The 263,002-nt window shown below is 58.0% G+C and overlaps 11 protein-coding genes across 46 annotated transcripts in view; 4 read left to right on the top strand and 7 right to left on the bottom strand.

Annotated features, from left to right (window-relative positions):
* Positions 1 to 256: 256 nt before the first annotated feature.
* On the bottom strand, positions 257 to 19,332 carry ANO7 (anoctamin 7). The gene is given in 25 exon segments (XM_032479185.1): positions 257 to 629; positions 728 to 847; positions 1,320 to 1,550; positions 3,856 to 3,972; positions 4,076 to 4,236; positions 5,541 to 5,686; positions 6,764 to 6,848; positions 8,269 to 8,434; positions 8,542 to 8,960; positions 9,794 to 9,896; positions 9,988 to 10,086; positions 10,758 to 10,789; positions 10,792 to 10,894; positions 10,963 to 11,028; positions 11,030 to 11,110; positions 12,380 to 12,472; positions 12,953 to 13,003; positions 13,006 to 13,052; positions 14,483 to 14,518; positions 14,521 to 14,647; positions 15,620 to 15,739; positions 16,543 to 16,591; positions 17,511 to 17,647; positions 18,322 to 18,429; positions 19,303 to 19,332. Coding segments are annotated over 25 exon segments (2,802 nt in total). The 3' UTR covers positions 257 to 554.
* Positions 19,333 to 23,060: 3,728 nt separating this feature from the next.
* Positions 23,061 to 24,878, bottom strand: LOC116663892 (inverted formin-2-like). The gene is made up of 2 exons (XM_032480840.1): positions 24,803 to 24,878; positions 23,061 to 23,570 (listed from the first exon to the last, which is right to left on the bottom strand). The coding sequence occupies exons 1-2, from the start codon at positions 24,868 to 24,870 to the stop codon at positions 23,126 to 23,128; spliced, it is 513 nt and encodes a 170-aa protein (XP_032336731.1). The 5' UTR covers positions 24,871 to 24,878; the 3' UTR covers positions 23,061 to 23,125.
* Positions 24,879 to 29,787: 4,909 nt separating this feature from the next.
* PPP1R7 (protein phosphatase 1 regulatory subunit 7) lies at positions 29,788 to 54,295 on the bottom strand. 4 transcript variants are annotated; one of them, XM_032480752.1, is made up of 11 exons: positions 54,166 to 54,295; positions 51,736 to 51,797; positions 51,185 to 51,325; positions 48,285 to 48,340; positions 47,517 to 47,582; positions 46,838 to 46,968; positions 46,323 to 46,485; positions 44,416 to 44,532; positions 43,468 to 43,572; positions 40,452 to 40,538; positions 29,788 to 30,101 (listed from the first exon to the last, which is right to left on the bottom strand). In XM_032480752.1, exons 2-11 carry the CDS (start codon positions 51,743 to 51,745, stop codon positions 29,925 to 29,927), a joined length of 1,053 nt encoding a protein of 350 aa, XP_032336643.1. In that variant the 5' UTR covers positions 51,746 to 51,797; positions 54,166 to 54,295; the 3' UTR covers positions 29,788 to 29,924. The 4 variants fall into 4 exon arrangements, with proteins under 4 accessions (XP_032336643.1, XP_032336641.1, XP_032336642.1 ...); XM_032480750.1 differs by lacking the exon at positions 51,736 to 51,797; XM_032480751.1 differs by lacking the exon at positions 51,736 to 51,797 and having other exon boundaries at positions 51,197 to 51,325.
* Positions 54,280 to 88,646, top strand: PASK (PAS domain containing serine/threonine kinase). 10 transcript variants are annotated; one of them, XM_032480726.1, is made up of 19 exons: positions 54,302 to 54,414; positions 55,087 to 55,243; positions 63,749 to 63,970; positions 65,740 to 65,972; positions 66,417 to 66,587; positions 67,361 to 67,501; positions 68,086 to 68,220; positions 69,832 to 70,368; positions 71,510 to 71,678; positions 73,377 to 73,503; positions 73,647 to 74,329; positions 75,237 to 75,529; positions 75,962 to 76,135; positions 79,473 to 79,598; positions 79,685 to 79,819; positions 82,937 to 83,136; positions 85,808 to 85,941; positions 87,379 to 87,525; positions 88,070 to 88,646. In XM_032480726.1, exons 3-19 carry the CDS (start codon positions 63,811 to 63,813, stop codon positions 88,174 to 88,176), a joined length of 3,672 nt encoding a protein of 1,223 aa, XP_032336617.1. In that variant the 5' UTR covers positions 54,302 to 54,414; positions 55,087 to 55,243; positions 63,749 to 63,810; the 3' UTR covers positions 88,177 to 88,646. The 10 variants fall into 10 exon arrangements, 9 of the variants coding, with proteins under 9 accessions (XP_032336618.1, XP_032336617.1, XP_032336620.1 ...); XM_032480727.1 differs by lacking the exon at positions 55,087 to 55,243 and having other exon boundaries at positions 54,280 to 54,414; XM_032480729.1 differs by lacking the exons at positions 54,302 to 54,414; positions 55,087 to 55,243 and adding an exon at positions 54,442 to 54,563.
* A 2,526-nt stretch (positions 88,647 to 91,172) lies between these two features.
* Positions 91,173 to 167,673, top strand: MTERF4 (mitochondrial transcription termination factor 4). 12 transcript variants are annotated; one of them, XM_032480743.1, is made up of 6 exons: positions 91,173 to 91,510; positions 92,695 to 93,175; positions 94,883 to 95,067; positions 165,665 to 165,739; positions 166,105 to 166,176; positions 166,276 to 167,673. In XM_032480743.1, the coding sequence occupies exons 1-6, from the start codon at positions 91,490 to 91,492 to the stop codon at positions 166,465 to 166,467; spliced, it is 1,026 nt and encodes a 341-aa protein (XP_032336634.1). In that variant the 5' UTR covers positions 91,173 to 91,489; the 3' UTR covers positions 166,468 to 167,673. The 12 variants fall into 12 exon arrangements, with proteins under 12 accessions (XP_032336634.1, XP_032336635.1, XP_032336633.1 ...); XM_032480744.1 differs by having other exon boundaries at positions 166,084 to 166,176; positions 166,363 to 167,673; XM_032480742.1 differs by having other exon boundaries at positions 166,084 to 166,176.
* SNED1 (sushi, nidogen and EGF like domains 1) lies at positions 98,886 to 175,473 on the bottom strand. 12 transcript variants are annotated; one of them, XM_032480712.1, is made up of 34 exons: positions 174,892 to 175,453; positions 145,589 to 145,876; positions 142,361 to 142,501; positions 141,494 to 141,656; positions 139,409 to 139,534; positions 139,022 to 139,135; positions 137,279 to 137,392; positions 137,063 to 137,176; positions 134,582 to 134,707; positions 134,290 to 134,394; positions 133,961 to 134,074; positions 133,400 to 133,516; positions 131,904 to 132,020; positions 131,669 to 131,785; positions 131,340 to 131,453; positions 130,869 to 131,042; positions 125,042 to 125,155; positions 124,257 to 124,370; positions 123,771 to 123,884; positions 123,444 to 123,557; positions 122,814 to 123,110; positions 121,011 to 121,194; positions 120,468 to 120,580; positions 119,366 to 119,647; positions 118,183 to 118,327; positions 118,021 to 118,103; positions 117,264 to 117,365; positions 110,819 to 110,932; positions 109,652 to 109,768; positions 108,893 to 108,980; positions 104,813 to 104,859; positions 101,901 to 101,984; positions 101,035 to 101,072; positions 98,886 to 100,452 (listed from the first exon to the last, which is right to left on the bottom strand). In XM_032480712.1, exons 1-33 carry the CDS (start codon positions 175,102 to 175,104, stop codon positions 101,047 to 101,049), a joined length of 4,395 nt encoding a protein of 1,464 aa, XP_032336603.1. In that variant the 5' UTR covers positions 175,105 to 175,453; the 3' UTR covers positions 98,886 to 100,452; positions 101,035 to 101,046. The 12 variants fall into 12 exon arrangements, with proteins under 12 accessions (XP_032336603.1, XP_032336602.1, XP_032336612.1 ...); XM_032480711.1 differs by having other exon boundaries at positions 98,886 to 100,429; XM_032480721.1 differs by lacking the exon at positions 174,892 to 175,453 and adding an exon at positions 146,389 to 146,421 and having other exon boundaries at positions 98,886 to 100,429.
* Positions 175,474 to 179,859: 4,386 nt separating this feature from the next.
* On the bottom strand, positions 179,860 to 243,479 carry CROCC2 (ciliary rootlet coiled-coil, rootletin family member 2). Its single transcript, XM_032479184.1, has 31 exons — positions 242,991 to 243,479; positions 235,005 to 235,155; positions 233,928 to 234,076; positions 231,632 to 231,738; positions 230,170 to 230,335; positions 226,646 to 226,749; positions 225,880 to 226,077; positions 224,691 to 224,787; positions 224,522 to 224,611; positions 224,152 to 224,349; positions 223,640 to 223,851; positions 221,881 to 222,060; positions 221,274 to 221,418; positions 220,719 to 220,865; positions 220,320 to 220,550; positions 212,954 to 213,147; positions 209,825 to 209,952; positions 209,224 to 209,393; positions 208,474 to 208,650; positions 205,504 to 205,617; positions 202,543 to 202,686; positions 199,280 to 199,497; positions 198,495 to 198,654; positions 197,180 to 197,347; positions 196,006 to 196,363; positions 195,651 to 195,814; positions 194,729 to 194,849; positions 193,644 to 193,980; positions 187,684 to 187,837; positions 181,364 to 181,516; positions 179,860 to 180,522 (listed from the first exon to the last, which is right to left on the bottom strand). The coding sequence occupies exons 1-31, from the start codon at positions 243,069 to 243,071 to the stop codon at positions 180,436 to 180,438; spliced, it is 5,103 nt and encodes a 1,700-aa protein (XP_032335075.1). The 5' UTR covers positions 243,072 to 243,479; the 3' UTR covers positions 179,860 to 180,435.
* LOC116663840 lies at positions 202,691 to 207,020 on the top strand. Its single transcript, XM_032480749.1, has 2 exons — positions 202,691 to 204,614; positions 206,897 to 207,020. The coding sequence occupies exon 1, from the start codon at positions 203,384 to 203,386 to the stop codon at positions 204,506 to 204,508; it is 1,125 nt and encodes a 374-aa protein (XP_032336640.1). The 5' UTR covers positions 202,691 to 203,383; the 3' UTR covers positions 204,509 to 204,614; positions 206,897 to 207,020.
* LOC116663841 (collagen alpha-2(I) chain-like) lies at positions 235,104 to 238,057 on the bottom strand. 2 transcript variants are annotated; one of them, XM_032480755.1, is made up of 2 exons: positions 235,985 to 238,057; positions 235,104 to 235,640 (listed from the first exon to the last, which is right to left on the bottom strand). In XM_032480755.1, the coding sequence occupies exon 1, from the start codon at positions 237,971 to 237,973 to the stop codon at positions 236,906 to 236,908; it is 1,068 nt and encodes a 355-aa protein (XP_032336646.1). In that variant the 5' UTR covers positions 237,974 to 238,057; the 3' UTR covers positions 235,104 to 235,640; positions 235,985 to 236,905. The 2 variants fall into 2 exon arrangements, with proteins under 2 accessions (XP_032336646.1, XP_032336645.1); XM_032480754.1 differs by having other exon boundaries at positions 235,104 to 236,112; positions 236,665 to 238,057.
* A 4,260-nt stretch (positions 243,480 to 247,739) lies between the features above and the next one.
* Positions 247,740 to 256,748, top strand: MAB21L4 (mab-21 like 4). The gene is given in 6 exon segments (XM_006178341.3): positions 247,740 to 248,451; positions 248,453 to 248,600; positions 252,292 to 252,517; positions 254,184 to 254,337; positions 255,160 to 255,516; positions 256,277 to 256,748. Coding segments are annotated over 6 exon segments (1,314 nt in total). The 5' UTR covers positions 247,740 to 248,115; the 3' UTR covers positions 256,370 to 256,748.
* Positions 256,749 to 259,472: 2,724 nt separating this feature from the next.
* The window catches only part of AGXT (alanine--glyoxylate and serine--pyruvate aminotransferase), a 12,466-nt gene continuing 8,936 nt past the window's right edge, over positions 259,473 to 263,002 (bottom strand). Inside the window, exons 10-12 of the mRNA XM_032480748.1 lie at positions 262,589 to 262,717; positions 262,220 to 262,353; positions 259,473 to 259,916 (exon numbers count right to left, since the gene is read on the bottom strand). Coding sequence (XP_032336639.1) covers positions 262,246 to 262,353; positions 262,589 to 262,717 — 237 coding nt within the window. The 3' untranslated portion in view covers positions 259,473 to 259,916; positions 262,220 to 262,245. The remainder of the gene's footprint in view (positions 259,917 to 262,219; positions 262,354 to 262,588; positions 262,718 to 263,002) is intronic.

Below are 263,002 nucleotides of genomic sequence, written 5' to 3'. Positions count from 1 at the left end.
GGGAGCACCAGAGGGAGGACAAGACCCAAGTCCACTGACTTGACTGGAAATAAGCCTCGTCGAGGGGCCGTGTAAACCGGGAGGCAGTCGGGGTCTGGTCAGGGATGAGGGGCGGGGGGGCGGTGGGTGACGGAGGCAGCGTCTCAGGTGTGGAGCCATTCCTCCCTGCGTTGAGTCAGGAGTCAGGAGACTGGAGAGGGGATGGCACGGGGCAGCTACCCCACAAGCCGCGGGTGCGGGATACCCCTGGCCCCCCTGGGCACGGTGTGCCCCAGCCCTCAGGTGGTGCTGCTGTAGTCAGCTGGCCTTGGGGACTCCCACAGGACCTGGGACAGGGCACAGGAGCAGAGGCCTGAGGCGGCCAAGGGCCTGGCAACCCTGGGCCAGAGGGCCAGGGCCTGGGCTGTGGCCTCTCCGCGGGTAAGCCTCGGACTGCTCCGCATCCCTCTGCCCCCAGCTGGGCTTGGCTCCAGGCCCCTCAGCTGCTGGCTCTCCGGTGAACCCTGTGGCCTTGGAGGGCGCTGGGGAGGCCCTGTTGGCTGGCTCCTGGCAGCCTAGGCTTGTGGGCCCAGACTCACCTCTGAGCCTGAGGGCTGGTCCACTTTACCTCCGTCTGGTCCAAAAAGAGCCTGTTTCCAGGAAAGGGCAGAGGAGGAGGAGAGTGGTTGGACGGACTCCTCACTCCCTTGGGATGGCAGCAGGGCACCAGGCTGGGGCCGGCACTCACCTCGCTCTCGGCCAGCGCCTGCTCGGCCAAGTAGCACTCCCATTTCACCTCGATCTCCACAGACTCAGGGATGTCGGGGACCACAAGGTCGAGGACCCGGCTGGTGGAGAACACCACGTGCTGGGAGCAGGGCTGGTGTGAGTGGTGGGAGAGGGCACCCCCACCCCTTGGCAAAACAAGTGCCCTGAGTGGCCTTCATGGGGCCAGGGGTGGGCACCTGCTCCCCAGGTGTGGGCTGAGCTGGACAGCAAGCATCAGTACAGAAAAGGAAACTCCTGGAAGAGGCAGAGGCCATGGCCAGAGACCGGCCAGAGACCACCCCAGCTCCAGTGGGATGCTCTGCAGCGCCCAGAGCATTCTGATGTCCACACAGTGGGCGACAGAGGCCAGCAGGGAAATGAACCTGCGAAGAGCTGTGAGCTGACCCAGGTGACAGAACAGTCAGCACTGGGCCCCGCGCCCTCGGTCATGCCGACCCCCACACACCACACGGTGAGGTCAGGCAAAGCACTGTGGGGGTGGGGACCACCGCGCTGAGGCCACGAGCGCCAGTGGGGGACATCGGCGGAGGAGCTGAGAGGTGCCTCGGTACCTCACACACGATGACGAAGGCCAGGCAGATGGCCGGGGAACGGTGTCCCTCATCCTCCCTGAAAGCCTGGCACCTGCAGGGGATGTGGGGCTCAGGGCGCCAGATGCACCTCTCAGCTTCCCCGCCTCCTCCCTCACCCGTCCTGAGATTCTGGGCCTGGCTCACCATTGAGGGTGTGTGAAGTGGACAATGTTCCCAAACAGGCTGCTCTGACAGCACCTTCAGCTTTACCTTGTTGGGGTTTCAAACAGGTAGATGGGCTGGACTGTAACTGAGCCCCACAGTGGCAAATGCCTCATTATCCGGTAGGTGTGACAGTCCCATAAGTCTGTGCTCCAACAGGTAATGTCAACCCACTTAAACCATGAAAGTGTGTCTTCACGGGACCAGCGGCCACTCTGCCAGACACTGCCCACCCGCCTGCCCAGTGAGCTGCCCAACTGTCACAAGCGTGACATTGGGCTTTGCTGCTGTTCCGTGTTGCGGGAAGGTGTGACGTTCCATTTTGTGCCATAAACTTACACGTTGCACTCCTTGGAAAGCATTACCGGGACCAAGTTTGCAAGAAAAGAAAAAACCCAAAAATTTTGAAAATAAAAAATACCATCATTGAGAAAAACTCCTCAGCGAGGAGGGTAAACTTTAAGTGGCTAACTAGACACAGCAGAGCACCATGGGAGCCGGGGGCAGTCATGAAGTCGCCCTGCATGCACAGAGGGCCACAGAGATCGAAAGGCAAAAGCACTCCAGACAGGTGGAGACATGAGGAGGCCCCAGCAGACAGAGACTTCTGGAAGGGAGGCTGGAAGGGAGTGTGGAGAAGCCTGTTTGAAGGAATAAAATGAGTTGTTTCTAGAACAAAAGAAGAAGACATCACTCCAGAGCAAAAGCACATTCTGAGTCTCAGCGAGAAACTTCTGAAAAGAACCAAATCTGTTGGTGATGCGGATCAAAGGAAATGAGAAAAAACTTAAATGCTACAAATGCCTCTGGCAAGAAAAGCCAGGTCACAAAAGAGTAATATTTAGAAGGAGCCTAGGGAAAATATCCCTTAACCCAGAATTTCATACCTGCTACTTGGAGAACAAAGATGGAAATATTTTCAGACATGTAAAAACGAACATACATACGAGTTCACCAGCCACACCATTCCTGTAAGAGCTACTAAAGGATCAACTTCAGAAAGAAGAAAAACGAACCCAGAGGGACAGCAATGCCTAAGAAGCTAGTGTAGCCACAGATGTTAATAAAATATACCAAAGAGTTGGGATTCACAAATGACTGAAAATGTTTTGGTGTGTTTTTCTAATAGTAAAGTTGAAATTAAGAAGGCTGACGTAGTGGATATGTGTAGAACCTTGCTCCAAAATCAATAAAGATCCTAGGCTCACCTGAAACATGCAAAAGTCTATTGTGACCAGATCATAAAGGAAGACTCATCGAATGAGAGACTTACATCACATCAACTCCCCCCTCCCCCCCCAAGTAATTCAGACCAAAGTCAATGATTTTTTTTGGGTAGCATATCAGTGTTTTCCAAGTTGAAAATCTTCTAATGATTCATTCTTCAGTGACTCATGTAACACCAGGAATTAAACACTAACATTTTCATGACTATCATAGATTAATTATTCTGATGGTAAATAACTGTTCTCTCGAGTAAAAAAAAAAATACAATGTAAATCACAAGTATTTTAAAACTAGAGGACACGGATGAGTCAAAACAAGGATACAATTTACCAAGAATGATCTAGAAGTGGAAATTTTGATATAAAAGTTACCTCAGCGCCAATCAGAAAGGAAAAGATTTATAGCTGAAGCGTCATTAAGGCCAGATGGAAAGATTCCTACATTAATGGTGTTTTAAGTAGTGAAAAGGAGAAACTCCGCCTGTTTGAGAACTTAGTCTTCTAAATAATTAATGGATAAATAGGAAAATCACAATTGGAGTGACGAAATATTCCAGAAGTGAAGGAAAGAAGTATTAAGTGGAATGGAGGTTTTAAGCAGTACATTCAAATAAATGCATAGACAACAATTTGTTTATTAAAGCCCAAGAAAGTCTGAAAACAAATGAGTCAACTCCAGAAAATTGCTTTTTAAGAGGAAAGAAAGGATAGAAACTATCTGGAAAGAAAGAAAGTAGGGCCACAGCTACAAGAACAGGAGAGCCTAAGAAAATCGTAAGAGAGTATGAAGCGTACGTTTGTGTCACTGCGCCCTGAAGCTCATTTGAAACAGTTTTCTGTGAGCAAGTAAGTACCAGAACTGACTCAGAAAGAAACAGGAAAAGGAAAGAAGCCTGGACCCATGAAAAGAACGGGGCTGGTAATCACGGCCCCCGCCCGCACCACCGCGGTCCCCGGGGTCCCCGCACGGCGGGGTCCCCGAGGCGGGAAAAGGGGCGCGGGTCCCGCAGGCTGTGCCCCCGTCCTCGCCCTACCCCCCCGAGCCCCGCCCCGTCCCGCCCCGTCCCGCCCCGTCCCGCCCCGCCCGCGGCTCCTCGCGTCCCCGGGCCGCACCCCGCCCGCCTCACCTGCACGCGGGGTGTGCGCGCCAGCGTGAACCTGACGCAGCGGGGCAGGGCACGGGCACTGGTCCGGCCGGAGGGGGCGCGCGGCGGGAAGTCGCACAACAAGGCCAGCAGGGAGGCCTGGGCGGTCGGCGGGTCAGCGCCCCTCCCCGCCCGACCCCGCGCAGTCGCCGGGCCCCGCCCCGCGGGCCCCGCCCCCCGGACCCCGCCCCAGCGCGCTCACTTTGCCGGTGACCGCCAGGTGCGTGACGCCCGCCAGGACGTGAACCCAGACGCCGCGCTCGCAGACGAACCTGAGCGCGTCCACCCAGTTGTTGAGCGGAGCGAAGAGCGGCGGGAGCGGGCGGGCGGCCACGAAGATGGTGATGCAGCCGCGCTGCAGCGCTGCGGCGGACGGGAACAGTGTCACCCACCGCCAGGACCCTCCGCCGGCCGCGGCCCGCGAACCACGACTCCTGCCCGCCCGGTTTCAGCTGGTGGTAAGGGCCACCCGCGCCTGCAACCGATGGCCAACAGTGCCCACCGTAAACCCTGACATCGCTTTTCCGGGAGCCCCTGGGGGCACCCCTGCCCATCAGCAGGGTCCCAGCCTCTGGTCACTCCTCCTCCTGCTCTTGCTCATCCTGCAGACGTAGCTGCAGGGCCCCTTCCCTCAGGAAGCCTCCCCTGACTGCTCTCACAGAGCTGGATGCGTTTCTGGCTGGACATTCAGCCTCCCTATGTAACTGTCCTCTCCGGTGCTTGGCCCACCCTGTGGGCTCCTGGCAGGAGCGGCAACAGAACCTGCTTCCGACATTAGGGCTGATTTTAGGAAATGGCTCCTTGAAAGGACGTAAAATTCCTAAGGAAAGCATCAGGTCCCATTGCCTGTTGTCCAATGGAGTGGAGACACAAGGTCCACCCCATGCACGTTATCAGGGAAAAGCGTGTCTCTCCCTTGTGAACTCTTCTGCCCCCTGTCATCCATAGAACTATGCAGCTCCTGTCACCCTTTTTGCTTTGGCTGCCAGGGAGCTCAGAGCAATGCATTGGCTTAGGTGCAGCCCTTTAGATTAAGAGTGTGCCATCATTCTTTCTCCTCTGTTATCAAAGAGTAAGGCCCTGGCTGCAGGGACTGGTGTCTACACTGGGCACAGACCCTGCCCTCAAAAAGTGCAATTGCCCCATGTGGGGAACAGCCCCTACCTGGCAAGAACACGTGCTGAGGGTCAGCCAAGAGTGTGGGCATCGAGAAACTGTCTAGAGAATATCAACTCCCCAGGCCTATCGCCTCCCAGGTGTAGCCTTGCCTCTCGGGGTTCCTTAGCCCCCAGGGCCTGAGCACCCCACTTCTCACTCCCTACAGGAGGCTCTGGCCCAGGCTTTCCTGGGTAGGGGAGATTAAGGCCACTGCAAGAGAGCCCCATCAACTGGCCCCAGGTCCTTTTCCAAACCCTTGTGCCCAGGGTGCCGCCCCTTGCTGCCCTCAGCCAACCTTTCTTGAGCACTCCCCACTCTGGCCCCCTCAACTCCTTTCCTGATCTTTGTGGGCCTTACTCCACCAGGGAACCTCTGTCATGCTCACCCCCACAATCATGCTTCAAGGTAGATGAAGACAGGAATGCTGAGGCTGAAAGCCTTTCGGGTGTGTGGCTGCCCCTCCCACCCACGGTGATAGCCACGGCTGCCGCCACCACCAGGGCGCCTACCCATCCCTAGGTATTCGTCAAACAGGTCCTCGCAGGGTAGAAGTTTGTAGTCCGCCTCCCAGGGCACCTAGCCAGCCACCATGGAAGCCCCCACCCTCCTCTTCTTGGAGCGGAGCCAGAATTTCTGCCACCAGTCCTCTAGCTTCCTGGAGACAGAGCACCCAGGGAAATGCCCCCGTTCTAACAAGTTGGGTCCTGGGCACCCTGCAAGTAAAGGGCACCAGGAGGAGGAGGGCCTGGGGCCACTGGGTAGGCAGAGCGAGGGGCGACGCTTTGGCATCACCTCCCCCAGCAACCCTGCAGTGCCCTCAGGAAAGTCTGCCTCACTCACAGGAGATCTGGGGACAACTGATCCCTCCTGGAAACTGCAAAGAGATGTCAAGAGCTGTGTCAAGCTTGGGAGGGAGGGAGGGAGTAGATGAGGACAGTGGGGCTCGTGGTATTGCTTCCCCATGCTGCCGCTCGTCCAGCGACACCCTGCACTTTGGTATCCTGAACTCAGCTTCCCAACACCACCTGCCCTGAGAGTCAGGGCCATGCCCGGTGAGGGCACATGGCTTGGCCAAGGTCCCACAGCTACCGTCTGTGGTTCCCCGGGGGAGTCGCCAAGGAGCTGCCATCACGGGAGATCAGGTGTGGAGAGAGATGGTGGAGGGCGTCCAGCCTCGGGCCGGATAAGAAACCACGCCTGGGCAGGCCATTGAAGGCTCTGGCCTAGGACAGGGTCCCAGTTGCCTTGACTGGGGCCACAGTGGTGCCAGTGGGTGGCACTGGGGAGATGGGACCCCAGTGGTCTGGGTATTTCTGTTAGGGCAGGTGAAACCAGGGGCCTCCCCTTGCTCCTCCCTCTAGTGTTGTGTTGGGGCCAAAAAACTCCCTGGTCCATCCACAGCAGGCTGCAGACAGGATGGACTGGCATGGATGGGACAGGGCCCAGGAACCCAGGCGTCCTCCCCTCCAAAGTTATCCCCGGGGCGAGAGAACTCAGTAAGTGTCTGCAGCAACTCTGTAGGGTGGGGGCATCATAGATCCTGCGGGGCAGGTGGCTGGGGCAGAGCCTCCCCGACACTGCACGTGAGTTGCTGAGGTCCACAAGGGGCCAGACCTTCCTTCTGTCCAACCTCTTCTCCCAGCTGGGGCTGGACCGGGGCTGCTGCCCCAGACATTCCCGGGTCCCACGGTCCCTGGATGCTTCCCAGGGCGGGGTGGGGTGGGTGATTCATGGAACAAGAATCTCTTGCACGTTGTTGATGATCTGCTTGCCCACTGTGATGACCAGGAGCTCCTGTGCCAACTCAGTGAGGCAGCCTCCAAGCCACACACTGCAGCATCAGGGCCTCAGATTAGCTTGTGGGAGGGACCAGCCTCATGTCCACCCAGCTGTCTCTGGGCCTCAAAGGTGGCCCCCGCCATGCCCTCATCGCCCTTTCAGACATGCCACAGGCACCTTGAGGATGGCCAAAACCCTCCCGCCTTCCTCCCCCTTCCCTATCTCACTCAAGCCCCCTCCCCAAGTCTTCCCCAGGACCAACTGGCAGGCTGTGCATGGGAGTGACCAGAGGCACTATCGTTTGGCACCCTGGGTTCTTTTTGGGAACCAACATGGGGTCAAGCCTAGCCTCTGGCTCAAGAGAGGACCCAAGATGCAGGCCTCAACAGTGACTTGATCAAGCCAGTGAGGGATGGGCCCGGGCTTTTAGGGAGAGCTCTAGAGACAGCATGCCTTGCAAGGGGGTACAAAGTTAAAGGATGTCATCCAATGCTATTGGGATGTCAACCCACACTGCAGGATGTCTTCCCTACCAGGTGAGGAGAACATGTCCGAGAGCACAGCCAATGCTGGGGAAAGCAGCGCAACATTGTTTAAACACCTGGATCTAGCCATACCTGAGCCCACAGGGCCCTGTGTTTCCAATATGGGAGCCAATGAAACTCGTTTTTGCTTAAGCCACTTTGAGTTGGGAACTTTTCCCCCTGATAACTGAAGGCTGCCGGACTGATGTGCGTCGTATGCAGTAATGGCCCTGAGTTGTGGTCCCACCTGCCCTGTCCCTAGAAAGCCCCTCCCCTCTTGTGGGAAAATGGAGAGTGTCCCTTGGGGGCAGCCACTCTGCAGGCAGCTGTCAGGCTGGGTCAAGCCCAGACCCATGGGAGGTTGCTGTTCTCCCTCCTTCTCCATCAAAAAGGAGAAGAGGGTCTTTGAGGTGAGGTGCTCAGCAGGAGCTGTTGGATCCCCACCTGTGTCCCCTTGGCCAAGCCCAGAGGCCGCTTGTGGACTCTTCCAGACACAGCCACTCATGCTGCCTCAGGGCGAGCGTGGCCCTCAGCCAGTGAGGAACCAGATGAACGGGGACAATTTGGGGGGTTTTCTACAGTGTCTCAGAGAGTCTGGGCAGGGTTGAGCCCACATGTCCTCAACAGCGGCCCCGCACTTAAGTACTTGCAGGTGCACCTCCTCCTGCCATCCTCCTCCCTTTGCATGCTTCCCGGGGTGACACCCACACCAATTATGCGCACTCCAGTCTGTTGGGGTCAGCTTTGGGGGCACTCCCCCCACAGTGATGCTTCATTCTGCACAGAAGCAGCTTCTGCTTCCTGAAAAAGCAGGCTCACACCTGGCTCTCAGAGCTGCTGGGCCACGCAAGGGAGCCTGCTGTGCTGGCGGGGGTGGAGGGGGCCAACCTGGGAGACGCTGAGCCCCGGGAGGGCCGCCAGCCCCTGCACGCACAGTGTGCCAGCCGAGTTCGCGGCAGCGGCATTGCCTCACGGTCCACCCCGATGACTGGAGCTCCGCTCAGGTGGGAATCGGGGGCCACTGGGGACACGCGGATTGTGAGTGTTTTGTGGACGGCTGCGAGGGGGCAGGAGCCGTGTGAGGAGGCCGGTGTGGCAGCCTAGGGGGCAGGAAGAGCCGCCAACGGCTAGGGCCGGTCTCCGCGGGCTCCCCGCCTGGTTGCGGACCCCAAGCAGGATGTGGCCGTTGCCCGGATAGCCCACGAACCTGGGGGAGAATCAAGGTCCCGAGGCAGCGCGTGACCAGCCCCGCCTGGCGTCGGGCCGAGGCCGCCGCACCTGTGCTCCCGCGGCCACCCGGAGACCACCTGGCGAAGCGCGAAGCGGGGCGGAGCCTGGGGTGGGCGGAGACAGGAGGTGAGGGGGGTGGCCCGGCGGTGTGGGGGCGTGGCCAAGGCGGGTCGCGCGGGTAGGGCGTGGCCGAGGTGTGGGGGCGTGGCCGGATAGGCCGTCGAGGGGCGGGGCGGGATGTAGCGTGGGGCGGGGGCAGGGCGGGTCGCTCCGAGGGCGGGGCCCAGGGCGCCGACCTGCCCTTGCAGAAGGCGATGCAGACGAGCGAGCAGCAGAAGTTGATGAACACCTTGAGGGGGAAGGCGTCCTCGAACTTGGTCCGGGTCCGATGCATCTCTGTGGCACAGCGAGATCCCGTCGTAAGACCACCTCACCCATGCAGAGATGGGGGAAAGGCCCGGATATTTTAAAGAAATTCTTTCAAGAAGGGGCAACGTGTGGAATTCCTGGATTTCTTACTTCAAAGCCATCTAAAAACGTTCTGTCGGTAAAGGAGGAACTGGGCAAGAGACTCTAGGAAGTCATATGATGTAGCTCAGGGGGGCAGACAGGGCATAGCTGTGGGGGCCTGGGCGGTGGAGGTGCCCAGGAAGCAGGTGCTGAGATGGAGGTGGGAGCATCAAAGGTTAACCGGAGGTAGCACCTGAGGCCAGAAAAGGGGGACACAGCCCCACTTGCAGGAACACTGAGTGGCTCCCCCAGGGCCCTGTCCCTGGGTCCCCTCACCTGGAGCCTCTCCCTGGGCACCCACCCACCTCCCACTCCCTGCCTCCATTTTGTCTGCACACCCTCCTCCCTAGGTGTGCTCTGAGCTCTGTCCCTCTCCTAGACCAGGACTGCAGTTTGTGGGATGGATGGATTGGCTCATCAGCACTTGTCCTTAGGAAATGGAAAGGGGTCCGAGGAAGGTGTGGAGAGGCAGGCAAAGAGGGGGAAAGAGAGGACTCACCTGCGAGGGGCAAGGACTCCTGTTGACCCAGGGTGAGGCCTGGAGTACCCAGGAGGGCCACTTCCTCTCCTGCCATCGAGGCCCTGCTCACTGCTATTGGAGGGACTTTTGGGGGTGGATGTGACATGTCCCATCTGGGCCTCATTCAGACATGAAAAAAGTCGTGTTCTGATGTGATGCAGCTGGGCTGGGTCAGTGCCCAGCCAGCCTCGGCACTCACCCCATTTTGTCAGGACATGGGCCAGGGCCACGTAGGTCTTGGAGAGGATGAGGGTGAAGACGAGGTTCAGGATGGACCCCATGAGGCTGGCGATGCATGACGACTGAGGGGAGATGGCAGGTCAGAGCAGGGTGACAGGGGGTGGGGGGACCACAGCCCCACCCACTCAGCAGGAGCAGACAGTGGAAGCTCACCCAGGCTGCGAGGAGGGTGTTGTTTGACCTGGACACCAGGATGGCCAGGATGGCCCTGTAGAGGATGACGGACACCAGGCACATGACCACCATGGCCACCTGTGGGCAGCCAGATGCCTGAGCCGCCGTGCTGCTGTCCCGGCACCCCAGCACCCTCAGGCCACAGCCCCCACAGCAGTACCACCACTGCTGCGTGTCTAGACCAGGCTGTGCTCTGTGCCTCCTCTTGCTGGGGTTGCGGGGCAGTGCGGCATGGTGGGCAGGGAGAGGTGGGGAAGGGTGGTCATTTAGAATTAGAGGTGGGTGACATTTGGGTGTCAAAGGGCCCCTATGCATTGTTAGCCCCAGGTGCTAGAGAACCCACCCCACTGGCTCACCAGCCCCAAACGGGGAATTCCTGACATCTTGGAAGGGGAGGGAGTGGGTCAGTTAGGAAGCCTCTAGGGCTGGAGGGCAAGGCAGGGTGTGAGGGGCCCCTGTGCTGGGATTGCACCCCCATCTTGAAGGACGCCCAAGCCCACAGCTGGGGAAGCCTTCCCAGAGGCCTCTGTCCAGCACACACCCACCTCTTAACACCCGGACCCCTAACTTGGCCACAGGCTTTTCCCCCTCCCTGGAGCCCAGATAACGGGGGCCTTTCTGGTGACAGCAAGGGTCTTGTGGCTCTCAGAGGAAGCATGAGGGGGGTGGGAAGGAGGACACAAGCTGCCCCCTGAGGCTCAGGAGGACAGAGGCATGGGGGGGCGGGGAGGGCAGTGGCGACCCCTCACCATCGTCATGACCACCACGGAGCCGGCCAGCACCGGCGCAGGCGGCTCCTCTTGGGGAAGCAGGGCTCGTCCTCACCAGCGGTGGGGCTCAGGGATGTTGTGGGAGCTGAGGCAGCCACCTGAGGCCACGGCCTCTCCTGGAGGGAAGCCGGTGCTCAGCGGGGGTGCGCGCTCCATGAGCGACCAGGGCCAGGGGACCGCCCACCTCGATGTCCTCACGGTTGGAGCAGCCCCAGGGGTGGGCCTGCATGATGCTCTTGCACTCCAGCATCCCAGGAGGACATGGCCCACAGCACCACGAACAGGCTGAAGAAGACGGTGCCACCATGGTCGTGGTCCAAGGGCTGGCCAGCCTGCGGGCGGGGCGGGGGGGGGTTCCGGCTCAATCGGGGCTGGAGGCCCCTGCACTCCCTCTCCGTCCTCCCTTTGGGGGTGGCCACACCTGGCCTGTGCCTGCCCATCATTGTGTTTCGGCAGCAGGTGACTTGTTCCCTAGCACAGGTAGAGAAGATGTCGCCCCAGGAGGGCCCATAGCCAGTCCCACCCGCACCTGACTTAGATGATGCAGATGAAATTTGAGACTTCTGAGTTGTCGGTATCTAGGTGAGATTTTGGACCTAGAGTTGATGCTGCAGTGGGTGAGACTTCAGGGACACTGGGTTGGGGGTGAATGTATTTTGCACATGGATGGATATGAAGTTTTGGGGGCCAGAGGGCGGACTGTAGTGAATTGAATTATGGGCTCCCCAAAGATGTGTCCACCTGGGACCTCAGAATATAATGCTATTTGGAAGGAGGGCCTCTGCATGTGTAATTAGGATAAGGCTCTCTAGATGAGCGCACCCTGGATTAGGGGAGGGTCGAAAACCAATGACACAGAAGAGGAAACAGACACAGAGACACATCGAGGGAGGGGCCACACGAAGATGGAAGCAGCAGTGGGAGTGATGCAGCCCTGGACCAGGGAACAGGAGGATTCCTGGCGGCTACCAGGAACCAGGGGGGCATCACGGACCCGGTTTTCCAGAAGAAACCAGCCCTGCCACCACCTCAGTGTTAGACTCTGACCTTCAGAATTGTGAGAAGACCGCTTTGTTGTGCTAAGGCCCCCCTTGTGTGACAATGTGTTACAGCAGGCCTAGGTCCCCAGGAGTGCAGCAGAGGGGCGTCTGTCTGTGGTTCCGTCCTGGCACCAGGGCTCCAGGCTTGTGTGTGGTGCATGCTGGCAAGGCTGCTGTTCCCATGGAGACGACGACACCCCCCGCGGTGCACGGGGCTCAAGGACTCCAGGGAGCCGCCCTCCCGGCCTCTTGAGTTGGGAGCTCTGCGCAGCCCGTCTGTGCCCGAGAGGTCTGCCTGCCCTGGGCCCCCAGCTGACCTTGGCCAGCCACACGCAATAGCACAGTCATAGGAGAGTGAGGAGCGGGCGTCTCCTGGCGCAGGCCCTCCGCTGAGCGCCACGCCGTGCTGGCCAGTCGTGGCCCGGGGTTGGGGGGGCATGGTGCCGTGGGGGTTACGTCACTCACAGGGGGCTTGCCTTTGACGGGGACCGAGCAGGGGGTGCAGGCAGGGCAGGACCCGACCCCGGGGGAGCTGCCGCTCTCACCTTGGCCCCCTCGTGCCTGGACCAGGGCACAGGTGCTGGAGAGCAGCCAGAAGGGGCAGTCATGGCAGAGCAGGCACGTCTCGAAGCTGTCCCCGCTGCCACACAGCTCCTGCCTCAGGGCGGTGGGGGCGTGCTGTGGGCGCCATGGAGGGCCTGCCCTCCCCTTGCCCTCTCCCTCCCCAGCACTTCTTTTAAAAATGTACACAATGATAATTTTTTAGGTAACTTTTTGAAATTTCAGCTCCATAATAGGGTAAAACGCAAACCAGTCATTTATTTATAAAAAAAAGCTTACACTATTGTAAGAAGCAAGGACGAGTGCCAGTGACACTAGCCTGAGAGTATACCTGTCCCCCTGTCAGTCCGGGGGCACACCTGTCCACCTGTGTCCACCTGGGAACAGCCGGTCTACCTGTCAGCCTTCCAGCCAAGTTCACAGGGCCCCCCGTGACACCCTGTGGGCAGGGGTGCACTCAGTGTGCACCTCTGTCCCCAGCTCTGCACAGGGCCTGGCACCTGGGGGTCCCTCTGACTGCACACCCACCTCAGGAGACACCGGGAAGGCCTGGGAGCTGAGGGGAGAGGACACTTATGTAGGTGTGCCTGAGAACACCATGAAACAGCCCGCCAGGAACACCACACCAGTGTGCCCACCACTGCTGCTGGCAGGAGCCAGCCTGTGTAGAGCCCTGCAGAGGGGGCACTGGGGTCAGCTGTCAGGGACCCGGTGGCCTGTGCCCCCAATGCTGGGCTGAGCCTGAGGTGGGGGTCTCCACAGCCGCATTTCTCCTCCAGGGAGCACACTCAGCCAATGCTGAGTCTTCTAGGAGGAAACTGAGGGGACTGGTCCTCAGGGGTGTCCCCTGGCAGCTCTGGGTACAACTCCTCCCTCCTGGCCTCTGGCCCTCCCACCATGCTGACCTGGGCACCAAACCCAAGGGCTCTGCCCAGGGTGCTTCTTGCCCCCTGGACACCCCTTTCCTGAGCCCTATCTGCCTCCAACCAACTCCTGGGGTGGGTGTCCCCTCTTTGACAGGCATATCGCCCACCCATTCCCAGTTCTGGGAGCCTGGGGGTCATTCGGGATGCCTCCAGCTCTGCACCCAGCCGCACCATGGCCAGGTCCTAAGGTGCCCCCCAGTCCCTCAAGTGTGCACCCTGTCTGCCTCCCAAAGGTCTAGCCCAGGTCCATCCCAGCCTGGTGTCCTGTCTCCCGTGCATTGGCCAGTGACTTCTATAAAATGCAAGTCTGTCTAGAACCCAGCCAAGGACCCCACCCATCGGCCGTCCATGGCCTGCACCTGGCCTTGCTGTCCCGGGGCCCTGCTCCTCCCCGGCCCCAGGAAGGAGCCCCAAGTCCTTGCGCACGTGGGCTGTGCCTTGGGCATCAGTGCTCTGGCCCTGCGCACCCTGCGTGGCAGCCCTCCACCCCGTCCAGGTCCACAGCGGTTGTGGATGGCCTCCCTTTCTGTGTCACCCAGGGCTGGGGCACTCCACAAGAGCAGGACCCCCTGCCTCGCACAGCACCCCGACATGGCTCACAGTTTGAACGGAGATGTGCATGCATGAGTGCACAGGCCCAGGGAGGGCGGGCACACTTGCTGTCTTTGGGGGCAAGACAGGACTTCAGGTGACTGGGGCACAGAACTCGGGGGAGGTGGAGGCTGTGAGGAAGTCAAGGAGCCTGGGGCTGCCCAGAGCAGACGGCCATCCCAGAGGTGCGAACCTGTCTTGAGGAGGGGAGACAGTAGACCCCTGGGCCTTGGGCAGGGTGACCTCCGCTGTGCCAGGAGTTCCTGGGGTGGCCCAGGACTTCACTGGACATGTCTGCTGGACCAGGGACATTGAGGACTGGGGTTGAAAGGGGCTCTCGCTTGCAGAAAGGGGTTCCCAGACCCGCACCAGAGCATTACGAGGGCCCCAAAAGGTCACAGAGCTCGGGTACCTTATTGAGGCCAGACGGCTGGGCAGGAGCCAGGGAACGCTGGCCTAGGAGGGGTTGGTGTGGCCAGTGGCTGAGCCCCATGCATGGCTCCCCTCCTGGGGACATCGGTTAGCAGACTGTTACCCAGAAGACCAAGCTGGGGGCCCAGGAGTCCCTGAGGGGCACGGGACTCACCGAGCCAGGTGAAGCGGGCAGCCATCTTCTCCCCAGGCACCGGCGCACCTGGTCCAGAGGCTGCTACTCGTTCCACTGGTGCCCGCGGGCCCAGCACTGGAGCAGCACCTGCTGCTGGCTGAGGCCCAGAGCCCACGGACTCTCTAGGGGCGCCACCAAGGGGCCCTGGGGACAAGAAGCCGTCGGGCAGGGAGATCTGAGGCTGGTCCGGGCATCCTCCCCCAACAGACACCATTCTAGGTTTGGGGGCTTCAGCACCCCCAGCATGGGCGGACAGCCAGACAAACCCCGGGACTCAGGACTGCTGAGGACAAAAGGGTCAGGCTGGGGGCTGGCGTCCAGGAAGGCCCCTCTGAGGAGCGCACATCTGTGTTAAACCCCCTGGCCTGGGGCTCCCAGGTTCCAGGTCCAGGGCAGTGGAGGGGCCTGGAGGGTGGCCCTGGGAGGAGTTGGTGGCTGTGGTCAGTGGGAACTGTGTCTCTGGGCAGGGATCTGGCAGTCCCTGGCCATGGCCGGGCCAGTGGGGCAGGCCGTCCCAGCCCCGGCCAGCAGGGAGTGCATGCCCCCGGGTGAGGGGGCGCTGTGCGTGGGCACCGGGCCACTCCCTGTGCACGCCCTCACTGACCCCTCGGTGGCATCTCAGGGTCACACAGCAGTGGGGGGGGGCTGACCTGGGGCCCTTAGGCCCCGTCGCCCCTCCCTGCAGCTCTGAGGGCCTCATGGTGGGCGGCTGCAGGGGCGGGGAGTCAACAGCCTCCAGACCCAGAGGGTGGACATTTTGTCAGGGGTGATGGTAAGGCTGACGAGTCTGGTACTGTGGCCGCTGGCGAGGTGAGCACCCCTCCCTGGCGATGCCTCAGTTTACCTTGCTTTGTGACAGGCACATGAGACCTCCCCCTCTCCCCCGAGAGGGAAGCCGCCCAGGGAGACTGGGCCCGTGGTGGGCGCGCCGCAGGCCACACCGGGCCCAGTCACGCACAGGGGTGCTGCTGACCCCAGCACAGCTGCCGCTCTGACCACAGCTGCCGTCGTGGGAGGGCAGGACCTGGGATCCTCCTCATCTAGACACTCACCCTCTGGCGGCAGCCTGAGCCTCCCGCCACAACCCAGCTGGGCCCCTCCGGCCCCAGGATTCACGTCGTGCAGGGGGAGGGCTGCGCTGAAGACAGCCTGCCCCAGCAGCTGGTCGATCCCAAGCAAGCCTTTTTTCTCGTGGCCGTAGGGGGTCTTGGCCAGGATCTCAAACAGCTGGGGGTGGTGGGGAAGGCACCAGTCATGTGACAGCGGGGCAGGGACATCCCGGCCCTCCTGTCTTGGGACTCAGCCCCTGGGTGGCCTCTTGGGGCCCCTGGTGACAGCGGTGAAGACACACCCAGGTCCTGCTCATGTCACCGGCTCACATGGCACAACCCCTCTTTGTAGATGGGAGGCCTTGGCTCATGGCAGTCATGTCTGGGTTTGAACCCACGCCCTGGCCAAGCACAGCCCACTCTGCACGGACCCTCGGTCTGGGCAGGGGTCAGCCTCCACCTGGAGGCCTGTCCTGGGGGGGCCTGGCCCCTGTGGGGCAGCCCACGTGGCCTGGGCCTTCGGTTGTCAGCAGCCGGTTCTGCTGGGCAGTCCCATCCCAGCCGCTGCCCCAGCCGCTGCCCATCTCGGGCCGCTGCAGCTGCTGGTCTGCTCTGGCCCTTGGCTCCCTGCCTCACTGGCCAACAGGGCCCCCCGCCCCCTGGCCCAGCGGTCTTGGCTGTCTGTCCCACAAACCCCTGAATGTGAGACCCAACTGGGGCCCTGGGGTCCCCGAGAGGCGCGGGCCAGCTCTGCCTTTGCAGCCTGGGGATGTGCTCCCCTTGTGGAGAGAGGAGGGGTGGCCTCTGAGCCTCTGGCCCCACCTTGGGGTCTCCGGCCGGGGACACTGTCCCTCTGGTCAGCATGCAGAAAGGTCTTCCTGTGTCCACGGGGGCCTCTGCTCCCGGGGGGCAGAGTTTCTGGGGCTGCAGCCTTTCAGGCCTGGGTCAGGGCTCGGGGCTTACGGCAGGACCCTGCTCACAATGTGGTGCTTTGCGGGTGCTGGGGAAGAAGGCGTCCAGGTCGCCACTGCCGAGGACCCTGCAGGGTGTGGGGCACTGGGCCCAGGCCTACCCCATGCCTCGGGCCGTGGCTGCAGGCCCTGGGCAGCACGGGCAGCTCCCGTTGTGCCTCTTCTTTCCCAGAGGCAGGAGTGCACGGCAGGTTCTCTGGCTGCAACAGAACCCCCCAACAGGGCAGAAGGAGTGGACTGCGCTTGGGCAGAGGGTCCCATGGCCACCTGTGTGTCCCCTGAAGCTCCGAGCTCGGGGCCACAGGCCTCTCTCTGGGAGGTGTCTGATGGTGGCCTGTGTGTCCAGATGGTTGACCCGAAGGCCCTCCCTGGGACACCAGAGTCTTGGGAAGCCCTGGGGTAGGGCAAAAGTGAGGAAGGCTGAATTTCCCCCCAGCCCAGAAAGCAGGTGTTCTCAGCGTGGGCAGTGACACCCCGAGGGAGTTTCTGGTGCTGGTCACCCACACGGGTCCCCACCAGGCCTGACGCCGCCCTAACCTGCATGCTGGCTGTGGCTGTGTGACTTGCTTTGGCCAGTAACAGGTCAATGGAAGAGGCGTCTCCAGCGGGGCCTCCAGGAGCCAGTGTGGACACGCCACCTGCACTTTCTGTGTGAGAGGGAACCTCCACCCTCCTGGGCCCACCCACCACAGACCCATGGCTGAGCAGGAAGCGGAGCTCTGAGTCCAGCCACTGAGCTGGGGGGTGCTTGTTCCACACCACAACCTGCCTGTTCTGACTGATATGATGACATGTAGGTGAAGCGGACGTGCATTGAGAGCTTGCATACCTGGGACTGATGGCCTCTAGTTGAAAAGCTCTGGAAAGGAGCGTTTAGGGGGAGAGCCCCACATTTTAGTTCTCGCTTGTTCTTTCCTCATCCCTGGTTCTTCGTCAGGCCTGGGACCCATGTGAGTCTGCCCGGCCGGCTGGGCGGGGCCATCTCACCTGGACAGCTTACTGGCTGTGAACTGGCAGGAGTATGACTCGGGGGACACGTCAGGCACTTCCTCCAGCAGGATGTTGGAGACGCCCAGCTGCTCCAACGGGCTGGCCAGCCAGTTGGAGGCCTGGCTGGGCAGCTCCTGGAAGGGGACACAGACGCCATGCGGTGGGGTCGGGTGTGCGGGTTTGCAAACAGGGCAATGGGAGAAAGGGCTCCAGCCGAGGGAACAGCACCGCCCTCCCCAGGCCATGCTACAGACCCTGTGGGGAGACCAGGCAAGCCCCTTCCCCTCTCTGGGCCTCAGACTCTAGGGCTGCTCTGCTGGTCAGTTTGATGTCCAGAGCCCCTCATGGCAGAAGGGACAAAGGGGTGGTGACTGTCTCTTTGTCCAGCCCCAGGCCATGCTGGGCCAAGGGAGCCCACAGACAGGGTGTAGAGCTGCCCCAAGCCTGCCATCCTGAGTTCAGCAGGGAGCCACAGCCCCTCCACCCTGTGTCCCCTGTCTGCAAAGCTGGCCCTCAACGGGAGGCCTGGAGGGGGTCTGCACCTGGAGGGGTCCAGGTGGTCAGCTCAGAGCCTTGGCTGCCGCACTGCTACCCCCCTTCCCGAGCCACCACGGGTGCCACCCCTCATCTGATGTGCCAGCGAGGCTTCTTGGTGCACCGTGTGCAGGGCGGGGGCAGAGACGGAGTGGGGTCCCCAGGCTTCCCAGCACTGGCAGTGGCACTGGGACATGGGGTGCAGTCACGAGGGACCCTGGCTCATGGGAGCACCTCCAGGCCCTCTCTCTGCCCGCCACAAGGCCCCAGGTACCTGCAGGGGCAGCTGCAGACGCAGGTCCTCTGCGCCAACAGCAGAGCACGGCCCGGGAGCGCCAAGAAGGAGGTAGTGCACCGCACTCTCCTCATCCTGGACGTCACGCTGCGGGGACAGGGGCTCTGTGAGAGCCTGGGGCACACGTGGGCTTGCACACGCGTGTGTGCGCAGGTGTGGTCATCTTTATGCACTTGTGTGCACACGTGAGTGTGCACATGTGTATGTGTGCCCATGAGTGTGTGTGTCCTTTCACACTCAGGAAAAGAGGCTTCCTGTAGCCACGGTGGCAACTGACCAGCACTGGTTTTAAACTATTTGATGAATGACGAGTTCCTTCTGTGGTCCTGCTCCAAGAAGTCGACTGTCAGGGCTGCTCCTGTTTGGAAGTCAGCCAAGGAGGGACAGACAGACACCGCGAGGCTGCCAGCTGCCCCCCGCCCCCGCCGGTGCCTGCAGCACGCTGACCTCGGTGGGAGGTAAACCCAGCTGCTTCAGTGAACAGTCTCGGCCTTCGACGAGCCACCAGGTATCCGGGGGTGTTACGCACATGTGATAGAGGTGAGCACATGGCTGTGCAGACGTGGGTGGGCATGGCAGTGCACACGTGTGCAGACATGACAGGCTCTCCCGGAGCCCAGAGGGGGAACTTTCATTTCCGGGGTCTGCTGTCTCTCTGTGTGCACCTGCTTCCCAAATCAGTGATTCTCAGCCTCAGGGGTTCCCTGACCGTCCTGGGCCAGACGCCTGCTTCGGCAGGAGGACATAACCTGGCCTGCGGTCAGTGGTTCCGCAGCTGTAGGGGGCTCAGGGAGGAGGCCCCCCGCAGGACTCTGGGGCTTGATCTGTTGCAAGGCTCTGGACGCCACACCCTCAGGCCCTGTGGGGCAAGGTCGCAAGTCACTGAACGAGTGCAGAGCCGGGGCCTACAACCAGCCCCACGTGCCTGCTCTGCGTGCAGCCCGGCCGCAGGCAGCTTACCCAGGAAGGCCCCTCCCCAGGCTCCTGCATGCCCGTCCTGTCCAGGGTGGCGCTGTCCTGCTGCCGACCCTACCTCAGGTCTTCCCCCCGAAGGGCATCTTTCAAACTTCAGGGCAGGACAATGGAGCCCAAGAGGGGCAAAGGCATTGCTGGGGGAGGAGTGGTCAGAACTAGGGGCTGCGAAGGGCCCTGGGCTTGAGGGGCGTGGAGGGGCCAGAGCCACAGGCCTGTGAGGAAACCCTGGGCCCTGGCTTGCTTACACACTGAGGCAGCTAAGGGGCTGGTGGACAACAGAGACCCCCGGCGCCGCGGCCAGACAGAAAGGAGGGAGACTGGTGCGCACCCTGGCTTTCCAGCTGAGGCTCCCGGGCCACGCCCCAGGAGCACGGTCTGCGCCGTAAGAGTAAGAAACATGCCTTAGGAAGGAGCGCGGAACTGAAGCGGGCCTGTCCCAGCACAAAGAACCGAGCTCAAGCAGGCCCAGGCGACCTGCCGGTCACCTGGCTGCCTTTCAGAACAAAACAACACTGTATGGGAAGTTCACAGAACGAGCAGAGGCAGACCCAGAGATGAACCATACAGCCAACAGAAGATGGCTATAAATAATGTCAGTTATTAAGTCAAAAGAGGAAAAGGAGTAAAGAATGGAACAAATGGTCTGAGTAACAATTGGAACATTTCAAGAGAGAATTAGAATTTATGAAAAGGAATCAAATGAACATTCTGAAACAGCAGAACACAGCGTATGACATTAAGAACTCGTTGGACAGGTTTCATAATAGACTGGACTCAACAGAAGACAGGGCTGCCAAACTTAAGGCTAGACCAGTAGGAAAGTGAAGCTCAGAGGAAAAAGAATGGAAAGAGCAGAGCAGGGTGCAAGGCGGTCACGGTCAGGGTCAGAGGGCCAACAGACTGACCTGAGAGCCAGGAGGGAGAAGGAAGGAAGCGACCTGTGAACATGAATGTTTCCAAATGATGGAAGAAAGCAATCCAAAGAATCAAAATGCTCAATGACCCCCAAACAGGATTTAAAAACTGACACTTAGGAAAACCATGGTATAGCGTAGCTTTGCTGTGTTAAAGACAAGGCGAGATCTTAAAAACAGCAGGATAAGCAGCACTAGTTACAGCAGCCAAGACATGGAAGCACCTAAGTGCCCGTCGACAGATGACTGCATAAAGAAGATGTGGTGTATTTATACAATGGAGTACTACTCGGCCGTAAAAAGAATGAAATAACGCCATTTGCAGCAAGATGGTTGGACCTAGGGATTGTCATTCTAAGTGAAGTAAGTCAGACAGAGAAAGATAAGAAGCATATGGTATCACTTACACGTGAAATCTTAAAAAAAGATACAAATTTTATTTACAAACCAGAAATAGTCTAAAGGACATAGAGAACAAACTATCGTTACCAGTGGGGAAGAGGGGAGGGAAAAATGAGGAGTTTGGGATTAACAGAGACACACTACTGTATATAAAATGATAAACAAGAAGGACCTCCTGTCCAGCACAGGGAACTAAATTCAGTATTTTTCAATAACCTATAATGGGAAAGAATGCGAAAGAAAAAGTGTGTATATGTATGTATCTGCACAACTGAATCACTTTGCTGTACACCTGAAACTATCATTGTAAATCAACTACACGTCAATAAAAAATAAAATGGGAAAAAACAGCAGGAGAAAAAAAAACCACATTATTTTTCAGGGGAACAATAATAATATAGGCACAGGCTTTCCCAACTGAAACAGTGGCGGCCAAGACAGTGGACTGACGTCTTTAAAGTGTTGGGGGAAATACTGCAAACTAGAATTCTTTATCCAGTGGAAATGCTCTTCAGAAATGAAGGCTAAATGAAGACATTCTCAAACCATCAAAATCTGAGGGATTTTGTCCCAGCACATCTGCTCTACCGGAAACACTAAAGGAAATTCTTCATGAAAGACATAATCGCAGGTGGAAGTGCAGGTGTGCAAGGATGGATGCACAGACCACGAAGGATGAATACACAGTGAGTGGAAAGGACAACCACCTCTGCTTACAGATGACATGAAATACAGAGAGAAATATACATAGAAAAGCTGCTAGAACGAACAACAGGTTTGGCAAGCTAGCAGGACACAGAATTAACATAAAAACCTGTTGCATTTCTATACACCAGCAATGAGCGAGATGCAAATAAAATGAAAACCACTCCCATTTACAACAGCACCAAAAAAAAAAAAAAAAAAATCCGAGCAAATTTAACAAAAAAAGTGCCAGATTTATATACTGAAAAGTACCAAATATTGCTGAAATAAGCTGAGGAAGTGCTAGACAGACGTAGAGAAGTCCACGTGCGAGGCGCAGAAGCCGACACTGTTATGACAGCAGGGCCCCCAGGATGACGGGGAGTCAACACAGTCCCTGTCGAAACCCTAGCGGGCCTTCCTGGGGCAGAAATGGACAAGTTTAACGTTCACATGGAAAAGCAGGAGACCTCAAGCAGCCAAAACAACGCTGAAAAAGAAGAACCACGTTTTAGGACCCACACTGTTTGATTTCAATACTTACTGTGAAGCTAGAATAATCAAGATGGAGTGGTCCCGGCATAAAGGTAGACTTACAGGTCAATGGAATATGCCTGAGATTTTGAAAATAACCCCATATGTTTATGAGTATTTTTTAACAAAGATGCCAGCACAAATCGATGGGAAAAGAACCGTGATTTCAACAAATGATGCTGGGAATAGTGGACGTCCACACGCAAAAGGACGCATTTGGACCACTACCTCACGTCACATACAGAAACCAACTCTAAGTGGAGTTAAGATATTAAGATAAACATCACAGACCTAAATATAAGAACCGAAACGGTCAAGCTTTTTAGGGGAAAGCGTAGTTGTGAATCTCAATGACCTGGTTTAGGCAACAATGTCTTAGATGTGACACCAAGACCACAGCAGTAAACGAGAAGATTGCTAAAAAGGACTTCAAAAGTTAGAGCCCCATCTAGACCTACCTGCTTCAAAGGATGCCATCAAGAAAGTGAAAAGGCACAGACTGGAGGAAAAAATGTATCTGCCAATCGTGTATCTGGTAAGGGGCACGTGTCCAGAACATACAAAGGCCTTTCCCAACTCAACGACAAAAAGACAGGTAACCCAACCTCTAAACGGGCGAAGACTTTGCATAGGCATTTCTCTAAAGAAGAGACAAATTGCCATAAGCCCATGAAAACACCCTCAGTATCGCCAGTCGTTAGGGGAGCGCAAATCAAAACCACAACGCGACGCCACCCCACACCCACCAGGAAGGCTGTACTGAAGACAGACAACGAGGACGTTGGACGGGATGTGGAGAAACTGGAGCCCACGCATGTGGCTGGCGGTTTGTAAAATGGCGCAGTCTCTTGGAAACACAGTTTGGTGATTCCTCAAAATATGAAATATTGAGTTACCATTTGACCTGGAAATTCCAGCCAACAGTTCATGCCCAAGAGAAATGAACACATTAACACGAAATCTCGTACGTGAGTTCATCGCTGCATTAATCGCAATAGTCAAAAAAAGGAAACAACCCAAATGCCCAACATCAATCTTTCGGGGATAAACCCAGAAGTGGAATTGCTGGATCACGCGTGGCAGTTCTGGGCTTAATTTGGGGGGAGCCACCGTGCTGTCCTCCGCGGCAGCTGCACCAACCCGCGTTCCCGCCAGTGGTGCACGAGGGGCCCGATTTTTCTGCATCTTCACCAGCACCTCCTTTCTGGTTTGTTTTTGTTGCTGTTGTGGTTGTTTAAAGAACAACCATCCTGGTGGGTTCGAGCTTGGGGTGTTTACTTCTCACACGGGTCTTCCTGGTGCTGCGTGGGGAGTGGCATTGGCCGGGGGGAGCACAGGTGGGCGCGGCTGCAGGCCCCTGGGGAGATGTCGGTGGCTTGGGGCAGACGGGGCAGTGGGCTGGGGAGTGAGGAGGTGGGCCGCTCCGTCTGTGGGGAACCCCTTCCTGTGTCTCGCAGGCGTGTCTTGCCCACCCCATCCTCCAGCACAGCAGCTGGTGCTGGCGCTGGCTCAGGAGGTGCCATTGGGTGAGGAAGGGGAGGCCTGGTCACTGAGGACGGTGACCTGGGCCACTGTCCTCCTGCCACCCGTGGGCGCCCCACCTGTGTCCCCACCCCCAGCACCAACGTGGGCACAGCTGGCAGATACTGGGCGGGGCTCACCAATCCAGGGCTTGGCAGGGCTTCCCACCTTGTGGGCGGCCACCTGGTGTCCACCTGGCTGGAAGGAAGGGACAAGGAGTGGTGGCGTCTGGCCACATGGGCAGACACACTTAGGGGCGGGGCCAGCCTGGGCCCTCTCCAGCCGCTCCAGGGGCTGCCACGGCCGCCGAGCACCCCGCCTGGGCTGTGGGCTTGGCCAGGTCTGTAGGCAGCCTGGGCAGGACCCAGGGGTGCCCACTGTGCAGCCTCCAGAATCTGGAGAAGAGCTGGACAGCCCCTCAGTGCCTGCGGACAGGCCAGAGGTGGTCACGGCCCTGGAAGTGGAACCCTTCGGTTTCTAGATGTTCCAGGTGAGTGAGGCCTGTTTCTCTGAGGCTCATCGCATCTGTGTTGTGGGGGGCAGGGAGGGGGGCACCTTCCACTCTCAGGCCATGGGGGGTGGGCAGCACCCTGGAGGCAGAGGAGGGCCCAGGAAGACCAGGCAAGAGGACACTCCGCAGCAGGGCCTCCGGGGTCTGGGGCCCAGCATCTCCCCCAGCAGCCTCCCCTGGGATGTCTGTGGACCCCAGGGATCGGGGGGAGCCCCTAGAGATGGACTTGGGGAAAGAAGGCCCACAGCAGGTGGGGACTTTTCTGCAGGCCCCAGGAGGTGTGTCCTCCTCTGGGTTTGACCCCGGGGACAAGGCTGACTGGGGGAGAGCCTGAGGCACGGACAGAGGCCTTCAGGATCCTTGGGGCCACACAGTGGCTGACCTGGGCCCTGGGGATCGGCTGGAGCCTGAGACAAGGTTGGGCCTGGTGCCCTCACCCCAGCGCTTTTAAAAAGGCACCTGGGCCCCAGGGTGACCCGAACCCCCATCCCATCACTAACCTGGACCCTGACTCTTACGTTGACCTAAACCGACCCCATCATAACCTCACCCTTCCATAGCGCTGACCATCACTCTCACTAGCTCGTCTACAATTAACCCACACCCGCACCCTGACCCTGACCCCGACCCCGACCCTAATGCGCTCATCTGCCCCGGGATCGGGCCCTCCCCATCACCTGTGTGCTGACGACCTGGCAGACAGCAGAGAAGCAGGCGCAGCCAGTGCCCGCTCTCCACCCAGGCCTGACACCAGTCCTCTCTGCTGCGCTCGCTCTTCTGTTTTTAGGCACAAACCCCAGAGGGTACAGCCCATGTCCCTGCTCCTCCCTGGGCCCGCCTGCTGCCTCCGGGCCCTTTCAACCCTCAGAACAGGTAGTCGTGTTGTAAGAATTACTGTTTCAACACACGTTGCACTGACCCATTGCTCTGCGGCCCCTTGTGTCTCCTCTTGCTGGTAGCTCGCCGGCCTCCCCGGAGCGGCCTCATCTGGCCGGTTCCGAGGATCTCTGCTCATCCCGCAGGGTAGTGGCCCGACAGTGAGGGTGAAGGACACCACCTCTCCCATCGCTGGGGCAGCTGAGGGTTTGGAGGTTGCTGAGGAGCAGGAGGGAAGACCCGGTGGGTGTTGCAGGGGCCGCTGTCCCCAGGTCCCTGTGTCCCCTTCATACAACTACAGCAGACTGAGCCTGGGCTGGGCGGCAGGGCGGGGGGCCGGGCAGCGGGTAGCTGCCTCTGCGGTGCTGGCTATGCTCCCGTAGGACTCCCCCTTCTCTGGCCCGGGGACCACGCTGGTCAGGACAGCACCGCCCTCTTCTGGGACCTGTCTGCGCAGCATCCTGCTCCTGTGCCCCTGCAGGGCCCCTAGCGAGCCCACTTCAGAGCGGACAGGGCTTGGAGTAGGCCCAGGTCTGACCTAGGAGCACTGGAACCCTCCAGGTCCGGCCCTGGCTCCAGACCAGGTAAAGGAAGGAGCACTTGGGAGGCCAGCCCAGCGCCACCCAGGGAGTGCCCACCTGCCCCTCGGCCCTGCATGGGGTGGCAGGGCCTGCAGAGGCCCAGAGGGTGGGCCCAGAATGCAGACCCCTCTCCCTTCTGCTGGCTTGCAGGGGCACCGACAACCCTTTAACAGGTAGAGATGGGGCCTGGGCTCCTCCTGGGGGTCCTGGGTCTGGGGGGAGGATGGCCGGCCGTGCGGGCCCAGTGTCCTTCCCACCGGCAGGGAGTCTGGGAGCAGGTGGGAGAGGCGCCTGGCATGGCTGGTGAGGGCTCTCCAGCGCCTGGAACAGGATTCGTCTTTGTTGGAGAAGGGGGTGTGGGCTCTGCAGAGACAGCCCGCGCTCCTAGAGCCTTCACACAGTCCACAGACGCCACCCCCCACCCCTGGGAGGGACACGGTTCGTGTCTCTCCCCTTATGTGCCCAGGGGTCTCGGCCCAGCAGCTGTCGGAGCTGCAGCTGCGGAAGGTTAGGGAGACATGGGGTTTGGCAGGGATGGCCAAGGTGTGGGCTGGGGTCACCCTCACCCGGGGGTGTGCTGGGTCTGGGGACATCAGGGACCCGGGGTGAGAGCCAGCTCTGCTGCTTCCTGGGTGTGACTTCAACCTTATCAGCTACCTGTGAAGGGGGCGCAGCCCTGCCCACTGTGGGGAGGAGGGGGTCCCAGCCCTCCTTGTCCCCCTTGGCCACTCGCCACGCCCAGCCCACTCCCCTGGTGCCCTCTGCTGCCTGTTGGGTTCCGGAGTCAGACCCTCGTCCTGGCTGGAGCCCCCGACCCCCATACCCTTCCCGGGGAGCCCTGTCAGTGGGACACGTGTGGCCTGGGGGCGCCTGCACTGAGGACTCTGGGGCCGAACCCTCCGCACACAGACCCCGGGCTGTGCTCTGTGTGAGGACTAACATAGACCAGGGGCGGGGCAGGAGGCACCCCACAGGGCCTGTGTGGAGGAAGGCTTGGCCCCACTGTGCGGGACCGTCCCTGGAAGAGGTCGGGTCTCGGGGTGCCAGGCGGCCTGCCCAGGAGAGGCAGTGACAGCGGCTGCTGGAGGCCACTGCCGAGCCCAGCTGGAGCCCTCGGAGGGAGCAGGCACAGAGAGTGCTTCAAAAGCTACTCAGCCCTGGGTTTAACTTTCACTCTACTGCATACAACGTCTTAGGTTTGACGTCTTCTCAAGGTGCATTACTTTCATGGTTGAAAAAATTAAGCGAGCCACGAGCCGCACAGGTGTGCTGGGACACAGGTGCCAGCCGCTCACCGCCCACTGCCATCCTGTCTGCTTGCCTCTTGGAGTCCCCAGCTTCTGTCTGGTGGGTGCAGCGTGTCTGCACGGCTGTCCCCTGCCCTTCCCCTCCTAGGGGGCCCCTCTCTGTGGCTTGCCTGCAGCTCAGCCCAGTGGCAACTCCTCTGCCAGGAGGGGCCCCCCATTCCCCCCAGGGTCCTGTCCTCCTCTGTGTCCCTGCCTGGAGCCCTCCCCACCCCCCAGCCTTCCTGCCAAGGGCCCCAAGCCCACAGCTCGGGGTTTTCAGGCCTCCTCTCTGCTGCCCCTTCTCAGGTGCCCCTCGCCCCCAGCCCCGAGTACTGGACCCTCTCTGGGGCCACCCCACTGCTGAGACTCCAAAATGCCCGCTTTCCCCCTTAGCATGGAGCCCGTTCCGACCGCGTGCTTGTCCTGTTAGTGTTTAATCTATACCCCACCGTGCCCGAGGTCTGCAGGGCAGGGCTTCTGGGTCTGTGTGTAGCCAAGTGCCCGACAGAGGGATGAGCACAGACCGGGCGCAGGTGCAGGGTGAGTGAAGGGGCGGACTCCCCCACGTTGCCGACCTGCCCCCCACGCCCGCCTCCTGAGCTGACCGACGGTCTCCCCATCCTGGTCGCCGCATGTCCGAGCACACAGGACGGCCCCACACAGGCCAGGAGGCCTCTGGCTTCTCTGAGTGCTGGATTCTCCTCTCCTGCGATTTGCAGGCGTCCCTTCTTCACATGCAGGCGTTAGGCCTCTTGTCGGTCGTAAACCTGAAATAGCGCCTAACCCGCCACCTGTGGTCTGTTCGTGGTTTTCTTTGTTCTGCCCGGAGTTTCACTTTATGTCAACTAACCCATCAAAATCTTGTCTGAAGGCTGTGTTTTGGGGTTTAAGAAGCTCTTTTGCACTCTCAGTTCACAGATGTTTTCCCCCCTTTTTTCCTACAAGTCTTCGATTTTACTGCCACACGGAGACTCTGTCGTCAGGTCGGCCTGTACGACGTGAGGCAGGGTCAGTGTCCCTCTTCCAGCCTGTGTGGCGGCGCCCAGCCCGGCTGGGGACAGGCCGCTGCTCCCCGGCCCTGTGGCCGCCCCGGCTCTCTCCACGCTGCTTCCGCTGGGGGTCTGTAGCTTTGGGAGCCTGGCAGGAGATTGCTTCTCCACTCGTTTTCAAAGTTGACTGAACTTTTACGTTTCACAGTTCAATGTGGATCTTTTTTCTTCAGAGTTTAATGAGCTTCTCGGAAAATGGCATTTTGATTAGGATTTTGTGCGCATTTTCCCACCCCTTGCATTTTTTGGTGTAATTTAAGACCTGTCTATTCTCAAGAGCACATGCTGGATTGTGACCTGTGACGCCCACTTGTGTCTCCTCAATCCTTTCTCTCTAGTGCCCCCTCTTTGCTTGAGGCTTTTGGGTTTTTTCCCTGCTTGTGAATTGGATGTTTCATAACTTATTTGTTGCTAGCAGTTGCTTTTCTTGGAGTTGGGGGAAATTAGGTTTATTTGTTTATTTTAGTGGCGGTGCTGAGGACTGAACCCAAGGCGTCTTGCATGGCTTGTCCACTGAGCTATACCCTCCCCCCGTCAGTGGTTGCTTTAAACTTGTATTTTCCTACAAACTCTATATGCTATTACTTCTTTCTTTTATACCACAGTTAAAACTTGCACAATCTTGGGGGTGGAGGTAGAGCTCAGTGGCAGAGCGCATGCTTAGCACGCATGAGGTCCTGGGTTCAACCCCCAGTGCGTCCACTGAAAAAATAAAGCAAACTTGCACAGTCCTTCCCGCTACTTGCCACTGTCTTACCTCTGGGTTCACAAAAACAGTAACCTGGTGGCTCAGACCCGTTTTGTGGGGGCACATTCTGTATCGTCAGGGACTCTGTCCCACATTTGCAAAGAGCTCGACAGTCAAGTACATTCTTTTAAACCGAAGTTCTGCTGGCTTTTGTGCTGCTACTGAAACACCCTCCCTTCCCAGTTCTTATCCAGATTCATCTCTTGTTTGGGTGGACTCCTCCAAATAATTTTTTCAGCACAGGCACTCAAATCCTGAATCCTTGTGCACCTGAAAATGTCCTCCTCTTGTCCTCAGACAGCATGTGGCCGAGGGTGGAATTCTAGGCTCCTGATCTAAAGGCTCTTTCCAGGCCACCCCAACCTGACCCTCTTCCCTTTCACAGGCAGATGCTCATAATTCATGTCGCAAAATTAATTCTGTCGAAGATCCGAGTCGGAAGTTGGCCGTGACCTAACCAGCCCTCAGGCCGGCCGTTGCGTCCGCAGCTTCCCTGGCAGATGGGCGCCCCGGCCGCGGGGCAGCTGCCCAGGGCCTGCCACAGGGTCCAGTGCAGCACTGACCAGCAGGACTGTCTGTGGAAATGGACGTGGGCTGCCCCTGGCGAGGTGTGGCTACCACTGTGGCAAGTGCAGCTGAGAAACTGAATTTTTAATTTCACTGTAAAGACTTTACTTTGAACTGATGCAGCCACAGGCAGCCTGGGGGGATCCTGGGCTGGACTCGAGTGTCTTGGAAGCAGGAGGGACCTTGGGGTCCTGGGATTCGGTCCTCATTCTGCAGAAGAGAAAATCTGAGACCCTAGGAGATGACAAGGTCCTGGTCACGTTCAGGGTGGCTGTCCGTGTGAGTGTATAAAGAACAAGCCACTACGACGATGGGGTAAGACGGAAAGGCGACATTAAAGTGGTCCAGAGGGCGGCTCTGGAGAAGCCCTTGAAGGGAGACGCAGGTGGGTCGTGCACAGTGCAGGCGAGTGTGGGAGGCGTCTCCTCTACTGCACGGGGACACCGACCCCGAGGACCGCAGGGGCACTGGGTGGCCCCGCTCTTCAGGACAGTGCCAGGGGCACAGCTGTCTTCACCTGAGGCTTTGTTTTTTAATGTATGAAATTTCAAACCCTGTGGCACCAGCTGGCGCATTTTAGACTGGAAAGCTCTCGGCTGACAGGCCCTGGGCCCCCGAGCATCCCCGGGCAGCATGCTCCCAGCCCCGCCGTCTCACCCTTCCCAGCGGGGTTGTGAGAGGAGGAGACAGCACTGGGTGGGGAGCATTGATGTGCGGCTCCAGGGTGAGGATGGCTAACCAGGGGCGCGGGGATGCGGGCAGTACCGGCGTCCAGGTGAGCGGCACCACACAGGCAGTTTTCACTCAGTGCCTTTTATTGCCATTGGGTTTGTGGCTGCTGATACAGTGACAACCTCAGGGGCAGCAGCTGGATTAAAAAACCGTGGCTGGAGGTTCTTCTGACAAGAGTGGGTGGGGGCGGGGGGGGTGAGGTTCAGAACCTGACGAAGGTGGCGTCGATCTGCCGCACGGTGGGGAGGGCCAGCATGACCTTCCGCCGGTACTGGGGGTCCCTCTGCAGGGGGTTCCGCTCCAGGTACACCGTCTCCAGGTTCCTGGCACCCTTCAGCTCGTCCAGATCGCTCCAGCTCTCCAGGAGGTTGTCATTCATCTGGGGGGACACACGTGTACATGCATGAGGAGAGCCTTCAGAACACACAGCCCTGAGCCCCCGACCTGGCCCCTCCGGGGCCTCTTATCACCCTGGGAATGTCCTGGCCACCCTAACCCGGCCGTCACCCCGCAGGGTAGGTCTAGGTTCAGAGCAGCAGAGAGAAGAGGCTGATAGCACCCCAGCCCCACCCGGCTTCCCAGCAAAGTGTTAAAGCAGGTTCGGTTGAACTTCCTACACACCAGCTCCTAGTCCTGGTTCCCAAGGCAGGCTCTGTGCTCTGATCACAACACGGTCAGCAGACCAGAGGGCAGGCGGCCCAATGCTCACGGCTCGGCCCCGAGTGGCCCCTCTCTTGGGCTTGCTGCCCATTTCTGTGTGCAAAGCATCTTCGATGGCTGAGTTCAGAACATGCATGGTCAGGACGGGCTCAGGGCAGGGCATATGTCCCCATCCCAGCTCTGCCAAGGCCCACCAGGGCACCCGCCACGGCCATGAAGAGCCTTCTGGCCTTCAGACCACCGTCCAGAATAGGGCAAGAAGGGCCCTGGTCATAGCGCCCGTCACGGCGTCTGCACCCACGCTTGGGCACTCCTTCGAGGGGATCCTCCTGCCTCTTAGCCGGGGACTCTGGGCGCCGGTCGCCCTGGTTTCTTTGTTTCCAAAGCAACGGCAGAGGGACAAGTGAACAGACAGAACGGCCTCTGGACGCGGGAGAGGTGGGGAGGGGCTCGGCGGTGCATGGGAGGTGGGGTGGGGGGATCACCCATGGCTCCAGGCTCCCAGAAAAGCCGAGACGCCTGCCGGCTTGTGTGGCTGACCCTGTGCCACATGGCGCTGTGGGCGCGGCGTGGGGCAGAGAGGTGCAGTGTGGGCTCCTGCATCACTGCTGCGGAGGGCAGGGTGCTGGCCTGAACCCCCACCCAGCTCTGCTCTAGGAATCATCCTGTAGGAGATGCGAGGCTCCAGCTCCACCCGGAGAAGGTCTGACGAGAGTGGTCCACGTCGGGGGCTGTGTGGGGGCCCGAGTGCTGGACAGGCACTGGGCTGCCTCATAAAAGGACCCTGGATTTCACTGCTCTAAGATGACATCGGTCCGCATGGAGCCTGGGCTGCTGCGTCGCCTTTGGGCCTGAAACACACTGGGACAGTGACTTCTCTGATGCTGACTCGCTGCACGAGGGCCCGACAACCTGCTACGAACGGGCTCTGTTCTGTGTGAGGGGGGCTCGGTGGGGAAGGCGGTGTGGGGGGACAGGAGTGGAGGGACGGGACGGGGCAGATCGTGGGGACTCTGGGGACTTGAGTCCTCAGTGGGACAGGAGCCCTTGGCAGGCTGGAAATTTTGGAAGGCCCACTCCCTTCCGCGGAGAGTGGGCTGCAGGCCTGCAGATTAGGTGGCTGCTTTCCCGGCGCAGGTGATGGGGGCCGGGAGCTGGGACCAAGCTGGGAGCAGCAGAACTGAGAAAGTGCTGGACTCTGGATCGATCTTGAAGGTAGAGTTAAGACGCCGCACTGGATGTGGTGCGTAAGAGAAGGGAGAGATAAAGGAAGATTCCAAGATTTCTGACCCAAACACCTTGAGACAAGAGTGAATGCTGACTGAGCTTGAGCAAAATGGAGGAGAGCTCGGGGACTGAAGTCACACGGTCAGGTCTGGATGCCTCATGCTTTGGGGGCAGGCGGGCGCCCAGCACTGCCCATGTGGCGTGTGCAGCTGGACTCGCGAGTCTGGGTCCAGGACAGACACTGGGGTCCACACAGATGTGGGTGCCGTGCGCACGTATGTGGTAGCCAGAGTCACACAACTGGACATGCTTGTGAGGAGAGAGAGAGGGGAAAAGTCCCCAGACCGAACCCCAGGCTATGCCGCAACCCAGGACGGTCAGCAAAGACGGCCGGGGGTGACTGGGTGACAAATGGTGAGAGTGACATCCTGCGGGCCAAGGGAGGAGGGCCTCAGGGAGAGCAGTGGTCAAGGGTCCACTGGGAAGTAAGATGGGGTGGCGGGGACACTGACCCAGCCTTGTCTCCACTGGTGGAGAGACCCTCAAACGGGTCCCTGTGGGAGAGTGCCTGACTAGGGGGGGTCCAGGAAAGAGGGTGGTGCTGAGGGGACAGCCAGGCAGGACACCTGTGGGAGCAGGCGGTGGTGGGTGGGGAGGGAGGGCTCAGACACAGAGGGCTGGCTCAGAGGACCCTCCGCCTGCGGTGGCGGGAGGGTGCAGACGGGGGCCGCGAATGTGGGGCACCCACTTCAGCAAGAATATCGGCTGAGGGGAGTCATGAGGACAGAGGAGACCAACCCGGGGAGAGAGGTGGACAGGCGCCCGCTGACCTCTGGCGGTGGGGAGCCCCGGGGCAGCACTGAAGTCAGCACGTTCAGGACGAGCCTATCAGTGCCCTCTGTCCCGCTACTGCTGTGTGCAGCGTCTGGGTGAGTGTGACGGGGCGGGGGTGGGCAGTGATGACCACAGGGTCCGGGATCTAAGGGAGGGGAGGAGGACGGGCAGAGAGAAGGCAGCAGACGGGGGCGGTAGGGGGGCAGGTCCTGACGGGGCCGGGTTGCTGGAGGTGGCTCCTGGGGCCGGCCGGGTGAGATGGGCACTGGAGGGGGTGGGCGTCCAGCTGTGCTGGAAGGAGTCGTGGCTTCTCTACAGATGAGGAGTCATGGGGCGGGTCGCTGGGAAGATGGCCCTGATGGTGCCATGCGGCAGAGCGAGGCCAGGCTAGGGGAGAGGCCGGTGGCCGTGGACGAAACTCGCTTACCCCTGAGCTCCTTCCAGTGACACAGGCCTGGTCTCAGGCTTCATCAGGGCGGGTCTCCAGGAGGTCCGGGCCCTGACTCCAAACTCGGCCTCCCCTGGAGACTCTGCTGGAGCCAAACTCGGCCTCCCCTGGAGACTCTGCTGGAGCCCGTCTGGGGGCTTTATGACCGTGGGCTCAGAGGGGCTGCATCTGAGCCCGTGGCCCAGACTGCTGGGGCAGCCAGACGCCAAGGATGTGAGATCCCTACCCGGGCAGGGGTGGGCTCCACTGTGCCCCAGCTCTGCTCCCTGCCTTGAGCCGGTGGTCTTGTGCCCAGACTGCCCAGCCTTCGGCCACAGTGACAGGCAATCCCTGGCCGTGGGGCTCCAGGGCCCTTTTGCACAGCTCTCTGCAGCTTGTCCCGACTCCAGCTGCCGTAAACTCTGGCCTCTGCTTCTTCAGCTCCAGAGCTGCTTGTTCTGGAAACTGCTTCAAGGCAGAGAGCAGGGCTCCCTCTGAGCTTCCCTGTCCTCAGGACCTGCCTACTGTCTCTGCCCGAGGAGAGCTGCCTCGTCTCTGTGTTTATGGTGGGGCCTGGTCTGGTATGAGGTCCACTGTCACAGCCAGACTGTTGTTCACAACTTACTGCAGGCGATGGCTCTCCCAGAGGACAAAGGGCGCAAGGCCTCCCAGGCCAGCCCCTTTTGCAGGATTCACGTGGGTCCAGTGTGGTTTCCTTGAGGACAGCCTGAGCCTGCTTCTGAGGGCAGAGACTTGAGGGACCTGACCCCAGGCAGCTCCCCTGGTGCCTCCTCTGGAGAGGGGACAGCTCCTTCAGGACAAATCCTCAAACGTTACTTTTCTGGCAAGCGTGAATCTATCACAGATCTCCTGGACGACGCGAGCTGTCCCTGCGGCCAAGGTGCCGTGTGTGAAGCCAGAGCTGCGGGAGGGCCTGTCCACATGGCTGTGGTGGCAGCGGGGTGGTTACAGGAAGACCCCCCGCTGTCGGGTCACTAAAAAGGCCGCATCCCTTAGACACCGTTACCTCGAAGCACCCACAGCGTGTACTCCTTCAGCAAAAGCAGCGACGTCACATCACTTGGGGGAAGTGCAGCTCTGCAGTGTTGCTGGCGGCTGCCCCGGGCTCACGGCCGGCGCCGCCCCTTCCTCCTCCAGTCTCGGGTCCCCGCCACACGCTGTGTGCTCCCTGCTGCATGTCATGGTGCTCCCCGCGTCCGCGTCCCAGCCGCCCCCTGTGGTGGCTGTCTCTGCAAACTCCAGGACGTGCCGCGGTCTGGCCGGCAGAGGTGGCCCTGGGTACCTCCCTCACCACCGATGGCAGCTGTAAAGGATGTGTCCAACACAGAGCTCTGCAGACGCTTATTCTTGTGTTTTTCCAAAATGGAACTCGAAATCCTTCACCGGTGTCGAATCCACACTGGGGAAAAAAAGTGGCCTTTATGTTTGTCTAAGTTCTTCACAATGAGCACGGCGTCGGGGTGCGACCTTTGAGGGATGTTCGGCTTCTTCCAGAATCTCTCCACAGAAGATACAACTTTTATTTTCTTCTAGTCCAGGCCCTTCCCCACCTCCTTCTCAGTTTTTTTCTGTTAAATGAAACTGACTTTTAAAGAAACGCAGAGCAGTCCTCATTCTGGACCTGTCTGCCTGTCTCCTGGCTGTCCCCGAGCTTGTCCCTCTGGTCCCTGTGCCTCCCATAAACTGGAGTCAGGTCTCAATGCCTGGTTAGATCAGATCAAGCATTTTTGGCAGGGATGCTTCACAGACGAACCACATCAGAGGACATGGCATTAGGCTGCCCCACTGTCAGGGATGACAAGCTGGATCACGTGGACAAGTTATGACCCCAGGTGACTCTGGGGAGCACACTTCCCCTTTGCAATCAGCAAGTTCTCGGCGGGGTGGCACCTGGCACCGGTGCAAACACGCTGCTCTTCAGTGACCTCCGCCTGAATCAGCCGCTGGGTCTCTGTCAGAACGTTGCCCTGGATGGGGTGTTCCCGGCAGACTGTCTCATGGTTCCGATCCAAACTTCACAGGAGTGTGTACCTCCCACTACAGTGTCTGGGGGTTTTTGGCTGATATTTACATAGAATTTTTACATCTACTCTTCTCAAGTTCAGTAATATTTTAAGCAGAGCAGAGTTGTGGGAGAATTCTCAAGATGCATCTCTCAACAATAAAACCGCCCCGATGAAGGGGGTGTGTGCCTTGTATGTTGCTGGCAGCGAAGGAGGTGCCTGTTACTTCACATAAGGCTGGGGGTTCGAGAGAGAGCAGGAGAGGGCCCCCTGGGCACAGCTGGTCTTTCCAGGACCCCCGCAGAGGTGGACTCCTGTCCCTGCTGCCGCATCCGGCCTGTCAAGGACGAGTCACTGAGGCTGGCACATGCGCGGGGAGGAGAACCCGCAGTGGGAGTGCCAGGACCTGGGTGGGGGGCCATCGTTCACCTTGGCTTCTCCTGACGCCATTCCCCCTTAGGATGGGCTGCGTCCCCCTGCTTCTGTGCACACCTGGAGCTGCCCTGCTGCCAGACTCGGGGACGCCACGCTGCCGCGTGTCCGGGTCCTGTTGTCCTCCATTAAGAAGCATCCTTCTGCAGAGTGCCTGGTCCTGCGGAGGCTTCAAGGTGGCGCTTTCTCCGTCCCCACGTGTGGCTGTGGGGACGTTGGTGGGACACCTGAGGTGTTGGGGGCAGCAACATCACATCTGTTTCAGTGCATTTAAAAAAAAATTAATGACGTAAGCAGTGTTTCCTGTAGCTACAAGCACTGTCACTGCACCCTCGTGGCTGCCAGCTCACGCCCTCTGTCCTCCACTGTGAGATGCCATGGTGGGGCCGCCGTCAAGACAAGGGCGTTGGCCTCATCTGGTGTCTCTGCAGGCACGTTTCTCCATGTGCTCCCAACTGCCCCGCCATGCCTCCTATGTCCTTCCCCCGTTCAACCAGGTCTGCGTCAGGCACGACCACATGGCTGGGGAGGTGGAGCTTATACTCCACAGAGGCGAGAGTCACAGACAGGCCGTGACGAGTGACTGGGGCTGGACTGGCCCTTTTGGTTACACTCTAGAGCAGGACACTGTATATGAGACAACTCTCTTTGTACACTGGATGACAGGCAACCCAGGACAGTGCCCGAGGGGAGGGACACCGATGGCCGTGCTCTGTGCTCACCCTGGCCTCTGCCTGGAGGCACTTTCTGGAACACAGGGAGGGATCCAAGCACAGCCTGGGGGCCACGCTGAGTCTGGGGGTGGCTGTAGGTGGGGGAGGCAGAGTAGCTGGAATTTCTGGAGGCAAGTGAAACAGGCCAAAGAGCAGTGGCCCAGAAGCCGCGCGCCCAGGCAGGGCGTGCTGTGTCTGTTTTCTCACCACCAGTGTGGAGAGCCCTGGGGAACGCCTGGGTGTCCACACAGTCCCGAGAAGGGTCACGGCCTGGAAGCAGGGCAGCCTGGCCCGAGGGGACAGGCCTCTCAGACTCACTGTGAAAAGATCAGGAGAGCTTTCGTAGCCTCAGGAGCATCGAGCAGGGACTTAACTGTCTGCCAGATAAAAAGTCCAGCACACTTCAAAGGAAAGCAGCAAAAATCCAGACGCTCAATAATCCAACATCACAATGCTCAGCGTCTAATAAACCCTGTCCAGCCACGGGAGGGAAGGAGGACGAGGGAACACGAGGAAAGAAAGAGGATTTACAAAAATGAACCAAATGCTCCCTCAGAGTGGAAAAGCACATCTGAGATAAAAGCCTGACTCCGTGGGCCTAACGGTGGACCGGCGGCGGTCACGGCCCGGAGCCAGAGGGACAGAACCACGCAGAACCACATGGGCCAGCAGCGGGGGCGGGGGGCGGGGGGCGGGCGGAGCCTCAGTGATCGGCCCGCCAACCCGTAGCACACACAGGTGTTAACTGGATTTTCAGAAAGAAACGGGGAAGGAGAGCATAAAAAAATCTTCCAGGAAATAATTTTTCCCTTTGTATTTAATAATAATTTCCGAAAGTTTTCTGCATTTGATGAAAACTGTAAATTCACAGATCCAAAAAGCGCCGCTGAATGCCAGAACTAGCACATCACACTCAAGCTGCAGAAAGTAACAGTGACGAAAAGAGCACGTAAAGCGCGGCCGGAGGGAAAGAGCACGACCGCCCCCAGCAGACGAGGGCGGCCGGGGGGCGGGGCAAGAGCGGCCGGGACAGACACGAGCGCAGTGGGGCGGGGTGGGGGGGGGACGGACACGAGCGCAGTGGGGCGGGGTGGGGGGGACGGACACGAGCGCAGTGGGGCGGGGTGGGGGTGGGGACGGACACGAGCGCAGTGGGGCGGGGTGGGGTGGGGACGGACACGAGCGCAGTGGGGGGGGTGGGGGTGGGGACGGACACGAGCGCAGTGGGGGGGGTGGGGGTGGGGACGGACACGAGCGCAGTGGGGCGGGGTGGGGGTGGGGACGGACACGAGCAGTGGGGGGGGTGGGGGTGGGGACGGACACGAGCGCAGTGGGGCGGGGTGGGGGTGGGACGGACACGAGCGCAGGGCGGGTGGGGGGACGGACACAGCGCAGTGGGGCGGGGTAGGGGGGGACGGACACGACGCAGTGGGGCGGGGTGGGGGTGGGGACGGACACACGAGCGCAGTGGGGCGGGGGGGGTTGGACGGACGAGCGCAGTGGGCGGGTGGGGTGGGAGGACACGATCGCGGGCGGGTGGGGGGGACGGAACGAGCGCAGTGGGGGGGGGGGGGACGGACACGAGCGCAGTGGGGCGGGGTGGGGGGAGGACGAGGCGGTGGGGGGGGACGGCACGAGCGCAGTGGGGCGGGGGGGGGGGACGGACACGAGCGCGGTGGGCGGGTGGGGTGGGGACGGACACGAGCGCAGTGGGGCGTGGTGGGGGGGACGGACACGAGCGCAGTGGGGCGGGTAGGGGGGGACGGGCACACAGAAGCGCAGTGTGGCGGGTTGGGGGTGTTAACGGACAACGAGCGCAGTCTGGGGCGGGGGTGGGTGGGGGCGGCGCGCGGCCGCGCTGGGCTGCGGCACCGCCCTTCAGCAACCGGGCACCGCAGAGAGGCTTTTCCAGACAAGCCGAAGCTGCAGGGATCGGTTTACAGCAGGCTGCGCACAAAAAAGTTAGAACTCTTCAGGTGGAGAGGAAACGCCAGGTGGAAAGTACACAAAAGAAGGAAGAGCGTCAGAAATGGTCAAGTGAGTAGATGTCTTGTTTCAAAATTCCTTTAAAAGTCGTTTGACATAATGTATCGTGGGATTTACAACGTATTTAAAAGTAAAACAGACAGATACGGCGGCCACTGGACGGAGCAGCGGAGGTTCCCCGTGGTGAGGGCCCTGCGTTGTATGTGAAGTATTCAATGTTATTTGAAGACAGATTGTGATAAATTAAAAACGCATTTTTGCAATTCCTAGAGTAACCACTGAATAAACAAAATACAGAAGTATAAGCAAGTATGTCGTCAGTGGAGATAAAATACAACACAAAAAATTTTCCCCCCTCTATCTAGGCAGGCAGGAAAAAAAAAATAAACCAAAAATAGACGGGCCCAATAAAAGGAGAAAAATAAATCGAAAGACAGTAAACTCAACTCAAAACTCAACCGTTACACAAAATGCAACCAAATGCAGTTGCATTAAACGTAAGCAAACGCTCAACTTAAAAGACAGAGATTGTGAGACTGGATAAAAGGCAAAACCCAACACAGGAAACACATTTTAATTATTTTAAAGACACAGGTTAAGAGTAAATGGATGGAGAAAGGCATCCCTGAAAACAGGACTCGGACAGACGCTGTAGCCACAGCACACAGGTGGACTGCTGGGACAAGGGGACAGGACAGTAACAGGGACATTGCACATGATAAAGGCAGTCCCTCAGGGAGATGCTACAATCCCCAACGCACGTGCACACGTGCACCTAATAGAAACCTTCCTTTACAAGAAGAAAAACTTGAGGGAACTGGAAGAACAGACAAGTCCAGTCATGGTTCAGAGATTTCAATATTCTTCCATCACTATTCGGTAGAACAGACAGAAAATCAGTTAAGTGCAGAACTAGGGTCATTAAAGATTCATGGAGACAGGTCTCCTGCTCCTCCTTCAGAGGCCAGCTGGTGGCTGAGAACATTTCCCCCGTGGGTATGAGCACAGGGCAGAGCTGGGACGTTCCTGGCCAGGTGGCCTCCCCACTGGAAGTCACCCCTCGGCTGTGAAATGGGGTAACTGTTGTGACCATCAGACCAGAAGGCAACCAGCCTGGACACCACAAAGCACTGTGCAAACTGCCCGCTCTGCTGTCTGCGGTGGCCAGAGACGCGGGATTCCTCTGGGTGTCCCAGGGTGGGCTGCCAGCCTTCCTGCCCCGGATGGCCAGGGTGCCTCGTACAGTCCCAGACCCAGGTCCCACGCTCCACTGGGCACAGACAGAGCCACGCATTCAGAACCACTGCTTCCCAAACTGCTCCCCAAGTTCTCCCAGACACACCTTCCTTCTCGCCCAGGCCCTCTGTCTCTGCCTCCTTATTCTCCCGTGGTTTCTCAGCTTCCTCAGGGCCAAACCCCTTTACTCCAACCCCACCTGCTGACCCAGCCACCCCGTCCCCGCGGGTGGGCTGCACACCACACCCCTGGCTCAGGGTGGCTCGCTTGTCTCCCCTCGCCTTTCAAGGGCTGGTTCTGGTCTTCCCAGACTTGCTCTGCATCACAGCCCGACAGCACCCGAGACCCAGTGCTGTTAATGTGGGGCAAGGGCATCTTCACAGCAGGCCACCTGTGCTCTAGGGAAACTTGGGTGAGCTCTTAAGGCGAGCCCAGGAACACACACAGGATGTGAGCAGGGCCAGCGGAGCAGCCGGACGAGGAGGAGGACGCCTTACCCTCGGCAGGAACCCTAGGTCAGAGAGAGCACACCGCAGTCACAGGGCGGGTGCACAGCAACACCTGCAGGGCCACGGCGGCGGAGCTGGGCACAAGCAACGCACGTGCCCCAGTACACCCGCGGGGAGTCCTGGCAGCGAGGACCTCAGCTTGGGTCATGCGCCTTCAGAGGCGGCTCCAGCCTTCTCACATCTTTCTCCTCCTCTAGGCTCTGCGACACCAGTCCTGGAAGCGCAGCATTAACCACAGGACGAGCACGAGGCCAGTGCCGGCACAGCGCCTGCAGAAGCCCACCCAACACGTCCTCCCATGCTGCGGGGACTTCTGTGCCCCGGACACACTGGCCTCTGGGCTGGGTTTGGAGACCCTCCAGTCTCATGGCAGTTTGAGGGTCTAAGCACATACAGACCAGGGCTTCTCACGCCTTCGTGTGCAGGACAGTCATCCAGGATCTTGTTAAAAAGCTGATTTTGATTCTACCTGCATCTGCGGTGGGCTGGGGCCCGAGATCCCGCATCTGCAACAAGCTCCCCGGGGACACCAACACTGCAGGGCCGAAGTCCCACAACAGCCCACTCGCCCGCAAGCTCATTCCAGCCAGGGCTCCAGGCGGAGCCCCTCCCACAACTCAAACACATTTTACTCGGTGGGACCAGCCGGCTGAAGCATCAGCAGCCCCGCGTTCCACTCACCCAGAACTCCTGCAGCTCTGTGAGGTGGCTGACGTTTTCAATCTTTTTGATTCTATTCGATGCAATGTCCAACATTGTGAGTTTGTTCTAAAATAAGGAAATAAATGTTTCGTAGATTACCTCAGTTCAGAGTCTGTGACCATGAGCACAGCGCTGGGCCTGGGCGCGGAGCCGGAGGCGGCTGACCTCCGCCTCCCAGGACAGGCGCGTGTGAACCAGGTGCGGACCCTGCCCACCGCCCGCCCCTGCTTTCGTTTACACACAGAATCCTCACAACCACCTTATGCAGCTCTCATTCTCACTAGGATCTGAAACTGGCTCCGTGAGACCCCAAGGACCCCACAGAGAGCTGTCCTGGGAGAAGCAGAGAACACCTGCCCGAAAGCTCTGGGAGGCTGCGGCACCTGAGCAGAAGGGCTGACCACAAAGAAGGGTGGCGATAGTTACTCGGTGCAACTCCAGTGACGCTCAGAACAGAATTCCTTTCATTTAGGGATGAGGAGCCCGGGTGTTGTGAGGGCAAGAAGCTGCTAGGCACGAGGGGAGATGGTGCTGCCAGGCCCAGACCCAGGCTTCTGGAAGGGGCCCTCCTCCTGGCAAGAGGCCACCAGGAGGAAGGGGCGGACAGAGGAAGGCCTGGGCCTGAGGGACAGCGGGTTCAGCGCGGGCCGGGGACTTACAGCTAGCGGGGCGAGAAGGGGTGTGCGGCCCCGCTGGGGACTCGACTCAAAAGCGCCCAGCAGATACTTACTTTCCAATACGTATCAGCTCAGCCTGAGGAATATTTGTTTTAAAGATCAGAGTTTTAAAATTTATCAGAGTGAGATTGTAGTGAAAATGAAGCCTTTTAATTAAAACTTGCATTGCTGGCTGAAGTATGTTTGAAAAAACAATTGGCAAGTTTTTCTAAAATCAGAAGGGAAACGTTATAGGTGGGTTGACAGCCCCCTCAGAATTTATCCCCCTACTTTTGCCCGGTTCTGACTGAGGGCTCCCTTGTCACACTTCCTGCTGCATTCCTGGGATTCTGCTTCCAAACCAAGTCTTAAGGGAAAGTTAAAAAAAAGTCTCAATAAAATAAAAACACCTGCCCCCGCCCCCCACAAGCAGGCAGCCAGCAACCCTGCTGATGCTGATGCCCCGGGCCCCGTCTCTGGCTCCAAGGGCTCCCCTAGCCCGCTTGCGTTATGCCCACACGGCTGCTCAGATCAGGGTGATGTCTACGGGCCAGGAGGCTCCTGTCTGCAGAGCTTGGGGGTTTTGGAGCAAACAGGGACTTAGTAGAACTCTGCAAAGAGGAGCCCAGTGGGCAGCAGGGTGGGTCAGGCCAGGTCCAGCCCCTGACCCGCTCTGCTGGGTGTGCAGACACAGAAACCGCAAAGCAGCTGTGGCTTGGTCCTCGCGCAGCCCAAGCACAGGCTCAGCTCCGGGGTGTCCAGCTGCCGGATCTGGCCCCAAAGCCCTGAGCACAAGGATGCGGGTATGCGCTCAACACTGTATCATGTTTTTCTGAGGGGCTGCACAGTGTTTTGAAAGCTCGTTCAAAAGCGAACCAGTAAGAACTGCTTAAAAAGAAAAAAAAAAAAAAAAAAAGGAGCGGGATGGCGTAGGGAGAGCGAGCACACCAGAGATGGCCACATCCATGCCACCACCTGCCAGGCCAGGGCAGAAGGCCCGGGACAGGAGCAGCAGCCACAGGGCAGAGGCGGCGCCCGGCACACTGCGAGAGTCGCCTGCACTGTCCAGACAGCAGGTTTGCCATTTGGGAAGAAGAGACGCTACTTCCTGACCTCACACCACAAAAGTACCTCCCAGGTAAATTAAAATAGATAAAGCTTAGAAGAAAATGCAGGTGGACACACATGGCCTCTGGTCGAATAAAGATCTCGGGGGAAAGACTGTCATGTCTGACCATGATGGGGGTCACAACAACCGCCTTTAGAGCCACAACTGTGTTCTCACACTGTTTTGTTTCAGAGGCCCCCCCAAGGGTCTGGTGCTGATGCAGCCCACGGTGTTGTGCTCTGGCTGGTAACCCCGAGTTCTCACCCTGTCTTGTTTGCCTGAGACTCGCCGCAGGCATGCCATCTCCTGAGCGGCTCCTCTGGCTGACCTCTCAGCACTCTGCCCCCCATTTCCACGCCAGCTCTGTAAACTTGGCCTGACTGGAAGGAGGAGGAAGGCGAGGAGGAAGGCGAGGAGACCTATTGCAGGAATGCCCTAGCTCTTCTAAAATTTGATGCACATGTTGGTGAAGTAAAATTTAGAAGGCAGTTTCTCCCCAAAACATTATTAATGGTGACTAGGCCCAGGGGCTGAGGCATAAAAGCCAAAAGAGTCTTAACTAAGACTGAAATGCTGTGTTTACAACAGAACTGACCAAAATGGTGACACTCACTAGCAACTAAACAAAACAGGAAAAAAAAAACAGTAAAATTGAACGAGTAAAAGCATTTTATTTGTCTTGAATACTGCACTGAGGAGGAGCAGGTTTGCCTGAAGGCAGCAGAGGACAGGGGCCTCCTGGAGCTCAGAGCCAGCCTGCCATGCCCTCCCAGGTGGGCCTGGGACAGGCCTGGCCAGCGAGGCGGGGAGGGCTGAGCAGGGGCTTGGGGAGCTGGAGACGCCTGCTAACCCTGCATGGTATGGGGGCACCCAGGAGCAGCTAGGGTTCACTTTTTAAAAATCCTCCCCAACGCCCACAGGGCTGCCGGGAGCCCTGCAGTGAATCTGCTCAGGCCCTGCACAGCTCTGCTCCCTCAGGCCCCGGCCGCTCATGCCTGCCTGTCCCAGCAGGTGAGCAGGGACCACCTGGCTCCCTGCATCAGGGGTCAGCACCTTCAACCCTGAGGGACAACCACCCTACGGAGAGGGCCCTGGAAACCAGTGCGTGCCACCTGCCTGGTGCCCTGAGTCCACCCAGGGCCCCGCACTCGCCTGCTGCCCGCCCTCCCGGGGCCCCGTCCACCGCCTGCCCGCCTGCCCGGGCCCCCCGCCCCCCCGCCTGCTGCCTTACGTTGCTGTCCAGGCCCTCGATGACCTCGATGCCGTTGTGGCTGAGGTAGAGCTCCCGCAGGTTCACCAGACTCTGCAGACCCTCGATCTTGGTCAGCCGGTTGCTCTGCAGGGGGAGGGGGAGACCGACAGCTGTCAGGACAGCGTGGGCGGCGAGCGACAAAATGGCTTCTAGGAAATGGGGCTGCTGGTCTTGGAGACTCCTGAAAACAGGGCATTCCACCTAAAGCTGCCAGGATGGGACTTGCACACAGAGAAAGGGCAAAATTTCAAGTCTGCTGCACTGGCTAAAATTTACACATCAGGGTTAAAGGCTTTTGTGCAAACAACTCACCTTCCTGTCTACTTGGGGGAGGCCTACGCTACTTAATATAGTAATTCAACAACGTCAAAGTCACAGAATATTTTAGGGTAAATTTAATCCTCATTTCTTTCAGCACATGTTATAACCCAAGTTAAGGCACAAGGCCCTCTTTCTAAAGAAGTCTGCAGAACAACTGCTGGAAAGGCACATGTGACTTTGGGGGACCCGCCACACCCGGCCGGCGCCCAGACGCCCCAGCACATCCTGCCTTTAGGGTCTGAGTCCACTTGTTTGCTTCAGACAAAAAGGAACAGGAGACAAGGTATGTGCAGGTGCTTACCCCCACCGCCCGGCCTGCACGGACATGGCCCCCCAACCCCCACAGAGCCCAGTGCGGTTCTGGCACAAGCTCAACCTGCTGAACAAGCCTCTCTGGCTAAAACCACCCAGAACTTTTATCAGGACAAAGAGTGTGATGCTTAAGAGTGAAATTCCAGTTCAATGTGAGTTACGTATGTACAAAGCCTGTGACTCTAGCGTTTCACCCCCTCACTGATGGGGCAATGAAGCCTCGATCGTGGAGATAAAAGTGGGCTGCCTGGCAGCCCCGGCCCTGGGGAGTGGGGGAGTGGGGTGGATGGATACCTGCATGCTGAGGACTGTCAGGTTGGTGAGGGCATCCAGGTTCTGAAGTTTAGTGATCTTGTTTTTCCCCAAAAACAAACTCTCCAGATTGGTTAATGTGTCAATATTTTCAATTGCCTGTGAAAATCAGGACAGGGTAGCTGTCAGATTTCCGGGAAAGGAAAGGCCCCAGGATTTCAGCCCCGGACAGTTGGTCATGGAGCTTTCCACTCTGGAAACCTTCCACGCACTCCCACTTGACAGCACAGGGTTGAGAAAGCAGGAAGGCGGGGATCAAGGCCTGCTCTCCTGGACTCACTCCCAACCCTAGAGTTTTCAGAGCTCTGGAGTTTGTGGGGACAGAGCTCGAAAACCCACAGACAAGCGGACTCCTAAAGTCGCCCCCAGTTCTAAAGTTAGTTCTGAAATTAATAATGAGTTAACACATTACTACATTGTTCTATGCGGAGTCTGTTAAAAACGGATCCCCCAGAGCCCAAGTGTCCACAGAAGAGGGCTGCTGGAAGCTCTGACCCTGGGACGCCCATCCTGGATTCCTGGGAGCAGGTCCCCCGGGCCCCATTCCGGGGCCCTCTGGCCCCTCCCTCAGTTCCTGTCACCTTCCTTCTTCTCCCTGCTACGACCGTGTGCTCCACTATTTGGCTGGAACCACCCCCCCAGGCCATGGTGCCACAGCCGGGGGTGGGGGGGAACGGTGCTCAGACTCGACCTCAGTTTCCCTCCTCCTCTGAGTTCACAGCTCTCTCGAAGCAGGTTAACCATCAACTTTTCAGTGGACATTGAATAAGCAGACTAGGTAACGCAGCAGGGCCTCCAGCAAGTGCAGAATGTGCGTCACCTGGCCCGTCGGCGGGACACGGCCGGGACTCCATGAGGGTGAAGACCCAGAGGGAGGCCACGCTTAGCTGCCATCGCCTGCTTTAGCCTGTGACGGGCCACCTCCTCTCGGAACACTCCGTAGGGAGACACGATAAAACGCTGACATCTGGGTCTGTCTCTAGTTTTAAATGTGCTGCTTTGCTATTTTCAGCCATCTTACCACCACCAACTGGCACAGAGGCCCTTTGCCAGAACCGCTCTCCTTGGTTTGCAGCCTGCCAGCTCACGAGGGCTCAGCTGGACTGGCCAGTGTGCTGTAACCTTCCAGAAGCTGGACAGAGGGGCACTCCCCACACGGAGGGAGGGGAAGGTGTGCTCGGAGAGCCTGCCCTCAGTGGCCCAGCAAGGCCGGGTGGGGGGAATCAGGTTTCGTGCTACGCCCCTTGTGGGGGCCAGGGCGGGGGTGGGGGTTGAGTGGTCTCCTGGCGGCAGACGGCCTCACTCTGTCCTGGCAACCCTCTCTTCTTTGCTGGCAGACCCATTCCCGATGTGTCCTCCTGTGATGCCCTCCCAGGCAGGGCCCATTCCACAGGCGCATCCCAGCGGTTACGTCAGCTGGGTAAAGGGCTCCATCTGCTTCCAAGGACACCAGGCTGCATGTCCTTAGACTTGAGCAGAGCCTGGCAAATGGCAGGCTCTGATGCTACGCAGGGGCCGGTCCCGGGGAGGACGGGCCAGCCACGCCCCAAGCTGCCAGCTGCCTCCTGCGGCCCTGTTGCGGGTAGGGCTGCTGCGGGCCGCCTCGCTGCGTCTGGGACCCTTTCATCCCTAGAGGTTCGCCAGGAAACACAGCCATCAGCGTCTTCAGAAGCAGAGTGTCGGGCTGACCAGCTCACCTCAGGCAGAGCGTCACTGGGACGGCCTGCTGAGAGTTTGCCGTGATCTCGACGGGGAGCAAGTGGGGCGCGTGTGCAGGAGGCAGGCCAGGCCCCCGCCCTCGGGCTCCCGCAGCTACAGAGAGCACTGCCAGCCACTCCCCGCACCCACCCTGCCCCGGGCACACCGCCGCCGGCCACACCTGCACCTACCCGGATGCGGTTGGACCCCAGCTCCAGCATCTGCAGTTGGTGTAAGGTGCTTATGTTCTCAATTTTATTGATTTTGTTGTTGACCAAGAAGAGCTTTTTCAGTCGTGTCAACTTATCAATTCCTTCAATGTTTCTCAGCAGATTAAAAGAAATATCTAGAATCCTGGGAATAAGCAAAACACTTATTTTTAGTGAGCACAGGCCACACAGAACTCAGAATGTAGCTAACGCGGAGGTGCATCCCCCAGTGGACCGCGCATCACCCTGGGGAGGGCAGGGGGCAGCCTGCAGGGCCCCCGATGCTGTGCTCACAAGATGGTGCCCTGATAGACGCTGGAAGCCTCCAATCGAAGGTTTAACTTGTGGGCTGAGACTGCGGGCAAGCAAGGCACCGTGGAGCCAGGTGCACGGCGGTGGGCGGGCCTCCCAGGCCTGACAGCGGGGGCGGAGGGCTGGCTCTGGGAGACTGGCAGGTGGGCCCCTCGGTATCTCCCTAGGCCTCACTCATGACTCACTCCAGCTCTGTCAGCGCCTCCAGGTTCTCAATCTTCTTGATTTGGTTGTCGTAAAGATCCAGCTCTCGGAGACTCTGTAGCTCCTCCAGATTCTCAATGCATTTAATTAAATTCTGACGGAGGCAGAGAGTCTGGGGGACACAAAAGGGACAGCTGAAACAGGCAAGAGGGAGGCCAGGATAAAGTGCCAGCTGTTACAGGACACAGGACAAGCCTTCCGGGCGGGAAGACGGCTGTCATCGCCTGTTCTCTGGAAAGGTGGTGACCTTGGGGAGGACGGACAGACACCCACAGGGAGGCTGGCAGCAGGCCTCGCACTGAGCAGACCCAAGTTGGGGCGAGGGCGGTGCTGTTTCCCAGCAGAGTGAAGCCTCCGTGGGCTCCGTCTGAAGACAGGTTTAACTGACGTGAGTTTAGGACTGCACAGGTGGTCTGTGCCTGACTGTAGGCAGGCTCTGACTTGGGGCACCGCTCAGCCCCGGAACTGCTCCACACACCCTGCCCTGCTCAGATCAAAAGGTGCAGGACGGCGGCTCCTGCTGCGGCCTGGCTCCTTTGCGAGGACTGTCACTCACGCAGAACTGATTCTGATCCGGTTTATCCACACTCTCCAGGTGGGACAGGCTCAGGAGTGTCCCAGACTCACCTCTCAGCAAAAGACCGCCTTCTTCTCACTCACCTTCACTTTCTTCAGCACCTCAAATCCTTCAATTTTTCCAATGCGGTAATGATTCAAGTCAACGTCCTGAAACAAAGAGAAGTCTGGCTGAGCTGCGGCAAAATGGCGAAGGTGTGCTTCCTGGAACAGGAGCCACGGGGAGGCTGGCAAGGTGGGCGGAGGTGAGGGCGTCCACGGCAGGCAGGTGCCTGGGATGCAGGGGTGAGCTGCATGATGTTCTCCGCTTTGGCTCCGATGTACAGTGGCCGCGGGTAGAACTGACCCTCCCCCCAAACGATGGTAAACCCTCTCTTGCACCGTTCGCTCCCTTGGCACAGCACAAAAGCCTGTGCTCTGAGGAGGTGGCTCAATCTTGTCACTGCTGGTGGCCGGCAGCGGGCTTGGGAATCCCCAGGGGCCATCAACACACACTGGGAGCTTCTGCCCTTCCGTGTAGCCCCTGCACGCCCCGAACTGTCAACACATGCTGCTTTCCAGGTGCTGGAGTGGTAGGACCCCCCCCCCCCGCCATTTACAATGTAATCATTCGGCCCAATCTATGAATCAAAGGCGTTTCATCTGCCATGATTCTCAGTGGTTCAACAGAAAGGGGATGCCAATTACCGGTACTGAAAACAGTCAGAACACGGGGAACCTAACCCAATCAAGGGTGGCTCACACAGCTTCCTCCAGGGACACCACTTATAACCTGGCACCTTCATACAAGACGCCCTGGTGGCCGGAGGGCTCCGCCGTGCCCCTGATGCTGGGCTGAGCAGGCGGCATTACCTCTGCATCTCTGTCCAGGTTAATGGTTTCCATGTCCACAGGCAGCTCTTGTCCTTCTGAAAAAAACAAGAAGCAAAAAAGCCCACTCAGAGCCCCGGGTCTCCAGGAGGCAGCAGGCCCGGCGTCAGTGGAGAGCAGAGAGCCAGGCGCCTAGAGCACAGGACCGCCTGGGATGCAGAGGAGAGATGAGGGGGCAATGCTGGGGGCGTGGACGGCGTGGCCGCGCGCCAACACCCTGTCCAGCAACTGTCCCCTTTCAAGCATTCTCAGTTTCCCGAACGCAGCTACTGGCAAAGGTCTCCAAACTCCCCTCTGTGCCGCTGAACTTCCCAAGAAAGGAAACAGTCTGAAGCTGCTGGCAGAAAGGGGATGGGGTGGGGGAGGCGACTGAGCCTCAGGTGAGCCCAGTCAGCGGCCAGGAAGCCGCCCACTGCCACCTTCTGGTGAAGCCAGAGCCTCGGAGCTGGCAGCAGCCTGCCTCCCACAGCCTTTCCCTTCTTGTCTGTGGCAATAAAACGGGCCATTTGAATATAGATCATGCTGGGCATGTCAGCTGTTCTGGGATGTGCCTTTTACTGCTTTGGAACGTGGCCTGGCATCTACAAGTACTTCTCTCTGCAAAGAGCAAACCAGAATGAAGCACAGCTCAACAGACAAGATCAAAGGGCCTAGCTGAATAATTTAAACACGTCTTGCCTGGGAGGCCAGGGAGCTAATCTCAGCAGAGGCCCTCTACCTGGGAGAGCCAGGTCTCTGGGGGCAGGGCGCCCACCCAGGGGGAGCGGCTGTGGCTCCTGCGGTGGAGCTAACGGCCTTGAATTCGAACCCCCCTCCTCCGTTCATGGGGATGCATTTCAGCACGTGTGTCTGAGCTGATGTGGGTGTGCGCAGCATGACGCTTCTCCGGGGCCTGCTCTTGCTTCCTGTCTCCTGCTGCAGACACCAGGCCACCGGTCCTGTGGGAGGTGGGAGCCTGCACACCGGGGGGCTGGCTGTGACCCCACTGCTGTCCCTCCCTGCAGCACGGCTGCCTCTGCTCTGCGCAGAGCAGGCTCACAGCCTCTGCTTAGCCTGGCCCTCAACTGGGGGCCCCAGGGAGGTGCCCTGATGCAGAAGCAGCCTGACAGAGAAGTCGGGCCCCACACTGCCTGAATCCACCGCACAGCCTTTTCACTACGCCTTTTCCATAATGATCAACAACGGCTAATGAAAAAAATGTTACTTTCTCTAGTTTAGCCACAGCTTTATAAATTGTCAGCCAACCTAAGCTGGGAAGAACCAAGAGATACGCCCAAATGCTCCCCTCCAAAGGACAGCGTCACCAGCGGCATGAATGACTCTGGAAGTTGGGATGCAAGAGGCTCTACCACGAAGGCAGGGTGTCCAGGCCACCTGGTATCCAAAGCAGGACATGTGGTCACAGGCTCTAAGGGGTTCTGTTCGTAATGCATCCAGCACCAGGCAAGCTGCTCAGAGTGTCAGCTTAACCTCTGAAACAAAGTTCCCAGCCGTCTTTCCCGACCTATCACTCATCATTTAAAAAAAATAACTCAAGGAAAATAAGTGAGAGGTAATAGCTGACATGTCTGAATTGGTTTTATTTGAACTGAAGACGTAAAGCAATACAGGTAGGGGCAAGTCCTGCTTTCCCCAAGGACGAGCAGAAATGCACCTTCCCAGAGGCCTTCTAGTCAGCCAGTGAGCATTCTGGAGGAGAGAACACGGAATCCAGCCCAGCGGGTCCCAGCCCAGCTGCTCTACTGTGTAGCCATGTACCTGTGGGGGAGCCTGCGACAGGGCGCCGTCAACTCTCCCATCCTCCACGGTGCCAGGTGTTCAGATGGGAGGGCAGGTGACACTCCCACCTTTTTGTGACTAAGTCAGACAGCAAGGAGAGCTTCCGCCCGTCCCTCCATGTACTTATTCCACCCACATCACTTCCAGAATACCGACTCGCCGACTCGAGTTCCAGAGTACATGACTGGTACTTCTGTGGTAATAATCTCCTTTTGCCTTAAAATTAGGTTGCCATAGTTACCAATCATCTTCACTGGCACAGAGCATCATGTTATTTTAAAAATTAGTTTTGTTTTTATTACCATAAGGGTAGTGTATGATTATTAACACTTAAATATCCACATATTACACAAAAATCTAGAAGAGACCCTCCCAAACCTGTGGTTTAGAGAGGGCCGCCACAAGTCAGACGTGTTTCCTGAGTAGGTAAAACTGTGTACTGTTATTACTATCGTAAAAATAAGGTTTAACATGTGTACTGTTTGTAAAATTTCTGCTTCTTATACCTAATGACATATCCTGGACATCTTTCTGTCTGTTCATATGGTTTTTCTCATTCTTTTCAATGTAAATTGATTTCCTATGCAAGCAAACAAAAAAAGGCTTAGATCATGGTTGAGGAGGGTGAAAAACCACCATTATGGGCTGAGAACTTAGTTTTCGCATCTCTAAATCCACTCTGTTATTGTTAATTGCTGAAACAATTTAGGAGTTGACCCTCAGGCCTGTAAGCACAGTGGAGCAGAGCTCAGAAGCGGCCTCTCTAGGCAGTAAAGCGAGTTTACACGACCACGAAGGGAAAGAGCACCGCCAGCTCAAATGTGATGTAGAATCTTGCTTTCCCAACACACGGTTAATAAAACAATTTTTTGGTTCTGTCCCAGATGACACACTAGTATCAACATTATTGGTAACTGTATTTTCCTTCAGGGGAATCAGGAAAAACTTCACCCTGCCTGCAAGTGCTGAATGTTGGAGCCTAAGGGAGCCCATCAGAGGGCCCATTGCTCCCGTCCACGAGGCCTCCCTGCCCCCAACCCCCGGGGGGGCAGATCCCACACAGCAGAGCCTGCAGCTCCCTTAGTGAGGTTAAGGTGCTTAACTCGGCCTGGTACCTTCCGGGTCCTCTTCCCCCCGCTCCTCTCCATCCTTCAGGCTGTGCTCGCTCAGGTCCGCCGCGATCCCGCTGCTCTGCTTCTTCCCTTCGTCATCGCCTGACTCTTCGGACTCCACCCTCCTGTCAACTGAACCCACACGCACCCGTGAGCACTCACGTCTGCCTCAGGGGACTCTTCAAGGAACATGTAACATATTGACATCCAGTTGTAAGTCAAATTCAAAAACGTTTGTTGAATTCAGTTCAACAAACATTTGAGTGTCTTCCATGTGTGTCCCCGGCACCATCTGAGGTATCCGGTGGAGGGGAGAGCTCGGGGGCTAGGGGGCCAGAGCAGGGAGCCGCAGGGGTATGAAGGTGAGCGACATACTATTCCTGCCCTCAAGGAACTGGTGAAGAGACACCAGGTGTTCTGAAAGCCCTGGTGGTTTGTGATGAAAGGCACTAACAGTAACAGCAGAGAAGCACCTCCTGCTCGGCTCACGCTGGCCTGGATACCCACGCACAGGGGACCACTGTGACCCTCCCACCACATACCTTCATCCATGCTCCACTATCCATTTGGCCAAGAAAACCAGCCCAGTTCACAGGCCCACGTTCTGAAAGAAATCAAGACTAACTCAAATCAGACTGTGGGCAGTGGGGAGCTCTAATGAGAAAGGAGAAGACAGCCAGGAATGCTAAAGACCCCAAGAAAGGTCACTGATGCTAAATGTCGGGGTGCGTGGAGACCAGCACAAAGTTCTGAAAGGCTGGGAAGTAAACACCTCTTGAATTAATAAATTAGGCAATGCTTAAATGTGGCAGACTGGTGAAAATTCTTCGGCAAGATTGTCAAATAATTTTCCTTTTTCCTAACTTTTTTTCTTTTTACAACCTCTTTTGGAAGCCTGTCTGGAAGACCTGAAGCACTAACAGATTACTTGGAATAGTCAACCACACTGAGTGTTCTCTTTTCTCTGACTACAGCTTATCTCCAAAGGGGTGTGCTTTTTGAAGAGAAGAAGCTCTGTTTCATCTCTGTATCTCTTACTGGGCCTAACAGAGCAGCACCCAAGAAGGACTGCTGGGTAAGTCTTGATGAAATTCACCTCTAAAACATCCAGCTCCCTCCCTTCCTTCCTGCCCTGGCCACTGCCGGGGCTCCTGCCTGCCTCCCGACTGGTCTCTGTGGCTTGTCTGGCTCTGTTTAATCTATTCTCCACTGCCAGAGAATCTGATCCGATTCTAAAATCCAAATCTGATCTTTGACTCCAAAAATTTCTGGAATGCCAGTGGTCCTTCCTGAGTTTGTATCTGGTCCTAAAGACACAGCTTTGTTATGTTATTGCCTTTTCCAGACAGACCCCAGTCTCCTCATCAGTAGAAGGAGCCAGAATAGCACCTACACCTCAGAGTTGCTGTCAGGACTAAATTAGAAAAGGCACAAAAGCACATGCAGGATACACAGGCAGACATTTAATAAATCAGTCGTTACCAGGCACAGGGCACTCTGTGGTCAAGACTAAGGGATAGCAAGTTCTGCTGGGGGATGGTCAGGTGAAGCCGAGCCCAGGGTGGGAGAACCTTAGCTAATGAAGGGCAGCCAGGGTGAAACTTGGGACTCTATCCTGGACAGGGTTGTGGCAAAGCAGATCAGCAGATAAGGTGACTTTGGGGCCTTGAGGACAATGGACTGGCTCAAGGCACTGGCAGTGGGAAAGGTAAGAAAGATTTGGAGGCATTAAGGAAGTAGAGGCATCGGAGCTTGTTAATTGGATGGGTTGGAGTGGGGCGAGAAGGAAACACCTGGCTTTCATATTTGCCATTTCCCAAGACCTGGAAACAGCTGAAGAGGAAGCAGGAGTAGGCGGGAGGGTGGGAAGAACAGGGGTAAGATGAGCTGCTTCCTTGCTTAAAAAGATGCAAAGGTCTCGAAGTCCAAGACCCTTCAAGTGCTTCTCCCCTCCACCAAGGCCCTCCACAACCTTCTCCTGCCAGCTCCACTATCACTCTTGGTGAACTCTCCTCCAAATAGGTCACATTCTTTCACACCCCTTCACCTTTGTCTGTGTGGTTTCCTTCCCCTGAAATGATCTTTGATGGCTCCCTCAACATATCGCCCACCAGGCTGATGTGCAGTTATCCCTCAAGTTCAGCTCGGAGCTGGCTTTGCTCCAGCGGCCATCGCTCTGAAACATGCCAACTCGTCCTTTGCTCCCCTCCCCTCCTCCTTCCTTAGCACTCTGCACACAGACACTGGCTGCTCTTCTGGAGTCCCCACGGAACCAGCAGCTCTAAAAGCACACAAGCAATCTAAGACACCACCGACTCTCCAACCATGGGTAACTGTGTGTGTAATTATACGCATGCATAACATGCATACAATTTTTTTGAACAAAGCGAAAGAATTGAATTTAGTCTTTTCGAAACTATGATAGCTTTGAACCCATGAACCCATCCATCGATTCTATAACTCAGTCTCTTGCCTCCTCGTCACCCCTTCCCCATGTCCCATTCGCTTCCGAGAGGACCCTTCTCCACCCCTGCCACGTTCACCAATGAGCTGACTCGGGCAGGTCCCAGGGAGCCCTGCGCCCTGTTTCCTGTCAGCTGTCCAGGGACCAGCCTCGCGGGTCACACTCAAAGATTCGGTGCGAGGCTCCCACCAGCTGGCGGACGCCCGGGCTGCGGGGCCACCGCGCCCTTAGTCTCCACCCATGCGCTCGGCTCGCGCCGCCGCTAGCCCCTGGCCCTGGGTCCGGCGCCTCCCAGGCCGCCCGCCCCTTCAGGACCGCTACCGCCTCGGCCCCGGGTCCTGGTCCAGGGCCACCCCCGCTCGCCGGCTGGCTGATGTCAGGGGTCGCGCGCGGCGGGGCCCGAGCCGCGGCCGAAGCCAGGCCGCCCGTTTCTCTCGGGCAGGGCCGGTACGGACTTCCGCCTCCCGCCCGCTGGGCCCTTGGGTCGCCGCCCCGCGGGGCCGCTTACCCTCCATCATCTCCTGCGACTGTTGCTGGCCCGCGCCGCGCTCCGCCGCCATGTTGGCTGCTCTTCCCCTTTCCGGAATCTGTCGCCTCGGGCTCCTCAGCCAATCAGGGCTCCTAGCTCGGAGCCTTCCCAGCCAATGGAATCCCACGCGCTTGCGCGGCCCCACAGCCTCACGGGAGTTGTAGTCCACCCACGAGGCCGCGCCTGTCCGCAGACCCACCCACCGCCGGCCTCACCTCCAGCGAGCAGGTAATTAGTGCACAGGAGGCTCTGGAGGCGACAAGTGGGAAGAGGGCAGGGGCAGTTGGGGCCCCACGTGCAGAGCGGAGCCTGCAGGCCAGCGGAGAGGCGTCTGGGAGTCGCTCTGGGCTCTTGGGCTGGTAGCGGGACACGGCCGGGTGTGTGTCTGCGTGGGGCTGCAAAGTGCGGGTCAGTTGAGAGCGTCCCCGGCCCTTCCGCGCCTCGGCGGCTGCGTCTGCACAATGGGCCGACTTTGTCCCGGCGTCGCCGCGCGGACTTAGCCCGTGGAAAGGGGCCGCCTCCAGTTAACGCTCAACGCAGGCGCCCGCGCTCGTTCCCGGGCTGGGTCCCTGTCCGCCCGTGGGTCCGCCTGCAGGTGCTGGGAGAGCCGGTAGGGGCCCGGGGCGCCGACCCAGCCACTGCGGGCGCCGCAGCCCTGGCGGTCCCGGACCCTGCGGGCATGATGGGCCGTGAGGGAGCTGCCCTACCCTCCCTGCCTTCAGGTCGAGGCCTCCAAGGGGCGAGCTCCTCGCTTCTCACCCTTCTGAACCCTGAGACCAGAGGAAACGGCGTTCGCCGGAGCGGGCTGGCCGAGGCGCCATTTCTTTTGGCTCCTCCGAGGCGCCGTACAGGGACTTCGGTGCGTCCCTAGTAACCGTTAGCGTGTGCGTCTCCCCTCAGGCTCGCTGGGTCCCGCCCATATGCGCCAGCGGTTGGCCCATGGGGCCTGTCAATTGGCGCAAGTCGCTCTACCATTGGCTGCCTGGGCTAGAGGCGCGGATCGGCGCCCTCCCGGCGGGAGAAGCGAGCTTGGCAGGGTGACGCTCTTCGGCCTCAGGTGAGCAGCAACGCCCGGCCCGCGTCCCGTGCTCCGCGCCTCCTGCGTTCCCTCCGTGCGGCTCCGGCTGGGTGGTGGCCCACTTGTCGCCTGGCGGCCGTTTCCTCGCCGCGCCCGGCCCCCAGAGCGCCTCAGGGGCTCTGCCTCGGCTCCGCCCGGCGCCCCGCCGACTCCCCGGGGGAACCGTGTGCGTCCCTCCGCCTCCCGGAAGGTGGGCCCCCAAGAGTGCAGGCGCCTTGCACTCAGCTGCTCTGGGAGCCGGCGCTGAGGCGGTGCCTGGCACGTCGGAGCTGTACGGGGGCCTCGTGGGGGACACAGGGCTGCAGCGCCTCTTGGGGCGGGCGTCCCGCACTGCGGGCGCGGGCCGTATCAAAGCTCGTCTTCCCTCCGCCGTGCGTCTTCTCCCAGGGGAGCAGCTTGGGGGTGGGCCTTGCTGCCTTTTCTCCCCGTCTTTCTGCCATTGCTTTAGATCCAGGATGACTGTAAGTCCCGCTCCTACCCCGCTGGTCTTTGTATGTAATTTGTAAGGTGCATATCTGGGCAGGTTACTTCCAAGCACAGAGCCCTGTAAAGTCAACTTTGGGGTAAAATCCATGCCGCTTGGGCAGGCGTAGGAGGCCTCGGGGCCCATCTCCACCTGCTCCCCTGTGCCCTGAGCTCCTCCCAAGGGGCCTGTGGGAGCCTTTGACTTCCTGTGGTTCTGCCTGGGCTCATCTCGGCTGGTGCCTCCTCCGGGAAGCGGGGCCCTCTGCTCACACCCTCCAGCACAGCAGCCATCATTCTGGTTGTTGTGTGGGATGCGTCGATGCAGGAAACACAGAGACGGTCGGTCTCTGAATGAATCTGACGGTGAGTGAAGTCCAGAGGAAGGCAGGTTTTAGGGTAGTTCATCCAGTGGCTCCAAACGACATCCGTGCCATTTTCAGCTCTGCTCGCCTTCTGTGAGCTTCATCCCGAGGCTGGTTCTGCTCTGGATTCTACAGCAGTGGTGGGAGCAGTTGGAGCTGTTTGCTTCCTACCTGGGTTCTAGTGTGAGAAAGTGGGTTGCTTCCAGAAGTTCACCCATAAGAGCAAAGAGTACTTTTCCAGAAGCTCCTTGAGGACTGCTTCTTGCTTCTGTTTGGTCTGAAGGGGATGGGGAGTGTCACTCACACGTTCTGGAATCAAAACTAGCAAGGGAGCAGGATTACACTGAGAACCATCAGGTGCTCTATGGGTCCGGCTTCCTGTGTCTTCTGCTCAAGGCAGATATAAACAAACACAAACAAGATCTATTCTAAAACCTAGGCCTGGACTTGCAGGCATTTCTGGTTAGAGTTTGAGTCAAAATTAAGCTTGTGAAGAAGGAAGTGATCCAAGGTTGTGTGAAGCCAGGCTCTGCTTTCAGAGGCCAGCTGTTGCTGTGCAGAGGGGCCATGGGCCACTTTTTGGCCTGGTGTGCTGTGCTGCACTGGCTGGACAAACTGCAAACAGGACAGAAGGCACGAAGGGAAGAAGGGTTGTCTTTTCTGCATCCACTTCTTGGCTTATCAACTTTGGACACTATTTCCTCCCAGGAAAGACAAAACATTTCTTGCTCTCACCCTCCCTTCACATTTCTTTCTCTCTTCTCCCCCGTTTCTTGTTACTTTTACAAAATAAACTTTTGTAACACAATGTATTCTGAAGAATTTTATTACTTTTCTTTAACAAAGTAAAGTTTTTTTTAAAAACACTTTTTATTGAGTTATAATCATTTTACAAAGTTGTGTTAAATTCCAGTGAAGAGCACAATTTTTCAGTTATACATGAACATATATGTATTGTTACATGTTTTTCCTCTGAGTTACCGTAAGATCTTGTGTATATTTAACAAAGTAGAGTTTTACAACATTTACGATACACTCTGAAGCTGTAATCAAGTCTTCCGCGTTTTGTCTATAGGTTGGTTGTAGAAGTAGAAGACTAAAATATGATCACATCGTTGTTAATTATTGTAGAAATAATTAGTGCATCTAGATGCTTAAAAAAGGAAATATAAACCGTGATACTTAAAAGTTGATCCTTGAAGGAAAGTGACACATTCTAGTAGTTTACTACCTAACTTCTTTCTTGCGTCCTACTCATCATTTGGTTCATAGGCAGCTGCTGCTTTTAGAATCCCATGCTGGGTATATACGTGTGTGTAAAACATCTCTTAATTTTTCAGTATGTACTAGCTGATTCATACAAAAAGACAAATGCAATATCATGCCTGATTGGTAACAGTAAAGTGAACACATTTAAACACATTTAAACCCTCCGCCCAGATGGGGAACCAGGAGACCTCAGTCCAGCACTGCAGGGCCCTCAGAGGACACCTCCTGCCTGGAGTTTGGGTCTGTCACATCTGTGTGGAACCCTAAACAATGTATTTAGATTGGGGGGGGGATTGTTATAGAATGGAAATCCTACTGTTGATGGTCCTTTGATTTTTTTTCATTTGTTATATTGCTAAGATTTATCCTTATGTGTATAGAATTTTGTGTGTATAGAATTTGTTTTCACCACTATAACTCATAGCATGAATATACCTGATTTTTAAAACGGTTTTCTTGTTGATGAATGTGGGGGTTTTTACTTTTCTTTTTTGGCTTTTGCCATTGTGAACCGTACTGCCCTGAACATTCTTGAGTGTGACTGGCTACCTATGTGCGAGAATTTCTATAAGTGGAAAATACTGTCACAGCAGGTGAGTGTTCGACTTAAATTGCTTTCTGATGAGATTATGTTAATTTGTTAGCATTCCCATTGATCCACATCTTTATCAGCCTTTGGTGTTAGAATTAATAGAATTCTTAATTTTTGCAGATTAGTACATATAAAATTGTCATGATTACATTGATAAAGTTAAGCTTCTTATAAGTTTATTGACGATGAGGGTTTCCTCTTGTGAGTTTCTTGTTTCTAGCTCTTGTCCATTTTTCTTTTTCTTTTCTTTTTTAAAATTAAAATAGAGTTGACATACAATATTGGTTTCAGGTGTACAACACAGTGGTTTGACATTTATATACATTACAAAATGATCTCCATGACAAGTATAGTAGCCATCTGTGACCAACAGAATTATTACAGTTTTTTTGACTGTGTTCCCTGTATTTCCTCTTATGACGTCCCTGTGACTTATTTATTGTATTGCATCTCTTAGTCTCCCTTACCTGTTTCACTAATCCCCCCCCCCCACCTCCCCTTGGGACACTGCTAGCTTTGGCTCTGTGCCTCTGAGTCTGTTTTGTCTTTTAGATCCACATATAAGTGAAATCATGTGGTATTTGTATTAGGGTGTATATATACCTCTTTGAATTTGTGTTTTCATTTTCTTCAGATAAATAGCCAGGAGTGGAATTGCTGGATCATGTGGTAGTTCTATTTTAATTTTTTGAGGACCCTCCATACTGTTTTCCATAGTGGCTGCACCAATTTACATTCCCTCCAGCAGCGCACAAGGGTTCCCTTTTCTCCACGTCCTTGCCAACACTTGTTGTTTGTTGTCTTTTTGAGAAGAGCCGTTCTGCCAAGTGTGAGGTGATGCCTCATTGTGGTTTTAATTTGCATTTCCTGATAATCAGTGACATTGAGCATCTTTTAATGTGTCTGTTGGCCATCCGTATGTCTTCTTTGGGAAGATGTCTATCTCTTCAGGGTCTCTGCGCATTTTTTAATCAGATTGCTTGTTTTTTGATGTTGAGGTATATGAGTTCCTTGTATTTTTGGATATTAACCCCTTATTGAACAAGTCACTTGCAGATATCTTCTCATGTTAAGTAGGTTACCTATCTTTTTATTGATGGTTTCCTTCACTGTGCAAAAGCTTATTAACTTGATTAGGTCCCGTTTATTTATTTTTCTTTTGTTGCCCTTGCCTGAGGAGGCAGATCCAAAAAGATATTTCTAAGACTGATGTCAAAGAGTGTACTGCCCATATTTTCTTCTAGGAGTGTTAATTTCAGGTCTTACATGTAAGCGTGCAATCTATTTTTATTTTTATTTTTGTGTATGGTGTGAGAAGGTGGTTTAGTGTGATTCTTTCGCATGTACCTGCCCAGTTTTCCCAGTGCCATTTATTGGAGAGACTGTCTTCTCAAGTTTATAGTCTTACTTCCTTTGTTGTAGAGTATTTGATTTTACAAGCATGGTTTTGTTTCTGGGCTTTCTGTCCTCTTCCGTTGTTCTATGTGTCTGTTTCTATGCCAGTATCGCCCTGTTGTGTGTGCTGTAGCTTTGTAGTACAGTTTGAAATCAGGGAGTGTGATACACCTCCAGCTTTGTTATTCTTTCACAAGATAGTTTTGGCTATTCATAGTCTTCTTTGTTTCTGCACAAATTTTAGAATTATGTGTTCTTATTCTGTGAAAAATGCCATTGGTATTTCGATAGGGATTGCATTAAATGTGTAGATTTCCTTGGGTTGTATGGTATTTTAACAATTTTCTTCCAATTCATAAACATGGTATATTTTTCCATTTGTTTGTGTACTCTTCAATTTCTTTTATTAGTGTCTTATAATTTTCAGAATACAAGTCTTTCACTTCCTAGTTAGATTTATTCCTAGGTATTTTATTCTTTTTGATGTAATTTTTAAGGGAATTATTTTCTTAATTTCTTTTCTGAGAGTTCATTATTAGTATATAGAAAGACAACAGATACCTGTATATTAATTTTGTATCTTGTAACCTTACTGAAATCATTTATTCTAATAAATTTTTGATGGGATCTTTAAGGTTTTCAGTATATGGCATGTTATTTGCTAATAGTGAGTTTTATTTCTTTCTTTCCAATTTGAATACCTTTCGTTTCTTTTTCTTGTCTGGTTGCTTAGGCTAGGACTTCTAAAACTATGTTGAATAAAAGTGGTATGAGTGGACACCCTTGTCTTGTTCCTGATCTTAGACGAAAAGCTTTCAGCTTTTTACCACTGACTATGATGTTAGATGTGGGTTTGTCGTATATGGCCTTTATTATGTTGAGATATGCCCCCACTCTACCTACTTTGTTAAAAGTTTTTTTTATCATAAATGGATATTGGTTTTTGTCAAATGCTTTTTCTGCATCTATTAAGATGATCGTATAAGTTTTACCTTTTGTCTTGTTAATGTGGTATATCATGTTGATTGATTTACAGGTATTAAACCATCCTTGCATCCTGGGGTAAATCCCACTTGGTCATGGTATATGAACCTTACAATGTATTGTTGAATTCAGTTTGCTAGTATTTTGCTGAGGATTTTTACGTCTGTGTTCACCAGGAATATTGACTTGTTATCTTCTTTCTTTGGTAGTGTCTTTGTCTGATTTTGGTATCATGGTAATGCTGGCCTTGTAAAATGAATTTGGGAGTGATTCTGCCTCTTCAACTTTTTGGAATAGTTTGAGGAAGACAGGTATTAGCTCTTCTGGAAATGTTTGGTAGAGTTCACTCATGAAGCCATCTGGCCCTGGAATTTTGTTTGTTGGGAGTATTTTATTGCTGATTCAATTTCACTACGTACTAGTAATCAGTCCATTCAGATTTTCTGTTTCTTCCTGATTTGGTCTTGAAATCTAGGAATTTATCCATTTCTTCTAGGATATCCAATTTGTTGATGTATAACTTTTCACAGTACTCTCTTATGATCCTTTGTATTTTTGTGGTGTCAGTTGTAACTTCTCTTTCATTTCTGATTTTATTTTGTCTATCTTTTTTCTTGATGAATCCGGCTAAAAGTTTATTAGTTTTGTTTATCTTTTGAAAGAATCAGCTCTTAGTTTCATCGATCTTAAAAATTTTTTAGTCTCTCTTTCATTTATTTCCACTCTGAACTTTATTATTTCCTCCCTCCTACTAACTTTTAGCTTTATTTCTTCTTTTTCCAGTTCCTTTAGGTATAATGTTATATGGTTTATTTAAGTTTTTTGATTTCTTGAGGTGAACCTGTATTCCTGCAATCTTTCTACTTGAAACTGATTTTGCTGGGTCCCATAGATTTTGCATCATTGTATTTGTTTTCGTTTGTCTTGAAATCTTTTTTTTTTTTAGATTTACTCTTTGATGTCTTTGTTGACCCATTGATTCTTTAGTAGCACGTTATTTAGTCTCCAAATACTAATTTTTTTATTTTTCTTTTAATTGATTTCTAGTTCATGCTGTTGTCAGAAAAGATGCTTGATATAATTTCAATCTTAAATTTATTGAGGCTTGTTTTGTGCCCTTTCATGTGATTTATCCTGGAGAATGTTCCATGTGCACTTTTAAAGAGTGTGTATTTTGCTGTTTCTGAATTGAATGTTCTATATATATTAAGGTAATATGGTTTAATATGTCATTTAAGGCCAGTATCTCCTTACTGATTTTCTCTCTGGATGATCAGTCCTATTTTGAGGGGGCGGGGTGAGGTAATTAGGTTTCTTTTTATTTATTTTAATAGAGGTTCTGGGGATTGAACTCAGGCCCTTGTGCATTCTAGGCGCACGGTCTACCACTGAGCTATACCCACCCTCCAATCTGTCCATTGATGTAAGTGGGATGTTAAAATCCTCTACTATTATTGTGTTGCTGTCTGTTTGTCTCCCTTTATGTCTGTTAGTATTTATGTATTTAGGTGCTCCTCTGTTGGATGCATTGATAGTTACAAGTGTTACATCCTCTTGTTGGAAGAAGTCCCCTTGACGTTTCTTGTAAGGCTAGTTTAGTGGCAGTCAACTCGTATAGCTTCTGCTGTCTGTGAAACTTGTGTCTCTCCTTCACGTCTGAATGATAGCCTTCCTGGGTGGGGTATTCTTGGTTGCAGAGTCTTCCTTTCACCGCTTGGTGTGTATACTTCCAGTCCCCTCTGGCCTGCAGGGTTTCTGCTGAAGAGTCAGCTGATGGTCCTATGGGGGGGTCCCTTGCATGTAACTAATTGTTTTTCTCTTGTTGCATTTAAGATTCTCTGTTTTTAACTTTTGGCATTTTTATTACAATGTGTCTTGGTGTGACCGGCTTTCAGTTTGTCTTGTTTAGGACTTTCTGCCCTTCCTGGACCTGGATGTCTGTTTCCTTCCCCAGATTAAGGCTGTTTTTGACTATTAGTTTTCAAGTGAGTTCTCCTCCCTTCTCTCTCTCTCCTTTCCTGGATTCCCCCTAATCTGCATGTTGGTGTGCTTGATGCTGTCCCAGACGGCCCTTAACCTGTGCTCTTTTCTTAATTCTTTTGTATTTTTTCTCTTCGGCTTGGGTGGTTTCTTCTCCGTCTTCCAGATCACTGGTCACTGTTGTCTGATCTACTGTTGGTTCCTTCTAGTGTATTTTCCAGCAGTTGTGTTCTTCAGTTCTAAATGGTTGTTTTTTTTCTGTTTTCTTTCTTTCTTTCTTTCTTTTTTGTATGTTTCTTTTTTTATATTTTCTAACTCTCTGTTGGAGTTCTCGCTGTGCTCACCCATTCCTCTCTCACATTCTGTGAGCACCTTTTTGGTCATTAGTGTGGACTCTATCAGGTAGATTACTTACCTCAACTTAATTTAGTTCATTCTCCGAGGTCTTGTCTCATCCTTTCATTTGGAATGTATTCTTCTGTCTCTTCATCCTGCCCAGTCCTCATCTCCAACCTTGGAGAAGTGTCCTTGAGTGAGAGGTGTTCCCTAGGGCTCAGCAGAACGCTCCCCCGGCCCCCGAGCCTGGTGCTTTGAGGGTGCGCCCCCGTGGGCTGCGTGCACCCCTCTGCGGTGGTGGGCCGACTGCCGTGGCTGGCTGTGCTTGCTGAAGCGCGGTCTTCCTCTCAGGGCTGCTCCTTGGCCCGCGCCAGGGTTTTTGTGCAATGAGGTGGGAGGACCAATGAAGGGAGGAGGCTTGTGTGGGTCTGGGGAGTGGGCTCCAGGCCGGGAGCTCTGGATCACCAGAAGGTGGTCCAGAAGGGGGTGCAGCCTCTGGAGGCACATCGCCCTGGCCTCCTCCACCAAGGGCCCTGGCCTGGGCCTCCCAGCAGCATGTCTGCACTGGAGTGCAGAGTGTCACCGTTGGGGGAAATTTGGCCAAGGACTTGTGGGACTCTACTGTATTTTTTTCTTATATTTGCTTGGGAACCTACAAGTGTATCAAAATTAAAAGTTAAAAACAAAAACGCAGCCCTCCGGTGCCAGGCACCCTCCAGACTCTCGCTTCACATTGTTATTTTGCTGGAGGCTCCGTGTGTGATTTTGGACACAGCTGGTCGGGCCCATCGGATTAGGGGGAAGCCGGGGCTGAGGGGGCCATCAGACCCTCACAGGCTGGCGGGTTCTTATAGCATTGGTGACATCTTGACCGAGGAGCACTGGACCTGCAGCCTGCGCCTTCCTTCGTGGCTCCTTACCCTCAGTTCTGGTTTCCCCCTTTCTCCTTCTCTCTGTCCCCTCCCTTCCTATGCACTTCTCTGTGTGTCATAGGTTCTGACCCAGGGTGGCTCTTGGGTGTGTGTGAGTCTTTGGGGGCTGAGCTTAACTCACCCTTGTGGAGAACTAGTTGGCTAAACTGACTTTGATCTTGCATTGCAGACGCTGACCAGGTTCCCTTCGTCTCCTGGTGGACAGCTGTCCCGCTGGCCCACTGTCTCCCAATGGAGGACAGCGGCTCGACGGCCTTAGAAGGGGACCCGATGGAAGGCCCCGCCATGCAGACTGCCTCTGAGCCCCACAAGTCCTTGTCGTTGGCCCACAGACACCTGAGCAGAAGGAATGGACTTTCGAAACTCTGCCAGAGCAGGATGGCACTCTCCGGTACCTGGCCCTTCCCGTCTCCGGGTGTCGGCGCTGAACGTGAGAGTGTGGAGTCACACTTGGCTCCGTTCAGGGTCTCTGCTCTGGCAGAGGAGGTCTTTATCCAGGTGGTGCTGGCAGGCCCCCCCCCCCTTGTCTAGTGTGGTGCTGCGTTTGTTCTGCTGTGATTCTCAGGCGGGAAACTCTCTTCTGGCAGTGGTTGGGATTTGCCTCCACATTCCAGGGTCAGAGCAGAGCACTGTTTCTTACTTGGGTGTGTAAAAAAGCTGAGCCGGGCTGGGCCAGATGCGGGCGAGACATGGTTTTGTTCATTCTGTTCAGTGCCCTCTGACTGCGCCACAGGCTCCCACCTTCCTCTCAACGCAGACGAGTTGGATGGGCTCGTGGGTGCTGACCTCACAAGGTGGCGGGGTTGCCTGGGGTGGGCCGAGAGCGTGGACACCGCTGCCAGGCCATCCTTACTTCTCTGAGCCTGTGGTGCCTGCAGGGCCCAGACCCAGCGAGGAAGAAGGCATCACTCTGCCTTTGAGGGGGTGCCTGGGAGGCAGCAGGTGCTTGCTAGACACCGGGTGGACCCGGACCACGGGGAAGTCTGTTCGTATCACAGAGGGGTGGCTGGAGCTGGAGGAAAGGGCTGCGGGGGGGTGAGGAGGTGGGCTCTGTTTTGGGGGAGGGAAGGCCATGTGAGCTTGCGTGCTGCTGCAGAAAATGGAAGGGCTGGGTGTGTTCAGGGGGCAGGCTCCCCTCCCTGTGGGGAGGAGTCGATGAGGCAGGCCGGTGGGCTGTCTCCTTGGGAGCGAGGGCTCCAGTGGGGGGCCTGCCAGGGACACACGGGGGCAGAGGCAGAGCTGGCGTCTCAGTGCCTGTCCCGAGGCACGAGGACAGTTTGAAGGGAGATCAGGACTGGCTGCCTGGGAGGGGGAGGGGCAGGGCAGGTGGCCGTGTGGTTTCCCGTCTCAGAGAAGAGTCCCTCTCGGAGAGTCCGTCAGCATGGGCCCGCTCACTGAGAAAGTTGAGGAATCCTCTGTGAAGGCCCAGAGGGGAAAGGAGGGCAGAGCCATGTCTGTTCTGTTGGTTTCTGAGCTGCTGAGGGTGGAGCTGACACTGGCTGAGATGGGAGGGGGAGCAGGCAGCTGGATCCCAGTGGCAGCGGCACATTTCTATGTGAAGCATATTTAAAGCCACCAAGGAGTGGGGATGGAGTGGAGGTTCTGAGGCCGAGCCTGGGGTCCTGCAGCCATGAGAGGGGAGGAAGGTGGAGGGGAGGGGGTGCCCTGCTGAGGACAGGCTGTTCAGGAGGAGGGGAGAGGCCCTCCTGGCCCGGCTGTGCTGTTGAGGGGTGGAGCCGGTGAGGCCTGAGGAGTGGGAGCGGGAGATGTTGCCCAGAGCAGGTTTTCTGGAGTGGTGGGGAGTGAGCACCTGGTTGGAGGAGGCAGAACGGGGGTGGGATGGCCAAGACGCAGGGAGCTCTTGAACTTGTGAGACTTTCCAGGAACAGGGGAGAGGGCAGTCGCTGGAGGGATGGGGGTCTCGGAAAGAGGGACACAGGAGAGTGCCCCTTGGAGGGACGGGCGGGAAGGGACCTCAGAGTCGTTCACACAGAAATGGAGAGGATGTTGGTGCATCTGATAGGACACACTCCGCGTGGTGCCCCTAGAGAGAGTCAGCGCTGCGGGTCAGCCAAGCCTAGACCTCTGTGGGGTTAGGAGCAGGGCTGTGCGTGCATCTCGGCCGCATGAGGTCTAAAGCCTGCTTCCGTTGCTTTCCAGAAGACACATGGAGCTCCTACTGTCTGTCATCCCTGGCTGCCCAAAATATTTGCACAAGCAAATTGCACTGCTCTGTGGCACTTGAGCAGGTGGACCTGGCCGGGTCCCTGGGCAGCGTGTCCTGCTGCTCCCTGCTGCGGGGCTTGTCCTCAGGGCGGTCCACGCCCCTGCTCCCGGCCCCCGTGTGCAACCCCAACAAGGCCGTTTTCACAGTGGACGCCAAGACCACAGAGGTATGTGCTTCAGTGTGTGCCTAGTCACGAGTCTGGGGTCTGTGCCTTCAACCAGAACCTCAAAGAGAGTGTTGAGCATTTTAGGTGCAGTTAAAAAACTGGCTGGTTTTACCTGTGTAGTAGCAAGAGGGATGTGAATTTGGGGACCTCAGTAGGAATCAGTAAGAGCTGACTGGATGCTCTCAAGGCAGAGGCAGGAAGGATGGCTGTGCCCTGGTGTCTCCTGCCCGCTGCCTGTCCTTGTTTCCCTGCAGCTGAGACACTGGAGCCCCAAGGGCGGCTCTGCTGGGAGACCGCCGACAGCGGACTGTCACGGGGGCGTCAGGTGTCTGGGCCATCCCTGCTGGTGCCTGGGCCGCCTTCCCGCCGCCTGCTCCTTGGCCGCTTCCGGGAGCTGGAGGAGCAGCCATGACCCTCGTGCCCCCTCCTCTCTGCCACCCTCAGATCCTGGTTGCCAACGACAAGGCCTGCCGGCTCCTGGGGTACAGCAGCCACGACCTGATCGGCCAGAAGCTCACACGGTTCTTCCTGAAGCCGGACTCCGATGTGGTGGAGGCGCTCAGCGAGGAGCACGTGGAGGCCGACGGCCGTGCCGCCGTCGTGTTTGGCACGGTGGTGAGTGCTGGCCTCTTGGCCGCTGGCTCTGGTGTGGGGAGCAGCTGGAGGTGGGGTGCGTCATGGTAACAGGAGCGGGGTTGTGCTGGCCTGGCACGGGGTCAGCAGGAGCATCCTGGGAGGAGCTCGGCCAGCGTGTGCGACCCTGCAGGGCTCCGCCTCAGCTCCCAAACGTGTAGCACGATTCTGCCGTCTTCCCAGCTGACTCTCCACGTCTGTGGTGCGGAGGGGCTGGCCTGATCGGAAGGCTCCCTGGAGCCGGATCCTCCCGGTGTGCGTCCAGCCTGGACGTGGACGGGTGAGCTGCACGTTAGATGCTGAGCCCTGAGCCTCAGGCAGCGGGGAGGATAAGTGGACTTGGGGGTGGAGAGCTCTGTGGTGGATCACATGCTTGGTGTGTTCCAGGTCCTGGGTTCGATCCCCAGTGCCTCCGTTAAAGAAAAAATAGAACGTATAGGATCAACTACATCCAAAAAATTACCCGTCTAAGAGCCCAACTACCTAGAAAAAGGAAATGAAGACATTCAGCACGTCTTGGTGTCTTCTCCTTAAGAAACCATAGATCCTGCTGTTTTTCCCCTGCTGTCTTACTGTGAAGCTGAGGGTGGAAAAACCTGCTCTTCTGATAAGCGTTCCCTCAGAGGTCATGAGGTTAAGTGGCAGAAACCTCGTTTGTACTTTAGTTAATTTCTGAGGTGTGAGGCAGGTGAGCCGAGGTCCAGGGCGCCCTGGAGCCTGGGCTCTGGCAGGTGGGAGCCTGTCTGCGCCTGCAGGTGGACATCGTGAGCCGCGGTGGGGAGAAGGTGCCGGTCTCCGTGTGGATGAAGAGGGTGAGGCAGGAGCACAGCCTCTGCTGCGTGGTGGTGCTGGAGCCTGTGGAGCGGGTCTCGGCCTGGGTGGCTTTCCAGAGTGACGTGAGTGTGCCCGGTTTCTCCACGGCCTCTGCCCCCACCGTGTGCCTTTGGGCAGGAGGAGCCTGGGGCTCTGGAGAGTGTGCCCTCGGCCGCCCTTTCCTGTTGTGCGCCCTTGGGTGAGGAGCCCATCTCCTCATGCCTGTGCCTTCACCTGTACAAGCGGGGTCTAATTGTGACCACTGATTGGACTGCTTCACATGTCAGCGAGACACTGCCAGTCACCCCCTTCACACGTCAGCGAGACACTGCCAGTCACCCCCTTCACACGTCAGCGAGACACTGCCAGTCACCCCCTAGAGAGGCGGCTGACATGCAGCAAAACACACGTGCCAGCCAGGGTGCGGTGCGCTTGGGGTAGTGAGCGGGCCCTAGAAGGAGCCCTGGGAAGTGGGTGTCCAGAGACACCTGGCAGGAGCGGGGAGATGGTGTTCTGAGCAAGGTTTGTCTGCGCCCCTCTCACACCTCAGATGGAGGGTGGTGTTACAGCCTTGCTTTCAGCTTGGAGTTGTTGCAGTTCAGTGCAGTTGACAGCTGAAGTGCAGGAGACTCATTACGATGCTTAAAACACTGGCTTTTCCTCCAAGGGCACTGTGACGTCCTGCGACAATCCCTTTGCGCACCTGCTCGGGTACGCCTCCGGGGAGGAAGTGGTTGGGCAGCTCATTACAGACCTGATCCCTTCCGTGCAGCTCCCCGCTCCCAGCGAGCACATCCCCAAGGTAGGACCCTGACCCTCTGCTCCGCGTGGCTGTGCCCGGGGCCTGTGGCCGCTGGAGTCTGTTCATCTGGTGATGGTCAGGTTCTTAGACCCGAATCCATGACCTGGAGGCAGAGGCCCAGGTTCCTGAGGGTAGGAGTGTCCAACATGCATGGACACAATGGGACTGGGTCTGCTTAGAGCCCTCGGGCCACTGGAGTCTTGACCAGGGGCCAGAGCCTTCGTGGCCCCCTGACTGGCTGCTAACCTCTGGATGGTCTGTCCACCCCCCGCCCCAGCCTCCGCAGCTCCACCTCCACCCATGAAGCCAAGTCCTTGCACCATGCTTCTCTGCTCTAAAGACCTGGATTGTCTCCGGTTTCCTGAGCAACCCTGGACTGGAGGGAGGCACACCAGGCTGTGCGTTACACAGTCCCCTCAGTCCTCTCCCGGGGTACCTGCTGAGGTCTGTTCACTGAGAATTGTGGGGGCCGTGAGGAGCAGGGAGAGTTGGCGGCTGGCAGGTCTCCGCACAGGCAGGCTGCTGTCAAATACAGGAGGGTCGGTCGGCAGCTCTGGGGGCAGTGGAGCCTGGGGCTGGAGGTTCTGTCATCAGCTGGATCCTCCCAGTTCCCAGGTTCCCTGTTTTCCAACTAGTGTGCAGCCTTCACACGAGTGATCACACTGCTGTGAAGTCACCCCCGACGACCTGCAGGGTCAGACTGATGGTCAGTTTTTGGCTAAAGTTGGCTTTGCTGCTGCAAGAAATAGGAGACTCTTTGAGGACATCTGTGGGCACTCCCTGGCTCTCCCACTGGCCTTAGGCTGAGAGCTGTATGCTCTGAGCTGGTCCTTCGGTATTTTCAAGCTTTTGAGCTCGGAAGCCTCTCTCCCTACCCCCTTGTTCTCTTTATGTCCTTTTTGCCATCCAAACCCCTAGCTGCTTGGGCCCCAAAGCTGTGGGTGCATCAGTTGGTATGACCACTTTAGAGGACTTGTTTGGCAGCATCTGCTGACTCTGAACATAAGCAAACTTCAGGCCCACCCTAGGCATGCATCCAAAGGAGGTGTGCACCAGACAGGCCGTGTAAGCGTGTTCCCAGCAGCCCTAGCTGGAACCACCTGACGCCCCAGCAGCAGACAGAGACAGACACTTCCTCTCATTCCTCCCAGGGCTCACTGGGCCTCAGGTCCCAGCCTGCACGCTTGCTGCAGGGAGCCTGGGGTCAGGGCGCAGTGCTGGTGTGGTGGGAGCTACCCCACGTTCAGGCCACACCTACGACACAGGCCCCTGCAGACCCTGTGTCTTTGGGTGGGCCCTTAAGAAAGGGGCAGGCAGGATTGGGTGAAGGGCGTGGACACACAGCCTGGTGTGCCTCCCTCCAGTCCAGGGTTGCTCGGGAAACTGGAGACACTCCAGGTCTTTAGAGCAGAGAAGCATGGTGCAAGGACTTGGCTTCACGGGCGGAGGTGGAGCTGAGGAGGCTGGGGTGGGGGATGGACAGACCACCCAGAGGTCAGCAGCCACGAGAACCACTGCCCCCACGCTGGAGGAGAGGGCAGGGTGGGGGGCTGGGGCTCCCGTGGTCCAGGCTGAGAGCTGGGAGGCACTCGCTGACACTCCTCCCTGCAGGGTCGGCACAGAAGACAGCCCGGTCCTGGAGTGTTTCCTGATGGCCCTGTGTGTGCTGTCCTCAGGCCGTCCTGGAGTGGGGCCCAGCCACGGCTCCTGGTCGGGGCTCTACGCCCCTGGGGGCAAAGAGGGTCACGGGGAGATGGAGGAGGGGGAGCAGTGTGGAGAGCTGGGTGCTCTGGGGGCACAGGGGGTAAACTTAGATCTGAAGCTGTGAAGCCTCAAAACTCGGGCCAGAGAGGCACTGTGGTCAGCTCAGCGCACGTCCTCTTTCAGAACCTCAAAATTCAGAGGTCTGTCGGGAGAGCCAGGGATGGCACCACCTTCCCCCTGAGCCTGAAGCTAAAGTCGGAGCCCAGCAGTGAGGACACAGATGACAGCACGGCGGCCCCCGCCGGGGGCTACTCCGCGTCCGTCTGGGTGTTCTCCACCATCAGTGGGCTCATCACGCTCCTGCCGGACGGGACCATCTACGGCATCAACCGCAGCTTTGCACTCACGCTGTTTGGTTACGGGGAGGCCGCGCTCCTGGGCAAGGTGGGGGCCGGGTCACCCAGGGCCGGGCCGCCCCATCACAGCCGCACTCCTGCCTCTCCTGGCCCAGCTCCCGGCTTTGCCCTGGGACCGCGGGCCCAGCGAGGGTCTCCTGCTCAGGACCCCACTCCTCCCCCTGTGCCTGCCTCTCTGGACCCCACAGTGGGGGACCACCTCCAGAGCCCCTGGTGCCGTGCCCACGCCCTCCGGGAGAGGGAGGGAGCACTCACCTCAAAGCCTGTCCAAAGCAAGCAGGGTCTGGTCTGAGCTACTGGCCCAGGGTGCGCGTCACAGCTGTGGGGTCTACTCCGCACCCCTGGGCTGGGCTTGTCCATACCTCCTCCTCCGAGCGACTAGGGGCCGTTGTGGGTCAGGCCAAGCATGGTGTTTCTGTAAACTTCTTCCTTGGATTGGGCTGGGTTCTGAGGGCGGCCTCGGAGTGCCCTTCCTTGAGTGTCCCCAGCAGCCCTCCCTGGGGGGGCACGGGCCCCCCCTTGATGGGGTAATGCGGCAGGGAGAAGCTGCCATGTGGTGCGGCGTTCTTGACACTCAAGTGGCCCCCACCCTCTCCCCTCGCTCGGCTGGCCGGGCACCTCGATGTGGGTTCAGGTCCCGCACTGCCCACGGCTTTTCACCTAGTGCCCTGCTCCCCACAGGCCGTGTCCCCTCTGGTCACTGCTGTGGACCCTGCACCCCATATGGCCGGCCAGGGCTTCAGCCTCTTTAGAGGCCCCCCAGACTGGCCCGCCTCTGTTCTCTAATAGAAATACTAAGAAGCAAGTAAGCTGAATTTTAATTAAATTATGTCAACCGTAGTTCAGTTGAAGTTAATGAAAACGCAGTTAGGGTAATTTCTGGACAAGGGCTTCCCTGGGGAAGAACGCTGGGGGCCTGGGTCCTGTCAGGGAGTGTGTGGACCTAGTTCCCGGGTGTGCTCAGACAAAGGGAAACAACTTAGGATTTCCAAGTTGCGTGTCAGAGGGGCTCAGGCCTGCCGAGAGGAGTTTGACCTGGGATCTGTCCTAACCTCATCCAGAGACTTGGTCATGTCATTTCCCTTCTCTGCCTAGAAGGGACGGTGGGGTGGTCCTGTGGGTCAGTGAGGAGTCTCTCCAGGTTCAGAAATGTCGCTTCTGTTTTCTAGAATATCACTTTCCTGATTCCTGGTTTCTACCGCTGCATGGACCTTGCCTATGGCAGTTCCTTACCACTGCTGGACCTGGCTGACTGCCCAGACACTGGCACCCAGAGTGGGCCTGGAGGGACGACTGGGGATGCCCAGGAGGGCTGGAGCCCTGCCGGTGCAGCCGAGGGTGAGACCTGGCCTCCTCCTCCCGGTGTACCTGCGGCCGCCCAGCCCCACCAGCCCCCAGCCTCCATGGGAGATGGGCTGGAGCTCGGGGGTGTGGGCATGATTGCGTGGGTTTGGTGTTCCTGTTGCTCGTGGGCCTTCAGTGTTCCCAGGGTGGGATGCTTGTGTGTGGGTCTTGCCCCCGTATTAGCACAGAGGGGAGGATGCACTCCCCCAGGTAAGTCACCGCTCCTGCGTCGAGGACGCCAGCAGCTGAGTGGTGTCGTCTTTTGTGAGGAAATCTGTGTAGCTTTATGTAGCTTAAGACAGCGTTGATGTAGCATGGCAGACTCATCCCCGAGTTAAGTAGTCCTGGCAGGGTTTTGTCTATTTAGTTATGTTTATTCCCAGTGCTTTCAACTTAACATTTAAAGTCATCCCGACAAATGCCCGAGAGCCACTTTGTGAGCGGGTGGGCGCGGTGCACGTCCCGGCGGGGCCCGGAGCAGAGTGCAGCTGAAGCTCTGCACACCAGTGCCCTGAGGCCTCCCTTCCCTTGAGGAGGAGTGGGGGAGCCCCCCAGGCTGTCACCTGAGGGCAGGACCGTGGAAAAGACACAGTTACTGCAAGGGTGTGACTGTACCGTGTCCCACTGGGGAGTCAGCATTTATGGTCAGCTTTCCAGCTTCCCGCGGTGGGGAAGCTCAGCTCTTGTCCCTCAGCGTCCTCTTGGGGCGTTAGGAGCTGGATTGTGGCACCGTGTTCTGAAGGGTTAAAGGGCGCTTTGTATGCTGCTGACTCTCTTTGAATGACCACTTTGCTTAGCACGGGGCTTCCTTCCTTGTATCTGGGTTTTTCTGTCTGTAAAAACCCTCCTTTTCAAGTTTTTCTTGTCTGTCACTGATTATATTCCCGTTCCTCTTTTCCAGAATTCCAAATTCTTCCTGGTGTGTGTGTGTAATACATGTTCTTTGTAGAAAACAGAGGGGGTTTTCACAAAGGTTCTGCCCCTCATTGTCTCCTCAGGGTGGGGTCATGGCGTGTTTGTGGGTGCAGGGTGTAGCCTGCCTGCTGCCATCAGCCAGGGGCTGGGTTCTGAGAGCCTCCCTACTCCTGGTGCTATCTCCTGAGGGCAGTCCCCCTCCGCTGACCCGTGTGCCTGTGGTGCTGGGCCCTGTGGGCAGACAGCAGCTGAGGGGAGGCAGGGGACACAGAATCGTGGGTGTGAGGTGTAGGAGGGGACCCGTGCTTCAGGGGGAAAGCAGAGCTGGGGAGGGTGTGCAGACTCAGCTCCGTGGGCCGGAAGGAGGCAGGGGCAGCGTTCTGGATGAGGGAGCGGAGCCAGGTGTGGCTGGGAGGCAGCGGCCCCGGGGGAGGAGCAGCCGTCTGGCCCAGGACCTTCGGTTTTCGCCTGGAGTCAGGGCGGGACTCTGGGGACTGTCGGCAGATGAGGGACACGTCTGACTCCACGTCTGACTCCACGGTTGGTGGGTGGTGCCAGCTGAGTGTGGGGCCCACGATGGAGCAGGGATAGCCCAGGACCAGGTGTCTGTGGTGGGGCCAGGGGAGGTCGCTCTGACACCTGCTGTGGATGCGGGGCCGGAGGCATGTCTGAGATCAGGTGAGGTCTCCTCTCATGCCTGCTCAGGAGCCTTGGGGAGAGGAGATGGTTTGCAGCGGGTGTGCTGGCAGGTGGAAGACTGTTTTCTGTTGTTGCTAGATCCGAGGGCGGACACTGAGACCCTGAAGCTGGTGGAGAGCCCCGGCAGCCACCCCAGGGCTCAGGCCCACTCCGATGCTGGAGGCCGCCTCCCCTCCTCGCTGCAGACAACGAGGCCCGGGCTGGGGTAAGTCCTGTGGGAGGTGCAGGTGCACCAAAGGGGAAGTGGGGAGGGGGAGGTGCACCTGGAAGCGGTCCGTGCTCAGCGAGGACAGTGGTGACAGAGTTGGCAACCCAAAATAACATTCATTTACTTGTATGGCTTCTGAGGTCAGGAATCCGGGCGCAGCCTAGTGAGACTGAAGTCAAGCTGTTGTCCTTGTGTGACCTGGGAGGCACAGCCCTGTGTGGTGGCCGCTCGGGCAGCTCCTCGGCCTGCTACGCCCGAGCCACAGACCTCCCGGGCGTCCTGGAGGCCCCGGAGGCTGACGAGAATTCCTTCTCCTGGAACCTCAAGGAGCTCTTTCTCAGCGAACAGACAGAGCGCACCTCCTTGAGCTGTTCCTGTGCTACATCTGAGCCCGGGTGGACACCCTCCCGTTCGCTGGTGGGCTCTGACGTGGATGTGGGCATCTTGCATGGGCCGAGGTCAGATGTTCTGGACGATAGGGAGCTGCTACTGCTGACCGGCACCTATTTCCATCTCGGTGAAGGCTGGCACTTCCGTGAGAGCTGCTTGGGCCTCGGTGGGACAGGACCATCTAAGACCTGCTTGGTGTCCTCTGAGCACTGTGAAGTGAGTGGCAGAGAGAGCCCAGGCTGCGTCCCTCCTGTGTCGGGAGCCAGCTCTGAGGACACATGCCCATTAGAGGAGCCCAGGCTGACCCTCCAGGTCACCTCCACGCCCGTGAGCAGGGACGGCTCAGTGATGCTCGGGGCCGCCAGCCTGCAGCCTGAGATCCAGGAGGGCACCTACGTGGGGAGCTGCTACCACCAGGACGGCTCAGAGCTGAGTACGTGTCGGGGGTGTGTCCCTTCTCCCTAGAGCACAGCAGTGGGTGGGAGCTGGTGTCTGAGAGGGCTTCACCCCAGGAATAGTTTGGGCAGAAGTGATATATTGTGGGGAATAAAGGACCTGAAATTACAGTTTACCTCTTGAAAGTTAGGATCACAGTGCATGTGCTGGGAGTGGGCAGCCTGAGCAAGGTGCCAGCCCCTCCATGCCTTGCAGCAGGGGCCGGGCTCCCGTTGGCCAGGACCTCAGCGGCCACACCAGGAGGGGCTCAGTGGTGGGTCTTCACGTGCTGCCAAGGTCCAGGCTGCTCCGAGTCCGCAGCATCCCCAGTCTGGAGGGCTGTGATCGGGCCCCATCACTAGTCCCCACTCTGGGTGCTGTGATTGGGGCCGGGCACCCAGCCCTTTACTTTCCCAGTTTCCCAGCAGGTGCATGTGTTCCAGCCAGTTGTTTCCTCATTGCTGATTTCACGGTGTTGATTACCAGGGCTTTCCCCTGAATGTAAAATACTTACATAAGTAATACGTGTTATTTGCGGAAATATTATAAAATACAAGCAAAAAGAAGAAAATGAAATCATCTGTAAACCCCTTTGCCAGAAAAAAGATAAGCATGTTTGTGTTATCGGAGGCTGTGTAAAAACGCACCCACGTGTGTGGAACTCCAGGAGCGTTCCGGGTCAGCTTGTGCAGTTAAGTGGCACGTGCTCTGTGGGCCACAGTCTGCACGCGTGTGTGTGGCCTCCCTGGGGCGGACTCCTCTGTGCAGGGCGTTGGGTGCAGGTTTTCCAGGCTTGTCCGAGTTGGCAGCTGGTTGCAGTTCTCTCCCTTGGCCTTGGCTGGGCTGCTGGTCCCACTCCCAGCAGAGGGGGTACTGCTGCCAGCCTCAGCCTTTGCCCTCTCCAGGCTTGGGTGCCTCTGCCCCTGCCCCGGGCCCTCTGCGTGGGCTCTGTGCTGCCCTGGGGCTTTTTCATCGGCAAACGGCTGGTGAAACCAGTGGGAGTGTCCGTTCTCCCTCAGGTGTGCAGTTTGAAGTGAAGCGGGTGGCGCTCCAGGGCTCGGCGGCCCTGTTCTGCTGCTGGCTGGTGAAAGACCTCCTGCACGGCCGGGACTCGGCCCCGCGGGCCCGCCCGCGCCCGGCCAGCCTGCCCGGCTCCGCCCACACCCCAGGGGAGCTGCCCGGATCCTGCCCCGGGGAGGTTGGTATCTGCCAGTCAGCCCGCGCCCCGGTATCCGCCTTCTGTGCAGAAAATGCCTCCCAGTTAGCCTCTCTCTCTCCATTTCCTCTGGGATGGGAAGGGGGTCTATCTGTGGCTTTTCACAGTGCCTTCTAACAGCCTTCTAAGAATTAAACCACACGGAGGGTTTTAGATCTGCATGTGCCCCCTGTGCAGCATGGGGCCCAGGGCTGTGCCAGGATGGACTGGCGTGTCGAGGCCCCTGGTGGGCCCTGTGGAGAGCGGGTCTCAGGCTGGGGACTCTGGGCACAGGCGGGGCCTGAGGGGCCGCGCAGGGCATGTGTGCTGCTGTCCCTGCAGGCGGGTGCACAGCTGCTGGGGCCACTCACCCGCCTGCTGCAGTCCCTGCTCCTTCAGTGCGTTTCATGTGGTCCCTCAGACCTGCTTTTGCAGCCGCAGGTGCTTGGAATCAGACCTTGGTTTGAGGAGCTCCCCAAGGCTGTGGAGCTGGAGGGGCTGGCAGCCTGCGAGGGCGCCTACTCCCGCAAGTACAGCACGCTCAGCCCGGTCGGCAGCGGGGCCTTTGGCTTTGTGTGGACGGCAGTGGACAAGGAGGCGAACAAGGAGGTACTAGGCTCCCAGCGGGGTTGGGGTCTGCATCCTGGGGGGCAGGCTCCCTGGCCGCGCACACCACCCCTGGCCACCCTGCTTGGTGGGCTTTGTCCCTTGTCCTGTAACACACCAGGGCCGGCGTCCTGTGGGCTTCAGATCGAGACCCGCAGGGCTCTGTCCTCGGCCTCAGGTTGCGGCTATTCTGACACACTCCTCTTCCAAGTCAGCCTTAGACCTGCTGCCTCTCCCTCCCAGATCCTGCTGGGGTTAGTTGTAGTTGCTCGGGCATTTTCTGATTTGGGGGAACTGGCACGCCTGTCCCTGCAAACCCTGTGGACCCCCCAAGGGTCCCCATGCCTGGCCTGCTGACTCCTGGGAGGGCCAGCGTGGGACCCGTTCACCATGGTGTTTTTCAGTCACTTCTGGAATTTACCAAAGCTGCAGGCTTGAGTTGATACACCATGCATCTGTATCAAGGCCTTACTGGTTTTACTAATTTTTCAGTGGATCCTTCTGATTTGCTAGACAGCAACCCCTCTGCTGAGAATGACAGTTATGTTTTCCGTTAATTACGTCTCATTGCTTTTCTTTTCCTTCTCTGCTGTCACCTGGGCTCAGACCCACAGAGCCGTGCCCGCAACAGGTAGGCTCCCCGACCGCCTGCTGGCCCACGTCAGTCCCGGCGGCTCCTCCTATTTCTTGATGGAGACCTTTTGTTTGAGAAGCTCTCATTTTATTTTCTGCTCACTAAAATTTTTTTTTAAAGAATGAGTGTTACGCTCTGTCAAACACCTTTTCCATGTTGGTCGAAATGCTTGCATCTCATTTCCTTTATTAACAAAATGGATGTCATCAATCAGCTTGCATTCACAGGATCCATCCTTCTCTGTGTTGTAACATTCTTTCAATGCGTTGTTGAATTTTATTTTGGGGGGGGGTTAATTTATATTTATACGTAAGTTTTCTTTCTTTTTTCCTGTCCGTTAGGTGGGCTGCAGAGCCAGCAGCATTGGCGGCGTGTAAGGGCCTGTGCGGTGCTGTCTGCACTCTTCTCTGCGGCAACTTGAGTTCCCTGCTGTCCTCACTCTTGTATTCGCTCCCTCTTCTCTTTGCTTGACTTACTGAAGAATTGTCTATTTTATTCATCGAATATTTGTTTTGTTTTAATTTCCCTTCTCATACTTTCTGTGAGTTAATTTTGCTATTTTTCTAGCTTATCGGATTGAATGTGTTATTTTTAAAGCTGTCACTTAATGATAAAAGCTTGTGCAGTGTTCATTTTCTGAGGGCACTTGGCCGCCTTCTGGAGGTGTCACGTGTCTTGCTGCTCTGGGTGTCACGTGTTCCTGCTGCCATTGCTGTTAATCTGGGCAGGTCTTCCCACTCGTGGTTTGGGTCAGGAGTCCGATAGGCCGTTGGGTTTGTTTAGAGCGTTACCCCAGGGAAGAGGACAGCCCCCCCAGAACTCCCTTTCAGGAACCTGGGGTGTCAGTTTGAATATTCTGGGGCCTACAAATCATTAAGTTAAGCAGCCAACCAAAAAGTCAACTTCTAAGCAGGTTCTCGTTCTTGGGACGATGGATTTGGGGGGTGTTGCCATCTTAACAGCGTCAGTTCTTCCATCCCAGAGCACGGACGTCTGTCCATTTGTTCGCGTCTGCAGCTCTTCACAGTGCTGTAGTCTTCAGCGTGGAGTCCTGTCCTGCCTTGTTGGCGCTCTGTCTTCACACCCAGTGTCTTCTCTTTCCTGTGGGGTTTTCACGTGCTGGGATGAAGGGCGCACGGGCATTCTACTTTGGACCCTGGCGTGTGTTGAGTGTGTTTCCCCGTGCATTTCATGGTGGTGGGCCCTTGTCTCTCAGAGCTTTTTGGACCCCGTGTCTGTTGTCGTCTGCCATTATTCTGAATTGAATTTTGCTGCTAGCAACCTGATTTTTTTTCTTTCTGCTTTCTAAAAAATCTTTGGCATTCAGCAATTTCACCAGGATGTATTTCCGTGTGTGCTCTTTGCTCTTGCTCGACACACTGTGAGACTTTGATCTGGGTGTTTAGCGCTATTCTGTCCTTTTGTTCTGTTCATTCTTTCCCCTGAAGCTCATCCTGGGCACGTGGAGGCGGGGGCTGCCTTCCTGGCCTCCTCCCTCAGCCCCGCGGGTGGGCGGGCAGCTCGCTTCAGGCACGCGGACTTGAGCTCGGGCGTCCGCACTGCACTCAGCCTGGCCCTGTCATCCTGCCGGCCGTGGTTCCTTGGGGCTTCAGCCCTGACGCCACCCCGTCCTCCTGCCTTCCCTCACGGCTCTCACCTGACCGGTCCAATGGCAGTGACCCTGCCCTCAAGGGCTCTTCAGTTTGTCCACTTGTCTCCACTCACATGCTGGCACCCAGCCGCCCCCTTTTCCTCCTGATTATTGGGAGGACATGTGGATGTTGCAGGAGCCCCTGAACCCGTCTTCTGCTCCTGCCCTGGCCCTCGTGCTGCCTCTCACCCCTCAGGCCGCCTGCCCCAGGCCGAGGCTGTGCCTCAGAACCTTTCCTTCCTTTACTCTGCCCGAAGTGCCCTCCTCCTCAGGGAGCCCTCCTGGCCCCATGATCCCTACCTCCCCGGCCTCATCTTCTTCGTGGCCCTCCCTCTCCCTGACCCACAGGGCATCCTGGGCATCATCTGTCTCCTAGCTCCGTGAGGGCGGGGGTTTCGGTCGTCCAGTTTGGGATCTCTTGCTGAGGTGGAGAGTAGGCCTGATCTAAGGTCACTGCTCACCCCCCCGACCCCTGCACTCCCCTGGCAGCAGGTGTTCTGAGGGGCAGGGTTACCATTCAGTGACTTGTAGGCTCGCTTCCTTTATCGATGGTGTCTTTTCCCCCCGTCCTCCCTTAACTGACTGGCACTCGTCCCGGTAACACCGTCTTCCCATGTGTCTCATGTCCGCCAGGCTCGCTGAGCTCTCTGATTAGTGCTCAGAATCAGCGTGAGTTAGTTCTTGTTTCTTTTCTCTAGTTTTCAGGCCTCTTATTTCATTTTCTTGGCCTGACGTCCACTAGTCGGTTAGGAAATCAGGGTGGAATGGGGAATGGGGAAATCAGGGGCCGCGGCCCCACCATCCTTCCTGTCCGTCCACTTGACAGAAATGGCAGGTCTGCTCTAGCCTCTGGTCAGCGGCCGGTGTTCCTCCCTGCTTCCCGCTGCTGTGTGGGTCGCGACTAGGTTTCCTCTTGCACGTCCCTGGGGCCCGGCAGGGGTGGGAGCGGGGGCAGGTCACGTGGTGGTTCTGTCCACCACTGAAGCAGCCGGTTCACAGGACACGGGGGGATGGTGGGAATGGCTGTGCCTACTCCCTCTCTTCTTTCCTTGTAGGTTGTGGTGAAGTTTATTAAGAAGGAGAAGGTTTTGGAGGACTGTTGGGTCGAGGACCCCAAACTTGGGAGGGTTACTTTGGAGATCGCCATTCTGTCCAGGGTGGAGCACGCCAACATCATCAAGGTGGACAGCTTGCTCACGTGTGGGTTCTCCAGCGTGCGGTCCTGGGCGGTCTTGGCATGGCCAGACCCAGCTGTGTCTCTTTCCAGGTGTTGGATGTATTTGAGAACCAAGGGTTTTTTCAGCTGGTGATGGAGAAGCACGGCTCCGGCCTGGACCTCTTTGCCTTCATCGACCGCCATCCCAGCCTGGACGAACCCCTGGCAAGCTACATCTTCCGACAGGTGAGAGCCGGCTCTAGCCGGCCGGGGAGGGTGGGCCAGGGCTGCCTGGTCCCGGAGGCCGCAGGGATCGGTACATGCTCACTCCTCTCTGTGAGCCGGTCTGGCCTTCAGGTTTTGTTGAGGGAGATATATTTTGAGGAGAGAATTCTGTGGCTGAAGTAGAAAAAGTGAGGTTGGAGGGAAGAAGGAGGCCAGATACCACCTTGGCATGGCCGGGGACGGATGTGTGATGATTGAAGTTTGTTTGTTTCCATATAATGTCCACAGCAATCTTGAAAATGAACGAACAGGCTCTCATACTGGGCTTTGAGACTGTGCATTTGATCTGAGTCCTGTCCCCCACTGGGAAATCATTGCTGATTTTGCAGCAGAGATCATTATAGGACCAGCGTTATAAGGCTGTTAGAATTAAGTCAGAGGTGACCCCAGGGCCCTTGTCCGGCATGCTATCCAGCACATAGTCAGTGCTTAATTAACAGGGGCGGCTCAGTTAATTAATCAGCAAAGAGATTCTGGGAGTCTCAGCTGACAGTGAGTACTCGTCTTGGTCTCTTTTGTGTCTGTTCATGTCTCATCTTAGTCCACTTACTATTTCATCAGCAACTAGAAAAGTGTCCTGCGAGAGAGAAATTGGGTGGTGGGGGACAGTAATTCTTGTTTCCGTTTTAAGAACGTGATGGTTCCATTCTAGACTATTCCTAGCTCCCGGACAAAATGTGAGACACCTGGAAGGGGTTGGCACTTTTTTTCTGGGAGCTGACTTGATTTCTAATGACAGCTTCCAAAAATGGACATTTCTTCCTCAAAGCTGTAAACTTCCTGAAGTTACTGGATTCCTGAAATTAAATTTGTGAGGCACGTGCTTGTAAGTTTTGGGCACCATGGTTCTGCCCAAACATCACCTCTCCCTCTTCCTACGGTGGAAGACTGCACGTGCATCCACTTTATTTCATGGCAGAGATTTGTCTCTGAAATCTCCGTGGCAAACAGCGTCTAATGACATGACCTTAGGAGCCACTTGTTAAAAGCTGCTGACGTAGGTGATCGTAGTGTTCAATACTTTGTAATTTTCTCGAGAAGTATCAATAGCCCCTTTGTGAATCTGTATAACGTGTAACGTGTTGCTATATGTAACCATGGATTCACAGTTTCGTGGAACTACATGAGTGCATATAAACGTAACACGCACAGTGCCGGTGTTCAGTGTTGTGCCCCTCAGCTCCAAATCCAGGGGTCTGCCCAGCAAACGGCACCGGGGTCAGGGCAAGGGGGCTGCAGGGACAGCAGCTTCTCTTCCGGATCAGGTTCTGATGCTCTTTGCGTCTAGTAAACCTCGAAGAAACGCCCATGTTTACAGTGACGTGTGGTTTCTGTTTCCTGACTGGAGCCGGACGTGTACTTGTGCATGTGTGTCTGTGTGTGTACACGTGTGCAACCACACCTCTGCACACGTGTCTGTGCACACGCGAGTGTACAAGTGCACGTGCACATACCCACGTGTCTGTGAGGATGCAGGCATGTCTGTATGTGCATATGTGCATATAAATGCACATTTACCTGTTCATTTGAAGTTAACTCAGCTTTGTTTACCTGACACGAACTACTGCTTCTGACTCAGAGACACTCGTCCATAAATGCAGAGTCGTCTCTGATGAACTCAGTGGCCGCCTGGCGCCTGTGGAGTCTGTCGATTGGCCCGGCTGGTGTCCATAGTGCAAATGCAGTCAGAGCTTGACCGAGTCTTGCTCATTCTTAACAGAGACGCTGCTCTTGTTGCCGTCTTTCACCACCTGTGCCGGGCAGGCACACGGCGGTGTGCTCGGTGTGTTCTGGTAGCTTCCCCTTTCACAGTGGACGCTAGCACACTTGGCTTGTTGATGTGAAGCCATTTCCCTGTGGAGTGACTTTAAGTCCATGTTGTTGAGGATCCCGCACATGCTGGGGAGAGCTTGGCTGGCACCCAGTGCTGGTCTTTGAGAAGCTGCCAGAGTCTTTAATAGGGGTTTGGAGACGTGGCTTCTGCTCCTAGCTCCACTTGAAGTTGCCACATGAACTCCAGGCAAATCACCTTCCTCCCTGTGAACCAAAGGTGGCGGACTCAGGCCTTCTCTAGGACCCCTCCCGCTTAATGCCCAACACACACGCATTAAAGTGCCCACAGTGTGTCTGTGGCTTCTACTGTGTGTGGTCTGTCTTTCCTCCCAAGACAGTCATCCTGTGTGTCACACGGGGCGTGAATGTCTGCTGGGGCGGTCTCCTTGGTAGCAGCAGACATAACTTAAATTCATGGGCTTCTCTGGGGCGTCAGTGAAAGGGCACAAAGCTTCAGTGATGCAGGATAAATAGGTCTTCGCGATCTGCCGCACAGCACGGTCTGTATGGTATCCTTAAACAGTTGCCAAGAGGGTAGACTGTCCATTAAGCGTCTGTGGGGCTGCACCCCACAGGCCTGCAAGGCCTGGACTCACCCAGCTTCAAGCCCAGAGCCAGTGACAGAGACATCAGTGGTTGAGTGGATGGGGGTGCTTACACGTCTGAAGCAAGGTCCTGGAGCGACATCCCAGCCTGTGCAGCAGACGGCGCGCGGGACATGGTGACCGGCTTCGCTCCGGGGGGGAGGGGCAGGTTACCAGTTACAGGGGGAACTGGCGCCAGGTTGGCTCATCAGTTACCAGGGAAACCAGCAGAGGGGCAGGCCCCTCGCTGCCCCTTTGATAAACTGTCTGGTGGAGATGTTCTGATCTGAAGACTGGGGTGGGGGCATGTGTGCAGGCCGGTCGGTCCAGAGGGTCAGTGGTTGAGCAGGGGGTGTGCAGAGAGCAGGAGGCCTGCCCCCAGTGACCTTGTCATGATAGTAACGGTGAATAGAGACTGAAGGGAAGAGTCACATATTGGTGTTGCTGCCTGGTAGCCATGCGGCTGTGGGGAGCATGCCCGGGACTGCTCTGCCTCCTGCTTGGGTGGTGTCTGCAGCAGCCGGGGCCTCTCCTGTCACCCATGTGCTGAGTTAGAGAACTTTCTTTTTCTTTGTTGTTGTTTTTCCTTGTTAATCCTTAATTGAATAGCCTGTTTTACTCGAGTTGCTTTTAAAAAGCCCCTGGGGCCTCCGGGTTTCAGCTGGTGTCAGCGGTGGGCTACCTGCACTCGCAGAGCGTCCTCCACCGGGATATCAAGGACGAGAATGTCGTCATCGCTGAGGACTTCTCCATCAAGCTCATAGACTTCGGCTCGGCCGCCTACCTGGACACGGGCAGGCTCTTCTACACCTTCTGTGGGACCATCGAGTACTGCGCACCCGAGGTTCTCCTGGGAAACCCGTATGTACCGCACTGCAGCCTGTCTCCCCTGCCCTCGGGGCCCTGCGATCGCTTGGACTGTAGGTGGAAAGATGGTCTCCGTTTGTGTCTCTTGGTGACGGATGAGGGTGCTGGGTGATAAAGTATGTTTTGGAGAACAAGTGGGCAGGCAGGCTGGCAAAGGAAGACTGACTGTTCAGGGGAGGCTGGGTGGTGGACACAGGGGTCCGTTGTATTGTGTTCTTAGCTTCTATGTTTGGGGTTTTATATAATTAAAAGTTAAGAGAAAGATAAAAGAGTCCCCAAACTTGGTCATCTTCAAGTAAGTGAAGAGGATTTTTTTCCATTGGTTTATTTATTTTGATGACAGAAATAATAATCTGTTCAGATAAAATGTTGTTGGGCGGGCCATACCAGGGCCCAGCTCGGGGCCTGGTTGAGAAGCCCGCAAGCTGCAGGGTCCCGGCCTGGGTAGGGCCTGGTCTCAGGGCACGTGGGAGGGACAGGACGCTGATTGCTGCTCAGCTGCTGCTGGGCCTCAGTTTCTCAGCGTGTCCTGCTACGCATGTGGGGGTTTCTGTCTTGTCTGCATATAAACCAAGTGAAGTGGACTTCAGTCAGGTCCAGACAGAGGTATTTCCCAGTGTCCCCTACACCTACTTTAGAGAGGTGGTGTTGGGGTGTCTCTCCAGGAGGCCTGTGGTTAGAGAGGCTCCAGAGCGTCGTGTTGGCCTTCACCGCCTGTCGCCGCAGCCTCTGTGCTGCAGCCTCTGGTCCTGTTCCCGAGTGACAGGGGCCACCCAGACGGACCGGCATTTAAACCCCAGCAGTCCGAGTCTGGAGTGTGGGCTTGTAGTCGCTGCTGCCTCCAGGCCATGCCTCAGGCTCACGAGAAACCCTGCAGCAGCAGTGTGAGATGCTACCAGGGGCCTTGGTCATGGTGTCTGCTCAAACCATGCTTCATTTCCAAGGCAGGATATTCGCGCTGAGTTCCCTGAAAGCCCTCTGCCTAGCCCAGCCCACTGCACGCCGGGTGGGCCCCTGTGAGCAGAGTGCCCGGGCATTTTGTCCACAGCAGGGTGTGGAGGGAGCACAAAATAAGCCTTTTCCCTCATTTCTGTGGGTGTCCGGAGCCAGCAGACGGTAGGAAGTTGTGGGGGGTGTAGTCTAGGAAGAGCCTCGGAGTTTCTTTTCAGATAAAACTTGGTTGCCTTGACACTTCAGCTAGTGTCCTATGGCGGCTGTCAGGTCATTGGTGTTGGAGGTGGACTGCGTGTCCCCTGTCCACAGCCTGTCTGCACCCCCAGCCCGGGCAGTGAAGCCCCGCGGGGAGCGCTGGGTGGGGCGCTTCTGCACGTGGAGGCTCAGCCTCGTGCTGCTCAGCGCCGCCGCCCGGCTGTCCCCCTTCCTTGCCAGCCCCTCTTCCTCCACTAGACTTTGGTTCTCCATCGTTTTCAATCCCACCCCATCCTTGGGCCGAGTCCTCCCTCTTCATTTTCACAGCCTTCTGCTCTGGGGGCGGCACATCTGGCCACCGCCTCTTTATAAATAGGTTTCTCCTGGCCCCCGGCCACGCCCGGGCTCACGTGGGGTCGTGGAGGCAGAGGTGTGGCCTGTGGCCTGAGGGAGTTACTGTTTGGTCGTTATAGCAAGAGCTCACTGACCGCTGTTCTCTTCCACTGGGCTTTTGTCTTTAACCTAAAAAACTCTTGAAATCTTTCTGCAGAGCAGAAATGACACAACACAAAAACTGTCGAAGCTGATTTTCTTGCTCCAGCACCCCGTTGCTGGCGTGAGGTCTGTCCTTGTGGCCCTGGCCCCTCTTCTCTCTCGGGGCCCAGCCCTCCCCAGACTGAGATCGCCAGGCTCTCTGTGGCCCCTGGAGGGCAGAGGTCGTCGTGCTGACTCTCTTCTCACTGATTCCTCTCAGCCACTAAAGTGGTGTCTAAGTGTGTGGTCTGGCAAGAGGATGCTGCTCCCGCATCTCCAGGCTGGGCCACCCCGCGCTCTGGACCCAAGCGGCCCACCTGTGGGGCAGCCCAGGGCTCCCGTGCCCGCCCAGCAGTAGGCTCGCCTCTTCTGCATGAAGTGGGGGTGATGCCCCCCTGCCGGTTTGCTGTGAGGCCCAGGGCTGAGCCATGTGGAGCCTGGCCAGTGCCCAGTAGACAGCAGCCGGGAGGTGGGTGCGGACCCCGAGGCAGTGCACCAGGGGCGATGCCTCCCCAGCCGCCCCGCTCCCTCCCTCCATGCCTGCCCTCTTGCTCCATTCTCTTTCTGCTGCTGTTGCCTCACCAAGCCCTTGAGGGTGTCTCCCCATGATCACCCTCCACACCCTTCTGAAGGGCACCCGCCCTGCCCTGAAGCCACCTGGTGAGCTGAGCTCCTGAGGGCCTGGCACTCGCCCGCTCTCCCAGGTCCTCTCTCCACCTCCTCCAGGAAGCCCCCCAGGGGGACATGCTCTGCGTGCCTTGTGCACTGTCTTCTGACTTCTGTCAGCGCCTGCCTGCGTGTGGGGCTTTGCTTTCCCTCTCCTGCCTCGGTGCCTGGCTGTGGGCGGACACACAGGCTCCTGAGGACGTGGGCAAGGATGCAGCCCTTCTCGCTGGGAGCTGCCCTCAGGTGACCTGTGGGGTCTGGGGCTCATAAGCGGGGCTGGTCCGCACCCCCGAGTGCTTCCTCTCCCTCCTCGCAGTTACAAGGGGCCGGAGCTGGAGATGTGGTCCATGGGCGTCACGCTATACACGCTGATCTTTGAGGAGAACCCCTTCTGCGAGCTGGAGGAGACCATGGAGGCTGCCATCAACCCCCCGTACCTGGTGTCAGAAGGTGAGCTCGGGCCGGGCAGCGGGTGGACGGCCGCAGTGTTGCTCTTACGCCCTGCCTTCCGGAGCAGCACCCCTTCGTCCATGCTGGTGACTGGCGCCCTCTCTCTTCCATTCCTGTCAGACTCTGATCCACCATGAGAATAACCTGGATGTGATTTAAAACCTTACGACACACCTTTAATTTAGGGGAGTCTCTCCCTTTGGACCATAGGGGCCCCCTTCTGAGGGACAGACATGAAACGTGGCCGTGCCAGTGACTAAGATCACCTTCAGGGAGGGGGGTGATGGATGGACTTGACCCCCAGCCGCTCCTGTGGAAGCCTGGCGGGCTAGCACCTCAAGCCCTGTGAGCTGGCTCCCTGCGGGGCCATGACTGGCGGTTTGCATCTGCGGTGAGGACCAAGCCGGAAGGCAGGCCTGGAGTGGGCCCCTCATGACTTGCCCCTGGAGGAACGCCAGGGAGTTGGCCAGGAGTAGGGTAGGATGCTGGACCCCAGGGCCCCGAGGTCTCCTGGTCTCCATGTCCTGTGATTCCAGAGTAGTCACTTACCATCATGAGCAGTGAGGAGACAAGCCTGTGCCTTGGGTTCTTGGTTTAGGTTAGAAGCCTGTGTCTCAGTCTGTGCAGGCTGCCACGACAGGACACCACAGCCTGCGGGCTTACACCACAGACATCGGCAGCTGCCTTTTCTGTGTCCTCACATGGTAGACAGAGGGAGCAAGCTCTCTGGTGTCTCTTCTGATAAGGGCACTGAAGCAGTTGTGGGGGCCCCACCCTCAGGACCACACCCAGCTCTAATCGCCCCCAAGGGCCCCACCTTCTAATACCAGCACATTGTGAGTTTCGGGATCAGAGGACACAGTTCAGTCCAGAGCAGCCTAGATTTGGAGAGCTTTGCTAACCTTCTGGGTTTCTGTGGTCCCGTGGCTCTGGCAGCCCACCATTCCTCCCAGAGAGACCGTTCCTCCCAGACTGGCTGTTCCTCGCACTCGCTTACCAGGCTCCCAGGACACTCACTCAGAACAGTGAGGCTCGGAGTGGCCCTGGCTGAGGTGACACCCATACTGTTAAAGGAAACAGGACCCGAGTCCAGACTCAAAGCTGGGGGCTCTTCCCAGAGCTCGTGCTTCCTTCCTGTGGAGACGGGCTGGGCCTCTCCTGTCATGTGATCCCCGTGTCAGCAGCTGTGCACAGCGAGCCCCGCAGAGCAGGCTGAGGCCAGGAACCCCCCACACTGGTGTAGTGAGTGAGGTGGGATCTTGAGCTCCAAGCTGGAGCGCTCTTTAGGAAAAGGGTTCCAGCGCCCCCTCCTGCCCAGTGAGGCGCTCGTTGGGGAGACCCAGGGCCTGCAGTTTTGACGTGCGCTCCACTTGCCCCAGCCTGGACCCACCTTCAGTCTTGTGGCCACATGCATAGGCTGGGTCTTTATGTCCCCAGATCTCATGAACCTCATGTCGGGGCTGCTGCAGCCTGTCCCCGAGCAGCGCACCACCTTGGAGAAGCTGGCCGCAGACCCCTGGGTGACGCAGCCCGTGAACCTTGCTGAGTACACCTGGGATGAGGTGTGTCGAGTGAACAAGCCAGGTGAGAGGCGAGGGCCTCGCACCCCAGGCTGCTTCCTGGGTGTGGGGAGGAGGGCGAGGCTCCCTCCATGCTGTCCTGGACATGAGTGTCAGGGCCTAGAGCTGGCTTGTGACCTGTGAAACAAATTCCAGAGGCCCCTCAACACCACCAGGGTCCTTGGAGGGTGGGTGAAGGTCTGTGGGAGCCCCCGACAAGGAGTAACCTGGAGAAGGGGTTGGGGGCTGGGGGCAGAGGGTTTGAGAAGTGCAGCTGCCATGGTCTGAGCTGGCTGAAGGGGCTGGTGAGGCCGCAGACAACGAGGGCGATGGTTGGGGGATGCGGGGGCCCACGGCTGGGCAGCAGCAGCCCAGGGTGTCCATCCCCGCTGCTCGGAGTGGGCAGACGAGGCTACTGTTGGTGGCTCTGGGCGTGGAATCTGCAGTGGGGTCCGAGAAGCCCGGAGCACTGCCGGCCGCGTCCCCCTGATGTCTTCTGCTCTTAGGAGTTCTTCCAGAGAAAACCAGAGTGCTTTAGCACATGACCTGGTGTGTTGTTCTTTGTCTAGAGAGCAGAATTCTGTCCACTGTGGGTCTTGAGATGGAGGCCAGGAGCCCGCGCAGCGGTTCGGGCCCAGAGCTGCACAGAGCCCCGTGCACCAGGGCAGGCCCCTGATCGCCAGGCGGACCCCGCTTCCTGCCGCACCGCGTCAGTCAGTTAGGAAGTCCTACTATTTTCAGCTCCTTCTGTTCAGAGAAAGTGAGTTCTCAACAATTAGGCTCAGTTCACCTTCTAAAAACTCATATGCAAGCTTGATAAATGTTAGAACAAAAGCTAGTATTATATTAGGTTTATAAAATAGACCTGGAATTAATTTTTTTATGACCTTGAAAAAACTTCTAATTTTTAATTGAGTTTTGTACTGTCAAAGGGCTTTTAATTTGTGAACTTCCAAAAGGCATAAAAGAAGTTTTTAATTCTCTTTCTACTTTGGTGTATATGTGCCTATGTTTTTGTTTCCTTTGACTCAGTATTGTAGAACTGGTTAGCCAAATGACCAGACTGTTTCATTAATTTATTTCCTTGAACGTTGTCCAGATTAAAGGAATTTTGCTAGTAAACAGCAGTGACTTGGACCACATGAATTCTTCTGCAGTGCTGGGATGGAAAGCGCTCTGTGTCTTTATTTTTCCTTTGTGCACCTCCCCTCCTCCCCCTACCCCACACACAGCTGGAGAGAGGTTCAACCTTGGTCAGTCTGGGGGTCCCTCCTGTGGGTGGGCCCAGGGCTCTGCAGCTTGTTCAGCTTAAGGAGACAGAAGGGTCTGGGGTTTCGGGCATTTCCTGTCTCCCGTGCATAGCTCGCCAGGGCCGGCCCACCATCTGTCTAGGCTCTGCTGTCCACCCACGACTCCCTCCCAGAAGCCCCAAGCCAGCCCAGGCCCGCCTTGGCAGCCATGTAGGGTGTCCAGCCCTGACTGCCCCCCACTCTTGCTCAGGCCCAAGTGCTCTTGTACTCAGATACTCCTCCTGTCTGGGCTCCAGTTCCGCCCTCCTGAAGCAGGATCAGCGAGCTCAAGCACATGAAAGCCAGTGCTCTGTTCTGTGCTGTGTTGGAGGGGAGGGAGTGGTTAGCGGTGGAAGGGAAACCTTTCATTGTTTTCCTGCTGAAATAGCAGGAAGAAAACAAAACCCAGAATGAACCCCCACACCTTTTCCCACATGTCATCACCTTCTGCAGGTTCCCAGGCTTTGGCACCGAGCTCCTGCAAGATGCCCAGGGGCCAGGCTGCCTCTGCTACGACCTGTGCTGTTTTCTAGTGTTCATTTAGGAAGCATTAAACTGTCTAAATATTTTAGAATGCTCGGAGAACAGTTGATTTTATTCTCAACTACTTGGGTACAGGATATCACCACCCCCTTACTTTAGGAAGTGCTGCGAAGTTTCCCTGCTGTCTCGAGAGACCGTTCCTCCGTCCGTCAGGGACAGCAAAGGCAGGGCTTTGGAAAGTGTATTTTTTAAAATGTGTAGTAGGAAGTTAGTGATATTGTCTGTTCAGAATCAAATGAGTTTTCTGACGTTCTAAGAACTCTTCAAGAGTGGAAAACAAACAAACGTTTTTCTTAGTAGTGTTCATGATGTTTGTAACACATTAGAAGTTACAGAATTTTTTTCAGTCAGGTGTGCAATGTGCTGAAAATGCAAATCCTAGGTCTCCAAGAATTGTTACTTCTTTATAAGAAAAAATAATTAAAACTTATCTGACCTGATGGTGGTAGAAGGTCTGATACTTTGAGAGTATTCTTTGTAGAAAGAATCCAGATAGAAAAAATTTAAGGCTAAGGATGACAGATTTTCCTTTCCGTGTTCCAAGTGTGATTCCAGAGAGCAAAGTTTTCATAGGGCTCTGAAGATGCTGGTGGCTTTTTAGAGTAATCCCTGTGTCCCTGCCACTCCTATTTCTAGAGCTGGATACCTGTTTAGGTTCTGTGATTCCTTCCAGGGAGTAGGGGTGGCACACGAGATTTTCTTAGACTTCGGGTGTAAAAGCATTCACATAATTTGTTTTGAGGTACTGACAGCTGGATGTTTTAAGAAGAAAATTAGAGTGAAAAACCCAAACAACAAAACCAATTCTTTGGTTCCACACAGTTTACAACCTTCCTTTTCTTTGATATAATTCTTTGGTAAAAAAAAAAAAAAATACACTTTAGCACCCCATCCAGTGCCTGGCACAGGGCAGGTATTATATAAATTGTATCCGTGCAAGAATCAAGTCCTTTTTCTCAGCTCAGAAACAAGTAGATAAAACAAGAAGAGATCTTTACAAATTAAGGTTTGGGTTTACGAGTGATGGAATTTAGGCAGCTTTTTATTCTTTTTCACCACCATCCCCTTTTGAAAGATGTCTAGGCTCTGTATCTGAACTATTACACAAATCTAGATGCAAAATTTAAGAATGAATACAACCACTGGATTTCATCCCAAGAGGAAACCAGACTCCTGAGTTGGGAGGACTTCTGGAGTTCTTCTGGATAGTTTAAACACTTCTAGAGCGTAAGAGACAGACAGAGACCCCCCTCAGTCTTGTTAATCAGTTTTAGAAACAGACCCGATTGATGTAAAAGGGTGTTTATTTGGGTTTGTTAGGACTGCAGCCCGGGAGACACTGATTCAAGAAGCGCTTGAATTATGTTCTGCTGGATGACAAAATGTGGCAAGTTTATAAGGCAAAAACTGTAAGGCCGCTGTTCATTAGATGAGTTGTTCATCAGGAATTAAAACTGGAGCTGGCAAGAAGTAAGGGTGCTGGTTAAGTAAGGACTGGTTGGGGTCTGAAACGGCGCATGGTTACAAGGGGTGGACTTCGAGACCACCAGGTTGCAGCTGGCAGGTGGCCGCGCCTTGGGTCCAGTACAGATCACAGGAAGTTCAAGGTCTCAGTGCAGAGGCTGAGACCAGGTCCTCAAAGGCCACTGGACTGTATTTTCTATGCCCGGACCGATTATTCCGTTGTAGTTTCAGTTTGTCATCAATATTCATGTTGCATACAGACCTTCACACAAAATCTGAAGTAACTATCTGGACGGGCTCCATTTTACTCAGATGCCCTGTCCCTCCGAGTGAAGCTGCTGTGGGAGGAGCTCGCCTTCTGCGGTGAAGTTGCTGTCGAACCGGGGAGCGCCGGCCTCCTCCAAGGCTGGAGTCCACCCCGCCGCTGCTCCCGGCCAGGAGCTCCAGAGAGCAGGGAAGCCGGGCAGCGCAGGCACCAAGCAGAGGAGCCGCGGCCTCGGGCCCCCGGGGCGAGGGGGCAGCGGCAGGCTGCGGCGCGAGGCCCCGGGCAACCGACCCACGTCGGCCCCGTGCGGAGGCGGGCGGTGCGGAACGCGCTTCCCGCGCACTCACGCCGGCGAGGGGGAGGCCGGAAGCGGCGGACCGGGAGAGCCCCGCTTCCGGCGTCAGAGGCGGGGCCGCCGACTCGGCGCCATGGCGGTCGTCGGTCGGCAGGTGAGGTGGCGCCGCGCGCCAGGGCCCCTCGCCGGTCGCAGAGGCAGCTTCCCACCCGAGCCTCCACCACCTGGTGCCGCAGCCGGGCCGGCGGCGCGCTCTGCTCCGTCAGTGCGGCGTTAGCCCGCTTGCCCCGCCGCGCGCTGGGCGCAGCCCCGGGTGGAAGCGGCGGAGGGAGCGGCTGCGGCAGGGCCAGGGCCGCACGGGGCGCCGCGAGCCGCGAGCGGGTGGGCTTGGCTGACCGAGGGCGCTGCGACGGCGGACGGGGCTGGGAGGGGCTGGGCACGGGACGCGAAGGGTGCTGCGAGCCTGGGCGCGGGGCGCCCGGCCTGGTACGCGCCGGCCCGCGTCTCTGAGAAGTCCTGAGGTAAACGGCGTTCTGTGCAGTTCGCTGACTGGCTAACGGGATTCTTTCTGTGGAATGAATTTAAGTACGTGAATCTGGAGACTAGTATGAGGTCCAGATTTTTCGGATGTGGGTACCAACTCCGGTCTCCAGAGTTGGCACGAAAATTGTTTTAAACTAGAGACATTGGAGATTCAGCAGCTACAGAAAGCAGCTTTCCTGGAGCTTCCCGTGTCTCACTAAAAGCAGAAACTTCCGGGAGTGAGAGTGCCTGGCGAGTTTTATGGCCGCGCGGGGAAAAAAGAGAAAGACGCTTGCATCTGCATGAACACCGCAGACCTGGTCCTGTTCCCCTAGAAACCCACCCGTAGAAGCCTTTTCTTCCCCTCCCTCTCCCCGTTACGCTGGCCCCTAACTCTAACCGTTTAGGGAGCTGCCTCTTTTGTGAGCCCCCGTATAAATGAACTTTACTTGTCAGTCTGTCAGGTTTCAGGCCCCCCAGCACTGAGCCGTATAGGGTGGAGGGAGAGACACCCTCTCCCCCTGGTGGACTTTACCTGGTGGCCTTGAAATCAGTCTCCCCATCCCTCCTTGCCCCGACTCCGCAGTTACAGCAGCCAGAGCTAACCTCTGTGCCCTTGCAATGCTTTGCTCTGTGTGTGTGAACTTTCTTCTCTGCAGGCTTTTTAAGTCCAAATATGGCTTTGCAGATTGCTTATAAAAACTGTTACGTTTGTGTGCAACCAAGGCACTAAATACCCTGGCTCAAAAATCCTGTGATGTCTGTTACATTGGGGGTAAAGAGGAATTAATTCCCTTTGGGGGCTGTGTCTCATAGGTCTTTGACTGGCACCGCCTGATCCCCCTCACCTGGGCCCTCGTTGCTAGGCGGACTCCTCATCTTGGAGAACAGAAAAGGACAGCTGCTTTTCTTTTGCGTAAACTGACCACAGCCTCCAGTGGAGGGGGCCTTGAAGATTCATCCTTTGCTGAACCCAGAAAGTATGTGCAGGAACCAGAGTGCAGGACGAGGCTTGTTCAGCACCTCCTTGAGAAGCAGAGGACTGCCGTGGAACGAGAGGTCACCAGCCCCCTTCTGGACATGGGTTTCAGTGAAGTGCATGTTAATGAGCTGCTCAGTATACAACCAGGTACCCACCCTCAACAGTTGCTGGACATCATTTCAGAGTTAATACTCCTGGGTCTGAATCCGGAGCCCGTGTATGTGGCCTTGAAGAAAAGTCCTCAGTTATTGAAACTGCCTATAATGCAAATGAGGAAGCGCTCCAGTTACCTGCGAAAGCTTGGGCTGGGAGAAGGTATGAGGAAGTGCAGATTTTATGTGTAGTACCGAGGAGGCCAAACTAGGGAACCAATATCCTAGGGGAGGAGGATTAGGGGAGGTTACTGGGGGAAAGTCCTGGAGAGGAATGTGATTTGGCTTGGAGGTGAGGAAGAGGGGTGACCTCTGTGGAGGGCATTGCAGGAGGGGAGGGGGGAGTCGGGTGACGGGCGGGGACTCTTGGCTGGTTTGTTCCCTGTGGGGGCTCCAGTCTAGAGTGGAGGTGGGCACGTGGTGTGTGCACAGCGGATGTCAGTATGTGACGTTGGTTTGTGTGCGTGTGCGTGTGTGTACTCTGATGTTTACATTGACTTGAGGTGGTCCTGCTGCTTTGTGTCTGATGTAAAGCCAGAGCCTCACAGAGTTCCTTGTAAAGACTTGGATTTCAGCGAGGTGTCTCGATTTACTGAGGAACAGGAGATCTCCCCAGATTCCTGGGAAACCGGTGGAGTGGCCATTCCCCCCAGCCAGCCACCCACACCCAACTTGATTCAGGCCTCAGGGATCCTAGAAGTTCATTGGATCTCTTTATGGACCGTCTGGAGAAGGAGGCTGAGGGCTCATGAGGTTCTCCAAGGACCCCTGCCCACTTTGACCGGACGAGTTCCACTATTCTTTTTGTTCATTCTTGACTCGTGCTGGTAAAATATTTTTTGGGTCGGGGTGGGGTTAAAAGGTTTGGGGATCCACCATCTCAGGATCTCCACAGGCCTCCTTCTCCAGAAGGTAAGCGAAAGACGGTTGTGCTGTTTCTCTCAGCAGATGACCTGCTGCAGTGTAATCTGAGAGGCTAAACCTAATGCTTTCTGTGCTGTGATCAGCAGTCAGCACGCTCGGCATGGCCTTAGGCTGCGAAGATCAGGTGTAAACTCCTGAAATTCATTCCTGACATGTTTTAGCAAGACAGTGACTGACTCAGCTGTTAGGAGGATTTTAATTAACGGTTTAAATAAGTGGTTTTAAGTTTTTAGGTACTAAATTCTGCCTAGCTATCAATAGGAAGACCATGTTGCCTAGTTTGACTGAGATAGTCTCAGTTTATACCAGCCATCCTAAAGCAGTTACTAATAGGGCCTCTTTCATTCAAAAGTGCCCTAGTTTAGAAAAAAGTGTGTGGTCACTCCGCTAACCAGGAGGCCAGTCTCTGTGGTAGTGCGGCCTGCTTCCTCCCCTTGTTATGTGAATTATCATTGTAAACACTTTTTCATTGAGTTCAGGCTCCTAGGTCTTAAGAATGTTGGTTGTGAACATTTCAGTGATTATTTTATTACAGAAGGAAACACGAACCCAAAGCCCCAGCATGGGGGAAGCTACTGTCCCATCTTACTGTCTGGCCTTCCCAGTAAACCCCTGTGAGATTCTTCCTAGGTGAGGAAAGCAGGAGGAGACCTAGAATATGAAGTGGGTGCCTTTCAGGGGGGAGGCCAGGAAGAGGCATCCTCTTTACTGCAGGAGGGAGGGTTGGTGCGTCTGAGAAGTGAGAGGGGGTCTGTGGGGCGTATCATTCTGGCCCCTCCTCTTTCCGTGATGCTTCTGGGAAGACGTGTCTGAAGCTGGCACTCGTTCTGTGGAGGAGGAGATCCCTGTTTGTTTTTTAAATCTTGGCTTGAGTTGGGTGTGGCTGGCCCATTGAGTTTCTGGAGTATCCTGAAGTTATGTACTTGCCGTTTATTCTGTTCTGCAGGGAAACTGAAGAGGGTGCTTCACTGCTGCCCTGAAGTGTTCACCATGCGTCAGCAGGACATTGACAGCATCGTCAGGGTTCTCAAGGAGAAGTGCCTTTTCACAGTGAAGCAAGTGGCTGAGATTTTGCACAGATGCCCCTGTGTTCTTCGGGAGGACCCCACTGCGCTGGAGTACAAATTCCAGGTGAGGAGGGCTGATGGAGGATTAGAGTGGTCGCAGCAAGTCTCCAAGCGTGGCCTGGGTCACCTGTGTGGGTGAGAAGGCTCGCACCCGTCAGGGCAGGTGGACAGTTGAGGTGAAGGGCTGAGCCCCTCTTTGCACCCACCAGCCAAAGAGAATTCGGCTCTGGTTCTTTCACTTCTTTGCTGCAGTTAGTACCTCTTTTGTAGCTTTTCTGCCATTAGCAGCGGATGCTCCAGTCCCGTGCTAGAGTCCAGAAGAGGCCTGTTTGAAATGGCTAATTTTACAGCAGCTAAACCTCCTACCTTCAGGCCTGTGTTGCGTGTTGGTCTTAGGAACGTGACTGTGACACTGTCCGCCCTCATTCCTTGGAAATAGTTATGAGGCTTAGGTCGAATCTCCAGATGCTCTATAAACTTTTTGCCCGTTTCCCCATACTCACTGTTTTCCTTTCCCTGTCTGAAGAGAAACAGAACTTCATTTCTCTTACCTGCCCCTTTATTTTCTGCTGCATTTTTCGCCACGTGAATAGAAAGTGCTTTGAAGCTGTCCGCTACTGTACAGACACGGTGTCATGGAACGTTCCGCCGCTTTAGCTAGGCCGTTCTTTCTGAGTGCTTTTGGGCAGTTCCCGTTTACTATGGATTAGGAACCTAAAAAGGTTTCTGCACCTGAGCTTCCTAACCATATCTGTGTCTCCAGTATGCCTATTTTAGGATGGGGGTTAAACATGCGGATGTGGTGAGGACCAATTTCCTGCAATACTCCATCACCAAGACCAGGCAGAGGCACGTGTTTCTGGAGCGCCTGGGACGGTACCAGACCCCCGATAAGAAGGGGCAGACGCAGATCCCCAACCCTTTACTCAAGGACATTCTCAGAGTTTCAGAAGCTGAGTTTCTGGCCAGGACAGCCCGTTCTTCTGCTGAGGAGTTTGAGGTTTTTAAGAAGCTCTTGGCTCGGGAGGAAGAAGAGGCGTCTGCAGGCCACGTGACTGGTGATGAAAGTCTGGAAGAGGACGAGGAGGAAGAGGAGGACGAGGAGGAGGAGGAGGACGAGGAGCGGGAGCTGTGATGGGAGGACTGGCCTGAAAAGAGCTCAGAGACATCAGAGTATTTTAATTTTCTCAAAGTTTTCGGGAGCTTCACTTGAATCTTCTCTTAAATCTTCTCGGGTTAGTTTTCATTCTAAAAGTGGTCTTTTGATGAAAAGTTATTGGAAATAACCTGAGAAGGAGACAGGCCAACTAAATAGCAGATGCGTCAGTTTGACCTGCTGTCGGGTTTCTGTGGGGAGGCCCCTGTTCCATCTTGGGATAAAAGACTGACTTTGAGCTCTTAAAATCAAAGGGACTCAAAACTTCAACATTTGTTTTTTCTCTGTCACCTGTGTTGAGATGATTCTGAGACAGTGCGGGCGACAAGGGTTCTTCTGGTTCAAGCGTCAATTTGTATTTCTAGTGATAAAGACAAAACTGTGAGGAGGCAGTGAGGGTTTCGTATATCACAGCACTTTATTTCATGAAAACAAGTAGCACGTGTTCCACAAAAATACTCGCATTTTTAAGTATCAGAAGTATCTTACTGCTTCATAACCGCATTCCGAGTACAGCAGAGTGAGGAGGTTGGTTAGTGACGTATGGTTCTGTTCTGTGCAGCTTAATACCAGCAGAGCGCTGGGGCCCTGCTTAATCTTTGTGGAGAACAGGCTCCGACTATGACCTCTGGGGAATTTGCTCTTGTTCCAGCTCATGCCTAGGGGTCACATCCAGGCCCGAAGTCTCCGGCAGCCAGGGATGCTGACCTGGAGCGTGCCCGAGCAGGAAGGGGCCTGGAGCAGGCCTGTTGGGTGGTCTCCCCGCCCGCAGTACAGGTGCCGGGGCTTCTGAGACCGGAGGAGCAAGAGTGCTTGCACAGGGTCATGTGTGGGGTGGGGCCTGGAGCCAGGGCCATGACACCACGGGTGGCGGCTGTCCCCTGCGGGAACCCAGTGGATCTGAGGAGCAGTTTGAAGAGTTGGGGTCAGCGAATGGAATTTGATGTAAGCTGGGGGTCATCTCTGAGGTAGAGGTCCAGCCCTGATGGCATGAGCTCTGTGAGAGGTGGGAGGCTGAGTGCATCCTAGAACATTCTGGGAATTCCCTCCTTACGGAGAACTGGCACAGGATTGATGGTGCAGAAAACATTTTTGGTGATGTGCTCCAAACTCGGGTCTTTGCAGCATTTTAACGACTACGTGAGCCTCCCTGTGCTTGGCCATGTTTTCCCTCAGGGACCACGTAAGAACCCTGTCGGGCAGCAGTTCTCACCTGCGGGTGATCTTGACCCCAGGGAACATCTAGCAACGCTGTTAGGGCCGGAGCGTAGCTGGGGTCCAGTGGGTTGGGCCAGGGCTGCCGTTGCACGCCGGCAGTCAGGGCAGCCTGCCGCAGGGGTAGGTGGCCTGGAACCCGCTCTGAGGCCTGCTCCAGCCCAGGGCGCTGCACGGACCCGTGAGAACTGGGGATTTTAAAGGGGCTTATGTTTGTGGTATTTCTTTTATTGGAAAGCAGAGTAAGTAGCTGACTTCTAGGAGTTCCTTGCCCCTCGGTACCGATGTGTTGGCAGTTTGGAGCTTGTTTGCTGCGGGGACTCTGCCCTGAGCTGTAGGCTAAGCCGTGGACGCTTTTGCTTCCTCCAGCTCACATTCAAGCGTGGCTGCAAAGAGGAAGACATTTTTTAGGAAGGTAGTGTGGTGAGTCCCTCCCCATTGGTATCAGACGTCGGTGGCAGTAGTTCTCCAGCCGGAGGACTGCCCGCTGAGGAGAGCTGCTGGAGGCTGGCTGACATGGAGCCCTTGCCTGTTGGGGTGGCTGGTGGGTGAGCAGCAGGGTGCCTTGTGGCTTTCCTCAACTGCACCTGGGACAGCCCGCACACAATGGGGAAAAGGGAGTTTTGTCTTCATTGTCTTTCTTAGTCACGGGCAGGATCGTTTGAAAGTGAAGACGTTTCAGTTTTCATTTACTCTTGAATTTTGTGGCATCCAAGTGACCTGCAGTTTGCCTGGAACGTAGGATGTTATTCTTGTGCTCAGTCAGGATTAACAGAATCCTAAATCTAGGCTCCATTGCATGGTCAGTTGATCCATGTTTCGTTAAGCACATGGCTAACTTGACAACTCATGGTTGCCCCTTTCATTTCGACACAGAAATGCGTGTGCCCCTGACGGTTTTCTGATTCCGTCGCTGCTGATTTCTTTGGGTGGACTTTTGAGTGTTTCCAAGGAGGACATTAGGGTTTTAAGAAGGAGCCACAGGAAAACAGCAGCGGCTCATTTGCAGTGTTTCAAGGGTGAATCGTATTCCTTCAGCATCAGGAAGTCTTTTTACTACACGTATAATTTATAAAACATCGTGATATGTCAGTCATAAGACGAGACAGCACCCAGCTCAGGATTCAGTAGACTGTTTTTCGGAGAAACAGAGGCTTCTAGGCTAGAAACTGGAACACGCCACGTTTGCCTCGTGGCTGAGGGACTGAGGTTCCTCACGTGGTGGTGGAGTTTCATCCCCCCTTCCAGTGACATCACTCGACCTTGCCGTTTGCTCGTGGCGCTGTAGCTTGCGTGGGCCACGGCGACGGGCCCCGGCGCCACAGCAGCCGTCAGCAGCACGTGCTTCATGTGTGGCTTTCTTGGGTCTCCTGCTGCCGGAGCCCCTTGACTGAGCTCAGCCGCCTTCTCCAGGTGGGCCTGGAGGCTGGGAGCCTTCTGGAGTACAGTAGAGACTTCTTGAAGTGACTTTTCTCCTTTCTGAAAATGACAAAATGTGTAATACACAGACATATGCACACAAAACTTTAATAAAAATAAAAAGCCTAAAATATAACTCTGCAAAAATTTTTTTATAAGCGGTGAAAGGAAGAAGCCCTTTCCGTGGCTGTGGTGCCGACTCGGGCAGAGTCAGCGGAGGACGCATGGCGTGTCCAGTTTGGCTCGGCGGTGAAGTGCTCCCCATGGTGCGAGGTGGGGGCCGGCTTCTTTGGTCTCACCGTCGTTTGCCGGGAGAAGCTGGCGCGGTTCAGAAGCGTGCTGGAGAGCGCGTGTGCCAAGGTGGCACGGAACTGGAGGGAAAGGCCGTGCTCACCGCCTGGTTCCTGAAGCAGTGTTGCCTGAATTGTAGCTAGAAGGACCCTCAGACAGTGTCCCATCTCGTCCGCCCCTGTTGTCCCTCCCTGTCGCACTTGGGCTCTGAGGGACAAGCCCTTGCTGCACTCGGTAGAGGTGCTGCCTCGGCTTTCCGCGTGGGGTTTGTGTAGTGCTTCCATGAAACCCTTGAGGCCTTTGGTGCCTTGGTGTGACGTGTCATCCAGGGAGCGGCTTTGTCTGCATAAGGCCCGAGCCCGGTGGCCTCACAGACCAGGGGTTAGCCAAGTGTGGCCCGTTGGCCAGCTTGGCTCTGCCTGCTTTTGTAAATAAAGTTTCATCGGAACACAGCCTGCTTGCTCAGTCTCACATCTGTGGCTACACTTCTGCTACGATTGTAGAGTTGAGCAGTTGCCACAGTGACCACATGGTCCAGCAAGCCAAAAACGCTGTCTCACCTTCAGAGAAAAAGTTGCAGATGAGAAGTGTCTGAGTACCCTGCTAGTTTTCTGTGACGACGCCCTCGCCTGCAGGCAGCCAGCATGCACACGCCCCAACGCCTGCCTTTCCTCCCAGTGCGGCCTCGCCTCTGCCCCTCCCTCACAGCCCCACCGGCTCTGCTTTGAAAGCTGTGGACAGCAGTTCCTCCTTTAATTTGGTTTTAGGTTTCGAATGGAGAATTCTTTCTCTGAGTTTGGAATCTGAGAACTGGGTTCTGAATGTTGCCGAAGCGTTCCTGGTGGACAGCCCCGCTCGTCCATGGCAGACGTGTCCCGGGCCACCCCTTAGACTATGGCCTGGCTTAGATCACAGGTGTCAGTTCTGTCCCGGGGGTCTCCTGGCTGTGGCTGGGCAGGGAGGTGGCTGGTGGATGCCTGGCTTGGCCGTCTGTCTTCCTGAGGCTGGAGGAGGGTGGCTGCTCGGGGGACTGACTCCAGCCAGGATGTTGTCTCTCAGGGTGTCCTTTTTGATCCAGTTTGGTTTGGGAAGCTGCTTGTTCCCAGGGGGCACCACTCTCCTCTCCTGTGCCACCGGGAAGATGGGCATCTAGCTCCTTTATGGACCTGGCGTGGTGACTGTCCTGGGCCAGCCAGAATTCCTGTCATTTCCAGTGACCTCACATTGATAAGAAATTGTGTCGAGCTAGAGACGGGTCTCTGTGGCTTAGCCCAGATCTTCCAAACTGGTGTGAGGGCTTCCGCAGAGTGTGCTTGTGGGGAGGTGGGAGTCACGTGGGGTTGAACTGCCAAAAGAAGTTGGGAGAGGCTGGATTAAACAAGAACAGAGTTAGAAAGCTTCATTCATCTCAGGGTTTTTGAATGCTCAGCGTTCCCGAGTTCACTGGGGCCCTCCCAGTGAGAGTCTCAAGAACTTCCCTAAAGTTATGTGATCAAGACCCCACACCCCAGTTTTTCCTCCAGCGGGCTGCCATTTACAGGTCTGGGGTGCACGCCCATAAATCCCTGCACTCCTGCAATTCCTCCGCCTTCTGGCATCCAGGCCCCTCCCATTGTTCCCCCTCAGCTCCCAGCTCCATCCAGGTGCCAGGTGGTCTTTGCCTTTCTTAAGAGCCCCCCACGCCCTGAATTGCTGCTGATCACGAAGGGGTTTCCGTGCCCCAGTGAGAGTGGGATCGTCCTCAGCCCTAGACAGCTTCCTTTCCACCTGAAGACGCGTGTGTGCCAAGTTCATGTCTGTTGGGAAGCCTAAAATATGACTATTTTTTCACCCCCTTTAACCCCTTCAGGGAAGTCTGAACCCTCTGCCTCCAGAGTTTGTGATGCGAGCTTTCCACAGCCCTCCCAAGGGCCCCCGCGGGGTGGGGCGCCCTTCACGCTTGCGGCGTACCTTAAGATTTCTTCAGTGTAGGACTGTTACTTTGTTTCCTGAAAGAAGCAGAGAAACGTGGTTTACGAAGAAGAAACTGTGTACTCGTCACCCAGCAGCTTCCTCACCCCGGCTGCCCCTGGTCCTGTCCTGCCTTCAGTTTGTGTGTGTCCTGTGTGGGGAGTGGCTGAGGCCTGACACAGAGGAGTGTTTTGTCCTTGCCCACCTGGCTGGGGGTGGAGCACAGAGGGGAGGAAGCCAGGGCTGCCTGGCGGGGAGCGGGGGACCCGCGCGCTCTGGCCGGGAGCCGTGCGGGTGTTCCCTGAACTGAGGCCCTGGCCCGGCTTGCGTGGTGACCGATCGGTCTGGGAGGAGTGTGACTGAGGTTCGGGCTCAGCCATCCGTACTCAGGCAGGACATTATATAATGGCTCTGTGACTGCTGTGAGCCCTTCCAGTGAATAAAAATAGAGGTTTACTGTATTTCCAGGTACGGACTTGGGCCTGTCAGTAATGCTCCTTGCTTCCCAGTGCTGGTACCAGACACTGTGTGAATGTGCATAACCAGTGACCCCCGCACCCGCCCTGTGACCCCCCAGCACCTGCCCACTGACCCCCCAGTACTCATGCCGTGACCCCCGAGCACTCACCCTGTGACCCCCCCGCACCCGCCCTGTGACCCCCCAGCACTCACCTGGTGAAACGCCCCCGCAGCCACCCTGCCCAGCTGTGCCCATCTCCGTGTGCTCACATACACATACAGGCAAGTAACCTGCCTCGGCCAAGGCCCGTGGCCTCCCACAGCCTCAGTCACCAGGGCCACCCTTGCCTGGTACCCTGTAAACTTCTTGCAGGCACAGCACGCCCCCCCCCCCCCCCGAGATGCACCTGCTGGGGGCTGTCCTGGCGCTTGTGCTTTCACAGCTCTCTTTGAAGCAGATGTCTTGGTGCATTTTGTAGACCCTCCTGTACCTGCATCACAAGAAAGCGCTGTGAGGCCAGAACGTTCCCCAGCTGCCTCACCTAGGCTGCGTGAGCCCACAGGTCAACAAACAGATGCCTGAGGAAAGGCAATTATTTTCTTAATAGAACCTTGCCTCCTGTGGATGGTCTAACATGAAAGTCATGTAATTTTTTTTAAACTAACTTTATTAAGGTATAATTTACATAAAATAAGATACACCGATTTTAAGTGTACATTATGAGTGTTGCAGAGTCACCTGATACTAAGAGATAAAATGTGAGATTTCAGAGACACGGCTTGCTTGAGACAGGCTGCTTGGCATGGACGCCTTGAGAGGGCATGACCGCACCATTACGGCTGTTCATGGAGAAGATTGAGAAGACTCGGTGATGCAAGCATTGGGTGTGGGCAGGGGGAACAGCACGCCTGACTTCTAGCCGCCCCCGCCCCTGCCGCCCCCCCCCCCCGTGTATGAGCACATCCTGGAGCTGAAGCCGCAGTTTCCTGTGAGGTGGGAGTCACTTGTACTGCCTCTGTCAAGTTTGCAGATAACAGTGAACGAGGCAGCGTTTGACTCTTGTTACTGCTTCTGAAACGTTGGGCCTGTTCGTAAGGGAGGTCCTGGAGCTCAGTGGGCAAAGCTCCAGTTACGAGCTCAGCCCAGGAGAGCCTTTAGCACTTAGAGCCTTAGCTAAGACTTCACTTCCAGCCATCAGGCAGCGACAGGATCTGGAATTAACTTCCAAACGTGAACAACTGGAGAAATGGACAAAATATAGGAAGCAAGTCTTTTCAGATGTTAGAAAGCAGTGCAAGACTGTGGCCTGGAGAGAAGGGCACCCTGTGATTGTCTGAGAATTCAGCCTGGAGTTGCCTTCTGGACTGCACTGTGGACTGGGGAGAATCTGAGCAGTGCTCACACCAAGTTGATGAAATAGAGACTGGAGTTAGGGAGGAGGAGGCAGCTGGGCCCTGTGGGCCAGAGCACTGACGAGGAGGGAGCTACACAGAGGAAGAGCCCCAGAACTGCAGGGGGGCCCCTCAAAAAGTAAGCTGGTGAATAAACCTGGGCAAAGAAGAACTACTGCAGAGCTGGACAGCTCCCAGAGCCAGAGTGGGGAGATCTTGATTAATCGTAGGCCATTCCACAGGAATAGACACCCCAGAGATGCTTTGCCTTAAAAGTAGGGCAGAGGGGGAAGGGTAGAGCTCAGTGGGAGGGTGCGTGCTTAGCATGCACTAGGTCCTGGGTTCAATCCCCAGCACCTCCATCAAAAATAAATAAATAAGCCTAATTACCTCACCCCTGAAAAACAAAAAAATTAAAACGGTCTCTACTTCAATTATGAAAAGAAAGTGGGACAGAATTAATCCCAGAATAAAGGCTGTGCTAAAGCTGCCCTAAAGTAAGCCTCCACAGGGCCCAGCTGCACTGCCTTGCAGAGCAGCACAACAAGGCGAAGGAGCAGGACGGGTGCCCGCGCTCCCTCTTCTGTCCAGCGTTGGAACGCGGTATTGGGAGTCTTCGCCACAGCAATCAGACAAGGGAAAAAAAGTATCCACATTGGACAGGAAGGGGTGAAACTGTCACTGTTTGCAGATGACAAATACAGAGAACCGTGAAGTCTCCACAGAAGGACTGTTAGAACTAGTAAGTGAATTCAGCAAGGGAGCAGGACACAAGATTAACGTACAGAAATCTGTTGCATTCCTTTTTTGGGGGGGGGAGGGGGGCTAGTTAGGTTTATTTATTCGTTTTTAATGGAGGTACTGGGATTAAACCCAGGACCCTGTGCATGCTAAGCATGTGCTCTAACACTGAGCTATACCCTCCCCCCATTTGCATTTCTTTGCACTAATAATGAAATATCAGAAAGGGAAAATAAACAAAAAACCCCTCAAAATCGCATAAACCCCCCCCCCCCCAGGAATAAACTTAACCAAGAAGGTGAAATACCTATGTGCTGAAAACTATAGCACACTGATAAGAGGAACTGAAGTGATTAAGAGAAATGGAAGGATGGCCCATGCTCTTGGGTTGGGAGAATTAACATTACTAAAATGGCCATACTGCCCAAAGCAATCTTCAGATTTAGTGCAATCCCTATCGAAATACCCATGACATTTTCCACAGAACTAGAACAAATAGTCTTAACATTTATATGGAACCACAAAAGACCCAAAATTTCCAAAGCAATCCTGAGAAAAGAAAGAACAAAGCTGGAGGTATAACCCTTTCACACTTCAGACTGTACTACAGAGCTGCAGTTGTCAAAACAGTGTGGTGCTGCCACACACACACACGGATCAGTGGAGCAGAGCACACGGCCCAGAAGTAAACCCACACACCCACCATCAGTCTACAGCAGAGGAGGCAAGAATATACCGTGGAGAAAAGCGCCTCTTCAGCAAGCGGTGTTGGGGCAGCTGGACAGCTGTGTGTATGGAATCAGTGAAACTAGAACATTCCTTCACAGCATATACAGAAATAGACTCGAAGTGGATTGAAGTGGGAGAGGGTGGCGCTCAAATGGGAGAGCGCATGCTTAGCACGCACAAGGTCCTGGGTTCAATCCCTGGTACCTCCTCTAAAAATAAATAAATAAACCTAATTACCTCCCACTGCCCCCCTACCCCCAAAAAACTTAAAAATAAGTTAAATTTAAAAAAACGGATTAAACACCTGAATGTAAGGCATGAAACCACAAAACTCCTAGAAGAGAACATGGGTGAAACCTTCTTTGTTATAAATTGTAGCAATATTTTCTTAGATCCAGTCTCCCAAGGCAAAAGAGATAAAAGCAAAAATGAACAAATTGGCCCTAATCAAACTTACACACTTTTGCACAACAAAGGAAACCATCAACAAAATGAAAAGGCAACCTGTGGAATGAGAAAATATATGTAAACAATGTGACCAACAAGGGATTAGTATCCAAAATATACAAACAGTTCATACAACTCAATATTGAGAAAATAAACAACCCAATCAAAAACTGGGCAGAAGACCTGAATAGGAATTTTTCCAAACAACAAGTACATGAAACAATGCTCAGTATTGCTAATTATTAGAGAAATGTAAATCAAAACTACACTGAGGTATCATGTCACACTGATCGAAATGGCCATCATCAAAAAGTCTAGAAATAGTAAATGCTGAAGGGGATTTCTACACTGTTGGTGGGGATGTAAATTGATACAGCCAGGATGGAAAACAGTATAGAGGTTCCTTTAAAAAAAACTGAAAATTGAGTTACCATAAGATCCAGCAATCTCACTCCTGGGCGTATATTCAGAAAAAATGAAAACTCTAATTTGAAAAGACACCTCCACCCCAGTGCTCGTAGCAGCACTATTTACAGTAGCCAAGACACTGGAAAGAACCCAAGTGCCAGTCAACAGAAGATGTGTGGGGGGTGTGTGTATGTATGTGTGTGTGTGTGTGTATATATATATATATGTATATATATGTGTGTATATATATATATAATAAAATTTCATATATATATATAAAATGAAATATTACTCAGCCATAAAAAAGAATGAAAATATTGCCATTTTGAGCAATGTAGATGGACCTAGAGAATATTATGCACAGTGAAATAAGTCAGACAGGAAAAGACAAATATGTAATATCACTTAGAAACCTAAAAACGAATACAAATGAATTTATATACAAAACAAATAGACTCAACAGACACAGGAAACAACTATGGTTACCAAAGAGGAGCGGGAGGATGAGGGGAACAGATTAGGAGTATAGGAGTGACAGATACAGACTACAATACATAAGACAGGTAGGCAACAGGATTTACTGTATATAGCACAGGGAATTATAACCACCATCTTGTTACAACCTGTAATAGAACATAATCTGCGGGAAAAAGAAAACAGCCAAACATCTGAGTCACTGTGTGGTACATCAGCTATATGCCAATAAAAAAAATTAAAAAACAAAAAAATAAATCAACATTCTTCAAGAATACCCAAAAAAGAAAAGTTCAACAGTAACATAAAGTTCACAGTGTCCAACCATCCCAACAGAAGACTTACAAGATAATCACAAAGAATCAAGAAAATGTGACCCATAAACAGGAAAAAAAAAATGGAATAGAAAAACACCCTGAAACGAGAGCAATGACTGAAATAGCAGATGAGGACCTTAAAACATCTATTAGAAATTTGCTCCACGTGTTCAGTGATGTAAAGGAAAAGATAGAGAGAAATGGAGGCTCTAAGAAGGAACCAAATGGAATGGCTAAGATGACAAAACAGTATCTGAACTGAATGTTTTGCTGCATGGGGTTACTGGTAGGTTAGACTCTGCAGAAGAAAAGTGGATCGGCGGACTTGAAGACACAGCAGTATAATCTGTCCAGAATGAAGTAACGAGAGAGAATGAAAACAAGAGAAAAGAGCCTCAGTGACAGTGGGACAGTGCCAGTCTAACACATGCTGAAAAGGAGTCCCAGAAGGAGACGTGGAGGGCAGAAAAAGTGTTTGAAGAAGTAATGGCTAGAACCTTCCAAATACGATGAAAGCTAGAAACTCAGAGATACTAGAAGCTAAACTCCAGAGGGTAAAAACACACACATACAACGTACCGAAGCACATCATAACTAACTTTCCCAAAACCAGTAATAAAGAGGAGACGTAAAAGCAGCCACGGGGATGGGAGCCACATTGCAAACGGTGGGGCAAGATCAAGAACGACGGTAGTCTTCCCATCTGAACCGCGCAGGCAGCGGCAGAGGAACGGCCTCTTCAAAGCGCCGAGAGAGAAAGCCAGAGTTGCCAACCGGGAGTTGTGTTCAGCAAATACTCAGAGATGGAGGTGAAACGAAAACTCCGTCAGGCAAACGAGAGCAAAGAGGCTTCAGCACCAACAGCCCTGCGCTGTAAGAGACATCACAGCGAGCTCTTTGGCAAAGGAGAATGACTCCAGACGGAGTCTCAGATCTGCACGGAGGGATGAAAGTGCTGGAAATGGCAGACGTGCAAGGAAGCACAAAAGGCTTCATACTTTCAACATTTGAAAAAATAACTGTTGAGAGCAGAAGTGCCGTACTGGCTCAGCACACGTGGAAGCAGAACTTCTGGCCGTGGTAGCTCAGGGAATGAGAGGAGAGCTGGAGGCTTGCTGTTGTCTGAGGCTTCCATTACACTGGGGGTGTTTGTAATTAAAGGTTTATTGTGATCAACTGAAGATGCATATTTTAAATCCCAGTGCAACCTCTGGAAAAATACTCCAAAGAAGTGTATCGGTGAGCCAACAGTGCAGGTGAAGTAGAGTCCTAAAAAATAATCTAAAAGTGGGCAGGAAAGGAGAAAATAATAAAGATAAAATGGGACAGAAAACAGAAAACAACATGGCAGATTTAAACCCAGGCACATCAGTCATTTCAGTAACGTGTAAATGGTCTAAACACTCCAGTAAAAACCAGAGATACACATAGCAAGACCGCATGGATGCGAAATACAAGTAAGTCACTTTAAGATGCAACAGGCTGAGGGAGGAGGGAAGCCGCTCAGCGGGAGAGCACGTGCTTAGCATGCACGGGGTCCTGGGTTCCATCCCCAGTGCCTCCGTCTTAAAAAAAAACAAAACAAAAAAAAAAAAACAACAGGTTGAAGATACAAGGGCTGAAAGGTTGGCAAGTGCAGGGCTGTCCTAGCCGGTGCTTGGGGGTCGCCTGAGGCACCGGTGGGACGCGCCGTCGAAAGGCTTCAGACTGCCACGGCACAGAGCCCTAACGCAGAGGCCCAGTGCCGCTCGGCCTCCCCGCTGTGTCCCGGCCGCGTGCCGAGCGGCTTCACATCCAGGCTCACGGCAGCTCTCGTGCCTCGCCTTCCTACAGTCTGTCCCCAGCGATCTTCAGACACGCCAGATGCCATGTCCTTCAGCAGGGGACAAATACAGAGTCCTTCCCAGGGTCTCTAAGGCCCTGCTGGGAGCCCCCAGCCCACCCACCACTCCCCCTTGCTCGCACAGCTCCAGCCCTGCTGGCCCTGCTGCTGCTTAGACGTGCAGGCGCGCTGCTGATTCGGGGCCTTGGCAGCTGACATTCTGACTGGAGCCCCCAGCTGCCCTCACCTCCTCCGTGTCTGTTCACGTCACCTTTTCTGTGGTGCTTACCCTGACACCGTGCTGAATGCTGCGGCTGCCCCTTCCCTGTCCCCCAACCCTGGCTGTCCCGGCCCCAGCGTGTGCGTTTCTTCCATCTTCCTTTAGCACTTACCACCTTCTAAAACACTGCAGAGCGTGCTCCTGCCTCTGAGTACTGTCCCCCTCAGCTGGGACGCAAGTACTCCCAGGGCGAGCCTTCGGGCCATTTGTTGACTGACTTGTGTGAGCGTCTAGAACGACGCCTGGCACGTGGCAGGTGCTCGTCTGCCTTCGTGGACTAAATAGGCTGTGAGTAGGACCCACAGAGCCACGGAGCATCAGCAGGAAAGGTCCCAGGAGGTGAGCTCAGCACACCCTCCGCCCACAGCTGTTGTCCACATGGGGAGGCTGAGAGGCGCGAGTGGTTTGCCCAGGACCACGTCAAGAATAGACCGCGGAGCTGAGACCCAAGTGCCCCTGTGCTGAGAGCAGGAATGGCCCTTCCTGGAATCCAGGGAAGGGAGGCTGCTGTGGCTCTGGGGTGTGGGAAAGGCAGGCCCCAGGCTGGGAGCTGGCGATCCGGCTTCTAAGCCTCGTCTGGCTCTGCTCCCAGCTGCACAGGCTCGCAAGTTTTTCAGCCTTTCTGCCTCAGTTTCCTGATTTGTTTCATGAAAGGAATGGGTGGTCGAAGCAAGTCCCTTCTGGGCCTCAGGGGTCTGTGTGGACGGGGTGAGCAGGACTTCGTGCACGCCCTGTGGGGAGGTGGGGAACACGCTGCCGACGTGATGAAGGCAGAGGAAAAGGACTTACACGTGGTGACAGACGCCTCCTTCCCAGACTGGAAAGGACTTTGTCTCCGAGAACAGCCGCGTGCAGGGCTGGGGCACCTTTCTGCAGGCTGCCGGCACAAAGGAAGAGGACCGCTGCTGACAAGGGGCTTGGTGCCCTGGCAGCCCTCTTGCTGTGCCCGTGGGGGGCCTGGCTGCTTCCCGGGCTGGGGGCCTTGTCTTCAGGGGCGCTCAGCGGCTCTGGAGGCCGCCCCGAGTCAGGGTCCTTGAGGCCTGCAGGTTGGGTTTCCTTGGGGCCTGCCCGCTGTCATCTCTGGGCCAGAAGGGCCTCAAGGTTGTATGGCTGGCGTGGGAGCTTCTGTCCACCCACGTCTCGTCCTCAGTCAGAAGTCTTAGGGAGGCCCAAGGCCCTTTTCCCTCCCACCACCTTGTCTGGTCCCCGAGCCAGAAGTACCCATTGCCCACTGATCCCACCTCTCACCGTGGAGTGGCTGTCCCTCTGTCTCTGTGGCTGTCCCCAGGCCCCCCAGTTACTTGGGTAGCACCTTTCCCCCTGGCTCTTGGGGGCAGTGGGAGGCCCAGTGGCTCGCTGCCTGCCAGCCTCCCTACCTGGACACTTGGCAGTCTGGGGCACTGAGGCCAGGCCCCTGTCCTGGAACCTTGTGGTCTGAGGTCCTGGTGGCAAATCCACTCTGGGCCCAGCAGTCCCATCCTAGCCTGCTGGAGGCCAGGTCCTGGACTGGGTTGCTCCTGGCAGGTGAGGGGAGCGGTCCTAACTTACCGAGCTCGCAGCGCCTGCCTTTGAAGCCTGGGCTGCAGTCACAGCTGTGGGCATCCGCGCCGGGCACACAGGTGCCTCCATTCTGACAGGGGTTTTCTGAGCAGTTCCCGGGGGCGTCTGTGAACAGGTGGTGAGTGGTTAGTCACGGGCGCCGGCAGAAGGCCTGATGGCATTGCTGTGCTGCCGCCTCCTGCTGTCCCCAGTGCCAGCCCTGCGGATGGCCCCATTTCAGGTGGTCAGAGAGGGCAGAGGTGAGAAGGCTGGCCTCAGCATGCCCGCCCTGACCCCATCACCCTGAAGGAGGGAGGGAGGGAGGGCAGGCGGAGAGTCCGCCAGGACCCTGGGTGCTGAGCCGCCACACAGTAGAGGAGCTCACAGCTTCAGTTATATTTGCACGCTGATCGCCTTCAGGAGAGACCCCCAGCTCCACCATTGCCTGTGCCCCACCCCACATTTCTGCTGACTTTGCCCCCTCCCCCCCACTGCACAGGGTTTCTTCTACTTGGAATGCAGAGGTCAATGCTTGAGAGCCCTCCTCATCCTCCAGTGCCTGTCCCCAAGCCACCTGTGTCTCCCTAAGTCCCAGCCCCAGGCAGTCCCCCCCGCCCCCCACAACCGAGTCCAGCAGCTGTCTGTGCAGGCTCTGTGCCCCTGTCTCCCAATGGGGTCCTCACTGCACTGCGGGCAGCTAGGGCAGGTTGGTCAGTGGCGCTGCCAGGAAGGGTAGGCCTGCCTTTCCCCTTTATAGAGTAAACCCCCCCCCCCTTTTTTTTTTGGTAAGATAGCTGTTGTTTTCATTTTTAACTCTAAAAATCCGAGAAACACAAAAGAGTAAGAATTGTGCACACCTCATCATGTCCAGTACCAGCAGGCCAGTCTCCCTGCACATCTAACCCAACCTCTTCCTTACCCTCCTCGGCCACCTCCTGTGGGCGGCTGACCCGGCACACCCCAACCTCCCCCTTGTTTCCCCTCCCAGCGTATCGGGCTCTTCATTGGCTGCTTTCCCCTTCCTCAGTGTATCTGCTTCACTCTTCTTCCTTCTCTGTCCTCCAGCTGTCTTTTTGTCCTTCCCCAGGGGCCAAAAGGGGTTACGGGCTTTAAAAAATCTTTTATTATGAAAAATTTCAAACTTACAAAATCTGGGGTGTGAAGAACCCCACATACCATCACTCAGCTTCAGTGACTGACATTTTGCCAGTCTTGTTTCGTCTATTTCCATCTTTTCATCTGCCTTCTTTAGCTGAAGAATTTCAAAGCAGTCCACAGACACCTTTTCACCTGTAAATATGTCAGCAGGTGTCTAATACGTAAAGACTTGTTAAGCATTATTTGCATAAGCACAATGCTGTTATTACAAAATTAGCTGTAGTTCCTTAATAGCACAAGAAATCAGTCTGTGTTCAAATTTCCCTGATCATTTAAAAAATGTCATTTACAATTGGTCTCTAATTCAGATTCATAGAGATTCACATTGCCTTAGCTTGGTGTATCTCAAGTCTCTTTTAATCTGTGAATGTAATCTTCTTCACCTCTGTATTCATTGAAGAAATGAGGTCACTTGTGCTGTAGAGTTCCCATCCTTCTGGACCTGACTTAAATGGCTTTCTGGTGGCATTAACTTGTTCCCCCTCTCCATGTTTCCTGCAAACCGGTCCTTAGAGAGAGGGGCTTAATGGGATTCAGGCTCACAGGGTCTTTGCTTTGCTTTGGCTGCTTCACAGGTGGTGATCGTGGACCCTCTGGCTACACCAGGAGACGTGATGTCTCCACGTTTGGTTTTCATCACGTGAGGACTGATCACTGGTTCAGTGTGGAGAGCCTGACTAACCCAGAATCAAGTTCTCTTAGTCTCTGCACCTGGTGCTTTGAGCGGTCATGTAGGTCCCTGATCTAGGTTGTAGATCCATCATCTCACTGGGGGTCACGTCTATCTCGATCTGTCACCCCTCTGCCTTCACTAGCTGGGACGTCTCCTCTGAAGACCCACTTCCTTCGCCACCACTTGGTCACCCTGAAGTACAGCCATACAGACAAGGGCGGATCCACGCTCCATTCCTTTCCACTCTGGTCCTCCAGCGGGCTCTAGAGCCGACCGCTACGTTGTTCTTTCTGAGCTTCATCGTGAGCTCGCGGGCTTTTGTGTGTTTGATGGGCTTCAGCCTGCGCTTGATGCTCAAACCATCCCACCCTGGCCAGCAGCAGCCCTTCCAGGTCGGCTCCTGTGCCCTTCAGACGCAGGCCCTTCAGACACAGTCCTAGTTGCTTTTAAAAGCTTGTTTGCTTTTTTACAAGGATGTCTTGGACTTATTTTGTCCATATTCTGCTTCAGTCTTGGAATCAGCCATTTCCCCAAAGACCCCTGGTCCCCTTTAGTGAAATGGTATGTGAAGCTCATAGTCTGGGTGATCGAGGTGCACACCATTACTGTGGTGTCGGTGCTCTGGTCCTGTTCAGGAGACAGAACTAGGAAATTCAGTTTAAAAAATAAAAATAAACAAATTATGAGTTCACACCAGTATTTCCAGTTCAAACGAACTGAGGTAAATAAAAAGAGAAACACAGAGGTTTGACTGAACTTGTTTGATTTTATACTGTGTCTCTCTTTATGCCAAAAATCTTCGTAGCATTAATGTAATTATTTTCTTTATCCCACAATGTACAGGTAACAGTTTAGAAATAATGGCACCGGCATTACCAGCACTAAGACACTGGATGCAGCTGAATTTTCCTTGGCAGTCCTTTTTCTCCTTAGGGTTTTCCCACCAGAACTGAACAGTCGGGTTGCGGTTTTTAAAATCACTTGGAATGATGCTTTTTTCCCCAATGTGGTTATGCCGTCAATATGGGCAGATAAGTTTATTTCAGTTTGTTTTCAAGCTTTAGACACTTTTTTTTTTGGTGTTATTTACAAAACATTTTCTTTTTTCTAAAGTCACAACTCTAAAGGCACATTCAGAGAGTCCTGGCATGTTTCCCCATCCCCTTTACTTCCTCATTCTCGTTCTTTCCTTCCTTGAAGAATTAACCATTTTTTACTGGTTTTTTTTCTTTTTAAATATAAGAAAATAGGTATATACTGTCCCATTTCCCTTCCCCACTTCCCTACATGAGAGAGATACTGAAAACGTGGTTCTGAACATTGTTATTTGAACGTGCTTTATTGAGACAGACTTTATGTGCCACACAATTCATCCATGTAAAGTGCACAATTTATAGATTTTTAGCATATCCACAGGTCTGTGCATCCATCACCAGAGTCAACTTTAGAACATTTCTGTCACCTCAAAAAGAAACCCCGTACCTTCCAGCTGTCACTCCTGTACCTCTACCCCCACTGACGTTCTTCCTGTCACGATAGGGTTTCCTGTTCTGGACTTTCATATGAATGGGATCACATCATATGTGGTCTTTTGTGACTGGCTTCTTTCACTCAGCATCAGGGTTCAACTGTGTTGTAGCATTTATCAGTACTTGATTCCTTTTTATGGTCAAATAACATTCCACTGTGTGAGTAAACCACGTGTGTTTATCCGTGCATCCGCTGGTGGACATCTGGGCTGCTTCCACCTTGCAGCAGCTGTGAGTGGTGCTGCAGTGACCGTCTGTGTAAGTCCTGGTGTGGACATATGTTTTCAGATCTCTTGAGTGTATGCCTAGGAGTGGAATTGCTGGGTCAGATGTGATCCTGTGTTTAATTCTTTGAGGAACTGACAGACTGGTTTTCCCCCAAAGCACCTATACCACTGTACATTACCACCAGCAGAGTTTAAGGGTTCCCGTTTTTCCACATCCTCACCAAAGCTTGTTGTTACCTGATTTTGTAATTCTAGCCGTCCTAGTGGGTGTGAAGGCGCATCTCACTGTGGTTTTGAGTAGCATTTCCCTGACACCTAGTGACACCAAATATCTTCTCATGGGCTTGTTGGCCATTTGTGTATCTTCCATGGAGAAATGTCTATTCAGATCCTTTGCTCAATTCTTAATTGGGTTATTTGTCTTCTTATTCAGTTGTAAGAGTTCTTCATATATTTTAGAAATCCTTCATATATTTTCAAATCCTATTTCAAATAATATGATTTGCAGATGTTTTCTCCCACTCTATGCATTGTCTTTTCACTTCCTTGATGGTGTCTTTTGAAGCACAAAAAGCCCTAAATTTTGATGAAGTCCAGTTTATCTTTTTTTTCTTTTGTTGCTCATGCTTTTGGTGTCATATCTAAAAATCCTTTGTCAAATCCAAGGCAATGCAGCTTTACCCATGTTTTATTCTAAGAATTTTATAGTTTTAACTCTTACATGTAGGTCTTTGATCCATTTTTAGGTATTTTTGTGTATGGTGTGAGGTAGGGGTCCAACTTCATTCTTTAGCTTGTGGATGTCCAGTTGTCCCAGCACCATTTGTTGAAAAGACTGTTCTTTCCTCCACTGAATGGTCTTGGTACCTTGTTGAAATCAGTTGGCCATAGACGCATCAGTTTATTTCTGGACTCTCAGTTCTAGTCCATTGATTTATAAGTCCACCCTTGTGCCAATGTCACACTGACTTGATTACTATTGCTTTGCAGCAAGTTTTGACAATGGGATGTGTGAGTCTTGCTGCTTTTTTAGGATTGTTTTTGCTATTCTGTGTCCCTTCCAATTCCATATGAATTTTAGACGCTGTACATAACAATTGTCCAAAGACACTGTGCAGCAACCTTGCTCAACGTGGAAGTGTGCAGCGGTGTTTAGAATCCGTGTGCCCACGTCAGCAACCTGTACCCTGTAGACGTGGACACCAGGCTGCAGAGACTGTGACTGATGTTTGCGCCTGGCTTGGGCAGCTGGGATCCGAAGCCTGCAGTGATAAGCAGCAGTGGGGGGCTTCACCAGAGCTCTGTCTGTAGCCTCGTTTTACAAAGTCGTCTCCACTAAATCCTGAGTTTATCATCACACACGTGTGTGCACACACACACGTTAAGATAAGTAAAAACAAAGAGAAGGCTGTTATGAACAGAGGCGAGGGCAGGGACGGGGCTGTGCCCTGGGGTGGGGACAGTGGGCCGCTCCTACATGAAGGATAAATCACACAGTAAAGAGGTTTGAGTGCTGCCCCAGACCGCTTGTGTAAGTGTCCAGGGGCATGAAACCAGGATAGTCCACAAGCCCTCCTTGGGGTGAGAAGTTGGGGAAAACAGGAAGAACTTGACTAGCCTCAGTGTTCACTCTAAGCTCCCAGGGTGGCAGGTTACAAGCTTGGGAATCGTCCACAAGCGTCTCCTGGGGACATGAAGGTGCAGCCCTGATCTGGAGAGCTGCTTGGTGAGGCAGTGACAAATCAGGCATGTTAACTGTGCTCTTGGGGTGCCTGGGGCTCTCTGGGGATCATTCTTTCCCTTGAGAAAGAAAAGTCTAACAGCTTCCAGAGAGAAGGAGCAGATTATTCTACAAGGAGAGAAGGACAAGACTGACACCCAGTGGCAGCAGTCCTGGGCAGACGATGGCAGTGCACAAGTGTCTGAAGAACTGAAGGGCAGAGGGGCCTTGAACCTTGAATGTTGTGTCCAGCCAAACTGTCCTTCAGATGTGAGAGCTCATCAGCATATTTTCAGGCAGGCACACAGGGCCTCGGAGGTTTGGCCATGTAGAGTTCCAACAGGTGCTTTGTGGAACTTGGTGAGCTGATTATAAACTTTTCTAGGAATACAAAGAGCCAAGGATGGCCCAAGCACTGACGGTCAGAGTGAGAGCAGTGGCCCTGCGGGACAGCGAGCCTTACTCAAAGAGACAGTCACCAAGGTGGTGGTCTTGGCTCGAGGAAGCCAAGCGGTGGACAGAGGAGTGAGGCAGAACCTTTGCTGATGCCAAGGAAGAGATGTGACCTGTCAGCACTTGAGAGACGCCAACCAGACCCCACAGGCGCCCTCACACCCAGGCTGCTGGCAGGACCCAAAGACCTGGCGAGACAGGGATGAGCTAACTGCCTCTCTTGACCACTGCTGGGAGGAGTGTAAATGGGTCTGCCCGCTGGGAAGGCAGCATGGTGTCTCCTCTTGTCGCTGGGCGGGCGTTCCCCAGCCCAGCCCCTCTACTCCTGCACACATGCCGGAGCTGCTGCAGGACCATCACGGCAGTACCACTGGTGACAGCCAGACACAACCCTTGTGCCCTCCGAGCAGAGGGTGGTTGAGCCGCAGCCCCAGAACAGCACAGGACGCTGGGCGGACATGCAGGTCCAGACGCTGCACACGGCATGACGCTCGCCGTGTAAGGAGAACCCACAACCGTCCGGGCACACCTGCATGTCACTCCTCCCTCCAGCCTGCCTTCCCCCAGGGCTTCTGCTCGGGTCCTGTTCACGGGCGGGTGCCATGGTTCCAGCAAAAGCTAACTAAGTCAAGGGGCCAGCGCGGGCCAGCAGTGTGGCAGGAACCAACGACCTTGGGTAGTTTGGTGCACTGGGGGCTGTAGAAGCTTTTTTTTGTCCTATTATCACCTAATACCACCTCCCACTCTCCCCAGGCCTGAGTGCCTCAGTGAGCAAACACCAGATGGCAGTGACATCTGGGGCCAGCCTGGTGCCACCTCGAATTTCTCCTTCACAGGGCACCCGGGAGAGGTCATTCACGTCCCTCTAGTTTCTGAGTTTTGTGAAGTGGAACATCTAATGTGTAAAAGGGCTGACATAACACAAATGATCTGACGAAATGTTTCTTTTTTCAGTTACGAACACCAGCCACGCGGGTGTCTTCACTCTGACCGCACCTTAGCTAACGGCCTTCCTCTCTGTCTGACCCGCACACTGCTGGCAACGTCAGGCCTCGCACAGTGAGGGGTGCTGAGCTGTGAGGCCAGGGAGCCAAGCTGGCAAAGGCACCCTGCAGCGCTGTGCCTGGACGTGTACAGGCGTCCTCGGGGAACCTGGGTTGGGGCCTGCAGGTGAGGCCAAGTCCTGGGTGCTTGACTCACACTTTACCGAGCACTCTGCCTTCTTCGGGGTCTGGCCGATGGGTGAGCCCAGTCTGAGCCTGTGGTGACTCAGGGGAAAGGGCCACTGGGTCCTAGAACTGCCCCCAGAGGGACATGGTGCCGAAGGTGAAACAGGAGGAAAGGTAGAGCTAGGGTCTGAGTTTGTGGAAGGAATGCGTGCCTGCTGACGCTGTCCAGTGGGGAGGTGTCCTGTGAGCATGTCTTGTGGGGACGTGCCAGCTGTGGTTCTCAGCCGGTGGACAGTCCAGGACCCACATCACCTGAATGTCAGCAGGGGCCCAGCTGGCCCTACTCTCTGAGCCTGCGTAGCAGCCTGCTAGGTGCCCCTCTGGGGATTCCCGCCATCCTGCTCAGCACACTACTCTGGGGGAGGCCCTGCTGCACGCAGAGGGCGGGTGGGGAGGGGCCGCCTGCAGGTGCGGTGGGCCAGCCTCTCCAGGGTGGACCCTGGATGTTTGGCAGTTGCTGCCCCCAGGCCCGTTCCCCAGCTGCCTGCCTGGTGTGGGTCACTCTGCCCTTCCCAGGGTGAGGCGCTCGTGGCCCCTCGGGCAGGCTCTGTGCCTCCTGCACCCTCACTGCACCTAGGTGCTTAAGGCCCCTGAGGGCAGTCAGCCCTGAGCGTCCACTCCTGCCGACCTACCTTCCGTGTCCTTGTCGCCACTGCGTTCAGGGAGCTGCAGGGCCAGGCTGACCTGTGTGGGGACCTCCTCCGTGCTCTTAGGCTGCACCAGAGCTGTAGGTTCTAGGAGAAATCGGGACACCACAGTGCACTGACCACGAAGCCAGCTGCCTCGCACCAGGACTGGCCTTGGGCCGTCTTCTTAGCTTCCCTCCCTCAGAGTACAGGGCCTGGGTGGTGGGATCAGGGTGGGTCCTGGCTCCGCCTTGGGTAGAACCAAGTTTTCTCCCTGCAGAGTCCAGCCCTTCCCCTCCGCCACAGCTGCTGGGTGAAGTTCACCGGGGGCCCAGGCAGGCCTCATCCTGAGCAGCTGGCTGATGCGTAGGCCTCCTCTGTGGTCAAACCCTGCTCTTTCCCTCCACCCCCTGGGGCTATGACACCCCCTCCTCCCCCTCCTGTCTGCCATGGCAAAGCCTCTGTGTCTCGGACCTGCTCCTAACAGGTTTATTTTTCATCTTCTCTTGCGTCCTGCTGGCAGCCTGTCCCTTCAACTCCAGCAGCCGTAACGGGGAGGCTCCTTGCGAGCCTGTGGATGGCGTGGCTCTCTGTGCTGGCCCTGCAGCCCTGGGCCTCTAACCCCCTTGGGTCCCCAGCTGGGGGCAGTGTTGGGCACTGGGGGTGGTCTTGAAGCCCAGGTTTTAGGGGCCTCATCCCTCGTCATGCTGGGGACAGGCGGGTGAGGTGGCAGTGGGCTGCTGGGGTTGGGCTGGGCACTCACTTGATCTCACAGTGGCTAGTCCACCAGGCGAGTGGCCGAACTTGGCCCTCACTCGTCCTCTGCCGTCCACAAGCTCCGAGAACCTGCAAGAGGGTCACCATGGTCACCCACCACCAGGGCGCCCTGCTGGGGTCTCGTGGGGCTGCCGGCTGATGTGTGTACCTGGGGGCTGGGGACGGCGTTTCAGGGGCACCGGGGTCGTTGAGCAGGCGCAGCTCCGGCAGGCGCCCGGGGGACGGTCGGTTTCTGAGCACCCGGGGGTGGAGTCCTTCCCGGAGCCAGCGTCGGTCAGCACCCTCCCTCGGGGCTGTGGGCGGGTGGAAGGGACAGTGGCCACTCAAGGCTGGCCTGGGGCTTCCCGTTGCCCTGGTCCCGCCCCGCTGCTCAGAGATGAGAACTGAAGGGGCTGTGCCCATCCCCTCCAGCCCTGCTCCCCACCCGCCCGCCTGCCTTCCCTCCCACCCACCACATCCTGCTGTAACCTGGATGTTGCCTGGGAGTGGTCCAGGCACTGGTCTCAGCCCTCCTCCCTGGTTCGGTTCTCTGCCTGCAGGTGGGGTCAGGCACTTGGACCAGACTCACCTCAGCTGAGGCCCGCCCCAGGAGAGAGGGCATGGCTCCTTTGTGGGTCCTTGTCATCTAACCATGCCCTTCAGCCCCCTGGGCCAGGTACCCTCTTCCACCTGTGAGCCCCTCTCCCCATGACTGGCTCACAGGCCCCAGCCGGCCCTGTCAGCCTGGCGGTTGTGCCTGGAGCCGAGCTGGGTCTGAATCTCAGAGCCAGTGTGCTTCGTGTCCCGAGGGTGGGCTGGTGGGTTGGGAGAGAAAGAAGCCCCTGCTCTCTGACCTCCATTCTGCTCGGACCGCTGTCCACCTCCCTGCAGCACCCATCCAGACAGACCATCTTCTGGAGAGCTTTGAAATGTCAGCAGGGGTCATGCAGGACCCCAGAGTACCTGGGAGGCCTCCCTCGCACTTGGGATCAGACCCACGTTGTCACTGTGGCCGTCTGAGCCTCTGTGCTCCTGAGCTGCTCCTGTCTGTGGGCCCTGCCACTGCCCACTCTTGGCGCCTGTTTTGGGTGACGCCCTGTGTCTACTGCCCAGCTCGCCTGGGGCCCATCTGGGGGGACAGCACCCGATGCTTGTTTTTACAAACTGCCAGCTCACTGACCCAGAGCCGACTGTCCGTGAAAACCCACCACCGCTTTCCACACGTGCAGTCCTCCCACGTTAACACGGCCCTGTTTATAGGCTGTCTGTGTCCCTGGGGCAGTGTGGCCTGTGCCAGGTGAGGTCCCGGGGACAGCAGATGAGCTGTCCCCAGGACTCAGCGCGGCACTCACAGGTGATGATGTAGAGGTGTGCGGGCTCGCTGTGCAGCTGGGCACCTCCTGTGCTCTGCACCGCCGTCACCGAGAGCTGATACCGCCGTCCTGGCGTCAGGTCCCGCACCGTGTAGGACACCAGCCTCCCGTTGGGGACGTAGCGGCTCTTGGTGCTCTGGCTGGCGGTCACATTGATGACGTACGCCTCCAGTGGGGTGCCGGGGGTGGGGACATCCCAGACCACGTGGGCAGAGGTGGCCGTGACTCGGGTGGCAGTCAGGTTGGCTGGCGGCTGAGGCCCTAGACAAGGCATGGAACCGGGGAGGGGAGAAGGGCTGACGGGGTCTTCTGCCCGGGATGCAGGTTAAAGACCTGACGTGCAGTGGCTGAAACCTCGCTGGAAGCCGGGCTGAGTTGTAGCAAACAAGTCCACAGTCCTCAGGGATGGTGTGGATGGGCAGTTGCAGTGCTCAGGCTTCCTCCTTCCCCGAGAGGCACCCCCCGAATCCACCTGCTGGCGCCTGGTGAGACCCTTGCGGGCTCAGCCCATCGGCGCCTGCTCCCGTGTGACGCTGTCCGTCCCCTGAGCCTGGCCACACACACCGTCTCCTGGGAGGTGTGTAAGGGGCAGGGCAGGGGCCGGGGGCCCAGCACCCAGGTTCAGAGCAAGGGCTTGAGCCTGTGCTGACCGCCTGCACCACCAGGTGAGGCCCTGCGCACACCTGCTCTCCTTACCCAGCCTCCTGCCCAACCTCCACCCTGGTCACTGCCCCTCTGTGCCTGGATAGCCCACATGTTGGTGAGGGGGCGGTGTGGGCTGGGCTGCCTCCCCTGGAGCGGCATGGAGCCCACGGGGGAGGCAGCGTGGGCGTCCTTGCCGGCCCGCCTCTCCCACCCCTGCTCAGTGACCCTGTCTGGTAGGAGCCCAGGAGCCTACAGGTGTGAAGGCTCACGCAGGAGGGCCCACCCAGCCCTCGCCGGCACCTCTTAGCACTCTGCCATTCAGGGCACCCTTGGCCGGGGCTGGGTTTCTGGTTCTGCGGCCACTTGGGAGGGGACTGAGGGGGCTGGAGGGAGGCGAGAGCTCCCAGAGGGCCCACGTGAGCTGAGCTCCACTTACGGGTCCACACGTGCAGTGGTGCCGAGGCCAGGCTCTCGGTGAGAGGCTCCTGTCCCCCGAGCCCGCTGAGGGCGGTCACCCGGATGGTGTATCTCCTTCCTGGCAGCAGGGCCCTATGGGAGGGGAGGCCGGGGAGAGAGAAACAGGACGGCCTGCTACCAGGCTGCGCTCCTCCACGCAGCTGACACCGGGGTGTGGTGGCCCCATGGCCGGTGGCCCCGGCAGCCTCCACCAAGGCCAGGTCTGTGGCCCGAGAACTGGGGGCTCCTCAGGCGGGAAGCTCCTCCCTGGTATGTCTGTCTGTCCAGCGCTGTGAGAGGCTGGGGAGGACATGGGCCTTTTCCCTTTTGGAGAGTCTGCATGACTCAGATTGGAGAACTCTGGGCTCGCCGTGTGCACAGTCCCTGCTTTTGTTGGGCAGCCCCGTGAGGAGGCAAGGCAGGAGTGAAGCCTGGGCCTGCTCCGGTCACGGGTGGGCCGGGCCAGGGAGCCGCAGGGTGGGGGCGAGAGGGGCCCGAGGATGCCTGGACCCTGCGCTCTTACCCGAAGGTGAACTTGTCCACGCTCTTGTCCACGTCTGTGGACTGGTCCTCCTGGGCCTCGGGGTGGCGGATGGACACACGGACGCCGCTGACTGTGGCATGACGGATCCTATGCAGAGCCCACCGCACCGAGATGGTGCTGGCTGTCACGTTGGTGACCTCAAGTCCCTCGACAGGGCGGGGTCCTGGGGACAATGAGTGCGCAGCATGTGTGACACTTCCTCACCCCTAGGGGAGGGCAGGGGCCGAGACGAGAGGCAGCTCGGGAAGGTGCTGGGGGGTTACAGAGAAGTGTACTAGTGATGCGCCGGCCAGCCTGGGCTGCCTGAATGCGTCCATCAGCCAGCTGGGGACCCGGGGTGGGTGGACATGTCCCAGGCCCTTGTCCTGGGGGTGCTGCTCAGGTCCCAGCCCGTTCAGACTGCCAGTGGAGGCAGGGGCACCCTTCCTGACTCGTGTGGACCCTGGGCGCCCGTTCTTTACTCTGGCTGGTTGTGTGGGTGGCACGGACAGTGACTGTTCCGTCTGGGCGACCCTGGGGCCTGACGGGAGAGAGTCCTGGGCGACCTCGGAAGGGGTGGGGCCCCAGACCGAGGGAGCTTGAAGGGGAGCCCGCAGCCCCTGGGGGTGCCCTGCCCCAGTCCTGTGCGTCCTCCCCCACCCTGGTCTTCTGGCAGAGACCCCACTCTGAGGGATAGAGGAGGCGCTGTCTTCCTTCCAGACACCTTTCCCCATAGACCCATCCCGAGCAGCCTCAAAAGCACTAGTCCCTGAAGCCAAGCCCAGGATGGCCCCCTCCTCCCTCAGGCCCCCGAGACTCCTACTGCCGTGTGCTTGGGGCCGCGCTGCCGGCCTGGGACATCTCCACCACTGGGCTGTCCTTCTCCAGGACACACCCGTCCTGAGTCCTCACGCTTCCCCACGCTGGGCCCTCAGTGTCCTCAGTGTCGGCATCTGCAGGGCTGGCAGGCGACACCGGGGTGCCTGCCTTCCTCCCACCCCGGGGCCCGACAAGGTGCTCCCTGTGCTCTCCTTGGAGTGTCTTTTTTCCTCACCCAGCCGGCAGGCCATGCCTGTCTTGCTGGACCTGCTGCCGTGGCCAACCCTGCCCCGGCCTGACCTGCCGCAGCACCTGGTGTGGTGGGAGCAGAGCCCTTGGGTGCTGGGCCTCACCCTGCCAGCTGCCCTGGGGGCCCTGGACACACCACTTCCCAGTTCTCGCTCCTTCCTCCTGCCCCCACCCCCGAGTCTCGTGGCCCCTGGGCCAGCGCCCACCATCCCATCCCAGCTTCTCCCCATCATGGGTATGCTCCGGGACTCACCCCTCCTCCCTCATGTTGGTCCCTGGGACCCAGCTGGTGCCCCAAAGCCTCTCTCGACACCCTTCCACACAACTCCCAGTCAGGGCAGCACCCCCGGAGGTCCCTCCCTGCTGTCCCCTGGCTGGCCCCCTTCTCTTGAACTCCATCCCCACCCCCTGGACACCTCGCCTGTCCCTCAGGTCCTGGCCAGTCCCCCTCGGGCCCACCCCACGCGTGGGCTGGCTCATCCGTCCCAGGCACCTTCTCAGGGAGCACCCCCCACCGCATCCTCTCCCAGCCTCACTCCCCACCTGTGGCCTGTCTCCCGCGTCTGAGTCTCCTCCCTCCCCTGTGAGGTTTCCCGCTGGGCCCCGCCCAGCACAGCAGCGCCAGCGTCTCTGTCCTCTGTCCCTGGTGCTGAGCCAGCCCCTCTAGGAGGGAGTGGCTGGCCGTCCCCGCCCCCACCCCGGGGGGGGGGGGGGCTGTGTCCAGCGGGTGCTCACGCGTGCGGGCGAGCAGCACTGCGGGCCTGCTGATGTCATTCTTGTTGTTGGCGTTGCGCTTGACTGAGAAGACGGAGATGTTGTAGGCCCTGCCAGCCGCCAGGGCCCGGAGCTGGTGCCAGGAGCGGCTCCGGTCAACGAAGTCTGTGCGGCGGTAGGAGCCGTCGGAGGAAGCGTAGGTGACCGCATAGCCGTCGAGCACCTGCCTGGAGGCCTGGCCTTCGGGTGGGCGCCAGGAGACCGAGACCCCGCTCTCCTCCACTCGCTCCACCTTGAGGGCCGTTGGTGGGAAGAGCTCTTCAGGGTTTCGGTCAAGAACAAGGGAAGTGGGGAGGTCAGCTGTCGGCCGAGGAAGCCCCGGCCCCCAGGTGGGTGTCTCTTGGGCCTTGCTAGCCCTGGTCGCAGGCCGGCACCCTCGTCTGGTGTCTGGCTGGTGGCTCCTGAAGGGTCTGCACGTGTGCCGCCGGGGGGCTCGTGTGCTCCTCCCTGCTCCGTGGGCAGCGCCTGGGGTAGCAACTGCCTGGACCTGCTGCCTGGGGGCCGCTCGGCCCCTGGCCTGTCCCGTGGGGTGTCTGCGGCCCTCTGAGGGAGGGGAGCCCCGCGCCCACACAGGCGCCCCGGCCGCCTCACCTTTGGCACAGTCCTTGCCCGTGTAGCCCACTTTACAGGTGCAGCTGTGGGAACCGTTGCTGGCCAGGCAGTAGCCGCGGCCCCCACAGGGGCTGGAGAAGCAGGGGTCACTCACTGGGAGAGGGGAGAGCAGCAGTGAGTGCCCCTAGTCCTGGCACTGGGTCAGTCCTGTGTCAGTGTGCAGGTGGGTGGGGGGGTGGTATCACGGGTGGTCCTTTGGGGAGGTGGTTGTGTGTTGGGGGGACACTCAGAGGGCAAGCGCGGGACTTGCCAGGGGCCCCACCACCACCCCAAGCCAGGGTGTCCTGGCAGGTGGCTGGGCCCCACCTGTCTCGCAGTGGTAACCGAAGAAGCCCTCTGGGCAGACACACAGGTAGGCGCCCCCGCCGTTCTCACACCGGCCTCCGTGCTGGCAGGGGCTGGAGTCACAGGCGTCCACCTCTGGAGAATACCCAGAGAGTCGGCCAGAGCGGCAGGGGGGTGTCTGGGGGAGGGAGGAGAGGACAGCGGGAAGAAGGGGAGGGAAGGCAGGGGAGGCCGGGCGGGGGTGAGGGAGGGATGGGGGAAGAGGGCGAGCCATGGAAGTGCCCTGACCCTTGGTCGCCCCTGGCCCTTGCCTCCCCCTGACACCGGGGGTCCCTCCCCTCACGGGTCCTGTCCAGTAGGGCCACGAGGACCACCCCATTCCCTCTGCTCTCTGAGCAGCCCAGGGTCTGTGCTTGCTGAAAACACGTTTTTCCCGGGATGTCTGGGGCATCACGAGTGTGGGTGAGGGTCTGGCACATGGGGGACCCCCCCAAGCGCAGCCCCTACCTGTCTCACAGTGGACTCCAACGAAGCCTGGGGGGCACTGGCAGACAAAGGCCCCCGGGAGGTCCCTGCAGGAGCCTCCATTTCTGCAGGGCTGTGCCCGGCACTTGTCCGTCTCTGCAGAGACCAGACATGAGGCTGCATGCCCCACACAGGCCTGCATGGCCCCACACGACCCCCGGGTTTCCTGTGCACCAAAACTTCTGCCTCACGCCTGCCCCTCCACTATCTGCCCAACAAAGCCCGCCCCAGGCCGCTCCTTCTCTTCACTGCCCAGGCTTCTCAGGGGCCCCACTGGACATCCTGGGTCTGCCCGTCCTGCTGGGCAGTGTCTCTGTTTCAGGGCTTAGAGCCCTACCCCAGCGTGAGGGGTGCTGGGCTCATTCGGTGAGGCACCCAGCAGGCCGCCGCCTGCTCTGGCTCTGAGCACTGGCCCAGGCTTCGGGGTATGGTCTGCCCTCTCTGCACTCCCACCTTCTTCGCCCCTGAGGCCAGAGTCTGCAGGAGGCGGGAGAAGAGGGTTGAGGTTAGCTTTTCTCAGCTGAGCTCTCAGTCTCTGGGGAGGTGCAGGCAGAGTGTTTATAAACTGCTGTCCTTCTGGACATCAGAGCTGGCAGGGGCCTGAGGGAGCAGGCAGTGCCCAATCAGAGACCAGCCCAGGGAGAGGGACCTCTCCAAGCCAAGGGTGGCTGCAACAGGGTGACCGTGGCTGGGGGACACCAGGGCCTCAGGTCCATGGCCAGGGTGCTGGATCTGCTGACCCCCAGGAGGGCCAGGGCCCATCTTACCCAGCTCACAGTGGGCTCCTTCATGCCCTGGGCTGCAGACACACAAGTACCCGGCGACGCGGTCCTGGCAGGAGCCCCCATGCAGGCACGGCTGGGATCGGCACTCGTCAATTTCTGAGAGAGGCGAGCCCAGGTGCGCAGGCGCCAGGAGAGAGCCGGGAAGAGAGCAGCGTTGCCATAGTTGGGGAATGACACGAAGCCAATTTAAGAGGGACATTAATTAGCTTTGCTGCGAGGAGCTGGACGGAATTCTATGACATCCCCTTGGTGCCTGGAGAGCCCAGAGCCCAACACAGCACCCTCGAGAGAAGCAGCACACAGACTAGGGGCCGGGCTGGCGGGGGCCTGTGAAGCACGGGGGACGCCCCTAGTGAGCGTGAGGCCCTCAGAAGACACTGTGGGGCCCAGTTCGTTAGGTAACACTCCCGACGAGGCAGCACACTTGGGGGTGAGCCCTTCATTTTAAAGTCCTCACCACGGGGTGGTCGTTTTTTCAAAAAAACTGGGAGTTGTGCTCCTGAATTTAAAATGCTCAGGTTAGAAAAGCTTAATTTTAATGCTTAACATATGAATAAGTAAATAAACAGCAGGGACATAATGACACTTGGGGGCCCGCACCCAGCCTGGGCGCGAGAGTGTTGACTGACTGGCTCACCTGGTCACGCACACCCCTCCCTGTGACCTGAGCTTCTGTGGTTACAATCTCTGTGCCTCCTTAAATTAGGTTAAACATTTTAATGAACGCCCTGGACGGCAGCTGGTTTTGTTTTGCTATTTATGAACTTTATTACTAGGATATTGTGGTGTGTGTACCTATCTCTCACTTAACGTTATGTTAAAATCTCTGTATCGTGGTGGGTCGCAGTTTTCACTGCTGTGTAATATTCCTCGATTTGATTATTCCATACTTTACCCTTTCTTGTTTGGCAGGCATTTGGGTTGGTTTTAGACTTTTTGCAACTGCAAAAAAAATGCATCTATGTCTTTCACATCTCGGTGTAGATCTGTGATTTTCCTAGATTTATACCTAGAAGGAGGGTTGCTAGGACACAGTTTACATGAGTGGTCAGCTTGACAGACCAGTTACCAAGTTGTCCTCAAAGTGCTTACACCAACGTACACTTCCTCCAGCAGCTTATGAGAAGTCCTGCAGCTCCACCTTCTCACCAGTACACGGGCTTTGTGCACTTCGGAGGCTCTGCCAGCCGAACGCACCTCACCGCGCGTTTGCTTTGTATTTTGCTGGTCGCTCACGAGAGAACAGTCTTCTCTCGCTCCCTGGCTTCACACACCTCCTCTTCGGCGAAGTGGCTGCTTGTGTGTGGAGCCTGCTTTCCTGCTGGGCCGATTATTCTTTTCTTGTGATTCATAGAAATCTTCACACGTTCTTGAAGGCAGTCGTTCCGTTCGTACTTGCACACGTGCACGTACACGCGTGTGTGATGCGTGGTGTGGGTGGGTGTGGAGATCTACAAGCTGCTCTCCGCCTGTACCTTACATTCACTTTCTTAAGGCTGATGAATTTACGTTCCTAACTTTCATACAGTCTGTTTTTTCTTGTTATAGTCAGTGCTGTTTTGTGGCTGAAAGAATCATTCCCTACTCTAAGGCCAAAAGGATACTTACCTACATTTTTCACACAAAATTATACTGTTAAAAAAAATGATTTAATCCTTAATCCATCTGGAGTTAATGATGTGTGGTGAGAAGTGGGGAAACAACGTAACATTTTCCCAAGTGCAGAACCATCTTGTTCCAGTGGTCGTGAAGACTTTCTCACGTGCTTGCTTTCAGCAGTTTACAGTTTTAGCTTTTATGTTTATGTCTATAACTCACTTCACACATAGAGAAGTCACCACTTGGATGCTGCTGTGCACAACACTGACTCACTTCACTTGCCAGGTCCTCACTGCTGGGACGCGGCGGTGCAGCTGCTCTGGGCACTGACCCCGAGTCCTGTGGCCGAGCTGAACTCACTGACTAGTCCTGTAGCTTCTTTCGTAGACTCTCTGAGGATTTTCCGTGTGCACCGCTGTGTCCTGTTGCTGCTGCTTGTCTGAGAGACATGCCTTTATTTCCTCTTCTTATCTGCAGCGCTGTCTCAGGCCTCCAGGACAGTGCTGGAGGGGACTGGTGAGGGGCCACCTTGGCCTTAGCACTGGTTGTGGCGGGAGGCCTTCACCAGTAGGTGTTCTGTGAGCTGTTGGTTTTCTCAGGGACGCTCTTTTCCAGGTTGAAGAAATTCCCTCCACTCTTATTTAGGACGAGGGGAGCGTGAACGCAGCCCCTCACTGTCACAGGGGAGTTTCCTGTGTTTGGGGAGGTCACAGGGGTCAGCACACCCGGACTGCAACGGAGGGGCCTCGCCTAGAGCTTTTCCTAACAGTGGAATTTTGTCAAATGGTTTTTCTGCATCTGTTGAGATGTTCATGTGGTCTTCTCCTTTATGTCCTGCCATGGTGAATTATGTTAATTGATTTTCAAATGTTAAACCAACTTGTGTTCTTGAGATAAACCTCACTTGACCAGGCATTATCCTTTGGATGTAGTACTGAGTTGACTTAGTAATGTTTTGTTCGGAGTTTGGTGCTATGTTCATGAGGAATAGTCGCCTGTAATTTCATTTTTTGTAATGACTCTGGTTTTGGTATAAAGGCAACACTGGTCTCATGAGTTGAGACGTGTTCTTTCCTCCTGTATTTTCTGCAAGAGCTCAGTATACAGTATCATGCTTTAAATGTTTGCTGGAACTCACCAGCGAAGCAGTGTGGTCCTGCCTTTTTCTTTGTGGGAGAGTTCTTAGTTACAAATTAAACCTATTTAATAGCTATGAGGCTGCTCATATTTTCTGTTCATTCCCGTGTCAGTTGTGGTCATTTGTGTCTTTCAAGGTGGTAGTCATCGTTTTCTCCAGGTTGTAAGACGTGTTGGCCTAACGTTGTTCACAGAATCTCTTTGTCGTTTAAATGCTTGTAAGCTCTTTAGTGATGTCTCCTCTTTCATTCAGTTTTTCTTTTTTCCCCCTTGATCAGTTTGGCTAGTGGTTTATTATTTTTATTGACCTTTTCAAGGAATCAGCTTTTGGTTTCATTGATTTTCTCTGCACATGTCTCTCTTAGAACTAGGTTTTTTATACTTGCTGATATATAAAAACGCAGCACACTCTGTCGTAATAACCTGTATCCACTACACGTAACCCTTCCTGTCGTTCTCAGTAGTTTTCCCATAGGTGAGAGACAACCGTATCAGCTGCAAATACTGAGGTTTTTTACTTCTTTTGCATTTCCATGACTTTAATTTCTTTTTCTGACTTTATTGCATAGGCTAGTACTGCCAGCGTAATATTGGTTGACTTAGTGATAACAGGCATCCTTGTCGTGTTCCGAATTTTAAGGGAAGTGTTTCTCTGTCTAGGATAACGTCTGTTCTAGCTTTGAGGAGAGGTGGGAGAAAACTGCCTCAGAAGCTAATCTCCTTCCTCCCGTTGGTAGCTCAGCATGTCTGAGTCAGTTCAGCAGGAGAACAGCTTTTGAGTTCCAGACCCTCCCTCTGAATAATCGGGATCAGGAAGCTCACTGTTCCATGGCCCTCTGCTGTAACCGGTGCTCCTGCCTCTGTAAACGTGTGGGGCGCAGTTGTTGTGCTTCAGCTGGTGTGTGCCTGGCCTGCGACCCCCTCTCTGTGGGGTAACGAACACCTGGGGGCTGGGTGGGCTTTGCGGTGTCTCTTTTAAGTTTTTGCTCCAATAAATCCTGTGTTATTTTACACCACATGGTACCAGAGGGGTGTGTGTGTGTGTTATGTTATTTTTATCTGGATAAGGAAATACTTTTTTATTCCTTATTTGGTAAGAATTTGTTTCATGAATGAGTATGAATTTTATCAAATGCTTATTATGTGTTCATTAAGATTCTTACATGATTTTTCTTCTTCAGTTGGTTAACGTAGCAGATTTTTCTAATATCAAACTCTTTTCAACAACCCAACTTGATAATGGTTTATACATTCTTATAGACTGTCAGATTTCTGCATCTAGGTTCATATGTTTAATGGACCCATAATTTTACTTTCTCCAAATGTCCGTGTCTGGTGTTGGCATCAAGGTTACATGGTCTCACGGAGCGGGTTGGCACACACCCTTTTCTGCTTTCTGGAGGAGGCTGTCTGGGCTGTACAAGAAACAGCCTGTTTCTTGGCGGTTTGGTAGAACTTACCCATAACGTTGTTTGAGCCTGTGTTTCTTTGTGGGGAAATGTCTTTGCATCCTCAGCTCTCCAATAGGTGAACAGATACGACCCTGTGGAGTATCTGGTGTTTCCTTGATGTCACAGTGAGAGGGGTGGTGTTTTGTGGCTGCATCCTCACCGCACGGAGCACCTCGGTGTTTATAAAATGCCGTTTTACCCTCCCACACCTGCTGTCGCTGCTGAGAAGTCTGATGCCAAACTGGTTCTCGTTTCTTTTTCCCTCTGGATGCTTTAAAGGTTCCTTTTTGTCTGTCGTACGTTCTTTACCTTTATTACAGCATGTCTAATGTTCCTCTTCTCTCCTGTTTGGTGCTCCGTGGGCCCTCTCAGCCTCCGGTCATTGGGAGTTTAGCTCCATCGTTGCTCCAGCGTTTCATCCTATTGACATTTTTTCCTCTCTCGCTCGGATTCCTGTTACCTCAGTGTCCGCCTCCAGTGCCTGCGTTTCCATTCTGATTCATGTGCATTTCCCTGCTTCTTCCTGGTACAGCTGCTCAGACTGGTCTTTCAGCTCGCTTGCTTAGTCTTCACATTTGCAGGTTGTGTCTGGTTTTTCAATTATTATAGTTTTTCAAACCTCTTATTTCTGCTCTTTTAAAAATTATTTGTCAATCCTGTTCCTATGGCCAGTGCCATGTTTCCTGTTGTATGTTTGTCACGCTTATGTTATATTCTTATTTTATCTTCAGTGCTTTTATTCCTAATAGTGTATGTTGTCTGGACTTTATTATTGTTTTTGAGGTGGTTGTACTTCTTGGTGTCTTGATATCTTGGCTTGTGAGCTCATATCCCCTGGTGGCACCTGCTTCTCATCTGATGACATGTCCCCTAGACAGTAGCCACCAGGCCTGGGGGGCTTGGAAGGGCAGGAGTGAAGGAAAGGTGCCTGAGGCCAGGTGGCCCCTACCAGTTTTCCAGAACTCTCCACCTGACGGATCGCACAGGTTCAGCTGGACTTTGCTGGGTATTTAGGGGGATAGCAATGTGTGGTGTGCCCCTCTCATCTCTGGGTGCTGTCACGGTCCCTAAGCTACTTTGTTTAAAAATCTTTGTTTCATGAAGAACGTGCTAACATCACGCAGATTTCTGATGAACAGAGTTGGAGCACTTTGGCTTAATGCACAGGTGTGTCTGTGGTGCCGTCTCCGGGGTTTGGGTCGGGGCCATGCACCCCGGCGCACAGTAGGACCCTGGAGGCCACGCTCTCTAGAGTGTCACTCCTCAAAGGGCCATGGAGTTCACTGGGGCCTTGTTCAGATGCAGGGTCTGGTTCCATAGGGCTGGGTGGGGCAGGGAGCCTGAGGTGGGCCCTGAACCCTCAACTGCCTCATTAGGGCTCTGCCTTTGGGCTGCCTCCTGGCCTCAGCTGCTTCATCTGCAGAGTGGGCATGTGGGTGTTGGGCACTGAGCCCTGGGGTGTCCTGAGGACAGGGAGGCCCTTAGAGAACGACCCAGAGTGGAGCTGGCACGGGTCATCGCCACCATCACCACAGGGTCTTTGCCTCACTTTGCACAGAGGAGACCTGGGGAGGAGAGTGTGGCACTGCCCACCCACCCACCCCAGAGGGCCCCCAGATCACCGTGGCATTGGGGAGGCTCGCTCCAGACTCCCTGTGGCTGGCAGACCCGGGCGTGGTTGGAGGCGTGTAGGCTGTAGCCCTGGTCGCAAGAGTACAGGGCCACCGAGCCTGGCCGCGTGCCATTGAAGTGCAGGGTGGCATGTTTCACTTCCTCGGGGGGCCCGCAGTCCACCTCTGCAAGGACACAGCAGCCTGTCCTCTGCCCTGGGACCCCTGCCTGGGCCCCTCCCATGGCTACACCCCTGCTGCCCCCACCCCCAGGCTGCAGGGTGGGGACCCTCTCTCCCCACACAGCCTAGCCCAGGATGAAGGGGCCTCGGCCCCCAGAATGGGCTGCCAAAAGACTCCTTTCCTTCTTTTCTTCCCTCCTTCCCTCCTTCCCTCCCCTCAGCCCCCAGCTGGGCCCTACTCTGCTCTTCAGGGAGTTGGAAGGACTCCCATGTCCTGGCCCTGACCCCCTGGCCCTCTCACCTGCCTGGCACCGGCGTCCCGTGTACCCTGCTTGGCAGCGGCAGGAGAAGTCTGTGCCCAGGTCCTCGCAGGTGCCCCCGTTCACACACGGGCTCCGGAAGCAGGGGGAGGGGGCTGCAAGGGCGCGAAGGTCACCGTTGCCCATCAGTGGATCCTGCCCGGAGGCCTCTGGGTCGCGTGGGAGCGTCCTGCCTCCGGGACCAGCTCCACCTCCCGCCCCTCCACGAACAGGGCCATCCCTGCCCACCAGACCCCTCTTCTTGTCTGCGGAGGTGCCCTGGCCATGCTGTCTCCAGCCACCCTGGCCTGTGGGCCGCTACCCACCTTACCTATCTCACAGTGCCGCCCGGAGAAGCCTGGGGGACAGTCACACTTGTACTTGCCGATGTAGTGGAAGCAGGTGCCACCGTTGTGACAGGGGCCAGAGGCGCACGAGTCTGGTTTCCCTGGAAGCAGAAGGTGCCCATCGGCCAGGGTCAGGGGTGCCCCTTACCTAATCCCTCGACACCCCAGAGCGAGGTCTTCCCAGGGACGCTCCCCATGAGCCGACGCTGGGGGCCCCACCGATCTCGCAGTGCCTCCCGGCGAAGCGGTAGGGGCAGGTGCACTGGTACTCGCCGCCTGCCTCCTTGCACGTGCCCCCGTTCCGGCAGGGCCCCGAGCTGCATGGGCGTGGCCGGGCTGAGTGGAAGGACAGAGAGAGACGGAGAGGCAGGTAAACGAGGGCCAGCCTCCTGGCCCGGCAGCGCACACGACACCCTACTTGTGTGTTCTCAGTCCTCAGGCACTGGTGGGCCCTGCCCGTCTGGGCCTGCTTCTTGGTGGAGCCCCTGAGGCCCAGTTGCAGCAGCAGCTGGGCCGACCAAGGGCACGCCGGAGTGGGACTCACGGTCTGGGGACCTCGCTCAGCCTCGGGGCCCTCTGCCCTCCCGTCCTCTCTCCCCTGCTGCAGGCTCTGTCGGAGAACCACTGGAGACCTGGCCCCGCTGCCCTAACTGCCCTGCACGGTGACAGGAGCTGACATCCATGGCAGAGGAGCCCTGTTGCAGCTCTGGTTTGATTTTCCCATTTTCTGTACCTGTGTTGGCGTGGGTGCGTTTCCCAGGGCGCGGCCCGTGCTGCAGGAGTCACACGTGAAAGGTGTGAAGCCAGTGGCACGGCCGTCTCCCCTCGAGGAGCCGCGCCTTCACAGGCCCGGCCAGGACTTTAGACCCTCTTCCTCCTTGATGTTTGTTCTTGGGGGAATATGAGGCAGGAGGGGGCTGCCCCCACGCTCAGTCCTTCTCCCCCCCAACACCCTATGGGGCCTCACAGGCTGCATGTCCAAGTTCTGGCCACCCCACCTGATGTCCCTTCATGTCCCCTCTCTGGGATGCCTTTGTTGAGGACAGAGGACCTTGGTGGCCTGTGCAGAGAATGAGGCAGCGGGGCCTTCTCTCTGGAAACCTTCCTTTCCCTGCAGGGGTCGGGGACCCCTGGGGGCTTCGTGGTCAGAGCACTGGGGACCTGCCCTTGGAGCCGCCCTGAGAGCAGGAGAGGCTGCCAGGTAAAGTTCCGGGTTTCAGTTCTCTGGACAAGTGAGGGCAGCGGGGGGCTGGAGGGGTGTGTGTGGCCCAGCGCCGAGCCCCAGGAACACGGGCTGCGGCCACACCAGGGTCAGGCGACCGGCACCCTGGGCTCTGACCAAGGGGATGCCTGGGTCACTGAGGACAGCCCTGAGCGTGGCTTCAACCTGCGCGGAGGGGACAGTCCTGGGTGGGTGTTGGTGAGGCCAGTGACGCCTGCAGTGTGTTTATGGAAGGATCTTCACATTCTTAAGAGACTAAGTGTAAAATGTTGACAATCTCCAGCTGAAGTAGATTTAATAAAGTCCTAATGAATTTTTTAAGTCAGTGACTCTAAAATCCACTTGGAAGACTGCAGAGCAGAAAATGAAGCCTCCTCTGAGGGAAACGCAGTCACAGCCAGGAGGCCCAGGAACAGCTGAAAGGGCGGGTGGGCCGGGCGCACAGACAGTGGGCCCTGTGCCGGCCCCCGGAGCGTGCGGCCGCGGCCCCCACCTTTCTCGCAGTGCCTGCCGTGGAACCCCCGCGGGCACTCGCACGTGTAGGAGTCCTCGTGGGCCTCGCAGGAGCCTCCGTTGAAGCAGGGGTCCGAGTCGCAGGGTGACGGCAGCGCTGTGGGGTCAGAGGGCAGGCACCCTGACACTCTGGCTGGAACCAGAGCCTCACCACAGACACTCATCCGGGGGCTTATTCCTCACGCCAGGCTCCCTGGCCCGTCCTTGGAATTTACTCTATTTCTGATTTTTCTGGAAGTCACCCACCCCCTTCCACAAGCCAGGACTGAGCTGTGGTCCACGAGAGGCTTGGCGTCATGCTCACCACCCTCACCTCGTATGATCGCTCATCTCCTAAGTCGCTAGTCACTTGCGCACTAACAGACAAACACAGGGAGATGCTGCTCTTCCAGCTGCGAGCAGGTGGACGGCCATGCCCAACCACAGTGGAGGACCTGACACCTCTGGTGGGCCAGCAGGAAGCCCTGGCCTCCTGCTGCTGCTGCACACCCCGTCTCCCTCCCCCCAACCCCCCCCCCGCAGCCCACCCCGCCGCGCTCACGGTGGCTGGCGTTGTGGTCGGTGTGGCAGACGCAGAGGTAGCTCCCGCCATGCTCCATGCAGTAGCCTCCGTCCGGGCACTGAGTGTTCACATTGCAGGGCGTGGCTGTGACCTCTGCGGGGAAGAAGCCCGTCTCAGATCCCTGCGGGTCTCCCCGGGGACCCGGGGACCCTGCCTGGGGGCCCAGGGTCAGGCACTCTTGGGGCCAGCCCCTCCTGGATCTCGCCCTGTGGGTCCAGGCCCAGGCCCCAGTCACCATGCACACTGTGGTTTGGGGGGTTCTTGGGGAGGGGAGGAAGGGGGCCCCCAGCCCACTCCTGGGCACCTACCAAATTCGCAGAGGAGCCCAAAGAAGCCTGGGGGGCAGTGGCAGAGGGTGGTGTTGGCCCCCAGGCACCTGCCACCATTTCGGCACTCACAGTCGGTGGGGGTTCCTGTCACGGGGGGGGGGCGGGGGGGAAGGAGAAGCCTCCGATGTGGCGGTGCCAGAAGGCAGGGCCCTCTCCTGACCACTGTCCCATAAACCCAATGTGTACTGCCCCCACTCTCACAGTCCTTTCCCAGGGGGTTTGCACGTGCATTCACGGGAGGCCCCCGCCCTGCAGCCCGGCCGGCACGCACTCTCCCTGCAGTCCAGGCCCATGAAGCCCTCGGGGCACTCGCACACGTAGCCCTGCTCTGCGTCCACACAGGTGCCCCCGTTCTGGCATGGGGCCGAGAGGCAGGCATCGGGCACTGGGTGGCTTCCTGCAAGAGAGACTGCGGTCACCAGAGGCCACACGGAGAACATGGGGAGAGCGAGGCCCAGTGTCGGAGAGGAGGTGACTTTACCTCCTCTCTTAGGGCCAAGTGCCTGCAGACGGGTCTCCAGCTGCCCCGCACCCCCCGGGCTCCTTCTCTGGGGCCGAGTGAGAAGCAAGAGCAAGGAGGGGCCCCACGGCAAGCACCAAAGGGACCCGCCGGGGCCAGGGACCGCCCAGTGTTTCCCATCAGGCTTCTCTGTTGGTTCAACACTTGGGGTCTTGCAGATATCTTTCTGTCGTCGATGTCTAGCTTGACTTTGCTGTGGTCAGAGAACACAGGCCTTTTCAGTGTATCGGCCGTGTTTTACGGCCGACAGGCTTGCCCATCGTGGTGAAAGCTCTGTGAGCCCTGGAGAGAAGGTGGGTGTCTGTGAATGTCAGTCGGCCAGGCTGGACACGCCACCCGGTCCCTGCATCCTCCTGATCCCCGTGCCCGAGTCCTCCGAGCTGCTGGGAGGGGACTCGCTGCCGACGTCCCCCCTTCCACGGGGGCTCTGACTCTCCTTGCAGGCGTGTGACTTGTGCTAGTGACCGCTGTGTATTTAGAGCTATTATGTCTTCCTGGTGAACTGGCCCGCGGTCGCTGTAAAAGGGCCCTCTTCACTCCTGCAGCTCTCCTTTAGTTCTGAAGTCGACCCTGAGTGATGTGAACGTGGCCGCCCCGGCCTCTCCTGGTTACTGTTGGCCACCCTATTCCTTTTCGTTTTGCAGATGTTCTGTTTCCTCCTGTTTTTTCAGAATTTAGCTTTGAAATTAATATACAATAAAACTGACTCTCGTTTGATGTACACTTGCATGAATTTTAACACATGCAAAGGTGTGTGCAGCCCCACCACAGGGAGGACGCGGAGCAGCCCGTCGTCCCACAGACCCCTTGTTCGGTCTGTCCGGGGTCACAGGCCCTCCGCTCCTGGACCCCTGGCAACTGTGATCTGCTCTTCACTGAGGCTCCGCTCCCGTGGTTCCTCCCCAGCCAGTGGATTCCCCCTCCCACCCCCGCCTGCACCAAGGGAAGATTCCAGGGGCTCCCCCCGCGGTCTCTCTCCGCTTCCCCGCCTCCCCTCCCAGTAGCCCTGTCCTTGCCCTGTCCTCCCCCTACTCCAGCTACTGTCCCCTCGCCCCGCCCCGCCCGTGGCCCAGCAGCCTGGAGACTGCTCCCCGGCAGCCGCGGGGCAGTTGCAGGGCTCGCCCCACTTGGTCCCTTCTCTCAGGGACGGCCGCCCCCTGCTTTCTGTTGTCCAGTGGCTGAAAGCAGTTGTTTCATATCTTGTATCTGGCTTTCTAGTTGCGGACAGGGAGGTCCCCAGGGCAGTTACTCAGTCCTTCTTGGCCAGAAGCAGGAAGCTAGAGACACTTTTCTTGTATCTCCAGTTTTGGGCCAGTTTCCTGCGGGATTGGATCGGAATGCGAAGGCTTCTACCTGTGACGTGGACAGTGGGCTGTATTGGGTCCAAGTGCCAGCTGTCGTGCTGTAGTGTTTACTGTCATTTGCATCATTCCTTGTGCAAAACGCAGTTTCTCTGCAAAATCTTTTGCAGTCACTTATTTGTTTTCTGACATGAGTTTAGTTAAATGCACTGATGCTTCGATAACATCTAGGCGAGGTGAACTGTGATGCATCCCGATGATGTCCAGCGACCGGGAAGGCTGGCACCCCCCACGCTGCGTGCGGCCACCGACCAAAGGCCACTGGAGGGCAGAGCCTCCATCTGCGTCTTATGGGTAAAACATAATTTCTTTCTTCAGCTTTCAGGCTCAAAATAAAGCTGACGCGTTTGTCCGGAGCACCTCCCCGGGGAGAAGCATGCATGGCCCTTGTCGGCACGGGGGTCTGAGGCCTTGGGAGGTTGGGCGATGTCAGACACTAAAGCCTGAATTTATTTTAAGGGTCATAAAACCTAGTGGTCTTTTAATTGGTCTCCCAGTCGTACCCAGCATTTAAAACAACCTGCAGCCGGAACTAGCAGATTTCCTCCCGTGTAGCAGAGGTCAGCTTTCTCTCAAGTCCCAAGGCTTGTTCCCTTGTGCAGAGAGAGGTCTGGAGTGGGAAGCAGCGGTATTAAACAGCCAGGACTCTCTGGAGTGTGAAGAGGGGCTGGGAGAATGTGGCCGTTCATCCCTGCTTTTGACTGATGGAGACCAAGCCCAGAGAGGGGAGCAGACTTGCTCAGCCACACACAGCATGTGGGCGGCAGAGCCAAGACCAGACCCCCCGACCCCCGAGAGACAAGTAGGGCGAGCTGGACAGGGAGGGAAAGGGGGCAGCTCACCCACGAGGCTGCAGGCACGTGGCCGTTACCTGTTTCGCAGCGAGGTCCCTCGAAGGGCTCGGCACACAGGCAGGTGAAGTTCCCTACCCGGTCGACACAGGACCCCCCATTCAGGCACGGGCCAGAGCTGCACTCGTCCACGTCTGGGGGCAGCAGGGGTGGGAGCTCAGCTCCGCGCCAGCCTTGGAGCGCCCCACACCCAGCTCCCCCGCTCCCCTGCCTGGCTGCCTGTGGGCGTCACCCACCCGTCTCGCATGCCTCGCCGGTGTAGCCGGCCTGGCACACGCACACTGCGGAGCCGCCGTCCACCTGGCACCAGCCGCCATTCTCACACTCTTTGGTGTCACATGGAGATTGTGCTGCGAGGGCAGAGGGGTGAAGGCTGTGGGTTCCTGGCTGTGGTGGCCCCCGGGGACTCCTGCTGAGCCCCCCTCCCGATTCTCCAGCTGCAGCTTGGGTGGCTCTGGCCATCTCTGGAGGCCATCAGGCTGTGGGGGACCAGGGTGGTCCCTCCCCCCCAAAAGCTCGCCTGAATTGGGTTTATCTCAGCAGACCTAGGGTGGAAGGAGGGTGTGCATGCGCCTGGCGGGGGCACAGGGCTGAATCGAGCCAGCTCCCCCCCTCCTGGCAGTTGTCCCGCTAAGCTGACTGTGACCAGCGCTGTCCTTGTAGAACGGGTCTCCCAGGGCACTGGCTGGACAGAGTCCTCCCAGCCAGGCGGGGCACACAGCCAGTGATGGAGCCTGGGAGGGTGTGCGGGCCCGAAGACTCGGGAGGGGCTGAGGCGCGCGAGGCGACAGCCTGCTGCAGGGACGGGCCTGCAGAGGCATTCAGCCCCAGGCAGACTGGGAGTGAGCGGCGGGCGCCTGCCTCTGTCCACCTCCCACCTGCCCCTCACCTGGGGTGCCGGCCTCCCTGACTCGCTGGTGGCTGCTGGCCTGTGCACCCTGGCAGCAGGTGGGGGGCATTGCCTTCCCCCAGCTGTGTCACTCGTCCTGCTGACAGCTCATCCAGAAACAACTCAGTAAGGGAACCAGATGGATCCCAAGAGCATGTGACCTTCCCTGGGGCCCTGGGGGGCCAGTGGGAGGAAGGGGAGGAATGGGGACCCCGGGAGGCATGGAGGTGCTTTGGTGGCTGGCAGCACATGTGACCCCGTCTCTGGGGCCCTGGCTCCCCCAGACAGCAGGCCTGGCACCTGTGGGAGAAGGGAGTTGGGGGATGAGCAGCACCCACGTCCCTGCTGGACTCCACCTGGTGTCCCCGCAGATGGGGGCTCTGGGGGCCGAGGCAGGTCCTGAGAACTGAGAGTCCCGTGGGGGGCTGGGGGCTGGTACCCGTGGGTGTCGCTGTCGAGGAAGCCAAGGCTCAGGACTCCCGGCTCTGGCCCCAGGCCCTCCTGGGGCTCACCCGGCCCAGACGCGTGTGCACACCGAGTCAGAGACTTGAGAACATTCCTGTGGCCGTCAGTGTCCGCTGGGGACGGTTTTCCAGACTGAGACATCGACGCGTTTGTCTCTTGTACGAGCTTGGCCTACCAGCGTGTTAGTGTGTTTCTAACAGCACTTACGTCGGTAGTGCGTTCAGGGGGAGCAGTGTGTCTGGCTGAGTGGAGTCGGGGTCACAGAGCTTTGCCTTTAAGGGGCTGTTTGTTGGGAGCCCCAAACAGCATCCCACAGTGAGACTAGGGGCGGGAGTAGGGTGTCTGCCTTCCTTCGCCAGGTAGGTGAGGGGCCCCGAGGAGGCGCTGGGTGAAGGGCAGGCCGCAGAGGCCTGGTCTGAAAGCACTGCTTCAGAAGGGCCATGCTCAGAAGGGGGTGGGAGACGGGGGTGTGACTGGAGTTTGGAAGCCACAAGGGGGTCTCTAGGAGGACCCCAGCCCATGCCTAGGCTGTGAGACCCAGGAGAGGAGAGAAACAGCCCCCACTCCTGCCATCAGGCTGTCCTGCAGCCCGTGGGACCCTGGGGCTCAGGTGCGTTCCTCTTACCTGTCTCGCAGGTGGGTCCCCCGAAGCCGGCCAGGCACTGGCAGCTAAAACTGTTGATGCCATGTGTGCAGGTCCCGCCGTTCTGACACGGGTGGGATGCGCACTCGTTCACATCTGAAACACCGGGCGGGCGGGGGCCTCAGCGGAGGAAGTCGGTGGGGAGGGGTGGTGGTCTTCTACGGGCTGGGGCGGGGGGCCCGCCACCCCTGCTGTCCCAGCAGCTGGGGCACCTGCCCGCGTGCCCAGGGTCTCAGAGTCACTGCGTTTGGCTTGCACGTCGCCCACACCCCGGGGACAGACCCCTGGCCCGGGCGCCCAGGGCCGATGGCTGTGCTTGCAGGGCCCCTGCAGCCAGTGCGGCTGAGCAGGTGGGCCCAGGGGACTCACCCAGGTGGCACCTCCTGCCGGCAAAGCCCGAGGGGCAGGAGCAGGAGTAGGAGGGGCGGCCGGTGACGCAGTCGTCGATGCACCTGCCGCCATTGAGGCAGGGGCGCAGGGCCAGGCACACAGAGGCTGCGGACATGGGAGGGGCGGAGCCGTCACCCAACCCGAAGGGCCCGGCTTCCGGAGTCGCTGTGAGGTCCCTGGTGGCCGAGTGTCCCAGGTTGCACTGGCTGGGTCTGCCCAGGGATCCTCGAGGATGGGCAGCCCGCAGAGCTCAGCTCAGGGGCCCTGCCCTCCGGAGCGAGCAGCGGGGCTGCTGAGGTGGGTGACTGTGAGCACAGACTGGCAGGTCCTGGAGCGTCCCGGGTTCTGGGCCTCCTGTTACTAGGAGGGCCCCAAGGGGAGCTGGCGGGGCGTCTGTGGGGGGACGAACACTCCGGGAGGGCCTCGGCCCGGAGCACCGTCCAGGCTGCAGGCATCTCTGAGGGCCGCCCCTGCTGCTCATCCGGCCGTCCACCTGGCCACACTGGTGCTTGGTCTGCCAGGTGTGGCTGCCCTGCCTCATGGGGCCTGTCTGCACGACCTGTTTCGGACCAGCCTTTCTCAGACCCAGACTGCCAGGTGTGGATGCGCTGCCTCTCAGGTGTGAACCCACCCTCCCTTCCTGGTAAAGCTCATGTGTTATGTCAGCCCCAGACTGACGCGCACAGGTGCCATCTCCTGGGCTTGCGGTGTGGTGGTGGGCGTGTGAGGGGGCTGGTCCCCCACCCCCGGCTCCTGAGGGCTCTGAGCAGGCTAGTTTGGAGGGCCCAGCAGTGTTCTTGCATCTGCTCCCTGCAGAGGCCTGGGACAGGGGGTGAAGCGCCTCCACATGGGAATAGGGTCCCCGAGGGACTGACTGGACCTTCTTCTGAGGACCTCACTCAGGGTCACAGCCTGCAGCCTCTGCAGGGGAGCATGGACCTGCCCACACCAGTCCCCACCTGCACCCATACTTTACTCCTCAACCACAGCCCCGGCCCTCGGCCACTGGCGGGTGCCAGACCTCTGTGCCCCCCACCCAAAGCAGTAGCTGACAGAGTGGTGTCCCCGTGCCCTGAACCACTGCTGCCCTGAGCCCAGGTGGGCAGAGCGGGCCTGGCTCAGTTGGGGCTGCAGGGCTTGTGCGCTCAGGTGTCTACTTGCCACTGTGGTGGTGGTGGTGGTGGGGGGGCGGAATCACTGGCCCCTGGGCTCCCTGCCCTTGAGTCCCTGCCCCCAGTGCTTGGTAAGTGGGGGAGCTCGGGCTCCCCAGGCCCCTCTCACTGGCCCACGTCCAGTCCTTGGCACGCTGCGTGCCTGCCCTCCTTGGCCCTGGCCTGGGTGTGCGTGCCTGCTCCCCGGCCGGTCAGGGTGGGCTGCCCTGAGCCGGGTTCGCTCTTGGGGCAGTGCAGGAGAAGCAGCCCCTCTCGGTGGCCTTGGTCCCTGTGGGGGTGTGAGGCAGTCTTTGGGGGAGGTCCTGGGACCAGCCTCACTGTGTCCCCTTGGCCAGGAGAGTGGCCGGCAGCCCTCCCTGGAGGGGCTAGATCAGTCATTTGACACCCCCTCCCCCATTTATAAGCAGTTTCAGGAGGATCTGTGACCCAGGGCTACCCAGCTGGAGGGCTGGAAACTGTCCAGGCTGTTGACACAGGCCGTGTGCTTGCCCTGGGGTGCACCCACCCCCACCTGCTGTGTGTTCTGTGCTGGAAGGACCCCAGGGTGTCAGGGTGCTCCCTCCGTTGGGGAGATGCCCAGGCTGTCAGACAAGCACCAAATCCCAGCTAGAAGCAAGGCCACCGAGACTTGGCTCCCAGGTGGTCCTGGGACGCAGGAGCCCCCAGGGGTGCCCTCCCTGCCCAGGCGGGAATGGGACCCCCCTCCCCTGGAGCAAAGACAGGAGGCCCTCCCAGGGGAGACTGAGGCTTGGGGCGAGCCTGGACATGCCCCCGGCTTGGGGGAGGGGAGCAGAGGTGGGTGGGGTCATGTGCCCCCAGGGGCCTGGGCTGGCCTCCCCCCCTCCCGGAGCCACACCCCCTCCGCCGCCAGAGCCGCTCTCTGTCCTCTTACTTGTATGGCCGCAGCCCCCCACGCGCACCTGGGCATCATCGATTCTGAACGCCCAGCGCCCGGGCACGCCCACGTTGGTGGTGGTCTCCACCTCCGCCATGTCTGCCGAGCGCGAGCCGGGGATGCTGAAGTAGCGCCGCCCATCACCCGCGTTGAAGCCCGCCTGGAGGTGGGTGTGGAGAGAGCGGGAGCAGATGGGGCTGGGCCGGCATGCAGGCCTCCTTAAAGTTCTGGGACCCACCTCCCCCAACCCGGGTGGCCAGGGCCAGAGACCACGCGGGAGATGGCCTTGTGAGGGGGCTCTAAAGATCCAGGAGCACCCCCCACCTGCCCTGTGGCCCCATCTGAGTCAGCAGCACCGCGGCCCAACACTGACCAGCAGCTCCTCCTGCCATGACACTGATGGGTCCTGGCAACCAGTCCCTCAACACCCTGCCCCCACGCCTACTGCCAGAGGCCCCCTCCTGGGCTCCTGGCCTCTCCTAGGACACAGGGGCAAGTGTGACCTCAGGAGAAAGTAGAGAGCTGGGGGGTGGTGCGTTCACGTGGGGAGGAGCCCCTGCGGGCTCGCACTTGACCACGCCCTCCACACCTGGGATTTTCTGCTGGCTGCCATCCCTCAGGCCTGGACCGGGCAGTATACATAGGACTCTGTCCTGGCTACAGCTGACCCTGTAGGGCCTGCCAAACAGGTCAGGACATAGGTGCCTTTGGCTGGAGAAGATTCCTGCGAATCTGGGCTGTGAGAGGTCTTGGATTGCCTCATACCAGCCTCTACACAGTGTGGGGTGTGTGGTGGGGAGGGGAGGTGTCCACCTGCCTCATTAGCCCATGACAGTCCTGGCGGTGGGGAGCAGGGGCCCCTACCTGGGCCGCGATGCCCCCCAGGCCAGAGGCGTTGCCCCCACTGCTGGCGTGCGTGCCCGTGGTCCACGTGATGGACTCGTAGTTGAAGATGGTGAAGGATAGCTTGCCATCGGTGATGAGCACAGTCTGGAACGTGTTGACCTGCCAGGGAGGGGGCCTGAGCAGGGTCCGGCACCCCTCGTCCCTACAGCAAGACCCGCCCCGGCTGCCACCCCTCACATGCTGCCGTTGTCCGCGGGCTCCTCCTCTGTCTCCCCATTAGATGGTCAGCCACAGAGAGGACTTGGGACCTCGTCCTCCAGTCCCTCGCTGTGTCCCCAGTGCTGGCACAGGCCAGGCCTCCCAGTAGTTTGTTGCCTGGGGAGTGAGTGAAGCACCCTGAGGGGCTGGGGGCCTGTGGACGCCAGGAGCAGACGCCGTGCCCTGTGGGTGAGAGTCCTTTTCCATGAAGTGTGAGTGGGCAGGGTCTACGTGAGAGGGGCTTGTTTCAGAGTGGGCAAAGGGTACGGCTGTTCAAGAAATGATCTTGGGACCAATAGGAGACTCTGAAACACAATTAAGTTGGAGCTTTATATCACTTATGAAAATAAACCCCAAATCAAGGAAGGCTGTAAATGACACCATCATCGTCCTAGAAGAAAACAGAGGTGCGTATGTCGCGCATCTTGGGGAAGGACTTCTAAGCATGACGTTATTAAGTGCAAAACCAAAAAGGAGGTGTGCACATGCGAGCACAAAACTGCTGAATGTAAAAGAGCCGTAATCAAACTGAAGGGCAGACGGCCGAGTGAAGTGCGTCTGCAACATACCCGGCAGGCAAGGCTGGTGACGTCTTTAACTCGGGTGGGACTTTACGGATCAATACGAAAAAGAACAGAAAGATTACAGAGAAGTGAAGGAAGCAAACACACACATCACAGTCGCGTGCAACCAGCAGGCAATTCCCTGAGACTAGAAATCGAAAACGTTTAAGTTTAAACAAAGAGGGCGGGGCTCCTGTCTCGCCTTTATGGTTGGCAGGAAGGAACATAAGAGTGTGTTTGGCTGGGGTGCAGGGATTTGGGCACTGCTGAACATGGCTTATGCAAGTGTGAGTGGGCACATTCTGAGGGGACGGTCAGAATCCTGCAGGCAGCATCTCCCTCCTGGAGGCGCGTGCCGGCATCTGGCTCTGAGATCGCTGGGGCTGTGCAGCTGCCCGCCAGGGCACCCTGCACGCCGGCTGGGGTGCACTGCACATGATGGGAAATCTCACTGACGGGACAGTGCATCTTCTTCCTCAAGTGAGACCTGCCAGCAGGGAGACTGCACGCCTCCTTCAGGAAGGCACACTTAGGTGCTGGTCCTCCTAATACAAGGGGGACGCCGTGGCTCTAAGGCTGGAGTGGTGGGACGGTCTGGGCAGGGCAGGACTGTGGTCAGAATGGGGCTCTGTGAGCTGGGCCAAGTGTTGGAGGAGGATGAGGACGTGCCTGAAGCTTAGCCATCACTGTTTGTCACCATCCTGCTCCTGGAGGCACCCCCAGAAGGAGGGCTCCCCAGCCTCCCAGCTTACAGATCAACTTCCACCCCAGACTCAGTTCTGATTCCCTGTCTTACAGGACAGTCGTTTTGGAACTGCCATCTCTAGGTTTGAAAAGAATGTTCAGTTTCCCTCTGTCTGCTTGAGAGGGGCCCTGGGCGCCTCCTTCCTCCCAGGCACAGGGGCAGCAGGGGAATGGCTCTGCGGAGGGCGAGCTGTCATATTTTAAATGATGCAGAAGAGCATGCAAGGACGAGGAAAGCGCCCGTGGTACTGCTGAGTGAAAAGACTCTCACAAAACGGCACGTTCTGGGTGGTTCTATTTATTTTTTGAAGTGTGGGTCAGTACACAGCAGGGAGTGTTGAGCAGGAGTTCTCGCCTGGTAGTGGGGTTGTAGATTCTTTTTCTCTACTTTTTGTTAAAAAGACATTTTCTTGCAAATTGGTGTTAAGAAAAACAAAGAAAACTTACCAAGTGTCAGCAGGCTGTGTGTGAACAAAAGTTCCCTCACGTGAAATTTATCTGTAGTCGTGGTTACAGGAAGAGCCCATCTTTCCTGATTCCCTCAGTGACCGTCTCACTCTCCCGGTGTACCAGGCCAGCCAGCCCACCTTTTCTTCCTCCTCTTGGCTGCTGGAGAGCGCCACCAACCGCACATCCCTCCCTGTGCTCCTTCCCCACCTGCACCGGCTACCCGAGCCACCGTGGCTGGGCACATCCAGGACCAAGCCTGCCCCCTGCAGCCCCGGACCCTGAGTGCAAGCCTCACCTGTCCCCACTCGCACGTGATGAGGAACCAGGCACTGCCCTTGACTGCTTCTCTCCCTCTCAGCCCAGTATTTTGTCACATGCACCCCTAATCATTGCCCCGAACCATCAAGTTCCTCCAGCTCTAAACCCCCTGTGTGGCCGAGCCTGCGCCCTCTGGCTCCCACAGCGTCGGGGAGAGCCTGCGCCTGGCTGGCATGGCACCCCTATTACATGGTCGTTAATGTCACACCCACTGGAGCGTGACCCATGGGAGAGACACGGCCTGTCTTGCTCTGTCTGGGGCTGCCTCCCCAGAGCCCAGAACACTGCTTGTCCCCAGACGTGCCCCTAAGTGAGTGTGTCCTAAGTGCATGGGCAGACAGTTCTGAAAAGGACCCTGCACCCCAGTGCCTCTTTCCTAGAGAGGTGCCCTCTGTCTCAGGCATGGCCGTGACCCGGTGCCCATCGCAGACTTGGCCGTAGGGGCTGCTCAGTAACACCTGTTGCCAGACGGCAGCCACTCTCCTCACAGGGGGCCTGCCCACCACGCCTACCACACACGGGGTCAAGTGGCCAGTTATTCCTGAGCTTACGTTCTGATTGTCCGGCATTGTCAAGGAGTGACGTATTAAGTGGCATAAACTCCCTGTGTAACCCTTAGAGCACTGGACCGTTCCAAATGCAGATCCTTCTGGCACAGACCGCCTGTGTCTCTGAGTGTGTGAGCTACTGTGCCGGGCCACTCGGCCTTTTCCTGGACGTGGGTCCAGGCTCCATCCTCCTCCAACCTGGCTCTGTGACCTTGGGCAAGTGACTTTGGTCCCTGAGCCCAGTACACACCCCTCGGGCATGGACGGGTGATTACGTCTGGCCCACCTCAGTAAGGCAGGGGGCCCTGGAGGGAGACCCTGGGCCCCAGATGGATGTCCTCCCTTCCCTAGGACAGAGGACTCACGGGGGAAGAGGAGCTGCCTCCAAAGAAGGTCACGCGATACCAGGTGGCTATAAAAACCCAAGTGGCGGAGAAGTCTGGGAGCTCCGGGAAGTAAGTCCTGACGTCCTCCGTGGCTCTGCGCAGCGTGGCCGCGTCGGTGGCCTCCCGGTAGTACACGTCGCCGGCGCGCCTGTTGTCCACGTCCGCCCAGAAGGCCGCCACCACGCAGCGGTCCTTGGCGATGGGGAAGGCCGCTGGGGTGAACTGGGAGACCTCCTTCAGGAAGGAGATGACCCCGTTGTTGTTCACCTGTTGGGGCAGAAGGGGTCAGGGGGGCTGTGGGCAGGCAGGTGGCCCGGTGGCCTCCCCAAGCCCCACCCACAGGCACCCTCTGACGGCAAGCCGGCCTCGGTGGGGTGTCTCTAGGACGGCCTGGCAGTTCCTGGCCCCTGATATGGGCCCCTGGTCTGCCCCACCCTTCCCAGACAGGCCATGGCTCCGGGCACAGGCTCTGACCTGTTTGCTATACATGTTCCCTGCAGAGTGCCCGGATCGGGGCTGCCAGTGTGGGATGGGGGAGCTCCAGTAGGGGGCCCCTGCTTTGGGTGGGTGGGGTGCTCAGACCTGCCCAGCGGCTCCTCGGTCCCACCTGAATCAGGGGCATGGGGAGGGCAGGGCAAGGCCCCAGCCTCTGAGCAGGAGGCTTGTTCGCCAAGCAGAGGTGGGGATGGATGGGGAGGCTGGAAGGGCCTCGAGGGCCAGGTTGTGGGGGGCCTGTGTTCAGGGCTCCAGGCAGTGGGGAGCCCCAGAGGCCCCTGTACCTGGGGGCGGCGCAGCATCTTTGCTGTCAGACACAGCTGGTCCCAGTGCTGGCCCTGCCCCTCAATGGCTGCGCAGTCACGAGGCGAGTCAGCCCCGCCTGGCTGCACTTTGGCTTTTCACCTGTAAGGTGGGTGAACACTCCTGCTGGCGCCCAGGGGGCTGGGCAGGGTTGAGTGAAGTGAGGGTCACAGAGTTGGCTCTAGGCTGTTGTGATTTGTCCTGGGAAGACTGTTTTCAGAAATGACCCTTTGGACTTCCCCTGAGAGTGAGGGAATCCTCTGTAACCCAGACCAGCCAAAAAGGCAGATAAATATACCTCTCTTCTTAAAGGCACCAACGAGTGAACAAATGAATGAGTTTTGATTCCAAACCTCGGACAAAGAGAGACTGGAGGTGAGGCCCTTACGCAAAGCTCCTTTTCCCCTGAGCGAATGCACCTGCAGATTTGGAAGCAACAGCTACCAGCCAGACCTGCAGTTTTACAGCCTCATGGAGAGAAAGAGATAAATGCCAAAACTCAGAGCTCGCTCAAGGCAGGGAACCTGATCACCCTCACATTGTGCTAGGACCGCTAAGGCCCCCCCTCACAATAGGGTGAACCCGAGGTCAGTGGTCCTTGTGCAGACGAATACGCTGCCTTCCCTTCCCGAGTGATCCGGGCACTGCAAGCCTGGAACTGATATGAAGTGGTTCCTGACAGGGCACATCCCCAGGCTCTACGCAGAGGCAAAGACAAACCCTCTCTGGGGCCAGAGGGCAACACCTCAGGCCTCAGGTTATTCCTAGAAATGTTTGTTCAGATACAAAACCCAGGACACCAAGATAGCCAGGCACACAGGAAGCAAGACACTGCTCCCAGGAACACGCAGAAATAAGAGAAATGCCGGCGCTGGGGTCACCAGGCGCAGACTGTAAAGTAACTAAGGTCCGACGTTCAGAGAAAACTGAATGCAAGCTTTAAACTTCCGTCAAGAGGACAGCCAGAAATCACCTGAAAAAGAAGAACAGAGGAGGACTTACACTTACCACAAAACTACAGTGCTCAGAACAGCGTGGCACAGGCGTAGAGACACGTGTGGACCAATGGGACGGGACAGAGCACCCAGAAGTAAATACTCACGTACGTGGTCAAATGATTTTTTTTTTCGCTCCCCTGCATGTTGGTGTTTTATTATTTCCAAATCTCCAGCGTCTGTACAGGGTAATCATAAGGGCAGTGTTCCGTGCTGGAGGTGGAGATGTCCAAGAGCCGCCAGGCCGTGGAGGGGCCGAGCTCCTGCTCGTGTTGGCAAAGCGCCCACACATACAAGCAAATGATTTTTGACAAGGGCGCTAAGACCATTCAGTGGAGAAAGGACAGCCTTTTCAACAAACGGTGCTGGGAAGACTGGACATCCACATGCAAAAAGATGAAGCTAGACCCTTACACAACACCATTCACAGAAGTTAGCTGAAAACAGATCAAGGACCTACACATAAGAGCTAAAAAGAGAGCTCACAAGAAATCACAGAGCAGGAGCGTCACAGCACTGACTTCACGGGCACAGGCGACAAAGGGACAGATAGACAAGCCGGTTCATCCGGAGTGAGCGCTCTGCGTCAGAGGCGCCGCCAGCAGAGTGAAGGCCGCCTGCCACACAGGAGGAGAAACGGGTGAACGGCCAGAACACACAGCAAAGTCCCACAACTCAGCAACGGCAAACAAGCCAAACAACGTGATTTTAAAAAGGGGAAAAGGGAGCTTCGGATCAAGCTGGCGGAGTGGTAGGTCCAGGAGCTCGCTTCTCCTCACGACGACAATGAAACCAGGACTGAATGCTAAACAACCATCAAGAAAAAAGACTGGAGCCTAGCAAAAAAGATCTTCTGCAACTGGAAACACAAAGAGGGAACCACAGCGGGACGGCAGGAGGGGCGTGCTCGCGATATAACTGGGCCCCATACTCCCTGGGTGGTTGACCCACAAGCTGAAGATCTGTTAAGTCGCAGAGTCCCTCCCACAGGAGTGAGAGCTCTGAGCCCCACGTCAGGCTCCCCAGCTGGGGTCCTGGCATTGGGAAGAGGAGACCCCAGGACATCTGGTTTTGAAGGCCAGGGGGGCTTGGCTCCGGGAGCCCCCTGGGACTGGGGGAAACGGAGACTCCATTCACTTGAGAAGCATACACGGAAACTCACGTGCACCAGGTCCAAGGACAGAGGCAGTGATTTCATAGGAACCTGGGCCAGGCCTGCCTGCTGGATCTGGAGGGTCACCTGGGGACGTGAGGGGTGGCTGTGGCTCACCCGGGGGACGTAAAAGCTGGTGGCGGACATTCCAGGAGTGTTCATCTACATGAGCTTTCCTGGAGGCTGACATCTTGATGGGATCATTAGCACCAAGACCTAGCCCCACCCATCAGCAGACTTAAGCCACAAAGGCCTCTCTCTAGACACAGCCCTACTCACCAGAGGTCCAGGACCAAGCTGCACCCAGCAGTGGGCAGGCACTGGCTCCTCCTCCAGGAAACCTGCATAAGCCTCTAGTCCAGCCTCACCCACCAGGGGCAGATACCAGAAAGAAAACAACAGTCCCAAAGCCTGTGGAAGGAGTCCACACACACATTGAATGACAGACGATATGAGGTGTATCCTGGGGGAGGAGTATCTCCCAGGCCAAAGCACGAGCTAAAATCCCAGAAGAAGAAATAAGTGATGAGGAGACAGGCAATTTATCTGAGACAGAGTTTAAAGTAATGATGGCCAAGATGTTCAGGGAACTCGAGAGCAGTATAGATGCACAGGGTGAAGTTTTTAGCAGAGTTGGAAAATGTAAAGAATACTCAAACAGAGCTGAAGAATAAACTCACTGAAATGAACAGTCCACTAGAAGGAACCAAGAATAGACTGAACGAGGCAGAAGAACAGATCAGTGAGCTGGAAGACAGATTAGTGGAAATCACTACTTCAGAACAGAAAACAGAAAAACGAATAAAAAGGAACGAGGATAGTTTAAGAGAACTCTGGGACAACATGAAGCGCTCTAATATTCGCATTACAGGGGTCCCAGAAAGAGAAGAAAGAGAAAGGACCTGAGAGAACTTTTGGAGAGATAATCACCAAAAACTTCCCCAACTTGGGAGAGGACACAGTCGCCCAAGTCCTGGAAGCACAGAGATTTCCACACAGGGCCAACCCAAAGAGGAGCACACCAAGGCACACAGTCACCAAACTGACAACTATTAAGGATAAAGAGAAAATATTAAAATTAGCAGGAGAAAAGCAACGAATAACATACAAGGGAGCTCCCACAAGGTTTTCAGCTGACTTTTCAGCAGAAACTCTGCAGGCCAGAAGGGAGCGGCACGATATATTTAAAGTGATGCAAGGGGGAAACTTACAACCAAGAACACTCTAACAGCCAGGCTCTCGTTCAGACTCGACGGAGAAATCAAAAGCTTCACAGATAAACAAAAGCTAAAAGATTTCAGCACCACCAAACCAGCTTTACAACAAATGTTAAAGGACCTCCTCTAGTCACCAAACCGCAAGAGAACAAAAAGAAGGGAAAAAAAGAGAGACCTACAAAAAATTGTTTTGGCTGTTCGGGGTCTTCTGTGGCTCCTTATAAACTGTGGACTTGTTTGTCCTGGTTCTGTGAGGAGCGTCGCGAGCACTTTGCTGGGGGCTGCAGTGGAGCTGTGGGTTGCTCTGGGCAGCGTGGCCACTGTGATAGTGCTGATTCTTCCAGTCCCAGAGCACAAGAAAGCTTTCCATTTCTTTGTGTCATTTCAGTTTTCAGAGTATAGGTAACCTCCTTGGTTAGGTTTATTTCTAGGTATTTTGTTGTTTTTGAGGTAATGGAAATGTCTCTGCCAATTATAAAATTCTGGTTTTTGAAGTGAAAATAAAAAGTAAATGAAGGGCCGCAAATATCCTTTTTTATGGGTGAGCTGTGTTCCATTACACATATGCTGCATCTCCATTATCTATTCAACTACTGATGTGCACTTAGGATGCTTCCATATCTTGGCAATTATAAATAATGTTGCTGTTAATAGCAGGGTGTAGATATCTTTCTGAGTTAATTCTTATTCTGTGGTTGGCTTTATTCCTTTGATAACTCCGTAAGTTTAAAAAACTAAAGCTCTAAATGTTCTTAGAAACAATGAACAGTACATATATGTAAATTAAAAGATATGTGTGCAGCCAAAATAAAGATCTATCAAGCCATGAAAGACATGGGAGAAATTCAAGACATATTACTAAATGAAAGAAGCCAGTCTGAAAAGGCTACAAACTGTACGATTCCAATCAAATGACCTTCTGGAAAAGGAAAAGCTACAGAAACAAAAAGACCATGGTCCAGGGGCTTGGGGAGAGAGAGGGAGGAATGAAGAGGTGGAGCACAAGGGATTTTTAGGGCAATGAAGTTATTCCGTGCGATGCTATAGTGGTGGCTACGTGTCATTATGCATCTGTCAAAACCCACAGAATGAACCCTAATGTAAACTGTGGACTTTGGTTGATAATAATGTGCCCATGTGGGTTCATCAATTGTGCCAAATATGCCACACTGATGAGGGATGTTGAGGTTAGGGGAGGATATATGTGTGAGTAGGGAGGGCTGTGTGCAAATTCTATTTTCTGCTCAGTTCTGTTGTGAACCTGAAACTGCTCTAAAAGAATAAAGTGTATTTAAAAAAATGGGAAAAGGACTTGAATAGACATTTCTCCAAAGAAGATAAACAAATGGCCAATAAGCCCATGAAAAGATGCTCAACATCACTAAACATTAGGGAAATGCAAATCAAAGCCACAGTGAATTACCATTTCACAGCCATTAGGATGGCTACTATCAAAAAAAAAAAAAAAAAAAAAAGCCAGAAAATTCAAGTGCTGTCAAGGCTGTGGAGGAACTGGAACCCTTGTGCACTGTTGGTGGGGATGTAAAATGGTATAGGCAGTGCAGAAAACGGTGGACAGTCTCAAAAAAAATTACAAATAGAACGCCCACATCACCCAGTAATTCAGCTTCTGGGTCTGCGTTGGGGCCAGTCTGCCGGGGCTGCCATAACGAAGGGCCGCAGACTGAGCGGCTTAAACAACAGAGACGTGCTTTCTCATGGTCCTGGAGGCTGGAGGCCCAAGGGCCCAAGACTCTCGCAGGCTTGTGGACGGTGCTTTCTCGCTGCGTCCTCACAGGGCCTTTCCTCTGCGTGCACATGAGGAGGGACAGGGCTCTCTGGTGTCTGTTCCTTTCTTATCAGATGAGGGCCCCACCCTTATGACCTCATTTAACCTTAATTACCTCCCTAAATTAGGTCCTATCTCCAAATATAATCACACTAGGGGTTAGGACTTCAACGTATAAATTTTAAGGGGACACAATTCAATTCGCAACAATCCCCCAAAGAATTAAAAGCAGGGTCTTGAAAAGATATTTGTACACCCATGTTCACAGCAGTCAAAGGTGGAGGCAAGTCAAGTTCCAGCCAGGCATGAACAAATAAGCAAAATGCGGGATGTGCACGCACTGGGATGTTATGTGGCGAGAAAGGACGTTCTGACACTTGCTACAACATGTGTGAGCCTTGAGGAAACTGCAGAGTGAGACAGCCAGTCACAGAGGGACACATGCTGTGAGATTTCACTTATGTCAGGTGCCTAGCGTTACCAAAATCATAAAGCCAGAAGGCAGAGTGGTGGTCTCCAGGGGGAGGGAAATTGAGGAGTTAGTGTTTAGTGGATACAGACTTCCGGTTTTGCAAGATGAAAAGAGTTCTGGAGATAGATGGTGGTGATGGTTACACAATATGAATGTACTCAACACCACTGAACTGTACACTTAAACAGGGTTAAGATGGTCAATTTTATATTATGCATATTTTCCACAATACAAAAATTTACTTAAAAAATCACTAGGGGTGGAAATTATTTTTAAAAAGCCATTTAAAAGAACTAAGTAGAAATTCTAGCACTAAAACTGAATAACAGAAATTAAGATAATTTCTGTTTAAATTACACAGATTTAAGAGCAGATTTGATGTAACTAAAGGAAGAGTGAGTGAACTGGAACTAGAAGACAGGTCAGAAGAAACTACCTGGAATTTAGAAGAGAGACAAAAAGGTGGAGAATAAAGAAGGAAAGGTCAGGGAAATGGGCAGCAGTAAGACGGCCAAATGTATGATGTGGGCGACAGAAAGCAAGGGGATACAAAGGCAACGGCTGGAAATTTCCAGAACTGACGTCACATTGTATATTCAGTAATCCCAGTGATTCCCTACCTGGAAAAATAAAAATAAAGCCACAGAAAACAAATGCTAGAAATGCAGAAAGTCAAGAAAACAGATAAATTCCATCAAGGGCATTACAGGTAGGCCGACAGCTGACTTCTCATGGGAAACAATGGGAGCTAGAAAGCAGTGGAACTGTATCTTCAGTACGCTGAAAGGAGTGTACGCCGCCAGCATGCAGTCTTACGCTGAGATAAAATATCCTTTGCCACTGAAGGAAAAGTAAAGATGATTCATACAAGTAACAGACACATTCGTACATACACAGCAGACCCACACTAAAGAAATTCAAGTCGGAGTGAAGTGTCGTCAGGGGTGCCGGAAGGCTAAAGCACAAAGAAAGTGTTACGAGCTGAATGTCTGCACCGCCCGTCACTATTCCTCAGTGTGATGGTATTTGGAACTGGAGCCTTCGGGGAGTATTTGGCTCGTGAGGGTGGCGTGAATGAGCTTAGTGCCCTGAAGTGCTCCTTCTGACATGTGAGGACACAGTGAGAAGGTGGCCATCTGTGAACCAGGGAGTGGTTCCTCACCAGACACTAAATCTTCTGACCCCTGGATCTTGCACTTCCCAGCCTTCAGAACTGTAAGAAGTCAACGCTTTTTCTGTTTTTGCTTTCATTTTATTTTGTTTAAGTCACCCAGTCTATGGCATTTTCATTATAGCAACACAGCAGACTACAGCAGAAAGTATAAATCTAAATGAACATTGACCACATAAAGAAATAATATAAATAAAGCTTGGTGGAATTGTATAAGAAAAGTCTATAGAATTAAAATTAGTCACAGTAGCCTGTAAATTGGGAGAGTATAAATCATGCTAAAGAGAGCCAAAGTCACTGTATTTTCCAGGAGGAAGATAAAGGCATTAATGAGCTTACAGTGAGCACTGATTATTAAAAGTGCGTATGATTCTGCCGAGGGTAATCACTGAAAGAAGAGAAACAGTCTTTATGTCCTAATGAGAGAGGGGATAAGCTGGCATGATTAAAACACTTGACATAGAAGACGGCAAGAAAGGGGAGAGAAAGAAACACAAAGCAGGTGGGACAGACAGCACACGACCGTAGACTGAAGCTCAGCCACACCAGTAACCCATTAAGCGGGACATCTCAACATACCTTCTCTAGCAGAACAGAGACCAGGCAGACGAAAACTATCTGTCAGAATACAGCAAATCTGAACAACGCAAATAATAATCAACCTCACAGATAACAAAAACATAATATTAAAATTTACCATATACTGACTACATGGGAAGTCTCAACAAATTTCAAATGATTACAAAAAATACAGAGTTTGTTCTCTGGCCACAGAGCAATTATACTGGAAATCATAACCCTCAAAAGGTAGAAGATTCCTGTGTGTATGGAAATTAAGAAATACACTTACAAGTCACTTTGGACAGAAAGATAACAAAAGTGTTATTTAACAGAACAATATAAGGGTATGGCGAAAGCAGAACATAGCGTGCAGTCGGCAGCCACACTTCACCACCACATTGCTCGAGGCCTGTCTACAGCAGTTCCTTTTCCTCAGGGCATCATGTCCAGCCACCAAGAAGAAATTACAAGGCATAATAAAAGGTGGAAGGTGCACAGCAAGTGTCAGACATGGCAGGATGCTGGGGTTATCAGACCAGGAATTTAAAACAACTATGATTAACATGCTAAGGGCTCTGAAGGAGAAAGCAGAAAGCATGGAAGAACAGGTGGGCAATGTGAGCAGAGAGATGGATGTCCTAAGAAAGAATGAAAAGAAACGCTAGAGGTCAAAAACACTGTTAAGAGAGATGAAGGGTGCCCTTGGTCGGCTCACTGGTAGACTGGGTACAGCCGAGGAAAGAATCTCTGCGCGTGTAGCTATTTCAATAGAAACCTCCAGAACTGAAAAGCAAAGAGAACAAAGACTGAAAAAAAAAAAAAAAACCAGAACAAATTATCCAAGGACTGTTGGACAACCACAGAAGAACTGCCTTATGTGTGATGAGAACTCCAGAAGGAGAAGAAAGGAACAGAAGAAATATTTGAAACAGTAATGACTGCGGATCTCCTCAGATTAACGTTAGACAACAGACCACCGGTCTGAGAAGCTCAGAGAGCACCAGTGAGGACAGGTGCCCAAACACCCAGGCCTGTCACTTCCAAACTATAGAAAATAAAAGATGAAGAAAAATCTTGAAAGCAACCAGAGAGGGGAGCACCTTACCACGGAGGAGCAAAGGTAAGAATTACATCTGACTGTTCTTCAGAAACAATGCAAGGAAGTAGGGCGTGGAGTGAATACTTCAAGAGTTGGGAGAGAAGCAAAACCCCACCATCCTAGAACTCTGCACCCTGCAAAGGCATCCTCAGTGAAGGAGCAATGAAGCCTTTCTCAGGCAAACAAAACCTGAGGACATTTGTTGCCAGTAGACGTGCCTTGCAAGCTATGTTAAAAGAAGTCCTTTAGAGAGAAGGAAAATGATACAGGTCGAAACCTGAGTCTACATTAAGAAAGAAAGAGCACAAAAGAAGGAATAAAGGAATGAAGGTAAAATGAAAGCTTTTATTTTTCTTACTCTTAATTGATCGAACAGATAACAGTTTGTCCAAAATAATACCAACAATGTATTCCATCATACTATACACACACACACACACACACACACACACATACACATATATGCTTATGTATGTAAAAAGAATGACAGCAATAATACAAGGGTGAGGAGGGCTGAATTAGAATTACTTTGTGATGATAAGGCATTCACACTACCTGAAAAGCAGTACAGTGTTATTTGAAAGTCGACTGGGACTAGTTGTGTTAAGGCAGCTAAACAGAGAAGTCGTGCATTAGACTGAGCTGGCTCTAATGCCTTGGTAGCCTATATAAGCAAACCAGATCCTAAGCCAGGATGGTTCAGTGTCTGCAAATCATACAGTGTGATACACCACGTTAAACTGAAAAATAAAAATCACTCAGTCATCTTAATAGATGCAGAAAAAGATTTTGACAAAATTCAAGACAAGGAATCCCACTCTAACCATTTTATTCAACATAGCATGGGCAGTCCCAGCCATAGCAATCAGATAAGAAAAAGAAATAAAAATGGAATTCAAGTTGGAAAGAAGTAAACTGTCACTGTTTGCAGACGACATAATACTACATACAGAAAATCCTAAAGATGCCACCAAAAAACTATTAGAACTAATAAATGAATTCAGTAAAGATGCAAGGTACAAAATTAATATACAGAAATCTGTCGCATTTCTATTCACTAACAATGAGCTATCAGAAAGAGAAATTAAGAAAATAACCCCCTTTATAATTGCATCAAAAATAATGAAATATATGGGAATAAATCTAACCAAGGAGGTAAAAGACCTGTGCTCTGAAAACTATAAGATATTAGTGAAAGAAACCTGAATACGCACAAACAAATGGAAAGAAATACCATGCTTATGGATTAGAAGGATTAATATTGTTAAAATGACCATATAAGCCAAGGAAATCTACAGATGCAGTGCAATCCTTATCAAAATACCAATGACATTTTTTCACAGAACTAGAACACGTAATTCTAAAATCTGTATGGAAACACAGAAGACTGTGAATAGCCAAAACAATCTTGAGAAAGGAGCACAAAGCTGGAGGTATCAGCGCCCTGATTTTGACCAGCACTACAAAGCTACAGTAGTGAAAGCAGTTTGGCATTGGCACAAAAACGGAGACATAGATCAGTGGAACAGAATGGAGAATCCATAAATAAATTCACATACTTAAAGTCAATTACTCTGGGACAGAGGAGGCAAGACTATACTATGGGGAAAAGACAGCTTCTTCAATAAATGGTGTTGGGAAAACTGGACAGGGACATGCAAAAGACTCGGACTGGACTGCTTTCTCACATCATATACAAAAATAAACTCAAAGTGGATGAAGGACTTAAATATAAGACCTGAAACCATGAAACTCTTAGAAAGAAAACATAAGCAATACACTCTTTCACATAAGTCTTAGATAGATATATATAGATATAGATATATATATATATATATATATATATGTATATTTTGGATCTGTCTCCTCAGGCAAGGGAAACAAAAGCAAGAATAAACAAATGGGACCACATCAAACTAAAAAGCTTTTGCACAGTGAAGGGAACCATCAACAAAATGAAAAGGCACCCCACTGAATGGGAGAAGGCATTTGCAAATGATATATCTGCCAAGGGGTTAATATCCAAAATATACAAAGAACTCATACAACTCAACATTAAAGAAACAAACACACAAACAAAAAACAGATCTAAAAATGGGCAGAGGACCTGAGTATTTTTCCAAGAAAGACACACAGATGCCAACAGACACATGAAAAGATGTTCAGCTTTACTATCAAAGATACTCAAATTAAAACCACAATGAGACATCACCTCACACCTGTCAGGATGGCTCTTGTCAAAAACACAAATAACAAATGTTGGTGAAGATGGGGAGGAAGGGGGTCCCTTGTGCATTGTTGGAATGGAAATTGGTGCAGCTACTATGGAGAACAGTATGGAGGTTACTACAAAAATTTAAAATAGAACTACCGTACAATCCTGTAATTCCACTTCTGGGTATTTTTCCAAAGCAAACAAAACTGCTAATTCGAAAAGATACATGCACCCTATGTTCATAGCAGCAGCATTCACAGCAGCCAAGACATAGAAGCAACCTAAGTGTCCACTGAGAGAGGAGTGGATAAAGAAGTTGTGTGTGTGTGTGTGTGTGTGTGTGTGTGTGTAATATTACTAAGTCATAAAAAATGACATCTTGCCATTTGTGACAATTTGAATGGACCTGGAGAGTGTTACACTAAGTGAATGAAGCCAGACAGAGAAAGACAGATACTGTATGATTTCACTTACATGTGGAATCTAAAAAACAAATGAGTGAACAAACATAACAAGACAGAAATAGATTCATAGAGAACAAACGTTGGCCAGAGGGAGGAGAAGTGGGGGGTGAGTGACACAGGTGAGGGAGACTAAGAGGAGGTACCAACTTCCAGCTACAAAATAAGGCATCACAGGGATGAAGTGGGTAGCGTGGGGGACATAGGCAGTAGCTCTGTAATCACTTGATGTGGTGACAGACGGTGGCCTAGCGTGGGGTTCGTTCTGTAATGCATAGAAATGCCGAACTGCTATGTTGTGTGCAGAACTAACATAGCACATAGGTCACCCATACTTCATTTAAAAACCGCAAAAGGCAGCAAAGAGCAGAAGACAAAGATAGGAACGAAGAACAAAGGCAACAAGTAGAAAACAGGAACAAACACAGCAGATGTTAGTCCAGCCTCATCAGTAATCACTTTGACTATGGTCTGAAGGCACCAATGATGAGGCACAGTTTGTCAGAGCGGATCGAAAAACAAGACCCAACTGTAAGCTGCCTACAAAAAACTCGCTTTAAATATAAAGATGCTCACAGATTAAGGGCAGATGGGTGGGGAAACATGCTAACACCAATCCAAAGCAAGCAAGAGCTGTGACGCTGACTTCAAACAGGAGGGACTCAAAGCAAGGGAAGCTATCAAGGGTAAAGAAGGGCATCGCGTGATGACGAAGGGGTCGCTTCTCCAGTAAGACACAGCGGTCCTCCATGCGTGTGCACACAACACCAGAGCCCCGAGCTAATAAGGCAACAGCGGACAGAGCTGCAAGGAGACAGACGCGTCCACTGTCGTGGCTGGAGACACCGACACTCCTCCGTCAGAGCAGACAGATCCAGCAGGCAGAAAGCCAGGCAGGACACACCCGAACTCGACTCCACCCTCAAACAGCCAGACACACCCGACGGAGCACTCCACCAGCCGCAGCAGAGTGCGCTTTCTTCTCAAGCTCACATGGAACAGTCTCCAGGATGGACCACATTCTGGGCCACGAGACACACCATAGAAAGCAAAAAGCATAGAAATCATACAGTGTCTGCTCTCAGGCCACCGTGGAATTGAACGGGCAATCAATACACAGCACAGATAACTGGAAAGTTCCCAGTTACACAAAGGCTGCACAATATGCTTCTGAATGACACATGGGTCAAAGGAGGACGGCATGTCAAGAGAAATTAAGAGACGTTTGAACTAAATAAAAAAGGGAGTGCAACTTACCAACAATTTTGGGATGCAGTGAAAGCAGCCCCTAGACGGAAATTTGTGGAAGAATTTGAGAAAAAAATCAATAAAACTGAAAATAGGTAAAAAAATCAACAAAAACAAAAACTGGCTCTTTGAAAAGATCAATAAAATTGATAAGCCTCTAGCTAGGCCATCTATGAAAAAAAAGAGAGGACACAAATTACTGATGCCAGAAATGAACGAGGGGACGACAGTACAGGTACTGTGGCCATTTAAAGGATAATAATGAGAAAATATGAAAAAAATCTATGACCATAAATGTGACAACCTGGATGAAACAGACCAATTCCTTGAAAGACACAACCTGCCAAAACTCACAGGAGAAGAAACACACCATCTGAACAAGCACACGCATCTATTAAATACACTGAATCCACAATTAGTAACCTTCCAAAACAGAAAGTGCCAGGCCCAGACGGGTCACTGATAAATTCTACCAAACGTGTAAGGAGAAATTATACCAATTCTCTACAGTCTCTTCCAGAGGACAGAAGCAGAGGAAATACTTCTGACTCATCCCCTGAGGCCAGCATTACCCTAATACCAAAACCAGACAGAGACATCGCCAGGAACGGGCACCACAGACCAGTATCTCTCGTGAACACAGATACAGAAACCCTCAACAATTAGTAAGTCAAATCCAACAACGTACAGAAAGAAGTAAACACCACAACCAACTTATCCTAGATATGCAAGGCTGGTTCAACATTCAAAAAACAAACTGATGTAATCCACCACATCAGGAGGCTAGAAAAGTCACACGATCATATCAACAGCTGCATAAAGAGCATCTGACCAAATCCAACACCCGTCATGCTGACGCCCTTCAGGAGACTGGGAGCAGAGGACGCTTCCGTAGCCTGACAAGGGACAGCTGCAAAACCCCGCTGCTAACATCGCACCAGGAGCAGGGGCAAGGCAGGGATGCCCCGCGCCACCCGTCTTCAGTGTTTCGCTGGGAGTTCTAGCTGATGCGGCAAGAAAGGGAAAGAAACCCTCCTGCTCTGTGAAGACAGCGTCAAGGGAGTGAGAAGAAAAGCCGCTGACTTGGAGAAAATGTTTGCAAATATGATGAAGACTGTTACTCAAAATGTACAAAGAACTCTTAAAACTCAGCGATAAGAAAACAAACCACCTGATCAAAAATTGGGCCAAAGGCCTTAGGGACACGTCAGCAGAGAAGGCGGCAGATGAGCACGTGAGAAGACGCGCCACCTCACAGGTGATCGCGGAGACGCAAGTAGAAACAGTAACGAGGTACCGTGCGTGCCTGCTCGCGCGGCCCGGACCCGGACCCGGACCCTGACGGCACCGGGTGCCGGCGGGGACGCGGGGACGCAGAGCGCTGCAGTCACGGGAAGAGGCCGGAGCGCAGCAGGGCAGCCCCGGGGGGGGGGGGGGGAGGACCGCCCCCCGGTCTCGGGAAGGATCCGGGCCTCCGCCCGCTCGGGGCCCCGCACGTTGGGAGACGCCCCGGGGCGGGATCTGCGCCCGGAGGAGCCGGAGCCCGAGGCCGCGCCTTGTCCAGCAGCGCCCCCTGTCTGCGGCGGAGCCCAGCTACACCCCGTTTAAAACTGGGGGCGCCGCGGGCTCCCGGTGAGAGCGGGTCCCCGCTGAGGGGGACCCGCGGGGCCTGTGACTCTCCGCCCGGTATCCCCCCCGGGGGGGGGTTCGACTTGAACTTGACCCAGCAGGGCGGCCAGATGGAAAGGTGGGCCTGCCCAGAGCAGTCTCAGCCTCACAGGAAACAGCGGCCACTGCCCCTCGGCCCCCGAAGCTCAGCCACTGCCCCCCGGGACCCGCAGGCCTGCCTGACTCGCTGATGGTGTCCCCTGGGCGGCAGGCGGCCGGCCCCAGCCCCAGTTCAGGAAGCCACGAAAGGCCAGTGAGCGCGGTGGGTGGACGCAGGAGCATCACCCAGGCCGTCCAGGACGCTCGCAAAGACCAGACTCGCGGGACGCTTACGACCTTCGGACGCTGCTGTGGTCTCGGGAGGGCCTGCAGACGTGTGCGGCCACGCCTGGCCCCGGGGGCCACGTGCGGTCTCCATGCTTACTCTTCTGTGTTCCTTCTGTTTCTGTTTTTCCAGCACTCTGAGCTCCCAGGTCAGCTCCGGGAGGCCCGGGCAGGGCTCCGCGGGCGGCGCTCGCTGGAGCACCGCTGCCCGCCCGCTCACACACCGTCTCCGGGTGCTCGGAGCTGAGCAGTGAGGCAGAGGCCTCCCGGCCGCGAGCCCACGGGGGTTCACGACCCGGGCCTTTACAGAAAAGCCGGCGGCCCTGTCTCCTGGCGAGGCTGCCACTTGGCAGGGCACAGCCTGGCCGACAAAGACGCCCACCTCTGGGGCCCGCTGATGTGGAACAGGCAGCCGCTGCGGGTGACATGGTCTGGGTGCCCCCGCTTCCCTCCTCGTACCAGAGATGGCAGCGCGGCCCCCACCACGGACCTGGCGGAAGGAAGGCTCTGTGTCGGAGGCGCAGAAGCCACTGCCTCACGCCAGGCCTGTCTCCGCTGAAGCTGGCCTGCTGTCTCACTGAGAAGGACCTCTGACCCCTCCCAGGCCCACCAAGGGGTCTCCTGCTGTGGACGCGTTTGCGCTGTCATGCTGTTGTTCCGGCCTGATCAGCCCCCTCTGGCCACAGCACTGCCACCGCCGACGTCCTGATTGTTTGTGTCTGACAGTGATGGGCCTGTGGCCTCGGAGGCAACCCTGCAGCGGTCACAGTCAGATGTCCGATGGCATTCCTGGCTCCCCCCCATCCGTGGGGGTCTGGAGCTATGAGCCCTGGCTCGGCCTCCTCAGAATCACCACAGAGGTGTGTCCTCTTCCGCTGAGCCTGCCCAGTCCACGCAGTTTGTCTCCCCTGGGCTGCCCTCTGCGTTGTGGCTGGGACACAAGGGAAGGGCCTATCTGGGCTACACAGAACTACTTGGAAAAACGGGAACCTGCCTGACCACTCCCGGGCACAGTGGTGCGTGGTTGGTGCCTCCCAGGTGACGGGGCCTCGGGATTCAAACCTCACTCTCTTGCTGCGCTGCCAGAGTCCGTGGTCATGGAGGCATGGTCACTGCCATTGTCATCTGAGGTGGTTCGTGGGGGCCGCTGTAGGGGCCACAACAGTGTCTGTAAATTTTACAGCAATGCCCTGAGCCCTCCCGGTGAACAGTCTGGTGTGAGTAGGGATGGTTGTGGGGAGGAGATGACCGTTACCGGGATGGGCACACTGGTTTCGGGGCCGAGGAGCGTTGATCAGGCACCTGGGCAGGGACCACCTCAGAGCCGGGCGGCAGCGGTAGGTGACTGCTCTTTGCCCCGAGATCCAGCACCTGGCAAAGGCCCCATGGCCCCCCTGAGTCAGGGTTTGCATCCCTTTCTGTGAGTGATGAAGATGGAAAAGCCACGGGCACTCTGGTCACCAACTGTTCTGTGTCTGCCGCCCGAAGGTGGGCCCCACCCTCCTTGCAGGCAGACGCACGTGGCACCACCTCGACTCCATCTTACAGACACCAGTTCATGCTCGGCCTCGGGTCATGTTGTGTGTGGTGACTGAGGCCACAAATGCTCGGCGACACAGCCCTCAGACCCTAACCAGACTGGTGGAGTCAACCATCCCAGTCTGCCTGTGACTGGGGGGACCTGGGATTCCAGATTTTCAGTGTAAAGCCAAGAAGGTTTGGGTAAAGCAGGCTGAGTTGGTTACCTGGACGGGAGTCACTTTTAAGGCCCATTTACTGCCTCTGTCATGACCAGCGGTGGTGTCAAAGATAAGCTGGGTGGTCTGAACCCTTGCGTGGGTCATAACGGATGGTGGTCTGGCCCCTCTGGGACCCGTGTGGAGCCAGCTGCACCTGGGGCCTGGGTAGCTCATCTTGCACCACACAGGGTCCTGTGTGTCCAGCTGAGTTAAAGGTGGTGAGAGACGGTCACTTGGATTTGGTCCTGGCTCTGCTAGTCCAAGTAGCCGGAGTGGCCGATGAAACAGCAGACTCGTGTGCAAATTTGAGCTTGTCCAAGAGCGTGGGGCCAAGCAGGTGGCCGTGGGCCCTGAGGGCCTCTGCGAGCTTTCTGTCTTCCCTTGCCTGGGCCACGTGTTTGGGTTGTGTTTGCAGAGAACAGCCTTGAGTGACAAGGTGTTGTCTCTGGGGGACAATGGCAGGCTTGCTGTGGAAGAGATGGGGTCCCCAAACTCAGGGTTTCCTGGCTGTGATGGAAGCCTGAGGTCTGGGTTCCATCTGCCTGGCCCCTCCATGTGGCCTCGTGGGACCTGGAGAGCCAGGGCCACCAATGCAAACCACGTGCTGTGCCCCTCGCTTTGCCACGAATCCTGACGTCCCAGGTGTGTTTCTGACCAGGGAGTCGCGGGCCTCTGGCAGCATCTGCCACCCAGGGGCAGGCTGGTGCTGGCTTGTAAGGAGGGTCTCATCAAATCCCAGACCTCAGCAGTTATATGTGAATAACCTTGAAGTTGTATGTAAAATGGATTTTTTCTCTAGAAAAACATAACTTAAATGCAAGCAGAAATGGAAAACCTATTTTTATACAAGCATGAAGAAATTCAAGTAGTGTTCAAAATGTTCCCACCAAGAAAACTCTAGGTCCAGATCGCGTCACCAGAGAGCATAACCAGACATTCAAGAAACAAGTCCAGAGATACGCGAGCTCCTCCAAACAGAAGAGTTCATTTCACGAGCCTAGCATAACCTCGATGCTGAACTATAACCAGGCAGTACATGGAGGGACTAAAATTCAAAAAGGCCAGTCTCACACAGAAGTTGCCTGAATCTTAACACGTTACTAGCAAACCGAATCCAGCAATACATAAATCGGATCAATAATTCATCAGTGCAAACGTGGATTTCTGTTAGGAATGCAGGCTAGTCTTTGCATTAGAAAAGCAATTGGTTTAATTAATTTAAATGACCAGTGTAAAAGGTTAAAGGTGAAAATCATATAATCATCTTAATAGGTACAGAGATGGCTTGTAGCAAGAGCCAACACCGTACATGATGGACATTCTCAGAATATGAGACGTGGGGACGTGAGGGGACATCCTAATCCGATAAAGGGGACCTTGAACATCACGCTGGATGGTGAGATATGGGGCACTTTCCTTTTGGGATCAGAAGTAAGACAAGGACCTGCTAACACCGCATCTGCTAGACACTGTGTCCAGCCAACAGGGTGAAGCGAAAGACGAATCGAAGTGTCACACGACCAGAAAGGGAGAAACACAGCCATCATTAGCTGCACAGGACACGGATGCGAATGTGGAAAATTCAAAAGCATCCCCAGATAATTTAGTAAAATTAGTAACAGGTTTGGTCTGGTTGTTAAAGATAAAATTAGGAAATCCATTGTGCTTCTACGCAGCAGCAAAAAAAACCGTCAAAAAAGAAATTAAAGATGCTCCCAAGAGCAGTATAGGAAACACCAACTGCTAAGCGTCGCTCTAACAGGAGCTGTGCAGCACTTGCCCGCAGTCAGCTCTGGAACCGTCGAGAACTTTGAGGGCGGTCTGCACGCACTCAGAAGCCTGCCGCGCTCCTGGGCGGCGCGAGTTGATGTTGTGGAGACGCCGGTTCTCACGGGGGTCTGTGCGCTCCATGCCACCTCCGCAAAAACCCCGGTGGGGGTGTGTGTGTGTGTGTGTGTGTGTAACCCGACAAGCCAGTTCTGCTTTTATGTGACAACGCAAAGCTGGGGATGGCCCCGACTCCCTTGAGAGGAACAAGATGGAAGGACTTGCTCCGACAGACGCTGAGCCCTGTCAGCGTGGACAGCAGCCGGCTCGTGCTGCCCGGGGCAGGCGGGCAGGAGGCAGGAGACTGCCCGTCCCCTCAGCAGGGGGCCGGGGTGGCCCCACTCCTTTAAAGCGGAGACCGCTGGGCCCCTGACCCCCGCCGCACGCAAAGCCCGGTGTGCAGGCCCCACGGTGCGCACACGCAGGCCGCACAGCAGGGAGGCTGCTGGGGGCAGCAGGGAGGCTGCGCCCTCGACTTTGATGGCGGGGTGCAGGGGGGCGCTCGGCGGTAGAGCACGAGCTTAGCGTGCACGAGATCCGCGTTCCATCCCCAGTGCCTCCGTTAAATAAATAAATATAAAATTAAAAAAAGAGAAATGAAATGTATGAAAGGTAAAATGGGGCGCACAGCCTGCAACTGTAAGAACAGACGAGACATTAACACCTTAGCAGCAAGAGCGCCTGCTCACCCCGAGGAGAGAGTGAGGCGCGGCCCGGAAGACGGGGCGACCCCTGCTGCCTGTGGCGCTGGGGCCTGGCGTTGGGGCTGAGCCCCACAGATGAGCGAGGAGAAGTGAGCTCGGGAGCGAGGCCAGGAAGGACTCCAACAGCGGGTTTATGAACGAGGAGATCCAGCGGGAAGCGAGCGCGTGTGCGATGTGCTCCGTCTCACGAGTGGAACAGAACGTCAAAGCCACGCGAACCACCGCCCGCCCGCGGGGCTGGCGGGCGCGGGGAGCGCCCAGGGCTCTGGGTCTAACGTGACGGACACAGGAGCGGCCCCGCCCAGCCGCCCACTCCGATCTGGACTCTCGGGACGTGGGTTCCACATGTTCCCGAACAGCAGCCTTAAGAATAGCCTGGGGGAGGGGGGCACAGCTCAGCGGGAGCGTGTGCGCTTAGCGTGCACGGGGTCCTGGGTTCAATCCCCAGTCCCTCCCTTCTCTGTAATGTAGTCTGACTGTGACGTGGACCCCTTCATGTGAACGACCCCTTCAGCACACACTGGTTCGGTAAAGATAGAATAAAGTTAAAAGAAGAATGGTCTAAGTAGGAACGCAACACGTCCACCACAGTGAGACAGAGGAATGACTTGCAGATGCTTCATGCGGTTACACAGCGATGGCACCGGACCAAGATGCCCCGGAGAACACGGAGCACCCGCCTGACGACCGTGAGTGGGGAGGCCAGGTGCAGGGAGAGGTGCAGGCGGCCCTGGTGGGGTGCCCGGCGGGGGCAGGGCAGGGCCCACACCCCTGGGGCCGTGGGGGTGGGTTTGCTTGGGGCTGTTCCGTGGAGGCTGCTTTTTTGCTGCAGATTTACGTTGGGTTCCCTTTTCTGCACGTGTTTAGGGAAAGAGAGTTCGGGGGAGCTGTGGCAGTGGGGTGGGAGGGGATGCACAGCTGGGGGGCGGGAGTCCCCTGCAGGCCAGCGTGGGCGTCCCTGGGGCGGGGCTGGGGCCACGGGCGGACCAGGGCCACCTGCTGGGTGGGACCTGCCGTCACTGCCTCCCTGCAGCCCGCACACCCTCCTCCTCAGCTGGCCCCGCTCCCTGTGGCTCCTGCAGACACAGCCCGGAGTTTCCTTCCTGCCTTTGAAGTCAGGGCTCAGGTGTGTGTGGTGTGTGCGGGCCTCCCTGCCACACCGTCCCCCGAGCCCTGCACTTGGCCTCATTCTGCTCTCCTCTCCCCTCACCTCCTCCCGCCCCAGGCCGCTGCTGCCCTCCCCATGGGGTGTGGGCCTGGAGCCCGGCGGCCAGGAACAAGGCAGAACAAGCCGGCCCTGTTCCCCTGCCAGGACCAGGCGGGCCGGGACCATGGCCGAGAAGGCAGTGGGGCCCCCGCGCTGAGCAAGCCGGCTGCTGGCAGGCGCACACCTGGACAGGGACCTCGCTGGACCTGACCCGGGAGCTGGGTGCAGCTGATGCAGGGCGGGGAGCCGGGGTGCGGGGAGCCGCGCGGCAGCCCCTCTCCACCCCATGCTGGGGTCCCTCTCCTCCTTCAGAGCTGGGCCAATGCCACTTCCCACTAAATACCGATTTGATTATTATTATTTTTCTACTTGCAATAGCACTTGGTGAAACACGCAGTATAGACAGGAGAGCAGGAGAAAGGAGTGGAATTCGGTCCCCCGCCCGGTGCCGGCAGGCTGTTCTGCCTCTGGTGTCTCGGAACCTGACGTGGGCCTGGCTGTTGGTTGGGGTCCAGGGCCTAGAACTTGCCGCCCGCACCCACTGCCCCTGAGGGCACGAGGCTGTCCAGGTGGACCTGCCCAGCCCAGCGCAGCCTCTCAGGACACTGGCAGAAACGCGGGAGACCCTGGGAGCGGGCAGGGAGGGCACAAGCGTGCTTGGAGCTGGTCTGCAGGGCCTTGGCTCAGCGTTCCCCGCAACCCTCCCTGGCCCCTCCCTGCAGATCCTGACGTCCAGGGCCCCCCACCACTGTGGCCACCCTCTGGTCTCCCCAAGCCTAGGCTGAGAACACAGGGCGCCAGGGTGGGGCTCGCAGCCGGGCTGCCCTGTGAAGTCTGTGTGTGGATGGGCCGAGTGCGGGGCAGGCGGCTGGCAGGTGCACCCTCCTCTCCCAGGCCTGCCCGAGCGAGCCTGCAAACTTAGTGGGGAGTCGCAGGTCATGGCCTGGGCTGTTCCCCTGGGGAGGCCCTGAGGCCATGAGCAGCAGGAAGCGGCCTGCTCTGTGAGGGGGAGGCTACCCTTGACCTGGGGGTGCACGTGGCCAAGGGGCCGGCGGCAGGAGCCCAGGCCTTTCCCGTAGGACGGGCCAGCCCTCCCGGGTCCAGGAGAACGCGCAGACTGTGCTGGTGGCATTTCCGACTTGGATGAAACCAGGAAAGAGGGGAAGTGTCCTGGAGAGTCTCCTGGAGGCCACTTCCAGCAGAAAGCGGGTGACGTGGTCTGGCCGGTCCCCGAGCCGGGGAGCTTGAGGACTGGCTGGTGCCCCCTCACTGGGCCAGGGGCTGCCCTGGGCCGGGCGGGCAGGCCTGGAGGGGAGCCAGGGACCCAGTGCCCCAGCTCTGCAAACATCAGCTCAGAAAGGGCGGGGCCTTGTTCCTGCTTTGATTTCGCTGCCAAAAATAAAACAATAAACCTCCGAGGCCTTTCATAAGCTTGTTTTGAAAAATATAGGCACGTCTTTTATTTCCTGGCAGCTTTCTGGGTAACTAGGATTCCTTCCACAAGCACAGCTGGGGGCTGAAGTCCTGCTCACAGGGCAGCTATGGTCAGGGCCCTGGGCCCACGGTCAAGGTGGGGCCCTGGACACCCTGCATGCCCAGCCTGGCAAGGAGGGGAGACTGGCCCTGGGCTGAGCACCCTGTGTGCCAGGCGGGCCTCAGGCAGCAGCACGCGTGGCTGCTGGGGGGCCAGGAGGCGGGGGAAGGAGCCCCCAGGGCTGACCAGGGTGCGTCCTGCAGGAAGGGTGCCCGGTTGCCGCACTGAAGGAGGGATTCCCTGCTGGGTGGGGCAGCAGAAGCAGTGATGGAGGACAGCCCTTCCCTCCCGGGCCAGGGTCTCTGGGCTGCACGCCTGGGGCTGCACTTCCTGATGTCCGTTGTCCAGGGCCTCTCTGTGGCCACCCTCTGGCCCCCTGCTGGGCCTATGGCCCTGAGCCCCTCCGACAGGGGCTGCCTCTTCCAGGCGTCCAAGCACCTGTCCCTACAGTGCGCTGTCCTCACTGCTGCTCCCTCTCGCCCAGCCCTCCCCTCCCTGTGTAGAAGGCAGCTCCCGCCTCCCCTCCCTACAGAGCCACTTTCTTGCCTCTTCTCTGGCACACCTGGGCCAGGTGCCCCTCCAGGGCCAAATTCCCAGCTCCCCAGAGGCCCCTGGATATGCCCTGCCCGTGGGCTGCAGTCCCACACCACCGGGGCATCCACGCCCTCCCTCTGCGCCCATCGCCAGCCTGCCCACAGCCTCCTGGCTTCTCCTGAGACCTCGCTGCCCCTGCATCACTGCGGCCACCACAGCTAGAGTGCGGATCTCCAAGTGCAGACTGGGTGTGTCCCAGCTGCCACGCGCCTAGGCCCCTCCCCTGCCAGTCTCACCTCTGGGGACAGTGGGACCCCAGCCCTACCCCAGGCCCGCCCCCAGCAGGGCTCTGAGGCTGTCTCCCCCAAGCAGGTCCAGGGTGCATTTGTTGCAGAATGTGCCTGAGGGCCCCAGGGTCTGTGCCTGGCCCTGGACCGGGTGGCCCTGGGCACAGGGTGGTCCTGGGCTGCCTCCCTGTGTGGAGGGTGTGGGGTCCGGGGCCTGTGCCTGGGCCCTGTCCCCCGACTCCTCCTACCCTGGGCTCAGCCCACGGAGCCCAGACTTACGCGCTGCTGAGTCTGAGGGCTGGGGAGTGGGGCTGTGGCCGCACGCACAGCAGCGGTTTAAGGAGTGACTTGCGCCACTTTGCAAAGAAGCAGTTTATAACTATTGAGGCTCTGAGGCTGGACCCCTTGGTCCAGCTGGGCAGTCTTCCAGGCCACCCAATCACTGACCCACAGAAGCAGTGTCCACGGGGCTCTGTCCTTGGGCCTGCCCACTGCCCCTACCCCAACCCTGGATCGCACCACCAGGATACCTGTCTGGCCTAGAAGCTGGCCAGGGCCCTGTGGCACAGCTGCATTTCCGCCGTGCTCCCGGGGGACCCGCAGCACCGCCGGGTGAGATGGGCAGGCGCCAGGCGGCCCTGGGGCTGAGGGCGTGCCCGCCTTGGGCCAGGTGACGTGGCTACCTTCACTCGCAGAGGGGGATAGATGAGGATGCCCTCGGGGCAGCAGGGGGCAATAGGAAGACATCACAAAGTACACTCCTTGGGCCCCATCCGGCCCACCTGGAGGATTTCTTGGAACGAAAGGAAAGAACAGCAGACCTGGATAAGGATGCTGTGCACCAGAGCATGCTGGGAGTCGCCGAAACCGCCCACGGGGTCAACCACCAGTGACTGGTTAAAAGAATTACGGTAGAGCCAGAGGGTGGACTACTACACTGCCCCCAAAGGCACGTCTTTGAAGCAAAGTTAAGGCATTGGAAAATGCTCCTGGTACACTACTGATGGAAACGTGGGAGCTTGTATGAAGTGGTGACCCCAGATACGCTTGGAAACACATCAGGAAGGGGTCCACCAAAATGTCCAGAGCGCTTCCTCCCGGATGACGGAATTACGGGTGCATCATCCCATCCATCAGATGGTGAACAGCCAACAGGTATGGAGCTGCTCCCAGGGGCTGGCGCTCTCACAAAACAAATGTTACTTTAAACCTAAAATGAAACCCTGCTGCAAGCGCACATCAGAGCCTGGACTCAGAGCCAGGGCTCAGGCGAGGTTTCAGGAAGAATGAGTGAATAAAGGGATCAGGGAACCAGTCGCTGGTGAGTGAACGGTGAGCGTCCACGGGCACGGTCCGGTGAGCCTGGCGCATCCGGCTGCGAAGTTCCCGGGGCCTGGGGCAGTGCGAACAGAAGGCTGCTCCGCCGGAGGCACCCCTGGGGCAGCTTTATGTTTTGCTACAATGTCACAATTGCAAGGAACTCCTCACTCTTTTGAGCCACACTCACCAAATGCTAGGATTCTGCCCCCTTCGCTTTATCATTTTCCCTCTTTCTATGTAGATAAATGTTTCCTGAACCGTTGAGAGTGTCTTTCAGAAGCAGTGACCCTTTACCCCCTAGACGCTTCAGTGTGCACTTCCCCTGAGCATGGACTCTGATGTGAACGGACGCAACTCCCCGGAGCATCATGTGGGGCCTTCTCCACCGTTTAAGCATTTAACTGTCTGTTTACTGACATTGGCGTGGACTCACTGGTTCCCCTTTACTTAGTGGGCCAGAACCTGTCACTGCCGCACTGTAATGCGTAACTTGTCCAGACGCAGCTGCGGGAGCCCCTTTCCGGCCGCCCGTGTCCTCTTCCTGCATCCCAGTCGTTCTCTGCACACTCGATTACTTCCTGGCACAAGATTCTCCAAGCTCATTTTGAATGTTTCCTGCCACGGCCGTGTAATCTCCAAAAAGCCCCAGTTCCTTTCAGAGGAGCTGGTATGTAGCAACCAGGAACTGGGCACCAGGAGTCCTTGTGGCTGTTTTATTTTATTTCATTTCATTTTTTTGCCACTTGATGAGCATTTCCTGGGTGTCTGCTTGACAAAGGAGGCATCATGCTTGCATGTCCCTCCGTGGACACAGCTAGGAGAAACACATGTGCAGATGCACATGTGCATGTACGTGTGCACCTATGTCCCCTCTCACGACACAGAAATGCATCCGTACACACGTGTGCAGTCTGTGCACTGATGTGCACAGACAAGACAGACACCAAACAAGGAGACAACTGGGCAACCGAGGGGTCAGAGGCGACGCAGGGGGAGCCCAAGGACGGGGCTGGGGGGAGCAGGGGCTGTTCCGGGAAGGAGACCTGCCTGTCCTGGGAGAAGCCCCCCATCACATCACAAGGGCTAAGGGTGGCCTGTCCTGTGCGGCTGGAGCAGAGGGAGCTGGGGGACGTGGCGGGGATCTGAGGACAGACCACCCAGCCTCAAGGCCGGGGGCGGGCAAGGGCAGGAAGGAGAGGGGGGGTCTTGTTCACACTGGCTGGGGCGCCCTCAGCCAGCCGCCCCACGGACAGGCGCACGGGGCAGGGCCAGGAGCTGGAGGCCAGCGTTCCAAGGCAGGGCTGCCAGGTCCAGCTGCCTGCTCTGACCACGTGGGGACGAGGGGAGGGAGGGAGGGAGGGAGGGAGGCCTCAAGGCTGCCTGACCGCTGGGACAGTGGGTCCAGGGAGGAAGCAGGACTTGTGTGGGTGGATCGGGAAGGAGGCGGCTGGACACAGGAATCTGGGGGCCCCTGAATCTGCATTTGGAGGCTGTTTCCTCATCTGTGCGGGGGGTGACAATGCTGCCTGCCCTCTGACGGGCCGCCAGGGAGGTCCCGGCGGAAGGCCTGCCCTGGTTCTCGCTCTCCACAGAGTTGCCAGACCATTCCAGGACCCTCCCTGGACTCCTTCCTGCCCAGTTCCACCTCCCAGAGCCCCTTCCTCCTGCTCCCCTCCTCCCCGGGCACCGCCAGGAAGAGGGCACAGAGTAAGACTTCTGCCACCAGCCCTGCCTCCAACTCATGGTTTTGTCCTGTGTCAGGGTAGATTTTCCAGATGGCGTGGAGCTGGTGGCTAGACAGCTGTGACGCGGCTGGCTGGGTACGTGTCATGGATGTACTTGGATGGGGTGCTTGCTGCACAGGTGGGGAAACTGGGGTTCATGGAGGAGATGTGCAGCCCCGGTCCCGGCTGCCTGCAGAGCCCCCCTGTGGGTGAGCTGGGAGAGGCAGGGTGGGGACTGTGCCCACAGAGTGGGGTTGCCAGAGCCTGAGTGGATACCAGGTGTGGAGCAAGCCATGCCTGGGGCACTGGAGGGAGGTGCTGCTGGCCAGAGCGCAGGTCACATCATGCCTTCCCTCTGGGCGCCCATCCCGGCCCCACGCCCTTCCTGTCTCCAGCTCAAGGCTCTAGGTCTGGGACTGGCCTCAAGGTGTTCCAAAAGACAAGGAGGGAGGAGTCTCTAAGACCCAGTGGTCAAGGGGTGTCAGAGCACTGCGGCTGAGAGGCCAGCAGGCGCTGGAAGAGGCTTGGGGGGGGGTGGAGAGGGACACCCCGCGTACCACCCCCATTGGCGCAGTCTCAGAGACATGATGGTGGACCCCACACCCGTGTCTCAGCCACTGCACCCTTGTAACAGACTTGCGGACCCTTGCAAGGTGCCCATACCTTCATGGATGCCGCCCACCCAACACTCCCTTCCCCAGAGGGGAAGTCCTGCCTGAGGCCACCAGCTGGGGCTCCTGATGCCAAATCAACCCAGATCTCCCTCTGCAGCCCCCAGCCCCCACCCTGGGGGCCGCACCTGGGGGCTTCTGTGGGGAAGGAGGATCTCTGAACCACCACTGGCCAGGCTCACCGCACTCAGCCCCAGACGGGCCCCCAGCGCTCACTGCCGTCTCTCCCCATGAACTGCTGTCCAGCTCCCAGCAGGGAGGTTCCCACTTAGCGCGGTTGCGACGGCCCCAAGCTCACCCCCAGCAGCGCCGGCCTGGTTTGCGTTTCAAACCTCAGCAATAAAACAGACTCTCAACCACGTTCAGAGCCTTACGACTCGGCACAGACAGCTGCTGGGACATGAGAAGGAAGCAAGGCGCTGGAGCTTCCAGAAAGGCGGCCCCCACGGGCAGCAGGACCGGGGCCTTGCTAGGGCCACAGTCTGTGGCTGTTTCTGATGAAGACTCAGAAGGCATGACCTCCATGCATGGTCACTGGCGTGTGGGCAGGGCCCCAGAGCTGAGGTCCTCACACCCACCATGCATCCATTCCCTCAACAATCCTGCTCTTTGCCAAGCACTGGGCTGGGGGCTGAGGGGGTGTCCAGCCCTGGAGGGTCCTCACTTGGCCAGATGCAGGCACCTGGGCTCAGGGCTGGCTGCCAGGGTTGGAGCCAGGGGTGTGCAGGGAAGTGTCCTCTCCGCTGGGTAGGCTGGGAGGCACCTGGTCTGACCCACTTGCTTTGGAATAAATGCCTTCTCTTCTGTGTTTGGCTTCAATTCTAACCCTCCTGCCTGCTCCCTCCTTGACCACAGAACCCTCAGAGTAGTCCTGGGCATCCTCCACCTCAAGACTTCCGTTGTCTTCCCTACGGAGTAAAGAGAAGGTGAAGTGGGCTGACTGTGTCCCTGTGGGCGAGTGTTTGCCAGATAACATCTCTGTTTCAAGGAAAAGGTCTTGTGAACGTGTTGCCAGCATCCGCAGCGCCCGTTCGCTTTGTGGGTCTTTCCCCTGCAGGGCCACGTCTCCTAGGTGTTTGGCAAGGGCAGGTGTTTGTGGCGAGGCTGCTAAGAGGGCCAACTGTTTTCTAGTATTTTCACCTATGACTTTGGTGAGACAGTTGCGCACGGCCCAGATGCCTGAGGAACATTTAGACAGAGTTGCTCTGTTAAGGTGGTGCCAATGTTCGTTTCCCACTTCTAAGATGTACGGCCGTCTCTGGCTCCCGCAGGCCCTGAGCACAGCTGAGCTCCGCCCCCCCCACCCCATATTGTCCGCCGGTCCTGGCCCAGAGGGTGGGGCACCTACAGAGAGAACGGCTGCCCCCGGTCACAGTGGTAGAGGGAGCAATGATGTTGGCTGTGGCGGGTGGAAGGCAGCGGTGCTGACGGAGCAGGTGGCACGGCAGGTGGGGGAGCTGGTGGTGTGGTGGTGGTGCTGACGGGTTGATGGCAGGGCAGATGGTGGAGGCGGTGGTGCCAATGGTGAGGCTGATGGTCGGGGTGATGGCAGAGATGGTGAAGCAGAAGGTAGAGGTGGTAGTGGTGGCACTGTAAGGGGCTGAGGCGGAGGCGACGGCGTGGAGGGAGCCACACATCAGCCTGGCCCAGCACTGTTCCAGCAGAGATTTAGGGGACAGCAGGTGCCAGCGCACAGCAGCCCACCCACAGTAAATGCCCAATGCACTGACGAGGCGCAACATTTCATCCCCTCAGCGGCCCAGGGCCCCACCCCAGGACGGGGGAGACAGAACTGGCACTGAGATGTCACCCTGCAGCCTGAGCTGTTCCTGCCCTCCTGAGTTCCTGGCCCCAGAGCTCCCACTGGGAGTCCTGCTTGAAGGGTCTGGGCCTGAGTGGCCAGCCCCAGACTCCAGAGGAGAGGGAGAGGGAAAGGGGGCTCAGAGAGGACAGGCCTGCAGAGTCCCCCACACCACCCCCAGTTGCCACCTAGGGGGTCTACAAAGAAGCAGGCCCCTCCCTGAATGTCTGGGCAGGTCCCCAGCCTCTTGGCAGGGGGCCTCAAGGTGTCAGCTGGGGGCGGGGACCACGTGGCCCTGGGAGGGGCTGAGACCTCGGCAGGCCGAGTGAGGGCCTGAAAGGGCCAGGTGTCTCACTGGGAAACTGAGGACCCAGGTAGCACTTGCCGGGTGTCACACTGCTGTTGGTGAGGGAACCAGGAGAGTCTTCCCTCACTGAGCAGGGGACCAGTTCGGGGGGAGGGGGGCTGAACATGATCACTGCGCGCTGCCCAAGCTCCAGGCGGCCGGGCAGAGGCGAGGGACCCGGACGGGCGCGGCGCTGGACTCGCCAAGGTGGCCGGGCTGCAGCTCGCACCCCCACCCCCGCCCGCCTCTCCGCGGGCCGCTGTCCGGCCTTGGCCGCCGGAGGGAGGAAGCCTGTCCTCATTCCACCTCTGGCCGCCGCGGTGCCAAGTTGCTGGCGGCGGCCGGAGTCGGGGCCGGCGGGCAGCGGCCGGGGCGCAGCGCCCTCCCTGGCGCCCCCCGCGGGCTCGGGTTACTCACGTAGAGTCCGGAGTGCTCGGAGCCGAAGAACGGGAAGGGCACGGAGAGCGGCCGCAGCCCCGAGCCGCCGTCGTCCTGCTTGGGGGTGACGGCGTCGCCGCGCTCCGCGCCGAACGGGTAGAAGTCGGCGAGGGCCACCGCGCCGCGCACGCCGCGCACCCCGAGTCCGAGGGCCGCGGCCAAGAGCAGCGCCCAGGTGGCGCCGGGCCGCATCTCCGGGGGTCGGCGGGAGGGGACAGAGCGGGGACGGAGCAGGGACGCAGCTGGGACACAGCGGGGCGGAGGGGGACGCGGCGGAAACACAGCGGGGACGGACAGGGACGGAGCGGGAACACAGCGGGACGGAGAGGCGACGCGGCAGGATGCAGCGGGATGGAGCGGCTCTGCGCGGCCCCCGCGGGGCTGGGGCGAGGCCGCGGTCGGGAGCGGCCGGCAGGGCCGGGCGGGTGTGCGGGGAAACGCGGGCGCGCCGCTGGTGGGCTCCCCGCGACCCGCGCCCGCTCGGCCGGGAGGCGCTCAGGTCGCCTCTGGCGGAGGAAGGCGCCGGGCGGGACCGCGTTCGGGACCGGGCCCGCCCCTGGGGCCGCGATTTAAATACCCAGCCGGGCGGACCCTCGGGCCGGGGCGGGGCCGGGGCGGGCCATGCAAATAAGGCGGCTCTTAAAGCGCCAGGCCTGGCGGGAGGCCCAGCCCCCGGGTCCCCGGGCCCCCGCCCCGCGCCCGTGCCCGCCCGGGGTGCGCTGGCCTGGGCAGTGGCGAGGTGAGGGCTTCGCGGGCGCTCCCTGCGGCGGGGCGTCCTCCTCCTCCCTCGCGGGTCCCCAGCTGCCAGCGTGGGGCTGGCCCAGAGGAGGCGCCTTGCCCACAGAGCTGTTCTGGGGCCGACCCTGAGCCCTGAGGTGTTGGGCCCAGGGGGCAGGCTTCCTGGGTGCCCGTTCAGGCCCCTGCCTGGCCAGCGGACCCTGTCACTCTCCTGCCAGAGTGAAGTCAGTGAGGGCCACCCTGACTGAGTGGTGCCTGGGTGAACCCTTCTGGAAGTGGCCAGAAGCCAGCCTGGTTCTGTCTCCTCACCTCCCCACCAGCCCTGAGGCTTGCCATCTGGTTTCACGTGAAGGGGACCCCCGGGCCTGGGTGGCTTTAGGGCATTAAACAAAATGTTTTCCGCCTGCATGGCCACATCAGGGAGATGGGATCAGGGACCCAAGGAAACCTCACAGCAAGAGAGCCTCGGTGAGTCCTGGGCACAGCAGCCCTCTGTCTGGGAGGCTCGGGGCAGGCAAGGGGCAGCCTGGTGGGAGGGCAGGACCTCGAGTGCCTACAGTTCAGGTTCTGTGTCTCCAGCCTTTCTCTTGCCTCCGGGACCGCTGATCTTAGGGTCACTCTTTGCGTGCTTGTCCCTCCAAGGCCGCTGGCCTCCAGCCCACCTCAGGGTCTCCTGGTGCAGGGCAGGGCCTGACCCCTAGGGCCCCAGTCCCTCTCCCAGCGCCTGGCTCTCAAAATGCTGGTGTGGGGGGCTGCGTGGCTACTAGCTGAGCCTGGGGCCCTGGAGACAAGGGTGGGCCCTCCAAGATGAGCAGGAAGGGGGAAAAGAGCTGCCACTCAGGTTCCGGGTGGTTTTACACTTGGCTTTGCGTTTTTCTGTATTTTCTGAAATGTCTTCAATGAGCATGCGCCATTTTGCAGTCAGAGCAAGGAACATAAATTGTGATTTGCAAGAAATCGTGGAGGGTCCTCCGCGTGTGAGTGCATGACTGGGAGTTATGGCTTTGTCAGATCCTGTGCTTGTCCTGCTCCCATGACGGTCCCGACCTTCAGGGTGGTACCAGGGCCAGGTGCAGAATTTCAGGAGGCTCCCACTGCCGGGGCTGACCCTGGCGTGGCACCCTACTGAGAGTGACCGCCCCTCGAATTCTGCCCTAATCCCCCTCTGCTCAGCAGTGGGAGGGCCGCCCTGGGCCAGGCTCCTGGCTTGGAGATCCACAGGCCAGCAGGATAACCTTGGTTCCAAGAAACGAAGGACGAGAAGAGGCAAGCCCTCCCACCTTGGGAGAGAAGAAGTCGGACATGACATCCAATTGTAGGGGCTGCGCTGGGAGCAGAGCCCCAATTTCACAGGCTCCCAGCGGGGACCCGGGAGGAAGGGCTGGTTCTCACATACCCCAGCGCACCTCCCACGTGCAGACACACCTCTCTCACACGCTCCCCCATACGTGCACCCATGGAGACAGTGCAGCCACACGCACACACACTCACACACACACACTCAAATTTGCAATGCCTGGTACCCTGCTGGCTCAGCTGCTGAGAGGGGAGGTGGAGGAAGCCTGAGCGAGGTGCATCGCAGAGGTCATGGCCATGGCTGGAGGAGGGGTGTGGCCACCTCGTCTTCCTTGGACAGGGAGTGTCCCTCTGGAGCCTCACGGGCAGAGCCAAGTGGGGTCAGGATGCACAGGGCAGCCCAAGGGCAGAGCTGCCAGGAGGCTGGTTATCGCGGAGGAAGTGATAACCTCCTGGTTATCACTTCCAGGAGGAAGTGATTTTCAATGCGTCTTCTTACTGTGAGAACCTGGCAGCCCCCTGCCGTCTGTGCCATGGGCTTGGGGCCCAGGGGAAGTCCTGCCCCTCATCTGTTTCCTCAGGTGGGAGGGCAGGGGGCCCAGCACCAAACCCCTGGGTGACTTTGTGAGATCCTCAGGCCGGGCCTCACCCTAGAGAGCAGGTGCTCATGGTGGCCAGCCACAGGCAGGGCCTGGGTGGTGACCCCCAGAGAGGCCATGCTTTCCCGGGCAGAGGCCAGCTGACGCTCCACGGCCATCACCCTGGTCCACTTACAGTCCCATTTGGGAGACCGGGGGTTAACACAAGGCTCCACCATGCTGGGCATTACATTTCCACACACACACACACACACACACACACACACACACACACACCCAACTCTGCAGGCAAAAAAGAGAAAAAACATTTTTTTCCAGGTGCTAAAAATATTATCAGGAAATATTTTTCAGCAATGTACTGTTTCAGGTTCCCCTCTGGACTCAAGGGTGCCTTTGTCTTTGCCACAGAAAGTCCACATTTATCAAAACCAAAATCACTTTATCAAGCAGGCCCGTTCTGCGGCTGGGAAGCTGAGCCTCCCCAACAGGCCTGGGATATTTTAATTCAGGGCCGGAGTGTGTGTGTAGTTTAGAGGGGGAGCCCCGGAGCTGACCTCGGGACACCCCAGGACTCCATGCAGGCCAAGGTGGGGAGCGTCCAGCTGGTCCCTGGAGGGCTGGGCTGCTAGTGGCAGGGGCTGGCTGGCTGCATGCTCCTTCAGCTTTCTCTCTTTCTCCTCAGAGCAGCTGGTCCTCCCATGTAGGTGGACCCAGAAGCCTCTGCCCCAGGGAAGCCCTTACCTGCTCTGGGAATGGGTCCAGGAGGTCACAGGGCCTGGAGGGGCAGGTAGGGTCTAGCTCCCAGGGAGGTCCACCCCAGGTGGTCACTGCACTGTAGGGCTGGAAGGGGCCTTGGAGCAGCTGGTCCGCTGAGGCAGGGATGGTGGGGCTGGTTCAGGGTGCACAGCTGTCCACGTGTGGGAAGGGGGCCCCCAGCAGAATCTCACACAGAAGCCACATGCTCACCATTGGAAATGCTTAAGAAAACACCAATTTATTTCCATTAGAAAAATCCATTTTCCTAAGTGTATGACTTTATGTGGAATAAGTAAAAGTATTATTTCTTACATTGATTGAATTTTTGTTGAAATAGAAAAATTTTGGAGGGCTCACAGGCAATTAGTGTCTGGGCAAGGAGGGCCCTGACACCTCCAGTCAGATCGCTGGTCGCGTTGTGGGTGGCCCTCATTTCAGTGCTGAGAAACCGTTCCGACCCTGCTCACGTCTGAGACATGCTTCTCTTTTATCCCTGTGCTTTTATTAAGCACCTCCTCTGTGCTGAGGACTTCAGTTCCAAAGGTGTGACACCCGAGAGCCCAGTGGGCGCCACAGGGATGCAGAGAGACTCCAGTCTCCAGCTTCTGGTTCTCCCCCACCATCCCTCAGATCCTGCTGAGGATGGGGGTGGCGGTGGCGGTGGGGGGTCCCCCACAAGGAAGCTGCCTGCCGGCTTGGGGAGGAAGGGAAGGGACCCGTCCGCTACATGCCAGGCCCTGAGTGCCATGTGGCCCTGCCCTTCCCCATTGGTACAAATGCCCTTCCCCATTGGTACAACGCCCTCCAGCGGCGGGGTGAGACTGCCTGCTGTCCGCTGCTCTAACTGGCCACTGCAAGAGGGTGAGCAGCAAGGTGCCTGCACCACCACGAACGCCTCCTCTGCCTGGAGCAGCTATTGCTCACGAATCACCAAGCTCTTCCCCTCTGAGCCTGGGCTGAACTTGCGAATCCTTCTCAACACAGCCACCGGCGATCGGGCAGGGCTGGCAGGCAGAGCGACGCCTGCTTGCCCACCCCTCTCTGGCCGCTGCTCTTGTGCAGTTTACATTGTGCAGCCACTCCATTGCCAAGGAAGTTCTGGCAGGGTAGCCTATTGCCGGTGCTGGGTCAGCCTTGAAACAGACACATAGATGGTCTGTCTGGGCCACAGCTCAGCATGATTGTTGAGGGGAGGTCGCTCCACGAGTCCTCGAGGGTGTCATGGGGGCTCCTGGAGGGAGGGGGCAGCTGGGGGGGACCAGCACCTGTGCACCAGGCATTTGCTGGGCTGGCTGGTGCCCCACAGATGTTGTAAACACACCACTTACAGAACAAAAGAGGCCACATGGAGAACAGAGAAGTCACTCTGACCAGCAGTGATGGGGGAGCAGAGAGAGAAGCTGACAGGTGACCCAGGCTGTGGGCCCAGGATGGCTGTCTCCGTCTCCACAGCAACCAGGGCTGGATTCCCGCAGGAATTTTCCCAGAGTTTATGGGCTGGGAAAGTGGGTGGTTCTCTGACAACTAGCTTTGACACCCCGACGTCCCTCACGGCCGGTGAGTCTCGGGGACTTGGTTCTGAGTCGTCTGCAGCCACCTGCCGCTGTGACGGACCTGCAGTCCCCGACACGGAAGGTCCTGCTGCCTCTGGAGGGGCTGCGGCGGCCGGGCCTTGCAGGGCATTATGTTTTTGGCTTCAGTTGGTGGAAATGTTTTCCACGTGTTTCCCCATGTTTACGGAGCTGAGGGCACGGAATGTGGCCTGTGGCTGCGGAGGCCGGCCTGATGGGGCCTGGCCACCAGAGTCTGGCCAGGTCAGCACATCTGAAGCAGCACCAGGCCCAGAGGGTCTCTGCTGCTGGGGTGGGGGCTGTGTCGGAGAGCAGTGTCTGAGGCTTGGTCCAGCACCAGCCAGAGGCCGAGGACCCAAGGGCTGGGGGAGCGCCCTGTGGTCAGTGGAGCAGAGGGTGCCTGCCGACCCCCGGGGTGACCGGTGAGCTCCGAGCGGTGGGCCCCGGTGCCCCTCTCAAGCGTGGCCCCAAGCAGCACGAGGCCTGAGCTTTCCCAGCAGGGGTCCTGCCGCCCGGGGGTCAGGCCTGCGGCGGCCGGGTGGCCTGGGCACTGGTTGCAGGGCTCACTTCTTGGCCTGGAAGGCCTGGCCGAGGCGAGCTTGTCGCCGCCGCTTCACTTCCTGGTCCAGCTGCTCCTTCAGGCTGGCCACCTGGGGACGGGCAGGCACTCAGAGGGGTGGGCAGGCCTGGTGGCCAAGCGCTCTGTGACAGGGAGGGCCGGGAGGCCACAGTCCACAGCTCCCACCTCAGCATGAGCACCACCTGGGGTCACCCGCACCCCTGGTGGGCGGACCACCTCCACTCAGGCTGTGAACGCGTGCACAGTGATAAGGGATTAACGCTCCTTAGCTCATAAATGTAGAAAACGTGGCTTGAAGGGTGGGGGACACTAACTTGGGGATGACACTGGGCAATCACTTTGTGTCTCTGGGCCTGAAGTCTCTCACCTATAAAATGAGGGTTTTGTCTGGGCGAGTGGCTCCCAGGTGTCTGACAGCCCAAAGCGGGAGGAGCAGCCCAGCCGGCGTGTCTGGTGTCTGCATGTCCGCGTGTCCGCGTGTCTGTGTGCACGTGCGTGTGGGCCGTGTGGGTGCACGCGCAGGTCTTGGTCCTGCTTTGTGGCCACCCCGTCCCCCTGGGTGCTCCCTCTCCCTGACTCTGCGGGGGCCGCCGCCACTCCGACTGCTGCGCACCAGGCCCTCTCTGGACCTCCACACCCCGCGACCCCTGGCCGAGGGACTGTCCTCACCCCTCTTTATGGGGGGCAATGGGGGCACAGAGAGGGTGGTGACCTGCTCCAGAATCCCCTCTGCCCCTCAGTGAGGTGTGCAAGTGACAGGAGGGAAGTGTGGGGGCTCTTGGAGGTGGTCTGGAGCCCACTGGGCAGTGGCGCTGCTGGGGGACCTCAGGCTGAGGCCAGGGGGGTGCCCTGCAGGGCCCTCCCTGCCGCCCTTTGCTGCCCTCACCCCCGGGCGCCAGGCCCCCACCCACCTGCTCCTCCAGCACCTTCACCTGCTGCTGGTGGGTCCTCCTCTTTTGGGACGCCAGGCCCTGGGTGGCCTCCGTGGCCAGGTCTCGCTGGTGCTGGGCAACCAGCTCCCGGAGCCGCTGGGCGTGGGCCTGCTCCAGCCCCGCGATCTGGACCTAGGGTGAGACCGCAGGCACCTCACTGCTGCCCGCCCACCCGGGGCTGCTCAGAGCCCTGGGGCCGCGGTGTCCGACGCTCCCCTTGGGGCCACTATTCCTTTGTCCAGCCCTCAGTTGGCCCCACTGCCCTCTGCTGGGGCACAGGCCCTGGCCAGGACGGGCAGGCGTGCCTGGGGTTCAGGACACACATCCAGCCGCCGGGGCCGTGTCTGGGCTGGAGCCCCACCCACCGGCCTCCAGGGGGAGCCCACACCCATTTTCACGTGTCCTAGTCCTAGTTCCCCTTGGCTGGACTGGGGGGTCCCACAGGCATCACGGGCCGATTCTCACCCCCTCCCCACCTGCCAGTTCCTGGTCTGGAGGCAGAGGGTCTGTGCAGTGGTGGAAGGGGAGGGCCCTGAAACCGGCGGGAGCAGCCACTGGACCTGCCTGCAGGCCTGCCAGACCCTGTGTTTCCCACGCTCCTCCCTCCTCTGGTCCATGCGCTGGCTCACAGGTCCCGGACTGTCCCCCACTCCCGTGGGCCTGTGGAGCCCTGGGCCCTGGTTTCAGCTCTCCTGGGGACCTGAGTGTCGCCCCGTGGACCCTTTGGTTGTCTGGGGCACCTGTGCTGTGTGGGAGTGTCCCCACCTGCCCTTCTCATCTGCGCATGCACGTGTGTGTGTGTGTGTGTGTGTGTGTGTGTTTGCACACACGCATGAGACAGAGGCACTCTGACCCACCTTCTGGGACCCACACCCACCTGGACACCCTGGCTCCTGGGCCAATTCCCAGACGGGGGCGTGAAGCTCTGCCGGCCCAGCTGACCCGCAGCTGGTGGCTCTGCCTCAGGGCCTGTCCACTTCCCGCTGCAGGGGCTCAGGGGCTCAGGGGCTGGGCCGGCCCCTTCTTCTCGGCCCTGCCCTCATTTGGTCCCTGTCCCTCCTCAGCTCTGTCTACAAGAGCAGAGCCTGTGGTCGCCCCCTGGCGGGGGTGTGGGGTCGGGCCAGCTTCCCTCTGGGGAGCACGTGGGGTGACCCCGGGAAGGGTTCTGATCTCCTGATTGCTGGCTGGGTCGGGGCAGGGCACCCCCTGGGCCAAAACACCCAGTACCCTGGGGCCGTCCAGCATGTGCAGCTGGTGCGAGGGCTGAGGGAGGACCACCCGTCAAGCCGCCATCCTGCTTTGGACCATCTGCTTCTCTTGGGGGTGTCCTGGGTCTACCCCCCTGCCCTTCCAGCCTTCTTCCCAGCCTCACGGAGCCCCCACCCACCGCCTCCTGTCTCCGCTGCACCTGCAGCCAGCCAGAGGCCCCGGGCACTCCCTGTCTCTGTGTAGGGTTGGGGCAGTGGTCTCAGGCAGAGGGCCAGCCCAGCCGCTGGAGGCCCAGGTTGGTCCTCACTTCAGTGCCCTCTCAACCTGCTCCCACCCCCGCCCTGGGCTGGGTCAGGCCTGGTCTCTCAGGGGCCCTGGGACGCAGCGGGTCAGGCTGGAGGGCGCAGGTCTGGGGCCGGTGGGCAGAGCATTGCAAAAAGAAGGATCTCTTCCTTTTCCAGGGCTGAGGGAAACGAAGAGTCTCCCGCCGCTGAAAAAGGAAGTCCTGCTCCTTTAAAAGTCCAGCTACACTCTTGGACGTGCATGTTAGAAAGAGAAGGGAAAAGTGGAATCCAAAGTAAATAAACGGCCGCATCCGGGTTTCCCCTCCTGAGACACCAATAAAGGGTTTATGGGTTTTCAGGCCCCTCACAGCTGACCTCCTGGAACTCATTAGCTGTTCCTGCCCCGCCCCCCGGCTCCAGGGGCCACGGCTGGCTCTGCTGGCCGGGCTGATGCTCAGCGCCCCAGCCCCCGGACCTCCCACCCCCAGCGGCCACGGGAGACCCCGACTTCCCCAGCTCAGCACTGGGCCTGTCCTTCTGGAGAACCCTCCCATCCCCGAGTCCACCCCAGCTGGACGGCGTGTGCCTGGTGGCCGGGGCCTGCCAGGGACAGATGTCCCTGTGTGCTTGGGGACACATGACCATGGCAGACGCTCTCTGGGAGGCTCCAGGCCCGGCAGCCCCTCACCCAGCGGGCCTCGCTGCCCTCCTTCAGGAGTTATGGTCAGTCTGCTCTGGAACCTGCCCTCCTTGTCAGCCACCACCCCTGTGGGGCTCCCACCCCTCCGGGTTGATCCTGACACAACACAACACCCTCTTTCCTGCCCCTGCCGTGGCCGACAGCCTCTGCCTTTTCTCCAGCCCTGACCCAGTCCTTTTCACTCCTGGTTGGTGTCCACACGCCCCACTGGCATCTTTGTCCTTCAGAGTTGAGAGCCCTGGGCCCTGTCCTCATCCCAGCGGCCACGACTGACCAGCCCCTGTGGTGCCCCGGCCCCTCTGCCCTTGGGCCACACCGCCCAGACAAGCCCCGCCCCAGCACAGAGCCAGCCTGTGCAGGGCCTGGCGAGCAGGTGACATGGTAACAAGCTCAGGGATCCACCAGGCCTGAGGTGGCCCCTGCAAAGTCCATGGGGCTGTGCCGTGTGACACATGCCCCCCACCTCCCCCCAAGGGCCTTGGCCGGACCCCGCTGCCTGGACCTGCCAGGAGTGACCAACGCCCTCCCTTCTCGGCCTGGCTCCCTTTACAGCTGAGCGCAGGCTGGCATGGCCCTCCCTCACCTCTGCCCGGGGTCCGCGCTGTGGTGGGAGGGGCAGCAGCTGTACCTGGACGCCTGTGCGGAGCCAGCAGGTCCGTGTCCCCACGCCCCTCCTCTGTCTGTGCCGTACACAGCTCCGGATCCCGGCACCAGGGGACGGGCAGTGAGACCCTCTGCCCAGATGTGGCCCAGGTGCACACAGAGGCTCTCAGCCGTGACCTGTCAGGCCGCTGGGGCAGCAGGACCCGCATCCTTGCTCCAGAGAGGCCCTGGGAGGGCTGCCCTGCGCTGGGGTCCAGGACTGGGGTCCTTAGCGCCTGCCTCCCCCACTTAGTAGGTGGGGACACTGAGCCTTAAGGGTCAGGTGCCTTGGGTGCCTGGTTGCCAGCCCAGCAAAAGCTGTCCACCTCTTGAACGTCAGTCTTCCCTCTTCTGGAGTCCCTGCCCTGCCTACCCCTGGGGTGGTTGTGAGGGCATCAGAACCTGGGCCCACACCTAGCTACCCACTCCGCCTGGGGTCAGCCGGGTGGGCCGTGCCATGTGCCCCCTCCCTGGTCCTGCAGGGCAGAGGCAGCACCCGGGAACAGGGCGTCACCTCTCGGGCGATGTGACCTGGGAGGCCCTGCACACAGTGGGCCTATGAGGTGGGCCCGCAGAGCCATAACGGGGGTGGGGTGACATTCTGCCTGTTTTCAAGGACAGCATGTCCTTTCTCCAGGCTTCAGTTTCCCCATCGGTCAACCTGGGTCCCAGGAAGAAGCTCTGGAGAACCCCACCTGATTTCAACCCAAATACCTCCACTCGACCTGTTTCAGATCGGTCCACTCCCACCTCAGTGTCTGGGTCGCTCCAGGTCTGAACACCTCCCCCACACCGAGGGACCCATTCCTAAAGTGAACGCTGGGACCTGCCCTCTGGGCTGCTTGCCTCGCCCTCCCGCACATGTGCTGGGCAGGCGACCTGCCCCTCCAGCAGCCCCCACTCTGGGCCAGGCCTCATCCTGCTCTCATCCAGGCCCCGGTGCAATGTGTCCAGTTGTTCCTGGGGAAGGGAGACAAGGCCCTCCTGGAAACACAGGCTAGGCGTGAGCTCAGGGGAGTTGTGGCACCAGGCACCTGCCCAGACCATGCGCAGATGGCTGAGATGTAAAGAAGCAAGAACGGGTCCAGCACAGCACGCACTGACCGCGCAGCTGCTGATGTAACCTGGCAGGGGGGTCCTAGAACGCAGGCCATATTGGCCCAGACTGGGCAAAGGCTCAGCGGGCAGGTCCTCTGTTCTGGCCAGACTGGCCTGGGAAGAAACCTCCACCGTCCCTCCCCTGCTTCGGGCCCTTGGGACAGAGACCACCACGGCCCCCCCCACTGCTTGCAGAGCTGCTGGGCTCGGCCCCCTCTCCCCCGTGCCGTCCACTTCCAGCCTTTCCCTCTGGGCCCACCGTGTGCTCCTCTGACTTGGGCCTCCCCTCTCGCAGCCTGAGTGCCGGGGCCTCACACTGACACTGGCCGCCAGTGGGCCTTCCCCCACTGCTGCCCCGCAACCCCACCTCCCCATCACCCTCCGCTCTGAGCCCCCAAGAGGGGACAGCACCTGCCGTGTCCCCAGGCTGGAGCCGGCGTGGCGGGGCCTGGGGAATTATCGGGGACACGGCCCGTCCATGTTGCAGCCTGGCTTCGAAAGCCCACGAGCCTCCAGATTTGAATCTTCTCGTGTGTCTCATGGGAGGAGGGGGTCAGGGCCTTTGGATACGAGGGACTCTGAAAAGTGGGGAGCCACGTTGGCCCCTGCTGCGGGGGGCAGGTGGGAGGGTGGAGGAGGGGGCCAGGGGGACCCGTCGGGGCCCCGCAGTTGTGCACACGGAGCCTGTGGCGGCTTGGGCTGCAGGGGCTGAGGCGAGGAGTTTGGAGGAGAGCAGGAGGTGGCTGCGTCTGAGGGTCCCCCTGGCTTGGACTGCGGGTGGCCCAGGACCCATTTACTGAGATGGGAGGGCAGGTGGGGGAGCACGCTTGAGGGGCCTCCCAGGGGTCACTGGACTCGGTGTGGCAGGGCCAAGTGGCTGTGGAGGCCCAGGCACTGGTGGCCAGGGGACGGGGGCTGCTCTGGTGATGGGGGGAGGAGGGGTTCGAGGCCAAGTGGACGTTAGAGCAGAGGGAAGAGGAGATGACAGCCCAGGGAGGACCCAGAGCTGGCAGAGATGGGAGGGACAGGAGGGTTTCCTGAGGGAGGGAGAGGTCAGTTCCCCATGCGGAGCGTTCCAGGGGGTTGGGTAGACGCAGACCCCAAAAGGGCCCTTTGGATGGGACCAGAGTTTCCTGTGATTTCTTTGTGTGTGGTGGGGGGTGGAGGGGCTGAAGCTGTGGGAGGTGGGCAGCCCTTCCAGAAACCAGGCTAGAGGAGGGGAGAGGGGCCAGCAGAGAGGGGAGTGGGGTATGGGTTGTTGGGGGCAGGAGGGTGCTTGTTTAGGAAGAGGGAGCCTGGGCTTAGAGCCAGAGAGGGGAAGCTGGAAGGCACGGGACCCCCGATGGCCCACATAGGTGCCAGCCCTCAAGTCACAGGGCCCCCCTCTCTGCCACCAAACTTGAGTCATTCACGGGGACCAAGCTGTGTCCCGGGGTCTGTGTGTCTAAGGGGCCTTTGCCTCCACTCTTGCGCTCAGTTTCAGGAAATGCGGGAGGAGGGCTGACCCCAGGAGGGGTGGGGCGGCCGGCCACGTGCTAGCCGAGGCTGGTGCCGGTGAGGCAGATGGGTGACCCCGGACTTGCTGGTTTTGGTCTGACACTTGCGCACTTTAGAAAAGGAAAGGAAGGAGGGCGATGCTTGTACCTAAAATTGGGAGGTTCCACCCTTCTTTGAAAATTACAATTTTCTGTTTGTACACATTTTCCAGTAGAAAAGCAGAGGTTTCCTTCAAATATGGCTTAAATATGTCATGGTGTTTCACAGAGGCCCCAAACCACTCATGGGAAGCATTATGCTCCTCTTGTAATGACTCAGCTTTTATGGAATTCAAATGAACCGTTATCATTGAACGGGGCACCCTCCATGGACACCCCCCTTTGGACCCCGAGTTATCCTCATTTCTGTGTTGCTTTGCTTCTGCGCCCTGACGCTGCAGGAGGTGTGGGCTGGCCAGGCCAGCCTCACAAAGCCGGGCTCGCTGTGAGGGCTCAGCTGCGGGAGAGCCAGACCCCGCCTTCCGCTCAGGCTTGACCGGCAGCTCTGTGGGCTCCCCAGCCCCCAACTCTGGGGCTTGGGGAAAGGACGCGGGGTTGGCGGGCGCCCTTAGACTGGCCCCCAGCCTTGATTTCTCCACCTGTGTCACGGGCGACCTCACGGGGTTCTCGTCAGGCCCAAGAGAAGAATGGGAGGACTGCAAGGACCCCACCCAGGTGGGTCTGGGGGCTGCTGTAAAGTGGGGGCCTTTAGAGGCCACTAGCAGAGCAGACGAGAGGGAGTCTCACTAAACACCCTGCCTGTTGCACCAGAACAGAGCCTCCCACGACCCTCAACCCATCCCTTGGGCCCTTGGAGTTCAGATCTGGTACCTTTTCACCCACTGGTGACAACGGATCGACTTGCTCACTGGCTGGCAAGGTCCCCGGCTCCCGGGGTGGGTCAGCGCTGGGGCAGCACACCGCCTCCTGGTCCTGCCCTCTGGGGCCTCGGAGCCCCCTGGCCCGTCCTAGGACAGAACTGGCACTGGGAGGTGCTCAGATGTAGGAGGGTTGGAGCCCCTCTCTTCACACAGTGGGCCTCTGTGGCCCAGACAGGGCCCGGGGTCTGGGGACGGTCAGGGACACTGGAACCTCTAGACCTGCCCCACCCTGCTGGTCACTCTGCCCACCCTCGTGCCACCCCTCCTGCTCTGACCACCGAGTGTTACAGTCAGCTTTACTAACCTATTTCACAATTTCCTTGGAAAATCTCAAGCATCTATTCTTCCCTGTAAACTTTGCAATCAGCTTGTCCGGTTTCCCTGCAAACATGCCGCAAACAAATAGAAGACACCAAACCTGGAAAGCCAGCAGCCAGCAGCCAGCTGACAAACCAGGAGCACAGAGATCCACGGAGAAGTCGATCGGAAGGTCCCAGCTGCCCCCGAGTCAGCCTCTCTCCAGCAAGACGAGGCACAGCCACAAGAAGAGGCACAAACGTTTAATTATTCTTTTAAATAACCTTTGAATTAAAGAAGTAAAAACTCACTCCTAGAAAGCTGGTAAAAAAAGGAAAGGAATTCACATCAAAAACCTCTGGGGGCACAAACCAAACCACAACTGGGGAAGATGTGACAACACTGAATGCTTTTGCTATGGGAAGAGCAAGCCCGACGTAAATGCATCACTTCCTCTAAGAAATCAGAAGAATTACAACCCAAAAGGGGATGTTCACGGGGATGAAAGGGGGAACGAATTAACTAGGCAGAAATGGGGCAAGAGCTAGGAGCTGATTCTTCGAAAAGACCCATAAGACAGACGAGCCGTTGGCAAGTTAGAGTAAGAGAAACCGACAGAAGTCCCCGACGCGAAAGACAGAAACCGGCCTGGCTGCAGGTGTGAGCACTAACTCCTCACGTAAGTGAGCTGGTAAACAGGCGAGCCGGTCCTCGGCAATGTGTTTGAAAACACGAGATGGACGTCTCCCCCGTGTCGAGAGCTGACCCCGGAAGAGATGGAAGCCTCAGCCAGAGCAGAGAGGGGAGAGCCGCACCATTTAAGGGGCCGGGGGGCGCAGCGTGTCTGCAGGAAGCTCCCTTCAGCCTCCCGGGAGAGCTTAACTCTCAGGCTATGCAGACGATGCCAGGTGGCCGAAAGACGGATAGCTCGCCAGTTCATTCTGTGCAGACAAAACACTTCACACAAAGCATCTGACACCTGCGGCTGGCACACGGGCGCAGACGCCCTTAACGAGCCCTCAGGAGCCCTCCTGTGCCGCCGCCGAGCCACCCTGCCCTCCAGCCTCCGCTTTGCTTCTGGAACCTGGACTGAAGCTTGGCCTGGGCCCCGAGGCGAGTGCTCTGGAGAAGAGGGGAGGGTGTGGGAGAGGCAGGGTGCAGGCATGTGAGGAGCTGGTGGACGTGGCGAGTCTGGGTGCCAAGAGGGCGCCGCGGGCCCTCTGAGCGACAAGGCTGTGGCCCGGCCCCAGCCCGAGGATAACATCGGGCAGCCTCTCCCAGTGGGTGGGGGGTGGTGCTGGGTGGGTGCCAGGCCCCCCGCCGCGCCTCCCGCCGGCTCGGGCCAGCTGCCTGCAGGCCCCCTGGGCGCTGGGTTCAGCGCGTGTCCTAACCCTTGGGCTCGGTTCTGCATTGTTGATCTACTGAATTCCCAGGGTAGCCCTGGAAACGGAGGGATTTGCTCTCAAACAAGAATCGTACTGTTTGCATAGCACAGCCTACCATTTAATTAGAAAAATATGTTTTTAATTAACTTTCTCTTGACAAACACATTGGCTTATGTGAAACGGGGGAAAAATCCAGTCTGTGAGAGTGAAGGACGTTGTGTAAACGGCCACCTGGCTCTGGCGGGTGCTGGCAGCTTGGCAGCCGGGCCCGGGTGTGAGGGGGCGGCCGACAGCGGGGAGCGGGGCCCTGTGTCCCCAGCCCCCCGCCGCTGGGAGCACGTCAGCCTGGTTTGCTGTGGTACAGAGCGCCCTGGGCCTCCGGCGACTGAGGCGTGTCTGAAGCCTCTCCCAGGCGCCCACCACCGTGGCCAGCAGGTTACAAAAATTGGGAGAGACTTTCCTCAGAGCTGGAGACCAGGGACTCGAGGGTTCCCGTAAGATGGAGAGCAGAGGGAGCCAACTGGCCCGAAAATAGGAGAATCGATAATTGCCTGGATTCAGAAAAATTTGATGTCATTCTGATAGACTTCGGCACACACACTTCCCCAAACAGCTGACGAAGCAGAAAGATGGACGTGGGTAGGAAGACCCCAAAGGCCCTCTGCGCCCACGTGCGGAGGCCCCAAGGCTGGAGCGGCTGTGGGACGTGGAGGGGGGGCCCTGAGGGGTGCGGGTCACGGTGGGTGAGGCTCCAGGAAGGCCCCCAGGCCCTTGGCAGGCAAGTGCCAGGGAGGAGGAGCCTGGGGACACCGCAGCTGTGCCCTGAGGTCAGGGCCTCGCCCCCCTATTCCTGGAGCAGGAAAGTTCTGGTGAGGACTCGGTGTGGCCTCTCTGCCCACTCCCACCACCGCTCCTTGGAACCTTCCCCTCTGCCTTTCATTTGGGCCTGAAATGTCTGGACAGAGATACTTGAAGTCTCTGAGGGGTCTGCTGAGCTCCCAGCCTCGAGTGAGGCCAGACCCCCTTCCTGAACCCATACGTCACACTCAACTGCGGCGCAGCAGAGCAGTCAGGCCTGGAATCCGACCTGAGGGTCTCGAATCAAAATGAGAACAGAGTTATGGCAAGAAACGGGGATCATGTCAGAAAACGGTCATTGATGTTCAAGATGGTGAGACCAGGTGGGAGCCGGACGGACGGAGAACAAACACAGGGCCAACCCGGGGCCACGTGGAGGTGGGGCGAGCGGACAGTGCGACGTGGTCGCGGGGACCGAAGTTCTCCCCGACTTGGGGGACGTGGGAGGGGAGGTTCAAGGTCAGCGAGGAGGTGGGGCCCAGGGAGCAGGGCGTGTGTCGCTGGACAAAGACCAGGATGGGGGGGCGGCACAGCGGTGCTTTTAGGGGGAAGGACTTGTCCAAACCGGAGACAGACCCGATCCCGCAGGTGGAGACGCCCCACCCCAGGCAAAAGCGACCGGCTCAAGTCGCTGTGACGGCGGCATCTGTGCAGCTCACAGCTCAGCTGGCCCTCTGGCTTTCTCTCGGAAGGAACAGCTCACAGCCTGACACCCTCCCGTTTCCTGACACCGTCTGAGACTGAGGTCAGAGGACAAACAGCTCGCCTGAAGCCTGAGGAAAGTCAGGCCCCACAGAATAGATGGGAGGTGAGCCCGACTCACCGAGCCACCTGCGCTCACCAAGAATCCAGCTGACCCCAGCCGTGAGGCCAGAGCTCTAAGACGGCCTGTGACCTTGGACCCCTGAGGTCGTCCTGAGATGGCTCGGGGAAGGCTCTGCTCAGCTGGCTCCGAGTTAACCCAAGGGGAGGGGCCCAGGTGGATGGGCCTGGCCGGTTCCCGGGCCCTGGCTGCCAGGGAGCAGCAGGGAGGCGTTGGCGGGAGGGCGATTCCGCCTGAGGGCCCTGCTGTCACTGCTACGTGACAACCTCGGAGAAGGCCCGTGCAGGGCCAGGGCAGCCTCTAGAGACAGCTGGGAAATGGGCCCAGGGGACGTTCTGCATGAGCCTGTGAGGGGGCTCTCCCCAGAGCCTCATGGAGGATGGTGCCTGGGGCCCAGCCCCCAGAGTGTGGAGTGGGAGAGGGACCCTGGCCCTGCAGAGGGACTTCAGGCCTGAGGACTGGGAGCTCACGAGTGGAGGGAAGTCACCAGTCTGTGGTGACCCGAAGCACAGCCACTGGGAAAGAGGGTGCCAGATGGGGGCTGCTGTGGAAATAAAGCCCCTGGCTGGGCAGACACGGCAGGGTTTAGAATCAGGGGCCGGGTCTTCAGGGGCCGCACACTGGAGGGGAGAAAGATGGAGGTGGGGCAGGTCTGGAGGAAGCGAGCGCCCCAGAGCAGAGAAGATCTCTTAAGCCCCAGGGCACAGGTGCGGGGCCCCGGCAGCTGGGGGAGGCCAGTGGCACAGCAAGGGGTCCTGGCCCAGCCATCAGAGGTCCCTGAGCACAGATGACCTGTGACACGACACATTCTCTTCACGCTTAGCACTGAATATTAGGAAAAAAATGTTTCAATTGTTCTAGCCACCACCCCCCCCAAGAGGTGACTAAGAGAGGGGAACAGGGATGAGGCCAGGATGCAGGCACTGGAGGAAAGAGGTGAGGAGATGACCCCAGAGTCCAAGGACAGAAAGAAAGTTTTGGGAAGCATTAAAAGTAGCAAGTGTCCTGTGAGCCACAGAGGAAAGGCAGAGCGTGTGAGTTACCACAAAACTTGAAAGTGGAATAAATTCCTTGGGGACAGGGAAAGACCCCCCCCCCCCCAAGGTAGGACTGGAACCAAAGCCAGGCTGATGAAGTGGTGGCCGAAAGTATAAAGAACAGAAGCTCGGAGGCCAAGACGGGGACCCTGGGGGGCACTGCCTGCATCAGAGAGAGTAGAAGTCAAGACAACGGCACGTGACAGGGCGTGGAGGCCTCCAGTCCGGGAAATGTTAGAGGATGCATGTCATGGGCATCCACCAATTAAAGACCCTGAGAAGCAAAAGGAGACCTTGCCAAAAAATATGGCCATGAGGAAGTTCAATACACATTCTTGGCTTTGATGAATTCAGAGACAGAATCAATGTGGAATGTTTGAATGACGTAGTTGTAAAGGCTGATTTAATAGGTGTATTTCAAAAAGTGTCACCTGCAAACAGAAAACACTGTTCTCAAGTGTGCATGGAACAAATACACGTGGACATACGTGGAGAGCGGGGCCAGCCCTGCCCCGCCTCTGCTGGTTTCTCAGGCCACCCATCTCCTGGGCACCTCGCGAGTCCCCAGCTGGGCACCTGGCCCTGTGACTGACTCCACGTCTCTCCCCTGCAGTAGCAGCCACCAGGGTCTTCCATCTCACAGATCTTTTCTGCCCAAGCTCCCCTCTGCCTCCCGCCCCTCACCTGTCAGAGGCCCCTCCTTGGAGGCTCCGGGCCCGGGGGGACTCAGGCCCCTGCTGCCTGCCCGGCTCCTCGGGGCCCTCCAGGCCACCCCTCCTGGTCCTTCTCTGGGCTCCCCTCCTCACAAGATACTTGGAGGGGGCTGGCCTGCAGCTCCAGGCACTTGTAGGCCTGGGAGCCCTGACTTGCCCCCGCATCCTACCTGACTTCTCTGCTCTGCTGCCTCCACCAGCTGCGTCTCTCCAGCGTGGGGCCTGGGGCTCCTGATTCCCTGATCCCTCTGGGGGTCCTGGGCTCCCTCAGCTGTTCTTCACGCTCTGAGGCCCTCAAAGAGCTCCCTGAGAATGGTGGCCGGGGGCCCCAGCTGCCCAGACCCAGCTGCACCCTGGCCTCATCCTGCCAGGGGTCTTAGCGCACCCCTAAGGGGGCTTCGACGTGTGGGTCCAGTAGGTGGGTGCGGGGCTCCCCGTGAGAGTGAGGGGATCTGGGCCAGGTCCCACCCACCCAGGCCCGGCCACCACCCCAGATTCCTGACTTGAAACCCTCAGCCCCTGTGGCCGCATTCACATCCCAAAGCCCAGCACATGGGACATTTACCCCAGGGCCCCTGTACAACTGCCTCCGGTGTTTGTCAGCATAAATGGGCCCTGAAGCAGTGTAAATGTGACCCCACACATTTGGAGAGTTCCGAAGTGAGGCCAGAGTCACACTGCCCCCGCCAGCCTGGGGAGGCAGGGGTCTGCCCCGACTCTGCCCCTTGCTGGCTGTGCCGCTGGGGCCACGTGCTTGCTGCTCAGGACTGGGTTTCCCCAGCCTGGAAGATAAAAGCTAGGACGCCCTCAGGGACAGCTCTGCCGGGGGGGGGGGGGCGATGAGCTGTGCGGGGGCCCACGTCCCGGGAGGCCGCCTGCTCCAGCCCAGCAGGGGCCTCTGCCCACAAGGACTGAAACCGCCCCTCCCCCAGAAGACGTCCCAGCAAACCCCCTCCTCCCCGCGCTGGGCTGTGGGGGGCGGGGGGCGGGGCGTCCCCACCTGGAGCCGCTGCTTCTCCTGGCCCGCCGCTCGCATGCTCACCAGGTGCTCGGTCTCTAGGCGCCGGAGCGCCTCCCCCTGCAGGGCTTGCGTGGCCTGTGCGCTGCTCACCTCGCGCTCTGCCTGGTGCCAGCCTGTGGGGCAAATGGGGCGGCTCTCCTGGCTCCCAGGGCTGCAGGGCTGGGGCCACCCCCTCCCGTTTCACTGGTTGGAAAACTGAGGCTCAGTGAGCTTAAGGGCCGGCACCTAGATGGTGGGGGTGGGAGCGGCGCCCCCTCTGACAATTCCCTGCTCTTCCCGTCCTGCCTGGAAGCTCAAGGTCCCTGGGGAGTCTGGGGTCCAGTTCCCTCTGCCTGACTCCAGGCGCCCCCTGGCTCATCCTTCTCTCCTGCTGGCTTTGCTCCCAGACATCCCTGCCCCAGACTGTGACAGCCCTGGGCCTCCTCCTGGGCAGACCTGATCGTGAGGGGAGGGGGCCAGAACTGAGGTGCGGTGACCAGCAGGGCCAGGGCCTCTCTGAGGAGGTGACCGGGGCAAGGGCCTGAGGGGCAGAAGGCCCCGCGGCTGTCTGGGGAGGAGGGTACCGGGCGGCAGGCGCAGCCAGTGCAGATGCCCGGAGATGGGAGCAGCGGGAGGCAGGGGCGGCGGAGGGGCTGGCGGCGGAGGGGTGGGGGCAGCGCAGGTGGGGCCTCGGAGTCTCTGGACTGTGCTCCCCTGTGACGGGGAGGCCATGGCTGGGAAAGACCCACGAGCTACCAGGTTCTGGGTGCGCTACGGGGGGCCCTGCCTCCCAAGCCCGAGTGATTCCCAGGACGGCACGGCACGTGTGGCCAGGAGCTGCACTCTGGGGGGCCCCAGGGCAGCTGGGGAAAGGGAGGTCACCTTCCTCTGCCTCGGCCAGAGCCTTCTGCAGCTGCTCCGCGCGGCTTTGGGCTCGGGCGCGCTCGCTCTCTGCCTCACTCAGCCGGCGGCTCAGGTTCCCGACCTGGGAGCGCCAGGCGTCCTGGCCAGGAGGACCAAGGTCAGGGGCCAGCGGGTGAGCAGAGGGCCAAGGTGTTGGGCTAGAGGGTGGGGGGAGGGTGGGGCAGCTCTGGGTGCTCGGGGCCGGGCAGTGGGAGGGGTGGGCTGTGGACGCAGGAAGGCCAGGCCGCGTGGGGCAGCTGAGCTGACCTGCAGGTGCTGATGGGGGCACCGAGGGGCAGGAGTGTGGGCTGGGCTCCAGTGTCCAGGTCTGGTACAGACACAGAGTTGGGGAGTAGGGCGTGCGGGGCAACCTGACCCTGAGTGGGGCCCGAGCCTGCCCCCGGGGGCTGGCACTGGGGGCAGCGGGAGCCAGAAGGTGAGCGAGTGTAGTGGCGGGCCCCGGACCAGGGCTGGGTGCCTGTCCGTCTGTCTTTCCCCAAAGCCCCTCCCGCGTGGCAAGTCTGGGGGGCAGCTCACAGGCTGCTCTCGGGGCGCCCTGTGGCAGCAGGATGGGCGCTGGGTCCCCCGTGTGAGGGATCGCTGGGGGCTCTCTGTGGGCGACCTGCCGGCCCTGGGACGGTTCTTCAGGGCAGAGGCGCTGCTGTCTGGCCTGAGGGGGCGAGGCCCTGGGCCACGGGGCGGCCGGGTTTCAAGGGACTGGCATTTGGTATTTATCCCACCAAATGAAGGATGGGCTGGACACAGGCGCCCAGTGCCCCATGGGGTCCTGCCAGGGTCCCAGCAGATCCCAGATGGACAGACAGCAGGACAGCAGACTGAGTGAGTGGCTCCTCCCCATCTCCCGGGGCCCCTTGAGGCTTGTCCTCCCCGCCCCCCTCACCCGCTCCCGCTGGGCGTCCCGCAGCTTCTGCATGAAGTCCCTCAGGGCGCCCTGCACGGAGGCCACGGCCACCTCTGTGCTCTGGTCTCCTGGTTCAGGCGAGGGCCATTGAAGGGGCGATCGGGACTGGGCTGGGGGGCTGGCACTCTGGGAGCCGTCTGAGCCTGGAGGACAGTGACGACTGAGGGGATGTGGTGGGGACTCGGTGACAAACAGGCAGATGCCCGGTCCACAGGGAGCTTGGGGAGAGGCACGGGGTCCAGGCCCCTCACTATGGGGTCCTGAGCCCTGGGGAGAGGTGGGGGTGCCCCAGAGTTGGGACAGGAGCCCGCCTGAAGCCACCGGGGACGCTGACCTTTGGTGGGGGAGCCGGGCCGCTCGGGGGAGCCGGAGGGGCTCCGTGTCCGGAGCCCCAGGCCGAGGCGGAGCGCGGACCACAGCCGGCCCAGCTGGCCCTCTGCATCCCTCCTGGCGCCCTCGGCCCGGGCCAGCTCCTGCTCCAGGCTGCGGGCCTGGTGGCCGGCCACGTCCAGGCGAGCCCGGAGGCTGCCAGCCACGCCGCGGGCCTGCTGCAGCTTCCTGGTGACGCTGCGCAGCTCGGCCTGGAGGGTCTGCTCTGCCCGCCGGCTCTCGCAGAGGCGCTGCTCCAGCTGCTTCTCCCGGGACTCGCCTAGCGCCTCCACCTCCGCCAGCACCTGCTGCAGCCTCAGGACCTGGGGGAGGGGTGTGGGGGCTCCAGACAGAGGACCTCTTGGCCTCACCCCTTCCTCGGCATGTCACAGCTGGGGGGACACTGGACCTGCCTCCCAGCTCATGTCTGGCATGGGGACACCGGAGCTCAGAGAAGGAGGGACACCCCAGGACCACGGAGCAGAGACAGGGTGGCCTGAGCAGAGAGCCCAACTGGCAGCCACAGGACCCTGGCAAGACAGGGCAATGGCCCCAGGCTGTCCCCTCCTGTGGCCGGCATGGGGCCCACCCTCTGGTCAGTTCCCTGCTTGTCTGTCACTGCTCGCGGTCTGTCACCCTGAGTCCAGGGCTGGGGAACCTCAGGCTGCCTGACACCCCACATGGGCTTCCACGTGGGTAAAGCAGCACCCTGCCCCCAAGCCCCCCCCCAGTCCCAGCGCACGCAGGCTGAGGGTGGGGCGAAGCTCCGCACGGCCGTCCTCCAGCCTCCCGTGTCCCAGGCCACCCTTCCTCCCTTCTCATTTCACCCCACAGATCCTCCCCTGGGCTGTGTTCCCCTCCCTGCCCTCCCCAGCCCAGCTGCCCCTCTGCAGCCAGCAGCCCAGCATCCCCAGCCGCAGACCCCAGCCGCAGCCTGGCCTGTGCCCCCAGCCCCCAGGATGGCCCTCCATGGACTCACGTGAGGGACCCTCTGAATGCTTGTGAGTGAATGGGGGAACAGACGGAGACACGACGGTCCCTCAGGAAGCGGGCTGGTTGGGGACGGAGGCAGCCAGGGCCCCCGGTTGAGGCCACGGAGCCCCGGTTAGACCATCAGCCCTGGGGTGCTCGGTTCCTACCTCCCTCTGGGCGCCCTCTCTGGCAGCCTCCGCCTCAGCCGCCAGCCTCTGCAGCTCCAGAGCCTGCTGCCGGCTCTGCTGCTGCTGCTGTGCTTCCTGTGCGCCCCGGAACTGCAGCTGGATCACCTCTTGGCTCTTCCTCTGGTTCTCCCCCTCCAGTGTCTTCACCTGGTGGTGTGGGGGCTGTGCTGACGGGGTCGCCTGGGCCTCTGCGCTGGGAGGGCTGGGGAGGGGCTTCCCTCCCAGGCAGCTCACTGTACGTGGGGAGGGGTAGGTGTGCCAAGTCCAGTTCTGGGCTGGGGGCTGTCCCTTGCCCATCCCATGACCATGCCCTTGGAGCCGATGCCCTCAGCCACTCCACGCCCTCTCCTGGTGCCTCCTGTTTGTTGCCAGGACACTGGAGCCCGGAGACCGAGAATCCGGCCGAGGCCTCCTGGGCAGGGCTGAGGGGTGGGGGGGGCTGATGAGGGAGTGCGAATGGCGGTTAAGGGTCCGGCTCTGAGCTCAGTTTCTGCTCTCACTTGCAGCAAACTTGGTTGGTCCACAGCCCCTCAGTGCCTCAGTGTCCTGCTCTGGAAAGGAAGGTCCTAGAGCCTTCCCCTGCGGGTTGAGTGAGGGTGACACGTGACAGGGTGCCTGTGCCTGTCCCCACTGTGGACACTGTCAAACTGAAAAAGTTTGACAAAAATGGGTACAAACACTCTGGCAGGCTTCTCACTGCGAGGGGAAGCCTAGGCCCCTGCTCTGGGTGGGCGTGAGACCGAAGTGCTAGGTGTGAGCGGCCCGTGACGGGGGGAGCCGGGCCGACGGATGGGGCCGTGCCCATGTGTTCACCCTGAGCCCCAGGGCCGCCGTGCTGGAGGAAGCCCGGGCCCCTAGGGGCCCCGGGAGCCGCCCACCCCAGGCCCCGACTGCCTGCATCAGCCCTGCATGCCTGAGAAGAGACACGTGGGGAAAGTCCGCACCAGCCCCCGCCGTGGAGTCTCCTCCGCGCGCCTTATGGAGCAGAGCCGAGCTGTCCCCTCTGTGTGGCGCCCTGGCCGAGCTCCTGGCCCTCAGAGCTCATGAGCGTCAAAATGATTGTCTTCAGCCATTAAGTTTGGTGCTGTTTGGGCCCCGCGGGTTTGAGCAAGGCCCTTCTGCTGGCGGCTCTGGGTCTGGCGACAGACAGTCCTGAAGGCGCAGGCAGCCAGGCCTTGTCTTCAAGCTCCCAGTCGGCAGCCCCACAGGTGCCCTGGGAGCCTGGGGGGTGTCGAAGCCAAGCGCAGGCAGGGCCAGATCTCCCTGGAGGATGGGCTCCGGGGCAGCCCCTCACCTGTCTGCGTAGCTCCTGGAGCTCCCTGCGGGCGTCTGCCCCTGCCCGCTCCGCCTCCCGCAGGCTGGCCCGCAGCTCTCCAGCCTCCTTCTGAGCCAGTGCTTGGGCCTCCTCCAAGACCAGCACCTTCTGCTCCTTCTCCTCCTTGGAACGCTTAAAGCTGAGCAGAGTGTCACGGGCTTCAGTGGGGGGCTCCTCCCGAGGTGACTGTCCTGGCCTCCCGGCAGGCTGCCCACCTCCCTCGAGCCAGATGCTCCCCCAACTTGATTCCAAGTGTTCCTCTGTGGGGCACACTTCTGTCTGGGTCTGATGGTCCAGCTGGCCTGCCCCCCCACCCCCTGCCTTCCCCACCCCTGCTCCACACCCTCCCTCCAGAGATCTAATGTCCAGCACCAGCCGCACCTCTGCTGCTCCCCTGGGAGGCTACACACCCAGCCTGGCTGTCCTGCCTGTGGCAGGCCTCCCGGAGCCACCGGCCAGGCCTCCGCCTCCCTCTGCTACCCACCCTCTGGCTGTCTCCTTCCGGTCACTTAGGGCCATCTTGCCTGCTAAATGGAACGCTCTGAGTGTGAGGACAGGCCTGTCTGCATCCCAGCCTCTGTGCTGGGGCCAGCACGGTGGACCCTTCAGCTGGGCAGCTGGCATCCTAGGTTGGCTTGGTGTGTGCACTCCACCAGCACCTGGCCCAGCCTAGTAGGGCACCCCAGGCCCCACTGCCTTGCCCCTGACTCCTCACTGGGGTTGGAGGGCTCCCTTGCAACTGCTCCTAGGGGCGGCCACCCTACCTGGCCTTCTCGTGCTCAGCCCTGCGGATGGCGGCCCGCAGCTCGGTGTTGGAATCCTGCAGCACGTCCTTCTCGTGGACCTCGTCACCCAGCGCCCGGCGGGCCTCCAGGGCCTCCCTGCGCAGCCCCGCCCGGCTCTCCTCGCTGCCCTGCAGCTCCCGGCGCAGTGCGGCCAGCCCTCCCTGGGCCTCGTCCAGCTGTGCCCGCAGCCTCTTGGCCTGGGTTGAGGAGAGCGGGCAGCTCTAGGGGCCAGCTGGGGGCCCTGGGCCGGGGTCAGCGGTGGCCTCTGGCTCTGGTCTGGCAGCAGGACAGGTGTCCCCCCCTCAAGGACTTGAAGGAGAAGCAGACAGCCTGGCTTTGTCCCCACAGTACCTCCCCTGCTGCCGCTGAGGCTGCAGGGCGGCTCACAAGGGCCTGTCCCAGAGCCCCTGACCCTGGCCCTGGACCTGCCCTGACACTGATCCTGTCAGCAGGGCCGGTGTGGGAAGCAGCGCTGCCCACATATCCGCACTGTCCCCACCTGCTGTCCCTTGTGCCCACTCCTCCCCTTCAGTAACGGTGTGGTGCCTGGGCCACTGCCAGCCCCGGAGTGACCAGCAGGCTCAGGGGCCCAGGCTCCTGATCCCGGAATGGCCATGGGCATGGCCTCTCCCTCAGGCCTCGTTCCCCTGTCGGAGAGGGAGGCAGCGGGGAGGTGGGTCTCTGGGTCACTGCGCCCTCAGCATCCCCCGTCCACTCGGGCCAGGCTGTGGCCATCACAGGCACACGCTTCGATGGCCTCCTAAACCCCAGGGATGGCGACAGTGGAGGCCTGGGGTGGGAAGACGCTGGAGCCAGCGGGGACTTCAGGGCCCAGCAGACAGGATCCCGGCCCCAGGCTGCACTGTGTCTCTGTGAGCTGCCTCAAGGAGAGGGAGAGGCTGCCGGTGTGTCCTCGTCCCCTGCCAGGCCTGCTTTGGGCCCAGGGCAGGACACCCACTGTGCTGGAGCCAGGGCCTGTGCCACCCCTGCACCTGGGCCCTCCTCGCCCCCAGGGCTTCCAGGAAGGGCCCGCTGACTCGGTGGTTCTGGGAGCTGAAGTGTGGGCTGGGGTGAGGGTCCTCACTGCCTTGGGCCCCCAGGCGCAGCCCCTGGTGGGAGGGGCTGGAGGGCAGCGCAGACCTGGGGAAGGGGCAGCCCACCCCTGGACTCCCAGGCTGTGGGGCTGGGGCTCGGCGCTCTGGCCTCGACCAGGGCTCCACCGAGGAGCAGGTGGAGGGAGCCGGCAGAGGAGCCACAGAAACGGAGCTGGGTCAAGGGCCGGTGCCAGGAGCAAACCCCACTTCCCCACTTGGCTGGCTGTGTCAGCAGGACGCTGTCCAGGCCCTTGGCCAGGCCAGCTCCCGCATCCGCCCGCTGTTAGTGTTGTTCTGTTTTTGGGAAGGGCCTGAGTCCCCTCCGCTCCCCTCCCGCCCCCTACATGTGGGAGCCACAACCGTGCGGAGCATTTTCCGCTGAGCTCAGCAGAAATCCACCCCAAGGTCAAGGACCAGCGAAAGGGCCCGTCCATCATAAAAGGAGCTGTTTTCATTTCCCAGGGCCAGGGAGATGAAAACAAGTAAAACAAACGCGGGGGACCTCCCCCACCCCCCGCCTCATGAGAACAACCGTCCCTTTTACAGGAATTTTACAGCCAAATCGCTTAATGTGATTATAGTAATTATTTCTTTACTAGAAATTGTATAAACAGCCTCTTTTGAAATCTCCTGCAGGGAGGCGGCCCGAGGGCTCTGCACGGGGGAGGGAAAGCAGGGGAGGAGCTGTTGTGGGGCCCTGGCCCGTGTGCGCGTGTTCCTGCGTGTGCATTTATGGGCGAGCACACACACGTGTGCTTGTGTGTGTGTGTATGCACACAGCATGTGTGAGCATGTGGTGTGTGCAATTGCACATGTGCACGCACAGACATGCATGTGCATTGTGTGAGCACGTGTGGAGCCACACGTGCTGCTGGTCACACATACGTGTGCTCTCCGTGGTGTCCATACGTGTGTGCAAGTGTGAGGGTGGTGTCCACGCGTGTGTGTGTGTGTGCATCGGGGTGTGGTCTCCATGTGCACAGGAGATGTATGTATCGTGTTAGTGTGTGGCGTGTGCATGTGTGTGATCTGTGTGGTGGGTGCGCACATGCGTGCACACACACAGACCCACATGTGGACCTCGGGCAGGGCTGCGAGAGGCCTGGACGTGCCTCCAGTTTAAAGACTGTGAAAATGCCATGGTCTCCATGGCGACGCTGGGCCAGCCCGGCACCTGGGAGGGCTCTCTGGGCCCCCTCTCTCTGCCATTGTCCCCCTGCCCCCCACCCCCTCACCCGCCTCAGCCTCCCCGTCCTCCGCTCCTTTTCTGGGGGCCCCTCTCCCTTCTGGGGCAGCCTGTCCGGGAACCTGAACTTCCCACGAGGCTGCACTTTCTCCCTTCACCCCCCAGAACAGATGCGCCCCCAGCCCCCCAGCTCCTCCCCCACTGCCCCCAGTTTGAAAGTCTTGCTCTGTTTCCCCGTGTGGTCGCTGACCGGGCCTGACTTCGAAATCTGTTGAAAGGGGACCTTTCTCTTTGGGGGCCAAAGTAAACAGCCTGTCATGTTAAATCACACTCTCTTCCTCTCTCGGCCAGCTCTCCTCTCGGGGGTGCTGGGGGAGGCCCAGCCCCTCTCCTCATTCTGCCGCCGCCTTGGAGGCCTGGTGCGTGCAGGCCGCTCCCCGCAGCGCCGCCCGCCAGTCTTGGCACATGGCCCGGGGAGTGCACGAGGTCGCCTGCTCCCTGCGGGCCCTCCCTCCCCCAGCCCAAATCCCTGTGCCCTCCTGCCCTCCCCTCTCCAGCCGTCCCCAAGTCCTGTCAAATCTCCTTCAGAAACACCTCCCCAATCTGCCTGCCTGCTGAGCCCCAGCCTCGTCTGGCCGGGGCCTCTCCTCGCCCTGCCCGGGGCTGTCCCACCCCGGGACACTGCATATGGCTCCTGGGGGCCCTGGGTCAGGCTCTCAGCCTTGGCTGGGCCCATGCATGGCTGCCCCTGAAAACCCCACCAGACCCCGCCCTTCCCCCACCCCCCATGCCCGGTCCGTGGAGTCTGGACCAGCATCTCCTCACCCAGGGTCTTCCCACGGCTTGTTGGGTGGCTAGGGGCTGGACAAGGGTCCCCTCCCTACCCCTCAGGCCACACCTGCCGCTGGAAGGCCTCCCCTCCCTTCCCTTGTGGAGCCCAGCCGTCCGTAGCATCACCTCACCTCTCTCCCCGCGGTGCTTCGCTCCGCCGCCGTCTCCCGGAGCCTCTCGCTCAGAGCCCTGGCCTCTATCTGATGGGCTGAGATGGCGTCCTCAAACTGGGCCTGCAGGGCCTTCAGCTCTGCAGTCATGGCGCTGACGGTGGCCTGGCAGGGGTTGGGGGGCAGTAAGCCGGCTGTGGCATCAAGGGACCACCTGAAGCGCAGGCACCTGGCCGTCAGCTCAGGCCCACGTGGGCAGCCACACGCTGTCCTGGGGCCAGCCAAGTGGCCTGCTCAGACCACACAAGGTGGTCTCACGCTGACCATGGCCAGTGCCACCAATGCCAGGTCCTGAGGGGACGCAGGGACAAGGGTGGGGGCAGAGGCCCCAGAGGGGACCTTCCCATGCAGAAGGGCTGACCCTGCACCCCCTGAACTTCCAAGCAGGCAGATGGGGGTTGGGGGGACCCACAGTGCCCCCCGCCTCTAAATATGTGAGCACCCACAGCACTGGGGAGGACTTGTGGGGCTCCGCCTGCATCCCTTGGGTGGGGCTGTCCCTGTCGGGACCACGTGGCCATGCTCCATGGCTGGGACATCCTCTCCGGACATGGCTTAGCCTGGGTCTGCTTTCCTGTGGTCACAGGGCCCAAGACCCTCCCCTCAGGGCTAGCAGATGGGCACTTAGGCCAGAGGGTCTTTACTCGAGCAGCCTCCTGTCCATGAACAAGGATGCTACGTGCTCACCCTGAGCCCGAGGCCCAGCCTGATCTCCTGGCCAGGGCACCTCTGCCCCAGGGCAGTCCAGGCCAAGGGGGGCAGTTTCCCCTGCCGGCAGGCGACAGAGCTGGCTTTGTGCTCCATGGGGGTGTGGCAACCGTGCTGCTGCCCCCACCCCTGGGTCTCTGGGAGACCCCCCTACTCCCCTCTGGATCCTGCAGGCCGCTGCCTGAGGGCTCTGGAGGCTGGGGGCTCTCAGGCTGAGCCTCGTCCTCTTGGTGAAGGTGCTTCACTGGTGCTGCCTCTGTTCCGGCCCCCGCTGTCCTGCTCCACTGAGAAGTGTCACCTTGGTTGGCCAGTTTCAGCTGCGCCCCCAAGAAGGCCCCAGCACGGCTGCCGTGAATGCCTCGTGTGGCTGGGAGCCCTCCACTCCCAGGGGCTCCCTCCTAGGTCACCCCACGACTGGAGATCCTTGGCAGGCACTTCTCCCCTCCCTCCCCTCTCAGTGCGTTTTAATTTCCATTTGCCAAGCCGAGGTGGCAAAAGAAGGCTTAACGAGTTCCCAGAAGAGTCGGCTGCTGGCAGGCCATCTCCAGCCCGGGGGGAGACTCAGAGCCAGCTCAAGGGAGGCCCCTCTGCGAGCCGGCTGTCAGCTCCTGGGGTCCTGGGGGTCTTTCCTGGTCCCCTGCCGTCGGGGTGGGTGGAGGGAGCCGCTAGGGGTGGTCAGAGAACGGAGGCCACTGTCCCATGGGGCCTCCCACACCCCTGCGGCTGTGCCTGCGGAAGGGCCATCGGCCTCGGGGGTGGGACGGAGCAGGGTGGGAGCTCTGGGGAGACAGGCTCTTGGGCAAGACTGTCCCGGGCGCCAGGAGCTGCTCGGGCGGCTCTGCTCAGGGACCCGGGGCCGGGCTGCTGTGCAGGCAGTTGGGGTGAAGAAACGCCCTGGGCGCCAGTTCCTAATTGCAACACTTCCTCTGTACAGCGCCCCGCCCCCAGACGCCCCGCAGGTCGGGACACACTGTGTGGCCGCCCCAGGCCCTGTTGTCTGGGCACCCTGCCCTCAGCCAGGGGGCCTTCTCACGCCCACTGCTGTCCCCGGGGCCCGAGCAGTCAGCAAGCAAGGCCCCACTCGTGGGGTCAGCTCCGGGCCCGGCCCTGCGGCCCACGTTCCGTCCACTCACTCATTCACGTAACACCAGGGGAGCATCTGACCCCGCGCCCTTCGGGCTGGGGACACACCAGGACCAGGCTGAAAAGAATCTCCTAGATTAAGTGTGAAGGCGCCCAGACTGGAAGGACGGAGGCAGGAGGCAGAGGAGACGGGGTGCTGGCCCCGCTGAGCTCAGTGGGAGCACGTGGAGCCCGGAGGGGAGGTGAGCAACAGGGTCCAGCCTCACCCTTGACCATGGCCACTCCCTGCAGGGCGGGAGGCTGTCTCCCCAACCCCGGCTCCTGCATCCAGGAACACACTCAGTGCACACGACCCCCACCAGTCCCCCGGGGCAGTGGCCCTGACCCTGAGCTCTCCATCCACGTTCTGTCACCTTGTCTTTGTATCACTCACGCGGGGGTTGGCACCACTTCATAAATGGGCTGAGGCTACCCTGCCAGTGACAGCAGTGGGTGCCCAGCCCTGCCCGTGGGGTGGGGGTACAGGGCCCCAGGGTTGCCGCCCCCACCCCCGTCTCAGCTGCTGTTGCCTGCCCCGCTCCCCCAGACATGGGCTCCTGAAGAGGAGTCAGGGTCCCCAGGTGACCCTAGCTGGCTCCCACAGTGGCCTCCATGAACATGTGGGCCTCTGTCCACTGGCCCGAGGTGGGAGGCTGCCTGCTGGGGTCTCTCCTGGCCCCTGGGTGGACGCCTCTCTTCCTGGTTGGGTTTCTCCTTTGGAAGGGGCCCCTCCAGTGAGCCGGCCCCCAGAGGCCCCTGAGCACGCCTCCCGCAGCTTCTCTTTCCCACGGGCAGCTCAGGTGCAGACAGGTGAGGCTGGGGCTGGAGGGCTGGCGGGCGCGGGCCTGGGTTCTGCCGCACTTGCTGCTGGCTCATTCGCAGCCCCAGGCCCTCCTCTCGCTGGCTTCTGCCCCGCCCCGCCCCATCGCTTTCTTCCCTTAGTATCCCCTCCCAGCAGGAGACCTGCAGAGGCCCAGGGGAAACTGAGGCTCAAGGATCAGGGATGGAGGCATGTGTCTCTGTGAGCAGGCAGGAGGGGGCGCATCCAGGGGTCTGGTGGGGCCAGCAGGGCCATGCCGGTGTGGGGCTCACCTCAGCTCGTGCCTGCTGGCTCCGGGCCTCCTGCCGCGCCAGGTCCAGCTCCTGCGCGGTGCTCGCGAGCTCCTCCCTCAGCCGGTTCATCTCCGTGTCCTTCAGAGACAGGGCCTGGGCGACCAGGGTGGGGTGCTTGTGAGAGGGCCGGGGGCCCGCTCTAAGGGGAGGCTTGGCCGAACGCTGGATTCCCCAGCCCTTCCTGGCTCCATGTCCCCGCTCCGGAAGGAGGCAGCCCCTCACAGGCCTCTGTGTCCAGAGGGGGTGGGTGCGGCCCCCTCTCCCCCTGGACAGGGTCCAGCCTCCCAACTTGGGCTGGGCGGCCCCCCGACCAGGGCGTCCTTCCCCCTCCCACCTGCACCTGCCCAACACCTGCTCTTTCCCAGCGTGGGTCAGGGGGCTTCACGGACCACCTCCTCCCCAGAGCAGCCCACCCGGTCCAGGCGATGCTTCCTGAGCACAGGGCAGGCACCACTGATGGTCCTGAACCTCCCCAAATGCTTCATGTCCCTCAGGGTGAGGAGGCGTGCATGAGGCCCCGAGGGGCCGCGTTTCTCCCATCAGCACTGCTCTGTCACCAGGCTGTGGGGGCGGCAGGAATTCGGCAACACCTGTGGGTCACACATGCACATTCTCTCCATGCCCAGGCCCACTGGGGAAGGCAGCCTGGGGACACGCGTGGACGAGTGTGGGGCGACCCATGCTCAGGGCCACCGGTGACTGTGTGTAACACTTGTAACTGCAACAGGAGTCCCACCCAAGGGAGGCCAACAAAACACACGGTGATCCGTGAGACCGCTGGGGCATTACGCAGCTGTGAAAAAGCAATCAAGCCCTGGAAACAGGGTGGAAAGGCCCCAGGTCTGTAGATCCTGAGACGAGGAAGGCCTGGAGTGCCGCACGTACTCTGCACGCCCGCGCTGCGGGGGCGGGCCTGACAGCAGGCTCCCCTATCTGCCGGTCTGGGCGCTGGAGTCTCTGAGAGGACGTTCCAGAACAAAGAATCTCTTTTTTTCGTCCTGGGTCCCTGGGGCGGTGCGGGGAGCCTGCAACCCCGCGGAACTTCACGAGTCGGGGGTGTCTTGGTTATCCACGGGCCCTGGGATCCCATCTGAGCTTGCTCTAACAAGGTGATTAGAACACTGGGGCAGTGAGATCGCTCACCTCCCAGCCTTGGGGAGGGGCCGGACGCTGAGTTCAGGCAATCACACCCGCGCGAGGGAGCCCTGGAGCTGCCCGGCTGGTGAGCGCCCTCACGTGCTGTCGCCGCCCCAGCAAGAGGGCTGCGGGGGCAGCCCTTCCTGGTCACTGCTTGGCAGCTTTGTCCTCCACGGCAGGCCTGGCGGACGGCCATCCAGCCACCTGCCCACCACCCACCCCTCTGTCCATCCAGGACCACTTGCCCGGACTCTACGGGGAGAAGGCCAGTCCCTGCGTCTCTTCACTGGGCTTGTCCTGCCCCCGAGTCCTCTACGGTAGAACTATGACTGTACGTGTGCTGTTTCCTTGTGTTCTGTGAGTCACCCCAGTGCACTGCTGAAACTGAGGCTTTCTGCTCAGAAATGCACACCGTCCCCAGACACCCATGGAGTGCTGGTTCCCTCTCTGCCACAACAGCCTGTTCCTCCTTTAAGCCCCGCCCCTGAAGCGCCATCACAGCTGGAAGGCCTTTGCTCCCTGCCTTTCAGGAAGCGGAACAGAGGAGCAGCAAAGAACGAGGACCCCAGTGGCCAGCAGGTGCACTGCGCAGCCCTGGGCAAGCTATTCACCATCTGTGAATCTTGCTTCCCCACCAGTAAAACTGGACAAAGAAGGGCACGCATCCCACTGTGCTGTGAGAATCCAAGCAGGAAGCAGAGAGTCCAACAGTAAACCTTGGGTGTCCCTGCGACCGTGACTCCTCCCCTGCCACGTGGGACTTGTACCGACATCAGGAGTCCTCGCACACCATGTGACAACCCGCAGGAGCGTGTTTGCCCGTGTGCTCCATTCGCTCAGCAGCGAGTGAGTGCTTCGAGGTGTACTGGAAGAGGCTGGACTCAGAGGGTAGCTTTTATGTGCCCAGTGCCTGAGTTCCAATAGCCTGTGGGCTGGAGGATGGGCAGGTGGCTGGCTGATGGCTGCTGGATACATTGATGGACGGCTGGCTGGATGATCAGATGGGCGGATGGATAATCAGACACATAGATGGATAGTGGATGTGGATGGACAGCTGAGTGTGTGGACAGAGGGAAGGATCTTTGAGTGGATGGTTGGGCGGTTGAGTGAGTGAATAGAGGAGGGTCAGATGAGTGCATGGATAGTTGGATGGATGGATGGTTAGATGCATGGATAGTTGGATGGATGGATGGTTAGATGCATGGATAGTTGGATGGATGGATGGTTAGATGCATGGATAGTTGGATGGATGTTTAAGGAAACTGGTGGATAGATTATGGTCAGTTGGGTGTGGTACTAGACGGCCATGTATGTGGATGGACAGATGGCTGTGTGAATAGAAGGATGGATATTCAAGGGAGTGGATGGATGATGGACAAGTGAATGGAGTTGGGGGGGAGGGTACAGCTCAAGTGGTAGAGTGCATGCTTAGCATACACAAGGTCCTGGGTTCAATCCCAGGACCTCCTCCATAAACAAACAAACAAACAAACAAACAAACCTAATCACCTCCCCCCCCTGCAAAAAATTTTTTTTGAAAAAAAAATGGAGGGACAGTGAAGAGCATGGATGTATAAATGGGCAGGTAGATTAATGGGCAGAGGGATGAGTGGGCGGACAGGTGAATGGAGGGATGGATGGTTGGATGGAGGGATGGGTGGGGGTCCGTCCACCAGGCCTGCTGTGGAAGACAAAGCTGCAAGGCAGTGACCAGGAGCAGCCGCCCCCCCCCCCCCACAGCCCTCTTGCTGGGGCGGCGACGGCACGGGGAGGTGGAGGGGAGGATGCCCTGCTGCTCGCAGCCCCCGTCACCTGCTGCGTCTCCTGTTCCAGCTGAAGGAGACGCTCCTCCTGCTCGTGCTTCAGGCTCTGAATTTCCTCCCTCAGAGCCTCCCCCTTGGCTGCACCTCTTGCCACCAGCTCCTTCTCCTGCTCCAGCCGGCGTGCTGACACTTCCCTCTCCTCCGTCAGAGACAGACGCAGGGCCTCCTGGGCCGAGGAAGAGGGACGGGCAGCGAAGACGCCAGGTCAGGACTCGTGAGCCAGCAGGCGCCTGTGGCCCTGGGTGGGGGACGGTTCAGGGGGCGCCAGGGCAGGACGTGCACCGGGGACCACCCAGTCCAGCCGGCTTCACGACCTCGTGCCGTACACAGTGACACTGAAGCAAGGGCCGCAAGGGGCTCTCTGGGCCTCCGTGTCCACCGTCCCCCAGGTACCTCACACCTGAGCTTCCACAGAGCCCCAGGCGCCCCGACGGCCACGGGTGCAAGGACGTGTCAAACAAGGCCTGCAGGAGCCTGCAACCAGTGGGACGGCTCAGACGGGCCCTCCGATCACGGCCGGGTCAGCTGACATGGGGGAGACCCCCCTGTGAGGGACCGGTGTTGCACGCACACTCTGGGCCACACCCTGGCTGCCCACGTGAGCTGTGCAGAGTCCTCCCCTGGCCCCGCCTCAGTGTGGTCTGGGCACCTCTGTCTCCTGGGGCCCCTCCCCTGCCGTCCTCTGGGACTGGGGTAGACTCCAGGGAGGCGACCGGGCAGTGGTCCCCGGGCAGCAGACCTTCTCCCTCTGGAGCCGGGCCAGGTCCTCGCGGTGGGCCAGCACCCGGCTCTCCAGGGCCAGCTGCACGTCCCGCTCCTGCTGCGCCACCTGCCGCCGGAGCTGCCCCACGTCCCACTGCAGCCTCGTGTCCTGGACCTCCCAGGTGCTTTTCAGCTGCTCCAGTTCCACTGAGAAGTGACAGGTGCATCAGAGACTGGCTGCCCCTCCCACCCCCAAAACACCCTGCAGCCCCCATGAGCTCCCTGTGGAGTGACAGCCCCCTCAGCTCTGCCCAAGCTGGCAGGACAGAGCTCCACGCCCCCGTGCAGGTGTGCGCCCGGGTCGCCGCCCAGCGCTGGCTGGCTGGCACGTGGCTGGGTGGGCTGAGGGGCAGGAGCACAGGGGATGGGGCAAGGGGCTGCCATGCTGACCCTGGGCCACAGCCCAGTTCTGAGCCTTGGGCCAGCACTGGAAGCAGGCTGGGCAGGTGCCCGGCCCTCACCAACAACAGTGGTGCTACCCGGTCAGCCGCGAGAGCTCTAGGCTGTGTCTGGGCCCCTTCAGGGCCCTTCCAGGGCTGACGCGGGGGGAGGAGCCTGGGGAGCCCGTCCGCGAGCACCTTGCAAGGCCTGCTGGGCCAGCCTGGCGCTCTGGGCCTCTCCCTCCAGCTGCTCCTGCTGTGTCTGCAGCTGTGCTGTCAGCTGCTGGGCCTCAAAGAGGCTGCTCTCCAGAGAGTCCCTCTCGGCCCTGCAGAGAGTCAACAAATGACAGAGCGAGTCACCCACCAGTGAAGGATCCCGCGGAACAGGGTGGTGCAGAAGCCGCCTGCTAGAATGGGGCCTGCCAAAGCCAGGCGGGTAATTCGAAAGGTAACCAGAGGACACACCAGAGGACTCTAAAAACAAACTGGACCCTACACAAAAAACGCTCCAGGTGGATTCAAAAGCTAAATGCAAAACCAAACCAAAGCAAAGCAGACAGCGACAAAACAAGTCAGAGCTGTAAAGATAGTAGAAAAAATACAGAAGGGTGTTTTACAATTTTAAGCAAGACACAAAAGGCAGAAGACAAAATAAAGAGGCCAACAGATCTGAATACACTTAAACAGAGGGGGATGGAGCTTTTGTGCGGAAAAGATTCCACAAACAGAGTCAAAAGACAAGGGACAGACTTGGAGGAAAAACTGCACTAAATATATAAAGGGTTAATATCCGTCATACACAAAGAGCTGCCAGCAATCAATGACAGAAGGCGAATGACCCCACAGAAAAAGGAGCACAAGGTCTGTCATTCACAAAGCAGACACAAATGGCAAATAAACGTGTGAAACTTACTAGCATTCAAGGGGGTTCAAACCATGACTATGTGTTACTGATCACGCACCACGTTAGCAAAATCTCAGAATAATGATCATATCTAGTGTTGGCAAAGGTGTGAGGACCATTTTTTTGGTGGAGGAGGGTACTGGGAAATTTCAAAATGTCAAGTGTGTGTATCTTTGAGCCAGCAATTCCACTTGTAGGTGTCAGTTCCTTACAAATGCACACAAACCAGTCACGCAGCGCAAGTGTGCTCCCCATGGCTTCACACCGGGCGCTGATCACTCCTAGCTTCACGCTGACAAATGGCAGGATGCTTTAGAAATGGCGATGCATCACATCATTGCTAACGAGGTCGGGGAAATGCTCTTCTCTATTTTCCCCGAAAGAGTGGCTCTGAGCAGCAGCCGCCAGAGCAGGACTTCGCACGCAGCACGATTCCTCTGTGCGAAGAAGCCATCTGTGCGTCTGTGCACCCAGGTGTAGTCGGTGTGGACACGGCAGCTCACAGCCGCACCTCCTGAGGAGCGGGAAGACGCGGCCTGCCTTTCTGACAACCAGTCCGTCAGTCACCAGCCAGCCAACGAGCACGTTTTAATAGTTTCTGTGCTCCATCACGTGCTGGGTGACGTTCAGTGGAAGAACCACCAAGCAAGCAACACGAGGACACACCATAAACACTGCACAAACACCCATGTGAAGACACAGACAGCCGGCGCACAGCCGTCCTGGTCCCGCCTTGGTCTCCCGCGGGCCCCTGCACAGCACTGCCACCCTTGGCGGTGGTAGGGCGTGCCAGCACCTTCCAGGTTTCCCTGATGGCTTCAGAGCCCAGAAACCCCACTCCTCTGACACCCCAGTCTCTCTTCCAGCCCCCCTCTGTAAGCATCCTACGTGCCCCCTCTCCCCACGTCTGCGCGAGAGCTCCCTTCGCCTGGGCTGCCCTCCCCAGCGCTGCATGTGAAGCCCCCTTTCTGTCTGCCTCAGACCCTCCTCCCAGATGCCCGCCTGGGACCCTCAGACAAATCTTCACCCAGAGCTGGAGACCCAGAGGATGTGTCCAGTGTCTCCCTCCACTGGAGCCCAAGAGCACCTTGCCTCCTGGAGGGAGGCTGAGCATGGTGGCAGGTGGGGACCTCAGTCTATCTCACTGCAGTCTTCTCAGGGCCTCGGGCTGGGGGCTGGAGGACCTCAAAACCCAGGGTCTTTGGTCATCAGGAGAAGTGAGGTGCTGCAGCAGCCCTGTGACCAGACTGGTCCCTGGGAAATGCGGTGGAGCGGTCATGTGACTCCATGCGGGGGCTGCAGGGCCACAACATACAGAGGCCCTGGGGTCAGGGCAGAGGCTGGAGGAGGGACTGCTGACCAGGGCCCGAGATCTGGGCAGCACATGCTGGCGGGAGGCAAGAGGCCTTCAACCTCTGCCCTCTGAGAACTGGTGGGGCCTGGGACGGGGCTGGGGGCAGGGTGCTGGGACCCTCTGATGCCGCCCTCCTGGAGAAGCCTTCATCCAGCTTCCTGTTCCAATTCCTGACTTCCACTGGGAGGGGAGATTTCTGTGAAGAAGCTCAAGGACTCAGGGCTCCAAATTTCCCCATGGTCGCAGATTCTGGGATTGTGAGAGGAAATCTTTCTGCAAAAGTACTTAGATGTTCCTGAGAAGGGCACCAGGGCAGACAGCTACCAGGTTCTGGACATTGTCAGACGTCACAGGACCAGCTCAGTGCACCAGGCAACAGCCCACAGGGCACCTCCGTCCTTGCCTACAAGCGTCTGCTCCACATTTCCTGGAAGTGGCCCCAGTGGTCTTCAGGGATCACCCTGCCCCTCCCTCAGCCTCTCGGTTCCCTGGGGCTGCCATGGGACCCCAGCCTGCCAATCTGAGCCCTGTGATCAAAGGAATCAAGCAGCTCAAGACGGCGTGAGCAGCAGCAATCAGGCCTCATGGAGAGAAGGGCGCTCTGTCTCCTGGAGAAGGGAGCCGAGAGTGGCCACTGGCCATCTTGCCACCTCTCATCTTGAGCCTGCCCAAGAATGAAGTCTCCTCAGAGTCGAACAGCACTGACGGGGCAGAGGTGAGACCTTGAGGGCACTGAGGGAGCGCCTGGACCCAGCCTTGCCTGAAGCAGTGTGTACCCTGAACTGCTCAGATCCATGAGCAAGACATTCCACATCTTTCCGCTGGTCAGAGGGGTTTATGCTACCTGCCACCTGGCTGGTGCAGCCACCTCTCTCAGGAAGGCCGTCACAGGGCTCTCACTGGATTTACCTCTTCCAGGTGCTCCCTGACCCCACAGGCACTGTGTTCACCCCTCCCTTACAGCCTTTCTCCCTGCCCTACAGCTGCTGAGTGACTGCCTGTCCCCTACACAGTGGTTTTCTGAGGACAAGGCCATGTGACCACTCCCTGCTGGTGGGTCCCCAGGTACCTGAGGTCAGCTGCTTCATCAGCCACAAGCTGGCCCTGCCTCTCCAGGGCCTCCTGCTTGGCCAGCAGCTGGGCCCGCTCCTCAGACAAAGCCTCCTTCTCCTGCAGGGCCCTCTGGAGAGCATCCGTCTGGGCCTCCTGGTCCTGTAGTCTCCGGGTCAGTTCCTCCTCCAGGGCCTGCTTCTCACATGTGACCTGGGGGTGGGGGGAAGGGCCCAGCAGAGAAAGAGACAGTGGGAGGGTGAGGAGGGGCCTCTCGAGGAGAGGGAAGGACTTCAGAAAGAGTGGTTTCATGCAGAACTGCATGGCAGGAACAGTGGAGAAGGAGGGTGGCTATGGGACATACTGGACCTCAGGTGCCTGTGTGTCTTCACAGGAGAGGGGCCTGCACTCCTGGAACCATGACGGAGAAGCTACTGAGCTGAACACCCTCAGGTGGGAGCCAGCAGCCAGTCTAAGTGGTAACCTTTGTGGGGCCACAAATGTGCAAGGTCAGGAGACATTGCACAGAAATGCAAGGAGGTGCGAGAGGACCAGACAAACACCTCCACCAAGAACATCACAAAGACCTGGACAAAACAGCACGGGCATCTGTCTGAGGCCTCAGAAGGCTGCCGGGCAGCTGGGACTGAAGGAGGCAGACCCTGGAGGAAAGGGAGACGGCAGAGTGAGCCCACCATCTGGTACCTCTTCTCTCCCCAGAGCGTCAGCTGTCTTAAAAGTTTGGGCTGAGGCATGAGAAGCCAAGGAGAGCTTCTGGCAGCCCTGTGTGGCCTCCAGAGCCCAGACACTCAAGTTCACAGCTGTCCAAGCAGGGGCAGGGGGCCTGACCAACAGCTCAGGTGTCCAGCTGTGCTCACAGAAAAGCTATGTCCTAGTAGTCATGGTGAATCAGAAATAGACCATCCTTCAAAAAACTAAAGCTCAGGTTTGAATCACTTTAATCATGGATTTTGGTAATTGTCTGCCTCCACTGCCCACTGGGATCAAAAGTCAGCCCTCCCTGGAAGAAGAGCAGCATCACCAAGACCCTCAAATTAATTCTATGATTCTCATATATGACACTCGGCATTTAACCAACAGGATCAGGCATATCAAAGACAGAATCGTGTGGCAAAAAACCACATATAAGAACACAAAGTGGACACACATGCCTCCCCGCCACCCAGATACTGGAGTTATCACACACAGGCTTTAAAATAGCTGTGATTAACATGTTCAAAGAGATAGTAAAATGTAGAATTTCACAATAGAACTGACACTTAATATAAATAATATCATTTAAAAATACAATAAGCCCAAATCAACAGATGGGCTCAATGGCGGGTTATACAGAATAGAAGACATAACAATGTGAAAGATAAACAAAATAATGTATTAGATTGAATCATGACGAGAAAAAAGGAGGGAAAATACAGATGAGAGTGTAAAAGGCATACAGGACAAGGTGAAAGGTCCAACATACATGTAATCAGAGCTGCAGAGGGAGGGGGGAGAATATTTGAACAGATACTGGACAAGAAGTTTCCAAGTCAAATCAAATACATCGAGACACAGATTTAAAATGAGCTATAATCCCTCCAAAAGGATAAATACAAAGAAAACGTCACATAAATCTAGCTCAGTACACTTTCTGAATACCAACGATAAAGAAAAAATCTTTAAAAATCAGAGGGAAAAAAGCACACTTTACCTACAAAAGAGCAGCAATAAGACTGATATTTGACTTCCAAAGAGCAACAATGAAAGCCAGAGAATCATGGAATGAATTCACCAAAACGCTGAATGAAAATGACGGCTGTCCTGGTACCTTGTACCCAGTGGAAGGATTCTCCATCAATAAAGAGCACAGCGCTCTGCTTCTGAGGATGGTGAGGATGTTGGGGAACAGCCTCCCCACCACGGCAGCTAGGAAAGCTGTACAATGTGCCTTCAACGTATCTGTGTGAAGGCCCTTGAGATACCCAGGCAGCCAAGGCCCCAGGGAGCCGATCACAGAGAGAAGGGGATTCAAGTGAGCTTGATGTTCTGCCACAGATTTCCCCTTGAGGTGTCCGCAGCTCCCAAGTAGCACAGGGCCCAGAGCATCGGGGGCCAAGGAGGAAGCCTCAGCTAAAGGGCTGGAGCGCGACCTTTGGCTTTGGCTTTGGCTTCTGAAACTGAGGACACAGGACCTGGAGTTCAGAGCCACCAGAGCAGCCAGGGCACAGGAGGCTAGGACATCGCAGAGGAGGTAAGTCTGAGATTCCATGTATGGTTTTTAAATGATACTTAAAAAAATAACTCGTAAAAAGGGGCTAAGGAACAATGAAGCTGAATAAAAAGTGGCAGCAAGGGCAGGCAGAGCTTTTGGCGATCTCACAGAGCTGGGAAAACAACCTGGAGTTCACGGTGGGGCCAGTCAGGAACACAGGAGGGCTGCGGTTCACCCTGAGGTAAACGTCCTGGCGTGACCACTTCTCAGAAAAGACTGGAACCAGTTACAACCCAGCTCAACCCAACACTGGATAAGGGTGATCCTACCCTTCTCCTGATGTTCCAAAATCAAAAGTGAATGCCCTTGGAGGAAGTTTATATCACTCAGAGCCTCGGATTAGCTCTACAGAAACATAAAGTCTGTTGCTCAGGAGCTATTACGCATCCAGGAGGTAAGACCAAATGACTGGAAACTAAGAGGCAAAAGACAACAGAAACAGACCCGTTAGGGGATGAAGATGTCGAAGTTACCAGACAAAGACTTGAAAAAGACTGTAATTAATATGTTCAAGAACATATCCAAGAAGATGAAGAATTTCACCAGATAACTGAAGTGTGTGTGGTTGAAGTTACCATTTAAAGCAAAAATATTAATAGTGTAGAGCTTACAACAATATATGTAGAAATACAAATATGGAAACAAGTACAAAGGACAGAAGGGACAAGTGGAATACATTGCTGTCGGGACCTGACATTGTGAAGCAGTATTATATTATCTGAATATACATTGTGCACGTCATAATTTTAGAGTAATCACTAAAATAATAACAGAAAGAGGTATAGCTAAAAAATGAACAGAGAACATAAAATGGAATACTAAATAAATATGCAGCTAGCCCAAAAGAAGTCCAGAAAGGAGAAATATGAAAATTTTTAAAAAGAGATAAATAGAAAACAAACACCTGGGTGGTAGACTTATCCAAGCATATCAAGTTACATTACATGTAAATGATATAAACAATCCAATTAATAGAGATTGTCAGAGTAAATACAGAAGCAAGACTCAACGTTAATCAACATACTTTAAACATATAGACAGAGACAAATTGAAGGTAAATATGTGGAAAGGATATAACATGGAAAAAATTAAGCAAAGAACGTTGGTGTGGCTCCATCAACAGAAAAGGTAGATCAAGAAAAAGGGTATCAGTGAAGATGAGGGGGGACATTTTATAGTGATAAAAATTCATCACAAAGACATAAAATATTAATTTGTATACTTCTAATAATAGGAACTCAAAATATATGGAGCAAAAATAGACAGAACCAAAGGTAGAAGTAGACAATTCCACAATCTAGAGATTTTAATGTCTTTCTGGCAGTAATAGGACACATAGACAAAAAACCCAAAGAAGTAAAATAAACCCCATTGGGACACAGAAGATTCAAACAACATCATCAAGCAACTCAACTTAACTGATAGTTGTAATACTACACTCAGCAAGAGCATAGTGTGTGCTCTTTTTACACGAACATGGAATGCTCAACAAGATGGATAATATGCTGGGGCCGTAAAACATGCTTCAGTACATTTAAATCTGTTCAGATACTACGGAGTAGGTGTTCTGACTATAATGGAATTATATTAGACATTGATAAAAACGAGATACTTAGAAAATTCCTACTTTTGGAAATTATGTAATATATGTCTAAATAATCCATGGGTCAAAGAAGAAATCACATGGAAAGTGAGAAAATAGTTTGAACTGAATGATAATAAAAATACAACAAGCAAAATGATTAGGATGCAGAAGAAGAAACAGCCACCAGATCAAGTAGGCAATCTGAAAAGACCTGCATCCATCAAAGAATTGACCTTGCTATCAAAACTTTTCTCACAAAGAAAACTCCAGACCCAAACGATTTCCCTAGTGAATTTTTTTAACACTTAAGGAAGAAACACGCAGATTTTAAAACACTTTCAGGAAACAGAGGAGGAGGGAACACTTTCCAATTTATTCTGCGAGGCCAGCATAATCCTAATTCCAAATCTGACAAGAATATTATGAGGAAAGAAAATTACAGACCAATATTCCTCATGAATATGGATGTAAATATCCTTAACAAAATGTTATGAAACTGAACAAACATGTATAAAATGGTTATTAACTTATGCCCAAGTAGAGTTTATCTCAGGTATGCAAGGTTAGTTTAATATTAAAAAAATAAACCAGTATAATTCACCATATTAACAGAATAAGAACAATGATATGACCATTTTAATAGATTCAGGGAATACATTTAGCAGAATTCAAAACCCATTCATGATTTAAAAAACATCAGCATGCTAGGAATAAAACAGAACTTCCTCAATCTGATAAGAGGCATATATGAAAAGCCAACAGACAACATCATACTTAATGGTAAAATATGGAATTTTCCCCATGATTGGGTTTCGCAGAAGGATGGCCACTCCCATCACTTCTTTTCAATTTTGTTCTGCAGATCTTTAGCCAATGAATTAAGAGAAGAAGAAATAAAAGTCACTGAGATCAGAAAGGAAGTGAAACTGTTGTTATTCGCAGGTAACATGATTATGCACATGTAAAACCCTGGGGATTATCACTGAATCTGTCAAGGTCACATGATTGAAAGTTAATATATGAAACTGTATTTCTACATACTAGCAATGAATGTAAGAAAATGAAATTAAAACAGCAAGGCAATTCACAGTATCAAATCTAGGAATTAATTTAATCTAAGATCCCAAGACCTCTACATTGAAAACTACAAAACACAACTGAGAGGAATTAAGTAAAGAAAAAAAAAAATAGATATACCATATTCATGGATGGATGACTCAATGCAGTTAAGATGTCCAGTTCTCAAATTGATCTAATAAACTCAACACAATTCCAATCAAGGTTCTACCAGGCTTTTGGGGGGTGTGGGTAGAAACTGACAATCCAATTCTAAAATGTATACGGATATACAAAAGTTTGAGAATAGCCAAACAATCCTGAAAAGGAAGAATAAGATGGAAATACCTGCACTACCTAACTTCAAGACTTATTAAAAAGCTGCAGTAATCAAGACATTATGATTTTGGTGAAAGAATGAATACACAGATTGATGTACACAGATCAACAATATGACCTGGGCACATACACGCACCTACATGATTAATTTATTTTCAGAAAGTTGCCAGGATAATTCAAGGGGGAAAGCAGAGCCTTTTCAAACATTGGTGCTGGAACAACTGGGTATTAGTATGAAAAATAATGGGCTAAAATTCCTACATCAGACAATACACGTGCGGTTCTCACACTTTACTGTGCATCAGAATCACCTGAAGGGACACTTAGCATCCAGATTCCTGGGCCCCACCTGTAGAGTTTCTGACTCAGTAGGTTTTGAGAGGGGAGCTGGGAATTTGTGCTTTAAACAAATTCTCAGGTGATACTGAAGCAGCTGGTTTGAGGAACACACTTTGAGAACCGCTGCTGTATAGAAACCTTCACTTTAAATGGACCACAGACCTAAGAACTAGATGAAAACAGAGGAGGAGGTTTTCTTGTCCTTGGGCTAGGCAAAAATTCCTCAGACAGCACCTAGAGAATACTAACCACAAATTTTTTAAAAACTTGGTAGATTGAATTTTGCCAAAGTTGAATGCCATTAAGAAAATGCATAGGCAAGTCACACAAACTTGAACACACCTTTCTGACAAAGCGCGGTGTCCAAGATGTGCAGACGCCTACGCATCCGTAACCAGACCGAGAAAACCCAGCGAAAAATCGACTATGGACCTGAAGAGACACTCGACAAAATAAGGTGTATGAATATTTAATGAGCACATGGAAATGTGTTTAAGGTCATTTGCTATCAGGAAACGCAAATTAAAGCCACAGTGGCATCTAACTTCACACACACAGAACAGCTGAAAATAAAACCCGATGATCCCAGACGCTGACAAGGCTGAGACGTGGCTGGAAGTCTCCTGTGCAGCTGGTAGAGCAAAATGACACAACCGCTTTGGAAAACTGCCTGGTGGCTTCTTATAAAGTTCAACACACACCTAGCCAGTGACTCCACAGTTTCACTCCTATGTATTTACTCCAGAGAATTGAGAATATATGTACGTGACTTGTACACAAATGTTTGAAGCAGTCTTGTTCATTCCCAGACTGGAAACAACCCAAAAGTCCAGCAGCATGTGGATGGGTAAGCCAGAGCGGTTTATTGCTACAATGGAATGTTACTATGCCACCAAAAAGGATGGACTCTCGATATACCTAATAACGTGGATGATTCTCAAAGACATCGTGTTGAGAGAGAGAAGCTGGACTCAAAAGCATCCACACCCTATGACTCTGTTTACAACAAGTTCTAGAACAGGCGAAACCAGTCCACGGAGGTGCTCACCGGGGCAGAGGCTGCTGGGTGTCCATGACTGGAGGGAGCCTGCCGGGCCAGTGCAGATGTTTGCTCCCTAATCGCCATGGTGGCTACACAGGTGCTTACCATTGTCAAAATCCGTTGACCTGCACACTGGCTTACTGAGCATAATCAACCTTCAACTCAAGAAAAGAGGAAAAGATGACCAAAGAAGGACAGGACTGAGTGTGAGATATGGAAGAGGCTGGACTGAGTCCCAAAGGTGACAGGCCATGACATCTGAATGCCATTGGGGGCCCAGACTCTGCAGGGACAGGGTTTCCTTGTGGCCCAGCAAGGCTGGGTCAAGAAAGAGCCAAGACACCGCAGCGTCACAGCACCCGCCCTCCTCCATGGAAGCCCAGTCAGGAGATTTGGGAAGGGGCAGAGGGGTGCGTAAGGGGTGCAGTGATCGGGCAGACGTGGTCCAGAAAGGAGAGACACAAGACAAAGGAGGAACGGTGAAGCCTTTCCCCTCCGAGTGTGCGAGTGCCCCTGGACCCGAGGCCTCTGAACCTCTGACTAGGGGACAGGCCTGATGTAAACGCCCTTCTTTGTGTACCCTGCCCCGTCCCCCACCGCCCACGACCGTGGAAGCCGGCTTTCAATCAGCCAAGTCAGTCAGCACTGCAGCTGCAAAGTGCCGGTGCTGACATCCTGCGCCAGCACGACTTTCAAAGGCGTCGTGTGACCCGTCCGCCCCACAGAGGCAGGGGTGACCAGCAGACCCTCACCTGGTCGACCTGCTCCTGCAGCTGGGCCCTCTCTCGCCGGGTGCGGGTTGCCTGCCCCTCCAGCTGCTCCAGCTGCTTCTCCAGGTGCCCACAGGCCTGCTGCAGGCCCCTCCGCTCGGCCCGCACGAGCTCCAGCTGCTGCTCCGCCCGTGCCAGCCGCTCCCGAGCGCCCGCCCGCTCCTGCTCCAGCACCTTCTGCCGCTCCTGCAGCAGGGCCTGCTCCTGCTCCAGCTGCCACCGGGGGCGGGAAGCGGTCTGTGTCCAGGCCCATGCACCATGCACCCCCAGCCCCCAAACCCAGGGACAGGAAAGATGGGGAGGATGGATCAAAGGAGGGGCCTGAGTCAGGGAGACCAGACCTGGGACTCAGCCTCTCCGTCACCTGCGCCCTCGTCTCACCTGCAGGACCAGGTGGTTCAGGGAGCCCTTGTCCTGAGCCAGTCCCTCCATCAGGGCAGCCATCTTGGCCAGGGAGTCCCTCTGCTCCACCCCCTCCGACTTTAGTCGAGTCACGAGCAGTTCCAGGTTGGCTTTGCTGGACTCGGCCTAGGGTGGGAAGGGAGGTCAGAGGTCACCCCAGCAAGGAAGTCACGGGGGGACGGGCAGAGCTGTTGGTGCTGGGGAGGGAGTGAGCCCTGTATCATGGAGGTGTGAAAGCTGGAGCGCTGGGTGGGGCACAGTGGAAGGAGTCCCAGAGTGGTGGGGTCTTGGGGGTAGAAGGCGGCCCCGAGGGACAAAAGCTGCAGTCAGGAGAGGTGACAGGGTGGCTGAGGGAGGGGTGCACTGAGAAGCAGGTGTGGCCAGCACTTGGTGAGGGGTGGGCCAGTGCCCGAGGAGGCCATTGTTGAGTTTGGGGGCTCTGGGGGTGGCCTGAGGGCCCAGCTGGTGAGGAGGGTAAGTGGACAGAGGTGGGTTGGAGCAGCTGGTGGGAAAGAGAGGGGCACAAAGGCGTACCCGGGCCAGGGCACTGCGCAGACCCTCCCTCTCGCTCTCCAGAATGTCCCTCTGCAGCCGCACTGCGTTCAGTGCCTCCTGGGCTGACACCAGCTCCTTCCTGAGTCCAGAAAACTTCTCTTCCAGCTGCTCCAGGCGCCCTTGACTGAGACCCGGAAACCAGAGGGCAGAGGGTGCGAGGTCGCCTCAGGGCAAGATGGGGGCCACCTCACAGGGCCCTGCAGGCAGGGTGACCGCCTGCAGCCCCCTCCAAGTCCCGGGACCCCCAGAGGAGCACAGGTCACCTTGTAGGGAGGAGTTGTGAGCTGCTTCTGGGCAGGGGGTGGGGGGCTGGGGTTGTCAGTGGAGACCTCCGTGGACAGGCCTGTGTGAGGACTGTGTGCACACGTGCTGGGGGCACTCGTGTTCGCTGGGCCCCAGGTGTGGGTTTGCCCAGGGTTGGCACTGGGCCGGACGGTGGACTGGGCTGGGTGTGAGGGTGTGGCTCAGCTTGGGGGGAGTCTGCTGTCTCACTGGGCACCCTGCCCCTGAGATGAGACCGGCAAAGCAGCGGTCCCACCCGAGGGGCTGTGGCAGCCGGCTGTGGCAGAGGCAGGTCCCCGCCCACCTGGTCTCCAGCTCCCTCTGGCCCCGCTCTCCCGGCTGCACCAGCTCGGCCTTCTGCGCCCGCAGCAGGAGGCTTCTCTGCAGCTCCTCGTTCCTGGCCTCCAGCCTCTGCTTCTCCTTGTCTGAAAGGTCCACCTTCCCTCTCAGCTCCTCCACCACCTCCTCCAGAGCCGCCTTCTCTCTGGGAGCAGGGCAGGTGTAAGGCGGGGAGTCCCGGACGTGCAGCAGGGGAGGGGACTTGAAGGACCCTCACTGGGCATGTTTGAGCCTCGGCCTAGTGCCGGGAGGTGGACAGGCCAGGCCGTGGAGGCTGCTCAGGGCTGGGGCTCAGGACACGTGGGGAGGGGCCAGAAGATGCCACCCCTCGGGCCCCAGGCTGGCCTGCCCAGGTGGGGTGGCCGCCCCTCTGTGGGAGCCCCTGAAGCACTGGAGGGTCTTGCCCCTGGTGTGCCCCTACGCTCAGCCTTCTGCGCCTGTAGGCTGAGCTCAGCAGTCGGGAGTCTCCTTCCCGCCCGGGGCCCCCACAACTCCACATCGGCTTGTACTGCTCACGTCCCTGACACTGACCCGCCGACCCCCTCCTGCAAAGCTGACCCACCCCAGGTCCTCTCAGCAGGGCGCTCGTCAGCCAGAATCTAAATCTTAGCTGCTCCTCCACTGGCCGTGCCGTGAAGCACCGAGTCCTGAGGCCCCTTTCCCAAATGAGCCTTGGGTCCGACCCCTCCTCCCCCTGTGCCGGAGGGCCCATTGGGGCCTGCCCACCTGTCCCCAGGTTGCCAGGACCCGGCCACCCCTACCAAGCCACAGGAGTGAAGGTGGTGGCCCTGCTAACCCTCCCCAGTGGCCCCCATGACCTCTGCCCCTTGGCATGGTGAGGTGGCCCCTGCCTGCCTGGCCTTGGGCTTCCCCCATCCCGCTCCTGTCTCCCCCACCCCCACCCCGGGAAGACCCTCCCTGCCCTCACAGGCTCTGCGTCCTCCAGTGGCCCTCCCTGGCTCCTCCTTTCCCGTGCCCCTGGGCCAGGCTGCATGGCTCCGCTCCCCTCTCTGCCCCTGTCCTCTGTGCCTCTCAAGGGTGGAATCAGGACGTTTTCCCTTGGACCTCCTGTCCTAGCACTGCACGCACTGTCAGACCACCAAGAGGAGGGGGGCTCAAGGAGGTGGTCCTGTCAGCGCCCGCACTGCTCCCTCCCCCGGAAGCCTTCCTGGCCACCTGCCCACTCTGGGTCCCGTGTCCCGGCTCGAGCAGCGCGTGGATTTGGGAGCCCCACCGAGACTCTCATTCGGGACTGTAAATCCTGGGGGTTTTCGTCCCACGCTGCTCCCTACACCAGTCCCAGGGCAGTAAGCAGTGCACAGCACCCCAGAGAGCCTCACGGCCAGCTACCCCACGGACGTCAGACCCACAGCACATGCCAGGAGGTCGCGCAGGGCCACCCAATGGATAGGGCGAGATCTTACTGCCCACTTGTGAGGGCTGGGGAAGACCCTGGGAGGAGTCCTGGCAGCCAGGCGGAGGTGGGGCAGAGCACAGCCGCTCCAGGAATGAGGAGCTGGGGATGCAGACCCAGGGCGGGGCGCGCGCTCAGCCTGGGCTTCGGGGGGGCCAGGCTGGGCTACAGGGGATGTGCTCGCTGCAGGTGGGCGCTGGGGGTGAAGGGCGAGGGGAGCCTTGCCGGGGGCAGGTTCGGTCTGGGACGCAGCCCTCACTTCTGCTGGAAGGCCTCGCGGGAGACGCGTGCCCCGCCCGCCCCGCCTCACCTCCCCAGGAGCTCGCAGGACACCCGGAGGTGCTGCGCCTCCTGCCGCTGCACCTCCAGCTCGCCCAGGAGGTCCTGGTGCTCCCGGGCCTGCCCCTGCCTCTGCTCCTGCAGGAGCCTCCCCGAGGCCCGCAGCTCCCGCTGGCTCTCAGACAGCTGCTCCCGGAGCCTGGCTGCTGCCACCTCGGGGGACACCAGCTGCAGGCGCAGCTCCTGCCCGGAGAGGGGGTGCGGCGTGAACCCCCGTGGCCTGGCCAGGCCCTTACCACAGAGGTCAAGGTGATGCCCTGAGAAAGGATGCACTGAAGACCGGAGACCCTCCCCGGGAGTGGGGTTTGGGGCAGGCTCTGGGAGACAAGGCAGGCAGCCCACCTGGTGGGCCACGGGCAGGCCCTGTAACTGCCCTTCCTAGCTGGGCGGGTTTTGTGGCTTTGCCCTGGTGGGGATGGGCACCATCACTTCTGGTGCATCCCCCACCCTCCACCCACTCTGCCCCTGGCTGTGGCTGCCCACCTGCTCCCGCTGCCGCCACCTGTCACAGGCCACATGCACAGCCCGCAGCGCGGGGTCCGGGCTGGCTGGGGAGTGGGCCTGTGGTGGGGACGCAGCCTGCAGCGGGGACGTAGGGCTCCTCCGTTGGTCCTGCACCTCCCTGCCTTCAGTGTTGCTGCTCCCGGCCAGCTCCAGGCTTCCCGTGTCTGCCTGGGCCACCTTCAGGGTATGGAGAGGAAGAGGCGGAGGGAGAGAGCTCGGGGCCAAGGCCAAGTGCAGAGATCCCGGGTCATCTCTCGGGTCATCTCAGGGGTCAGCCGGAGCAGCCGGGGCCCTGCAGCCCGCCCGCTGCCTCCCGTGGGACACGGGAAGGACCTGAGAGGCCCCGCACCTTTGTGACACCGCCCAAGGCCCACTGCGAGGCTTCTGCCTTGGCCCTCCGGTCACCCGGTGCCAGCTGGCCTCCGCTGCGCCTGCACTCCTGTGGCGGGGGTGGGGGTGGTGCTCAGCGAGGTCTGGACGCCCCCACCGCAAGCCGCCCCTCTCCCGGCCGCACACACCAGTTTCTGGACATCCATCCTGAGGCAGGAGATGGTTCTCTCCTTGCTCGTGTTTTGCTCTGTGAGCTTCTCCACCAGCAGCGTCTGCTCAGAGAGTCTGGAGAGAAGCTGGGTCAGTGCAGGGTCCTCAGCACAGAGAACAGAGCCCCGGGGCCACCCTGGCTCCGCCTGCCTCCTCCTGTGGTGTGGCCGGCCTGCTGGCACTGGCCACCTCTGTCTGAGTGGGCCTCCGCCTCCACTCTGGTCAGACATCTCTCTCCTGCTCTCGAACCTTCAATGGCTCCTGCGTTCTCGGGAGTTTGGCATTCAGGGCCCCAGCCTGACCCTGACTCAGCTCTCCAGCCCCAGTGCCCCACGGTGTGGCTTCCTGAGGCCCTGCCCGGTCCTGGTCCTGGGCTGGGGCCGGGGGCGGGGGCGGGGGCCGGGTGGCAGGGCCGGGCCCTCCTCTGGGCTTTTGCCCCGGCGGTGCCTCGGCCTGGAGCCCCTCTGCCGCTGTGAATCTAACAGCAAGTGATGTCCTTCCTTCCAGGAGCCTTTCCTCTCAGGGAGCCTTGGCTGCCCCGGCACCACCCACTGCGCTCTGGCCGTGGGCGCTGCCCCTGGGTGCTCCCTGGGGGCTGGCTGGGGTGTGCTGGACTCAGCAGCCCCGAGGGCAGGGTGGGCTCGCTCCTGGCAGGGCGTCGGCGGCCCTGTGAGCCCCGTGTCCTGGCGGTGCTAGGCCTTCACCAGGGAGCTGCCTCCCGCATCTGCAGAAGCCGCCCTCTCGCGAGACTTCTGCGCCCCGGCGTGGGATCTGTGTCCAGAACCACCCGGCCCCCCGCCTGCTTCCACTCTGTACACCGTGTGCCTCCAAACAAGCGGCCACCCCTGGAAGAATGTGCTTTTAGGCCTGAAAACCCCATTTCTGGGAACCAGCCACGAGGGGACTGTCCAAGTGTGACCACAGCCGTGTTCGTGGAAACAGGCAGAGTCCGCGCTACGCTGCCCCCGGGGGTGGCTGAGGAGGTCTGGGCTCACCCGCCTTCGGGGGGCGGTGACTCCGAGCCCGGGCGGCCTCGGGGAGGGCGCTGTGGGGGCAGAGCGCGGGGTGCGGGAGCAGGTAGAGCTGCACTGCGGGGAGCCCCAGGATCGCGGCCGCTGGGCGGACGGGCCGCGAGCGGGCCCCTCTCCTCTGCTCTCCTGCACCCACCTGGCCTGGAGGGCCACCTTCTCCGCGTCCCAGCGGCCCTGCAGCTGCTGCATCTCCTGCACCTTGTCCCGCAGCTGCTGCTCCAGGGTGCTGGCCGGGCTGCTGGCCGCCAGCCGCAGGTTGGAGCTGAGGTTCAGGCAGGCCGTGCGCAGGCGCCGGGCCGTCCTGGCTGCATCAGCTCGCATGTCAGCGAGGCCCCTGGGGAATGTGGGCGGCCCCCGCTGAGCCTCAGGGCCATCTGTGGGCTCTGGGCCCCTAGGCTCCAAGCTGCTGGGAGAGGCAGGGTCTGCTGGCAGGGGCATGCGTGGCATCAGCAGTCCCCATGTCACAGCTGGGGACAGGTGAGCAGGGGCTGAGCCAGGGAGAACAGGACAGGCTGTCCACCTTGGGTGGGACTTCGACCATCTGAGCCTCAAGGACCCACGACAGACCGTGGGACGTGCCTGGCAAGGACGGGAGGGATCTGGAAGCTCCGTCTGGGTAGATCCACCCGCTCCCACAGCATCTCCCCAGTGGGCCTGCCCTCTCAACTCTTCCCTGCACCCACCTTGCTCTGTCCGTCTGTCCATCTCCCCCACTGCCCACCTCTCCTGCCCTCTCCACCACTCCCATCAGGCCAACCCGAGGGCCAGACAGGGTTGGGTGAGGGGCTTGTGCTCCAGAGCTGCTGCACCGGTGGGAGGAGCCTGGAGGGTTCAGTGCCCACCTCTCCTGCCCTGATGGAGCCCACACCTGGCTCCAGGCGGGCAGGGTGGCTGGCTCTCACCTCTCGGTGGCTGCACGCAGCTCAGCCAGGTGTCCACGGAGTGCTGTGACCTGTCTCCACAGGAGGAGGACAGCCTGGGGCTCCCCAGGGCGTGTATGCCGAGTCTGAAAGCCAGAGGCTCATGTCCACCTCAGGCGGTGGCCGGGCACTGAGGGGATGGGGAGCCCTGCCACCCCAGGCACCCCCGACAACTTGCACACCCAAGGGCTGGGCCGCGTGGCTCCTGGGGGCTGGGGGCAGATCACCATCACTTACCCTCCCGCAGCCCCCTCCCACCAGCTTATCTCCCAAGAGGACCTGGGGAGGGAGGTGACACTCCCAGCTTCTGCCCAGATCCAGGACCCACTCAGCCTGCTCTCCCTGTGGGAGTGCGGGCAGCACTCAGCTGCCCCAACCCAGACAGTTGGGTGGGAGTGGAAATGACGTAACAAGACAGGCCTTTCCTTCTCCTCCAGGAGCAAGAGGGTAACTCCCATTCCTGAAGGACTCCTGAGACGTCCATGTGTGAGGCCTGGCCCTTGAAGATGCCAGGGAGACAGAGCCATTAGGAGCGCATGGCTGTGGAGATGGGGGAGGCGGGGAAGCCACCTTGAGACGAGATTTAGAGTCAGGCTGTAGGTGGGTGCCTGGGAGGGCACGGGGTGGGGCCCCGTGTGGCCAGCGGTGCCAGCCTTGCCGGGGACGAAGCCTAAACCCTGGGTCTCCACGCCGCCTTCCCAGTCCCTGTCCTGGGCTGTGTCCCGAGTGCCGACCCCCAGGGCCCCCAGAGGGCCCAGAGGTAACATGCCCAGTGCTTTCCAGTCCCCTCGCCCTTCCCCGCCCACGGCAGCCCATGCACCGCCCTGCGAAGTTGCTTTAGACAGAGTGCATTCATGTTCTGACGGTTCTCCAGCTCAAGACCCCTACCCCACCTCTTCCTTCAGGAAGCTTTGCCGATCCCCCTCCCTGACCCCACATCTGAGATGGCCCATGGGGCCCAGTAACACCCTTCTGTGGGGAAGGCCCCTCTGAGCCTGGGAGAGCCTTCTGTACCCTCGCACCCTACCCCACCCGGCTGTCTTCAGCAAAGAGCAGGAATTAGCAACGCAGAGAGGCAGACGCCAGGGCCAGACTGTCCAACAACAACAATGAAATACATTAGACTCCAGACTTTACAGCTTCTTGAACACAGAGCCAGGCCGACCTACATGGTGAGGAACGCTCAGGCCAGAAACTGGTAAAACTTGAGAGGAACTTGCAAAACTGAGCACTTAGACATGTTTCCTTGACCACAGGGCTCTGGGGACAGAGGGGAAGCCTCGGCCCACCCCAGAGGGCATCGCCTCACACAGACGTGGCCCCCCCAAAGCCGCACTCCGGTGTGCTGGAGGTGGGTGCCCAGCGTGCACGCGCACAGACACACACACATGCCTGCTTGCAGGACCCGGGAAGCAGGTACAGCGGACCGAACGTCGGGTCCCCACCACTCATATGTTGAGCCCTAATCCCCGAGGGGGTGGCCGCTGGAGGTGGGGCTTTTGCTCCGCCCTCATGAATGGTGTCCGAGCCCTTAGGAAAAGAGGCCCCACAGTGTCCTCATCCCTTCTACCGTGTGAGCTCATAGACAGAAAGTGGTCCTCACTGAACACTGAAGAGGCTGGCACCCTGACCTGGGGTGTCCAGCCTCCAGAATGGTGAGAAAGAAATGGCTGTTTATAAGCCCCTCAGTCTGTGGTATTTCTGTTCCAGCAGCCTGGAGGGAGCAAGACAGGAAGGAAAAATCTCCCTGTGGGTCTGGGACCAGGGTTAGCCTTGATGCAGTTTTCAGCCTGAAGTCACAAAACCTGAGTGGCTTAGGAAAAAAAAAAACATACACACACACAACAAAACCCTAAGGCGGAAAATTGACTTCAGCATGGCCCCAAAGACTGTCAGAGCCACTAAGAACCTGTCAGAAGCAAATGGAAATCCTTTGGGGGAACATACCACATTCATTCCCAGGTTTCAAAGAATTTCAGAGTCCCAAGGATAAGCAGCTCTTAGTTTAAAACAATTTAAAAAACCACCAAAGACACAAAGGAACACAGCACCATCGTCAAAAACCAGCAAAAACAATAGACTCAGACCTTGGAGTACTTCAGACATGAAAACCTCAGACACAGACTACAAAATAACTGTTTTTCAGCATACATCAACAAACACACAAGAGGTTTGAAGACAGGAGTTGAGTAAGATATCTACACACACCCGACGTTCACAGCAGCACTATTCACAACAGCCAAGACATGGAAGCAACCTGTGTCCATCCACAGACGACTGGATGAAGAAGCTGTGGTGTATTTATACAATGGAATACTACTCAGCCATAAAAAAGAATAAAACAATGCCATTTGCAGCAACGTGGATGGACCTAGATATTGTCATTCTACACTGCAGTAAGCCAGAGAGAGAAAGAAAAATACCGTATGATATCACTCATATGTGGAATGTAAAAAAAGAAAAAAGACACTAATGAACTAATCTATAAAACAGAAACAGACTTGCAGACATAGTAAACAATCTTACGGTTACGGGGTCGGGGAAGGGGGTGGGAAGGGATAAACTGGGAGTTTGAGATTTGCAAATATTAAGTACTATATATAAAATATATAAACAACAAGTTTTTTCTGTGTAGCACAGGGAACTATATTCAATAACTTATAATAACTTTTAATAAAAAAGAATATGAAAACGAATATCTGCATGTGTATGTATGGCTGAAACATTACGCTGTGCACCAGAAGTTGACATGCTGTAACTGACTACACTTTAATTAAGAAAAAAAAGTAAGGTATACGGAAAATACTCATAACAAAACCCAGAGTTTTTAAAGATGAAAAATACAATAATTAGAATTTAAGCCAAGTAGACGGATTTACAGGGTTTGGACACCGGAAAATTGACGACCAGGAAGGTAGACGTAAAAAAATTATCCAAAATACAGACCAGAGCGATAAAAAGAAGGAACACGGGGAACGGCTAGGGGTGGGGCGGGGAGCCGGCCAGCCTGGGCGATAGTGAAAGAGGGACCGGCTCCTTTCCCCAAATAATGAAAGAACAGAGTCCAGATGAACCCTAAACGGGATAAACAAAGAGAACACCCCCAGCTGCGCTTCCTGGTGAACCAGCAGAACACGGAGTCAGAGCCGAGAGCTCAGCCGCCAGAGTGAGAAGGCGGGTCACCTCCCCAGCGTCTCCCTCAAGAGCAGGGCGGCCACGCCAGAGCCACGTCTTGGCCTCATTCCACTTCTGAGTCTGGCCACGGGGCCCTTCTCTCAAGAAGGGAGCCTTCCCACCCTGGGGTCCCCTGCTCTGCAGACGCTGTGGCTGAGTGGGGGGCGTGTGTGGCAGCGGGCTGTGGCCTTACCCCCAGGAGGAGCCACAGCTGAAGCCCGCCCCCCCCCCGCCCCAGTCACCTGCTGCCCCCCCCTGCCCCCGCCACAGGCACCAGACGCCCCCCCCCCCCCCCCCCCCCCCCCCCGCCGCCGGGCGAGAGCGGGCAGCACCTCCGTCCGGGTCCAGCGCCGTGCCTCCCGCAGCTCCAGCTTGGCCCGTAGCCGAAGCACGCTGCGTGCCGTCCCGGCCAGCTCCTGCGCCAGCCTGTCATTCGCCTTCTTCATGTGCTCCAGCTGCTCCCGCAGAAGCGTGTTCACCTGGGAGAGGCCAGTGCTCCTGGACGGGCAGGAATTAGAGCCTCATGGCCGTGACTGGGTGGCTTCTCCTCACAGGGGGCTCAGAGACCCAGGCCCCGAACCTCTGGGGCTCGATTTGCAGCCCCCAAAACTGCCCCAGAGCAGCCCTGACCACCTGCAACAGGTCCCCAGTGGCCCCATCTGGGTGTCACCCTGGCCCCTCCTCCTTCCGAGACACCTGTTCTCCCCGCTGCCCCCCGCCCCCCGGAGCCCTCCTGGCTCTGCCCCGACAGCTGTAGCCTTCTCCTCCCTTCTGGGTGTGGAGGGGAACCCTGAGACCTGCGAGGGGGCCAGGGCTTGGGAGCAGCTATCGAGGGTGCCAGGGCTGGGAGGGAGGCCCCGTCCCCACAGCAGGAGAGGGAGTCAGGCATGCCCCGTGGAGGGGGCAGCCCCTCAGTGACCATGGGGGCTCCCTCCATACAGGGCAGGTCTCCCCCCATACGGGGCAGGTCTCCATGTGGCTGCAGTCAGGGACCCCAAGCCTCCAGGGGCCGCACCTCCTGCTAGGCTGTGAGGCCACAATGACTTTCTCTGCTCCTAGGGCATCAGCTTCCTCTTGGCTTATTTATCGCTTCTCCCTCCCCACTCCTTCCTCACAACTGGTTTTCAAAATGCTTCTCAGCACTTTTCTTCCTTTTCCAGAGCCCCCGAGAATGAACCAAGTATAAGAAGTCTTCCACAAATGGCTTAACCCTCCCCAGGACTGGATTTGCAGCCGGCCTCCGGGGCTCAGCCCTCCCTGCAGAGAGCGCGGAGAGATGTCCTTCCCTTCGGGAACTGTGGCCCGTGGCCCGTGGCCCAGGGCTTGGTCTAGTTCTGTGGGGCTGGGGTGTGATACACACCTACCAACGATGAGCAAATGAGCCCCTGACCGTGAACTCAGAGTGGCCTGAAGCCAAAAGGGTCTGGGGGTCAGGGCTGGAGGGGGACAGGGCTGGAGGGCAGTGCACACGGGCACCCAGGTTTGGCTGGGCCAGCTGAGCCACGGGCAGCTCGGCCACCGGCCTGCAGTACAGGCCAGAGCACTGGCCCCAGCAGGTGTCAGGGGGACCCTCATGACCTCTGGGACCTGCACCCCACACCTGAGGCCGCAGAGGTTGGTCCTCCTCCCCACCCTGACCTGACCCCACACCTGCAGCCGGCTCCTACAGGCAAATTTGACTTAGAGTCACTTTGGAGGAGTTGGCCAACAGCCCCAAGGCACCGGGGGCCTGCTGCCTTCAGGGTGATGGCCGAGCTCCCTGCAGCCCTGTCTGCCCCACCTGCCTGGCCTCACCTCTGCTCAGCAGCCTCCAGACGGCTGAGGGCCTCCTCCAGGTCCACGCTGTGCTCCAGCTCCGACCTCCGGAGCCGAGCCTCAGTGGTCTCCAGCCGGGCCTGCAGCTGGAGAGGTGAATAGTCCACCTGGCTGGCTGCTTCCCGGCCCAACCACTGGGCAGGGCAGCTTAGGCACAAGGCACAAAGCCGTCCCAGGGATGGGTGAGAGGCCTCCCCTGGCTTCCGCAGTCAGAGTGAACATCAGGCTGGGATCGGGGCTGGGGTAGGGGCTGGGTTTGAGCTGGGTCTGGTGAGCGGGGTCAGAGGGGCAGCCGTCCACACGCTGGCCCTGGGTCCAGTGCCCACGCGGGCTGAGGAGGGCCCCAGGGTCTGGTCTGGCCACATTGGGCAGGATAGTGGAGATGCAGTGCACACCTGGGTCAGCCCCCTGAGGGGGAGTGAGCGTGGGGTCCCACCCCTCCAGCCGCCCCTCTGGCCTGTGCTCGCACCTCTCGTCTGCTCCCGGGGCCTGGTCCAGCGGGCTGGCGGGGACCACAGCCACTATAAGTGGGCCTAGTGGGGAGGGGTCTGTCCAAGCTGGGCCAGGCCTGCCTCAGAGTCTGCTGGAGCCTGGGAAGGTGGGGACGGGGGCTCTGGGGGAAAGAAGGTGTTGGGGGGTCTGCCTAGATATGCTGACCCAGAGCACATTCTGGGGTGTCTGAGGAGGGGGACGTAGGCCCCGCAGACTGGCGGGTGGGAGTCTGAGGCAGGAAGATCAGGGCACTGGAGGCCACACCTGTGGGCCTGGGGCCCAGTATAGAAGTGAGTGACCCCTCCTCAGCCACCAGTGGAGCCGGAGGGCTTAGCTGGAGCCTGGGAAGGGGCCGGTGCCACTGGGATGGAGACGCCCAAGAAGCAGTCACTCTGCACCCCTCCCCACCCCCACCTGCCCCACCACCCCGCCCGTCTGTTGGAGGAACCGGGGCGGCCTGGCCCCTCTGTGGCCGCACACGGGTGCCTGTGAGAGCCGGCGTGTGTGGGGCTGCCAGTTCTGCGAGCTCAGACCTCACTGACTCATGAGGTTTCCCAATCCGGCTGCAGGATTTCTGCGGCTTCTATTCCCACTGGTCCGCTTGTTCCCAACATCTCCCCACCCTGTGCTAGGAAGAGCACCCCCCCACCCCACGTGCAGGCCGGGGGGGCCGGCCAGCTCATCCAAGTTCTCCTGGCCCCGCCTGGGGTGAGGAGGACCCTCTGGGTCCTGCCTGGAGGGGCTCCCCAGGAGAGAGGATGGTGACCAGAATGGGTGCTAACAGCTGGGGGTCGGGGCAGAGAGCCCCTCTGTGGGGCTGGTGACACCGCCCATCCCCAGAAGTCCTCAGGATCCTAGGGAAGACGAGGCCAGCCCGGGGCCCTTGGGCATTTAGCACTGGTCACTGGTCATACCAGACAAAGGGCTGGACCTGGTTCAGGTCTCAGCCCCAGTAATGGCAGTGTGGCCCTGGACAACTCTGGCCTGTCCTTAGCCTCAGTTTCCTCACCTGGAAAGTGAGGTCCTCTGTCCTGCCATGAGGAGCAAGGGGGCCCTGCAGACAGCAGGGGCTCTGAGCACCCCACCTCGTGGGCCAGTCACCCCAGCCCAGTCCTGCCTCAGAAGCCATCATGTCTTGGAGCGGCAGACACAGGAAAGAGGCTCTGGCCTAGCAGGTCTCCCCATGGGGACAGTGGGAGGCCCTCCCAGCCCGCACGTCCTGACCAAATGGCCTCTTGCTGCAGCTGGCCAGTCACCCTGGAAGGCACTGCGGCTGCGCAGGGCACTGAGGACAGAGGACTAGGGCTGAGGGTGTGTCCAGGGCCTGTCCACCCTTGGCTGTTGGGGGGGGCTGGGGGCGGGGCCAGCTCTCCATATGCTCTGAGGGTGGAGCCAGCTCCTCAGCAGGACCCCAGTCCGTTCTTTTCAGCTCTTCTCCCCCACCCCTCCTTACCTGCCCCCCCCCAGCAGGTGCTGGATGAGTGCCGGCCATGTGCTCGTGCTGGGCCAGGCACGGGGGCCAGTGGGCCAGGACTGACCCAGCTGCACCAGGCTTCAGGCAGGAGGGGTACGAGTCAACGTTCAAGTTGGGCGGGGAGCCCCGGGAGCCTGTCCTCCTCTCGCCCTTCCACTCCGGCCTCAGTTTCTCCATCCATCGCCCAGGCTTTGGCTGTGCCGTGGCTGACCACTGTCATTCCATGTCCTGAGACTCGCTGACGGTTCTACCGGTCACCCCAGGCCAGGCTGCCACCCCCTGGCTGCCTTGTGTCCCCTGCACACTCACCCGCTCGCTGACCGCGTGGTACCTGCTGGCCAGCTCGTCTCGCTCGGCGCCCGCCTGGGCCAGCAGGTCCTCCAGCCGGGACAGCTCCTCCTGCAGGAGCTCATTCTCCTCTTGCACGTGGGCTGGGGAGGCCGGCGGCTCCTGCACCCCTGCAGGAGCCGCCCCAGGGTCAGCCCGCCAGCCCCAGTGCCCTGTCCCCACTGCTGGTCTGCCCCATCTTCTGCGACCGGTCCCGGGAGACCCTGGTGTCGGGGAGCTGCACCTCCTGCTCCTGGCCTTACTTCCTCTCCTGCCAGCAAATGTCTATCCTACCTACTCATGTTTCATCCAGATACGGACCGGTCCCAGGGCAAGCCCCAGACCAATTAAAGCAGGGTGTGTGGGGGTGGCCTGGACACGGGGTATCTCCCACCCGCGTCAGGCAGTGCGGACTGCTGATCCAGGGTAACCGAACCTCGTACCCGAGCAATAAGCTGCTCTTCTAATCACACAGCGGGGTTTCTTTTTCCCTTAACACACAGTGAGGTCCCCAGCTCCTTTAGGAGGCTGGACTGACTGTTGTCACAGAAAGGGGCCTCTGGGACCCATGCACAAGGGAGTCATGCGCACACTCTGGGACCAGGCTGCCCGGCCGACCGGAGCAAGGGCCCAGCCTCGGAGCCAGCGGCACAAGGTTAGTGGGCACCATGAGGGGCCTGTGGGGCTGGGGAGCAGAGCTCGCTCTTGGGGGTGGGGGCTATTCAGCGTCTGTGCTTTCTGAGAGTCAACCTTTAGGATTTTCACTCATTTAATGAAAAATAAATACACGTGAAATCGAGACTGGCGGTCACAAATGTGTCACAAACACACGTGCAGCTCTGAGTGGGGGCGGCCCTGCGGCCTAGTGGTGACCCCGGTGAGTGACGCTGTGGGAGGGGTGTTTCTGCACCAATCACAGGGAAGATGATGGGCCGGGAGGGGCCAGCCCAGCCGGGGAAGTGGAGGGCCTGGCTCCCTGACGCTAGACTCTGACTGACTGCTCTGTGGCTCCCTGGGTGTCCCCCCAACCCACTCCACCACCCCACCACCTCCCTTCACCTTGTGGTGGCTCCTCGCCCAGGCTGCCAGCCACAATCTCACGGATACGGGCAGGCACAGGGGTGGGCGAGGCCTGCCAGCCTTCCCCACGCATGGTCAGTGCCCGGTCTTCTCTGCTGGCCGTGGGGCTCAGGACGGTGTCCTCCAGCTTCTGGAAAACACCCACTCAGAAGTACCTGGGACTGGCAGGTCCCTGGACAGCTGCCAGCCCCTCCCCCTTCCATGAACCCACTGGAGTTAGTGGGGGCTCTCCTAGGGCAGCAAAGTGCCCTGGAGAGGACTGGGCGAGGCTGAGGTCACCCAAGGCTTGGTTTCCCCACCTGTGAAGTGGGAGGATGCCCTGTCTGTCCTGGCGCTGCTCTGAGGACAGGGCAGAAGTGGAGGAACGCTCATTCATCCGGAGAACTCCCAGTCTAGGTCACCACCTCGCCCTGCCCGCCCTTCAGCCCTGCTCCACCTTGGTGGGGGGGGGGGTTGCACTGAGCCATCGTGGTGGACCTCTCCAGGGACGCCGGGCGGCAGGGACCCTTTCGTCTGGCCACCTGGAGCAGCAGTCTCAACAGTTTTCACAGTGGGTGTTGGTGGGGAGGGGTCTGAGCCCCACCCAGTGGGCACAGACACCTGTGGGTGGAGGGACTGACAAGTGGGAGAGGGACTGAGTTTAGCGCCCCACCTGCCTTTAGGACAAGGCCAGTTGTGCGGGCTTCCCCCGTCTGCACGGAGGGGCACGCGTGGGCCCTGGGGGAGGGCTGGGCAGGAACCCAGGGAGGGGCAGTGGGCCGATAGTGGGGCCGGCCCTACTTGCCAGCTGTCCAGAGCAGCTGACCGGCCATAGAAGAGTCCAAAAAGGCCTGGAAGTGGTAGGGAATCCCCGGTCCTGGGTACCCAGAGACTGGTTTTGGGGTTCTGGGCTCTAAGCTGGCCCTCTGCCTTGCCCTGGGGACTCTGCTCCATGAGGATGGCGCAGCTGGGGGGAGCACCTGGGGTGCCCTCCGGAGTCTGAGGAATGGGCAGGGCCTTCTGCTGGGTCTAATTGTGGTGCTGACTGTGGAGAAGACGTTCAGGGGCCAGTGACGGCCTGGGGCTGGAGCCAACCCATGTGAGACTTCTGGACAGAAAAGAGCAGATCACCCAGGAGTCAGGACAGCCCACAGCTGCCCACCTGCCCTGCTGCATCTGAGATATGACTTTAAGGCAGTGCGTTAATATCAAAGGATGACCAGACACTTCCTGGGGGTACTGGTGACGAACAGCCACTCCCGTGACTCTCCAGGGTGACAAACCAGGGTCTTATCACCCCCGAGGGTCCCAAACTTCTCAGACCCACCACCATGTGCCCGGCCCCTCCCCTCCTGTGGCTTCCCAAGGACTGCCCCCTGACCCTTTGACTCCCCAAGTCTCCCTCCCGGCCCAGGGTCCTGGTGAGTGACCACCGCGCAGCCTCCTGCCTGCCTGTCCTCGTGCTCCTCTGGTCTTCCTGGCTCTCCCTGAAGACCCTCTCGAGGCCTGGACCCCTCCGCCTGGCTCTGCCCCTCAGGCCCAGGCTGGCGGGGATGGAGGTCTTCCTGGGCGCACTGTCGCTCTCCAACACCTCCGCCCTGGTGCAGTCTCAGCCTGTTCCCCACTCCTGAGACCCGAGCCTGGCCTCTGCGGCACACACCTGCCCCGAAGGCTCCCTGGACACGAGGCCTCCTCTGTCAGCACCCGGCTGCCCGGTCACCCCAAGACCTGGGCTCCTGCATGACACCTGGTGAAGGCCAGATCTGGTGGGGAGACACCAAGCAAGTGCCAGGGGCTGAATTCCACTGCCCTCCCCCAGGAGTGAGAACTGGGGCCTGCAGGCTGCGGCCCCACTCTTCACCTGCGTGTCCGAGTCCCCTGGCGGTCTTGGGGAAGGGCCTTCACTCAGCGCTCCCTGCCCCCCACCTCTTGACCCACTTCAGCGTCACTCTGGGTGGGCGGCCAGCAGCCTCCCTTGAAGGGAGGGAGGATGTGCCTGGGGCCCCTTCCCCGCCAAGCCAAGGAGGGGGTGCCAAGACCACCAGCGCCTCTGCCGTCCTCCAGGGAGGACAGGCTGCTGGAAGGCGCTCAGCCACGGCCTGCCCTGAACCCCCTACGTGCACGCGGGGAACCCGAGGCCCGGCAGCGTGGCGAGAACCACCGCAGGCCCCACCAGGGGGCGGCCAAGTCCAGGAAGCGCTCCTCCCAGGCCAGGAAGGCCTCTGCCCGCTCCAGCCCCGCTCCCCGGGGCGTCGGGGGCGCCGCCCGCTAACGGGAAAGCGGCAGCGGCACAAACTTGACTCATTGCTAACATTTACAGAGGGTCGCTTATTAGCCGCGGCGTCCCGGGAGGCGCTGGGGGCGTAATGGGTTCCAGCTGCAGCCGGGTGCCTGCGACGGGCCGCGGCCCAGCTGGAGCCGAGGGGCGCGGCCGGCAGGGGCGGGGCGGAGCCCTCGGGCCGCCCTCTCCCCCCACCCCGCCCCGCCCCCCAAGCGAGGGCGGCCCTGCCCCCGGGGAAACAGCGGAGGGAGGGGCCGGGGGGGAGGGCTCGGACAGGAGGGGCCTCCCTCCAGGGCGGGTCCCTGGGCCCGCGCCAGCAGCCAGGCCTGGGCCATTCCGCCGGCCGCTCCCCCTCCCCACCGTGCCCTCGGCCCGCCCCGGCCCCTGCCAGGCCACCTGCAGCCCTGCGGGCGGGGGCGGGGGGGGCCCTCTGGCAGCTTTGGGCAGGGCTCCTGGGGTGGGCGTCAGTTTCCCAAAAGACCCCAGGCTCAGGGTTGAGCCCGGCCGTGTCCCTTCCTCCTGCCTGTCCCCAGCACCCCGTCCCACTCAGCTCAGCCTGCACTAAGGTTCTCAGAGAGGTCACAGCCCTGCGTGCAGCCTCCTCCCCCTGTGGCGGGAGCCTGTTGGTGGGACCAGTGGGGCAGCCACCCCAACCTTCACGCTGCCTCCAGCTGCGTCGTGGCTGCATGGAGGGGAAGAGCCTCCACTCCAGGAAGGTGGGCTCCCGTCTGTCCCACCCGGGGTTGGAGAGGGACACCCCTCTGAGAGAACTGGGCTGAGGTCCCTGCTCTCTGCCGCTGCCAGTGCACTGTGACCTGAGCCTTGTGGTCTCATCTTTGAAAATAGAGAGGGGTTTGTCCAGGGACCCGCAGCTCTGTGGAGGGTGGAGTGTTGGGACCCCCGCCCCCCATTTTCACCGTCGGGGACATGAGGAGCCTTGGTATGGCAGGTGGAGTTGCCGGGCAGAAATAGGAATCACCCAGAGCAGTCCCTGCTTCTCCTGGCTGGTGGCCGTGTCGAACCTCCATCCTGAATTGGCGGGGGGGGGGGGGGGGGGGGGGAGGAGGATGGATTCGCACAAGGGGCCCAGCGGCTTTCAGATGGAAGAGGCTGCCCCACACCTGGACCCCAGTTAGGGACGCCAGGGTAGGCCCAGAGGAGCCCAGTGGCGAGGCAGGGAGGGGTGCCAGGAGCTCCCTTTAAAGTCACCCTGAGAAAGTGGGTGTCCAGAGAGCGACCTCAACTCGACCAGGACACAGGCCACGCTCTCCTGGGGCAGGAGCGGGCTGAGCGAGGGAGTCAGGGTCCGGGAGCTGTCGTGGGCATCTCTGCGGGACAGTCAGGGGTGGCCAGCCAGCAACGTGGGACGGGGAGGAGGAGCGCCAATAGTGCCACCGTGTGGCTGCAAGGGGCACTGCAGGAGCCCTCTGGGCCCAGCTCTTGGTGGACGGAGGCTGGGGCTCCGGCGCGGGAAGGGAAAATGGGGGGCCTGTGCTAGTGAAGTCAGAAGGGCATCGCCACTCTAGCTTTCTCAGCCCACATTTTTATATCCCATTGTCTTGCTCTCAAAGGGAGCTTGTCGCCTCCACTTTCCTGGGGAGGAGATTCGGGACTCGCTGAAGGTCGTGCGCCCCGGGGCAGCGTTAGGACTGCCCCACCGCAGGCCCCCAGGCCCCCGCAGTCCCCCTGACGGCGGTGCTGAGCCAACACCCTTGCAGGCAGAGATCAGGACGCGGCGGGCAGGCTGGCCGCAGGTCTCCTGGTGCCCTCCGCCCTGCCCAGGGCTGACCGCAGAGGAACAGGGGGCAGCCCGGGGGCCTGGGCCACCCGCTCTCCTCCTCCGTCTGTGCCCGCTCAGACCCTTCCCAGCCTTTTTGCACCGGGCACTCCCACAGGCCCCCCTGCTTCCCCAGGGCCGGGCACTGCTTGAAGAACACATCTGAGGATGGTGCCTCCAGCCAATTCCAGCCACCGGACGTCTGCGTGCCGCCCTTCCGTGGCTTGGCCTGCTGCAGTGAGGGCCCTGGGCCCAGGTGGCCTCCTGCCAGACTCCACTTCCTTAGGAAAAAGAGCTTCTCTGTGTCTGGGGCGACACCTGGCCCCTGGCACGCTGCTTCTCAGCCCCGCCCAGTTCAGATCTCCCAGTTCAGGTGGCTGAGCCCTTTGGGGTCATGCTCCTTCTGGGTGGTCGTCTGGTCCTTAACTAGCAATAAAGGGGACATCGGGGCCAGGCATTAAACCAGGTACTGGGGGGAGCCACTCCTTCATCTCTGTGCCCCCACGCCAGCCCCCAGCACCGTCCCTGCTTGGCACACAAGCAGGCTCGGACTCAGGTCACCACAAGAACAGCTGAAAACCAGGTCTAAGATATGAGTCACTAACTGCAGAATGACTCGTACCCAGAGACACGGGAGGGCGAGCATCCGGGCTGTCTTGCTTGCCCTGTGTCCCCAGAACCCACACAGGCTTCCTGCAGGAGGTGGCAGCTGAGTTGGACCTTGAAGGAAAAGTCAGAGTCCAACAGCCAGAGGGGACACAGGTCAAGCGTCCAGGAGGAAAGCCTAGTGGAGGTGAAGGCACTGGGCTGCATGGACGGGGGAGCAGGGTGCAGGGGACGGGTCTTAACAGTGGTTCCCTTGAGGACTGTGGGGCCCCATCCTTGGACCCTGGGGCCATGGGTGTGGTGTTTCTGAACGAGGAATGGGAAGTGGCCCATCTGAGTAGCACAGTGACCGGGCTGTGTCAGGTTAAGTGGATGGGAGATTCTGAGACCGGCCTGACCCTAGTTTGCTCTTAAACCATCCCAGCTCCTTCCCATGGGTGGGCCCTCTGTCACTCAGGCTCTGGGGAGCCCCCCGACCACTGGTCTCACCTAGTGCAGGTGGGGACACGGAGGCCGAGGCAGTCAGCGGCAGAGCGGCACCAGGACCAGGACCCCACAGTGCTCTCCTTTCTGCTCAGGGGTCGGCGTGATTCCGTCACGGAGCCTGCCTTGCCTTCCTGGGCACCCTGACGGCACCTCCTCCTTCTCCCCTCCAGGGGCCCCACTTTGGAGCATCACCCGCACCCCCAGGAGGACACAGTGAGCCTTTGCGGCAACTGGAACAGCTGGTTCGCCTGTGAGGCTCCTACTTCTGAAGCCATCAGGGAGCTAGGAAAGCAGTGGGGTCGACGGACCAAAGTTCAAGGGAAAGGACAGGCATCGGAGGTAAGCTGCGGGTCCCCGCGGGCTTGGGGCGCTGCTCTGCATTTGGCCCAAGCAAGGCCATGGCTGGGGGAGGAGCAGCTGCCTGGGGCTGGAGCGATGAAGCTGGAGGTTGAGGACCCTCGGAGACAGAGCCGGTTTCTCTGGCTCTCATCATTTTAAAAACAGTAGCAGGGTCCCAGCCCATCAAATATGCAGGCGCAAATGTAACAGCAACACATGGGCAAGGCCTTTCTGTTGAGAGCAGTGTTGAATAAAATTAGCAAGAGCTTAAATGGAAGAACGGCTTCTGCTCATGAATTGGGAGACTCACTATCATACAGATGTCAATCCTCCTCACATTGACCCGTGAGTTCAGTGAAGTCCCATCAGTGAGCTGAGCGCACACCCCCAAAATTAGAAGAGCGACAAACCCAAAGAACCAAAAAGCAACAATAAACACACAAATCGATGAAACAGAAGACGGAAATGCCATAGAGAGGACCAACAGTGACCGTGTCACAGACGGAACAGGAGGTGTCACTTCCGGGCTACCAGCTCGTCCCTGCCCACCAGGACTTTCTCGGATTTCGCTCCAAAAGCCCTGGCTCCTGGGTGACCGGGTCTCAGACCCCTCAACCCCAGGGACGGGTGGTCACCTTGCTTCAGACTCTCAGACTTCAGAAAGACAGTAAGAAGATATTGGGAACAACTTTGAGCAATCAATTGGAAAATGTAGACATAATGGACCAGTTCTTAGAAAAATGCTGCTGATCAGAACCGAACCCAAAAGAAAGAGTCTGAAAATTCCTGAAGTGTCTGAGTGAGCTGGGCCGGAGTCACTCGTCGTCCGCCCCGGGCTCCTCTGCACACCGGCCTGCCCCACCTACTCCGGGTCTGGACTCTCAGAGAACCGGCTCTACTGGTGGGGCGGGGGCCGGAGGTGGAGGGGGTGCGGAGAAAGGGCCGGGGGCAGCAGCTCTGGCTGGAGGGAGCTGCGTGTCAGGAGCACGTTCAGCTCTGGTCCCACAAGTGCCCCAACCTGTTCAGGTCCCTCGGCCTCCCCTCTGTAGCTGGAGGGGCTGGAGGGCCCCTCCCACCCTGCCACCCAGCCTGGACGAGCCTACCTGGGCATCTGGCGGCGCCCGCCCACCCGCCGCTCACCCCGGGGAGATTGCCGTGCGATCTCAATCACCAAGGCGCCCCGAGGGTGGCTGGGCGGGCAGGGCGGACCTCAGCCCGGGCTCCCCGTGGCTTTTAGATGACAGTTTCCCACAGGCAGGGGGACTCTGGGGGCAGCCACATTTGCCAAACACTGATGCCCACGGCCGGCTGTCAGCACCATCCTGTGTTTCTTCTGCAAACCAACCCATAACCACAGCAACTTGCTTCAACCCTTGAGCCTCTATCTTCCCGGAATCCAAAGGGGCAACAGAATCCTGACGGACTGGCCAGGATGCCTGGCGTGGGAACCCCGCCTCCCCCACGACGGTCAGCCCCGCGCTCAGGACCTGGGGGAGCAGAGCCTCAGGGGACTGGACAGAGAAGGTCACCCTGCCCCGGGCCACCTCATCGCTGTATCACCTGACTCAAGTCTCCTGCCCTCGTCGTGCTCTGTCCTGTGTGTGTGCCTGTGTGTGTGTGAATGGGTGCACGGGTGGTGACGCCACCATGGTATTTAATCACAGCGGTGGGCAGTTACTCTTCCCTGGTGACCTTTCTGTTGACACAGGGCCAGGTCAACCCCCTACCGCGTAGTTTCGAGGTTCTAAGAACAGGGTTAATGAGCAACTCTGAGCCAGCTAGTTCCCAGGGCTTCACCGGGATCCCTGAGAGGCAAGTGGGGGCGGGGACTGCCTGGCTGTGGTGGCAGAGTCAGGTGTGGCAGTGGGGGCGCCGACGGGCGTGCTGGCAGGCCGGGCAGTAGGCTGGCTCCGGGGAGAAGGGAATGAAGGCGAGAGGGGCGTCGGGGGTAATTCCCAGTCACTGCTGCTTCTGTTGTTTTTGTTAGGAAGGTGGGTGCTACTTGGGGAATTGATGTGGGCACAGACCAGTGGGCAGAGATGCCCCACACCTCTCCAGGAAAGCCCCTCATGATTCCCACACTTTGCCACAAAGAACAGTGAATTAGATCCCAGAATGTCTGTGTGGGAGGGTCCTCTCTCCCTCCCCAGCCCAAATGTGTCAGCAGCCATGAGCCTGAGGCTCAGAGAGGGGTGCTGACTGGCCGAGCTCACACAGCATGGGCCAGGGAGCCTGGGCCTGTGGCTCTGGTCTCCGGGCCCCCAGTTCAGTCTCTCCTCAGGCCCCTGTCCCAAGTCGAGTCTGCACGTATGTGCACCTGTGTGTGTGACTGTGTGTGTGTGTGTGTGTGCACGCATGCTTGTGCTGACCACGTGAGCATGTGGAAAGTGTCCCCTGGAGTTGGGGGGTGGGGGGTGGCCTCTCCGGCAGGGTCCCTTCCCCCCAGGTGCCCTGGGGGCCCGAGCAGGAGGTGGCGGAGGGCAGCCACACCACTGACCTGGATCACGGCGTCCAGCCCCAGCCGGGACCGGCTGGTGGAGTCCCCATCGCCAGGCTCACTGGAGGCGGAACTCATCATGGGCGGAAGTGCAGGAGCCGAGAGCCAGCAGGGCCTCTGCTCCAGGGGAGTGTCCTCCTGGGACCACGGCCGGGACCTCTCTCAGTATACCGGTCCCACTCCCAGGCAGCCCTGGCTCCTCTCTGTCCTGGGCGCCCAGCTGCCCTCTCTGGGTTGGCGGCAGCGTGGCTGACCGAGCCCAGAGGCGTTGCTGCAGCAGCACGACGCTGAGGGCTCGTTTCCCTGGAAATGGGAGCGCAGGCCCTGTTGCCATGGGGACCAAGGAACGCTGTTGTCTGGAAGCTGGTTCCCTGGAGACCTGGAGACGCCCTGGGTGAAGCCGTCCACCTGACCGACCGCACCCGGGGAGGGAATGGCCTCTCCCCCAGGCCCCCCACCCTCTGGGCAGTCGCCCCAGGAGGGGCTGTGTGCTCGGTGGCCACGCACGGGGTGGAGGTGGTGAGCAGACCACTGGTCCTCCTGACTGAGAATCACAGCCTAGGACTTCTCCCCTGGCCTTGGGCTTCGGCAGTGTGATGGCCTGGAGCAGGCGGGCCGACTGCGGCCTGCGGAGGGGACGCCACCTGCCCAGGGACCAAAGCAGGGCCCTCCTCCAGCCTTGCACTTGGATGCACCTTCTGGAATCCGATTCCCTCCGGAACCCTTCAGGGTGGCCTGCCCGGTGGGTAGAGCGTTTCATACCTGCCGTGTGACGTTCACTTCTCTGCACCCTGAATCTTCCCAGAACCACACGAAGCACCAGCAGCAGGCCTCCCAGCTCACTGTCAGGGGCGGTGATGGGCAGGGGCGAGGCGAGGGGGCACCTGACCATCACTGCAGACACGACGCTGTCCTTCCCAGCCTGGGCCCCCTGGGGCCTCTGGACTGAGTCTGGCACCAGGCATTCAGCCTGCGTCCCTGCCTCACTCCCTCCCCCCGGGCTCCTCATTCTAAACTGGACTTCCCCAGCCGGGCTTATGTCCACAGGGGTCCCTCTTGGAAAGGAGCAGCCCCTGGAGGGGTGGGCCCTGCAGCCAGGAGGGACTGCCTTTCTCATGAGAGGAGGCCAGTTCGGGGGCCCTGGGGAGGGCGTGTGTTCCCAAGACTCCCAGACACCTGGGGTCTTCTGAGGCAGCTCAGGAGAGCAGAGGCGGCCTGTCGGGCAAGGCCAGAAGGGACCAGGCAGTAAGGGTGGACACTTGGTAGGTGAGCATATGATCTGCTCCCAGTGTTGCTGGGGGGAGCCCGACAGGGCCAGGCCACTTCCTCGGAAATGAACTACTCGACGGGGGTGCCGGTGCTTAAAGGACGCTCCCCCGAGAAACGCCTGGTGTCCTCGGGCCACCATCCCCCACCCGACCCCGCCACCCTGGGGACAGCCGCAGGGGTGCCCCGTGCAGGGACAGACAGACCAGGCTCTCTGGCCAGACACAGCCCGGCTAGGTCCGCAGGGCTGGGCGGGGCTCACTGGACGGCTCCTGGGGGCCGGCAGGGGTGGTCGTAGGCTGCCCCGGCCCTGGTGGCTCTGGGGAGTCCGGAGCTCCCGTGGGTCCTGAGGAGCCTGGGGCCGGGAGGAGGGGCCGCGCAGCTTCCTGGCTCCCCAGCTCCTCCGAGGCGGGCTCGGGGGCTCGGAGGGTGTGGCCCTGCCCTTCAGGGGGCTCCGTGCGGGGTGTTCGGGTAGCGGCGGGTGAGAGGCTGCCGTTCGGTGTGACCATGTGTAAAGGTCACTCAGATGAGTCCAAGTGAGACTCCGCTGGCCTGAGAAGAGGCAAGTTGGTGCCCCGTGGAGGCTGCGACGGGCCTGCCCGTGCCTCCTCCCTCCCCACCCTGACACCCGCCTCGGCCTGGTCTGCCCCCTTGAACCAAGTGGTGGAGCCGAGCAGCCGGCACACTCTGGCCCCAGCCCACCCCCTCCTCCAGGACGCCTCCTCTGGCCCCCACGGCCCGGCCCCCTCAAAGCTCCCGCAGGCCCCATGCTTTCCACCCAGGCCTTCACTGCCTGGTGTCCGTGCTCGTGGCTTCTCGTCCTGGCCATCAGTGGACTAGAAGGAGAGCCCTCAGGGCAGGACTCAGCCCTGGGCCTGGGCATGGCCCCCAGGGAATGTTCTGGAATGAGTGGAGGGGGTGGTGGAGGTGCTCAGCATGTGGGGGGCCCTCTGTGGGATGGGCTGGCTGGCAGTGTGGGCCCCCGAGAGGACCAGGGCTGTCCTGACCCACACCCTAATTGGCTCTGATGGCTGGCGCCCTGCACCCTGAACCTTTCCCTGGGACTTGGAGAATGTGATCAGGGTCCCTCACCCCACAACCACTGCCCAACACATAGCCGCCTCCTCGTCTGTGCAGAGGAAGGCCCTCCACGGGTGGGTCCTCGCCGCATTTTGTCACTGAAGCAGGGGACCTGGCTGGGTCTCCCTCACCCCACCATGTTTGCAACAACAGGTCACCTACAAACTGTCCTGGGAGAGTCCCAGCATGCTAGGGCCCACGTGTGGACAGGGGCCCCAGGGCCCGCCGAGGAGTGGGCAAGCCGAGCCAGAGCCCAGCCAGCCTTGCCCCTTTCTGTCTCCCCTTGGCCCCAGGAAGCACCAGAATTTGCCGCCTCTGACCCAGACCCCCCTGAGAGGAAGGGACCTCGAAACTCGCACGAGAGCACGGATGTCCCTATGCCAAGGCCACTCCGGCCCCTGGTCAACCTCCCTCGTCCCCACCCTGACAGATGGAATTGGGCCTGCCAGTGGACGGGACATCGCCCTGACGTGTCCTCCGAAGCCGGTTCACAGGCAGGACATCCCAGGAAGAGGGCGGGAGGCCATGAGGAGCAGAGCTGCTGGCTGCAGGCCCTGCTTGAATTGGCTGTGGGATCTGACTGGCCTCCAGTCCCGTCCGTGCTCCTTCGGTGACTCCATGCCCTGGGCACCTGCGTCTCCCCGCACATCCAGGAGACAGCTCTCCTGGCTGCCAGTGTGGCGGGAGGGCCGGCGACTGCTCACGGAGGAGTGGCCTCTGCCGGCAGCTGTGGCCCAGCTGAGCCAGGTTCACAGCTTCTTTGGGGTGTGTCCCTTGCAGGTGCTGGACAGGAAGCGGGTGTGAATTCTGCTGTTGTACCAAAATGCAGCCCTGTTCCAGACACTGGCTAGGGCGCAGACTCGGGCACCGCCCAGAACTGCTGATTTGTGACAAGGCTGACGGTCCGGCTGCCGGCTGGCCGCGGGCCACTGGCTGCTGTCTGCCTGCATGTCTGTGCCTCACAGCCATCTGTCCATGCCTGAGGCCTGGCCACGGACAGCAGCGGAGGCCCTGTGCAGGGAAGTTGGATCAGGGGTGCATTGGGAGACTCACGTTTAGGGACACTGCCAGGTCAGCCTCTCGGGGTCACCCCAAGTGGCCCCTGGGCACACGTGCTGTGGGAAAGGTGTCTCATCCCTTCCCTCTCTGTCCCGCTCTCGGGGCCTCTCTGGGCTGCCAGTCCACTTGCCCGGAGACCACGAGGGGCATCAGCCCTGGTTGGTGGGGTTCCCAGAAGGGGTAAGTCCTGAGATGCTCCCCAGGAGCAGTGCCCACCCTGTGTTCTTCCGTTCAAAAGGGTTGCCCGAGGATGTTGCCGTGGGCAGGGGTTGGGGGCACAGCTCAGGGGCACGAGGACAGAGCGGGGTACAGGCGGGGCTGGAGAAGGGCCGAGGTCCTGTGGCTTCTTGAACCTGAATAGCTGCCTTGGGGGAGGGGCAGCTGTGCTCTGGGCGGCCCCCGAGGACAGGACTGGGCCAGGCTGGAGGGCGGAAATCTGTCTCCTGTTTGGCTGTGTCGTAGGCAGCGCTACAGGTGGGGAGCTCCCTGTGCTGGGAGGTGTGGGAGCGGAGACTTGCTCCCTGCGGCTGCAGCTCCTCAGAGCGGCTTCCAAGCACCTGGAAATGAGTGTCTTGAGCCCAGTTCTGCCCGCAGCTCTGATACAGGATCAGCATCCTGGGTGTCTCAGGCCTGTGTGTGGGGGAGGCCGGGGCTCCCCCCGAGGGCTGTAGGTGTGGTATCTCTCAGACACCTGGCTGGGCGCTGTCTCCACGTTCACTGTTTGCAGCCACTCCAGTGGCAGAGCACGGATGCACGGTCAGCCTGGTGGGGCCAGCCTGGCCGGGCCAAAGGTTGGAGGGGTGGCTTCCCCTTGCTGGTTGGGACTTGCAGAGCCCTGAGCAGGGAGGCAGGCTGGCCTGGGCAGAGTGCCCGGGGCAGGAGCCGGAGGGGGCCAGCCGGGTGAGGCTTTCCAGCCTGGCCAGGTGAACCCAAGGGGACGTCCCTGGAACCAGGCTCGGTCCAGCTCTAGGTCCAGGTGGTGATGGCTCCTCTCAGGCAGAAAAGCAGGCAGGGTGGGAGGCTGGCAGCCCAAGAGCCTGAGGGCCCAAGGCTGGGGGCCTGGGGCTGGACGCAAGCCCTGCAGGGGGAAGAGGCAGCTTTCACACCTGGACCTCAGAAGGACCACGTTTGAGGCTCCCTGCTCTGAGAGGGGGACGTCCAGGTTGCTATGGAAACACAGCCGGAGCCCTGGCCCTCAGGGAGGCTGCTGGGAGGTGCTGGGTCACCCTGGGGCAGCCCTGGCTCTGCCCCACCTTTCTCAGCTGAGCAGCGGGAATGCCACACGTCCCCCCTCGTTCTGGGGGAGGCCCCATGTCACAGAGGCATGCTGCGGCTGCTGCTACTGCGGGTGGGCAGGCGAGCACCAGGCGCAGGACAGCAGAAGGAGTGGGCCCAGGAGGGGCGAGTCCCGGCCTGGGTGGGCCCTGGGCCTAAGGCATGGAGTCGGTGTGACTGAGGGAGGAGCCCCGTGAGGCCTCCCCGGTGGTAACCAGGCCCCGCCTCCCTGCCCAGCGCTCCTGTGACATCCTTAGTTGTTGGTGACTGACTCACCCTCACCTCAGAAGCCTGGGCCAAGGGCAGCTATTTAACCCGCTGCGCCCCGGCCGCCCGCCCGCCAGTCGCGCTGTGCACGCCGTGGGGAGCTGGGGCCCCAGCTGCAGACCTGCTCCTCTCCTGGGCGGGTGCCTCCTTCCAGCCCATCAGCAGAGCCGGCCCAGCCATGGCCGTGCAGGTGCCCCTGTGGCACCACTATCTGCAGGCCATCCGCTCGCGGGCGGCACCCCGGGCGCAGGACTTCCAGCGTGCAGAGAACGTGCTGCTCACGGTGCTGGAGCAGGTGCGCAGCCTGGACCCCCGCTTCCTCGTGGACTACTCCCAGGACCTGGAGGCCTTCCAGTTTGCCCTGCGCTCCTCAGAGGACCCGCTGGATGTGGAGGTGCCCCTGCAGGTGGACGCCGAGGCCCTCCTGGTCGAGGAGGTGGGGGCCACTGCGGCAGGGGATGGTCCGGCATGCTACCGTCTGGGCGTCCCTGGGGCAGGGGCCGGCCTGGAGCTGGTGGATGACGGATGACGTCTTCAGCGCCTCCTCAGAGGGCAGGGCCAAGTGCTGTGGCCACATCGTGCCCAGCAAGGTCCTGCATGTCCTCAGGGACCTTCTGGTGGCAGCCATTGTGCACTGCAAGCACCACAGCCTCATCACACCAGGTAGCGGACCGGGTCACTCTGTGCGCGCGTCTGTGTGCACATGTGTGATGGCAGTGTGTGTGTACAGACGTGTGGTTGCTCGCTGTGCACGTGTGCACATGTGTGCCAGTGCAGGGTCATGAATGCAGGTATACGTACACGTGTGCTTGCGTGTGAACACGTGTGTGGGGGGTGTGTGCATGTGTGCACAGATCTGTTTCAGTTCATGGCTCGGGTGCTAATTGGTGTCTTGGGCCCTGGGCAGGCTCTTTGCTCAGGTGCTTTCAAGTGAGCCAGGGGTCTGGCCTCCGTCTCTCCTCTGGGTGCCTTGCCGATGTGCTCTGCTGGCTGGTGAGCCCTGGGGTGGGCAGAGCTCCTGGCAGACCCAGAAGTTGTGAGTTTCTTTCCAGCAGGGGCTGCCTGGACCATGAAGGTGCTGGAAGGACTGGCCAACCTGGAAGGACAGTGGGGACCCTGGGCAATGAAGCCCGTCCTCCTGAGGGTCAGGGCAAAGATGTGGGTGGTCCTGGCCGAGGATGGGCCCTGCTTCCCTTGGGAGGGGATGGGCGTGTGGCAGTGGTGGCTGCCACCTGGTATTCGTCTGGCCCTCATGTCCGCTGTGAGGTCAGCAAGTGGAGGTGGTCAGCCCACCTGAGGGACAGTGACCTGCCCTGGGCTGCCCAGCATGTGAAGCTCAGGTCTGGTCTCACATCTGGGCTTGGGCCCGCCTGGTGGCTTGGGGACCTCAGCTACCTGGGCCCACAGGACCAAGCTCTCCACCTGAGTGCTTCCTGTGGATTCTGGGGAGGCCGGGCTTCTGTCCGCAGGCTGATGTGAGGGATTCGGAAGGGGCTTGGTCTCCTGGGCAGAAGTCTTCTCTCACCCTAGAAAGGTGGCTGCCAACGCCAGTCCCTCTCCAGACCTGGCTGGTGACCTGGGGCAGGTGGCCACCCTCTCAAGGTAAAAGCACCCTTACAGGTCGGCTGGACCCTGTCATTGAGCGCTGCTAGAGCCCAGCCCCGCGACACCATGTCCGGTCATCTTCTGAACCTTTTAATTACGGCAGGTGGCTTGGCAGGGTTGTTCTGTCTCCTTCCGTCCCACCTGGCCCTGCCCCCTGAGGGCCCTGTGCCCCACCTGGAGACAGACCCGCCAGTTGGGGTGAGCTCGAGGCTCTGCCCAGCCCTGGTCTGAGCTGCCAGGCCCCTATTTCCCCAGCCACTTGGGTCCCCCAGGGCCCCAGGGGCCAGGCATCCTGCTGGGGACGCCGCTGAGGAGGCTGGGAGCCACACCCAGGGCCGACCTCTGCAGGCAGGGAAATTCCAGGCATTGTTTCCTGACACATTCCTTAAAAGGGACGCAGCAGCCCCAGGTGACAGGGTCAGGCTGCCCCCACCCTGGGAACCCGGTGAGACCGGGCGGGGGCTGAGGTGGGGAGCGGCTGGGAGGGTGACAGGTGTGGCTGGCTGCCTTCCAAGCCACCTTTTGGTGAACAAAACGTGTGACCAACAGTAGATAAGGACACGAAAACACCCGTGGCGGCTTTACCTGACAGGTGCCTCAGACACTGAATGGGGGGGTGGGGATCACTGAGCCCCCTCCTCCCTTTAATCGATGGGGGGACTGAAGCCCAAGTGGCAGGGCTGGGGCCTGCTCTGGGCTGGTTCCCAGGAGGTGCAGGAGACTGCTGGGGAGGGGTCTGCGTCCCAGGTGCCATCTCCTTCCCACAGGACTCCCAGGGCGGTGGGCGGCCCAGGGCGGGCTGTGCAGGCTTTCGGAAGGTGGGGACCTGGCTCTCACGCTCACCAGCTGCAGGAACCTTTCTCCACGGCACATGCTGGGGACTCCCTTTGCAACACGAGGACACGAGGACAAGCTGTTTGAGCCCCTGCTGGTTGGCCTCCCGACCTCTGACCCAGGCACCCTCTCTGGGAGCGCTGGGAAGGGCAGGGGAGACTGTGCCATGCATGGGGTGGTGTTAGTCAGTAGGGCGTCCCTCCTGCTCCCCTGGGAGATGCCTGCTCAGCTCCCCTCTTCTTTACGTGCTGTTCATTTGTTCTGGAGGAAAGGACTGGGCCCTTTGGGGTCTGGGTTAGGGCAGGGCGGGGGGCCAGAGGCATTTCAGCTGGAACAGGCAGTCCGTGGTGTGCAGGAGGAGACAGGGTCTCGTGCAAGGACTGGGGTGGCCTGTGGGATCCAGGGCCTCCTCCTGGACGCTGGGCAAACCAAGCCCGCGTCTCCCGACTGTGGCCTTTGGGGCCTCTGTGTGTTCAGCCCTGGGGCCCAGCCCTGCCCTTCCCCTCAGCAGCCCTTCCTACGAGGTGAGCCACAGGCAAAGTCTGAGATGGGGGCTCCTGTGCACAGACCTCACTGAGGGGCTCTCAGGGAGGCCTCCAGGGAGAAGGAGGGGCCTGGGCGGAGCAACGGGCCTGATCAGGGGAAGCCTGGCCCCGCCCAAGCCTCCTGGGTGCTGGGGTGCAGGAGCCCACAGAGGCCGGCCCCCGGCCCCCAGGGGCCGCTCACTGGCTACGGCTGCTGGGAGGCGGGTCCCCTGGGTAAGGTGGCCCAGCAGCAAAGCTCGTCCTCTGCAGACCCGCCAGCATGGGAGGTGGGGGGGTAGGCAGGAAAAGGGTGCTGGGCAGTAAGAGCGCCCACCCTGAGGCATTTCCTGAGGACTGACGGGGGCGCCGGGCACAGCCTCAAAATCCAGCCACTTAGAGGCGCGTTGGAGGCCTTCCTCCAGGCGACAGCTTCTGGATCTTAGAGCCACCCAGGGCCTCAGGGCACTGGAGGAAGGGCCTGCAGGAAAGACCGGCCCCTCCCATGTGGGACCCCCCCCATCACTGGGTCAGGCAGGTGGGGGCCCTCAGATGCAGCCGTGGGGTGGCCCCTGCCCTGGGCGGAGCTGGTCCTCTGAGCCATGCGCTCCTGGCCCAGCCCAGGTGCTGGCCCGATCCTGCCAGAGGCAGCCGTGGGGAGGGGGAGCCTGGGCTGAGGGGGACCACGGGCACCGGGATGGAGCCGCGGGCAGGCTCAGGAAGGCCTGGGGCGGCTCCACCAGCAGGCTCAGGCCTCCAGGGGGGTGGGGGCGAGGGAGACAGACCATGAGGCTGCTTCTAACCTGGGCACTGGTAGGAAGACCTCAGTGCCGATGCTGCGAAGTCGCTAAGCTGAGCAGCACTCTCACGGCGTCAGACAGTCAGTGTGCGTGGCCTCGTAACAAATACTACAGACCGTGGGGCTTAAACCACAGAACCTATTTCCACAAAGTTCTGGAGGCCGGAAGCCCGAGGTCAAGGAGTCTGAGGGTTGGTTTGCCCTGAGGACTCCGGGCTTACAGCAGCTGCCCTCTCACCGTGCCCGCGCGGCCTCTTCTCTGTGTGCAGAGCCCTGCTGTCTCTCTTGCCGGGACAATCTCACTGGAGTAGGCCCACCCTAATGGTCTCATTGTACCGAATCACCTCTTAAAAGGCCTCATCTCCAGACACAATCACAGCCTGAGGTGCTGGGGGTTAGGGCTTCCACCCGTGAATTCTGGGGAACACAGTTCGGCTCGTAACAGCCACACAGGTGTGTGTGGGCTCCGCTGGGCCCAGGCCTGGGCTGGGGCTGGGGCTGGGGCAGAGAGGGTTGCAGGGGGAGGGAGGCCGAGGGGGCAGGAGGGTGGCGGAGTGCTCTGGCGGAGGCTGGCATGACCGGCGGGTTGTTGCAGGTTCTCTGAACGCGGACAGTCTGAGGGAAGAGCAGCTTCACCTGTCCCTGCTGGTGTCCGGCGGCTGGAGAACGATCCGCTTCAATGTCATGCCCGTGGTGCGGACAAGGCTCAGGGTGCCAGCCCTGGAGGGGGCCCAGCTGGTGCCTGGGTTCCCCGAGGGCAGCCTGAAAAGGATCACTGGCCAGGAGGTGGCCCTGGTGCCGGCCAGTGCCGAGCACTGGAGGTAGGACGCACCTGCTGGGTCTGTGGGGTCTTGGGAACCTGGCGGGAAGGGACCGCCACGCCCTGCTCCCCTCACTCCAGGCAGGAAGCCCTGCGGGGTCCCCCAGCCTCGGCCTGGGGCATCTGTACAACACTGATGTCACTGGGGTCTCAGGAAATTTGGAATCTGACTAGAGTGCCCGCTACCCTGCTGCCAGCTTTGTCCCTCTTGGAGCTTCGGGGAGGGTGGAGCTGTGCCCTCAGGACCCAGGGGGCTGAGCTGTCAGGCTGTGAGGAGGGACGCAGAAGTGCAGACCAGACCCTTTGTCCCTCAGCCCAGCGCCTTCATTTTAGGAGGGAAAGCAACAAAGAGTTCACGTGACTCACCCAGGGTCACGAGGGTTCCTGGGGCAGCTGGGAGGGGTCCCCAGGGAGGACGGTCAGAATCTAAGGAGGGGGGTCATCAGGGGCTTTGCTGGCATCTTCCATCTGGACTGCCCTTCCCAGATGCCTGTCCCCCTCCCGTGAGTCCCCACAGGTGGTGTTTAGCCCCGACCCCTGCCCTGCTCGCCCCGGGTCCCTGGTTTCTGCCCCAGTAGCCTGCGCTTGGTAAGGGCAGTCTGCCCCTGCAGGGAAGGAGGGCCCCCGAGTCAGCGTGTGTGAGCAGAGGCTGTGCCCCACTGGAGTCCTCAAACTCGGGGCTGGGGACTGAGGTCCATGCAGCTCTGATGCTGCTTAGCCAGCACCTGATGTGCAAGGTCGCTGCGATGGGGCACTTCGGGGGCGGAGCACCGCTGAAGTAGCAGGGGTTGATCTTACAGTTGACTCAATTCTTGGAAGTGGAGGACATTCGTCCTGCCCTTCTGTGGCCTCCTGCCCCCCGGGAGCTCCCCGGGAGCCCCAGCAGGGAGCCGTGAGCCTGCCGGCCCCCAGGGTCCCCACTTCAGCCACCTCTGCATAAAGCAGGGGCTGCGTCCAGGCTGACGAAGGGCCACTGCCCACAAAGGAGAGACGGGCTGAGCGGAGCGGAGTCATGTTTTCAGAAGTAAATGGGAAAATGGCCTTTCCAGCACCCCATCCACCACAGACTCCTGAGGACTGTCCAATACTGAGGCTCCACAGAGAGTGGGGCCCACAGGACACTGTCCTCAGTGTCCACCCTTCCGTCCATTCAACAAGCTCCTCTGGTGTGTGACGCCCCGTGCTGTGGGCGCTGCTGGAGGGGCAGATTCTGAGTGTGTGGCTGCCTGGTGGAGGCTGGGCTTCCCAAAGGGGTGTGGAGTGAAGGGTCACCCCAGCCAGGCTGGGTGGCTCCACCCATGTCCCTGCCCAGGGACCAGGAGCCACTGCTTAACCCCAGGAGGGTCAGAGTGGAGTCTTCCTGTCCACACAGAGGACCTGGGGCACCCTGCGTCCCTCTGTGGTCTGGGGCCTGGGCATCTGCATGGAAAGCGGACGTTCCACACTTGACAGCCCACAAGGGCAGTTCCTGAAAAGCATACGGGGAGAGCTGAGTGCAAGGGGCGAGCACCCGTGGTGGCCTGGGCTGTCCAGGGGGGCTCAGAAGCTTCTGATCCTACAGAGGCCACAGAGGCTGGGGTGGGGGGATGTCCTTTCTGGGCATAAGCTGGGGACGCAGGTGCCCGTGGACGCCTGGCTCAATGTGGTGTGTCTGTCTGGGCTCCCAGGGTCTCCACTGACTACCTGCTCACCAGGCTGCTTGGTGTGCTGGGCTCCCTCCAGGGCCACCGCCTGGACAGCCTCTCCATCCTGGACCGAGTCAACCACGAGAGCTGGCGGGATGGCGGCCAGGGCCCAGGCCTGACCTTCGGCCACCTGAAGGTACACCCTGTGGCTCGAGGGCGCCAAGGGCTTGATCCAACCCACCCCGCGTGGCAGTGAAGGGGAGGCAGCTGGGGCTGCGGGGTCTGGGGTCTCCTCCTGGAATGAGCCATGGGTGAGGAACGGCGGTGGGGGTTAGGGAGGTGGCCGACCTGGGGCCAAGATGGCTCTGCAGTGAGTCCTGTGGCCCACTCACTGTCCCTCTCAGCCTCTAGCCTCACCCTTGAGGGGCACTAGCTTCTGAGAGGGTCCCTTAGGGTCTCATGCACTGTGGCCCCCGAGCCCACAGTGAATGAGGAGGCTGGTGGAAAGAGAGGATGCATCAAGGCAACTGTGTGACAGGAGAGGGGCCCTAGTATGGGGGGCTCAGGGGGAGGAGAAGGTGCCTGGGGGCCAGGTAAGTCCATTCTTGTGGCTTCGGATATATCATGTGCCCAGGCATCCTGGGCACACAGACGAGGGCTAGGATATGCCACGGGGTAGGGCTCTTTGTGTAGGGCTGCAGGGTATGTGTAGGAGTTCAGTGGAGGGTGGGTCACGTGGGAAAAGCCCAGCGGATGAGTGCGAGCCTCAGAGTGCCCTGAGAGGAGGCTGGGGTGGGGCACTGGGAGAAGAGACGCTCCAGGATGATGGCGGCAGGCAGGGCAGGGCTGGGACTCAGGGCAGGCCTGAAGGATGGGGAGAGGTGCCGGTGAGTCAGGGTACAGGGCAGAGTAGGGACGGCTTTGATGAGGGTGGTGGGCTGCAGACGGCCAGGTATGAGGGGGGTGCCAGGCCACACCCCACACTCCGGGGGGCCTGACCCCGTGGTCCGGCCTGCAGACAGTGCTGCTGTGGGCCTCGGTGCTCTTCCCGACGCCCGAGGACTGGGCAGAGCTGCAGGGCGCCGTGTACCGGCTGCTGGTGGTGTTGCTCTGCGGCCTGGCCACCAGGACGCTGCCCCACTTCCTCCACCCCGAGCGGAACCTACTGCAGGACGCCAGCCTGGACCTCAGCACCCTCTACCAGCGCGTGGAGCGCTTCGCCAGCCAGCCCGAGGCCTCCCTGCGCATCCACGTCACCCACCTGGGCCGCAGCGCCCCGCCGCGCATCGGCAGCGGGGTCAGGGCACTCCTGCAGCTGCCTGCCAGCGACCCCACCTACTGGGCCACCGCCTACTTTGACGTCCTGCTGGACAAGGTGGGCGCAGCAGCAGAGGGTGGCTGGGGAGGGAGCCCTGGTCCACTCTTCCCAGTCAGGACCTGAGGAAGGGGGGTCGGGTCAGTCCTCTGGACAGCGAGAGTGTCTGTCAGAGAAGACGTGATGCCTGGGGGTCAGATGAGCCGGGAGGAGAGGAGCCAAGGGCCAGTCTCTGGGAACCAGGGCAGCATGTCTTAGCCTGCCCCCATAACCCACCAGAACCACTCTCGAAGAATGCCCAGAGCCCCACCGGCCCACCCTCGGGCTCCGCTCCTTGTGAAGGTGGGTGGCTGTCCTGGGCCTCGTGCAGTTTCCTGCTGCAGCCCTGGATGCAGGAGTCCCACGGCCGTGCCCAATGGGCCTTTGACCGCTGTCCGCCGGCTGCCCCTCCCTGTACCCTGCCAGGCCCCGCCCCTTCCACCCCACAGAGCCCCTCCAGCTCCTGTCCCCGAGGGCCAGCTCCCACCCTCACCCCGAGGGCCAGCACAGGCTCCTTCCAGGACACAAGGGCCAGGGGTGGCGGCGGCTGGAGAGGTGATGCATGCTTGGTCCCAGCAAGCTCCCGGCGGGGCTTCCTCTGCGTTGGGGCCATCCAGGCGAGGGCCCTAGTGGAGAGGGCCCTGGCAGGTCCACCTGCAGGCGAAGACCCCGAGGTGGGAGGCCCGGTGGTCAGGGTCGGCGTGATGTCCCACACTGTGCTGGGGCCCTGTGACGGCCCCTGGGTGTCCCTGTGACCCCTCTGCCCCCGCCCTGCCCCCAGTTCCAGGTCTTCAACATCCAGGATAGGGACCGGATCTCGGCCATGCAGAGTGTCTTCCGCCAGACCAAGACTCTGGGCGCCGGGGAGTGCTGAGCCGGGCGCCTGTCCCACCGCCCACCCCCACCTGGCTGCACTGCCCCAGGGGGCCCCTGAACACCTGGGGGAGGGACCGGGCTTCACCTGCGTGGGTAGGGGGTGGTGGAGGGACCACCCGCGCCTGGCCAGGGTCAGCCCCTGGGGGTCTGAGAAAGCAGGGCAGTGGGTCTCCAGAGGCCCTGGGATGAAGGTGCCATGCCTTTCGTGTGACCCGCTGTGTGCCGCGGGCTGATGCATCCCTTGTGGCATCGTCAAGACTGAGAACCGCGTGTGCAGTGAGACCGGAGCTTGTCCCCACCTGCACCGTGTGCTGCCCCGCGTGGTGAACTCCCTGTATCTGATCTTGAATAAATCAGTGTTCTGCACCTACACAGTGGAGACGACACTTACTGCCTTTATTTTTAGCAAGTTTTTATTTTTATTTATTTTAATTTTTATCTTATGTTTAACACCTTTATTGTGGTATGACTCCTACTGCCTTAAAAAAAATTTTTTTTAATAGAGGGACTGGGGCTTGACGCCAGGACCTCGTGCATATTAAGCAGTGCCCTCCCACTGGGTACGCCCTTGCTGGCACAGACCACTTTTTGTATGTCGACATGGACAGTATCTCCTCTGGAAACAAGAGAGTAGAAGCAGCTTGTGTGCAGACAGTTGTGTGTGCCATTTCAACCCTCCTCCGTTCTCCACGAGTGGCTCCCCGCTCCCCGCATCCTCACCTTCTGGTTCATGGGGGAAAGTGAGACGGCAGAGGGGACTGCCACAGCCCCACTGCCAGCGGCACTGGTGCTGTCGTGGTCCAAGCACCCTCCTGTGCATGGGGGCGCTCCTCCTGGTACCTGGTGCCCCCCACTGCCCCTTCTCCCTGCCCTGTTTCCCCACCTCCACTCTCATCAGCTCGCCCTGCGGGGCTGGTCACCCTCGGTGTTTCCCAGCCAGCAGGCTATTTCTACTCTTCACTCTCTCTGCCTCTTAGTGATACTGCTCCGCAGCTCTGAGCCCCGGGGCCACAGCCTGCGGTCCTGAGAAGGGGGCAGATGAATTCAACAGTGGAACGAACGGACCGCAGAGGTAGACCTGCACCTGTGGTCAACTGACAAAAGAGCCAAGTCAATCAGATGGGGAGGAAGTTCTGCTGAACAAACACTGGAGCCGGGTGCGGGTGTGCATAGAAACGAACCTTGACCCCTATCCACTCCACGCACAAAATCAAGGAGGATGGTAAACCTCACTATAAAAGCTGACACCATGTAGTTTCTAGAAGAACACATGGGAAGGTATCTTGAGGACCTCAGAGTCGGCAAGGGCTTCCCAGGGAAGGTAAAACAGCACAGACTAGGCCAGAAACTCAGGAGCAAGCAGGAATTCAGAGGCGCTATTTCAGGTCGTCTGGCCCTCTGGGCTGCCACGCGGACCGCAGCTGCCATGCGACCGTGTCTGGGCCATCCCATTAGTGCGCCTCTGCTGGTGGCCGTGCACACGTAACTGAGGAAGAGACATCTTTGAAAAGCTGTGCGAGCACTTTGGTGGGGTCAGCTCCTAGGTCCAGCGCTGCTGGGGAAGGTGCACTCATGGCCCTTTGATGCATCCTGCACCCTGCTCTCCCAGAGAGGAGTGTCTGTTCGCTCTTACCCCAGGGGATCTGCTGGGGCCTCTGCCTCCTCACGTTGTCACCAGGGCTGGTTGTCACCTGACTGAAGACCCGCCAGTGTGATGGGGACCAGTGCGGCCTCCACAGTGCGTCTACCTGCCTGTGTCCTCACCTGAGACGAGGAGCATCTCCAGCACACGCTGGCCGCCTGCACTGCCCCTCGCTGGCACTGCCCGTGCGCTCTGTTTCTGCCTAGAACACCGGGGTTGGGACCACAGCGATGTGGAGCCTGTCTCCAACCTCGGGTCATGAGGGCTGCTTTTCCAGGTTGTGGTTCGTCTTTCCAGCTGTTCTTCTTGGCTTTTGCTTGTTTTGTTGATTTGTTTGGTTGTTTTGCCGCAGGAGGTGCTAAGCATCTCCCTTCTGTCTTCTGGCGGTGGTGTCACTGGGGAACAGCAGTGTCTACCCCGAGATTATGCACAGAGTTACTAAAAGGGCTTCACTTCGCACATAGCATCTTTAATCCACCTGGATTTCCCTTTCAAACAACAAAAATGCTGTTTCAAGTAAAAACAATATATGGGCTTACAATATATGCGCAGACACCAAAAGCCCCCTTTTGTAGGGTTTCATTGATGGGGAACATCCAGGAGAGGTGAAGACACCCAGAGACAGAGGACTCGAGGTTGTCAGGGGCTGGGGGAGGGAGGAGGGGAGTGCGTGCTCTGGGTCCAGGGCTTTCCTCTGAGGAATGCAACAGCCTGAAGCCAGACAGCAGTGCTGTTCGCGTGTGGGAGCCCGTGATCGGGGTAACAAAGTGTGACAGACCCCAGCCGCTTGTCACCTTTAGGAGGAACAAACGTGCTTTGCTAGAGGCGCCGCTGCATCCGCACACCTATCTCCTTGCCGTAAAAAGCGGAGACAGCGCCTTGCTTGCATAGTTGAGGTTCCAGCTTAAGGCTGCTTCCAGTGGCAAAGCCACGGTGTGTCCCTTGCTATAAACGCAGGACACGGCTTGCTTGAAGCACGAGTCCATGGTTCAGGGTTTACTCGGCTTGTTGCTAAGTGACGACCCACGCCCTCAGCTGTAAACGCTGGGCGTGCTTCCTGCCTTTAGGTAGTCTAACCCCCAAGACGAGGAGCTGGCGGGCTGGTGGTCCGTTTTGTAGTCAGCTTCTTATGTCTGAAGAGTTTTCCTTGTTCCCCTCCCTCCATGACTTCCCTGAGGGTAAATTAAGCCTTTGTACCCACTGTGGATTTTATGATCTCTACCTGATCCTGCTTTTCCGTAAGCTCCTGCATTCCATGACACAACTGTGATATTTTCTTTGTGCACAATAAACATGGGAGTGTTTGAGAGGCTCAGGGGGTTGGTCCACGACTCCCTCTCGCTCTCCTGACTTTCCACAGAGTCTCGAGTAATTCATTCTGTCGCGGTGGGACTTCTGCCAGACGGAACCCACAGTCACGCAGCATTGTGAATGCATCTAATGCTCCTGAAGTGCACAATTTAAAAAGGAAAAAGTATAAATTTTATTACTGCAAACTTAAAACATAAAAATAGCGGATCCTGTAAATGACATGAAAGAAAAAAAGGAAATTACAGAAAAACCCAACCAAAACGACACCAGGGGACGGAAGTAAGTTTGGGTGGCGGAGCGGATTGATGGTGGGAAATCGGAGAAGACGGTCCTGGTGGGTGCAGAGGGGGCTCAGCCTGAGGCGTGGTGATGCCTGAACTGGCTCTGCGTTGCCTCGAGGTGCAGATGCGCGTGCGGCAGGAGCTGCAGGAGTGAGGGCAGGACGAACTGGACCCGGTCCTGGTTCTCCTGCAGGCGCAGGCACAGCTCCTCCTCGCCAGGGTGGTGTTTCCGCCTCTCTCTCTGGCTTCCTACTGGATCGGGATCTTCCTTTTTTGGGTCTTCCCCTGCCCTGCCTCCTGTGGATGTATATCTGTTAGAAGCAGAGAGCGCTGTAAGTCTCGTGGAAGTGCTAATGCTGTCAGAGGGGAACAGTTTACCACGTGCCTCCCTTTCCATGTGCCTTTTCAAGGACAGAAATCTTCCCAGAGCTTTCCAGACAAGTCCCACCCAGAACCGCCCACAGGATGTGTTCTGTGACTGCATTCCACAGACGGGTGGTCTCAGGCCCGTCTCTGCTCTGGTCCCCAACAGCACCTCGGGGACTCCTTCCTGTGTGGCCCAGCCCTCGCCCCTCCCTCACCTACACACATGCACCCAGCCCTGCCCTTCTCACCCTTGGGCTCTGCCACAGTGGGCCCCATGTCCTCCAGATGACTCACGGGGAGGTGGGCATGGTGCTCCAGGTCGGAGCCGGGTGTGCTGAGCTGCCCGTCAGCCCCGGGCAGGACCCCGGGGAGTGGGCTGGGTGGTGTCTGGGCAGGACGCCTGCCCCGTTCATCTCTGGGCCGTGGTCCTGGGGACCCTTCCGTGTCCACACTCACCCAGAGCCTGTGCTGGCCCTCAGCAGTGTGGCACAGCAGCCCCTCACTTGGGGAGGTGGATTGGGTGTCCCCGTCCACCAGCTCCTCTCTGATCTGTGGTGTGGGGCTTTGCAATGACAGTGACCAGCAGCCAGCCTGGCCTGGAGGTCTCAGAGCCCTCCCCGGCCAGTATCACCACTGCTTCTGCCCACTCGACCCTCTGCTGCCAGATCAGGCTCAGACAGTCACCTGGGAGGGAAGGGACCCCCAGAGGGCTTGGGCTCCACCTCCGGCAGCAGGGCCCTGCCCCGGATCTCCACATCCCAGCCAGCCAGCTTGGATCCGGGTTGTGGGCATGACCTGCCCGCCAGGCCTCTGACCCCTCCTCAGCCTGCTCTTGCTTGAGGCAGACCTCCCCACATGACCACCCCACCTCCACCACCCAGGAAAGGGACGTAGAGCTACCTGGCTGGGATCCGAGTGGTGGCCTGGCCTGGGCGGGCCTGCCCTGGGCCTCCCTGTGTTACTTTTGGGTCCCTCTGGGTGAACGGCCAAAGGTGTCTGGGGCGAGACCTGACCCAGTGTCTGCAGCGTCGGCAGAGGCCCTCCCTACAGGCTTTCCTGAGGCTGTGGCCTCGGGATATTGGGACACAACAGAACATGTTTGTTTGGGTGTCTCCACCCAAGTGAGCTGGGTAGGGGGCTTCTCTAGAGAGTGGGTGCCCAGTGGCCTAGGTTCCAGGTTCTCTCCCCAGCGCCCACACCTGGGTCTCTGCCAGCGGGGCAGCCAGTTCAACGCCCCCTTCCCCAGCACACACAGTCACCAGCCTACGTGGGGTGTGGGGTCCTTCTCGGCAAGCGGGAGACCCTGCCCCGCCTTCCTCCCAGAGGTTCTTAGGATCCGTGTGGACCGGGAAATGTGGACATGGCTGTGACTGGCTGAAGTCTACTGTGTCCAGAGGAGGTCAGGGGCTGGCCTGGTGTGAACCTTTTGAGAAAGAAGAGACTGAGGAAGTCTGGCTCAGGCAGAAACCCCAACGAGGGGCTGGAGTTAAGGGGCAGAGCGTCAGAGGGAGCCACGCTGAGGAGGGGGAGGGCGCTGGGGCTTGGGGGCCGCCCTCAGGCACACTTGAGGGCCCAGCGGCCTCGGGGCTGAGGCCCTCCCAGATGTGCACGCCTGCACTGGCCTGGGTGCCTGCGGTGTGTCCCTCCCTCCTGGGGCTCAGTCTTGGCTGTGTGCTTGTGGGCATGTTGGTACCTGGTCCATGTGGGCCATGGGGGTTCCACGGAGGTGGTCTGTAAGGACGTGTTTTGCATGTTCAAGGTCTGGGGCCAGAGTGTGCAGTGACAGGGCCCCCAGCCCAGCTGACATAGCCACACACCCCACACTCCATCCCTGGGGGGCCCTGGTGAGGATCTACCCCCCAGGGCCCCCAGCTCCAGTGCACTCAGGGAGCAGCAGTGCCTCCCCGCCAGACCCTTGCTCGGTGCCCACACCACACAAGCAGCGAGGGCAGGCGAGCAGCTGGTTCTTTACGGACCGTTCGCAGAAGGCCAGGGACCTGTGGGGACTGCCGCTCGCTGGGGGGTGCTGAGGAGTCTGAGGCCAAATGGCCCACATCTGGGATGTTCCCCTTGGGATGAAAAGGGCCACCTGGGGCTGGGGCAGCTGCCTGGTCCTCCCCCTCCCACTGCCTTTCCTGGGTGGGGTCCGCAACTGTCCCACCCCAGGCTCACCCACATGCACGGTCTGAGGCAGCTGGGCCCCTCCCCTCCCCCCGCCGGGTGGGCGTAGGACCCTCCCCTCCCGTACCGGGTGGTTGTAGTGGGGTGGGCAGGTCACAGCTTGTTCCGGGGGCAGCGCTGCAGGGCCTCCTGCAGGGCCTCGGTCACTCGGTCCACGTTCTCTCGGGTGGCGTTGCAGCCCAGCAGCCCGATGCGCAGCACCTGGGGGACAGTCAGGGTGCAGACGCCGGCCTCCCTCTGGGCTCCCCCTGGCAGGGCCCGAGGTCGGACAGAGCCAGGTGGGGACCCTCGGGGGAAGAAGGGGCAGGAGGGGACACGCCACCTGGAACACTCCCTGTACAAGCCCTGGCGTCAGAGAAGGGTGTCCCCTCCTGGACCCCCCGGCCATGCTGGGCTCTCATGACCACTGATCTCAGCCTGGGCCTGGTGCGCTCACCTTCCCTGCCGAGGGCCCCAGGCCACCGGTGATCTCGATGCTGAAATGGTCCATGACGTATTGGACAATGTCCCTCCAGTCGTAGCCAGCGGGCACGGCCACAGCAGTGACAGTGGGCAGTCGGACAGCCTGCAGGACAGGCCGGGCTCAGCCCCTCATGATTGCTGAAAGTCAGCTCTACCTGCCCTGGCCCGGTGGGCCCTGGCTTCGGGCTCAGAGGGGCAGGAGGGGGAGGGGGCAGAGCCCAGCTCGGGAGGAAGGGCCCAAGGAGAGCCAGGCCCCCACTGTCCCAGCAGCCACGCCAGCAAATGGTGCTCAGAGCAGGGCCTGTAGCCTCCCAGGGACCCCCTCCCGGTGTCTGCTCCCCTGGGCCAGGCCGCATCCACTGAGACTTGGGGTGCCTGGCCCATTCAG

This window comes from Camelus ferus, chromosome 5 (genome assembly GCF_009834535.1).
Source record: "Camelus ferus isolate YT-003-E chromosome 5, BCGSAC_Cfer_1.0, whole genome shotgun sequence".
NCBI classification, from domain to species: Eukaryota; Metazoa; Chordata; class Mammalia; order Artiodactyla; family Camelidae; genus Camelus; species Camelus ferus.
Note: the sequence above shows the minus strand (reverse complement) of the source record. Positions and strands in the feature narration are given on the sequence as shown.

Bases quoted from the DNA above. Each gene is read 5' to 3' on its own strand.
- LOC116663892 (XM_032480840.1), bottom strand. From the start codon at position 24,870: ATGAGGCCGCTCCGGGGAGGCCGGCGAGCTACCAGCAAGAGGAGACAC. The intron at 23,571-24,802 runs GTCAGTGCAACG...CCTTCCTTCCAG, and splicing joins AAGGGGCCGCAGAGCAATGG to CCAGGTGGACACCAGGTGGC.
- PPP1R7 (XM_032480750.1), bottom strand. From the start codon at position 54,217: ATGGCGGCGGAGCGCGGCGCGGGCCAGCAACAGTCGCAGGAGATGATG. The intron at 43,573-44,415 runs GTATCCATCCAC...CTCCCCCTGCAG, and splicing joins TGACAGTCCTCAGCATGCAG to AGCAACCGGCTGACCAAGAT. The intron at 40,539-43,467 runs GTAAGGCAGCAG...TCCTTATTTTAG, and splicing joins TCGAGGGCCTGGACAGCAAC to AACAAACTCACAATGTTGGA.
- PASK (XM_032480724.1), top strand. From the start codon at position 56,041: ATGCGTCGATGCAGGAAACACAGAGACGGTCGGTCTCTGAATGAATCT. The intron at 56,093-63,748 runs GTGAGTGAAGTC...CTTGCATTGCAG, and splicing joins GTCTCTGAATGAATCTGACG to ACGCTGACCAGGTTCCCTTC. The intron at 70,369-71,509 runs GTGGGGGCCGGG...TCTGTTTTCTAG, and splicing joins AGGCCGCGCTCCTGGGCAAG to AATATCACTTTCCTGATTCC.
- MTERF4 (XM_032480734.1), top strand. From the start codon at position 91,490: ATGGCGGTCGTCGGTCGGCAG. The intron at 93,176-94,882 runs GTATGAGGAAGT...TCTGTTCTGCAG, and splicing joins AAAGCTTGGGCTGGGAGAAG to GGAAACTGAAGAGGGTGCTT. The intron at 95,068-165,664 runs GTGAGGAGGGCT...AATGACTTGCAG, and splicing joins CGCTGGAGTACAAATTCCAG to ATGCTTCATGCGGTTACACA.
- SNED1 (XM_032480712.1), bottom strand. From the start codon at position 175,104: ATGCGGCCCGGCGCCACCTGGGCGCTGCTCTTGGCCGCGGCCCTCGGA. The intron at 132,021-133,399 runs GTGGGGGCCGCG...CCTTCCACTCAG, and splicing joins CGGCAGGCACTGCGAGAAAG to CCCGGCCACGCCCATGCAGC. The intron at 101,073-101,900 runs GTGCATCTCGGG...TGCTTCTTTCAG, and splicing joins GCCAGGACAGCCCCCAGCAG to GAAACAAAGTAACAGTCCTA.
- LOC116663840 (XM_032480749.1), top strand. From the start codon at position 203,384: ATGGGGGTGTGGCAACCGTGCTGCTGCCCCCACCCCTGGGTCTCTGGG.
- LOC116663841 (XM_032480755.1), bottom strand. From the start codon at position 237,973: ATGCAGCCACGACGCAGCTGGAGGCAGCGTGAAGGTTGGGGTGGCTGC.
- CROCC2 (XM_032479184.1), bottom strand. From the start codon at position 243,071: ATGATGAGTTCCGCCTCCAGTGAGCCTGGCGATGGGGACTCCACCAGC. The intron at 222,061-223,639 runs GTGAGGCGGGGC...CCCTGCTCCCAG, and splicing joins TCCTGCGAGCTCCTGGGGAG to AGAGAAGGCGGCTCTGGAGG. The intron at 208,651-209,223 runs GTCTGCTGCCCG...TCCTCGGCCCAG, and splicing joins CCCGGCTCCAGAGGGAGAAG to GAGGCCCTGCGTCTGTCTCT.